The 288,358-nt window shown below is 42.0% G+C and overlaps 2 protein-coding genes across 4 annotated transcripts; one reads left to right on the top strand and one right to left on the bottom strand.

Moving 5' to 3' along the window:
- Positions 1-44,870: 44,870 nt before the first annotated feature.
- On the bottom strand, positions 44,871-63,122 carry znf330 (zinc finger protein 330). The gene is made up of 9 exons (XM_041195362.1): positions 62,909-63,122; positions 59,757-59,776; positions 59,320-59,390; positions 56,057-56,136; positions 55,399-55,525; positions 49,609-49,713; positions 48,690-48,736; positions 48,354-48,471; positions 44,871-45,341 (listed from the first exon to the last, which is right to left on the bottom strand). The coding sequence occupies exons 1-9, from the start codon at positions 63,026-63,028 to the stop codon at positions 45,052-45,054; spliced, it is 978 nt and encodes a 325-aa protein (XP_041051296.1). The 5' UTR covers positions 63,029-63,122; the 3' UTR covers positions 44,871-45,051.
- Positions 63,123-114,753: 51,631 nt separating this feature from the next.
- rnf150a (ring finger protein 150a) lies at positions 114,754-245,084 on the top strand. Of its 3 annotated transcripts, none has more exons than XM_041185126.1 (8): positions 114,754-115,730; positions 168,920-169,170; positions 194,230-194,301; positions 196,857-196,939; positions 205,553-205,649; positions 215,065-215,275; positions 216,014-216,206; positions 235,494-245,084. In XM_041185126.1, exons 1-8 carry the CDS (start codon positions 115,292-115,294, stop codon positions 235,495-235,497), a joined length of 1,350 nt encoding a protein of 449 aa, XP_041041060.1. In that variant the 5' UTR covers positions 114,754-115,291; the 3' UTR covers positions 235,498-245,084. The 3 variants fall into 3 exon arrangements, with proteins under 3 accessions (XP_041041060.1, XP_041041053.1, XP_041041068.1); XM_041185119.1 differs by lacking the exon at positions 235,494-245,084 and adding an exon at positions 225,969-226,048; XM_041185134.1 differs by lacking the exon at positions 216,014-216,206.
- The last annotated feature ends 43,274 nt before the right edge of the window (positions 245,085-288,358 follow it).

The raw sequence follows: 288,358 nt of genomic DNA, 5'->3' as shown, positions 1-288,358 counted from the left end.
GTTTTGCTGGACTGTATTGCAGGGATCCTCCAGAATTGTTTAGGCATCTGAAATGAAACATCACAATGTCAATATACTTGATCTGTGTATTATATTTGCTGCCTGTGGATGCCATACTGGAGTTAATTGCCATGTGAAAGAGAAATCTCTGATTAGCAATAAAATCTCCTAATAGATGACATTACACATCAAGGCTTAGGTCCAAAAATTGAGACTGACACTAATGCAGTACTGGGGAAGTACTGCACTGTCGGAGGTGCTGGCTTTTGGATGAACCCAGGTCCCATTTGCCTGGTGGGTGTAACAGATCCTATTTTGTAAAAGAGCAGGGGAGTTACCCCAGGTGTCCTGCCAATATTCATCCCTCAATCAACATCCCAAAAAACAGATTAGGCCGTTATCACATTGCTGTCTGCAGGAGTTTACTATGCACAAATTAGATGCTACATTTCCTACATTACAACAATGACAGCATATCAGAAAGTACTTCATTTGCTGCAAAGTGCTTTGAGATGGCTGATGGTTGCGTAAAGCACTATGTAAATGCAAGTCTTTTTTTTCTATCAATTAAAAGTAAATTGTCAAATAAAGCATTCAAAACCACAACGTGTTCTAACAATTGCTCCTTGCACCTGTGGGAATCTTGCCCATCTATTAAAGTGGATTGCTTAGTCCCTTTGTATTACATGTATTATTCTTATCCAGTGAGAAGTTAATGATACGTGATGCACACATGAATAGATCTTTTGGTTACTTAATTATACAGTAGTGAGCTGCTGCCTGATTGATGTGAGAATGTTACCTCAGGCTGCCTAGAAATGTCCACCGGCAAAAAAATTAAGGTAGTGGCCATCTTCACTGCTACACATCCTGTTGTTCTCTTCATTATAGTGGGCTGCAGGTCTTCAACCAGCAGCTAGCATAATCTCCTAATAGTTTCAAAGGGGGGAAGAGGATGGGGTGGACTACAGCCTTCTGAGACATTGACAGGAAGAGAAACATAAGGTTCAAATAATCCAATGTAGTGAGTATCAATGTGTTGGAAACAAATGTCTTTTTTAATGTTTAGATCTTAATGCACCTCCAGTCTAGACTATTACATTTCTCTATCCTTTTCAACAATGACAATGTGTATTTATATAGCATCATTAACATAATAAAATGCCCCAAGCTGCTTGACCCTAGCATTATAAAGCAAAATTATGACTCCAAGCCACATAAAGCAGAATTAGGGTAGATGACCAAAACCTGGTCAAAGATATATGTTTTATGGATTATCTTAAAGGCAGGAAGAAAGGTGGAGAGGTTTAGAGAGGGAATTCCAGAATGTGGGGCCTAGGCAGCTAAGGCATGGCCACCAACATGTAGTGTGATTAAAATCAGGGATGCTCAACAGGTCAGAATTAGATGAGTGCAGATATTGCTGGGTGGTGGGACTGGAGGGTACAACAGAGAAAGGGAGAGACAAGACCATGGAGGGATCTGAAACTAGGATGAGAATCTTTAAGTGGAGATGTTGCTTGGCTGGAGGCCAATTAAGGTCAACAAGCTCAGAAGTGATGGGTGAATAGGACTTCATATAAGCAAGGACACGAGCAGCAGAGTTTTAGGTTACAATAGGTTTAAGGAGGATACAATGTGGAATGCCAGCCAAGAGTGCATTGGAATAGTCAAGTCTATTCAGAAGCTCATCTTGGGAGTCAAATTGACAATAAGGGGAAACAGTCTAGTTCCACCTCAGACAGTTGCCAGAGAAAATTCAGGACTTGGTTGCTAGGGAAAGGAGTTTGTAGCAGGGCCTTCCCTAATTAGAGAAGATTTCTGTTCATCCAGTACTGGATGGCAGACAAACAGTCTGATAATTTAACAACAGGGAAGGAATCAAGGAGGTGGTGGTGAGGTAGAGCTGGGTGTCATCAGCATGCATGTTGTCACAATGATGTGACTTCTGCAAGAGTGATATTCATCTGTAATTTCACCGGCTGACCAAACATATACTGAACTATTTAAAAAGGACTTTTTAAAGACAAAACAAGAGATCGGTTTAAAAATGGCTACCACAAGTCACCTGACATCTGGTATTGCAAGTTGACCAGCTTCTGGAAGTTCCACTGTGAATTGCAATTCAGACATGCCACAATATCCTTCTCTGGAATGTTGCACATGAGGTTGTCAAGAACCTCTTCAAAGGAGTTTACTGAAACGTACTGGACATAGCATTTGCATTTCTATAAGACTATGTCTCCAACAGAGACAACAAGCCTGCTAGAACAATGGTTATTTGGAGATATGCCTTCCTATCTCATCAAGATGGATAATGACTCATTTAGGGGGTAAGAGCTGGGACATTACAGAATCTACTCGCGCCTCGGCCTTGCAACCAAAGCAACCATCAGTTCAGACATCAGATAAACAAACCCCATCTGAAATCATTATGGGGAGAGAGAGAAATCATGTGACTGAAGTAACCATTTTGAAATCTCTTTAAAACAGCACTCAAGCTGCTAAAGTGAGAAGCAGTGAGTAGTCTGGAAAAACTGCTCCCTTCTCTCCTCTCCCAAGTTAAGACCCTTATCTCTTACATTTTAAAAATCCACCACAGCAAATTTTCCATCGAAAGGAACCTCAGCTGCAAAACTCATCAGCTTCTGTAAGAGACGGACTACTGATTAAAAATATATTATCTCTGAGAATTGCAATTACATGGGTTTCAACTCAACTTCTGGAATCTAAAAGAACTTGGAAAAGTTCCTGCTGTAGCCTCAATGACCAGTGAAGGATTCATAAACAGTGAACTCTCAAGTTTCTTATCTTTCAGCATTGGACTTTAATTTTGCTAAGAAAGTAACTAGCTACGGTATAATTTGTAAATTTTGTGTGCATGTGTGTGTATGAATGTAGGTCACGAATGTTCGAGAAGCATGGGTTTACCTTTTAAATATTTTGCTATCTTTACCTGGGTGGGTTTTTGACTCAAGAAAGCCTGTCAAATTTCTACCTTTGCAATCAATACATAAATGGTTAACACAGACATTGAGTAAAATTCCTTCATCCTAAATTCACAACAAACCCTGTTACGGTCAGACTTGGAGTGGTAGGACAGGGGAGTCATCTTTACCGCTCCACACGACATTGTAACAATGTCAAAACTAATGTTGTATTTTCAGTTAGTGTCACTGAAGGGCAACACTGTAGGTGAGGAATAAGAGGGAGCCCAGGATAGATCCTTGGGGGACACCAAAGGTGACAATGAGGCAGCAGGAAGAGAAGCATTGCAAGTGATACCTGGCTACAATTAGATAGACGAATGGAACCAGGTGAGAGCAGTTCCATGCAGTAGACGACAGTAGAGAGGGGTTTGAGGAAATGGTGTGGTCAACTGTACGATCAAAGCTGCAGACATATGCAGGATGCTGAGAAGGCATAGTTTATCATTGTCACTGTCACATACAATGTCATTTGTGACTTTGGTAAGAGCTATTTCATTACTATAGTAGGGACAATGATTCAAGACATTGGAGAGATTCAAACATGGAGTTCCAGGAATGATGGAAATGGTTATGGCATATTCAAGAACTTTGGAGAGGAATGATTGGTTGGAGATGGGGTGGTAGTTTGCAAGGACATTAGGGGTCCAGGGTTTTTTTGAGGAGAGGGGTGATGATGGCAGACTGAAAAGAGAAGGGACGTTACCTGAAGAGAAGAAACTATTAACAATTTGAGCAAACAGAGGGACCAGAAAGGGACATTGAGGGTCAACAGTGAGTGGCAACAGTTGGTGGATAAATGAGAAGGTGAAGAAATGCATAGAAAGTGAAGGCTGATTGATGCTGAAAGTTGAGTGGGTGTGAGGAGTTATGTGAAGGAATATGTTTGGCAAGACTGAATGAAGAGCAGGATGGGGTGGTAAGGTGGGCGCTTCTAACACAGGATGGAGTTGAATCCACAAATGCACTCATTTTTCCTGACCTTGTTAGGTCATTGAACCACACCCTACATTGTGTCCAAGCACAACACTCCTGCTACTCATCTCTTCAGCTACTCCTAATCATACCTTCTTGAGAACCACAGGTTTCTCCCTCCCATTGCTGGGAAAAGGTGTGTCCTTCCTGCTCCTGACTACATCTAGCAGTAATTTCAGTGACACATCATTGAACCTGGGTGCTGCCATTGCTCCATGTCCACCATACATCTCGAATGTCTCCAATTTCCACCTGTACACGGTCCCTTTAAATACAACTGAGATTGTTTCTTGTTATGGCATGTTATGCCCACTACACAGCTTGAAACCCAGAAGTCAAAATCAATAGTTTCAGTTGAGTTACAATGGCACATTCCAATTGATTGATTTACACCTACACAAAAGTACTGCCACCATATCTTGGAAACCACTTTTAGGTTAATATCTGGGCTTATATATTTTTGTTTACTTGTATTTTTCCAGTTCATAAACACACTACTGTTTTGCTATTCCGTATCCAAGTGACCGATACTGAAAAAATGTAATCTCAACCACATTAAGCTTTTTTAAACACTATGGGCAATTTCACAACGTTGTTCAAATGACTAAGACATGAATGTAAAGAGTTATCCTGGCCAAATTAGCTTCAATGCCAAATATATCGCAAAACCTGGAGGTTATGAAAACATGAATTAAATATTAACTGCTTCCCGAAGACAAAAATGACAGTGGATTGGAATTGAAGTTAATGAAAATGAAAATTGGACTGGGTGAATGGGCAGCCAACCCACTGCCACCTACCTTCCACCGAGTGGGCACAGTTAAAATTAACCCCATGTGGCAGCTTCTGCAGGATAACTGTGTTGTCAAAGCCTTCATGTTGTAAGTAGGTTATTATGCCACTTCTCGGGAGAAACAGGTTCTGGGGTCGATCTTAGCCATTACTACATGGACACTTGTTTTACAACCCAGTTCTCCTGTCGAACAAAGCATTACCAGTACACATATAATTCACTGCCATCTTGAATTTAAAGTCCAATGTTCCAATACACCAAGCCACTTCTCACTCACTTATTTTGTATTTAATGACTTATTCCACAATCCCAGTGGGGAACTGCACTCAAAGGATATCATTGTGAGAAATCATTGGCAAGCATTTTGAAGGAGAATTGAGATAGCCAAGACAAGCTTTATCAGAATGAAGGACATGTTAACATCAAAGAAACTGAACCTGAATCTTAGGAAAAGAAGGCTTATATGTGCCACAGAGAAATGGACAGAAAACAAAGAGACTATTGATAATCTGAATGCATTCGTGACATGGACATGTAGGAGGATGTTCTGGACAATCTACACAGATAGAAAGACTAATGAGGAAGTCCTGGAAATGGCTGGAGAAAAGGGGAAATTAGTTCATAACATCAAAGAGAGAAAGATACAATACTTTGATCACATCATTAGAGCAGATGGTAGACAGACAGTTATTGGTGGGGGGGGAATGATTGACGGAAAATGTAGGAGAGGGAAGCAGAGGAGAAAATGAATGACAGATATAATAGACTGGGTGCAGCTGGCTTATACGGAATGGGCAGCATAAGACAGACAACAGTGGAGATCCATGGCAGTCAACCTTTTGGGAAGAAGATGACACCAATAAGCAAATTCTTCAGAAGTATGACTCCCAGTGCTTCTGCACTGTCATCAATGGGATGGGACTGCACTTATCTGGTTCCATTCTTAACTCTCCGTCATAGCCAAAGAATCATGTGCAATGGTTTCTGTTCCTGCTCTTACACCATCATCTCTGGTGTCCCTCAAGAATCTATCCATGGTCCCCTCCTGTTTCTCATATGACTTAAAAAAGTATACAAATGGCAGCTCAACATTCCTGGTTACAGCTTTTTCAGACAGAATAGAGAGGGCAGTTTAAAAAATGAAAGAGGGGTTGCAATATTGATTAAAGAAGCAATCACATCTGCGAGAAGGTCTATTATGCTAGAAGGAGCATCAAATGAAGCCAAATGTGTTGAAGTGAAGAACAGAAAAGGGGCAACAACACTGCCGTGAATATACTACAGACCACCAAACAGTCAGAGGGAGATAGAAGAGCACACATGTAGTCAAGCTGTTGAAGAGTGCACGATCAAAAAGGCAATAATAGTAAGAGATTTCAACAACCCTAATATTAACTGCACATTCTGTGCAAAAAGTAAAGAGGACACATAATTCTCAAAATATATTCAGGAGAACTTTTCTTAACTAGTACATAACAAGCCCAAAAAGAGAAGGAGCAGTTCTGGACTTAGTTTTAGGGAATGAATCGGGACAAGTGGGAGGAATATCAGTAGAAGAGAATTTTAGTAGTAGTGATCATAATTCAGTTATATTGAGGATAATTATGGAAAAGGATAAAGATAGACCATGGGCTGTATTTTATGTGCCCCGCCAGGCATGTTTCCAGTGGGGGGGTGGGGGGGGCACGTAAAATAGGGGAGGTGCCCACCCCACTGCCTTCCCACCCACACCCAAAATCATACCCATAATACGAGAAGTGGGCGGGTGCCAAACTCAACAGCCTGCCTGCCATATTTAAATAGGTGTTTAAGGGTCAATTTGGCTTATTGCCAAGCCAATTGAACCTGAAAATACGCTGCCCATGCCATAAAACATTTGGCATGGGCAGATGGGTGGGAGTGCACAGTCCAATTTTTCAATCACCTTCTTCAAAGCGTGGGAAGGAAGAGGTTTGGTCTCCAGGGGCTGCCCTTTCTGGATCAGGGAATACACTTCCCCACCCAAGATCAAACTCCTCCCAGCCTTAAACCCAACTCCCCAACCCCCCATTCCACGACACCCCTCACCACCGGCCCTTTCCCTGGCAAGCCAAAACCTTCCCTGGCTAAAACTCTGGACTTACCAGCTTTGGGGATCCATGGGCCTTCTTACTCCTCTTCTTGCAATCCTTGCAGTGGCCACTAATGTTGCCGAGCCTGATGGAGCTGCCGGCCAATCTGATTCGCCGGAAGCTCCAGAGGATGGGACTTCCTCCCCTGTGACAGGCGGAAGTCCCACACTAGCCTTGTTAAGCCCACCAGCAGCGCGTTATGGCTGCGGGCTGGGCCAGTGTGGAAAGGGTCAGCTCCATGCCAACTTTACGTACAGAGTTTGCACAAGATTAAAAATTTTAAGTTGGGGAAAAGCCAATTTTATGAAGCTGAGATGTGATGTGGCAAGCTTACTGGAAGGTAAATCAGTGTCAGAGCAGTGGGAAGCATTCAAGAACGATTTAGAGAGGATTCAAAACAATTATGTTCCCACAAAGAAAAAGGGTGGGGCTCACAAATCTAGACCACTCTGGATGCCAAGGAGCGTACAGCAGCAAGAAAAAGCTTTTGTCAGGTGTGAAAAGCTCAATATTGCAGTAAACCCAGAGCAGTGCAGAAAGTGTAGGAGTATAATTAAGAGGGAAATTAGGAAAGCAAAGAGAGCGGATGATAAAATATTGGTAAATAAGATCAAAGAAAGCCCAAAAATGTTTTATAAATATATAAAACATAAGAAAATAACTAAGGAAAAAGTTGGGCTAATTAGAGACCAAGAGGTAACTTGAGTGTGGAGGTGCAAAACACGGGTCTGGTTCCTAATGAATGCTTCATGTTTGTTTCACAAAAGAGATGGACAATACAAACATTGTAGTTAAAAAGTAGTGTGAAACATTGTATGGATAAAGATAGTGAGGAAGAAAATATTAAGGTATTTAGCATCCTTGAAAGTGGATAAGTCAGGAGTGTAATGGAATACTCCCCACTTGCCTGGATGAGTGCAGCTTCCACAACACTCAAGAAGCTTGACACAATACAGGACAAAGCAGCCCCTATGATTGGCACCACATCCGCAAACATTCACTCCCTCCACCACTGACGCACAGTAGCAGCAGTGCATACCATCTACAAGATGCACTGCAGGAATTCATCAAGGCTTCTTCGACAGCACCTCCCAAACCCACAAACACCACCATCTAGAAGGACAAGGGCAGCAGATAGATGGGAACACCACCACCTGGAAGTTCCACTCCACGTCACTACCATCCTGACTTGGAAATATATCACCATTTCTTCACTGTCACTGGATCAAAATCCTGGAACTCCCTTCCTAACAGCACTGTGGGTGAAATTGTTCACCCACCCCCCTCCCTCACCCCTTGACAATGTTCACCCCCTCCCTCACCCACCAACAGTGTTCACCCCCTCTCCCTCACCCTGTAAATGGACACCCCCTCCCTCACCTCCAAAATTGTTCAACCTCCTCACTCACCCACCAGCAATGTTCACCTCCTCTCACTCCAGAAAGTTCAAGAAGGCAGCTCATCACCACTTTCTCAAGGGCAATTAGGGATGGACAATAAATGCTGGCCTAGAAAGTGAAGCCCACTTCCCATGAAATGAATTAAAATAAATAAACCACCAGATCCAGAGAAGTGTGAAGTGATTCATTTTGGTAGGAAGAATTAGAAGAGGTAATATATAATAAAGAGTACAGCTCTAAAGTGGGTGCAGGAGCAGAGGAACCTGGGAGTATATGTCGACAAATCACTGAAGGTGGAAAGGCAGGTTGAAAAAGCAGTTAATAAAACATATGGAATCCTGGGCTATATAAATAGAGGCATTGAGTGCAAAAGTAGGAAAGTTATGGGCCTAAATCTTCCGAAATGCGGAGAGGCCTCCGACTCAATTTAAGTTGCTGATGCGCCTCGGGACCCTGAGGAAGTCCTGATGTATGCACATCCGTGGTAGTTATACGGGAAGTTTAAAGTTCTGATTGCCCGTTTGAGCCTGCCTGGATTGTTCCATGATTCCAACGACAGCCAGAACCATGGAGAGTTGGGCTGTTTGTGTTATACTTACCCTGGTTTTGACATGCATTTACTTAGGAGATTCTCAAAGCATGCAGAAAATCAGAAAAGCTCTCAAGTAGATCAGTTGGAGTGTCAAGGCATGTCAGAACACACAGCAATGTTCAGCCCCCATCCTGGTAACGTTCACCCACCCCACCACACCCCGACATGCTCATCACCACCCCACCTCCAAGGAAGTTCCCCTCCAAGCCACTCACTATCCTGACTTGGAAATACATCGCTGTTCCTGCACTGTCGCTGGGTCAAAATCCTGGAACTCCCTCCCTAACTGCACTGTGGGTGTACCTACACCACATGGATGCAGCAGTTCAAGAAGGCAGCTCACCACCAGCTTTTCAAGGGCAATTAGAGCTGGGCAATAAATGCTGGCTTAGCCAGAGGCGCCCACATCCCTTGAATGAATAATAAAAAGTCTCCCATCCTGGCAATGTTCACCTCCCTCCCAGCAATATTCAACCTGACACCCACCCACCCCCCCTCCAGATATTATGTTCACCCCCTCCCGCGCTCCCCCACCCCCCCCAGATATGCACACTGCCACCCCCATGCTCACCCCCTCCCACACCTTCCATTCAGATGCATTCCTCGGAATCCCTGGTTCCTGTCTGGCCAATGTTGGAAGAGTCAGCATAGTTAGGGAGTGTTGGGTGAGGTGTGGGGGGGAATTGAGCATTTTCGTGAGGGTGGGCAAATACTGTTGGGGGTGAGAGAGGGAGTGAACACTGTCATTGGGTGAGGGAGGGAAATAAACATTGTCGGGGGGGGGGGTAAGAGAGGGTGGTGAACACTTTCTGGAGTGAGAGAAGGTGAACATTGTTGGTGGGTTAGTGAGGAGGTTGAACAATTTTGGAGGTGAGGGAGGGGGTGTCCATTTACAGGTTGAGGGAGAGGGGGTGAACACTGTTGGTGGGTGAGGGAGGGGGTGAACATTGTCAAGGGGTGAGGGAGGGGGGTGGGTGAACAATTTCGGGAGTGAGGGAGGGTGGTGAACATCGTTGGGGGTTGAGGGGGGACATTGTTGAGGGTTGGGAGTTGTTAGCACTTCAGTGGTGTGAGTCTGCAGTTTCAGAAGTTGACAGCTCCATTTAAAACAATGGAAGTCAATGAACTGAAGACAGATCTTCAGGGGCATATCTTCAGCTCATGACAATAAAAGAGTGCATGGCTGTGCTGGAATTATGTCTGATAATTTGCCTCCTGACTCTGGTCATCCCTGTATCCCTGCTGGAGCCGGCATCAGAAGGTGCAAAGGTTCCAACGTGAAATGGTAAGTGGGCACATTAAATCAGAATCAGCGTTAGACACAACCTCTGGGCCACGATAAACTTTATAAACCACTGGTTCGGTCTCAGCTAGAATATTGTGTCCAGTCCTGGGCACCAAACTTTAGGAAAGATGTGAAGGCATTAGAGAGGGTGCAGAAAAAAATCATGAGGAACTACAGTTACATGGATAGATTGGAGAAGCCGGTGCTGCTCCCTTTGGAAAAGAGAAGATTGAAGAGATTTAATAGAGGTGTTCAAAATCATGAAGGATCTGCACAGAATAGATAGAGAGAAAATGTTTTCATTGACGTAATTATTGAGAACCAGAGGACATCAACTTAAGGTGATTGGTAAAAGAAGCAATGGTGACATGAGGGACATCTTTTTTACTTAGTGATCTGAAATGCACTATCTTGGAGTGTGATGGAGGCATATTCAATCAAGACCCCCTAAAAGAGAATTAGATAATGATCTGAAGAGAAAAAAATTATAAGGCTACCGGGGAAAAGCAGGGGAACAGGACTAAATTGCTCTTGCTGAGAGCCAGCATGGACATAATAGTCCAAATGGCCTCCTTTTGTGCTGTAGCATTCCTTTGATTCTATGAAATCTATCCCAGGCTGCTAAGGGAAGCAAGGGAAGAAACGGCTGAGTGACTGACTATCATTTTCCAATCCTCTCCAGGTCCACGTGTAGTGCTGGAGGACTGGAGGGTTGCTAACATATCATTGTTTAAAAAGGGAAGAAGGAATGGCCCAAATAATTACAGGCCAGTCAGCCTAAACTCAGCTGGGCAAATTGTTGAAAAAAATCCTAAGCAACAGTATAAATCTTCTTTTAGAAAGGCAGGGATTAGTCAAAGACAGCATGGATTTGTTAAGGAAAGATTGTGTTTGACTAACTTGAAAAAATATTTTGAGGACGTAACAAGGAGGGTCAATAAGGGTAACATGCTAGATGTAGTCTACATGGATTTTAGCAAGGCTTTTGAACATGGCAATGTTCAAAAGCCCTGCTAGTAAATTAAAAGCCCATGGAAAGTGATTGTGGTCAACGGGTGCTTTTTTTGGCTGGAAGGCTATTTCCAATGGGGTTCTGTAGGGCTTCCTACTAGGTCCCTTGCTATCCTTGGTACATATCAATGATTTAGATTTAAATGTAGGGGGCATAATTAAGAAGTTTATAGATGATACGAAAATTGTCCGTGTGGTTGTTAGTGAGGAAGAAAGCTGGAGACTGAAGGAAGATATCAATGGATTGATCAGGTGGGTAGAAAAGTGGCAAATGGAATACAATCTGGAAAATTATGAGCTAATGCAACTGGTGAGGATAAACAAGGAAAGGAAATAAACAATAAATGATAGGATGCAGAGAAGTGCCAAGGAACAGAGGGATCTTAAAGTGTATGTCTACAGATATCTGAAACTAGCAAGGCAGGTAGATAAGGTTGTCAAGAAGACATACAGGATACCTTCCTTTATTGTCTTGCACCTAAAATATAAGAGATGGGAAGTTATGCTAGAACTATATAGAACACTTATTAGATCACAGTTAAGAGTACTGTGTATACAGTAGGTCTGATCACTGCTTTATGGGAAGGATACGATCGCACTAACCACTAACTTGTTCTTCTTGCTGGCGACTGAGTTTGAATCAGTCTTTGTAACTTGATGTTATGTTTAATGCAAGATGGACTTCTCACCACATTTCCTCATCTTACTAAGATTGCCTATTTCCAACTCTGTAGCATCACTTGACTTTGCGTCTGCCTCAGCTCAAATGATTTCAGTCACACCGCATAGAGATGTACAGGTTCAGAATAGGGTAGCTATGACTGATAGTGTACAGAGTAAGAGAAATCCAGGTGAGATAGAGAATGAGGAAACACAGAAACTACTCCTACTCAACAGGTGCAATGTACTAGCTACCTGTGAGGATATGGGTAAAGACTGACCTCTCCTGGCATTTTCCCTCTGTCTCTGATATGTGCTTGCTTTTGAAGGAGGCAGCACTGTTTTTATTCTGTTGCACCCAGATGCAGCGATCCTTGGCGAGCTTCTCCTCGGACTCAAAGTCAATATCAAAACTCCTAAGTGAAACCTTCAGAGTGTCCATTTAGCACTTCCTTTGACTGCCATGAGGATGAATCCCAGACTCAAGCTCTCCATAGAAGATTTGCTTTGGTAAGCAAGTGTCAGGCATTCTTGCTACATGACCAGCCTAACTCAGTTGTGACTGTCTCAATATGGTGTTGATGCTTGGCATGCCAGCTCAGGTGAACACCTGCCATCTGATCTTCAAAAGCAGTTCAAGTGAAAGTGGTTGAGCTTCTTGGCGTGAGACTGGTACATTATCCGGGTCTGGCATGTGCAGAGCAGAGTGGGCAGGACTATTACTGTACAGACTTTGAGTTTGGGAGGCAGACTTACTCCTCTTCATTCCCAGACTGATGTTCGAAGTCTGCCAAAGGTTACACCTGCATTGGCTATTCTTGCGCTTGTCTCATTATCATTATAGACAGCTCGAGAGAGTGCGCTGCCAAGATAAGTGAACTTATCCACAGCTGACAGGCTCTGGTCAAGGACTGAAACCTTGGGCTTGAGATAGGACTTTCAAAGGCCTTGGTCAGGCCAATAAACCTGGTGTGGATGTCCATGTTCTGTTCTTGGCTTTTCTGCCGGAGCTGGCTCACTGCAAATGCCGTATCAGAAGTTCCTTCACCTTTTTTCTGAAACTGCACTGACTCTCTGGCAGTACATCCTGGTCTAGATGTTGCACTAAGCAGTTTAGAAGGATTCTGGCGAAGATTTTGCCAGGGATGGAGAGGAGTGAGATTCCTCAGAAAGTGTCACATGAATGGTGGGTGCCTTTCTGCTTGGACAGGTGAATAATGGAGGCATCTTGGTATTCTTGTGGGATGGTTCCTTGCTCCCACATAGACTGAAAGAGTTAATTGAGCTCTTCACCAGGAATTGACCTCCAAACTTGTAGACTTCAGGTGGAGTAGAATTAGCTCCCAGAGCTTGGCCACTAAACAGGAGTTTGATTGTGTTGATTGCTTCTAATAGTGTGGCAGGGTCATCAAGAGAGCAACTGATGAACCTGTCATAGCCTATTGATTACTTCATGATTGATGAATAAGAGGCTGTTAGCTCTAGTTGAGGCTCATAGAACGGAAGGTAAATTATTAATCCAGTCAGAGTGTGAGGAAACAGAAAGTAAGGATAATGGGCAGATACTCTAATTGCTTGGTTGTGACTCGCAATGCCTCACAAGAACCTGTGTTGTAACTCTTTCGAGTACAAACACGTTTCCATCTGTTCCTATTCAGATGAAGTTACATTGTTTCATAGTTTGCCATTGTGAGATTTGAACTCTTGATCGTGGGGTTACAAGCCCAGTACCATAACCACTTGGCTATTTAGGCCAAGCAAAATGTAACTCTTTTGAGTACAAACCCATTTCCATCTGTTTCTGATGAAGTTACATTGTTTCATAGTTTGCCATTGTGAGATTTGAACTCTTGATAATCTTTTGTTTTTTTTTTAACCACTTGGCTATTTAGGCCAAGCTACAAACACGTTTCCATCTGTTTCAGATGAAGTTACACTGTTTCATAGTTTGCCATTGTGAGATTTGAATTCTTGATCTTTGGGTTACAAACCCAGTACCATAACCACTTGGCTATTTAGGCCAAGCCAAGAACCTGTGTTGTAACTCTTTCGAGTAAGATGTAACTCTTTCGAGCACAAACATGTTTCCATCTGTTCCTATTCAGATGAAGTTACATTGTTTAATAGTTGGCCATTGTGAGATTTGAACTCTTGATCTGGGGGTTACAAACCCAGTACCATAACCACTTGGCTATTTAGGCCAAGCCAAGAAGCTATGTTGTATCCTCAACTGTTCACTCTATTCATTAATGACCTAAATGATGGGATAGAAAGCCACTTTTCCAAATTTACTGATGACACAAAAGCTGTTTTGTAAGCCTTGCAGATGGAAACGTAAAATTGCAAAGAGATATTAGTCGATTAAGTGAATGTATAAATGGATTTGCCAAATGGATTTCAGTGTAGGCAAATATGAGGTCATCTACTTTGGGCCTAAAAGGGATAAAATAATATACTTTCTAAATGGTGAAAAGCTAAAAATTATGGAGATGCACAGAGACTTGGGGATCCAGGTACATAAACCATTAAAATGTTGTAAACAGGTACAGAACATAATCAAAAGGCTAATGGAATATTGGCTTTATATCTAGAGAAATAGGACACAAAGGGTAGAAGTCGTGCTTTGGCTACACTGGTTAGATCATACCTAGAGTCCTGCAAGCAGTTCTGGGCACCACGATAGGAAGGTATTATTGTTCTTAGATGGAATGGAACAGATTTACTAGGATGATACCTGGGCCTGAATTTTCAAGGAGTTGTGCAGATCTTTAAAAATGACAGGTGGGACCCAGATTCGGAAGTCCTGCCTCCATTTCTGACAGATCCCATTTCGCCAGTTGGATAAAGGGGGCAAGGTGTGACTCACAAGAGGGAAACACTAACTCAGCAGGGCCATTTGAACTCAGTGCTGAGTTCAAACAAAACCTATTTTGATGTAGCAGAGACCTTAATCTGCAGTGTTGCTGTCACAAATTTTTACAGTAGACATAAATGCTCATCAAGGGTGGATAAGGTTTGTAAAACTTTCAAGCTGTCAAGTTATTTAAATCTCTGGCACTTTAAAAAAAAATTAAATCAGCCTGCCTATGAGAGGTTACAACATCTCAAGTTGTGAAGTTATTTAAATCGCCAGCCCTTTAAAAATGAAAGGTCAGCCTGGCAATGAGAGTTGAAAAAATATGTTCTAGGAGTTAAAATGGCTGTTGGTTGACATTTCTTGAAGGGCTTTCATTTAATCATTTTAATGCTTGGCTGCTTTCCACAAGCTATAATTATCTCTAAGGATTTTAAGTTCAGTTTGGTTGACAGCTCAAAGAGGATACTAAAGGATTAACTGCCTTTGATGTGTGGTTATAAATACAGGTCTGTTTTTGTTATTACAGGATTAAGTACTTGAGTGTATTTAAAAGTTTTCATGAACGAGATTTTTTTTTTAACTATGGTAAAGGCTGTTATAGATATTGAAACCGTTATTTTGTATGATCTCAACATGATTTCTGAAGTCTGTCCATGATGGATACTGGGTAAGTTGGCATGGAGGGTGTAAGGGCAAAGGTGAGGGGCATGGGTTCAAATGAGTTGGCATTAAGTTGGCATTCGAGCTGTAAGAGCCATGGGGATGGCTGGGCCCATAGGTTGGTATGAATTGGAGGAGGCAGTGGCATAGTGGTATTGTCACTGGACTAGTATTCCAGAAGCCCAGGTATTGCACTGGGGACCTGGGTTCAAATCCCACCATGGCAAGATGGTGAAATTTAAATTCAATAAAAATCTGGAATTAACAGTCTGATGATGACCACAAAACCATTGCTGATTGTTGTAAAACTTCACTAATGCCCTTCAGGGAAGGAAATCTGCTGTCCTTACCTGGTATGGCCTACAAGTGGCTCCAGACCCACAGCAATGTGGTTGACTCTTAAACACCCCCTGAACAAATATGGATGGGCAATAAATGCTGGAGTGGCTGGCAACACCCAAATCCCATGAACAAAAAAGAAAACTTGGCATGGGGAGTGGGTGAGGGGTAAGGGTCCAAAATTTAACTGAACAACTAGGACAAATTCCCAGAGAACTGAGGCGATCCTTTTAAACAGCCACCTCAGCACTCAGCAACGCTGGTGGCCGCCTCCGATCTGCATCCAGGGGCAGCAAGCCTGACCCTATCACATGCCCGCCTCCCTGGAAAGAAGATAGCGTCATTTTGGGAGTTTCTCCCAAGGTTGATACAGCGAGCTGGGGAATTTCTCAACTCATGCTACCCACCTTATGAGTGAAATCCCAAGAGGACTCCAAGAGTTAAGCTGTGTAAAGCAGTTAAACTCAGTAGGGCTGTATTCCCTTGTATTTAGAAGAATAAGGGATGATTTTGTTGAAGTTTTCTTATGTCACACTTGCCCCTTACAGGATCACAGAATCTTAACGGCACAGAAGGAGGCCATTCGGCCCATCATGTCTGCACCGGCTCTTCAAATGAGCATTATGATCTAGTGCCATTGCTCTGCCTTTTCCCCGTATCCTTGTACATTGTTTCTATTCAAATAATTATCTAATGTCCTCTTGAATGCCTCGATTGGATCTGCCTCCACCACACTTCCAGGCAGTGCATTCCAGGCCTGAGCCACTCATTGTGTGAAAAAGTTTCTCTTGATGATATTAAGGGGAACTACCTACATTAGTTGTGAAGTCTAGGACTGGGTCTATATTCATTGGAGTTTAAAAGAATTAAAGGTGATCTCACTGAAACGTTCAAGATTATTTCGTGGCTTGACAGGGTTGACACGGCGATTGTTTGCCCTGGCTGTGGAATCTAGAACACAATGGCATTCTCAGGATCATGGTCAATCATTTAGGACTGAGAAGAGGAGAAATTTCTTCTCTCAAGCAGTTATGAATCTTTGGAATTCTCTACCCTAGAGAACCCTGTGGTCACACTTTCATGGGAATATATTTAAGACTGAGATAGACATGTTTGGTCTCTCAGGGAATCAAGAGATATGGGGGTGGGTGGGAAAGTGGAGATGAAGCCCAAGAACAGCCAGGATCATATTAAATGATGGATCGGCCACATGGTCATCTCCCGCTCATATTTCTTGTGTTTTTAAAAATTAGACCCAAATTAGAAACACTTCTGCATACAAAAGGTGCTAGAAGTTTGGAACTATCTTCTGCAAGTAGAATTTCATGCTAGATCAGTGTGGGGATGGTCAGGTGGTTAGTGGGTGGTCAGTGTAGGGGGGTGGGTGTCAGGAGGGTAGTCGGTGGTTAGGGGGGGATTCAGGGCTGCATGGGGATAGTCAGGGGGTGGGAGTGAATCCAGGGTGTGAAGGGTAGTTGGGTGGGGTGGTGGATAGACAGGAAGTCGGGGTGTCGGGTGTAGTCGGGTCTTGGGGGGGGTGGGGGGGGGGGGGCGGTGGGCGGGGGGATGGGTGGGGGTAGTCAGGGGTGTCCAGTTGGGAGAATCGGATGGGGGGGTGGGGGGCGGTCAGTACTATAGATACCCAGGAGTTAGTAGGGATTTTAATTCTTCTAACTTTTCCTGAGCAAATATTCTGGTAAGGCTGTCAGAACCATCTGAAGTCTGCAATTTAAATTGGAACTTTGGATGGTTCCCAGTTCAGGTTAATTGCTCGTCGGAAGCTTGGGCAACTTCCTGGGCAATTGCCATGCAGCCTTATGTGGGGGCTTCCGTTGGAGGTCGCCCACTGCACCTTCTGGGGTACCTCCCAGGTATGACACCCTGGAAGTCAGAATTTATGGGCCCTTATCCTTGTTTTCAAATCCCTTCATGGCCTGGCCTCTCGCTATCTCTGTAAAAAGAAGAAAGAATCTCCTCCAGCCCTACAACCCTCCAAGCTTTCTGAGGTTCTCTAATTCTAGACTTATTATCCCCGATTTTAATTGCTCTGCCGTTGGTGGCTATGCCTTCAGCTGCCTAGGCCTTAAGCTCTGGAATTCCCTTAAACTTCTGCATCGCTCTAACTCCCTTTCCTCCTTTCAGACACTCCTTAAAACCTACCTCTTTGACCAAGCTTTTTTGGTCATCTGCTCAAATGCCATCTTGTGTGGTTCTGTATCAAAATTTGCTTGATAACATTCCTGTGAAGACCCTTGGGAGGTTTTTACTACTTTAAGTGCACTATATAACTAAAAATTATTATTGTTGCAGTTGTTACTCAGGGCACAAGAATACAGAATTAGTCTTTAATTCCTTAAGTCACATATACAATCAATACATTAATATTGCAGAACCAATTCCATTGTAAAGTGAGACAAGACTGCAGAGTTCTCCAAATTCACTTGTTCACACATTGGGACAAGTAGAAAACAGCAGCAGTGTCAAAGCAACTGCTCATGTGAAAAATCATACATCCATATTTACAGCATTAAACGGTGTCTCCCACTTGTTTTCCCCTTGCGCTAATCCATGTTTTCCTATTCTTGTTTATACGTAAACCTATATGTCATGCTGTCTATACTCAAGTGCAAATCATCAATATGTCAAAGAGTTGAATTTTATCATTGAAGGTGAAGTCCCAGGGCTGAAAACAGAAATCAATCCCACTTCAGCTGGTGGTGGGACCCTGACAGGCATACTGCCAGCAGCAACCAATTAAGAGGCTGCCATCCAATTAAGGGTAGCAACCTACCCCAAGAGCTGCCGGCATATTCAGATGGCTGGCAGCTTGGCATTCTCAGCAGTGGTGGCCATTGATGAGGCTGCAGCTCCAGGGAGAAGCACCTCAATAGTAGGTGCCCTCAAAGACTGGTGAATTGAGTTGGGGGAGGCTGGGCAAGGCAGGCAGATCCCAACGATTGGGCAAAAGTTGGTGTTGTGGTGCATTGGTGGCACAGGTTGCCATGAGGATGGCCATGGAGCACCCATAAAGGATGGTCCCCTGGAACTCTAGAACAAATCATATGAATTGCTTTATCCTAGATGACGTTGTGGTCCTTGTGTATTGTTGTGCATCCAGGCAAATGTCGAATTTTCCAGCACACTTCTGATTTCAGCTGTATAGATGGCAGAGATCTGTGGTGGCAAAAGGTGAATCATGCACAGTGCAATGCACCCAGCTTCTTCCCTGTTCTTGAAACCACAGTATTAATATGGTTTATCCAGTCAAATTTCTAACCATTCCTAAAGCGCAATGGTATTTTCCTGTCTATTGGAGGAATTGAGAAAATATGGTGGGTATCTTGTACATCTTCTCAATATGCAATTCATAAAAGAGCAATAGTTAATTATCGAAACCTAAACCCACTCAACCCACTCACATGTTTTATAAGTTTTGGATCAAAGGAGGAGCAGGAAACACTTTTGCTATTGCCGTTCTGATGAAAGGTCATCGACTTAAAACATTAAATTCTTTCTCTCTCCACAGGTGCTGCAGACAGGCAAATTATTTCAAGAATTTTCAGTTTATATTCCAGAAAACGTGTTGTTTTTGAGAGTCCAAATAGAAAGATTTGGGGGAATCCTGGGTTGAAATCCAAGTGGGAAATATGCGGAAAACCCAGGGAAACGGTGTAAAGGATATTTCTCTGGGGTTTCTGTGCATCTTCATTTGAGGCATTTGAGGAGAATCAGGAGAAAACCCCTTAGGCAGTTCACCACTACAGAGTTTTGTTAAGGAAATAGTATTGATAAAGAAAATGCAGTAGATGTTATGCATATAGACTTTCAAAAGAGGTTCAATAAGATCCTGCACTGGAAGCTTGTTGATAAAATTAAGTTGCATTATATTACAGGAATGTTAGCACCCATTGCTCTTCTCAATATCATTTTGGGCCACCTGCCTTGCCAGTAGCAGCCATCAGGTAGGCTTCTGCAGGTGTTGGTGAGGAGAGCAAAGGGATGGTGATGATCACAGTCTAACTTCAGTCCCAAGGAGTGCCGTGAAGTCAGGAAAATCTCTTCTGTTACCCCAGTTCCACATAATGGTAAATTTAAAAAAACACCTCTTTTTGATGGTAGCAATTGATTGATCCCTTCAGGAGCCACTGGTTAAACTATTGTGATCCCAAAAGTGAGCAGAATAAGCCTAGGGCATGCTAGAAGTGTAAGTGTTTCACTTGAAACTGGTCTCTTAGCTCCATTTTCCATCTACAATGAGAACCAGTTTCACAACTTATGTGCCCTTTGAAAATGGCATAAGCCTGCCAAAAGCACAGCCTGAATATTATTTTTTTTTTCCTGAGGAGCATTCTGAATCAAGTAAAAGACACGTAGAAGCATGTTGACATTTTTGCTGATTCACAGATGAGTTCTCCTGAAACATATTTACCAGAAAGTGCTCCACCTTGACAATGATCTACCGAGCAGGTAGATCTCTTTATCCTTTCAAACCACCAAGAAACATTTGACTGACTGGAACATCGTTCAGACTCCACTGTATAATCTCCGCTGTATACTCCTAGGCACTGTCTGCTCTCTCTTGTGTATGGTAAAAGGTCCTAGAGCTTATTTCAAAGAAGAGCAGGAGAGTTGTGTCCAGTGTTCTGCCGCATATTTATCCTCCAACCAACGTCACTAAAAAGCAGATTATCTGGTCATTATCTCATTGCTGTTTGTAGAACCTTGCTCTGCACAAATTGGCTGATTGTTTCCTACATTATAACAATGATCTCCAAGGAGACCTATAACTTTTAAAAGAAAAATGAATTTTCCAGCAACCGGCAGAAATAAACTGGAGGAGAAGATTTCATATTTTAGGGATTTTACTGTAACAAACAAATATCAACATAAATCAAACACCACTTAACAGACAATGATTACATGAACTGGAGAAAAGGCACTTGCACATTAACTAACTAATACAATTGAGATACATGTCATGATTCCTTTCACTGTGCACCACGGTTTTTGCAGATATGCAGCATTGCAAGTTCCAGTCCCAAGATGCTCCCAGCTTTCTGGCAGGCTCACTTCTCCCTGCTATGCAAAGTTGAATCTTCCAATGTCCTTCAAAAGTTATCCCATTCCACCTGAGTAAGTCAACTTCCACTAGAAAGGCCTACCTCAGTGACTCCTTGTTCCTTAAACCTCCAAAAGTGCTGAATTCTTCTTTTTGAACAGAGAACCAACTCTCACCAACATCCTGCTTGGTTGCTAGCATCAACGCAGTCATTTGTGCTCCATATAGTAGCTGAATTGTTTCTCTCTCTCTCAGTGTCTCTGTACCCAAAAAGCAGCTGTCCCTTTTCTGTGCCAAGGTGTGGAACCTGTCACTTGATTTTCAATAGGTTTCTGTTTGGTTTTGTTTTCCATGATAACAAGATCACATGGTCCTATCTCCAGGCAGAGGTTTAGCATGGCCACCAATCCCCTATCCAGAACATCTGTTTCACCTTAAGTTAAAGGAGACATTTGAAAAGATAACCATCTTGTAAAGTCCCGCTTACATAACAAACCACACCATTTCATAAGTACCTATTGACTATAAAGTAACGTGTGGCATCCTGAGGTTGTAAAGGGCTGTATGTAAATGTGAGTTCTTTCTTTCCTTCTCTATCAGACCTTCAAGATTAACTAATTCAGAGCAGCCCTTTTTCACTTCACAGGATTGGTGGTAGTTGGGGGAGGGGGTTGATGGAGGAAAAAAAAAGTGGAAACCATGGAAAGCCCAGCAACAAAGTTACCCAGGCTGGTCGAATTGGGGAGGGGGGACAGTGCGGGAAGGGGCACAGCATGGGGGAGGCACAACAGCATGGGAGGCATGGATGGCATGAGATTAGGGATGAAGACTACACGCCAATTGACTTAATGAGAGCTACACACTGACTATACAAAGAGAAACCTATTCAACACTGAAATGGATTTATAGAATAAACCTTAACAGAATCATTACTCACTAGGGATTTGCCCACTGACCTCGCAACAAAGCAAGATGATGGCTTTCAGGTTTGTGGACCTTGCTTTACAATGTGCTTTATATTTCGCGAAGTTGTTCTGCAAAACTCTGTCGTTCTGCACATGTGGGATGAGATTTGGTTAATTAGATACTTTAAGACTTTATTATAACATTTGGATACTAAGTGTGCTGAGTAGAACAATATTTTGATCCATCTGACACAGACACCTTTAGTGAGGTGTAAGGTCCTCTCATTGGGGTGCGGGGGAAGGGTCGAGAGGAAACAACATGAGAGGGGAAGAATGCATGAGAGGGATGGAATAGGGGATGGGGGTGGCATAGGAAGAAGGGGTGGGATGGAAATGCAATGGGGATGATATGAGAAAGATGAAAGGGACGGTGTAGGAATGGCATGAAAGGAAAGGCAAGGAAAGGATAGAATTTCATGGGATGGGGATTTAAAGAAGTACTGCTACAATAAAGATACTGATTTCACTGCAAATGTTTTGTGGGTATCTGCTTGTTCTAACATAATTTTAATATCAGAATTACCTGGAAAAACTCAGCAGGTCTGGCAGCATCGGCGGAGAAGAAAAGAGTTGACGTTTCGAGTCCTCATGACCCTTCGACAGAACTTGAGTTCGAGTCCAGGAAAGAGCTGAAATATATATATTTCATATATATATATATATATATATATAAAAAAATATATATTTCAGCTCTTTCCTGGACTCGAACTCAAGTTCTGTCGAAGGGTCATGAGGACTCGAAACGTCAACTCTTTTCTTCTCCGCCGATGCTGCCAGACCTGCTGAGTTTTTCCAGGTAATTCTGTTTTTGTTTTGGATTTCCAGCATCCGCAGTTTTTTTGTTTTTATAATTTTAATATCAACCAGTTACTCTAGTCCACTTTCCCCAAATATGAGCAATCCACAAACTGTATTTAGTGTTGAACCCTGTCTTTGGAAATTTTTGCTTTGTTTCCTGGATCATTAACACCCCTATGTCTGACACACTGGGTGCTGGATGTGTCCAAGGATACTGAGGGAAGTGAGAGTGCAAATTGCGGAGGCGCTCTCCATAATTTTTTAATTGTCCTTAGACTCTGTGGTGGTGCCAGAGGACTGGAGAATTGTAAATGTGTTGTTCAATAAACGGTGTAAAGATAAGTCAAGCATCTGCAGACCAGTCAGTTTAACTTCGGTGGTGGGGAATCTTCTCGAAATAATAATTCAGGACAAAGTCAATAATCACATGGACAAATGAATGTTAATTAAGGAAAACCAGTATGGATTTCTTAAGGGAAAATCATGTTTAACTAACTTGTTGGAGTTCTTTGAAGTATTGATGAAGGAGATGCTTTCGGTGTAATATACATGGACTCCTGAAAGCCATTTGATACAATGCTGCACAACAGACTTGTGAGCAAAGCTATAGCTCATGGAATAAAAGGGAAAATAGCAACATAGATATGAAAATGGCTGAGTGAAAGGAAACAGAGAGTAGTGGTTAATGCATGTTTTTTGGGCTGGAGGAAGGTTTGTAGTGGAATTCGTCATGGGTCGGTGTTGGGACCCTTGCTTTTCCTGATATATATTAATGAACTAGACCTTGGTGTACAGGGCACAATTTCAAAATTTGTGGAAGATATGAAACTCAGAAGTATTGTGAACTGTGAGGAGGATAGCATATAACTTCAAAAGGAAATAGATACATTGATGCTAAGGGCAGATAGGTGGCAGATGAATTTCAATGTGGAGAAGGGTGAATTGATTCATTTTGGTAGGAAGAACTTAGAGATACAATATAAAATAAAGGGTACAACACTAAAGGGGATGCAGAAGCAGAGGGACCTGGGTGTATATGTGCATAAATCATTGCAGGTGGAAGGACAGGTTGAAAGCGTGGTTAATAAAGCATACAGTATCCTAGGCTTTTTTAATAGAGGCATAGAGTACAAGCACAAGGATGTTCAATTAAACTTATATATGACACTTGTTCGACCTCAGCTGGAGCATTGCTTCCAGTTCTGGGCACTGCATTTTAGGAAGGATATAAAGGCATTGAAGTGGGTGGAGAAAAGATTCACGAGAATGGTTCCAGGGATGAGGAGCTTCAGTTATGAAGATAGATTAGAGAAGTTGGGACTATTTTCCTTGGAGAAAAGAAGGTTCAGAGGAGATTTGATTAACGTATTCAAAGTTATGAGGGGTCTGGACAGAAGAGATCGGGAGAAACTGTTCCCACTCGTGAAAGGATTGAGAACGAGAGACCACAGATTTAAAGTAATTGGCAAAAGAAGCATAACTGATATGAGAAAAAACTTTTTCTCACAGTGAGTGGTTAAGGTCTAGAATGCACTGCCTGAGAACGTGGCGCAGGCAGGTTCACTCAAAGCATTCAAAAGGGAATTAGACAGTTATCTGAAAAGGGAAAATATGCGCAGGGTTATGGGGAGCAGGCGGGAGAACAGCACTGAGTGAATTGCTTATTCAGAGAGCCGGTGCAGACATGATGGGCTGAATGGCCTTCTTCGGCGGTGTAACAATTCTGTGATTCTGTGATCAATGGAAAAATCTTATAGGATGCTGGCAAATCAAACAAATGAACAGACATCATGTGAGTAGAGTTTACCAACTGACTGTCAGATTGGCTGTAATTCTACGTGAATACAATACAAAAGTCAGTGGAACCACTTAGATGTATTGACAGTACCATCTTAGAAAACTCCTGGGTCAGACTCTTCAGTTCTTGGGTTGATTGCAGCTGGAGGCAGCAGGTCTTTTGTTTCAGCTGTAATAAATAAAAGCATTTAAGGAGTACCACCCTCTGACTGTAAGACATATATGGAGAATAGGATCTACAATAACTTGGGAGGATGCAAGTGTTCATTTTCCTAGCTTTGTGAGGTCCCACATTGGCAGAGAGGCTGCACTGAAGGAAGGCAGAGGATGGGGAGCCAGCAACGCAGTCTGCAGGCAAAAGGTGCACAGGCCACATTAAACCATGAAAATGTTGTCATGAAAACCCGCTTTATATCAAAAAATGTTTTTTGAATCTATCGACTGGAGACCCCTAATTTTGTTTTTATAGAGACTAAAGCCACATTCCGCTGACTTGAGCTCACAGCCAAAGGTGGCTACACAATTTGCATCACTGTATGTTCCACATTCCAGCACCATTGAGATGGAGTCTACCTGTCTGCAAAAACCCACCAAAGACAATGACCTCAGGAGAATGTAAATGAACCACATCAGCTATTCCATTAGCACAGTGTCCAGATACTCATGGGTGCACAACTGGGTAGGTACAAACCATTAAACATGGTAGATGGTTATGGTTATTGGACATCAATCACCTCAGTCCCAGGACCTCACTGCAGGAGTTCTTCAGGGTAGTGTCCTAGGCCCAACCATCTCCAGCTATTTCATCAGTGAACTTCCCTCCATCACAAGGTCAGAAGTGGGGATATTCGCTGATGATTGTACAATGTTCAGCACCATTTGCGACACCTCAGATAGCTGTACAGATACAGGTAGACTTGGACAATATTCAGGCTTGGGCTGATAAGTGGCAAGTAACATTCGTGCCATACAGGTTCCAGGAAATGACCATCTCCAAAAAGAAAGAATCCAACCATCTCCCCCTTGACATTAAATGGCATTACCATCACTAAATCCCCCACTATCAACATCCTGGGCATTGCTATTGACCAGAAGCTAAATTGGACCAGCCATATAAATACTGTGGCTACAAGAGCAGGTCAGAGGCTAGGAATCCTGTGACAAGTAACTCACCTCCTGACTTCCCAAAGCCTGTCCACCATCTACAAGGCACAAGTCAGGAGTGTGATGAAATACTCGCCACTTGCCTGGATGAGTGCAGCTCCAACAACACTCAAGAAGCTGGACACCATCCAGGACAAAGTAGCCCACTTGATTGGCACCCACCCACCACCTTCAACATTCACTCCCTCCACCACCGACTCACAGTGGCAGCAGTGTGTACCGTCCACAAGATGCACTGCAGTGACTCACCCAAGCTCCTTCCACAAAACCTTCCAAACCTGTGACTTCGACCACCTAGAAGGACAAGGGCAGCAGATGCATGAGAACACCAACACCTGCAAGTTCCCCTCCAAGTCTCACACCATCCTGACTTGGAACTGTATCGTTTCTCCTTCACTGTCACTGGGTCAAAACCCTGAAACTCCATTCCTAACAGCACTGTGGGTGGACACATGGACTTCAGCAGTTCAAGAAGGCAGCACACCACAACCTTCTCAAAGACAAGTAGAGATGGACAATAAATGTTGGCCTAGCCAGCAAGACCCACATCCTATGAATGATTTTAAAAAAAGCACTTAGATAATGGGGCCCTGGTTGAGAGACAGATTTCCCTACATAAACTAGTCAAGTTACAATTGGAATACACTGCCCATGATCTTATTTGGATCCCTGGGAAGTTGGTGTAGTAGATCATGTGACAACCCAACCTTTTAAGGTTTTAAGAACCTGCTTTCTCTGCAGAACAGGACAAGCAGCCAAAATGCTGAAGGAAAAATAATCTGAGTGGGTTCCTCTCTGTCTCTTTCCACCCAACTTACAACCTTTTGAACATTGTCTACTGATTGTGACTACTCCAGGTGCCGCAGGCAGAGATTTCTGAAAAGGACTCAGCCCAGTACAACTGTCTACAGAAGAACAGATGAACCATCCACCTGCATGTTTAAATTGCCTCGACACCAGAAGCATCAGAACCACCAAATTCAGCCTGAAGCCAGCTAAGTCTTCAATCTCCATGAACTGTGCAACTGTGCACCTCTTTAATTTTACTGTATTTTAACTTGCTTAATCTATCCTCCCTCATTCTGGAATCCATTTGTGTGTGTGTGAATTTTGACAGTATGTGCATGCGAAAGTGAGAGTGTACTTTATTATTTTACTTAGATCAGGTTAAGTACAATAAAAGCTAGTCTCTTGACTTTGTTAAAACTCAAGGAAACTTGTCTGATAGTGATGTTTATGATCAGAGCACAAAACCAGTTAAACATTCGCTGAATTGTCAACTATATCTGTTTTAACAAAATAACTGTTGCAGGGAAAGGGAAATGAGGAGAGCCATTTCACCGTCCTCACCTGATCATAACTATATTTAATTCAGTACCTATGTAGAATCTTGTGATATTAGCGAGGCTCTGCACAGTGTGCACCTTCCTCAAGCAAGCTTCTTAAAGGGAGGTAACAGTTTCAAAGTATTAATCTTTGCTTTACGTTACATTTACACTTTTCTGCATTTTGATCCACGCTTTAGTTGGGTTTAATGGTAGCTTGCCATTATTTTGAGGATTTTCCTGACAGTATTTTTGTTTACTTCTCTTGGGATTGTTGCTGCCTTTTAAGTCATACTGGACAGTGCGATTAGGAAGGAAATTCATTAGGGGTATTCTGAATATGTTTCGTGATTTTGATATATAAGAAGAGTTCACGAGGGGCCAAAAAATGTAGATGCTTTTACATACAAACATATAAACATATGAAAATGGGAGCGGAAGTAGGCCATTCAGCCCCTCAAGCCTGTTCTGCCATTCAATAAGATCATGGCTGATCTGTTTGCATTTCAAATTCCACATTCCCATCTACCCCCGATAACCTTTGATTCCCTTGCCTAACAACGATCTATCTACCTCTGCCTTAAAAATATTCAACGATACCAGCTCCACCACCTTTGAAGGTAGAGAGTTCCGAAGTCGCATAACCCTCTGAGAGAAAAAAATTTCTCCTCATCTCTGTCCTAAAGGGGCAACCCCTAATTTTAAAACAGTCCCCCTAGTTCTGGACTCACCCACCAGAGGAAACATCCTTTCCATGTCCACCTTGTCAATACCGTGCAGGGTCTTGCATAATTCAATCAAGTCACCCCTCACTCTTCTAAACTCTAGTGGAAACAAGCCCAGTCTGTCTAACCTTTCCTCATAAGACCTCTCGCTCATTCCAGGTATCAATCTAGTAAAAGCAAAATATTGCGGATGCTGGAAATCTGAAACAGAAACAGAAAATGCTGGGAAAACTCAGCAGGTCTAGCAGCATCTGGGGAGAGAGAAACAGATACGGATTCGAAACATTAACTATGTTTCTCTCTCCACAGATGCTGCTAGACCTGCTGAGTTTTTTCAGCATTTTCTGTTTTTGTATGAATCTAGTAAACCTCCTGAGCCACCGCCAACACATCTCCTTAAATAAGGAGACCAAAACTGCAAAGAATATTTGATATGTGGTCTCACCAATTTCATTACTTTTATGTTCAGCTCCTCTTGTAATAAAGGATAGCTTTTCATTAGCCTTCTTAATTACTTGCTGCACCTGCATACTAACTTTTTGTGACTCATGCACTAGAACACCTAAATCCCTCTGCATTTCTGAATTCTACAGTCATTCTCCATTTAAGTAATACTCTGCTTTTTATTCTTCCTGCCAAAGTGAACAACTTCATGCTTTCGTAAAGTACACTCCATCTGCCTTATTTTTGCCCATTCACTCAACCTATCTATATCTGTCTGCAACCTTCTTATGACCTCTTCACAACATACTTTCACTCCCCTCTTGTCATTGATATAAATTGTAAAAAGTTGAGGCCCCAGCACAGACCACTGCGGGACTCCACTCATCACATCCTGCCCATCAGAAAAAGACTCATTTATGCACACTCTCTGGTTTCTGCCAGCTAGCCAATCTTTTATCCATGCTAATATGTTGCCCCCTACAACATGAGCTTTTATTTTCTGCAATAATCTTTGATGTGGCATCTTATCAAATGCCTTCTGGAAACCCAAGTATAGGCTCCCCTTTATCCACAGCACCTGTTACTCCTTCAATATTCAGCATTTTACCTAACCCGTCTCTACCATGGGATCCACATTTACAGAGCTCTCCATGTGAATCCAGACTTATTAAAAATAGGCTGTTGCAAAACCCACAAACAAGATTTGGAACAGGGACAGTTTTCATGTTTCTAGATCCTTTCAAGTCACCCCAGGGATACCTGCCACATCAGGGAGTCCAGAATGCACACATTTATCAAGTTATTTTTGTTGCTAAAAAACTTACATTGTAATAACACTATAATATTAGTACCAGTAATTCAGTAGTTCAGAACATTGGTACTTCCAATTTGATGTCATTTGGGACAAAACTGACAATACATTTCATATCATGAGTTGTAGTTGCAGATTAAATTTCTTTATAGCCATTTCAAACTCCATCAAAAACTGCTATTAAAATTACTGTTTACAAGTAAAAAGTACATTGCAAGTAGAAAAAGTAGAAAGTGTTAGACATATTGGCAGTAATCTTGATTCCACTTGTGGTTTTAATAGAGGTGATTTGGGGTGGGAGTGACCAATCTACTCTCAGAAGACAACAACCTGGTCACTAAAATCTTTTAAGGCGGTTGCATGTCTCCAAATTAAAAGATTTTGCACTTGTAACTAATGTTGGCCAGCTTTCCCAGGGCTCAGGAAACCTGGTAAGTAATTGGGGGGGCTAGAAGCACCGGATCCATAAGGTAAGTGCTTTTGCAGCACTGCTTGTGGGACAGGAGCAGCAGAAATGTTTCCCCCTCTTCACATACCTTGTGTTCAGCCCACACCCTGACCTCCACAATTTCCCATCCTCCACGACCTCCACCTTGACCTGAATCTGAAGATCCGAAAATTGATCTCCTCAGCCTGATTTCCAAACTCAGTCCCCACCCACCACAGCCCATGAACTCCCTCCAACTGTAGGAAGTAGCCAAATCAAAGTGTGGAAACAAGGTTCCAATTGCCTGAACAAAAACTAAAATGTAATTAGTTATGTTTGGTTTAAGCTTGTTGCATTTTTGGCACAGTGCGTATACAGAGGTTAAATAATCAGCTTATTCAACAAGGATCTAAATACTTATCTTGAAATTCTAAGAATTTACATAACTTTCAACTGGTGAAAATTATTGTTGCAGCTGAGATATATCCAATACATACTTCAGGACTGCAATAAAAATAGAAAATGCTGCAAATACTCAACGGGTCAGGAATCATCTGTGGAGAAAAAAAATGAAGTCAATGCTTCAGGCATTATAATTACATTATAATTTTTGCTTCAGAACACTATATTGTTTTCTCTACGTTCCAAATTTACAAGGACATCAGTGTCCTTTGCATCTAGTAACCAGTCTGGGAGCAATTCCACCGTTGAAGAAGCCACAGTTAAGCGGAAGCTTACATTGAGTTAAACTCAATGTATGCAGTCTAACACCTGCTAAGCATTAGATGGATACAGTTCAATGAAAAATATGTTTAAGTTTAAAAGAATGTTCTATGAACTGCTATAACCCAATATAGCTAAAAAAAAATAAGCTACAGAAGCAGGGGAAGTATTTAGGGAAGCTCTTAAGTGCATAGAGCAAATATGAGGAATACAATCATGTACTTGAATGAAAAAGAACTTGCATTTATAAAGCACCTTATCATACCTCTCAGAATTTCCAAATTATTTCACAGCCATTTTTTGAAGTTGGGTACTGGAGCTATGTGTAGAAATCTATTGGTCAATCTGCCTCCCATCAACACTTCCAACATTGGAGGATTAGCTTTGTAGTTTTGGAGCTACAGATAATTTAAGGATAGACTAAAAGTCAATTTGCTCAGATACTACTTTTTACAGATCACTCTATAATTCAGGCTACAGTTTGTTGACTTAATTCTGAGCAATCCTGAAAGTAGCAGCTGTGGAGAACTCTCATGATACATTTGCAGAGAGAGAGGCTTCCACTGAAGCTGTGAAGTTCCTTTTCTAAACATTGAGTGAGACCGTGTTATATTCCCCATAAAATATTGGTGCAGATAATACCCCCAAAGCTCTATTGCTGCTTTTCAAACCCTACAGATATCCTCACAAATATTATGGCACAATGCTGTTATGGCACAATGGTTGGTAAATGCTGAGTTCAAATCCCAGAGGGAAACTTGAAACAACTGCCAGGACTATTTTACAATTTGTATGTATTTTGCGATGCATGCCTTGAATTCAGTAATAATAAGACTATCAAGTCTTATAGGTTTCTTACAAAATGAAATTAAACCTTTATTAATAAAAGAAAATTATTTTAAGCACATACATAGGTTTACAAATTACTGCAATGATAACTCCTAACTCCCCTGGTTAATCTAACTCCCAGTTACACCTCCATTAAGGCAACAGTAAAATACTTAGATTTTAAAAGTCCCAGGCAAAGTAACATAATATCCTGAACAGATAAATTCATAGCGAGTTTTCTTTACTTCAGTTTGTGTAGACAGCAACTTGAGGCTTAGAGGCTGGAGGCTTTTCACACTTGTTAGATCTTAGAATTCCTTCTTCTTACGTATAACCTCTTCTCCTTTATACAGGTTTCTCCCTTTTTAATGTAAGTCCCATTGTCCCAATATGTCTTTTCAACTCTACTTTTCTAATAATAAAAATCTTTCATAGTACCAATTTTATCAGTAAGCTTGGGAAAAATAAACACACTGTTTGGCTTCTTCTAGCTAAGTATAACATTTCACCCTCTCCTTTGGAATTCAAATTACTCTGGTTTATGTAAAAATGCAAAATTTCCCATCACAGCTCACATTCTAAAACTTCAGCTATGTTTACCTATTTAACATTTCAAACTTAGCTTTTTTTCTTGATGCATCAAAGCCTTCAGGCCAGCTATCTTTAATTCAATTAAGTCCCCCTGCCTTCCCCCCCCCCCCCCCCAACACACACACACCTTACAATAAATTGCAATAACATTATGAAAATTATTATATTTTCCTGACACACTCAGCCAAGATTCCCAACCCACCTTTTGGAGAAACAAAATCAGCTACCAAAGCAGAATAGGTTTCTTATTAATGTACAGCACAGAGGTAATATAGCAGTGAATTTAGCAAAACTAGTTCTGAGTTACATTTAAGTAGCACCTTTTCAGAAATCAGCTTTTTCTTTTGTAAGATTTTAATGAGATTTGTAACAAATAATTTTAAAGGGATGCAGGTTATTGTAGTGTTAATGCTGATTCATTACAAGGTGGCTACTTAAAATAATTTTGATGAAACCCATGTACAGAATATGTTACATATGCCTTTGAACAGCCATTAATAATCCAATAAATTAAATATGCTGAACATGAATGGTATGGCTCAACCTGCTTACTGAATTTTGACTGCATAACTTAAAAAAATGTGCTTTCTGATTTAATACTTAGCAATCAACAGCTGAACTCATGAAAAAAACCAAAAATACCTGGAAAAACTCAGCAGGTCTGACAGCATCTGCAGGGAGGGATACAGTTGACGTTACAGAACTAATGATGAAGGGTCATACGGTCCCGAAACGTCAACTGTATCCCTCTCCGCAGATGCTGTCAGACCTGCTGAGTTCTTCCAGGTATTTTTGTTTTTGTTCTAGATTTCCAGCATCCACAGTATTTTGCTTTTAGCTGAACTCATGGTCTGATGTGATATTTGTTTGGGTCACTGATAAGTTAACTAATCCATTGGGTGCCTTTCCAATTATTTGTGTGTCAAAGAATGTGTGTTTGATTGTTTGAATGAAAGGCCCTTTGGAGCCAGTTCACAAGCCTTTCAAGCCCAGTCTTCTTGCAAGGAACTCTTAACTTCCAAATTGATAGTACGAGTCAAGCAGAGGGTGAACTGAGGCAACATAAGCATTTGAGGCATAGTTCTTCAAAGATAAACAGTATGGAAAACATTAAGTTAAAAAGGTAATAACAAAATTAATAAAAACAAAACATTTTGAATGCAATAGAAAATAAAGCGATATTACAGGAATTTAGGTTCTGATTTGTACAGGCAAAACAAGCCTAACACCTATTTCGGGCAGACATCCTGACAACTACAAGGCACTAAAAACAATACGGCATTGGCCTGGATGTTGGGGGCAGAATGAGCATATACACAACACTAGCTGTGTTGAATTCTTTGGTGCAAGTTATTTATCTGTAAAATTGTACAATTTAATTTCTGGATCTTGTACAGATTCATCGGATATACAAACTAAGCAATTACATATACTGCTATAAGCACTGATCATTGTGAGAGTTTGGTGCATTATCTGAGTTGGCAAAGGCTTGTGAGAGTAAAAGGCCAAGAAATTTGCTGACACTACGTAAGACCATAGGACCATAAGACATAGGAGCAGAAATTAGGCCATTCGGCCCATCGAGTCTGCTCCACCATTCAATCATGGCTGATAAGTTTCTCAACCTCATTCTCCCACCTTCTCCCCGTAACCTTTGATCCCCTTACCAATCAAGGACCTATCTATCTCGGTCTTAAATACACTCAATGACCTGGTCTCCACAGCCTTCTGTGGCAATGAATTCCATAGATTCACCACTCTCTGGCTAAAGAAGTTTCTCCTCATCTCAGTTCTAAAAGGTCTTCCCTTTAATCTGAGGCTGTGCCCTCGGGTCCTAGTCTCTCCTACTAATGGAAACATCTTCCCCGCGTCCACTCTATCCAGGCCTTTCAGTATTCTGTAAGTTTCAATCAGATCCCCCCTCATTCTTCTAAACTCCATCGAGTATAGATCCAAAATCCTCAAACGTTCCTCATATGTTAAGCATTTCATTCCTGGGATCGTTCTCGTGAACGTCCTCTGGACCCTCTCCAGGGCCAGAACATCCTTCCTGAGATACCGGGCCCAAAATTGCTCACAATATTCTAAATATGGTCTGACCAGAGCCTTATAAAGACTCAGCAGCACATCCCTGCTTTTATATTCTAGTCCTCTCGAAATAAATGCCAACATTGCATTTGCCTTCCTAACTACCAACTCAACCTGCAAGTTAACCTTAAGAGAATCATGGACTAGATCTCCCAAGTCCCTTTGCACTCCAGATTTCTGAATTCTCTCCCCATTTAGAAAATAGTCTATGCCTCTATTCTTCCTACCAAAGTGCATGACCTCACACTTGCCCACATTGTATTCCATCTGCCACTTCTTTGCTCATTCTCCTAACCTGTCTAAATCCTTCTGCAGCTTCCCTGCCTCCACAATACTACCTGTCCCTCCACCTATCTTTGTAACATCTGCAAACTTAGCCAGGATGCCCTCAGTTCCTTCATCTAGATCATTAACGTATAAAGTGAAAAGTTGTGGTCCCAACACTGACCCCTGAGGAACTCCACTAGTCACCGGCCGCCATCCTGAGAAGGATCCCCTTATCCCCACTCTCTGCCTCCTGCCAGTCAGCCAATCTTCTATCCATGCTAGTACCTTGCCTCTAACACCATGGGCTCTTATCTTGCTGAACAGCCTCCTGCGCGGCACCCTGTCAAAGGCCTTCTGGAAGTCCAAGTAGATAACATCCATTGGTTCTCCTTTGTCTAACCTACTCGTTACCTCCTCAAAGAATTCTAACAGATTTGTCAAGCATGACCACCCCTTGATGAAACCATGCTGACTTTGCCTGATTTTACCATGCACTTCCAAGTATTCTGAAATCTCATCCTTAATAATGGATTCTAAAACCTTACCAAGGTCAGGCTAATCAGCCTGTAATTTCCCATCTTTTGCCTCACTCCCTTCTTAAACATTAGCGATTTTCCAGTCCTCTGGGACCTTCCCTGACTCCAGTGATTCCTGAAAGATTACCACTAATGCCTCCACTATCTCTTCAGCTATCTCCTTCAGAACTCTGGAGTGTAATCCATCTGTACCAGGTGAATTATCCACCTTCAGACCTTTCAGTTTTCCTAGCACCTTCTCCTTGGTAATGGCCACTATACTCACCTCTGCCCCCTGACTCTCTTGAACTTTGAGGATGTTATTCATGTCTTCCACCATGAAGACTGACGTAAAGTACCTATTCAGTTCCTGCGCCATTTCTTTGTTCCCCACTACTACTTCTCCAGTTTCATTTTCCAGCGGCCCAATGTCCACTTTTGCCTCTCTCTTACCCTTTATATATCCAAAAAAACTCCTTCAATCTTCTTTTATATTACTGGCTAGTTTACCCTCTTATTTAACCTTCTCCTGCCTTATTTCTTTTTTAGTTGTTCTCTGTTGGTCTTTGTAGGCTTCCCAATCCCCTGATTTCCCACTGTTCTTCGCCACATTGTATGCTTTCTCTTTAGCTTTTATGCTGTCCCTGACTTCCCTTGTCAGCTATGGTTGCCTCATCCTCCCTTTAGTATGCTTCTTCTGCCTAGGTTTGAATTTTTGCTGTGTCTCCCAAATTACTCCCAGAAACTCCTGCCATTGCTGTTCCACTGTCATTCCTGCTAGGCTCATCTCCCAGTCAATTCTGGCCAGCTCTTCCCTCATGCTTCTGTAGTTGCCTTTATTCAACTGTAATACTGTAACATCTGATTCTAGCTTTTTCCTCTCAAATTGCAGGGTAAATTCTATCATATTATGGTCACTTCCTCCTAAGGGTTCCTTCACCTTAAGCTCCCTTATCAAATCTGCCTCATTACACATCACTAAATCTAGAATTGCCTGTTCCCTAGTGGGCTCCACCACAAGCTGCTCCAAAAAGCCATTTCATAGACATTCCACAAATTCCTTTTCTTGGGATCCACTACCAACCTGATTTTCCCAGTCTACCTGCATATTGAAATCACCCATGATCACTGTAACCTTGCCTTTCTTACACACCTTTTCTATCTCCAGGTGTATCTTGTGCCCCACATACTGTTCGGAGGCCTGTTCATAACTCCCATTATGGTTTTTTTTACCTTTGCGGTTCCTCAACTCTACCCACACAGATTCTACATCATCTGACCTTACGTCATTTCTTGCTATTGATTTAATTTCATTTCTTATTAACGAAGCAACCCCACCCCCTCTGCCAACCTGCCTATCTTTTCGATAGGATGTATATGCTTGGATATTTAGCTCCCAATCCTGATCCCCTTGCAGCCATGTCTCCGTAATGCCCACCACATCATACCTGCCAATTTCAATCTGCACCACAAGCTCATTTACCTTATTTCGTATACTGCGTGCATTCAGATACAAACCTTCAGTCCTATATTTCCTGTCCCCTTTCTCATTGTCGTCCCTTTATCTGATGTGCTTGAAGTTAGATTCCTAGCCCTTTCCAAACACTCTGTCCTATTTTGTGTTCTGGGGACTTTAATAGCCTCTCCTGGGCTCTCCTTTCTTTTCAGTTTTTCCATAATTTTCCATGAAGTTGAATCCCCGCACCAACAAACCACCCCCCCACCACCACCACCAACCTGCGCCCCCCCAACCCCCCCCCCCCACCACCAACCCGCCCCCCCCCCCCCCCCCACCCCAACCCCACCCCCCCACACACACACCACCCCCCCCACCCCCAACATGCTAACTTGCTGCTTTGTTTCCCTACATGTATTGTACGGAAAGTAAATTGACAGCAAAATCTTTAATATGGGATGAGGGTACTTACACTTGCAGGCAAGCCAAATTTTAGAACATAGTCACTGATCTATGGTTGCCTTTTTTAAAGAATCAGAGAGGTAAAACAATCATTTTAATGCTTGGCAAAGTTATGTATGACTGATTTTTTTTTTAAATTACAATTCACGGCTATCTGAAAGTGAATTTTTCCATTGCACAGTGTTACCGTCCAGTTAGGAACCAGCAACTTTTTGTTTAAAGATGACAAAGTTTAAAATCCCAGTTACCCACTAGGAGAATAAAGCCACAAGACTCCACAGTTTTACAAAGTCGGAAAAGTAAAACAATTTACAATATCTATCTTATATTCCAACATTCAGAATTAACATGAGGTAAAGATGAATTAACAGACAAACTATGGTTGAACACACAATTAAATGGCAGGTACAACCAAAGAAGATCTCATGGATTTCTCAGCAACCCACACAAATGTCAGTGGCCATTCTGTTTCCCTCACGAGGGATTTCAACTCCTCGCTTTCAAAGATTTAGCCTCTGAATTCCCTCAAAAGCTGCTCCAACTCAGACTGCCTCAACGACTGCTCACCCCCTGATGGATCAATCTACTGTCCTGAGACTGCATTCCAAGGGATTCACAAAGTTGCACTCCTGCCTCTAATTGCTGGCACCCTTCCAACTCTTTCACAGGCTGCTAGCTTCACTAATAAAAGCAGAAAATGCTGGGAAAACTCAGCAGGACTGGCAGCATCCGTGGAGAGAGAAACAGAGTTAATGGCCGGGATTTTCCTGCCCCATTTGCAGTGGAAGGTAGCATCATCAGAACGGGTGTGACACAGGCAGAGGAACTGAGAGAACGGGATGAAGTCCTTGCAGGAAGCAGGGTGTGAGGAGCTGCAATCGAGGTTGCTGTGGAAGTCTGAGGGCTTGTAATGACTATTGGTAGACTGACTATCACCAGAAATGAAGACAGAGAGGCCAAGGAAGGGAAGGGAAATCTCAGAGATGGACCATGTGAGGGTGAGGGAAGGGTTAAAATTGGAAGTATAATCAATAATTTTTTCCATGTCCAGACGGGAACATGAAACGGCACTGATATAGTCATCGATGAATCAGATAAAGAGTTGTGGGAGGGGACCTTAGTAGGACTGGGACAAGGAATGTTTCACATACCACACAAAAAGACAGGCATAACTAGGGCCCATGTGGGTACCCATAGCCACAACTTTTATTTGGAGGAAGTGAAACAAGTTAAAGGAGAAATTGTTCAGTGAAAGAACAAGATCAGCCAGGCGGAGGAGAGTGAGATCAGCCAGTTGGAGGAGAGTAATCGAGAATGGGGATTGTTGAGGCCTCTGTTCAAGGAAGAAACAGAGAGCCCTCAGACTGTCTTTGTGGGGGATGAAGGTGTAGAGGGACTGGACGTCCATAGTAAAGAGGAAACGGTTAGGGACAGGAAACTGGAAATTGTTGATATAACATAGGACATCGGGAATCAGGAATTTATTATTCATTCATGGGTTGTGGGTGTCACTGGCTGGGCCAGCATTTATTACCCTCCCTAATTGCCCTTGAGAAGGTGGTGGTGAGCTGCCTTCTTGAACCGCTGCAGTCCACGTGGTGTAGGTACACCCACAGTGCTGTTAGGGAGGGAGTTCCAGGATTTTGACCAAGCAACAGTGAAGGAGCGGCTATATATTTCCAGGTAAGGATGGTGGGTGGCTTGGAGAGGAACTTCCAGGTGGTGGTGTTCCAATGTGTCAGCTGCCCTTGTTCATCTAGGTGGTAGCATTCATGGGTTTGGAAGGTGCTGTCTCAGGAGCTTTGGTGAGCTCCTGCAGTGCATCTTGGAGATGGTATGCACTGCTGCTACTGTGCTTAGGTGGAGGAGGGAGTGAATGTTTGCGGATGGGGTGCCAGTCAAGCAGGCTGCTTTGTCCTGGATGGTGTCAAGCTCCTTGAGTGTTGTTGGAGCTGCATTCATCCAGGCAAGTGGGGAGTATTCCATCACACTCCTGACTTGTGGGCAGGCTTTGGGGAGTCAGGAGTTGAGTTACTCACTGCAGGATTCCTAGCCTCTAACCTGCTTTTGTAGCCATAGTATTTGTATGGCTAGCCCAATTCAGTTTCTGGTAAATAGTAAGCCCCAGGATTTTGATAATGGGGGGAATCAGCAATGGTAATGCCATTGATTGTTAAGGGACTGTAGTTAGAATCTCTCTTGTTGGAGATGGTCATTGCCTGGCACTTGTGTGGTGTGAATGTTACTTGCCACTTGTCAGCCCAAGCTTGTCCAGATCTTGCTGCATTTGAACATGGACTGTTACAGCATCTGTTCAGTCACAAATGGTGCAGAACATTATGTAATCATCAGTGAATAACCCACTTCTGACCTTATAATGGAAGGGTCATTGATCAAGCAGTTGGAGATGGCTGGGCCAAGGACTCTACCCTGAAGAATGAAGGTGGGAAGAGACTGGACAACGGGAGAGAGAATGGAGTCAAGATAAGAAGAAATGAGTTCTGTGGGGCAGGAACAGGCTGACTCGATGGATCTATCAGGACAGTCCTGTTTGTGGATTTTGGGAAAGTGGTAGAAATGGGCTGTGCAGCTTTGGAAGACTATGAGGTTGGAATCTGTGGAGGGAAGATCTCCAGAGGAGATGAGGTCAGTGATAGTCCTGGAAATGTTTGATGGTGGGGTCGTAGTCCAGGGAAAGGTAGGAAGAAGTGTCCGAGAGTGGGCTCTCATTCTCTGCAAGGTAAAGGCCAGTACGACAGACAACAGCAGCACCCTTTGATAACAAAGTCAGGATGTGTCTGACCCTTCTCCCGCACCTCTACCCTCACACCTTCCCCTACCTTCCAGAACAATGATAGGGTCCCCCTTGACCTCACTTTTCATCCCATCAGGATCCACTCCTCCACCACCCAACTTCTCATCCCCTTCCCAAGGCACCTTCCCATGCAATTGCAGAAGGTGCAACACCTGTCCATTTACCTCCTCCTTCCTCATCATCCAAGGCCACAAACACTCCTTTCAGGTGAAGCAGCACTTCACCAGCACCTCCTTCAATTTAGTCTACTGTATTTGCGGCTCCTAACGCGGTCTCCTCGACATTGCAGAGACTAAATGCAGACTAGGTAACCGCTTTGCTGAACACTTTTGTTCAGTCCGCAAGCATGACCCAGACCTTCCTGTTGCTTGTCATTTCAACACACCACCCTGCTTTCATGCCCACATGTCCATCCTTGGCCTGCTGCAACGTTCTAGTGAAGCCCAATGCAAACTGGAGGAACAACACCTTATCTTCCAATTAGGCACTTTACAGCCTTCTGCACATAAAATTGAGTTCAATAAATTCAGATCATGAACTCTCTCCTCCATCTTGACCCCTCTTTTATTGTTTTTTTTCTCACCCCCCCCTCCCCCCCCCCCACCCCCACCACTCCCCCCCCCACCACTCCACCACATGCCATCTGTCACTTTTTCTTAAGTTTTGCCTTCACAAAGTGTTGACCCTTGTTCTGCTATTAACATTCTATTATTTTACCTTTTTATCACTATCAGCATCTTCTTTAATCTTTAATACTACCATTAACACTCCCTTTGTCTTGTTTCCATCTCATCTTTGTCAAATCTCTCCTGAGCTCCCACCTATCCTGACCTTCTATTTTATTCCACCTGTTCCATCCCTTCTTAAACAGTATAAAATCCATCCTATTTCTATCTCTCTTCAACTTTGAAGACTCATACAGACTTGAAACGTTAACTCTGTTTCTCTCTCTACAGATGCTGCCAGACCAGCTGGATTTTTCCAACATTTTCTATTTTTATTTCAGATTTCCAGCATCCACAGCTTTTATGCTAGCTTCACTAAGTTGGCACCACCGCTAGTTTTCTCCATACTACAGTCTCCCAATTGCACCGAGCTATAACTGGCTCCCAGGGCTTCTTGGAAGCCTAACTGTCTGACACAGAACCAGTGACTCTGCTAGCAGCTCACTGGGCTTCTCTGTGAGTTACAAACCACACAAGGTCAAAACTACAGCCAAAGGTTCCTTCCCAGCAAACACAAAGATAAATTGAAACCAGAGAACTTCATAAGCTCCACCCATAGCGACATAGCCTTTCAGGGCACACTGAATACTTTAAAACTAATTTAGCTCTAACTCCCAAAACAAAGCATCTCTCTGGTCTGCGCTTCTTTGCAAACAGTGTAAACATCACATCTTCAGCTTTCCAGCTACGTAAGCCCATCTGCTATTTTCCATCTCTTACTTTTCTAGCTGTTAACCCCTTAAGTCAACATGGCTCCAACCCTTTAAGTGTAATAGATTCCAAGCTGCATTAGTTGCATTTATCCCATTTTCCACGCTTAAACTTTATTCATTCCAGAACTAAAAATTATCTCTAAAATATTAGCATGAACCATGAACTAGATATTTGTCACGACATATAGTCAATTAACCTATTCACTGATCCTTAATACAAACAACACTGGAATATGCAGTGGATGCTCCATTAAGGTTCACTTACATTACAATTGGTAGCATTCAATATGTACAAAATGCATCAAGTATTCATTAGTGTGTTTTATACCACCAGAATCCAAAGACTTTTCTTTTCTTGGTTTCTTTGGGCAAAATGTTCCAAATGTGAGAGAGAGGATCTGCTCCATGGCTTTTCCCAACACTTGGTTTGGTGATTTCCTTCCTCTGATTTCTCTTTTGGCTCCTGAGGAAGTTCTTAGCTTCCAATCTGGGTTCCAACTCACAGTGAGAACTTGGGGCAGCAAAATAATAAAGCAAGGAGATTGAACTTGTGTGCCAGCATAACTGTGGTATTCTCAACATACTGTACTCAATCAAATCCCCCCTGCATGTCATTCCTGTGACTGCACTCTCAATGGAAAAGCCAAATAACTGGTTGGAGAAAGGGAGCAATAGATAATATCACGTCCTGTTTAGAAATATCAATTGCATGATATTCTAAGCAAAAAACTGAGCAAATTAAACAAAATTGGGCAATTGAATTAGTGTAAGTTAATTTCAAATAATCTACAATCAGATTTATTTGTCTTTGTGTTCAGATTGTTTTCTTTATAGAGAAACACAAACTAATATATGCTGTCAAAATCACTAACATATTCTTGATTAACGATTGTATCTGATATTACATAGTCAGTAAACCCACTCAAACTGATTCTCACCATCTCTCGTTAACACTCACCTGGAATTTCCACAGTACCTTCTAATCTCCTATCATAGATTTGGCAGAATGTTCTCCAGGTGCATCAGTAACTTTCCATCAAAATGACTAAAGGAGATGTGGGAACACTCAGAAATTCTAATCTTCATTGGTAAAACTATGATTCCACAGGAAAAGTGAGAGGGAAAAATGTTAAGAACCTACTGGCTTAGATGGGGAAGTGGTTAGGAGGTAGAGAGAATAGGGTTAATGCATTTGTACTCTTTTTATTCACTCATGGGAAATGGGTATTGCCGGCACAGCCAGCTCTTATTGCCGGCACAGCCAGCTCTTAATGCCCATCCCTATTTGCCTTGAGAAGGTGGTAGTGAGCCATCTTCTTGAACCACTGCAATTGGTGGGGTGTATGTAGTGCTGTTAGGAAGGGAGCTGCAGGATTTTGACCCAACTGGTAACTTGGTGATATGTGATTGGTGTTGGCTCCCAGGGATCTGTGCTAGACCTTCAGCTTTTTACTACATTTATAAATGGCTTGGGTAAAGGAACAGGGAGCCATATATCTAAGTTTGCCGATGACACTAAGTTAGGTGGCACAGTAAATATTGTAGATGGGAGCAGAAAGTTGCATCAGGACATTGATAGATTAAATAAGTGGCAAAACTGTGGCAAATGGAATGCAATGTAGGAAAGAGTATGAAGTCAACCACTTTGGACGCAAGATAGTTCAAAGTATTTTCTAAACAGCACCTCAGGAAGGATATACTAATCTTGGAGGGAGTGCAGCAGAATCACTAGAATGATACCAAAATCTAAAGAGGTTAAATTATGACAACAGGATGCATAAACTAAGCTCGTAATCCCTTGAATATAGAAGTGAGGGATGGTCAAATTGAGGTGTTTTGTGATGATCAAAGGAGTTGGTAGAATGAATAGAAACTGTTTCCTCTAACAGGGTGAGTCCAGAACGAGGGACGTAACCTTATAATTAGAGCTCGGCTGCTCTGAGGAAAGAGGTCAGAATGAACTTATTCAAGCAAAAGGTAGCGGAAATCTGGAACTCTCTTCTCAGAAAGTTGTTAAGGCTGGAGATCAAGTGAATATTTAAAAACTGAGATAGATAGATTTTCATTAGGCAAGGGTATTAAGAGTTACAGAACCAAGGCAGGTAGACAGAAATAAGATGCAGATCAGCCATGATCTAACTAAATGGTGGAACTGATTCAAGTGTCTGAATGGTCTACTCCTGTTCCTCTGTTCAAAATATTTAATTGGAGGAAATTTGGTGCACTAAAGATTGGATGTTAGGAATGCAATCTGACAACACAGAGGCAGTGGAGGGATTGAGGTGCTGATGGTGATATAGAAACGGGTATCGTCAACATTCATGTGAAACCTGACCTTGTGTCTTTGGATTATGTCATCGAGTGATAGCTGGTAGATGAGAAATAGGAAGGCAGTCAACAATAAGATTCTCGGAAGACTCCAGAGTTAATGGTGCAGGAGTGGGAGGAGAAGCCATTGCAGGAGATTTTCTGGAGGCTTGACAAGGTAGATGCTGAGACAATGCTTCCCCTTTGTGTGGGGGAATCTAGAATTTGGGGGCACAGTTTCAAAATGAGGAGTCTCCCATTTAAGATGGAGATGAGGAGGAATTTCTTCTTTTAGAGGGTGAGTAGTGTTTGGAATTCTCTCTCCCAACTAGTAGTGAAGACTGGGTCATTGAACATATTCAAGGCTGAGTTAGATAGATTTCGGATTGACAGGTCAGTCAAGGGTAATGGGGGCAGGCAAGAAAGTGTTTTAAGGCTACATCAGATCACCCATATCTTGACTGGCAGAGCAGGCTCGAGGGGTTGAATGGCCTACTCTTCCTCCTATTTCTTATGCTCTTGTGTTCTCAGGCCACAGCTGCTGCCTGTTGATTATAATCACTTAAGCCTGTAGCTGGTGCTACCCACAATACTCGATGGCTCCAAATCACCTGGGGACTGGAGGTCAGGCAACTCTGGTGTCACATAAAGGCAGCCAGCACATCATATAGAGAAGCTGCAATCTTGTTGTAGATAACGGAGGGACTGCACGAATTCCAGAAGATGACAGCAAGAGTTCCAGAGAACCTAGGTTATCTGATGCCAGTTTGGTCTGAGCAGTCAACAGGAGGGCAGATATCCTACGCCCCCCACCAGGGGCAGGAAGCCAGGCATCAGTTCCAGTAACACGGAGAAGAGGTCACAGAGCATGTGAATGCCAGCAGCTTTGCACCAAGGACATGGCTGCAATGATGAAAAATCTGAGACCTCACTGGTGTTGTCTAGGTAAGAATCCTCTCTTACTCTCTGCTCACTTTACCACCGCCTACAGCCTCATTACTTTCCTACCCACCTCAATCTGCTCTCTATGATCTGTGACCGTACCACACTGACACTTCTATCTCATGCTCACACAATTCCTTTCAACTCACATCTGACATTGCAAACCACCTATTCCAGCATAATAGGCACTTTCTTAGAAGTAAGCTGCAAAGCTGTCAGTGACACACTCCATTCTTTCTTATAGAAGTGTTCCTACTGCATAACTATGCCGAAAAGCTGTCAGTGAAGGATGAAAAAGGCTCTTCCACTCAAAGGAAATGTTTTTGTGATCACGAGCAGTGGGAAAGTTGCGGCCATGGTGATTTGGCCTGAAAGAGGTGTTGTGCAGGGTTTCTTCGTGCATATTTTTCTCACGCTAGTCTGCATGACTAGTCAGCTACTTTAAACAGCCCTCCATTCACACCAAAATCTAACCCCTGTCCTTCTCTTTCATTTCATTGCTAAAGATACAGAGGCCCTTGAGCCATTGGCAGCAGAGGCCAACCTAGTGAACATGTAACAGCAATCTCATCCCAAGAATGCACCAGCTCAGATATTGCTGCCACATGTAGTGCCTGAAGACCATTCTGTCCAACGTGGCCAGGGTGATAAGCTCCATCAATGCCACATTGGTAGACTTACCCCATTCCTTGAAATGATGGGACCTCTCCTAATAGCTCTCAACTGTCATAGAACCTCAGATGGCTGCCACCTTGGCTTTGGGGGCAAGTGTTGACAGGAGCTTTCAAACATCATCACCTCGCTATGACCCTCTACAAACAGAGGCATAGGAGTGCCGAGGCAAAGTCCCAGGAAAGTGGCCTTGGCTCCCCAGGACATGCATCTGCTATTCTTTCTCAGGACAGCAGTATTTCTGTTCTCCTGCCACCAACTCTACCTTGGTAATGCACACTGCCAGCTGGGCCAAACAGCCTTGGTTCACTGCCACCTACTCATGGACAACTGGGGCTTGCTAGAGACATTCATATCCCAAGAATGCATTTTAAAAATGATATTATTAAGAGTTATTTAGACACCTCCTATTAAGTCAAGCAAAGAATGACCTCAGTGGCAATGACCATGTATAGATTGCATTCTTGATGGCAGTATGGGTTAAAATAAAGGAAAAAAAAAAGCAAAAACTAAAATAAAGTCATAACTGTCAAATGCCTGGGTAATTAAAAGTGAATAATTTTAGACAAAAGGGATACAAGTGAATTAATAAATGGTGTTTATTTAAAGGGTCTGAAGAAAATTTTCATTGAGATGTGGCTTTCAAACTAAACGATTTTGCACTGCAAGATGTACAGTTATCGTTTATCTTATGTTAATGCTTCGCTTGAAGGTACAGTTTTAAATATAAAGTAACACACCATCCTCAGTGTCCTTTAAAGCTTATGATTCCTCATAGTCTGCGTAGCCACTTGCATAAGTTCGCCCCAGATTTAGATTAGCAAATGCGTCACTATAACCTTTAACGTCATCGTCAGCCTCTTTGTCAGTTTTGTCTTCTGCTTCATCATCCTCCTCTTCATCATATTCCTCATCATCTTCACCATACTCATCATCTTCATCAACAGTATATGTTCCACTTCCTCCAGATGCCAAATTTTTCCAGTAGTCATTATAACCAGATGCGCCATCATCGTCAACACCAGATTGTCTGCCAAACTTCAATGTACGAGCTGAAACACGAACACAATTCATTTGAAATACAACTTAAGATTGTCATTTTAATCAATGGTTTGCAGCTGATGAAACCAAGTCATTTAAGCATTACATCACAAGGAGTGAAATTTTAACCTATGCAAAACCCATTCACTTACACAAAGTTAAAATTGGGCCCATGGAGTCTGCAGGGCAGCCTGTATGAGCCATTTTGCTTTAAAGTTGGACACAGGTATTTAGATTCTAAAGTAAATTCTTTAATGCACACATTACAATAGTGGTTACACTTTCAAAAATACTCCATTGGCTGTTAACTGCTGTGGGATGTCCTAAGGTTATGAAGGGGTGCTATGTAAGTGCATATAAATTCTTCTAATAAAACTGCCTAGTTGTCAGTAGTTTAATCAACAGTATCTAAAAAAGTCTTGCATTTATACAGCACCTTTCTTGATCCCCACACATCCCAAGTGCTTTTCACCCAACAAACTGCTTTTGAAGTGTATTCAGTTGTAATCTAGGATACACAGCAGCAAACTTGTACCAAGCAAGCTCCCACAAACAGTAACGTGATAAGGACCAGATAATCTGTATTTGGTGATGTTGATTGAGGGATAAATATTGGCCAGGACACCGGAGATAACTCCCAAATTCTTTTTCAAAATATTGCAATGGGATTTTTTACACCCACCTGAGAGGGGGTAGAGGGGACCTCATTTAATGCCTCATCTGAAAGGCAGCATTTCCTCAGTCCTGAGTTGGAGTGCCAGTCTTGATTTTTGTGCTCAAGTACTGGAGTGGGACTTGAAACAAGCTTCTGACTCAGAGGCAAGAGTGTGACCAACTGAGCCATAGCTGACACAATTATAATTTTGACATATAATTGAAACATGCAAAGAGAATAATAAAAATGGTCAACATTCGTACTCCCAATTTCTCTTTTCAATTAACAATTTCTAACTAGTATAACCTATTATGATTGTTACAAACAGCTTATCCCTTCACATAAAATACTTGTTCCTCTTCCTTCCGTTTCCTTAATCCCACCACCATCCAGTTTAGAGGTGGGATCTACATTTGAAAAAATAAGCCACAACTAGGCCTTAACCCTAAACTTTCAGTCAACTACGGTGTTGAAATGTGGCAAATCATTTGATTGCATAACAGAAGACCAGGACAACTTTTGGTGCAATTTTTACACCGCATATTAGATAAGTTATCAGTGGCCTCAGATGGTTGACTTTTCACACAATAGATATCAAATTTAAACCTAATGAAAATAAATATGGTTCAACAGACTTTTTCTAATTGAACTTCATATGAGAACAAACATGGCATCACATGGTAATTACACAATCCCTCCAAACAAGAGCTGCTCGAGGATAAAAAGAAAAATACTTGGCTTTTTGAAGGGCATGATTGCAGAGACATGCCTGAATTCATTGAGTGTCACGCACATAATGCTACTCCTGGAGACTGAGCACAAGCTCAAGCATGGAGATTCTGTGTTCTCATCCAGGAACATCAATAAGAGAGAACAGGTCAGCTCCTCACTGTTATCTGGCACTCCCAAATCAAATATGGCAAAGTCAGATACAAAATAAAACCTCCACTTCTGCCACCTGCCAATTTGAGTTATCCTGAAAAGCTCATTCCCCCCACTACTACACCAATTGGTATTTTGCATTACTTAGACAAGCCACCCTCACGGCCTCTTTGTAGAGCTTCAAACATAATGCCAGAGTGAGCAGTTTTATGCTGCTGACTCAAGATCCATTACCAAATTTGATTAACATTACCAAAACAACTTCATGCAGAAACTATAAGATATAGATTAAAAAAGACTTTATCCCATCTGTCTAGGATGAAATTGAACCCAAATGTTTTGAAAGGTTATATTTCAAATCTTTGAAGCTGCAGAACAATACACAAATCTATTGTTCCAAGTAGTTACCACCAGGATGACAGTGCAATATGCACATATTTCTTCCGCATCCTTTAACATACTAAATAGAAAATAAGTACAACTTTTAATTCAAATGACAATCTTTTATTTCAGTTGTTGTATATTTTGTTCTGAACTGTTCAATGAAGATGTCATGTGGGGAGACATCCAAAAGATGCATTGGAGACTAAATGCCAGCAAGGGAAAAAGTTGAGGGAAGGAATATTCAAAGATTTTCAGGAGGCTTTTGAAGGTGGGTAACAATGTAACAAGGAAAAAGGGAATTCCAGAGTGAGGAACACAATGGCTGAAGGCTCAAACACTAATGGAGGAGCAGATAAAAATGACTGAGATGTAGGGTGAGGAGAAGTCCTGCATAAACTTGCAAACAGGGATGGTGATTTTGAACTCTGCAATGGGGAGCAGGTTGATTTAAAATGTCCATGACAGTACATTATTATCCTACAGTCACTTTATAATAAAATGTCCTTACGATTTAAAAGATCATCTCCTAAGCGATGTTAAATAACGTAGACTTCGAATAAAAATAGACCAAGCCAACCAATCCAATATCTGACAAGTGAAGAGGGCACTCAGTAGAGCGCGTACTTCCACCACATCATGTTAATGCAATGTTATTACAATTATGCAGTTCTTCCATGAGGTTTTTCCCTGCCTGGTTGATGCTCTGTAACTACAAAGTTGAAAAAAAATCTTTTTATCAAGAGCTTCCATCTCATTGAGGCGGCTTCGGGCTAATCCACGTCTGACAACTTGCTCTGAAAACTCTGCTCACATTTTTTCAGCTGTGGTAAATTCCACCACAGCAGCTGAGATAATCTACAATATTCTAAATCAAACAACCCACAATATTCTAAAAAAGTCAATTTGCCCTATCTCCTAATGTTAATGGATCCTTTAAAAAATTCCAGGATCTAGATCCACATCTTCGCCAAAAACAAATGTTCTTCTTCATTTCCTATCTGTGTACCAGGTTTCATTGAAACCAATCCATTACTTTTTGAGATATATTGTTTAAGGCAAACAGACTAACAAATGGGTGAAAACATTACATGACTGAACTTACTGGACATGCATAGATCTTTTGTCTCCTGTGTTTCATGACCACATTTAGGGCAAGGTGGCACTTTTCCCTTTTCCTGTCTGAAGACCTTGCTGCGAACATGATCATCACAATAACAGGCCTGCAGGTAAGGGGGGAATTAAAATGTAACTGTCGTTCAACATAAATCACTAATGAAAGTATAGCGTTAAAATTATAAGGGTTTGAAATTGTCATTTAGAAAACAAAATAGGTGTTTCCAGTTAAATTACAAAGGGTGAATTTAATTGGCTAATTTTGTATGTTCAAGTCTCATCAATGGAATAAAGAAAAAAATATTTTAAAGTCAGTTAGTTTCACCTTACAACGTAGACAAGAATGTTGCCCCAGGCGATTACAGGAGATGCCTGCAAAGAAATTAAGTTCTGATCATTCAGGTAGAAACATGGTGATAAACAAAACATCAGTTGAACCAGTAACTGACCAAGTCCTTTCTCACATAAATCATTTTATAATTTCATAGAAATCTGGCCACTCTCAAGCACGTTTATTTTGCTAGTGACCATGGTCATCAAGGCGAGAGATGTCATTGTAGGAAAATAGAAGAGTTCTTGCAGCATAATGTAGCACTTCAATAGAATACATTGTGAGAAACATTTTTTGGGGCCATAAATGTAAAAATTTCAAGTCCTCCTGTCTTGTAATGACTCCAGTTAGATGCCAAGCAGAGATCTCGACAGTGCCTCAATTTTGACCTCATCACCCCCTTCTTAATCCAATCCTATTTAGGAAAACACTCTTGAAGAGATCAGTGTAAAATTCTGGTGTCTCATATGAGCTGCCTCCATGACTTCACAAAGGCAAGGTTTAATAAGGGAGGCCATTCAGCCCATCTTTCCATTGAAACCTAGTTTCCTCTTTATCGCTGTTCTAACTCCATTCTGAACAATTGCAGTGCTTTTGCCTTTGTGAGACTATCCATTTAGGTTGTCATTTGTTCTGCAGAAGTACCTACTAGGTATGGAATAGCCTGAAATCATTTGATTACCGGCAGGCAACAGATGAGATTTTCATCCAAGCGATCAATCCTGGCTGGACTCCAACCCTATTCCCAATGTAAAACTGGTACTACAGCACTTTAGATATATGCTGTTAAAACATGCCACTGGACAGCCACTAATTAAAAGCAACTTTAAGAAAAACAACTAATTCACTGTTACATTAAAAAAAGTCATGGGGTTTTATAAGGTCTGCATCAGATATTTCAAAAATGACTCACACTTATAAGTTTCAGAATCCAAGACTTGGCAGCTGGCTTGGTGCTCAAACTGATCATCTTCACACAGGAAGTTGTGGCAGAAAGAACAGCGGAACAGCCTCCCTCCTGTAAGGTAATAACATTAATTATGGTCCCAGAGATACAGAAAATGTCTCTGTCAATGTGAAAACTTCCTCATAAACACTGCAACATTTAAAGTAAACAGTGAATGATAATTTTGTGGTGCATTGATTATTACAATTGATGTGAGACAACTTCAAGGAATTAAGCTGACTTTCATTTCAGCTTTGTGTTAGGTGTAATCTGAACGTTGAAAAACAATCCCAGGCCAAGATTTGGACCATCTGGAAATATTTTTGTTTTACTTTTTCCAAAAAAACTTTTCTTTCTAAAATTTGTAATGTCGGTTAAAAAGACAATGATCCTATCAGCTCTTCAATAACAATTTAATTAGCATTAGGGATGGAAAATCAGCCAGGGTTGATTTTCCTAGCTGATTGTGTGTATGGACTTTGAGTGAGTAAAGGATTAAGGTCAGGCTGCACTGTGGTGTCCTCCATAGTTGAATTGTAAGTTCATGTAACACTCATTGTGCGTTGAAAGCTGAATTGCTTTCCGGTTAGTGGTAACTTGCCTAAGCAGCTATTATTGAGACAAGAATTATCACACAAGACCTTCTAGTTCATATGGCTAGGTATGATGCCAACTGGCATATTCAAGCATTGGACAATTAGCATAACCCACATAATATTAATTCTGATGTACTTATTAGTTCATGAATGTATCCGTTAAAAAGAAACAAAACCCCTGCTTTGTTGCAGATGATTAACTAGGCGCCAGTTAGCAGCTTGCTGAGACAAATAGCAATCTGTATAGACATGCATAGAATGCACTAACTGGCAAGAGAAAAAAATATGCTCAGTGCTAGTAAACCAAATGTAAGGAGCATGCTACAGGATTATCTATTTCATACAACATAATTCAAGCTTTTGCAACTCAACAAACTTTATTTGTATAGCGTCTTTAATGTAATAAAATATCCCAAAGTGCTTCACAGGAGCATTATAAAACAAAATATGACACCAAGTCACATAAGCTGGCATAAGGGCAAATGAGCAAAAGCTTGGACAAAGAGGTAGGTTTCAACAAGTGTCTTAAAGGAGGAAAGCAAGGTAGAGAGCCTAAAGGGATAGGAAGGGTATTCCAGGCTTTAGGGTCTAGGTAACTGAAGGCCACCAATTGTGGAGCAATTGGGAATGCACAAGAAGCCAGAATTAGAGGAGCGCAGATACCTTGGGAGGGTTCTAGGGGTGGAGGAGATTAGAGACAGGGAGGGGCAAGGCCATGGGGGTAATTTGAAAACATGGATGAGAATTTTAAAATCAGATCTTTGTTTGACTGGGAGCAAATGTAGGTCAGCGAGCACAGGAATGATAGGGGAATGGGACAGATAAGGTATGGGCAGCAAAGTTTTGGACAACCTCAAGTTTACACAAGGTAGAATTGGGAGAATAGCCAGGAGTGCATTGGAATAGTGAAATTTAGAGGTAACAAAGGCAAGGATCAACAGCAGCTAAGCTGAGACAGGGCGAAGTTACGAAGGTTATAAAAGGCAATCATAGTGGCCTGAATATCTTGTCATAAGCTCATCTTGGAGTCAAATATGTCATGAAGGTTTGAAAAGACTGGCTTAATCTCAGGCTTTTACCAGGGAGAGAGATGAAGTCAGTAACCAGGGAATGAAGTTTAGACTGGAGTCCAAAAGCAATAGCTTCAGTCTTCCAAATATTTAATTGGAGGAGACATTTGCTCATCCAGTACTGAATGTCAGATAAGCAATCTGATATGTTGGCAGCAGTGGAGTCATCAAGGGAGGTGGTGGTTAAGTAAAGCTGAGTGTCATCAACATACATGTGAAAACTAATGCTGTGTTTTCCGGTGATGTTGCTTAGAGGCAGCATTTAGACAACAAATAGAAGAGGGCCGGGAATAAATCCTTGATGGTGTGGGGGGCAGAAGAGAAGCCATTACAAGTGATTTTCTGGCTACGATTACAAAGGTAAGAATGGAACCAGATGAGAGCAGTTCCACCCAGCCAAATGACAGTGAAGAGGCTTTAGAAGAAGAGGGTATGGCCAACCGTGTCAAAGGCTGCAAGCAGGTTGAGAAGGAACAGGGGGAAAGTTTATCTTTGGCAGTCACATAGGTTGTCACATAAGGAGCCATTTTGGTACTGTGGGGACAGAAGTAGGGGTGGATGGTTAACTGGTTGCCACCATTTCCTTCCCAGTCTGCATCCCTTGAACTTAGAGAAGCGGAGATGAGGACCATTCCAGAAGGAATGGCCAGGATGAGAGCGTTTAATGGTTGTAGTGGGTTATATTTTGTTAGGTTTATTGGTTATATTTAGAAATAGCTATTTTTTGCTTCAAATTTAGTTTCATAAAAGTGTAGTAAGAATACACCATCTGATAAAGGGCCCATAGGCTTTGTAAATGAAAAATTGACTTTGATTATGTAGCTGTAGTAGTGGTTACCCAACACAGGGTGCTGCTATTTGTATTGAAATATTATCCTGCTGTAGATTGCTAATGCGGCCAATAGGTGGTGCTGTCAGTTAATAGCCTTGAGGTGTAAAATGCCATTTTGCCATAAGTATTATTTAATCAAAAGTAAGAATTATTACATGTAAAATGTTACAGAAAATCTAACCTGAAAATGCCACACATATACAATGAAAAAAATTTTAAAATATTGTTGTAATGCTCATTTGTGAACAATTAGTTTCACAATTAAGGCAGCAAAAGTCTAACATTTTCATACTTACAATTCCAATTTTTTGGGGGTGTCCAGTTAATTTAAGTGTGCAACCCCTTCAAACTTTTTTTTGCAGCAACTTAAAGGGGCTAACTTTTGCAAAACATGCTTGGGGACTTTTGGATTGCTGCACAGCCACATGGCTTAAAGGGAACATGGCTTCCACCGACAAAAAAAGAAACACGTTCCTCTCAGATTTCCCAGGCATTGCACAGCGAGCTAGAAGTTCAGATATGAATGGCACAATATACTGCAATAGTTTTGTACATTTATAAATAGGGATATGGTGTGTTCAGTGGCATGCTATACTATTTCTATATATTTTTATATAATATATAATATAGATGTTATTTGCTATTAAATATTCAATTCAGTTGAACCCAAATCAAATGCCATATTCAGGATAAGAGTTAAAGGGTTGAAGGATAACTGGGCTGGAAAGATGTAGGGTAAAGGGGTGACTAAAGCAAAGCGAAAAATAAAGTGGTGGCCAGAGGTGTGGTGTGTTACATCCAATCTCTCCAAATGTCTTCAAGGAGGCTTGGGGGTAGCAGTGCTAAGTTCAAACCTTTCCTCCCCAGAATCGTAGATTCAATTTTTAAAAGGCAGAGCTAACTACAGTACTCCCTTGCAAAGCTTTAGTGTTTGGGGGGGGGGGGGCCAGGGCAGTGGGGAGTGGAATGCCCTCAGCAACACCCCACCTCAGGTTCTCAGCTATAGGAACACAGCAGAACCTGAAAGCAATTGGAGCCAGGACCAAATCCAAAAACAGGACAGAAGGGAGAAAGACAGACATGGATAGTATAAAGGTGAGGCTGAATGTTGCAGACGAGTCCAAAGCAGGGGCCAGACAGGGAGATTGTGTTGACAGGAGTGCTACAAGTGGAACCAAGAAAACACTTGGGCAGAGACCAATTTATTCTCAAGATTGTTAACTACAGCCAGTGTGTTACAGAGTAATTGGTGCACAGCCTGTTGCTCAGTCCAAAAGGGAGTGGGGAACTTTTTAAAAAATGTAATGGGAATAACAATAAGCAAACAGGGCCAAAAGATTCCAAGGATCTATTTTTAAAATATCATTGGCAGTAAAACTGGGCAAAAAAGTTAATGGAAGCAAGACCAAAGATGGAAGATCTGAAAGAAAGGTTAACTAAGCAGAAAACCATGGTAGCAGCAGGGCTGGGTGCCCAACTTATTTTTGCTTCACTGGAGACATTTGAGAGCAGATAGACTGGAGTGAACTGTAATGGGGCTGTGCTAGGAGGATGGGAGGGGCAGGGTGAAGGTTGTAGGACACATTAAAGTTTCTGAATGACTGCAAAATGAAGACCAAATGACTTGGAGGGAGCCAAACCTGAGGCCAAAAATTTGAGTGGGACTAGAGGCCTTAGTTCCCGTTGATGTTTCAGGAAACACCTGCATGAAACTTTTTTGTAGCTGAAAGATTTTAGTTGCACTAAATGTTGGTTGAAGGCAGTGAGGTTACAACAGGCTGAGTGGAAGAACAGAGGATGGGACAGCTATACAACATCTTCCTGAGGTAGTGGAGTTCCTTACAAAGGCAGGCAGATGTTAACCAGCATTTCCATCACCAGTGTTTACAAAGCAATTTAACAGTACAACTGTTGTCATAAAAGTGCTACTGGAAAATTATGACTTACATAGTAAGGATGGTGTGGGCAGAAAATGGGTCAGTTGCAAGACTTATATCGAACAAATCACTGATAACACCTTGGTGAAATTCTTTTCATGCTTTAAAACCGAGAAAAGTATATCACTTGAAGAAAATTATTTCACCAGCCATCAGTAGGCCCACCCAAAATTCCTGCATCAATTTATTTTCCATTTAAATTTAATATCAACTTTTATCATTTTTATTACTTTACCTGAATTGTAGAAGATGAAATAGATAAAGAAACAAGGGGCTGTAACTTCCTCAGACTGGCAATCAGCATCAAGACTGCCACTCCCTCCTCACTTACCTATGCCAAATTTCTTCTGTGCCTGGTCTCACCCAACCTTCCGACTCAGGCCAGGCGAGATCCAGGCAGTGCAGCTGTCTCCGAAGCACAGCATCACAATCCAGCACCATTGAATTAGAGGAGGACACAGCCCCTTTTTTAATGTAAAGCAGGTAAGTTTAAAGGTTCGATTGAAATTGACAGGTCAGGGAGAAGGTAAGTAGATAGGATTTATGGAGTTGGGGTGTTTGGAGGTCGCATGGAGGCGGGGGGAGGGTTTTGAATATCAGATGGTGGTGGGGATGGTCGGACATTCAGGAGGGGGTGGTAGGGCTCGGACATGCAGGGGGCTGTGGACAGTCGGAATTTCGGGGGTAGGTGGGGGTTGGGTTGGGTCGGGTCGGAGGGATGAAGAGTCCTATGCAGGGGGGAATCCCATGGGGAGGTCAGGGGTTGGGGAATATTGTAAGGGGGATGGTTAGTCAGGGGTGGGGGAGTCCCCTGAGGGGGTCAGAGGTGTTGGGGGGAGTCCCGTGGGAGGAAAAATCGGTCTTGGTCTTTACAATTGCTACCCAAAACTTAGGAGAGGTTTTAATTATTCTAACTTTTTCTGAGCAACTATCGGTATAAACCTCTTGGAACCATCCAAAGTTTGCATTTTAAATCACATTTTCAGATGGTTTCCAGCATAGCTCAATTACCCAGAGGAAGTGTGCACTTCTGGGCAATTGCCAAGCAAATGCTTACCTGTGGATTTCTGAGGGGGATTCTCCAGCGCATCTTTGGGGTACCCCGCCAAAGGGTGGGGAGCTCGGAAGTTACAGTCCATGGAATACAATTTACATTGCATTCATGGTGTTTAGTATTACTTGATCTCAATGTTATCACCATCAAGGCATATTGCAAATCATGATGCAATACTAAGCATGAGTATGTCATCAATTCTGTATATTGATTGCCCAGTATAAACTTTTTACCCTTCCTGAAAGAAGCAATTCAAGATAATCCTTACCATGTTCCCAGACACCTCTCTCACATTCAATACAATCAACATCAGCAAGGGGGCAGCTACAGGCATGTGTGCTCAGGCATTTCCTCCCATGACATACCCAGGCTTCACAAAAGTCACAAACTGCTCCCTAAGAATGGGAAAAAGAAAAAATAATAACTTTCTTCCAACATGTGAAGTAGATTAAACTTTAGTTTCGTGTATTTAGTGTTTATTGCCACTAATACAAAGACATTTTAAAAAAATACATTTTCAACATTGTTTTTGTCAGGCACAATAAGACAATTTTCTACAGATTATCAGTTACACAATGTGACAAACAAAACTTGTGCTCAGCACTTGTGCATGAATAATCTCCACACAAACAATCTTGTCCACTATTTCTTAAACTTAATTGGAATCTTTCTCCTGGCAATTCTTTCATATTGGATTAATTTAAAACATGCAATGTAAATTCAATACATGGATCACAGCAAGCTGGTTAAACTTAAGTTACGAAAAAAATTGTGTAGAAGTGGACTCCAAATTTCTGGTGCTCAAGAAAAATCAAAATACAAGCCAAGTAGGTGCACTGCACGTGAGTGTCAAATCCCAGTCACAAAAATGTCAAACGAAAACTCCACCTATTACACAGATGCAGAAAAGCCATCTGAATACTCACCACCATGGCGAGCCCTGTACTGTAGACACCAGGGTGCTTAACAACACAGTCTGAGCTCTTCAGCATACATTTTGTTTTGCCTAGAGGACAGAAAGATGCAACTTACAAAAATAATCACATTGCTTGTGTGTGAAGAAACTACAATGCAGTCTTAACTAAATCCTTCAAGGTTTGCAGCCAAACCAAACTCATCTGCACTCTCCACAGATGCTAACCAATCTGCATCTCCACTATTTTCAGTTTCACATTTCTAGGATCTCAGTGTTTTGCTAAATATTGAGTTACTAGCAATGTTCTCTAGCATTGCTCGTTAAGTACTCTAGCTCTGGGCTGAAGCACTTTCTCCAGTGTGTCTCTCCTGATCCACCTCATTCCAGATCATACTGCCTCCTCCATGCTGCTGAGCCCCGAGGTGTCTCTCACCAGTTTGAAGACAAGAGCTCAGTCCAAGGGCAGTTCTGACAAATGTGTCATCTTAGGACAGGGATGCACTCTGCATCACCTTACATCCTGGTTGGTCATCAATAAATTACCATACTGCCAGCATTCTGATTAGTAACAGGTTGCATGCCCTAGTTCATTCACCAGAAGGTTGTTAAACCATTATAGGGGTGAAGCCACAAGAGTGCTCCAAGGTTCTATTTTTGTGTACATCTTCCACATCAATTATACCCGCTGGCTATCAGTCATTGATATCCTCCGAGCAGGTCCCCCAAACAATTCCTTTGTTTTAAAGCAAATGTCTTTTCTTTCTCTTTATCCTTTGTTCTTCTTAGTTCAACCTAATCCCCAGAATTCTGCATCAACTGCTGCTCTTCTTTTGTATTTTATTTTTATTTAGTTTGCTATTTCCTGCACAGCTTTCCCCCACTCAATTTTTTTAAAAACCAGCTTCCCAATTATTGGACTTTCCCCTTCTCCAGCCTTGGACTGCTGCTTTCACTCTTCACAGCTTTCTCCTCTGATCTGCTACACCAGCTCTGAGTTTGGCTTTCTCAGGCCTCTTTTCCAACAAGGGCCTGCAGTTTTCCAGGAATTGATCCCCTGTAAAAATTAAAATTAAATGACTTCATGCAGCACTCAAATCCAAATGGAGCCTGAAAAGTCACATGGCCCTGCAGCAGGCAAAGGTGGGAAAATGAGCTGCTCTTGGAGACTTCAAGGATCTCACAACGAGGGAGGGAGCACAGAGATACAGCCTAGTGTGTGATAAAGAGAGTAAGGAGCTGGATAGGTCAATGTGTTCTGGGAACTGAGTGCAAGTCCAGCATGTGATCTGTCCCTGATAACAGGACAAGCCAATCCAATTAACAATCACATATTAACCAGAAAACAGACCAATCAGGACTCATAAAGTGGTAACTTATCAAACTTTTTTAAGTAATGGATTTCTTCTCAGGGAGTTTGATTTACTAGAGCATGCTATATTTAATCTGGTGATTATCTATCTTCTCAGAAACTGGATTTAACTTAAATGAAGTTTTTTTTTTAATGGTTGTTTTTAATGTAATGGTTGTGCTGTAGCTTTTAATCTTAAAAGCAACAGCCCCCATTTGTATTTCATTTTTCCAATAATCTGGCACATCATTCTTACTACATGGGATCTTTTTAAATATCTGTAAGAACATGTGTTGTTTTTTGTATTTTATCAAGTGAAATTTTAATTTCAACCTATTTTCCACCTAATAAATAAGACAGGTGTTCAAAATTGACACTAATAAATTATCAAATTTGACAATGTTAACATGGCCATCTCCTACCTAAGTACCATTCACATACTTGTGTCCCTCAAATACCCGCGACCCTTTTCTAATCTCACTTCATTCTGCATCCACATCTGGAAAATAAAACATGCTCCACACTTAAAACTTTCAATTTCCCAAATGCCTAGTCTTTGGCCTTCCATTCACTACAACACCTGTAGAACTGTCAATGTCCTTAGCCACTGGCATCTGGTTAACGTACAGTCATTGATCCAATTGATCCCTACTGATGGTGCACATCAAACAGATCTCAGTATCGCTAAGCACTTTAAAACAAAGTATGATAAAACGGTTAAATATATGTTGTGATATGTGTGCTCTGCCTGAAGGCAGGTCCCTGATTCGTTACCTGATGCTTCATCCTGAGCCATTTACAGCATTAAAAAATTCTAAAAATATAAACACCTCCAATACAGCATAGCTTTTACCCAAACATTTCCAATACTGCATTCTAGACAGGTTCCCATTCTCTACATAAAATACTCAAACTTCCAAGACTTCTGTATGCTGTATTCCCGATAGCCTTCAATTCAGTCACTAGAATAACCTCAACTTATTTTGCCAAATTACTACTTTTTATCATAATCAGTTATTAATAAAAACTAAGGACTGCCTTATTTCCGATAATCACTATTCACAATGTCTTTGCAGAAAGCAAGGACACAAACCATGCCACAAATGCATGTACTATTTAAATACCTGATGCCCTATTCATTCACACACTACATGTGTTGTGCAGTTCATTAAATCAGAGTGGTACCACGAAATTTATACAAACATATTACAAAATTAAGTTATATATTTTACAATGAATTTACAACGAATTGATAAATTTCACAAGATCCCGGAATACATAGAACTTTACTTACTTGCTCCATTTGCTGACAACTCCCTCTTGGAAAATTATACATTTTACAGTGTCAATATGGTTTGTAAATCAATTTGTATAAAAGGGTCATTTATTTAATAACAGATCCTGCTTAAATTATGACATGTACAGTTCTCCTACGATAACTAGCATAGCAAAGTATTTTCAGATCAGAGTAATATGGCACAGACCTAGAACTGTCAAGAGTTCTCAATGTCAACACAAATATACCACCTCCTTCCCAACAAAGAACTTTTTAACATAAAAGCAAAATAATGCGGATGCTAAAAATCAAATAAAAACAGAAAATGCTGAAAAAACTCAGCAGGACTGGCAGCATTTGCGGAGAGAGAAACAGAGTTAACATTTCGAGTCCATATGACTCTTCTTCAGAGCTAAAGAGAAGTAGAAATGTGATGGATTTTATACTGTTTAAGAGGGGATGAAGCAAGATAGAAAAAGAGTGGAACTACTTTTTAAAGTAGTTTTATTTCCAATCTAAGAAAGGTTAATATTAGTTTTCTGAAGTAGCTTCACTAGATAATTTACGCAGTTATTCCTGGGAATCACAAAACCGAAAACTCAAATTAAAGCAAATGCGCTAATTCAAGAATATACTGAATCCTACTTACCACACTGCGCACAAATAGGTAACTTTTGTACTGAATTGCAGAAGTAACAAAAAGCTCGATTCTTTTGCCGTCTTGCCCAGTGGAGGAAAGCGAACATGGGAAACAAATGTAAAGTTAAGTCCTGAAGGATCAAGTGATAAGCATCTATTGCACTAGAATTCATATGGCAGTGTCTGTATTATAAGTTTGGACAATTAGCAGGGTCCTTCCAGATTTTGGAGGTGACTGGAGTTTTTTTTAAGAAACAGAAAAGCTAACATAAACAAAGATCAAGAAATTCCTTGACATCAGGTCAAATCTCAATGTTATGTGGTTGAGAATCTTCAATATATCATAGCACACATAGTTAATATGATAGTATCACACAGTCATTGTCTAAGACTAAAGATGTTAAATTAAAAATATTGAAGAAGTATTAATTCTTTGGTATATCTTACCTTTGGCATTTATCACATTCCTGTTTTTATTGGAAACAAAAGAAAAAACATTATTGGAGCAGAATTAAGACAGGATCACAAACAAATTTTAATAATGAAATAGAACTTTTTTTGCATTCTCAAGAGAGTGAACAATGGTTAACTCTTAACTGCCCTCAGAACTGGGTAGCAAGCCACTCAGTTGTGTTAAACCTGGGAAACTAGGCACAGGCCACACCAATAACAGCCTCACCTTGAGAATGAATTGAAAAAGGCATCAAACCTAATTGTCACAATTTTCTGCACTGCAAATGTCTTTTTTTAATATTTGGTAAAGTAATTTATTATTTTCAAAACTTTAATATTAATAGGTTCAACAACTGCTCATGAATTTTGCAATCATATTCAAGAGTGAATTAGACATTTCCTACAAGAGATAGGATTTAACTTCCAAAGCCTGGGTTCAATTCAGACAAGCCTGGCTGTGTCAGTCTTCACTGTTTGCTGACCATAAGGGCCCTGTGTGAAGTGGGTTGGGGCTGGCTCAATCCAGTGGCTAGTAGGCACGGGTCTACAGCATAAAACTGTCAATAATGGGCAACCTCACTCACAGATCCAGTGATGTGGGAAATGGAAAAAATGCCATGCTGGTGCTGTAGGTGGATGTTCTGTTCACATCATTTGATCACCAATGAGATTACATAGCTCATTGCTTTCCACTAATTTTGATTTAATAATTAGAATATTTTACAAGTGTGCAAACAGACAAGAGTTCTAATCACATTTAACAGCCATGCACAGTATCCTATACATCTTTACAAAGCTATTAAAGGTGAGTTATATAAATCCTGGTGTAGTTTGCAACATGGTCACAATCTAGTGCTTACAAGTCACGTCTTGTGACAATATAACAATAGCCCAGAGTTTCCTGAAGCGTTCCTGTGACTTGTGCTATAATTTCCAGGAACATTTGCACCACTCCACTAATACTCTCACCAAAACAGTGAGAAATTAATCATCATAGCACTGCCCCCATAAAATCAATGGAGATTGCAAATTTCCCTAATTGCCACTTATTTCTCACTGCTGCCACTTGCACTGTAAAAGAATAACTGCTAACCTGACAAAAGTGTGATTTATTGAAATTATATAGTATTTGTATTGAAACTACATGCTATATTGCAGCAGCACCTTAAACAATTCACAACTAATTGACCAATATTCACTAAGTGAAGCCCTTTATTTCTAAAAAGAGGCAGTCCTTTGATATAATTTGATTTTAATGTCTCTCCAATAGGAGTATAACCAGCTCTTCTTTCTATCCTCCTGTCTCCTGTTCAGGTCCTCATCTGCTGGATGGAGCACTGTACAGAGCTAGTGCTGAAGAGGTAGCAACTTGGTCAAGGGAGAAGCAGAATACATCGGTGCTGCCCGATCACATGGAGATCATATAGTGGAAACTGTGTCTGGCAAGAGAGCAGGGTTTGATTTCCCAAATAGTACATCAGTGTATTCTTCGAGGACAGCAAGAATGTATCTGGCACCGTAAAGCAGATTAAAAATGTATGGACAGTTAGCTCAAGCTGTATCCAGCAATTAAGTGCCACATTTCTCCTTTGGCTGGAATCGGAATGCTAATCAATTTTGTTCTAAGGTGCTCAGAAATCCAGCAATGTTAAAATAAGAGATTTAACTGATGTGAAACTATACAGTCCAAACTGATGAAGGATGGCAACTTAGGGCAAACCTGCAGTGCCCTTTAAAAACTGCCCTTATCAGTTTAACCGATTAGAAGTAATTGAACATTGCCTGCATTGTTTTGGATTCAGCTTTATGTTCACTGTGGCATAGTGTAATTAGAAATCCAGGAAATTGGGAAGTAAGTTTGTAATTGAAAGATCTGTTTATAAAACAAAAAAATTTGTAACATATGCTGTGGATCTCACTATTGCAGGAGATTCTAGGCCAATATAAATGTCAGTACCCCTAACTTGGAACTATATTGCTGTTCCTTCACTGTTGTCGGGTCAAAATCCTGGAACTCCCTTCCTAACAGCACTGTGCGTGATCCTACACCACATGTACTACAGCAGTTCAAAAAGGCAGCTCACCACCACCTCTGAAGGAGTTAGTGAGGGGTAATAAATGTTGGCCAACCAGCAACATCCATATCCCATGAATGAATGAAAAAAAGCATCCCTCTAACAAAATTACAAACATAAAAGTGGTAACAGTAAACCAGCAGGTTTATATCACAGCACCAGTAAACTTTCATATAGTATGGTCCTTTGCTGTCAATCTGTATAAAGTAAGTATCATGCAATTTATTTTCTGATAACTTACATTTATACAGAACCTTTTACATGGTAAAGCATTCCAAGACACAATACAGTAAATTGAAAACCAAATTTGATGGCAAGCTACATAAGGAGATACATGGCCATGTGACCAAAAGAATGGTCAAAGGTGTTTTAATCGGAGAGGCAGAAGTTTAGGGGCAAAACATCCAGAGTTTAGGACTAAGTACCTGAAAAAACAGATGTCAATAATGGGGGGATGAAAATTAGGAACACGCAAGAGGGCTGAAATGGAGGAGCGCACCGATCTCAGGGGACTGGGAGCATGTTACAGAGATAGGGAGGGACAAGGGCATGGAGAGATTTGAAAACAAGAATTAGAATATTTTAGATCGAGCCAGAATGGGGCCAATCTGCAACAAAAAAGCACAGGGGTGATGGGTGAATGGGATTTGGTGTAAATTAGGATCCAAGTAGCAGTGCATCTGAGAGTTCAAGTTCATAGCGAGAGCAAGGTGGGAGGCTGGCCAGGACAGAATTATGAGAGTTGAATATAATGATTGCAATATTCGAGGTAATTATCCACACGTAATGGCAATCACTACTGGTACGTTTAACAAAGGCTAACAGTCAGGGAGGCCGGCTGGAAAGGAAATTAATCTTTTGTCACCCCAACAGTCAAAGGGAAACAACAATAGTCTGGGAATGAGGTTTTTGTCCAAAGCCTTCAGCCAGAATAAATGATGTGAGAGGCTGAAATTAAGAATGGAGTGAAAAGCAGTTCCTGATGTTGGTTAAAGCTTGGGCCGTGCCTGCTCTCCTCCTCCACTGAGATATTGCAGGTTGACAGCCTCCTGACTGCTGCTCTTTACGCACCATGGAGGCATTACAGGGGTGTTTCGCCACATCCACGACATCTCTGGCCGCCCGGGTTAACTTTTCCCGTTCTTTGCGACTTTCAGCCTTCTTTCGGGCCCCGGTCTTCTTCTTCGGCATCTCAGGGAACCAGTGGGGTGAGCTCTTTGTAGACGAAGCGTGGCAAAAGCCTGCCTGACTCACTGAGGGACCGGAAGCTGAGCGTCATCGCCAGGCGCCGCTCTTCCGGCGCGCTTGTTACACGTCACTGAACTCCCTTTGTATCATCACCTATGAGTAGAGACTGTTTGGGGCCATCGATTGCTGACCTGGTATCACCAACTAAAAAACAAACAGGACTCTTCATTCACCTCATCACCACTTTTGAATTAAGGAAGAATTTAACCACAACCAAAGGGATCTTACAAAAAGTTAACTAATATTTCCTCATTCAGCCCTCATTGGTTGCAGAAGGTGTCAAGCATACCCATGGACATTGCATGCTGCTTCTGCAGGGCCAACCGGTTGTGGACAAGACCAGCCAGAGCAACTACTCCCAATACCTGTGTCCTACTTGGGCCTATAGATTAAAATTTTGGCCAGGCCCTGGTGTGGGTATTGCGTTATTTTAGACTTTAGGTTGCCAATCTCCCAGGGTTGTCCTGGTATCACCAGGAATAGAAATTTAATCCCCTTGAGTGACTGTAGGGTTATCAACTGCAATTAAATGGATTCCTGGAGGTTTCATCACATGACTTGCACACTCCAGCCATTAGTCAGCCAACACATCCACAGCTTCCAACCTGATAGTCGCCCAACCTCGGACGGCCCGCTTCTATCTCCTACCCAAAATCCACAAACAGAACTGCCCCGGTAGACCGATCGTCTCAGCTTGCTCCTGCCCCACAGAACTCATTTCTCGTTATCTTGACTCCCTTCTCTCTCCCCTTGTCCAGTCCCTTCCCACCTACATCCGTGATTCCTCTGACACCTTACGTCACATCAACAATTTCCAGTTCCCTGGCCCCTACCGCTTCCTCTTCACCATGGACGTCCAATCCCTCTACACCTCCATCCCCCACCAGGATGGTCTGAGGGCCCTTAGCTTCTTCCTCGAACAGAGGCCCGAACAATCCCCATCCACCACTACTCTCCTCCGTCTGGCTGAACTTGTTCTCACGCTGAACAATTTCTCCTTCAACTCCTCTCACTTCCTCCAAATAAAAGGTGTGGCTATGGGTACCCGCATGGGCCCCAGCTATGCCTGTCTCTTTATGGGGTATGTGGAACATTCCTTGTTGCAGTCCTACTCCGACCCCCTTCCACAACTCTTTCTCCGGTACTTCGATGATTATTTCGGTGCCGCTTCATGCTCTTGTCAGGACTTGGAAAAATTGATTAATTTTGCTTCCAATCTCCACCCCTCCATCATTTTCACGTGGTCCATCTCTGACACTTCCCTTCCCTTCCTTGACCTCTCTGTCTCAATCTCTGGTGATAGACCGTCCACCAATATCCATTACAAACCCACCGACTCCCACAGCTATCTCCACTACAGCTCCTCACACCCCACTTCCTGTAAGGACTCCATCCCATTCTCTCAGTTCCTTCGCCTCCGTCGCATCTGTTCCGATGATGCTACATTCAAAAACAGTTCCTCTGACATGTCCTCCTTCTTCCTTAACCGAGGTTTTCCACCCACGGTCGTTGACAGGGCCCTCAACCGTGTCCGGCCCATCTCCCGCGCATCCGCCCTCACTCCTTCTCCTCCCTCCCAGAAACATGATAGGGTCCCCCTTGTCCTCACTTATCACCCCACCAGCCTCCGCATTCAAAGGATCATCCTCCGCCATTTCCGCCAACTCCAGCATGATGCCACCACCAAACACATCTTCCCTTCACCCCCCTTATCGGCATTCCGTAGGGATCGCTCCCTCCGGGACACCCTGGTCCACTCCTCCATCACCCCCTACTCCTCAACCCCCTCCTATGGCACAACACCATGCCCACGCAAAAGATGCAACACCTGCCCCTTCACTTCCTCTCTCCTCACCGTCCAAGGACCCAAACACTCCTTTCAAGTGAAGCAGCATTTCACTTGCATTTCCCCCAACTTAGTCTACTGCATTCGTTGCTCCCAATGTGGTCTCCTCTACATTGGAGAGACCAAACGTAAACTGGGCGACCGCTTTGCAGAACACCTGCGGTCTGTCCGCAAGAATGACCCAAACCTCCCTGTCGCTTGCCATTTTAACACTCCACCCTGCTCTCTTGCCCACATGTCTGTCCTTGGCTTGCTGCATTGTTCCAGTGAAGCCCAACGCAAACTGGAGGAACAACACCTCATCTTCCGACTAGGGACTTTACAGCCTTCCGGACTGAATATTGAATTCAACAACTTTAGGTCGTGAGCTCCCTCCCCCATCCCCACCCCCTTTCTGTTTCCCCCTTCTTTTTTTTTCCAATAAATTATAAAGATTTTCCTTTTCCCACCAATTCCATTATTAAAAAAAAACCCACTAGAGCTATACCTTGAGTGCCCTACCATCCATTCTTAATTAGCACATTCGTTTAGATAATATCACCAACTTTAACTTTAACACCTATGTGTTCTATTGTACTATTGTCGTTGACATCTTTTGATGATCTGCTTCTATCACTGCTTGTTTGTCCCTACAACCACACCAACCCCCTCCACCTCTCTGTCTCTCTATCTCTCCGCCCCCCACACACACACCTTAAACCAGCTTATATTTCAGCTCTTTCCTGGACTCGAACTCAAGTTCTGTTGAAGGGTCATGAGGACTCGAAACGTCAACTCTTTTCTTCTCCGCCGATGCTGCCAGACCTGCTGAGTTTTTCCATGTAATTCTGTTTTTGTTTTGGATTTCCAGCATCCACAGTTTTTTTGTTTTTACATCCATCCTTGTGATGCACTGCCTTCCTATGCTAATTGGAAAGTAAAAAGACTCATTATCCAATTGAATGATGCTTAACTGTCAGCCAAATAGCCTTTTTTAAAACCCATTTTTAATATCTGTTAAAGCGAAATGTTCAAGGAAAATGGAAAAGAAAAATAATTTTTAATCCGCTGTTGATATTTCTCCGGAGTTGCACACAGCAATTCCTGGAGACTCGAGGCCAATCCTGGAGGGTTGGCAATCTTAAGTGAAAGATCCAGAGGAAAAAAATCAGGAGCATTACAAACAGGTTTTTCATTTCTTTGAACACTTTTTAAAAATTCTTTCACAGGATGTGAGTTTTGGAGGGTTGTGCAGCAGAACTGAGTTCGGCAGGTGCGTGGAGGGGGTTGGGTTAGAGCTGCACAGTTAAGGTTTGGAAGACCTTGGGGGCAGGGGGTGTGGGAGAAGGGGCAGGGGCACCAGGGTTTGGCTGACCTGGTGGGGTAGGGTCTGGGGGAAAGCAGCAGACTTGAGTCTCCATGGAATTCAACAAGCCCGATGGAGTAGGAAAGCAGAGGAGAGCAGCGGAGCCCAGTCCTGATCCAGAAGTCTTTTTTTCTTGGTAAGACATGGAAAAAGTGGCTGCAGAGGATGTAAATGAAGATGTGCCAAAACTGGAAATTCCCAAAGTTTGTGAGGTAGATTCCACACTGTGCATTATTTAATGATTTGTCAAGCGAAAAGAGAGAGATGTTTAAACTTCTGCACTGGAAGGGAAAGTGTGGATTGATGACCTCCAGCAAAAAAAGAAATTACAGAATACTTTGCTGCATTAAAAAAAAGCTCAAGACACAAACATCCTTTCTTTATTTAGTGAGATTTTATACTGTAATTAGCTTTAAAATGCAGAATGTTGCAATATTTGTCCATTGCAAAAAATGAAAAAAACTCACTGTTATGATATGGCAGTTGGTAATTGCCGGGCTGACCAAATCCCAAAGGGAAATTTGGTCAAGCTATCACAATGATTTGCCATTTGTATTTAATACGAGATGGTATGGGTACTGAAATCAGAAGTAAAAATTACATTATCACTTTTGGAGTTTTTAAATATGAAATTAAAACATTTCTTAACAAAAGAAAAAAATTAAAACACACAAAATTACAGTTACACAGTTAAAGTTAGTCTTACAATATTTCCCAAAAGATTTCTACTTATCTAGACGCACAAGTAAACACCCTTTTCCAGGCAACTGTCCATTTGGATTCTTAATCTACAAATAAATCCAGTAATATTACTACAAGGCATCCACTGTTGCCATAGGGGAGGTATTTCACAGGCTTCTCTCTCCCCCTCATTCGACAATGGGAATCTAAGGCTTGTAACAAAACCTTGCTTTCTGGAACAAACAAACACTTCTCTCGGGAGGCTAGAGGCTGCTAACTTCACTGGTCTGTTCTTGCACAGCACACTCTTCAAGATCTCATGGTCACACCCCATACAGATTTCAATCTTTCCTTAAATATGTTTTTTCTCTGTGATCTTTAAACCCATTGTTCTTAACTTTCTTTGGAAGTTAACTTTCCCTGAATATAAAAATCTTTTGTGTTGCCTTTGTGGCCACTACTTTCGGGAAAAATGAACTTAATAACTTTGCTTTATTAATTTATGATCTCTGCCAGTTGTAAAACTTCCTTTTATTTCTCTTTGAAATTTAACAGCTAAAAACTCAACTCCTCATTTATCTCCTAATGCAAATTCCTATTCATGTTGAATTTACTTGTATTCCATATTAGCTTGTTCATCTCCACTTCAAAATGTCTGCTTTTACACCTAACCCTTTGATGATTTAAACCTTGCAGTCTGACTGTCCTCAGTTTAATTAAATTAGTCACACACACACACATACAAACATACACACAGCCCCAAGGGGAGGTGGTGGTATTGTGGTATTGTCACTATTGCCAGAGACCCAGGTTAATGCTCTGGGGACCTGGGTTTGAATCCCACCATGGCAGATGGTGAAATTTGAATTCAATAAAAAATCTGGAATTAAAGGTCTGATGATGACCATAAAATCATTGCAGATTATCTTAAAAGTCCATCTGGTTCACTAATGTCCTTTAGGCAAGAAAATCTGCTGTCCTTACCTGGTCTGGCCTACATGTGACTCCAGACCCACAGCAGTGTGGTTGTCTCTTAAATACCCTCTGTACAAGGGCAATTAGGAATGGGCAGTAAATGCTGTCCTAGCCAGTGACACCCACATCCCATGAATAAAATAAAAAAAGAAGCCTACTTCACAGTACTTCTTCAAAGTACTTTTAGGAAATAGACTGAGAACAACCTTGTTTAGCTTAATTAGTATTATAAATTTAATTGGACAACTTGCCACTGCTACTAATTCAGGCTGGTAGCTTTCGTTTGTGAGTTATTCATTGAGTCAAGTCAGAATGAGAGATCTTGCAAAATATGATAAAATGGACATATTAATTGATATGCTTTGAGATAGTACAACTAGCTACCTCGGAGGATGCAGCAAATCCGGAGCCTCAGCCTCTTATTGTGAATCAGCGCCAGTTTTCAGTTACATTAGCCTGGCCATGAAGGGGCATGTGGATTCCCAGAGCAGCTCAGTGTTACTGTAAGGCTGTTGGAAAGGCCATACAGCTGAGTGAGTGAGTGAGTTGGGGTGGGGGTGCGGGTGTTGAAAAGAGAGGCATGTAATAGTCTGTGTGGTGGGAGAAGAGGGGCTGATTACAATATGTGTGGGGCCTGGAAGGGAGAGGGGCTTCACTGAGTCTTCTGTCACTGGGGAAGATGGTGAGTTTGGCTGAAACCTACCTAAGTATATAAAATAATAAGTTTTACAATGTACTTTAAAAATAGAAGTGTGAAGTCATTAATTTTGGTGGGAAGAACATGGAGAGACAATATAAAATAAAGTGTACAATTCTAAAGGTGGCTGAGGAGCAGAAGGACCTGCGTGTATATGTGCATAAATCATTGAAGGTGGCAGGATAAGCTGAGAGCATGGTTAATAAAGAATACAGTACCCTAGGCTTTACAATAGGTGCATAGAGCACAAAAGCAAGGAGAATTGAATATTGCTGAAAAGAGAGACACAGGGTACTGCAAGGATCAGTGCTTGGGCCCCAGCTATTCACAATCTATATAATGATTTGTACGTGGGGACCAAATGTAATATTTCCAAGTTTACTGATGACACAAAACTAGATGGGAATGTGAGTTGTGAGGAGGATGCAAAGAGGCTTCAAGGGGAGTTAGACAGGCTAGGTGAGTGGGGAAGAACATGACAGATGGAATATAATCTGGAAAAATGTGAAGTTATCCTCTTTGGAAGGAAAAACAGAAATGCAGAATATTTCTTAAGTGGTGAGAGATTGTCCAAACGGACCTGGGTGTCCTTGTTTATAAGTCGCTGAAAGCTAACATGCAGGTGTAGCAAGCAGTTAGGAAGGCAAATGGTCATCCTGCATGCAACTTGCACTGCCACCACCTATTCTCAAGCATAAATTGGCATTTACAAACACTCCCCGAAGAGGACAATGCAGCAGCTACTCACCGTTAATCATGAAGAAGTCTACCTCGCCGGGTGCACACCATTGATGTGCAGTCATAAAAAATAACATTCTGATTTCTCGCTGGCAGGGAACTTAATTTGGAGTGGGGAACTTATTTCTGGTGAACTAGCCTTTTAATGAGCATGCATGACATGGCAATGCATGCAAAAGGGCTTCCTGACATTGTTCTTTGGGAAGTACCTTTAACCCGCCTTTAAAGTCTCAAGAATTTAATTGCTAGAGTTCTTTCTCCTGTTGGGAAATGGATTTTTAGCTTCCCACCAAATTAAGTTCCCCTGCCTGCCAAGCTTCCCACTGATGATGGGACTGGATGATTTGGCCCATTAACTCGGTTTCTCTCTCCACAGATGTGGCCTGACTTGCTGAGTATTTCCAACATTTTTTGTTTTTATTTCACATTCCCAGCATCTGCAGTATGTTACTATTGTGTTATATAAATGCATGTCTTCTTTCCTTCACTTTCCTTCCTTCTCTTTCCTACTGTTCCCTTTCCTTTCCTTCTCTTTCTTTCCTTACTTACTGAAAATATTAAAGGGTTCTGAAGATTAAATAACAGTATAAGTGACAGAATACAGCTTTCTCAGCCGAGTTAAACCTTTCCAATCCAAATTCTCCTCAACATATTAAAACCAGATAACCTCCCATTCCACAGTTATAAATATTATAAATCAAACCTAGGGTGACAACACAGCAGTGCAGAGATGTTGCAGCTATGTGTTTATACTTCTCTGCAGCACAAATCCATTTCCCGGATGTGTGAAATAGCAGAGTAACAGTTTTTACTCAGTGTGACCTGGGAGCAATTCAAGAATTAAATTTAAGGTTTGTAATTCTAAAACAAATAAGTTATAGGCCTGAATTTTCCCTTGCATGGGCGGGCCCAGGAGCAGTCGGGAACCGGACCGTGATCGGCCCCTGACCGTGATTTCACGCTGGCTGGCCAATTAACAGCCGGCCAGCGTGAAACGTGCACTGAAACACTCAGCGCTGCCGGGGTGGGGGTGGGAAGAGGGCAGGCGATGACGTTTCCGCGGGCACAGGTGAGCGCTGCAAGACAGCTGCCCCATGGAGCTGGAGACCTGAAAAAGCTAAAATAAAGGTTTTAAAAGCTGGAAAAAAAAGTGGCCATGCATCATCCTGAAAATATAGCTGGTAAAAATGCTGTCCACGGAAATTTACTTTTATTTGATTTCATGACGGAAATTTCATCCCACCCTTGGATGAGGTTTGATGAAAAATGCAAAGGGCCCCTGGCCGATTTGCCCATCTGCCAACCATAAGGTTGGATGGGCAATGAAAAATTGGCGACATTTGTGCCGTTAATGTGTAATTCAGCAAAAATCAGAAGTGCGCCTGCCGAGTGAAATATTGCGTGAGTGCGTGATGATGTTGGGATGCTTGCCCGATGTCAGCTCACACGATTTTACACCTGATCGGACCAGGCATGTACCTGTCCACAGGACATTAAATTCTGTCCATAGAAACAGACATAATTATAGAGCCTTCAGCTAATATTTGAAGTGTAACAGTAACAGAAGTGCACTTCTACTCACTTTCACAGGCTTGTCCTGTTTATGTAATATTATTTATGTCTCTTGTTGTCAATTAAATCACTCATTTTTACTATTATTCCTCGTTTGTAGTTTATTTTCTTTCTATTCTGTTTTTATTCAGTCTCTAGTGTTACGATCCTCGTTCAGACCCCAGGACTTGCAGGGAGGTCTGGTTAGGAACCGGTGACATTTTGTTTAAAGTAGTTAAAGGTTGAGAATCAAGACGCTTGCTTATGGAATAAAGCCACAAGATTCCACAGGTTTTGAACAAACAAAAACAAAATTTACCCTACAAGTTCAGAAAGATAAAACAATTTACAAAATACATCTTATACTCTAACTTTTAGGGTAATTATGAGATGCATGTGAATTAACAGACAAACTGTGGTCGAGCACACCACACTGCAAAGGAAATGACAGATGCAACCAAGACAGAGTCCATAGATTTCTCAAGAAATCACCCAGCTGTTAGTTCCATTGTGAGTCAACCAATCTCACTGAAACTTTGGGGAGAATTTTCTCCCTGTTGGGAGGATTGGGTGGGACCGGGCAGGGGTGGCGTGAGGCGCAACCGGAAGCGTTGAGTGCTCCCTGTGCGGGCGGGGGAAGTAGGATAAAGGAAAAAACTTTAAAGACATGTCCCCTCATGTGACAGTGTCACATGAGCTGAGACATATCTATGAATTCTGTTAAAAATTTTTATTAATGTTTTAAAACCTTCATGAAACCTCATCCCGCCCGTGGATGAAGTTTCATGGTAAATGCGAAGGCCGCCTGGGCTCTTCGCCAGCCCGGAAACCTTAAGTAAATTAAAAGAAGGGAGAAAAGAAATAGGCTCCAAATTAAAGAAAGAGCTTAAGGTTGGACGGGCAGTTCAGTTAATTATTTCAATTGGAATTTAAATGGCCTTAATAATCCTTTGACAGTTCGGCGGGCGCGCAGCCGACTCTGGTGCGTGCCCGCCAAACTTAAGATCTGAATGACGTGTGGTGATGCCGGGACGCACACTTGACATCACCGGGTGTCATTTTACGCGTCGGCAAGCGGGGGCAGGCCCCGGTTACCAACCCAAAGATTCTGGCCTTTGTCTTTCTCACAAGGATTTCCAATCTCCACCTTTGAAGATCCTGCCTTGGAATTCTCTCCAAGTGTCTCTCCCACTCGGACTGCTTTAACAATGGCCCACCTCGTAGGGTTTCAATCTCGCCTTCTGAGATTCCTTCTCCCTGGATTCCCAAGTGACTCAACACTGGCTCACAAGTACACTTTAAAACCTATGGTCATGCCAAGCAGAACACCACTGCTTCAAAGAGGTACCTTTGCCCCAACGGCCCACTGTATGGAGTCAGTCTGCTAACTGCAGCTTTCTTTAATTTGGAGCCTATTTCTTTTTTCCCTTCTTTTAATTTACTTAACGGGGCCTATTCCTGCCCTTGTGTCTCTGACATTCTTGGCTAGCAGACTGCCTCAAACTGACTCCCTGAAGAAGAGTTGTTCACTGACCCTTGAACTGTTCTGGAAACCTATTAAAACACTCCCAGAGGGTCCCGCCCTTGTTACTTGGCAGGAACCACTAACAGCATTGGAATGTCCTTTAAATGTTACAATGTCCGTCGACAGCGAAATTAACACACAGGCGTAATGAATTGAATTCATAACAGTAGGCTATCCATTTCTTGCCCTTTTTTTGTATCTTGTCTTTTTGTTCTCTGTTAAGGATTTTGTTTTTATATTATTTGGAGGCCAAAATGGGGATATGAAAATTATAACTAATTACCAACCATAGCAAGCAATAAAGCAGCAAGTAGCTAATCATTTACCTCAACAAACAACGAAGCAGCAAATAACTAACTGATAACTGTAAGAAACAACAAACAACAAAACAAAAAGTAACTAGCTACCAGCTATGGTAAACAACAAAGCAGTGAGCAGCTTAGTATAAAAACTACCAGCTAACAAAGCCTCTCACAACTGCCTCCTCTAATTTTGTTTTTTGGGTGTCCCATCAGGAAGGAACTTGTTAGAAGCTACTGTTCGAGCTTATTCCAGCATCCCGACAGGGCTCTCAGGCCTATAGCAGTGCTCTGATTTCCTCTCAACTTATTTTGGTGCATGTCCCATCTATGTGCCTGGAGAACCCCAATCCTTGCAAGCAGCAAGTAGGGAAAGAAAACCAGAGGCAGATGCTTCTTCTCAGGAGTGTGCACCTCAGTGGGTGTCCCTCGGGAAATTCTACAAGTCCTCTTGAACCATTCAAACGTCCACTCCCACATTCCATGATTCATTTGCAGTGCTCTCTAAATTGATAAAGAGACGTTAAGAAAACAGGGTCGTCAATAGTAATTTCTACACCTATTCATGGAGGCATATTGTTAACTTTAAGGTGGGCTGCATTTGAAGTAGATCAAAGAACAAAGCAAGTTGGGGCAAAGGTTTCAGAACATTAATTAATTAATTAATCATTGACGCTTGTTTTATACTACAGACATTTTTCATCTTTGATTTGTTTCATGGTAACTTGAAAGGGAATAAGCCTTTAGGCTACTCTGTTGGAACCTCACACACGTGCTGATCATTTGCCAATTTACTCTGTCATGACAGGTGTCAAAAAGCCAGCTTTCTGTACCATGTATTCTTGAATCCACTTCCTTAAAGTGTGAAAAGGAAATAAAATGGATTTTTCCCCATGGTAAATATGAATATTTGCCAAAACCTCTTTTATTTTTCTTTTATAAACCGGGAATTAAACTTTTTAACACATATCAGATGCAAGTAGTTACATTAGGCCAGCATTTCATGACTGCTCTTAAGCAGCAATTACATGGGCCAGGATTTTATGGCCTCACTGCAGCGTGTCTCCCCCCCGGCGGATGCGGCGATCCATTTAAATCTCCATTCAGTTCGGCCGGACCATAATATCCCGCCAAGTGGTGGTGGTGGGGTTGGGGGGGGGGGCCACAAAATACCTGGGCGAGGAAATTTACACCAGTTTCCGAAACAGACATGCCAATAGAAATTTTGCCCAAATTTCCTGCAGAGCTTATTTGCTTAGGCTGGAATGTAAAAACCCCGAAAAGTAAATCAGGAAAATCCATCAGGAACTTGGACCCCACAACACATACCATCATTTGCATGTGGCGGTTGGAGAAGGGGTGGCCAGTGACAGTCCTCACGAGGGCTGGGAGAGGCTGGCATTCTCAACTTCCTGCCATTTTGCCATGACCATACTGCGCTTTGGAAAGAGGCCGTGGGAGAAAGTCAACCCAAGCCCAAAACTGTGCAAAATGTTAACAAGTAAACCATTAAAAAATACTAATTCTAAATCAGGTGCAACTTAAATGACCGATGAATGGAGCTACAGTGTTTTAATAAACACTGTGGGCAGAATTTTTCGTCCCGTGGGTGGATGCGCGCCCGACCTGAACGGGAATGAAATAGTGCACAATGACGTCGGGCGAGCGTCCCGATGTCATCACGCACTCTTGCGATCTTTTGGTTGGCGGACCCGTGCGAGAGGCGCCAGTGGCCCGCCGACAATTAAGAGGCCCATTAAGGCCTGTCAGTAATTAATTAAGCTGCATTTTTCGCTGCCCACTCCACCGTTTGGTCGGCGGGAGGGGCGAATAGGCCAGGCGGCCTTTGCATTTTTAAAGAAACCTCATCCACGGGCGGAATGAGGCTTCCAGCACTTGCTAAAAAAAAACAAGGAATACTTCTTAACATCCTTTTTCACATTTCCCTCTTCATGTGACTGAGTCACGTGTGGGGATGTGTTTATCTCGTACGTTAAAAGTTTATTTTTGTGTTTAAAACCCGTCAGCTCCCTGAGGCAGCTCTGTGCCTTCAGGGAGCTGTCAGTGTGCGCTCCCCGCCCCCCCCCGCGCATGCACACACCTCAGCGCTCGCGCTCCTCCTGCCTTCACCCTGGCAACGCTGAGGCTCCCAGCATGCATTTCATGCTGGCTAGGCTGTTAATTGGCCAGCCAGCAAGAATTGGCGGTCAGAGCCCGGTCACATTAGGAGGTCAGTTTCGTGTCGCTCTAGGACCTGCCCGCCGCGCCTGCCCGACGAGGGCAAAATTCTGCCCTATGGTCCTGAAATTACTTATTTCTACTGCCATTTTGGGGGCACTGTTTCAGCATCGGTACACTTTTGGTGGTGGGTTCTGGGATCGGATCCATTTCTGTTACGTAATGACAGTGAGGACTGCCCTGAAATGACAGCAATGTTACTTGTGCCTGGGGTCTCTCTGTAATCTATTTGTTGATTCTGCAGGCAGCTGCTTAAAATAAATACATAAATGAGGGAGTTTGGTGTTGGTATGTAAAAATAACACTGGAGAAATTCAGAATGATAAAAAAGAGGTATACCCTGGTGGAATTTTATTCTCCAGTCGGGCAGGTCCGTGAAATGTGACGAGCCGTCCAAAACTTCATTGACTTCGGCAGGACTGGAAAATCCTGTCAGAGGGAGGGGCTGTAAAATTCTTACCCCCAACCGCAGCACCCCCCCACCCCCCATTTCCGCCATCAACTGTGACTGGCAGAAATGACTTACTTTGGAGCCTGCAGCCTGAAGAAACTTCAAGTGGTGTTTGCTAGGCTTCCAAAAGAGTTTGTAAAGTACTTAATATTTTACTTTGCATTTTATTAGAGCTGGGCTTGCTTCTGGCAGCCTGAAGGAGTGTGAGATGACAGTATATTTGCCTTCACTCATTGTGGGAGATTCTGGTATCCCAAGAGGGAATCCCTTATTTGCACTTTTAATGCTGAAAGTAGAGAAGTATTCCAGGATGGAAGAAAATTAAACAACATATAACAACAACTTGTATTTGTATAGCACCTTTAATATAGTAAAATGTCCCAAGGTGTTTTCACAGAAGTTTGATCAAACAAATTTTGACATCGAACCACATAAGGAAATTTCAGGACAGGTAATCAAAAGCTTGGTTAGAGGTAGATTTTAAAAGTGTCTTAAAGGAAAAGAGAGAAAGGCACAGAGGCAGAGGTTTAAGGCTTAGTGCCTAAATGGCTGAAGAAACAGCTGCCCCAGTGTTCTCGCTTGTTTAACAGTATCCCTTTAACCGTAGCCCTGCCAGAACTGTGTATCCTCTTACTTCACATATAATACAATTCCTTCAGTCCAGTACCATCCTAGAACATCACATCACACTTCGTTGACAATAAAAATTTAAAAAGATAAAAAGTACATATGAATATGTACATATAAATATAAACACATATATACATATATCTATATATAAATATATATATATCTTTATATCTATGTATGTCTACATAATATGAATGAATAACCGAGCGCGGTATTAAGGCATACTTTCCTGTATCTCCATCAACAGTTCAGTACGAAATATGTGTGCATTCTTCTTTATGTAAAGTAACTCTAAACATGCCATCTACTGCTTTCCAGAGGTGCTAAACTGTGGTCCAGTACCAGGGGATGTGACTGGTTGCTCCTGTGATATCAAAACAGTAGAGATGTAGAAAGAAGGAAGAGCATGTTGAATGGCTTATCTGTAGTTTAGAAGCAAAGAAGTTCAGCGAGGCATTTGTCATATTCATAGAGAGAGACAACAAAGTTGGAGACAGAATGGTTGGAGGCTAGAGGTGAAAGAGGAATCACTTAAGTTATTTTTCTCTTTTGTCCAGCAGAGAAGAAGAGATGATAGTTTAGGATAGAGTTGCAGTTGCGTTCAATCAAATTTCTAGGTTGTAACAATTTGAGTACATTGACTCATCAATCCTTATTATGGCTGCTGAAAGAGAGCAAGTTGTTCCTTGCGCTGTTTTTTTATAACTATATGTTCCCTGGTTAATGTTCCATTTATTGGCAATGTTGCACAGATTGAACATGCTCTCATGTCCTCTGAAGTCCCTTGGTTATGATGTCCGCTGTCTAGTCTGGCCTGTCCTGTTGTTCATATACATTTGCTCATAGCAATTGAATACCATCTTTGCTTGGTGTCCTAGCCAATACTTATCCCTCAACCAGTATCATTAAAACATATTATAAGGTCACTATCTCATTGTTGTTCCTGGGAGCAAATTGGCTGCATCGTTTCCTACGACATTGGCTATGATTCAAAAATACTTCGCTGAATGAAGTGCTTTGGGACACACTGAGGTTGCTATATAAATGCAGGTTTATTATTTCTTTGAAGGAGGAATAATATTCATTGTTTAATTGAGCGTATTCCACTGGTGATACAAATTAGCTGCTAAGTGTTTCTGACATTGTGCACAGTGAAGGTAGAATTTCGTTACACTGCTAACTGCACTTGCAAGTCCAAAATAGGACTGTCTACTTTTGCTTTGCTTCCAGAATTCAAAATGATATCCCTTTGCCAAGAAATGTATCTGAGTATTTCTTACAAATGATGCAAGTCTCAAGCTCAGCTTATTCAGCACTACTAAATTTATTTATGGAGCATATGATTATTCCTTTTATAATTAAAAGCTGAGCAGACGAATCTCTTGCTCACCTGCAAGATTTTCCTAGCTCACAAATGACATATATATATCAGTCAGATTAATGTTCGGTCCTTTGTGGATTTCTTCAGGTGTTAACATTTTTGTGACTTCTTTCCATGTCTGCTGGGTAGTAATGTTCCACATTGGCCTAATTTGTTCATCAATGGGAAAGGAGGCAGATTTCTTTCTGTCTAACCCAACCATTACTTTGTATCACAGGTTAGTCAAGGGCATTGACAGAGATTAAAAAGATGACACTTATCTACAGTTCTGTAGCTAGAATATAGGTATGATTATTTTTCAGTTTAGGTTTAGGTTAGTCAAGAGCTTTGAGGCTGTCATCACTAAAACAAGCTTTCTGCTGCCTCCTTTGATCCACTTGCCCTCAAATATCTCTAGGATTATTTAGATTTGATGATTATGCATTAAATGTAAGATTAAGCAACTACTTTTCTTGGTAAAGAATGCCTGTGAGCATCATTGCAGTCATTATTTAATTGACTACTAGTCAAAAAGAATTCCATTAGATGAGTTCAAACTCATCTAGCAGGCTGCTAGATCAGAGTACATTAGAAATGCCCTAATTTCTTGTAGGTTGCCCAGCAATTCAAATAGATCTAGTTATGTTAAACTTGTAATACCTATTATTTATATTTGTTCCCACCTTTTGTGAAATTTGAGGGATTGTTATGGCACAGCAGATGGTAAATGCTGAGCTGTTCAAGTCCCAGAGGGTAACTTGAAACAACTGCCACAATTGTTTTGCAATTTGTATTTTTATTTCAAGATGCGTGCCTCGAATTCAATAATAACAAGTCTACTGAGTCTTGGAGGCGTTTTTTTTTTACAAAACTGAATTGAACATTTATTGGTGTGGAAATAATTTTAAGCACATACATGGGTCTACAAATTACTACCATGATAACTCCTAGCTCCTCTAATTAATCTGATTCCCAGTTACACCCCCATTAAGGGAGCAGTAAAAACAAAATAGATTTTAACAGACCCAGGCAAAGCACACAATACCCTGGACAGTGATATTCATAGTGAATTCTCTTAGCTTTGGTTCCTATAGGCAGCAGCTTGGCACATAGAGGCTGGAGGCACTTCATTGTCAGATTTTAAAATACCTTCTTTTTGGACATAACCTCATCTCCTTTATACATGTTTCTCCCTTTTTAATCTAAATCCCATTGTCCCAATATGTCTTTGCAACTTTACTTTTCTAATAATAAAAATCTTTCATAGTACCAATTTTATCAGTAAGCTTTGAGAAAAATAAACACACTGTTTGGCTTCTTCAAGTGTGACATTTCACCCTCTCTTTTAAAATTCAAACTACTCTGGTTTATCTAAAATGCAAATTTTCCTTTATACCTCACATTCTAAAACTTCATCCATGTTTACTTATTTAGCATTTCAAACCTAGCTTCTCATCTGATACATCAAAGCCTTCAGATCAGCTGTCTTTAATTCAATTAAGTCACACACACACACACACACACACACACACACACACACACACACACACACACACACACACACACACACACACAGACAATGCAGACCCCACTTTTCCTGCTTTGCAATAAATCCTAATAGCATTATAAAAATTATTATATTTTCCTGACAGGACTTCCTGCTTCGATAACCTTAATCATCTTTCTACATAAGTGCACATTGTGATTTTAAGATACATAGCCTCTCCATTATTTCAATTACGTTTATCATAAATCTGCTGTAAAGTATAGGTCCCTCTGACATTATGAAATAAATTGAACTACATTTTCTAGCACACTGTGAGGGTGTTTAACTAGATATCTGAGTGCACTGATTTTCAGGCATACAGGTATGGTAGGGAAAAATTCCCACATCCGAATGAAGAGGTCTAGCGTGCACATGATGTTGAGCCTCATGCCCCATTGTCTCAAGCTGGTGAGCTGTGGACAATGGATACACATCAGATGGTTGCTCAATGACTAAGTGGAATCAGGCTTCTATGATGCCAACCTCAGATTAGTGGTTAAAGAGGATTGGGAAAGAAAACAGTAAGGTCAGGAAAGAGGCCTATCAGGTTGAAAAAGGGGGAAGAGGGAGGTTGGATGCCTATTAATTTGGAAAAGGGGAGCAAGAAAAAGGGGAAACTGGGTCAGAATGGTGGCAGTAGCCAGGAGGAACTGGGTAACAGGCAAAGAGCCAGGCTGATTAAAGAGGCAGAGGCAGGGATGGAGAAAACTGACAGTGATTGTCATTGTTCTGTAGAGTTCAAATGGGGGTCGGGGGAAAGGCGCGGTTGGAATGGTTTCCTTTGCCTCGTTGCCGCACATTTGATAGCAATGCTTGAAATGTTTACCTGGTTAGCTCCAGCCTACAGCAATTCCTCTAAGAACCACCAGATCGGACACACATAGACCAGGCCGCTAAAGTTTGGACAACCCAATCTTGCAGAGGTGATTCCAAGCAGGCATTGGGCTCCTTTTTTGAAAATGCAAAGGGTTTAACATAATTTTTGGGTGGTAACATTTTATTTTTGCCCCTACCAATAAGATGAGCTTCTGACTCATGAATGGGCATTTCCTGCCTACTCTATTGGATACTTAGAAAGCCTTTTAACACCCAAAAATTGAGGACTGCATAGTCAAATTTTTAGACTGTAGGCTTTGAGTTCCACAAATGATGAAAATCTGTGCATTTCAGCTAAACTCACAAACATGCAAGTGCATTATATAAACTAGAATATGTTGTTTCTAGCTAATATTGTGTTTTGTTAATCTGTAAAATACTTCAACAAAAAAAACTTATGATTTTACTATTACTGGAGGTACAACTGGAATGTGGGAAAACCTTTGTCTAAATATTAGTATGTGTCTATTTCCACTTGAATTTCAGCTCCACCCAGCTCTTGGAAAGCGCCAATCCACAATGTGGGTAAAGCCTCATAATCTGAATACACATGCCAGAATTTGGGAACATGTGGAAGGTATTCAAAAGTCTGCAACAATCTCTTAAAGCAGAACCGAGCCAGAGGACCTTGCAAGGGAAAGTCAATAGAGTTTTGGGAGAGCAGCACAATAGCTAAATTCTGCAATGGAGCAGTGGCTGCATGAGGTGTTACTTGGAATTCATTAGCACTAACTTTAGTATTGACTTTGCCGCAGCCATGGTGCCACATTTGCCACAATGGCTGCGGCAATGTCAATACCAAAGTTAATGCCTTTGCCAGTACTCATTAGGCTGGATTTTAAGGTTTCTCCCAGGGTGAGGGAGGTGGAACAGCAAGTGCACAGTTCACTCACCCCGCCCACCCACACACCACCACCAACAACCCCCACCACCACCCCCCCCCCCCCCCCCCCCCCCCCCCCGCCTTGTTGTTTGAGCACAGCGAATCAAACATAGGCTGGCCTATTAGCGGCTGCCCAACGGGTAGGCTGGCCAATTAGCACTGGGAAGTGGGGTCTCCTTGCCCAATCGAGCATGTAGAGTGATAATCCAGCTAGAGAGGGGTTAGGCCGTGAACTGGAAGTCAGTAATGACCACCCATTTAAAGGGACACTGACATCAGGTTGGTGGCAGCTTCATAAGAAATCTAGCCAATAAAATAAGAGGAAGAGTGAATAAAGAGTGGGGGAGAGAGGCAGATGACCCCAAACAGCATTTCAAACCAACACTGAAAACACAAAGAGAGACATCACAGGAGATCAGGCGGGTGATTGGCTGGTGAGTACTTCAGCTTTTAGCTTCATTTTAGATTTAAATTAGCAGCCTGAGTAACTATCACTTGTTGATTATTATTAAGTTGGTAATTTAAGGATGGGGGAAAGTAAATAAATAATAAAGGTAAAACAACAAAAAAAAGTGAGAGCAGAATGGCTGTATAAAGAGCGGGAGTTTACCTGTAAGGGAGTGGAATGGAGCAGCTGTATAAAGAGGAACTGAGCTGCTGTATAAAGAGCAGGAGCAGAACAGCTGTACAAAGAGGAGTTTACCTGTGAGGGAGCAGAGCGGCTGTATAAAGAGAGGAGCAGAGTTTACCTGTGAGGGAACTGGTTCTCACGCAGACACTTGGCGGCCCTGGACTTCAAAAGGAGTGATATCAGGACAAGGGAGAGAGTTGATTGGTAGATCGTTGATACGTTTTTTTTTCCACTTTAAAGCGACATTACAGAGGTAAGATTCTCAGCATTTGGTTTTTTTTTTAAGAAAAACCAAACAGTTTTCTATTTGGCTTAAATTTAAGGAAATTGTCTTTTAATCAAAAACAAACAAAATGTATGGCAGGGAACTCTGAAATCCACACTCAGTGCCATGCGCCACCATATGAACACACTGGACCTCTCCCTCCAGCAGCACCGCCGTACCCTTTTTCAAAGCTGCGCGTGCCCCCAGTTCCATCTTATTCTTCGTCTCATCCGACGCCTCAACAAGAAACTTTTTCTCTTTCTCTCAAGTGCTAAGGAACGCAAGCTCCAACAACTCATCGACACCAACACCCATCTAGGACCCTCCACCCCTGTCTGTCCCTCCGTCCCCACCCCATCTTCCAATCCCAGCCCCAGCCGTGTATTCACTATACCCCCTGACCTTCCCCTCTCCGATGCTGAACTTTCAGTGCTCAGCAAAGGACATAGTTTCATACCCCTACGCCCTCATCTCAATGAATTTCGGGCTCAGCATGATGCTGAACTCTTCTTCTGCCGTCTTCGTCTCCGGGCTCAATTCTTTGGGCAGGAGTCCTCTCCCCATTCAACGGATCCTTTTACCCACCTCCAATATTCTCCCTCCACCTGGACCCCTCCCTCTAGATTCTTACCTTCTCTTGATCTTTTCATTGAGAACTGTTGGCGCGACATTAGTTATCTCAATTTCTCTGCCCCTCTCACCTGTTTTAATCTGTCTATCTCTGAACTTACTGCATCCAGTTCTGCTGAAGGGTCATGGGGACTCGAAACGTCAACTCTTTTCTTCTCCGCCGATGCTGCCAGACCTGCTGAGATTTTCCAGGTAATTCTGTTTTTGTTTTGAGCTCAATCCTGTGTGTTGTACGACCTGCAGCATGTGGGAATTCATAGCTGCTCCTTGCAGTCAGGATGACCACATGTATAGGAAGTGCCACTGGCTTGACCAGCTTGAACAATGGGTTTCGGAGATTGAACGTTAGCTGGAGACACAGCGGTGCATCCGTGAGGCTGAGGGTTACGTGGATAGCACGTTTTTAGATGTGGGCACTCTGCAGCTTAAGGAATTGCAGTCAGAGAGGGAATGAGTGACCATCAGTCAGGAGAAGGGAGGCAGGCAGGTAGTCAGGAAAGCCCCAGAGTACATCCCACTTAAGAACTGATTTTCTGTGTAGGAAAATGGTGAGGGTGAAAGTTCCTCTGGAGAGTGTAGCCAGAGCCAAGTTTTCAGCACTGTGGGTGGCTCAGCTGCACAAGGGGTGGGGGGTGTAAGAGTGCAAGAGCAATAGTGGTAGGAAACTCAATAGTTAGGGGTGCTGACAGTCCCTTCTGCAACCATAGACATCACTGCAGGATGATGTGTTGCCTCGCTGGTGCCAGGATCAAGGATGTCACAGAACGGCTGCAGGCATTCTGTAGGGGGAGGGCAAACAGTCAGAGGTCGTGGTCCACACTGATACCAGTGACATAGGTAGAAAGAGGTATGAGGTCCTGCAAAAAGAATTTAGGGAGCTGAGTAGCAGATTAAAAATCATGACCTCGTAATCTCAGGATGACTCCCTGTACCATGTGCTAGTGAGGATAGGAATAGGAGGATAGAAAGGATGAATGCATGGCTGAAGAGATGGTGCAGGAGGGAGGGCTTTAGTTTCCTGGATCACTGGGTGTCTTTCTGGTGAAGGTGGGGCCTGTACAAGTCAGACAGGTTGCACCTGAACTGGAATGGGACCAACATCCTTGAGGAGAGGTTTGCTAGTGCTGTTGGGGGGGGGTGGGGTGGGGGGGGTTTAAATTAATTTGGCAGGGGGATAGGATACAGAGTGGAGGTACAGTAGGAGGTGATGCCCAGCCAAATATAGTAGAGAAGCTAAGTCAGTCAGTCAGTCTAAGGAAGAGCAAATATAGACCTGTTAAGGCACAAGGGAATAATGCAAGGCTGGATTGCATCTATTTTAATGCAAGGACTCTTACCAGTAAGGCAGATGAATTGAGGACATTGATTAACACGTGGGAATATGATATTGTTGTTATCACAGAGACATGGTTGAGGGAAGGGCAGGACTGGCAACTCAATATTCCAGGGTATAGAATTTTCAGGCATGCTGGTGGTGGTGGTGGTGGTGTGTGTGTGTTAAACAAAAAGAGGGCAATCACTTTGCAGGGAGTGTGCTATAGGCCCCTAAACAGTCAGGGGGAGATAGAGGAGCAGACATGTAGGCAAATCTCAGAGAAGTGTAAAAATAACAGGGTAATAATAGTAGGGGATTTCAACTTCCCCAGTATTAACTGGGATAGCAAAATAAAAACAGAATTACCTGGAAAAACTCAGCAGGTCTGGCAGCATCGGCGGAGAAGAAAAGAGTTGACGTTTTGAGTCCTCATGACCCTTCGACAGAACTAGGTGAATCCCAGGAAGGGGTGAAATATAAGCTGGTTTAAGTTGGTGGTGGTGGTGGGTGGTGGTGGTGGTGGTGGTGGTGGTGGGGTGGGGTGGGGGGGGGGGGGGTGGTGGGGGGATGGGGGGAGAAGTGGAGGGGGGTGGTGTGGTTGTAGGCAAAAGCAGTGATAGAAACAGATCATCAAAAGATGTCACAGACAGCAGAACAAAAGAACACCTGTCGAAGTTGGTGATATTATCTGAACGAATGTGCTAATTAAGAATGGATGGTAGGGCACTCAAGGTATAGCTCTAGTGGGGGTGGGGGGAGCATAAAAGATTTAAAAATATTTAAAAATAATGGAAATAGGTGGGAAAAAGAAAAATCTATATAATTTATTGGAAAAAAACAAAAGGAAGGGGGAAGAAACAGAAAGGGGGTGGGGATGGAGGATAGAGGTCAAGACCTAAAGTTGTTGAATTCAATATTCAGTCCAGAAGGCTGTAAAGTGCCTAGTTGGAAGATGAGGTGTTGTTCCTCCATTTTGCGTTGGGCTTCACTGGAACAATGCAGCAAGCCAAGGACAGACATGTGGGCAAGAGAGCAGGGTGGAGTGTTGAAATGACAAGCGACAGGGAGGTTTGGGTCATTCTTGCGGACAGACCGCAGGTGTTCTGCAAAGCGGTCTCCCAGTTTACGTTTGGTCTCTCCAATGTAGAGGAGACCGCATTGGGAGCAACGAATGCAGTAGACTAAGTTGGGGGAAATGCAAGTGAAATGTTGCTTCACTTGAAAGGAGTGTTTGGGCCCTTGGACGGTGAGGAGAGAGGAAGTGAAGGGCTAACTGGGATAGTCTTAGCGTGAAAGACTTAAAGGGACAGAATTCTTAAAGTGCGTCCAGGAGAGCTTTTTGAGCCAGCACGCGGAAAGTCCTACAAGGGAAGGGGTGGTACTGGACCAAATCTTAAGAAATGAAGCCGGGCAAGTAGTAGAAGTGTCAGCGGGCGAGCATTTCAGGGCTAGTAACTATAACCCTAAGGTTTAAGGTAGCTATGGAAAAGGACAAAGATGGACCGGAATTAAAGGTCCTGAATTGGGTGAAGGCCAATTTCAATATGATAAGACAGGATCTGACCAAAGTGGACTTGGAGCAGCTATTTGTAGAAAAGTCTGCATTAGACCAGTGGGAGTCAATCAAAAAGGAAATTGTGAGAGTTCAGGGCCAACACGTTCCAGTAATGATTAAGGGTAGGACCAACAAGTCTTAGGAACCCTGGATGTCAAAGGATATAGAGGATTGGGTAAGGATAAAAAAAGGAGACTTGTGGCAGATACAGAGGGCTGAAAACAGTGGAAGCCCTAGAGGAGTATAGAAAGTGGAAGGGGATCCTTAAAAAAGTTATTAGGAGAGCGAAAAGGGGGCATGAAAAAACACTGGTGGGCAAGATAAAGGAAAATCCCAAGGCATTTTATAAATATATTAAGAGCAAGAGGATAACCAGGGAAAGAGTAAGACCCATTAGGAACCAAAGTGGCAATCTGTGTGTGGAGCCAGAGAATGTAGGTCAGGTTTTTAATGACTAGTTTTCATCTGTGTTCACTATGGAGAAGGACAATGTAGGTGTAGAAATCAGGAAAGGAGATTGTGATATACTTGAAAAAAATAAGCATTGAAAGGGAGAAAGTATTAACGGTTTTAGCGGGCTTAAAAGTGGATAAATTCCCAGGCCCAGATGAGATGTATCCCAAGCCGCTATGTGAGGCATGGAAGAGGTTGCAGGGACTCTGACACTAATTTTCAAATTCGTTCTGGCCACAGGAGAGGTATGAGAGGACTGGAGGACAGTGAAGGATAGTAGGGATAAACCAGGTAATTACAGGCCAGTGAGTCTAACATCAGTGGTAAGGAAACTATTGGAAAAAATTCTGAGGGACAGGGTTAATCTCCACTTTGGAGGTGCAGGTATTAATTAGGAATAGTCAGCGTGGCTTTGTCATGTCTAAGAAATTTGATTGAATTTTTCGAGGAGGCGACTAGTTGTGTAGATGAGAGTAGTGCAGTTATGTCGTCTACGTGGACTTCAGTAAAACTTTTGATAAGGTCCCGCATGGGAGAATGGTCAAGAAGGTAAGAGCCCATGGGATCCAGGGCAATTTGGCAAATTGGATCCAAAATTGGCTAAGTGGCAGGAGGCAGAGGGTGGTGGTCGAAGGTTGTTTTTGTGACTGGAAGCCTGTGACATGTGGTGTATCATGGGGATTGGTGCTGGGAACCTTGTTGTTTGTAGTGTACATTAAGGATTTAGACATAAATATAGGATCAGCAAGTTCATAGTTGATATGAAAATTGGTGGTGTCATAAATAGTGAGTAGGAAAGTTTTAGATTACAGGACGATGTAGATCGACAAGCAGTGGTGAATGGAATTTAATCCTGAGAAGCATGAGATGATGCATTTTGGGAGGACTAACATGGCAAGGAAATACACAATGAATAGTAGGACCCTTGGTAGTACAGAGAATCAGAGGACATTGGTGTACATGTCCATAAATCCCAAAAGGCAGCAGCACAGGTAGATGAGGTGGTTAAGAAGGCATATGGGATGCTTGCCTTTATTAGCCGAGGCATAGAATATAAGAGCAGGGAGGTTATGTTGGAGCTGTATAAAACGCTAATTAGGCCACAGCTGGAGCACTGTGTACAGTTCTGGTTGCCACACTACAGGAAGGATGTGAAACAAAAACAAAAATAGCTGGAAAACCTCAGCAGGCCTGACAGCATTTGTGGAGAGGAAGACAGAGTTAATGTTTCGAGTCTGTATGACTTGAAGCCGTAGGAAGAATGTGATTGCACTGGAGAGGGTGCAGAGGAGATTCACAAAGATGTTGCCTGGGCTGGAGTGTTTCAGCTATGAAGTGAGACTGGATCGGCTAGGGTTATTTTCCTTAGAGCAGAGATGGCTGATGGGGGACACAAGAGAGGTACACAGAATTATGAGGGACATAGATAGGGTAGATAGGAAGAAAGTTTTCCCCTTAGCAGAGGGGACAATAACCAGGGGGCACAAATTTAAGGTAAGGGGTTGGAGGTTTAGAGAGGATTTTGAGAAAAAAAATTTTCACCCATAGGGTGGTTGGAATCTGGAGCACTGCCTGAGGAGGTGGTAGGAGCATGAACCGTCACAACATTTAAGAATTATTTAGTTGAGCACTTGAAACACCAAAGTGTACAGGGCTATGGGCCATGTGCCGGAAAATGGGATTAGAATAGATAGGTGCTTGATGGCCGACACAAACATGATGGGCCAAAGAGTCTGTTTCTGTGCTTTATGACTCTATGACTCTAATCTCTCTGATGCCCAGGGTAATACCAATGCTTCTTTCTCTATAGTTGCATAGCATTGCTCCATTTCTGTCAATGCTCTGGAAGCAAATAGACTGGCTTTCTTGTTACCATCCTTCTGGACCTGAATGAGTACTGCTCCAAGGTCTGTTGAGGATGCATCAGCCACCACCATCGTGGGCATCCTGGGATTATAATGCAACAGCACGTCTGAAGAGATAAGCCTTTCCTTTATTCTCTGAAATGCGTTGGTTTGCTCAATTCCCCAAAACTACTGTTGGTCTTTTCATAAAAGGTCACTCAAAGGTTCGGTAATTGTAGCTAAATCAGGAATGAATTTACCAACATGATTGAACATTTGGAGAAACCCCTGGCATCAGGAAAGTTGCTGATGGCTTTCATATTTTGAGGGTCTGCCATTATGCCCTTTCACTGTATGATGCTTCCCAAGAATTCAATGTAGTTTTGAAAATTCACACTTCTCATTCAAGGTGAGAGCTGCCTCTTGTAACACTTTGAAAACTTCACGAATTCTGTCATCATGCTCCTGTCTTGTGGCTCCATGGATAAACACATCATCTATATGATAAATTACTCCATTTTCCTTCCAGAATGTTTGACATGGTTCACTGGAATACCTCTGGACCTGATGATATCCAAAGGGAAGACGGTTAAAATAGAATCAGCTGAATGGCGCAATGCATGTTGTTAACAGCGTGGACTCCTCGCCATAACCTGCTATTAGCATCAGGTTTAGTGAAGAGGACACTGTTGGCAAGCTCTGCCAAACTGTTATCTACTGAGGACATAGGATGGGTTTCTCTCTGGACTGCTTTGTTTAATTGTGTGAGGTCAACACAAAGCCTGAGCTGACCATTTTGCTTGGGAACTGTTACAAGCCCTGAACACCACTTAATTGGCTCCATGGCAGGTAATATGACACGTCTATTTAATATTCGGTCAAGTTCCTCTTTAACCTTTTTGTCAGAAGTGGGCATGGTATCCTCCTGGGTGTGTAGATATACAGGCTTAGTGTCTTAAAGGAACGAAACATTATATTCATGCTTGAGCTTACCTTGAGCCCCTGAAAGAGCTGTGGGAATTCTTGGTGGGATTCTGTTCCATTGTCTTGTTGTAGGACTTTGTCCACTTTTTTCAGAATGCCCAGTTGTATACATGCATTTCTGCTCAGTAACGATATACTTTGATTGTGCAAAATAGAGAGGGTCTCGGTAATGCGGCCTCTTGTGACAAAAGGTGGTAGTTATCTGACCTTTTACCACCAGGACCTTACAATTTAATGTTTGATGGCTGGATGGGTACTGTGTTGAGCCATTCCAAATGATCAGCCAGTATTATAACACCAGCTCCAGTGTCAAATTTGAAGTCAGTTTTAAAGCCTTTAACTTCCGAAGTAACTGACCAAAAGACTTGTTCGTGACCCCTTACCTCTCCTAGGAAATCAATAATCTCCTTTCTTCCCAACTTATTGAGTTGGCTGCGTGTCATAGATATTCTCTTGTTTTGTTCCTTTAATTAAATTTTTAGATTTGCAGGACTGCTTGAAGTGTCCTGTCTTTCTAAAATGGAAACACTCTCTGCCCCCTGCTTGCAATCTTGCCTTCTTGCTGCTGGTTAGCATTGCAGCGTAAGCATCTCAAATGGCTACTGTAGGGTTTCCTGCCCTTTTGCCCATTTTGGTGGGCTTTTGGTGGGTGGGCATGCTGCCTTTGGGCCTACTTAACCAACAGGCTCATCCAAAGCTTCGGTATCTCGATGGATTATAGCCCGATTTTGCTCCCTAAGTTTGGCTTGCCTAGCATATTGAACTGCTTGATTGAGAGTTAGGTCATCTTTTATCTGTAAAAAATCTGACAGCTTTTTGTCACAGAGTCCAATGACAATGTGGTTTTGAATATGTTAATCTTTCAAGGCACCATACCTGCAACAACTGGCTAACCTATACCGATCTGTAAGAAACAATTCAACGGATCCTCCTGGCCTTTGGGGTTTCGGACGGAATCGTGCTTACTTGATTATGAGATTCCATTTTGGTCTTAGATATGCACCAAATGCTTTTTAGAACAGTTTCAAAGTCTGCAGAGGTCTATTCTACCCCTTATCTCAGGAGGCCATTGTCGGCAATGGGCTCCACTGCAAAGAAGAATGAACTAACCTAGTGCTTCTGCTCTATGGGTTCCAAACCTGATGCTGCTTGTTACTTTAAGAAGTGTTTTTTCAATAATTCCCAATGCTGGCCTCTCTGTGGATCTTCAAGATTTTCAAACGGCTGCGGGAGGGACAGTGACTGCTCGACTGCGGCTGACATCACTACCTATTCTCATACTGCCTCTCGCCAAGTTAAGTCTTTTCATTCTTCCTTTAAAGCATTCTTCTGATTTCTTCCCGTGGGTATTTTGTTGATGGCACCAAATCATTTTTAGATTGCCGTCACCACTACTGCTATGTTTTATAGGTTATCGTGTGGCCTACTTGGCACAGGATGACCATGTGTCACAAGGATGGTTATGTAGGACAACCAGTGATGGGAGTGTGAGGGTGGGTTGTGATGAAACCTCTAGGAATGTATTCAACCAGAGTTGGCAAATGTAATTGCAGCACCTCATCCCATTAGGCTCCTCTAATATTCATTATAGAACCTCATCTAGTCTGACCATCATCTATCAAGCCCCTTGCCACATTCCCTTCCTTCAACATACCACTCAAACATGTAATGTTCTACTTATACAAACTTCTTGCAAGCTCCACATATCTGACTTCACCATACTGATAGTGTTCACCATTACCCATTGGGTGGCAGCATTGCTTTCACATATCTCAATATGAATGAAGGAAGGTTAGTCTTCTGTCAGAAAAACTGCAACAATAAGAGGGCGTAACATCAAAATGGAGATGGCCCAGCAACAATATGTGATTTGATATAATTTAAAAAGAGGACCATGGAGATTCAAGGGTATACTGTCATTTAGCAGGTCAGAGATGGTGTGGCAGGAGGACATGTTCCTATGCAGGGTCTGTAAAAAACTGACTGTATTTGGCCATTGTTTTGATCAGAGACATTGCTGCATTGACAGAGTTCTATCTGCTATTACCTCTTTATGTGTTTGCAATAAAAAGAATCAGTGGGTTCCTCACAACGTCAGTGACTTGATAATCTAGACAAGTCAGTTTGAGCAGGAGCAGTTAAAAGTGGTAGAGGAGGAACCAGAGACTGCAAACCAAGTTCATCTTTGTCCACAGCTTGTGAGGGCAGGGATCTCAATCTCCACTGATCTGCTTTTAAAGAAAGAATGCTTCACTGAGAATAAAGGTTGTTAGAGTCTTTGAGGGGACTGCCTTTCAGCTTCTGACACATGGCGGTTAGAATGAAGGAGCCCAAAATCCTGCATGTGTTGGGTGCTATTGGAAGGATTGCCAAGTTTGCAGTGTAATATGAAGTAAAAGGCAGCTCAACTCCCAGCTGCAGGGCAGTACCCTAGTGTCACAGGGTATTACATTCTTCTCTATTCAACGTAAATGCAGCAAACACATGACAAGGATTGGCAAGACAATAATATGGGTGCTTTATTTGAAAATACAGATAGAGTTAACTAGGAAGCTAAGGATATGCATCCGACTCCAACTCCTGCTGTTTGTAGACTGCCATGGGATTAATAAATCATATCCTGTCAAGATGGCAGTGATTGACAGCAGTTTAAAATACAGGACTCGAAACGTTAACTCTTCTCTCCACCGATGCTGCCAGACCTGCTGAGTTTTTCCAGGTAATTCTGTTTTTGTTTTGGATTTCCAGCATCCGCAGTTTTTTTGTTTTTATTTTTGTTTTTATCTCTGAGTTTAAAATACACCTTCTTTAAAGTACATGTACTTCACATCACAACATTCTCTTTTTTTCTAAACGAAAGGTTTACCCTTAAAGAATCAAACTATTTACATGGCAGCAAAGGAAAATAAATAACGTGTCCAAATGTAAAGCAATAAACTTACAAATTTCTGAATTGTATCGGTGGTTTGCTTATCCATCCAGACTTAGTTATAATGATGTTCACTGGAGGCTGCTGTATGGTTGGGGTGCACTGTTTGTATTAAGTCTTAGACCAGTGTTCTAGTCTTAATAGGATTGCTCATTGTTTCTGGTTGTGGTATTGTTCGGATTTGGCATCTCTGTCTTGTCATATTGTTATGCCATTTGTTACTTGTACTTGAAACAATCTTGATTCTGGGTGTTTGCTGATGATTTCTGCTGGATTCCACATGCCATCAGTCAGTGTTTTACTCAAACTGTGTCTAATATTGAAGTTCATTACCTGCATGCTGGTTGTCACCATCTTTCATCTTCCCCTGTTTTTCGAATAATGCACCTTGTACTCCTGGGAGTATTGACAAGTGATGGCTGAGTGTTATCCGCACTTGTCTACCGTATAGTAGTTCCAGACTGATTGCACAGCATGATGAAGTGTGCATGTTCAGAATGGGTATAAATATTTTGGTTCAAATTGTGCTGCTTAGCCAGTTGGCTGATGACCTGCATTGCAGTTAGATGGTCTTCTCCCAGTGTATGCATGGGGTTTCCATTGCCGCTACCTGCAGCCTGTGGTCCTCATTGTTGTCATGACGTTGCCATGGATAGTGACCAAGGACAGGCCCCTGCATGCCGGTAGGCCTGCAATCACTGGACTTGTGGTGTCCACAACATAAAATATTTGAGGTTACCAGGGTGAATTGTTCTAGCGACACGAGTGTAATAGATCCAGGAACAGAATCTCTCAGCCATTGTACATGGAAAGTTTGGTATTGGTTGTTTAAACCATCAGTTGCCACTTATGTGGCTTCATACATTTCAGCATATGAAGTGGAAGGATGTTTGATATAGGTTATCCTGACCCTTCATCTGTAAGTATATAATCTGAATGGTGGCAAAGCCTTCTGTTGGTACTACTGTGCCAATACACTCTTGATGTTCATTATACTGAATGTCTGCTCACTGTGTTGATGGTCTGGTTACCCTCATCATCTGGCCATATGGCTTGGCTAGACATTTTGCGGTTCTTGTCTTAACCATGTTTGGTATGCGCTCTTGGTTGTTTAAAATGCTGTACTTGTCTAGCCTCTGGTTGTGGCTGCGCATGACATTGGACCACTTGATCGGGCCTTTGCTTTCTGTATTGGTGCTTCCAATGTCCTCCGGTGCAACATGCCTTCCATACAGCATTAAAAGCTGGGCAATTTTTGAGTACATGTATGAGGCTATACCACCCATGCAGTTTACTAGCGTTGCTTGTATTGGCTTTTGTGTCAATGGTGAATGAATTAAGCATTGCCTGTAGACTCAGATTATCAGTAATATGGTTTCATACTTGCATCCACTTTGTAGTTATGCTTGCACAGTGTAATCTTTGTATTAGTCCAAGAAGTCTTTTTGGAGTACTATTAACAGGGTAGCTCGATTATTCTGTTGACTAGTTCTATTGCAGTGAAGTCTCAATCACAACATTTACGAGAAATTATTTTGAGCATTAAATTTTTCCAACAATTTTTCCATCAAAATCAAAACTTCATCATTACAGGAAGAAATGAGCAGGGGCAATGCAAACTCCATTTAATTAAATCATTAAAATCTAGATAAAAACATCCATTGTCCATTCTGTTTTTCATTATGTATAAGGGGAAAGATGCATTGTAAATTAATGACTTCTATCAGTCAGCCTGAAAAAGAGAAACAATTGATGCCCATAAATTCAATACTTAGAAACCTTACCCGAATTTAATATTTCTCTAAGCAAGATGACAAAAACCAGGATAATGTTTTGGGGTCTGTAAGCAGTGTTCCAAAACTTCAAGTAAACATCACCTGCAGGCAGAAGCACTGTTAGCAGTTGTGTTTTGACCATCTAATTCTACCCTTTAAATCAATGGGCTGAATTTCATGTGAGGGAGACGGCCCCACCCCCAGTGAAAAATATAGGGGTGAGCCTGCCCCTGCATTGCTGGCTCACCCTGCAACCACTTGATGTTGTTGGGCCATTAATTGCCTTGAGGTGGGACTTCTGCCTCTATCAGAGAGTGAGTCCCACTTCCACGAGCTGCTGACCAATAAAATGTCAGGTAGCTCACTAATCCCAGCAGTGTTACCAGGAGTGATGACCACTGCTGGGACAGCAGATAGACCCTGAATAAGAGGAGCCAAATTCCCAGGTCCAAAAGTTCTTGGTGTCACAGGGCCAGGCTAGCAGGTCCTGGCAAGGGGGTGGGGTGCTGCAGGGCAGGGGAGAGAGAAATGTGGGGATTGGGAATACCTTGGGGGAGGGCCTCTATTGGACACAATGTGCCGAATTGCAAGCACCCAGCCTCTTATGAAACAACCCTGCTATATTTCACCTGGTGGCCTGAACGCTTGATCCTGGCCTCTCACACCCCAGGAACAATCCCACTGGCAGCGGAAGGATGTCCTTAAGTGGCAACTTAAATGCCTCAATTGGCCCATGGGCGAGTGGACCGCCCAATGTCGCCTTGCTGTATGTGAAATATCCATGGGGGTGGACAGGTGATAGTCATTGTTCTGCTGCCATGATGTCCGATTTTATGTCCCATCCATCTGCTCTGCCCCTCCTGCCGGGGTAAAAAATTCCAGCATACATTACATCACTCTGATACTTTGCAAAATCATTTGGTACATAGGTAATGACAAAGTGATAACATTGAGCTCTATTACCACCCTGGGTATTTACCTCTAATGGGAGATAGTATAAAACACAGGACAGCATCCATGGACTAGAATAGCTTTTACTTTACTCTTGATATTAAAGATAATTAGGCAAATTTTACTTCTGGTGATGGTCTATTTGATTATGGAAACTTTAAGATAAAGATAATTTAACAGGAAAAATATATAACGGTAATGTTTGTACTGACCGAAGGTTAAGTATTGAGACTGCAAAAAGAAGATTATTTTTGAGCCTTGAGGTGAGAAATATCAACACGAGGAGTTTGATGGGAGTTGACCCTAATAACTCTCATGACTTTTTTCAAAATGTCTTTATATTAAACATTAAAGACACTTTCACATATTAAAACTATGAATCAGCAATATAAACAGGTTCTGAAAGCTCATATTCAAGACAAGATTAGAACCTGTGAACGAACATTAATGGACTTGTAATCTGCAAGGACTGATGTGGCATATTCTAAACACTGAGCCAGACAGTCAAGGGTTGAACTTAATATTGTCATTAAGACCATCAGAAAAGATGAGACAGAAAGATACTAACTGTGAGAAAACAATGAGTGTCATGAAAACTCACTAAAGAGGATTACTCACTAAAGAGCATTAATGGGTTAAAATGTTCCATATTCATTAAAAATAACCAGAACATGTTGATGCATTTTCATCATGTTAGCTAGACTATAAAAGGCACAACGTATAAAAGCTCAAGAGAACTTTTAGCCTTGACCAGCATAAGCTGATTAGAACTACATGCTTACAACCCTTCCTGATGAGTCCTCATGTGAGTAATTATCAGTAGCGGTAATCTCAGGGTCACTGTGTGCTGTGGGTTGTGTAAAATGAATATAAAGATTAGACCAACATCTTATTGCTTCCTAATTTTTGAACTTGTTATTAGGGGTCTTGATATAACTTATCCTGTAAAAATACAATGTATACTTAGCCTATATGGAGGGTCAAAGACCTAATGAACGGTACCATAATTTAATGACGAGACTGTTGAAAAGCTGCTGCTGGAAGTTGAGCAGAGAAGGAATGCCCAATTTCCCTGCCATGAAGGTTATGAATGTTGTGGTACGAGGGTATGGCAAGAGATGGCTGAGGCCAGCAGCATCAGCAGCAGCATTGCACCAAGGACGTGAGTGCAAAGCTGAAAGAAATGTAATGAAAAAGAAACTGTCATCAATTGCCCTGGCAAACAGGATGCTCATGATCTGTTGGATGCATCTTAGCATCACCTAACAGTTGATACAGTATCACCTGTGACCCTCTGAAACCTTCCGGCAGCAAAATAGCCACCATTGTTACTTCTGCTAGCATTGAAGGAGCTGTGAAAACTTGGGACTGTCACTTTAGTTGCTTTTTCCAGAAGGTGATAGGGCTCTTATACTAACTCCCTATTAAACGTTGTTGCTCTGCGAGGCCCAGATCAGCATATGGGATTGGCTCATCATTCTAACATTCACCAGTGCTTCTTGCTCATTCTCTCTCTTCTCCATGCAACACATACACAGAGAGATGCTAAAGGATGCCCACATCTTCACTTTATGCAGGTTCCCCCCCCCACAAATAGCAGGAAAACCAATCATAACCAACAACACAAAGGGCTAGATTTTAAGATGAGGGTAGGCTCCTCACGCCCCAGCATAAATTTTGGGAGCGAGTCTGCCTCCACTTAGCCAGTTTGACCACTTTAGTTTTCCAGGCAGTGGCTTTTTAATTAGTATGAGGCGAAACTTCCATCCATCTCCAGGAGGACATCACGCTTCAGAGCTGCCAGCCAATTGGAGGCTGGGCAATACTGCACACCAGCAGTGCCAGGCAGGAGCGGTGACCACTTCTGGTGCTGAAGGTAGGCTGATGGACCAGGACACTCAGGTACATCTGAGATCTCAGTGGGGCCAGGTTGATAGGCTCCAGCTAATAAGGTTGGGGGACATGTTGGGCAGAGCAGTGGGGAGGGTGAATGTAGGGAGGCAAAACCGTAGGAGGCAAGCCTCCAATTGACAGAGACACAGGAAGGAGACATCCCCCTTTTCACTGACCAGCAGCCCGTGGGGTTAAACTTACCGGGATACATGTTGGGTGCAGGATTCTCCTGCTGCCCATTATGTTAGGGAAGCGGCTAGAAGAGGCCTTTAATTGGGTATTAATTGCCCAACTGGGCCATGGGCGGGTGACCCACCCAACAACTGCCTGGCCACCCATAAGTGTAGAAAATAGGAGCAGGTCTTTCAGCCCTTCGAGCCTGCTCCACCATTCAGTACGATAATGGCTGATCCTCTATCTCAACGATATACTCTTGCTCTCTCCCCATACACCTCGAAGCCTTTAGAGTCTAGAAATCTATCTATTTCCTTCTTAAATATATTCAGTTACTTGGCCTCCACAGCCCTCTGTGGTAAAGAATTCCACAGGTTCACCACCCTCTGCATGAAGAAGTTTCTCCTCATCTCAGTCCCAAATGGCCTACCCTGTATCCTGTGATTGTGACCCCTTGTTTTAGACCCCCCCCAGCCAGAGGGAACATCATCCCTGCAGTCTGTCCCACCCTGTAAGAATTTTATACATTTCAGTGAGATCCCTTCTCATTCTTCTAAACTCCAGTGCTGAAGGAGATCTTCGAAGGAAAGGATGACAGCGATGAGGCCTTTGCATGGCCAGACGAGGCAGGCATGCTCATAGCTGCTAGATTTGTGGAGGATGACGACAACATGCAGCGACGGGACACCATAGATCCTCACGTTGCATCTGTAAACATTTGACTCCATTTTGTCTCATGGCAGCACACATACCCTCTATCATAAGACTCCTGCCATGAGACACAGTGGAGGCCCTAATAGTTGCTTGGTTCCAGGAGGATGATGATGATGATGACGACATCAAGTGAGGACACTCCATAGATCTTCACATAGCCTCTGTGAATGTTTGACTCTTGTCTGGCCAAGGGCAGCTTGCTTGATCATGATGTGATCAGGGTCATATCATGGAGATGCTGTTGTGAAACTTTAAATGCATCTGATCCTCTGTCAGTCTTCAGCACCTGACCCCTTCAGGAGCACAGTGTCACCTGTCAAAGATGCTGACGAGACAGAGGGCCCAGCCCCACCTCAAAGGTGCTGAAGCATACAGAGAATGATGGAACTCTGTGACGCTTGCCCATGACATTCTGGCAGCAATGACGAGCACCATCGAGGTGCAGGCATCAGTAACGTGTCCAGTGAGTGTGAAGCCGGACAATCACTTTAGTTTGAAGGTTGCACAAAGCACAGGGAAGAGGACCTGGACTGAGACAACTGCCTTTATCTTGTGCAGAAAAAAAAGGTTTCACATCTGAGTGACACGAATACTTGCTCATCAGAACAAGGAGTCATAGGCAGGGAGACATTCTTGGGAGTTTATTGACAATAGTGAACATTATGTACAAGTGATTAACAGCTGTGCCCAGGCTGTGCAAATAGCCAAGTGGTTATGGTATTGGGTTTGTAACCCCAAGATCAAGAGTTCAAATCTCACAATGGCAAACTATGAAACAATGTAACTTCATCTGAAACAGATGGAAACAGGTTTACTCAAAAGAGTATCAAGAGTTCAAATCTCACCATGGCAAATTATGAAACAATGTAATTTCATCTGAATAGGAACAGATGGAAACGTGTTTGTACTCGAAAGAGTTACATCCTCTTAAACCCACTGCTACGTATTGGTGCTCCCCCGACATCCACAGCAGAGGTGGAGGTAGCCTGCTGACTGCTATGCCCTGTGACCTTGGCAGGCGTCCTCTGGAGGTCTGTGACTTGGACGGCCCTGGCCTGCTTTCAGGGTCCTGCTGTATGGCAGTAGCCTGCAGAGCTGGAGCTGCTGTGATCACAGGAAGAGGGGATTCAGACAGGCCGTCCACTTGTATCACTTGGGTGGATGGCTCTGCCCTGTGCACCTGCTGATCCCCCTCCTAATGGGTGCCTGAGCGATGCTGGCTGGCTCCTTGAGGGGAAGGGGGAACTGGAGTGAGATCGAGCTCCCCCACATCCCTATCGTGTTGACAATGCTGGAGGCCAACTAAGGCATCAGTGATGGAGTTCAGCCCGCGCTGTCAATGTATAAATAATCACACTACATGGCAATCACCTTGTTAAAGAAAATTGCTAGTTAAACAGATGATGGGCATTGATTATCCCAGCTAAACAGAATAAAAAGATACAGCTGGAACACTGTGTGGAAGCTATTTGGAAGTCAGGAGCTATCTTGAAAATAAACTAGCTTGAACCAAAAGACCAGCCTTGACTAATTCTTCAACATAACCTCTTATTGTAAGTAAGATGGCAGCAGAGGATGGTATCAGCTTTGCTGATTGGCGAATTCCCCACCAAAAACAGTAATCAATGAGAAATTGCAAGATATGTGTAAAAATTTAATCATCATAGTTATGCAGACTGCAGCTGAGAGCCTGTTTAGTAATGGTCTTTGTGAAAGAAACCTGGCAGTAGACAACATGTTACACAATATATTGGCTGATCAACCAGATTGTAAATTACAAATGGCTCCAGCATGGGCGGTGCACGCAAAGAACACTTTGCAAGTGGTTGGGGATACAGTCCATGCCAGTTGCTGCACGGAAGAAATCCAAAGTTGCCTTTGGTGTTATTAGCTGCTCCCCCTGCTGTAGAAGGTTTCAGCATTAGCTCCACTTTTTCTGCTCATCTGAATGTTTTGCATGTGGGTAGAAATGCTTTCATTAAAGTTGAGGTTTTGAAGAGAATTAGGCGAGCCCTATGGCACCGTATAAGGCCATCAGGAATACAGTTTAGACAAGGAGACAGGGAATGTTATTAAAGGGAAGGCAAGAAAGAGTGGAAAGGACCTGGCAAGGTAATAGGGAGTGATGGGAAAGTACTAATTGTGCAACACAGCATTCAACCGGTTAGGGTACATTTTTCACGGTTAATTGGTACTGACTATGCCTTGGCAGATTCCGAGCAGGATGTAGAATGTGAGAAGACCACACGCACTAGTTATAAGGAGCAGATGACAGCAGATCAGGGTTGACTGTCTATGAACAAAGTAACACTAAGGTACAAAATAATGCTATTCATCCAAAAGGGCAACTACCCAAAGTAGGAACAGAGGTAACATAACAGAAGGGACCAGTGTGTGGAGGGATGCCACCATCATAAGGTGAGCAGGAAATGTTACTGGTAAATACAAACATTGGCTAAATGTGCAGGATGAAGGACAGGAGACAAGACCTATCAATTGGCAAACCGAGGTAAAAGTGTGGAAACCCAGAAAGTGCAGTATCAGTTCTGACAGTGGACCAGAAAGCGGTCATGAACCTAGAAAAAAAAAATCATGGACTTGCAGACAAGGTTCTGCTCGCATGGGAGAAAGATCATATAGCAGTAGTCCAGGAAGGGAGAGGAATGGGAGTAGAGGCTGTAGCTTAAAAAGAATGAGGACAAGAGATCAATCTACGAATCTCAATAAAAGTAGAAAGTCCTTATGACCAAGAGATTCTAGTAGCTGCTAATAAATTCAAAAAATAAGCTGAAAAAGGAAGTCAAATGGAAAGAGTTAGAAAGTTGGAAGAAACTTGGGCTATATTCTGAAATACCTGACAGAGGACAGCCAGCTTTATCTCAGATGAATTTGTACAGAAAAGATACTCCCAGACTGCCCATAAAAGGCCAAAGCAAGATTCATAGCCTGAGACTTTGAACAGAGACTAAGGGATCAGGATGTCAGAGTGGACTCACTTATTGTGGGGGAAAGTGAGTTTGAAGATTTTTTTAAATCTATTTTGGCATCCTATTCCTGGGAGTGCAAATGGATTGATATAAAGGCTGTATTTTTACAAGGGGAGAAGTTTCAAAGGGAAGTTTTTGATGATGGGCATTGATTATTCCATCTAAACAGAATAAAAAGATACAGCTGGAACACTTTGGGTGGAAGCTACTTGGAAGGCAGTAGCACTGAGAATCTGTCTTGAAAATAAACCAGCTTGAACCTAAAGACCAGCCTGGACCAAGTCTTCTTTTACAAACTCTTATTGTGAGAAACACACGCAGCTGTGCAGGACCAATGTCCTGGACCAAAGTCTCCATGGTGGCTGCGATCCTACCAGTGTTGGTCTCTGTGCATTGTCATGCCGGTGCTATCACCTCAGCCTGAAGCTGGATGGACTCCTCCATCATGCCTTGCGATCTGAGGAGTGCAATGGACATCCCTTCCTGATGTTCCCGAGTTTGCCTTTGCAGCTCCAGCAACTGAGTTATGACCAAGTCCAAAGGCTCGTCATCAGACTCAGACTCAGATTTCTGGCCTCAAGCAGTCCTCCTTGTGCTGGAAACCTTGGAACTCCCTGCCTCCACCTGCTGTGGATCAGAAAGTGTGATGTGCTCACCAGGTTGTGATCCCGAGGCTACTCTAGAACTAGGTCCCACTGAGGCATCTGTGGTGTTGGAGGGTGTCGGTGAGCGCTTTAATTGGGCTTCAACGTGGGTGCCTTCAGATTCCTCTTCTGAAGTGTCTATGGGTTTAATTGGAGCCCTGGGTCGTGGACTCCGTCGGCTGTTTCCCGGATGTGCCTGCAAAAGCAAGGAGAGTAATTAATTCATGTCAGGGCACTGTGAAACAGGACACATCACTTCCAGCATGGTTGTCTGATGGATGTTGTACTGCTGAATCCTCATTTGGTAGATCACCACTGACCTCACCGTCAGCACAGGAATGGTCCAGCTGAATGACTATTTTCAAAGTCCGTGAGGACCTTGATTTCAGTCATTCCTCCACCAGTCTGCAACCTCTCCCTCTTGTTGCATGCAGCTTGTCCTGCATGAATACAGATGGACAGAGAGAGAGAGAGAGAGAGAGAGAGAGAGAGAGAGAGAGAGAGAGAGAGAGAGAGAGAGAGAGAGAGAGAGAGAGAGAGAGAGAGAGAGAGAGAGAGAGTGAATGATGATGTCCCTTGAACTGGCAGTGAGTGAGATCCCTGTGGATATGTGATGGGTTTGAGAGTGTGTGAATTGAGAGTGATGAGAAGAGTGACATTCCCTGTTGGAAAGGGGGAGATTACTCATCCTCTTGCATTACTGGGTGGCTGTCCTTTCTAGCAGGGAATTGGCACTGACCACCAACTCCCAAAGCAGGATTGGTAATGTTGCTGTCCCTCCTGTGGCCAGAGCAGGGGTAGAGGACATCACGGCAGAGGTAGAGGACATCACAGGCCTTCACGGTGTCCAAAAGGCACTTGAGGGATGCATCACTAAATCGGAGGGCTGCAGGCTTCTTGCCTTTCAGGGCCATTTCTTCTTTGCAGCAGTCCTAGGCTGAAAGCACTGAGGTGTGTGTGCGGCTGTACTTTAAATATGGCGCAAGACGTAATATGATAAAGTGGTGAGGTGATGTCATGGCGGGCGAATCTGAGCCCGCCCGCCATTGAAACGGCGTGTTTCCCGGGAATGCAGCATTGGGATGATACAACGTGAAAAGTCATCATTGCGGCCGGTGGGTAAAACGTTCCCCCCCACCCAAACAACCACTATCACACAGTCCAAATCTGGGTCAATTCCACCCTTTTGGTCTTTTAATGTTGTCTATATTACTGTAGCACCCTTGTTACATGCATCTCTAATTTCCTGTTTAATGCCATTCCCTACCTTACACTACTGTAAGAGGCCAATAGACAACTCCCACTAATGTTTTCCACCCCTTGTTACTTCTTAGCTCTACCCAGATTGGCTCAAAATCTAGATATAGAAGCAATCTCCTTTTTCTCTATTGCACTGATTTTATCCTTAACTAAAAACATACCCCACCTCCTTTGCCTTTTTGCCTGTCCTTCCTAAATATTGAATATCCTTGGATATTCAGTTCCCAGCCTTGGTCACCCTGCAGTCATGTCTCCATAATCACAATCATATTGTACCCATTAACATCTATTTGCACTGTTAATTTATCTACCTTCTTGTGAATGTTCCGTGCATTCAGATACAGTGTCTTTTGACTTGTCTTTTTAACATTTTTTACACATTTGTTTTGTACTATGGTCCCATTTGCTGCTAGCTCTTGATTCCTCTGCCTTCCACATTTGCTTTTTAACTTTTATGCTTTTCTTTTCTATCTTTGTTTCTCTCTTTTGTGTCTCCCCAATTGGATTCCCTTCCTCCTGCCACTCTAGTTTAAGCCCTCCCCCTTCAGTATTAGTGAATATCCTTGCAGGAATATTGGTCCTGGTCCTGCTGATGTGCAACCTGCCCAGCTTGCACAGGTCCCATCTTCCCCAGAATTGGTCCCAATGCCTCAGGAATCGAAATCCCTCCCTCCTACAGCATCTCTCCAGCCATACTTTTATCTGGTCTATTCTCCTATTCCTGATCTCTCTAGCACATGACACTGGGGGTAATCCAGAGATCTACCTTTGAGGTCCTGCTTTTTAATTTATTTCTTAGCTTCCTATGTTCTGCTTTTAGGACCTCATCCCTCTTTTCACCTATGCTGTTGGTATGTTGATCACCACCTCTGGCTATACACCCTTCCCTTTAAGAATGTCCTGCAGCCACTCAGCTTGACCCTGGCACCAGGGAAGCAACATACCATCCTGGTATCACATCTGTGGCTGCAGAAACATCTATCTGTTCCCCTTATGATAGAATACCCTATCACTATTGCTTTCCCACTCTTTTTTCCATGCCACTCCCCCACACAATGCAGCTGAGCAACTCGTGGTGCCACATACTTAGCTCTTGCAGCGTTTCCCTGAGAAACCATCTCCCCCAGCAGTATCCAAAACAGAAAATCTGTTAGAGTGGGAGATAAGACCCAGGGGACTCCTACACTACCTGCCGAGTGCTTTTACTCTGTCTGGTGCTCACCCATTCCCTTTCTGCCTGTGCACTCTTAACTTGTGGTGTAACGACCTCACTGTATGTGCTATCCACAAGGATCTCAGCCTTGCAGATGCTCCACAGTGATTGCAGCTCCAGCTCCAAAATGTGGATTTTGAGTAGCTGCAGCTGGAGACACTTACTGCACATGTGGTTGCTCTGGACAATGGAAGTGTCCCTGACTTCCCACATTGCACATGGAGGAGCATTCCACATGGCCAAGCTGCTCTGCCATGACTTACCCTTAAACTATTCCCTTTACTTTTATTTCCTCTAGTTTAAGGGATATTAAATATATATATATGAGGGACGTTGCTACTTATACTTTAAACACCACTTAATCTAACGTAAGGACTAATTTTACTTTAAAAACTGGACAGTAGAAATACTCACCAGGTACTACTTACCAAGACCACCAACATCCAGTCCTAGGTCAAACTGAGTTTGCTGTCTGGCTTTATATGCTCCTAAGAGAAGGGCGAGCTGACCCAGTTACAGAGGAACCAGTTTCAGCTGCTTCTTTAATTAACTAAGCCCAACTGTTCACCCAGTGGAGACCTTGATAAAACCCTGCTTAATGCTGGGAACTTTAGAATTTAAACTGTAGATTTCAGTTAATGCTATCTAAAGGCAAAATTAGATTTTTACTGAAAGATTTTTTTAAAAAATAAGACATCTCACTCACCAGCATCCAGTCCTAGGTCAAACACAATAATGTTTATGCCCATTTCAAAATGGGGAACTTTCACTGTTAGGTGAAAGTGACAACCACTACACTGCAGAATTGGTCGTGGAGGTGATGGGGGGTGGTGGACTGGCAGCAGGTATGCCACTGATAGCATGGCATCGTAATTTACGGGTCCACCCTGCCTGCTTTCCTGCCTGTGGGTGGGCTATAAAATTCGTCCAAAGATTCTCTATTAGATTACTTGACCTACTTAAGAAATCTGCTGAGGCAGCCCTCACAGCTTCTTACCTTTTCTGTTGGGGGCAGCTTGATGTAGGTGTCTAAATAGCATACACGTTCCTGGTTTGCATTGCTTAACTTCCATGAGACTAATTAACTAAGAACGTTTGCATTGAAATTGCTATATTTAGAATGTGCAAATGTCACAAAATCAACTGCAAATGACTCACATGCCTGTGCACACAGAGGGGATATTTATCAAAAATTAGAATGATGTTAATACCTATTTGAGTATTGCTGAAATAAATACTTTTTGTTGAAGCTTTTCGTCTTGCACTCGACAGTACAATCGCAGGGGAAGCAACAACTTTATACTGTATGAGAAGAGAGTGCTGATTGGTTGGCAAGTGGACACTGATGGAGGCATTGCCATGGAGAATGCACCAGTTAATGGTGACTGACTGCCAAGTATTGTTCGAAATTTTAAATTAGGCAGCTTGACTGTGATTGCCCTGAGGAATAAACCAGTGAATGGCTATCATTTATTTTGTTTAGACGAAACAGGTGAAATGTGTGTACATGTTCTTTCTGTCTGCAAAAAACAGGGTCCTATGTATTAATATATGTAGCTTCCAGTACACACAAATGCGCCACACTGTGAGCCTGACTGACAATCTTAAATTGGTTGTCACCGTAATTTTTAGCACACTGAAGATTATTTAGCAAATGTTGTCCAATCGCGGAATCATATCTAGTGTGGGACACTGTATTTTGAGTTTTGCAAGCACAGGCTGATTGGGTATGACCTGTAACTTGCCTGCTGCGAACAGCGGAAGGCACATGTTGTTTGATATGAACCGCAGGCTTTGGGACACATGGCCTACATACCTAGCATCACACTAGTACTGAATTTTGTATACCACATTACTCATTTGTGTGATAGGCAGAATGCCCTTTTAGCTTGACGGCAGCATTCAGCATTAGTGACGAACACCACTTGTGTCGCTGCTGCGTAGTAGCAGTGTCAAACAGCTAGCTTCACCTGTTGCTCAAATGTTTGACATACCTGGCCCTTCCAGGGTAATCTGAGGTAGACTAGGCACTTTTCAGGGCCAATAGTGATGGCCTTAGGCCCATTCATGAGTTTATACAATGTACAGTGCAAAATGATCTGATCAGGGTAGCCATTGTCCTGCAGGATGTCTTTGATGTGCTCTATTTCAGCATCAAGCTTGCATGCTGAGCAAATGGCTCGGGCCCTACTTACGAGGTTGCCGATAAGGCAAATCTTATAGCAGTGGAACTGTAAGAATCTCAACGTGTGTGTTGACCAGTGAAGGTAAGCTTGCAGTAGACCGTGGTAGAGAACCCCTTGGCAGATTTCCCAACGTGTACATCAAGGAAGGGGAGTTTATGTGACTGCTGTATTTCAAAGGTGAATTTGAGTGCAGGATGGAGCCCATTAAGACGTGTAAGGAAATTATTACATGCTGCTACGGATTTAAATATAGCAAATGTATCATCCACATATCAGAAATATACAGGTGGTAGGAGGTTGGTTGTCATTCCATCGAAAACACATTTCTCATGGAACCCGACAAAGATGTTTGCAAAAGCAGGGCCTAGAGGAGATCCCATGACAACACCGTCTATTTGGGCATATGTGGTGTCATTAATACTGACCTCAACTGTGCAGGTTGCTGAGTTCATAAACTGAGTGAATACTGATTCAAGCAATGGTGGCAGATCTAGATTGCCATGATATAGTGCTGCAATGCAGATATCTATGGCTTCCTTAAATGGAGCATTGATGAATAAGCTAACAATATCAAATGAGCACATGGACACAGCATTGCTATTGATATGCAAGGCCTGCACAGTCTTCGCAAATGGTCACCGCATACCTAGAAAACTTGTTCAAAACCACGTGGCCAATTCATGCTGTGCAGAACTGGTCATAGATAAGATAGGTGTAAAGGGACATCATTTTGTGTCTTTTGGGCAACCCATACTTGCACAGACGCAGCCACCTGTGCGGATGAAACCTGTCATATATATCATGTGGCAGCTCATCATTCTTACACAAGTCCAGCAAACATTTTTTTAGTTTACTCTTTAGCAAGGCTGTCCCATCATATTGAGCGATAGGTCCGACGGATATGAATTTGGACCCATCATTAAGAATGGCATGCATTTTTGTTGATATAGTCAAACTTGTTAAGGATGACTATTCCCGTCCCTTTGTCAGGTTTACTGATGTGTATGTCCGGGTGGGTCTAAAGGCCCTGCAACACTCTCGCAAACATCTTTGTTGGGTTCGATGAGAAACATGTCTTTGTTGGAATGACACCAAATTACTATTTAATACCTATTAATTCATTACTTGAGATAAATGGAATTCTACCGCATGCTCAAATAGACTTCAAGTCTTCTAAAGGCTAAGAGTTAACACTTGCTCCATCTGCAGTGAGCACTTAGATTACCTAACCAAAAACAAAAACAGAATTACCTGGAAAAACTCAGCAGGTCTGGCAGCATTGGCGGAGAAGAAAAGAGTTGACGTTTCGAGTCCTCATGACCCTTCGACAGAACTTGAGTTCGAGTCCAAGAAAGAGTTGAAATATAAGCTGGTTTAAGGTGTGTGTGTGGGGGGCGGAGAGAGAGAGAGAGAGAGAGGGGTGGAGTGGGGGTGTGGTTGTAGGGACAAACAAGCAGTGATAGAAGCAGATCATCAAAAGATGTCAACAACAATAATACAAAAGAACACATAGGTGTTAAAGTTAAAGTTGGTGATATTATCTAAACGAATGTGCTAATTAAGAATGGATGGTAGGGCACTCAAGGTACAGCTCTAGTGGGGGTGGGGGAAGCATAAAAGATGTAAATAAATAAATATTGTTTTTTTTTCCTTTTTTTTTCTCTTTTTCTCATTTTATAATGGAAATAGGTGGGAAAAGGAAAATCTATATAATTTATTGGAAAAAAAAAGGAAGGGGGAAACAGAAAGGGGGTGGGGATGGGGGAGGGAGCTCACGACCTAAAGTTGTTGAATTCAATATTCAGTCCGGATGGCTGTAAAGTGCCTAGTCGGAAGATGAGGTGTTGTTCCTCCAGTTTGCATTGGGCTTCACTGGAACAATGCAGCAAGCCAAGGACAGACAGGTGGGCAAGAGAGCAGGGTGGGGTGTTAAAATGGCAAGCGACAGGGAGGTTTGGGTCATTCTTGCGGACAGACCGCAGGTGTTCTGCAAAGCGGTCGCCCAGTTTACGTTTGGTCTCTCCAATGTAGAGGAGACCACATTGGGAGCAACGAATGCAGTAGAATAAGTTGGGGGAAATGCAAGTGAAATGCTGCCTCACTTGAAAGGAGTGTTTGGGTCCTTGAACGGTGAGGAGAGAGTAAGTGAAGGGGCAGGTATTGCATCTTTTGCGTGGGCATGGGGTGGTGCCATAGGAGGGGGTTGAGGAGTAGGGGGTGATGGAGGAGTGGACCAGGGTGTCCCGGAGGGAGCTTTCCCTACGGAATGCCTATAGGGGGGGGTGAAGGGAAGATGTGTTTGGTGGTGGCATCATGCTGGAGTTGGATCCTTTGAATGCGGAGGCTGGCGGGGTGATAAGTGAGGACAAGGGGGACCCTATCATGTTTCTGGGAGAGAGGAGAAGGCGTGAGGGCAGATGCGCGGGAGATGGGCCAGACACGGTTGAGGGCCCTGTCAACGACCGTGGGTGGAAAACCTCGGTTAAGGAAGAAGGGGGACATGTCAGAGGAACTGTTTTTGAAGGTAGCATCATCGGAACAGATGCGACGGAGGCGAAGGAACTGAGAGAATGGGATGGAGTCCTTACAGGAAGCAGGGTGTGAGGAGCTGTAGTCGAGATAGCTGTGGGAGTTGGTGGGTTTGTAATGGATATTGGTGGACAGTCTATCACCAGAGATTGAGACAGAGAGGTCAAGGAAGGGAAGGGAAGTGTCAGAGATGGACCACGTGAAAATGATGGAGGGGTGGAGCTTGGAAGCAAAATTAATAAATTTTTCCAAGTCCCGACGAGAGCATGAAGCAGCACCGAAGTAATCATCGATGTACCGGAGAAAGAGTTGTGGAAGGGGGCCGGAGTAGGACTGCAACAAGGAATGTTCCACATACCCCATAAAGAGACAGGCATGGCTGGGGCCCATGCGGGTACCCATAGTCACACCTTTTATTTGGAGGAAGTGAGAGGAGTTGAAGGAGAAATTGTCCAGCGTGAGAACAAGTTCAGCCAGATGGAGGAGAGTAGTGGTGGATGGGGATTGTTCGGGCCTCTGTTCAAGGAAGGAGCTAAGGGCCCTCAGACCATCCTGGTGGGGGATGGAGGTGTAGAGGGATTGGACGTCCATGGTGAGGAGGAAGCGGTTGGGGCCAGGGAACTGGAAATTGTTGATGTGACGTAAGGTGTCAGAGGAATCACGGATGTAGGTGGGAAGGGACTGGACAAGGGGGGAGAGAAGGGAGTCAAGATAATGAGAAATGAGTTCTGTGGGGCAGGATAAAGCTGAGACGATCGGTCTACCGGGGCAGTTCTGTTTGTGGATTTTGGGTAGGAGATAGAAGCGGGCCGTCCGAGGTTGGGCGACTATCAGGTTGGAAGCTGTGGGAGGGAGATCCCCAGAGGAGGTGAGGTCAGTGACAGTCCTGGAAACAATGGCTTGATGTTCAGTGGTGGGGTCATGGTCCAGGGAGAGGTAGGAGGAAGTGTCTGCGAGTTGACGCTCAGCCTCCGTGAGGTAGAGGTCAGTGCGCCAGACAACAACAGCACCACCCTTGTCAACGGGTTTGATGACAATGTCAGGGTTGGACCTGAGAGAATGGAGTGCAGTAAGTTCAGAGAGAGACAGGTTAGAATGGGTGAGAGGAGCAGAGAAATTGAGATGACTAATGTCGTGCCGACAGTTCTCAATGAAAAGATCAAGAGAAGGTAAGAATCCAGAGGGAGGGGTCCAGGTGGAGGGAGAATATTGGAGATGGGTAAAAGGATCCGTTGAACTGGGAGAGGACTCCTGCCCAAAGAAGTGAGCCCGGAGATGAAGACGGCGGAAGAAGAGTTCAGCATCATGCCGAGCCCGAAATTCATTGAGGTGAGGGCGTAAGAGTATGAAACTAATCCTTTGCTGAGCACTGAACGTTCAGCATCGGAGAGGGGAAGGTCAGGGGATATAGTGAATACACGGCTGGGGTTGGGATTGGAAGATTGGGTGGGGATGGAGGGACAGGCCGGGGTGGAGGGTCCTAGATGGGTGTTGGTGTCGATGAGTTGTTGGAGCTTGCGTTCCTTAGCACTTGAGAGAAAGAGAAAAAGTTTCTTGTTGAGGCGTCGGATGAGCCGAAGGATAAAATGAAACTGGGGGCACATGCAGCTTTGAAAAAGGGTACGGCGGTGCTGCTGGAGGGAGAGGTCGAGTGTGTTCATATGGCGGCGCATGGCACTGAGTGTGGATTTCAGAATGTGACGGGAACAGCAGTCCGAGAAACGTTTTATGTCCCGGAGATACCTGTAATCCTGGGTGGGTTCGAAACATGAGGGGTGGAATTTCAGTTGAAATCCACGTGGGGTAAGTCGGAGACGGAGACAGTCACCGAGAAAGGAGATGTGGCTGTGAAAGCTGGTTTTAGTAAACACCTTGTCAAACACCAGGAGGGAAATGGAAAGCAAGGAAGGTGAGCAGGGCAAAAGAGAGATACGGAAATCTTGTCGCAGAGAGGAACAGAACTTCTTCAAGGAGGTAGGCATTTCTTGAAGAGCAGTGGCAGTCAATTAAACACAGAGATAAAAACAAAAAAACTGCGGATGCTGGAAATCCAAAACAAAAACAAAAACAGAATTACCTGGAAAAACTCAGCAGGTCTGGCAGCATCGGCGGAGAAGAAAAGAGTTGACGTTTCGAGTCCTCATGACCCTTCGACAGAACTTGAGTTCGAGTCCAAGAAAGAGTTGAAATATAAGCTGGTTTAAGGTGTGTGTGTGGGGGGCGGAGAGAGAGAGAGAGAGAGAGGGGTGGAGTGGGGGTGTGGTTGTAGGGACAAACAAGCAGTGATAGAAGCAGATCATCAAAAGATGTCAACAAAAATAATACAAAAGAACACATAGGTGTTAAAGTTAAATTTAGATTACCGATTTGGACATATACCTGGAGACATGACCTTCTGTCTCCAGATGCTCCATCCCACATTCCAGCCATGGATTATCTGGCATATATGTAGTATAAGGGTCTGGCACATATAGGGTTAATGTGGGACTGAGTGCAGTACAGTCCAGACAGTGATATAAGAGAACACATGACCCACACTTTGGGGTCAGTCTAGGGTTGGACAGAGCCATGTGTACAAGCAAGCATGGAGACAGCTCCTAGCTTAAACCCTTTACTGTATATATGTACCTAGTTCTTGTAAATAATAAATACATACAATTAACCTATTTAAGACTACGAAGACTTCATTAAGACCTACCGAATGAGAACCAACACACTACAAAAACATGTAGCCTCATGGTGCATCACCTTGCCATGCTAGCTGGAAGGCAAACAGACACTAGTTCCCTAAGTGGAGGACTATTGACTGACAGTCAAACAGTATTGCCATCTCCAATATTCTTATAACTAATAAGTGAGAGTGTACAAAGAAAATGAAAAAAAAGCACACAATTTTTAAATGTCCAAATAATTTTTCTCCTGAGCTGCTTACAGCAGTGTCTGGAAGTTTAACTTTTAGGTTCTGTACCATCCAGGATAATTCTGGAGGATTGACCATCCAATGTACATTCCACGATATGGGAAGTTGCCTTAGTAATGGTTCCCTGCTCATTCCTGTGAAAACTTCTGTCTCCCAGCAGAAATGATGAAAACAGGATAAATAACATAAGACAAGAGATAGTGATTACCACAAAACAAACACCATGTTCTAACTAACATGACCTCAATACAGGGCTATATCATCCTGCAATTATAGCAGTTTAACATCAAAATAGTAATTGGTACTTGAAGATATTTTACCAAGTTTACACAATGGGCTGGATTTTTATGCGAAGGTGTGGAGAGGCTGGAGGGGAGGAGGGAGTTGGATTGAGATAGGGAAATCCTGAAGAATGGGATTCACTCAGCTGCTGCCAAATTTAATGGTAGGTCATAACCAGGATGTTTTTTTTTTCTCTATTTCCCACCTACAGCCAGCCAGATTGAGCATCAACCAGGAGAAGGGGATGAATCAGAGGCTGGGAAGTGAGTAATGTCAGAGACCAGTGGCTGGGGGTTTGGGGGTCAGGATTATGGGTGGAGGTGGGAAATTGGAGATACAGGGTGTTGGGGGCATTGGGAGGTCAGAAGGGGTTGGGTGGGCAATGGTGGGGGAGTGTGCTGTATGAGACTGGAGGTCTTGGGGTGAGATCAGAGGCCTCAGAGATGAGGTCATTGCCCTTAGGATGAGAGCAGAAACCTAATGTGGGAGATCTGGGTGGGAGTAGGAAGGGTAGGAATGGCTGTCCAGTAGTGTGAGTGAGGCAGGTAAGCTAGATTATGCAGGTAAATAGAAAGGCAATTACCTCCTCGACTAAACAGCCTTCCTTTAGCTGACAAGTTTCCTGAAGCCCAGGAAACTTGGTCAGCCAGAATTAAATTTTTAGTTGTGGATCAATATGACCCCGCTATACAATATTATAAAATTTAAATTGCCAACCCCTTGGGTGGGTTGGAGGTGGTTTGGGATTGGAATTCATATTTTTTACATTTTAACCTCCCAGTGTACCCAAATCCAACTGTTTTCTGGGGTCAAAATCACCCCCCCCCATTCTTTCTGTGTAGTAATTGAAGGCTGATGAATGTAATTTGTCAACAGATATTGTACTAAAATGGGAATTTCTTGAAATAGTCAATTTGCTAATTCTTGTACCACAATCTATTTAGTTGATCATTCAGCAACAAATCTCCATAAATGCATTTCCAGTAAATCATAAAACTTCTAAAATTTGCTGCTTGTATTCAGGAATCATTTTGTTGTGAATTTACATGTCAAGGTTTGTGTTTTCCTCCTGCTGTGTGCAAAGTCAAAAATAAGCAGAGAATCGAGTACAAATGACCTTACACCCTCTTCCCTGTAGAGGGAAAATGCTGTTGCAAAAAATTATGTAAAAAGCCTGAGACTGAATTTGCTTATTCATTAAAGCAGTGCACATAGTAGGAATGAATACATAAGTCCCACATTATGAGATGACCATCAGTCTCTTCATTTATTTTTCCACACAGATAATTTCCTTCACATAGGAATCAGCATCATTCATCTCTTTGCAGGCATTTAGCAAGAAAAGGTCACCCTGCTACATGGCTCCATATTTTTCATGCTGCTATTTTACTTAAAATGATGACGCCTGTGTTGCATAAAGTAGGAAAACTGGGGTCTTGGTAACAAAGGAGGTTGGTAACTAAGTAATAAAACCAGCCTTACAGAATGTTTATGCTTAGGTTACGATTTTGCATTTAAATGTTTAGATGAAGAATTCCTGGAAGATATGTGATTATTGCTGAAAAAAGAGACATGTGAAAGCTTTTTGCCCTGCACTCATCAGAGCACTTCGTAAGAATACCAATATAAGGGGAAACAACAATTTATATACAATAGATAATTGGTGCATTCTCTATGGCAATGCATCTACCAATCAGAGTCCATTTGCCAACCAATCAGCATTCTCTTCTCATATAGTATAAATTGTTGTTTTCCCCTTATACTGGTATTCTTGCAAAGTGTCCTGATGGGTGCAAGATGAAAGGCTTAGACATGTGTTTCCTCTCGGTAATACTTAAGTTCTATACTACAAAGATATTTCATGTGGCATCTCAAGGAGCCACACCTTCATGATCAGAACATCCATGCTTGGCATGTCAGTTTTCTAGTAACTTGAGTGTTAAGGATCTTGCCTTGCCATTTGAGCCTCATTAGTCATCACAGGCAGCCCCACTAAGACTCTGGTGGAAGCGTAGACGATGTTCTATCTCAACTCAGGACTTGTGCTTCAATTGTGCAGTGGTGACATCAGCCGTAGCTGTGGTGGATATGCTTGGTATCTCAACAGTCATTCTTTACTGTCAACTGCCTTAGTATGAAGAAGTCATGGGAACTGTCATAATTATGGGCTTTGCTGTATGTAATTCTGTTCCTACGGTGATAGACCATCACATTCACATGCACATGATTAAATTAGCTTTGGGAGTAGAACCATGTATGTACCACTGGATGGCCTGCCATATGGTATAAATTAGAGCTTTTAACTGCTTCTGGCAGCTTTACAAAGGAAAATTAATGAAATCCTGACCCTGGAAAATAATGTATTGGTAACTGTGGCAGATGGAGTTCGATCTTTGGATCTGAGTAATCAAAAGGGCTAATAGAATGTTGTTTTTTATCTCAAGGGAGCTGGAAGAAGTGACGCTTCAGTTGTATGGAGCCTTGGTCAGACCCCATCTGAAGTACTGCATTCAGTTTTGGAAAACTTAGCAAAGATATATTGGCCTTACAAAGTGTACAGTGTAGATTCTCTAGAATTATACCAGAGCTTAATGGATTAAATCATGAGCCCAGCGTGTAAAAACATTGCTTGTATTCCCTTGCGTTTAGAATTTTGATAAGTGATCTAATTGAGGTATTTGAAATAACTTTGGGATTTGATGGGGTAAAAAAATGAGAAACTGTTTTATCTGGTAGGGAATCCAGAACACAAGGGCATAATCTTAAACATTAGAAGTAGGCCATTTAGAAGTGAAATCAGGAAGCACTTTCTCCACACAAAAAGTAGTGGATGTGTGGAATACAAATAGGAAATAGTCAGCAGATCAGGCAACATGAAGAGGCAAATACTTAATGTTTCAGGTCAATAACCATTCATCAGAATAAGAAACACTTAGAAATACAACAGGTCTTAACCAAGAGGCAGGAAAGACAGGAGGGGAAAAGAAACATTGAGGCACTGATTAATAACAGTAATATAAATATACTTAAACAAATGCAACTGAGTTTATTCCTTGTAAGTGATCAAAATAGGCTACATTTTAAAAATTAAAACAAGTGGCTGTCACTCAGAATGGGTGACACTTGACAGATTTGTACTTTTAAAACAAGCAGAATGGGAGAAAATCTGCACTTTTTAAGCATGACTGCCATCTCAAAATTGAGGTATCTGGCTGAGGTGAAGAGCTGTAGCTTGAGAAAGGGAGTATTGCCTTTATTGTGAGATCCTAGGTCATGGATCAGCAACCTTAATAACAATTTAGACCGATTTTTCAACGGCAAGGGATGCCAAGGTTGTGGGAGGGCAGGCAGGAAAGTGGAATTAAGGCGACAATTAAATCAACCATGATCTTATTGAATGGCGGAGCAGGCTCGAGGGCCCAATTGGCCTCCTCCTGCTCCTTTATTTAGACGTTTTTTTAAAAAAATAGTCGAGAACACAGTACCTTAAGAGCCGCATTGCTTGTGGCTCAAATGTCAATAATAATAATAATGTAAAACAAAGACACAGGCACATTTCAAAAACATTTTGGGCGACAAAAGCTGTTAATTGCACTTGCGAGAAAGTATCGTTCAATGTTGGGAAGACGAAAAAGGGGGGGCCATTTAGTTAGCATCAGGACGGATTGTTTGAGTCAAGTTCCGGGAGCTGCAAATGAATAAGGCAAGCGGCACACGCCTCCTGTGGGAGGAGATGCTGATTATTGTTTTTTTTTCCAACTCTCGCACCTTGGGCTTGTGCGCGAATGCGTCAAACGCTCTGGAGCAACTCAGCGTCCTGCGTGTAATTTTACAGCGGCCGGTCCCGGTCTCCGAGGAGATCGGAGGAGAGGAGAGGAAGGGGGTTGGGGTTGGGGTGTGTGTCTGTGTGGAAGGCGAGAGAGGCCGGGGCCTGGGAATTATCACCAAAGGCGGGCGGGAGCGGCGCTTCTCTTTTTTATTTCAGTTTATGAATTACATGGTTCGACCTCCCTTTCCTCGGCTCCGAGAGGGACTTTCCTCCCCCTCCGCCTCCTCCTCTGTCCCGCAAGGAGCGGGCGGCGGTAACATCGGCACCATGAGCCGCCCCCTGAAGCATCGAGCCGGGCAGCAGCTCTTGTAGTAACCGCCGGAGAGACAGGCCTCGACAACTATAAATATTAACCATTTATATATATTTATATTTATATATATATATATGCGTGTGTGTATATTTGGAAGAACAACAGAAGTTATTTTTTTAAAGAGATTGCTTCATCTCGCACTAGCATCTTTCAGCAGGAGGAGAGACAAAAACAATCTTCGGAAAAGAAAATAAAGCGGCTCTCCTCCTCCTCCCATTAGAAGCCGGGAAGTCCGACAGTGGTCGGCCGAGGGACTCACAAATTGTCGTTCGGCTCATTTTATTTAGTGATGCCGGTGTCTCTGGTGCAGACCTGCCGCAGTCTGGCTCTCTCAACATGGCTGCTCTCTTTCTGCTTCGTGCATCTGTTGTGTTTGGACTTCACGGTGGCGGAGAAGGAGGAATGGTACACGGCCTTCGTCAACATCACCTACGAGAGGAGGTCGGAGAAGAGCGAGTGCGGCCGCTACGGGCAGCACTCGCTCAAGCAGGACGCCCGGGGCTTGCTGGCGCTGCCCGCTCAGCACGACAGGCTGGCCTGTGACCCCCAGGCCAGGTTTCAGCTGCCCCCCGACTCCAGCACCAAGGGCTGGATCGCACTCATACCCAGGGGCAACTGCACTTACAAGGAGAAGATCTTGCACGCCGCCAGGCAGAATGCATCGGCTGTCGTCATTTACAATGTGGGGGCCAGCAATGTCAACGAGACCATCACGATGCCACATCCAGGTGAGTTGGTTCGAGAGATATTTGAGGATGGGGACGGGTTTACGTGTTGGGTACAGCTAGCAATTGTACATTAAGTAACTCTCAACCTCTACGTGCCCCTTCCCAAAATAACTAAAGGTTCATGTTAAGATAGAATTTAGTACATCAGTTTGCTAAATTGGAGCAATTTCGTTTAGCGTTACATAATTATTCTCTGTTTCTCATCCCCCTATGCAATTTTGATGTCACAGAAAAATGAACTGTTAGTGGCTAGACTTCCAGGTTTTCTGTATTCGTAGCCCTACTCCAAGCCCCCTGCTGTGTCATCTTTCTAACCCTAACATAATCCCGTTTTGATTCTAATCCGAAAGTAAATACCATCTATAATCATAAATTCATTTGGTTCCATTATAATACCATTGGAATAATAGGATTGCAGTTAACTTGACTGTAATTGCTGCCAAATTTGTAGTCTTAAAGCAAAAACTTTCAGTGCCGTGAAAATGGAAATATGTTGTACTTGAATTTTAAAATCAGATTATTAGCTCTGGGACTGGAGGGTAGTGTCACTTTTAATTATACAGTAGTTCAGCATTAAATTGGATTGCATTGTCATTAATTTTTTGATCAACTTAAATTTTGTGATTTAAATATTGGTCAGAATCCTATCACTGGTTGTGTGAGGCATTAATTAATTTAAGATTCTTAAAAGGTAAACCAAAATTGATTTGGAGAAATTGTGCTCACAAAGCTTGAAAATCTTGTATGATTAGGAGAAAATTAAGGAAAATCAAAAGCTGTTTATGCAATGGAACTCGCCTCCATTGTCTCCTTCAGAAAGTTTGAGACAGCTTTGCTTGCATGGGATTTTCACTGAGTAGTCCTTCTGCATTGCATGTTTTTCTTGATGGATAAACATACATAATGTTTATTTTGTTCCTGCTTAGCTTTCTTTTTGTCCTTGTGCTGAGGACAATACTGCACTATTTGTGTAAAACCTAAATTTGAGGACTTTTGTCCAGTATTATTTGCCACCAGCAGGTCTTTTCATTATGGTTATACTAGAGGTTCGTCTCTAATGCATATGTATCTTTCCTGATTGGACAGTTATATGCATTTCTGATTTTCATCATGATTGTGTTCTTTGATTTTAATGTAGTGTCTGTCTGATCAGGGGTTTTGAATGAATATTTTGTCTCCGTGTTTACAAAGGAAAGGGAGGATGTAGATATAATAGTCCAGGAGGAACACTGCGAGATATTGGATGGGATAGTCATAAAGAGAGAGGAAATACTTGAAGGGTTGAAATCTTTCAAAGTTGATAAGATGGATTGTTTCCAAGGCTGCTGAACGAAGTCAGGGAGGAGATAGATGCTCTGAGGATGATTTTCCAATCTTCACTAGATACAGGGGAGGTACCGGAGGACTGGAGAAATGCAAACGTAGTTCCATTGTTTAAAAAGGGATCAAAGGAAATGCCAAACAATTATAGGCCAGTTAGTCTTACATTGGTGGTGAGCAAATTAGTAGAATCAATCCTGAGAGATAGGATTAACTGTCATGTGGAAAGGCATGGAGTAGTCAGGGATGGTCAGCTTGGATTTGTTAAAGGAAGGTCTTGCCTCACAAATTTGATTGAATTCTTAGAGGAAGTGACAAGAAGGGTTGATGAAGGTAGTGCAGTGGATGTTATATACATGATTTTAGCAAGACATTTGACAAGGTCCCACATGACAGATTGGTCAGGAAAGTAAAAGCCCATGGGATTCAGGGTAATGTGGCAAACTGGATAACAGGTTGGCTTTGTAACAGGAAACAAAGGGTAATGGTTGATGGATGCCCTTGTGAATGGAAAGTTGTCTCAAGTGGTGTTCCATAGGGCTTGGTGTTGGGACTCTTGCTGTTTGTGTTATATATTAATGATTTGGACGTGAACATGGGGGGCACAATAGGGAAATTTGCAGGTGACACAAAGATTGGCCATGTAGTGGATAGTGTAGAGGATAGCCATAATCTCCAAAATGATATAGATGGGTTGGTGGAGTGGGTGGTAAAGTGGCAGATGGATTTTAACATAGAGAAGTGTGAGGTCATACATTTAGGGAGGTCAGACAGTTACAGGGATTACAAAATAAATGGGAATATACTGAGAGGGGTAGATGAAGTGAGAGATCTTGATGTACAAGTACACAGGTCCCTGAAGGCGGCAGTTCAAGTAGACAAGGTTGTAAAGAAGGCATATCAAATGCCCTCCTTCATTGGCAGAAGTATAGAATACAAAGGTAAGGATATAATGTTGGAATTGTATAAAACACTGGTGAGGCCACAACTGGAGTATTGTGTGCAGTTCTGGTCACCACATTACAGGAAGGACGTAATAGCTCTGGAGAGAGTGCAGAGGAGGTTTACAAGAATATTGCCAGGGTTAGAAAAGTGTAGCTATGAGGAGAGATTGGATAGGTTGGGGTTATTTTCCTTGGAACAAAGAAGGCTGAGAGGTGACTTGATTGAGGTGTACAAAATTATGAGGGGAATGGATGGAGTGGACAGGATAAAATTGTTTCCCTTGGTGGAGAATTCTAGAACCAGGGGACATAGATTCAAGATAAGTGGCAGAAGGTGTAGGGGATACAAGAGGAAGCTTTTTTACGCAAAAGGTAGTGGGTGTCTGGAATTCGCTGCCCAAGTTGGTGGTAGAGGCAGAAACTTTAAACTCTTTTAAAAAGTACCTGGATCTGCACCTAAAGTGCTGTAAGCTGCAGAGCTAGGAGCCAGGTGCAGGAAGGTGGGGTTAGAAAGGGCACCTGGGTGTCTTCGGGCTGGTATGGACAAGATGGGCCAAATGGCCTCCTTCTGTGCTGTAACTTTTCCATGGTTCTATGGGACTTTGTATGGCTTTTTAAAATTTGGCAACAGTTGTTTGCAATCTTCTAGTTGCCAGCTGACCCTTGGGATCATGAACTAATGCAAAGCATTTGAGGAAATAAATCTAATTTGGTTTCTATGTACTTTTTTGCTGCATCATGCATGTTTTTGAAAAATGTAGTTTCTTGATTCTTGCCATGGCATAGCAATCCATTTCAAATCAAACCACTGCTAAAGTTTGCCTTGATTTACCAAGCTGGGGCTTTAAAAATATTTTTGAAGGAAAAATATTAGATGTTTGCAAAGGTGTTATGCAGTGATTGAGGCGTGTGCATTTAATCCTAGGGTGAATTGAATGTTTAGGGGAGGGATGTTTTTGTACATATTTGCAGTTGAATGTACTTGCGAAATAAGATCTAGTTTGTCACTTCAAGTAAATTTTTGAATTTATGATTAAACATAAAAAGGGGGTATTTGTTTTTTAAAAATACATTTGTGTGGAGATATTGATCGAAGGCTTGATGAAATGGCAGGAACAGACTATTTGGCCCCTCGGGCCTGCTTCCCCATTCAATTCTTCTGCCTCAACTCCACTTTTCTGCCTGCTCCATATATCCCTTGATTCCCTGAGAGACTGAAAATCTGTCTCCCTCAGCCTTTAATAGCTCAACAATGGAGCATCCACAACTCCCTTGGGTAGACAATTCCAAAGATTTGCAACCCTCTGAGTGAAGACATTTCGCCTCATCTCAGTCCTAAATAATTGCCCTTTTATCTTGAAACTCTGCTCCAGTGTTTTGGATTCCTGAAGCAGGGAAAACGACCTCTATCTATTTACCATGTCAACTCTCTTTGGAGTCTTAATTCATAAATTAATCCAGAATCTCAATGTCATAGGGAAAGTTGTTCCTAGGGCATTCAATGCCTTCAGTTTTTGTAGCAAAATATGTTTTCTATGTTGACAAGGATGAGCATCTTTTATTGTAAATAAGCCAGTTTTTAAATCACTGTCTATATATGACATTTTGCTGCAAATTCATTGCACATAAAACCATGTACATTTAAAGATATAATTAATGATCAAACATATCATTGTAATGATTTGTCTGCTCCAAATATTTTCAATTGAAACTAGGAATATGAACAAAAAATATAAATTGGCCAAAATTTCTCAAAAGATTGACATCTGTCACTTGAGAGAGATCAAAAACCCCAAATAATTTTTCTGTCTGACTAATAACACTACCTCGCCCATTCTGCAAGTCTTGTTCTGCGATTTCCCACACCAGGTATGATGGGCTACCTGTCACAGATTTGAAATAGGACTGTTGTTTTGCTAAAGGTTTACTTGACTATGTCCAAGATTTTGTTTGTGTTACCAACGAGGCCAAATGTGATGCTTCAATTATGCTTGAGAATTAATTGGTCAAACATATCCATTAATGTAGGTTTAAGATGGCCTGGGATTTAAATCCCATCAGTCTGCAGATTTATTGACAGTCTAGAAGTTTTTAAAGGGAATGCCCTTGTATTTTTCTGATATTACTTAAATGCAGGAGCTTTAGGGCATCTGTACATTGTTTAGCTAAGCAAATTGAGATTTGTTGATTTTTAAAAATTGTTTATTTGGCCAGCTGAGTGTGTGATAGTTACAAAGACACATGACAATATGTGAGTTTCCAAATCGAGCTTAATGATTCAATTAGAATTTTTATTTGCCTGATATAGAGTCTTTGCTTATTCCCCTTACAAGACCATTCTATTTACCTAAACCCGGAGAACTGGTATGTAAATCCACAAGAGACAGGGATTAGGGAGCCCATCAAAGAGTCTTAGTCCAATGTGGATTAGCCTACCTGCCAGGAAATGGCTTGCAAGGTTATCTGAAGTTGAATGAGAAGAATCCTCCTTCTGGTGACATTTGCACCCTTGTGGCTTATCAAATGAACCAGGCTAATTAGTTCATCAGCATTAATGGTCTATAGTACTGTGGATATGTATGAATTAAGTATTGAATTACCAGTTTTGGTGCAGACAACCCAGACAGTTGCAGTTTCCTATCGTATTGTGTTATCTTGGAGCCCACTTGACCTCTTCCCTCTCATTCCCATTAGAAATTATTCATAAAATTCCAATTAAACCAATCACATTTCCTTCCCTTTCTCCCCCACCCCCAGTGCGTGCACACAATAAATTCAGCAGGGAAGATATTTTAAGATTCTTAACTTTTGCCTGAGGATTTCAACTCTGTAGAATTTATATGCCTACCACTTGTGTTCCTTAATGTATGTCACCTCAAGTATACAGGGTACTACTTATACAGTATTCTGTAAAACAGTCCCTATGGATTGGAAAGTAGCAAATGTAGCCCTACTATTCTACTGTTCAAAAAGGAGGGAGAGAAAATGGGTAACTATAGGCCAGTTAACCTGACATCAATAATGGAGAAAATGCTAGAATTTATTATTAGGGACATGGTAACAGCAATTGGAATCATAATTAGAGAGGATGCGGAAAAGGTTCAACAGAATGGTTCCAGGGATGAGGAAATTCAGTTATGTAGGAAGAATGGACAGGCTGGGACTATTCTCCTTAGAGAAGAGAAGGTTGCGAGGAGATTTGAATCATGACATGTCTGGATAGAGTACATAGGGAAAAGCTGTTCTCATTGGTGGAAGGATTGAGAAACAGATTTAAGGAAATTGGCAAAAGAAGCAATGGCGACATGATGAAAAACCTTTTTATACAGCGAGTCGTGAGGATCTGGAATGCAGTGCCTTAGAGTGTGGTGAAGTCAGGTTAAAATTGAAGCATTCAAGAGGGAATTGGATTATTACCTAAAAAGGAGGAATGTGCTAGGCTGAAGGAGGAGGTGGGGGAGTGGCACTTCACAGAACCAGCATAGACATGATGGACTGAATGGCTGCCTTCTGTGCTGCAACCATGCTTGATTCTATAATATCATTTGGCAGAGTCAACGTGGATTTATGAAAGGAAAATTATTTAACAAGCCTTTAGTTTTTTGTAGTTGTAACTAGCAGGGTAGATAATGGGGGACCAATGGTTGTAGCTTATTTTGTGATTTTCAAAGAGCATTCGATAAAGTGCCACACGAGGTGATTACACAAAATTAGGGCCCATGAGGTATGGGGTAATATATTAGCATGGATTCAGGATTGATAACGGACTAAACAAAAAGGATAATTTCTGGATTGATAGGCATGCAGTAACTAGTGGGGTACCACAAGGATCAGTGTGTGGGCTTCAGCTATGTGTACACAAATATGCATAATAATTAGGAGCAGGAGAAGACCATGTTGCCCCTTGAGTCTGCTCTGCCATTCAATAAGATCATGGCTGACCTGATTGTGGCCTCAACTCTACATTCCTGTCTCCTTCCCTTCACTCCCTTGTCAATTAAAAACCTATCTAACTCATTCTGGAATATTTTCAATAATGCAGCTTCCACTGCTCTCTGGGGAAGTGACTTGCACAGACTAACGGCCCTCTGAGAGAAAAAAAAATCTCCTCATTTCAGACTTAAACTGTGTCCCCTAGTTCTAGACTTCCCGGCAAGAGGAAACATCCTCTCAGCATCCACCCTGTCAAGTCTCCTCAGAACCTTACACGTTTCAATAAGATCACCTCCCATTCTTCTGTACTCCAATGGATATAGACCCAACCTGTTCAATCTTTTAAATCTATATAATTGGCTTAGGTTAGGGGACCATAATGTATTCACGTTTACTGATGATACAAAGTTAGGTGGGAAAGTAAGCAGTGAGGAGGGCACAAAGAGGCTGTAAAGAGATATAGGCAAGTTAATTGAGTGGGCAACAGGATGGCAGATGGAATATAATGTGGGAGAATGTAAAGTTATCCACTTTGGAGTATAAGAGTGAAGAAGTCTTACTGCAATTTGAAAGGGGCTTGCTGAGATCACACCTAGAGTTTTGATCTCCTTACCTGAGGAAAGATATATTTGCCTTGAAGGAAGCGCAATGAAGGTTCACCAGATGGTTCCTAGGATGAAGTAATTGACCTACGAGGAGAGATTAAGTACATGGAGTTTAAATTTCCTAGAATTTAGAAGAATGAGAGGGATCTCACTGAAACATCTAAATTCTTAAGGGGCTTGATGGGATAGATTTGAGAGGCTGTTTCCCTTGGATAGTGAGTCTAGAACCAGAGGACACAGTCTCAGAATAAAGAGTCAACCATTTAGGACTGAGATGAGGCAAAATTTCTTTCACGCAGAGTTGTGGATTTTGGAATTCTCTACTTTAAAGGTCAGTTGATGCCCAGTTGTTAAGCATGTCCGTTATGACCAGGTGAGGAGAGGTGAATGGCTCTCCTCTTTCTCACTCCTTGTTTGACTGCAACTGGTTATTTTTTGAAAAGCATGCGGTTGCCAGTTTAGTGAGTGTTTAACTGTTTACATGCGGTGATTGTAAAATACACAGACAGTTTGCTTGAGTTTTTTGAAAAGAAAGAAGGATAATTTTTATTGTACTTAGTCTAAGAAAAATAACAAAATGCTTCAACTTTCATGTACACACTCAGGTTCGTACATAGAAAAAATAGTTTACAAAGTGGGAGGATAGTTTAAGGCATAATTTTAAAGCCTAATATAGATTAAAGTGATATGGTTTTTGTAGGTTGATGACTTTGGTGGATCCAGGCTGGGCGCAGTGGTCCTCCTGGTTTTGACTTCGAGGCAATTTAAAGATGTAGACGATGATTTATCTGCTCTTCTGGAGACAGCAACCGTTGGGTTGAGTTATTTAAAAATGTCTCTCCTTCGGCACATGAATAGTCAAAAACAGCAGACAACATTAGAGCTTGTAAAAATAGGTGGAGAGGGACAGAGACCCACATGGGGATTTTCTGTGCTGTTTGTTTCCAGGCTGGCTTGTTTTACTCTGGTGCTTGGTGTAAGTAAGATTGGTTATCTGAAGTCAGTTTCGAATAGCTGAGCACCTGATACTTCCATTGCCCACATGAATTATTTGAAGTTAGAAGCACAGTGGGGAATGGATGGTGGCTATTCATACCCACTTATGTTGAACTGGTTTCTCTACAGCTCTCTTTTTAAGTTTTGAGTTTGGAGGCAGAGAGTCTGGCAGTCCATGGATTTTGAGTTTTGTTAAGCCCATAACAATGGAAAGTGTGAATTCCACAGATGATTTAGTCTCAGCATGTCCATTAAGGGAGGGTACCCCACCCAGGGTTATTTAATCAAGAACTTTCTGGAGACTTGAGGTAATTCTGAGTTCTAAAAGTCACCTGACTCTCATCTATCTTAGCAGCTATCTTAACTTATTCAGTGATTTTCCGCCTGTAAATACATAGTCATTTTTTAGAAAGCATGGCTTTGTGACAATATTCAAGACTGAGATCGATAGATTTTTGGAGACTTGGGAAATTAAACTATAGAGGGATAGTGTAGGAAGATGAAATTAAGGTAGGAGATCGGCTATGATTGTATTGAATGGCGGAGCAGGGTCGAGGGGTCAAAGGAGCAGGAATAGACCATATTACTTATGTCCTTAATGACTGGTGGACAGCTAATGTGATTCCTTTATTTAAAAAGGTGGATAGAACAAGTCCAGGAATCTATAGACCGATTAGCTTGCTGGTAGGAAAGAAAATGGAATCGGAACTTTGTGTAAAAAAAAAAAAATCTAGAACCTGAAAGTAAAGTAATCGGCATGGATTTCAAAAGGGAAACTTTATCGAATTCTTTGAAGAAGTAAGAGAAGGGAAAGCTAATATAATGCAGTGAATGTAACACATTTGGATTTTCTAAAGGCATTTGATAAAGTGGAATGGGAACAAGTGGAGCATGTTGAGTTAGAAGGCAAGTAGCAGAATGGAGAGCATGTGACTGCTAAACAGAAAAGTGAGTAGGGGTTAAAGGTAATTATTCAGACCTGAAAAATGTGGAAAGTTGTGTTCCACTAAGACTGTGCTGGGACTACTGTTATTCACCATTTACATTCCTAATAGCACTGTGGGTACCTACACCACATGGACTGCAGCGGTTCAAGAAGGCAGCTCACCACCACCTTCTCAAGTGCAACTAGGGATGGGCAATAAATGCTGGTCCAGCCAGCGAAGCCCACATCCCATTAGTAAATAATAATAAGTTGAATGTGGGAATCAGAAGTACGATTTCAAAATTTGTTGTTGGCACCAAAATAAGTGTGTAGTTAACTTCTACATAGATAAGTATGGTCGATACATTTGATAGGAAATGAGGTGATTTACCGTAAATAACAGTGTATAAGTCAACCCAGCGTATAAGACAACTCAATTTTTCTGGCCCCAAAAATCATATTTTTGTATATACTCGATGTACACGTCAATCCCGCTTTTCAACCACGACATGCTATTCTTGCATTAGTGGTCAACCTTAATTTTCCAGCCAACAAAATGCATGTTTTACTTACTGGTACCTTTATAACTGGGCACAAGGGATCAACTAAGCAATATGGGCTGTGTCGCGAAGATGCCCAGGAATTTAAGATACCAACTCTTTGCATTGAATGTTGATGACATTTCAAAATGGTGACCACCCATGCTGGTGGTTCACTTTTATACTCTATGGATATGTTGACCCCCTATGGTACTTGTTGGAAAAAGTGTCTAAATGGGGTAGAGGAGCAGAGTGACCGGTAGCTACAAATCACTAAAACTAGCAACACATGTTATTAAGGCCATAAAAAAGCAAACTAATCATTGGGGTTCTTTTCTCGAGGAATGGAATTGAAAAGCAATTCTAAAAGTGAGAAGTTATGCTAAATTGGTCTAACCAAGTTTCAATACAAAATTTGGAGTACTGTGAACAGTTATAGTGCCCATATTATTTAAAAAAAAGTATTTAGAGACACTGAAGACAGAAAAATGATTTACTGAATCATAGAAAAAGTCAGAGGTTATACCAATCGAGAAAGATTGAGAAGACTGGAGTGTTTTTCTGGGAAAAAAAGAGAATTTTAAAAAAGTTTATTCTTTCATTGGATGTGTATTGCTGGCAAGGCCAGCATTTGTTCCCCATCCCTAATTGTCCTTGAACTGAGTTAGCCCATTTCAGAGGGCAGTTAAGTGTCAACCACATTGCTGTGGGTTTGGTGTCACATGGATGGCAGATTTCCTTCCCTAAAGTACATTGATGAACCAGATGGGCTTTTACAAGAATCGATGATAGTTTCATGGTCACCATTTCTGAGAGCAGCTTTCAATTCCAGACTTTATTAATTAAATTTAAATCCTGCCAGCTACTGTGGTGGAATTTGACCTTGTACCCCAGATTAGTCTGGGTATCTGGATTATTAGTCCAGTGATGTTAGCACTACACCATTGTCCCCTGCCCACCCCCAGAAGTGTACCGGGAGCTCATAGAGATTTTTAAGATTTTGAAAGGGTTTGATAGTGTAGATGTAAAGAAGATGTTTCCATTTGTCGGGAATCCATAAATATAATATAGTCACTATTAATTCCACTAGGGAATTTAGAAGAAACTTCTTTATCCTGAGAGTAGTAGGAATGTGGAACTTGATACCGCAAGGAGTTTTCTTTTTTTATTTGTTCTGGCAAGGTCATCCCTAATTGCCCTTGGGCATTTAAGAGTCAACCACGTGCTGTGGGTCTGGAGTCACATGTAGCCCAGACCAGGTTGGGTTTTTCCGACAATCGGCAATGGTTTCATGGTTTTCTAAATTCCAGAATTTTATTGAATTCAAATGTCATCATCTGCTGTAGTGGGATTCAAACCTGGGTCCCCAGAGCATTATCCTGGGTCACTGGAATGTCCAGTGACAATACTATGCCACCGCCTCCCCAGTAATTGCCCTGACTAGCATTTGATCCGTTTAGGGGGAAGTTAGAAAAACACATGAAGGAGAGTGGAATAGGATATGTTGATGGGATTAAATGAAGAAGGGTAGGAGGAGGCTCATCTGGAACGTAAGGGCAGGCTGAACTGTTGAGTCAATTGAACTGTTATTGTGCTGTTAGTACTATATATTATAATTCTGTTCTATTATATAGTATTCTGTAATCTTTAAATCTTTAAAAGTTCATCACAAACTCTCTAACAGTTGAGAGAACTTGAACTTGAACTTGAAACCATACCTAAACTGAGAGACATAAGTAAGTATACACATAATCATTTAAAATATGTGATGCTCTCTATCTTTGTTTTACCCCTGCCACTGCTTGTTAGCCTGTTTGTCTGTAGCAAATATATCTTAACAAATGGACAGATTTGAATGAAACTTGTTACAAAGATAGGGTATAGTTCAAGATGGTGAAGATGCTGATCCAGAACCTGGATTTTTTTTAAAGAATCCGTTAACATTGGGAAATATTGTGAATTGGCATTCTTTTAGAATGTTGAGTTGTTTGATTTAGAAGATTGTGGACTGTCTCAGCTGCTGTGGTGGAATTTGTGACAGCTGTCAAAATGTGAGCAGAGTTTTCAGAACAGGTTGTTGGATGTGCATTGGCCTGAAGCCCCCTCAATGAGATGGAAGATCTTAATAAAAAGATTCCTTTTCTCAGCTTTGTAGTTACGGAGCATCAACCAGACAGGGAAATGCTTCAAGAGAGAGTTGTATAATTGTAATAACTTTGAGTTAACACAGCGTGGTGGAGGTATGCACTCTACTGAGTGCCTTCTACACTTGTTAAATCATGTTGGTCTCCATTTTCTAATTTCTCTAGCTCATGCAGCCTAGAGCTGACCTGCTTTCATCCTCTTCTTAAATCAGATGCCAGAAAGTGTGTGAGAGCGTCTAATGATGATATTCACTACCCTTTGCGTTGATCAAAATATATAAAAATAATTCCCAGATAACATTTCTAAATTTGTTTTTCAAATAGGGTTATGTTTATTCTCTTAACTCTTGATTATTGTCAATTTGTTTAAAGCATCTGTGAACCAATTTGACTGATAGGCACGTTAAACAGTTTACTGCACATGTTATTGCCCTATGACTATCAGTGAAACCCGTAGCTGAAGTCTACTCAGCATATCCTTATTGAAGGTGGTAGCCGTGATAATATAGAAGGACTACTTTACTGTTGGAAAACCTGTTCTTAATTTTCAGTCTGAATAATAATGATTTTTATTCTAATAATGCTTATGAAGAATTTTGGGCTGTTATGTCCTTGTAAGGCACTAGTTTTTTTTTGATTCGTTCATGGATGTGAGTGTCTCTGGCAAGACCGGCATTTGTTGCCTGCCCCTAATTGCATTTGAGAAAGTTGTGGTCAGCTGCCTGCTCGACCCACTGCAATCCATATGGTGTAGATACAACCACAGTGCTGTTAGGAACAGGGTTCCAGGTTTTTGACTCAGTGACAGTGGAAGGAACAATGATATAGTTCCAAGTCAGGGAGTTGTGTGCCTTGGGGGAGGAACTTGCACGTAGTATTGTTCCCATGTGTCTGGTGCCCTTGTTCTTCAAGATGGTAGAGATCGTGGAGTTACAAGATGGCAACAAAGGAGGCTTGGTGAGTTACTGCAGTGCAGATGGTACACACTGCTGCCAATCTACACTGGTGGTGGAGGATGAGGTGCCAAACCATCAGGCTGCTTTGCCTTGAATGGTGTTGAGCTTCTTGAGTGTTGTTAGAGCTGCACTCGTCAAGGCAAGTTGAGAGTATTCTATCGCTCTCCAGACTTGTGCTTTGTACATGGATGACAGGCTTTGGCGGGGTCAAGAGATGAGCTACTCCCCTCAAAGTTCCTAGCCTCTGACCTGCTTTTGTAGCCACAATATTTATATGCTGGTCCTGTTCACCTTCTGGTCAATGGTAAACCCCAGGATGTTGACGACAGGGGCTCCAGTAATGATAATGCTGTTGAACGTCAAGAGATGGTGAGATTTTCGCTTCTTGGAGATGATCAAAGCCTGGCACTTGTGTGGCGAATATGTTACTTGCCACTTTTCATCCCATACTTGAATCTTGTCCAGGTCTTGCTGCATACAAGGGCTGCTTCAATATATGAAAAGCTGTGAATGGTAATCATCAGTGAATATCGCCAATTCTGATCTTATAATCATGGAACGGTCGTTGATAAAGCAGCTGAAGATATTTGGGCCTTGGGCACTATCATGAGGAACTCCTGCAGTGATGTTCTGAGCCGAGATGATTGGCCTCCAACAAGCACAACCATTTTCCTCTTGTGCTAGGTATAGCTCCAACCAATGGAGATTTTTTTTTTCCCTGATGCCTATTGATTTAAATTTTAATAGGGCTCCTTCATCAAATGCTGCTTTAGTGTCAAGGGTAGTCACTCTTGCGTCACCTTTGGGATGCAGCTCTTTTGCCCATGTTTGATCCAAGGCTGTAAAGAGATCTGGAACCAAGTGGCCCTAGCAGAATACAAACTGCGCATTGGTGAGCAAGTTAGGTTGCTGTATAAGTGCTGCTTGATAACACTGTTAACATCTTCATGACTTTGATAATTGAGAATAGACTGATTTTGAAAATGTTATGCTTAGAATTAACATACTTCTTACACAAATTATAATTAATGTATAATGTCAAAAACTGAACTAAAGAAAGCAAGGTTACTGAAGCATTGTACGTTTTGATTAATAAAAAAGTGCTTCTTATTGCATACTCTTGAAGTGATCAGCATAAGTCAGAGGTTTTCAGCAAAATAGTCAGCCATTTTGCTAATTGTACCCTTGTGGGCTTTCTGAAAGAGTTGCCCAGTTAATCCCACTCTCTTGCTCTTTCCTTATACCCTTTTAAATTTTACTTCTGTAGATATTCATCCACTTTAGCCTTTTCTTTTCTAATGAAAATAACTCAACTTTCTCTCACCTGCTAAAGCATCATCCATGGTATCTCTTCTGCACCCCTTCTATGATAGTGACTTAAAGGAGGCTGTTAACAGTGGCTACAGTATTTTAATGAAGCCTAACCAGCAAGGTACATAGGTTTAACCCTTTCCTTTTGTACTACTTTATTTCCATACTTAGAAAACCTAGGATTTTAAATACTTTTTACAACTTTGTCTATTTCTCTCACTTTTGATAATGTATGCCTGTGCCCCTAAGTCTTTTTGCTTCTCTTATTTTTCTTAAAGTTTTAATTTTAGCGTAAATTTCCTCTCCCCTTTTCCTCCCAAAATATATCATTTTACATTTCTCTTTTAAAAAGTATCATCTGAAATCTATCTGCTCCATATACAAGCATGTCAATAAACTCCTGAAACTGCTTATAGTATTCTTCAGTTGCTCCCTTTTTTCATTTGCAAATGTTGAATTTGTGCTAACATATCCAAATCATATGTATTGAGAAGAGTTTGATACTGACTCATCCAACGCGTAATAAAAAAGCAGACACATTGTTAGGTGTTTATTATAGACCCCCTGATAGTCAACGGGAAATTGAGGAGCAAATATGTGCACAATTTGCGAAGGTGTGTAGAAGCAATAACCATAGGGTAATTATATTAGGTGATTTCAACTTTCCCAACATTGATTGGGATAGACATAGTGTTAAGGGCTTGGATGGAGTGGATTTCTTGAAATGTGTACAGGAGAACTCCTTAGGTCAATACGTAGAGGGTCCAACAAGGGATGGCACAGTGCAGGACCTAATTCTGGGGAATGAAACCGGACAGGTGGCTGAGGTGGTGGTGGGGGAGCATTTTAGTAATAGCAACCACAACATGGTACAGTTTAAGCTTGTTATGGATAAAGAAATAAACAAGTTGCAAAAAAATGTTTTGGGTTGGGGGAGAGTGGATTTTAGTAAAATAAGGCAGGATCTGGCCAAGGTAGATTGGGAACAACTACTTGTGGGGAATTCTACAGAGGAGCAGTGGGGGGTGTTCAAAAAGGAAATGGGGAGGGTACAGGCTCAACATGTTCCCGCTAGGGTGATAGGAAGGAGTAACAAGCCCAGAGAACCATAGATGACCAGAGATATTCGGGTTATGATGAGAAGGAAAAGAGAGGCTTTTAGCAGGTACAAGGGAAGCAAATCAGCGGAGGCATTTGTAGAGTACAGAAAGTGAAGGGTGAAGCTTAAGAAAGCAATTAGGAGAGCAAAGAGGGGATATAAGAAAGCTCTGGCTGGTAAAAGTAGGGAAAATCCCAAGATATTCTGTAAGTATATCAATGGGAAGAGGATATCCAGGAAAGAGTAGAGCCCATAAAAGACCAAGGGGGAAATCTATGGGTGGAGCCAGAGGACATTGGTAGAGTGTTGAATGAATACTTCAAGTCCGTCTTCACCCAAGAGAATGAGGATGAAGGTGTCAATCTTGGGGAGAGAGACTGTGAGTTTCTTAAGCAAATTGATATAGGGAGTGACAAGGTATTGGAGGTGTTGGAAGGCTTAAAAGTGGACAAGTCCCCAGGTCCACATTATTTGTGTCCCAGACTGCTGAGGGAGGCAAGGGAGGAGATCGCAGGGGCTCTGACCCAAATCTTTAATTCTTCTCTGGCCGCGGGGGAAGTGCCAGAGGACTGGAGAACAGCTAATGTGGTTCCGCTATTTAAGAAAGGTTGTAGAGAGAAGCCAGGGAACTATATGCCAGTGAGTCTCACGTCAGTGGTAGGGAAACTATTGGAGAAAATTCTGAAGGAGAGAATCTATCTCCATTTGGAAAGGCAAAGTTTGATCAGGGATAGTCAGCATGGCTTTGTCAGAGGGAGGTCATGCTTTACAAATTTGATTGAATTTTTTGAGGAGGTGACCAGGTGTGTAGATGAGGGTAGTGTAGTTGATATGAATTTCAGCAAAGCCTTTGACAAGGTCCCACATGGGAGACTTAAAGAGAAGGCAAATGCACATGGGATACAGGGTAATTTGATAAGGTGGATTCAAAATTGGCTTAGTTGTAGGAGACAACGGGTGATGACAGAAGGATGCTTTAGTGACTGGAAGCCAGTGTCCAGTGGCGTACCACAGGGATCTGTGCTGGGTCCCCTATTATTTGTCATTTATATAAATTACATAGATGACTATGTGGGGGTTAGGATTAGTAAGTTTGTGGATAACACAAAGATTGGCCGGGTGGTTAACAGTGAGATTGAGTGTCTTGGGCTACAGGAAGATATAGACGGGATGGTGAAATGGGCAGATAAGTGGCAGATGGGATTTAACCCTGAAAAGTGTGAAGTGATACACTTTGGAAGGAGTGGAGTAATTTGACAGGGAAGTATGCAATGAACGGCATGCCACTAGGAAGTTCTGAAACTGGGCTGTGTGTCCATAGATCTCTGAAGGTGGAGGGGCATGTTGGTGGGGTGGTGAAAAAGGCATTTGGGACACTTGCCTTTATCAATCGAGGCATAGATTACAAAAGTAGGGAGGTGATGTTGGAGTTGTATAGAACCTTGGTGAGGCCACAGCTGGAGTACTGTGTGCAGTTCTGGTCACCACATTAGAGGAAAGATGTGATTGCACTGGAGGGGGTGCAGAGGAGATTCACCAGGATGTTGCCTGGGATGGAACATTTAAGTTATGAAGAGAGGTTGGAGCAGAGAAGACTGAGGGGTGACCTGATCGCGGTGTACAAGTTGATGAGGGGCATGGACAGTGTGGATAGGGAGCAGCTGTTCCCTTTAGTTGGAGGGTCAGTCACAAGGGAACATAAGTTCAAGGTGAGGGGCAGGATGTTTAGGGGGATGTGAGGAAATACTTTTTTACCCAGAGGATGGTTACGGTCTGGAATGCACTGCCTAGGAGGGTGGTGGAGGTGGGTTGCCTAACATCCTTTAAAAAGTACCTGGATGAGCACTTGGCACGTCATAATGTTCAAGGCTATGGGCCAAGTGCTGGTAAATGCGGTTAGGTAGGTCAGGTATTTCTCACATGTTGATGCAGACTCGATGGGCTGAAGAGCCTCTTCTGCACTGTGATTCTTTGATAAACTTCTATTAACCGTTATATTTATCTTGTTATTTATCCAGTTTTCTTTATATATTGCCATATTCCCTTTAATGCCAAGACCCGTAATCTTATAAGCAATTCATCCTATCTTAATGGGTGCTTTTTGAAAATCTGAATGCAGCAAGACTTGGACAAATCCAGACTTGAGCTGATAAATGGTAATTAAAATTTGTGCCACACAACTGCCAGGCAATGACTGTCTCCAAGAAAGAGGCTACGCAGCTCTCTTTGACATCCAATGACATTACCATCCTGAGATCCCCCATCATTAACATATTAAGACCAGCAGCCCAACTTGGGTAGCCACATAAATGCTGTGGTGACAAGAACGGATCAGAGGCTGTGTAGACAAGTGGCCCACAAGCCCACCTCCTCAAAGCTTGTCCGTGACCTACACAAGACAAAGCGATGGAATACTCTCCACTTGCCTAGATGAGTGCTGCTGCAGCAACATTTAAGAAACTCAACACCATCCAGGGCATAGCAGTCGGCCTGATTGGTACCCCATCCAGCTAATGAACTATTCTATCTACCACCGGCATACAGTGGCTGCAGTATGTATTATCCCCAGAGCTCACTGCAGCAACTCGTCAAGATTTCTTAAAGCAGCTGTTATATGGGAGAGTCATCAAATCCAAGTTCCTGTCAAAATTACAGACTAATTCGTCTTCAACATGTATAATGCTTTTGGAAATTATTTTTAAATTGGACTTGTAGTGGTGTCTTTGTCTGTGTGTGGCTTAATTAGATTGAAGCCAGCTAGTCTGGGTGCTTTGATGAATAGTAGTTTAAGATATTAATTAGATAAACATAAGGCTATAAGGTAAAGAGTATAATTGCATTTGTTGAATAAACCATTCAAAAGGGAGTAAAATCTTGCACCTAGCTAGGAGACACCAAGCAATGCGTTTATATTACTAATAAAATTGGTGCTATGAAAGGGGCTTTATTGTTAAAAGAGATGGAGTTCAAAGATCTAGTGATACAATGAGAATTTACATTCAAAGGGAAGGCTAGGTATAAACAGTCATTTTGTATGTGCAGTTTAGAGGCATTTTAAGATCCAAGCAGCCTGTAAGCCCTACAACTGTGTCTGCAAAGGAATCAAATTGCAAGAGACCTCATTTTGAATTCGTAAGGTCAACTGTGCTTTGACTGGTGTCTGTTTAAAGTCTATGGGTTGTTGTTGCCTCGGTGAAGATTTACTGTTTTGGGGATTTGTTTAAAAATTATTAATTTGTAGACATGTGTGTATGCTTAATTTCTTGTTAAATTAATGTTTAATTTAGTTTATATAAAAAAAAACCTCGAGGCTTAGTGGTTTCATTTCTGAATTCAGAGCTGCATCTCAAACATACCAGTTGAAAATATAGGTCATGACAGTTGTTTCAAGTTTCCCTCTGGGATTTAAATAACTCAGCTTTTACCAACTGCTGTGTCATAACAGTTACAACAGTGACCATACTTCAAAAGTATTTCATTGGCTGAAAAGCGCTTTGAGACATCCAGTGGTTGTGAAAAGTGCCAGATAAATGTAAGTTTTTTTTTCTCTTTTAGTTCCCGTTAATTCCCACTAATGCATTCTTACATGAGGGCCAAAGCATGTACATATTTAGTACCTCTCTCATTTCTTTAGCGTCTATATGAAGATTTTCTTTTTTCCAAGGGAAACGACCAGGGTGGGAGAAAGTAAGTTTCGCTGGAGCCAAGGGCATCATAAGTAGAGGTGGGGGTGTGATTAAGCAGATCAGTAACCACAAAAGTGTTGTGCTGAGCCAAAGGCTAGAAAGTTGGAATATCTGTTAAGATCTCTGTTAACTCTGTGATTATATGATGCTGCTACTCCTTGAAAATTTATAGCTGTAGATCACAAATTTTATTCACAGTGCTTTGTGCAGTTATGTACATACACTCTCTAAACCTGGCAGTGGTAATTTTATTAATTTTAATTCCTTTCTCCTGATGAGTTCTTTTAAAATCATTTTTTCTTTATCTTTCCCACACTCTTTGTCCCTTTGCCTTGCTTTCTAATTACTCAACTTATTTTCCTGCTCCTATGCTGTGTTAGTTTAAACCCTCCCCCACAGCACTAGTTATTCTTGCAGCAAGGACTGATTCTAGCGTAATTTAGTTGAAGCCCTTTTGTCCTTTGCTGGCCACACTTAAACCAGAACTGACCTCTGTCTCAGAAATATAAACTGTCTTCCCAGCTGCACATTTATCTCGCTTATCTTACCATTTCTCTCCTAATTAGAGAGTGTGGCTCTGAGAATAACTGCGAGATTACTGAGTAGTTCTTTAATCTATCTCCAAATTGCTGAAACTTCTTTTGCAGGATATCAATTATATTTCCCCTTTTGAACCACAACTCCTGGGTGTTCCTCTTCCCTTTCCAAAGCCTTTTGCACCTGTTACATAATATTCTTTACTCTGACACTTGGGAGGCCTCGAATCATTCAGTGCTTGTTGCTACCTGTCTGTTTGCTGACTGAAATCCCCAAATGGTATTGCCTTTCTACGTTTCACTTCCTCCTCTTTGGCAACCACCTGTTCCAACTTGCTGTAGTTTTCTCAGGTTGTCATTCTCACAAGTATTCAAGTATAATTTACCTGACTGTCATTTCAATTGAAGGTGAATTTTCTTTCATCTTGTCTAGATTAAAACTTGAAAATTAATGCATCACCTTGTTCTTTCCTGTCCATTTCATTTTCTGGGCAAGCTGGAAGCTACATCGGAATGACTTTGTTAAAATAAAACCTTTCAATAGATTTTGCACAGTTTGAGAGGTGTACTAGATTCTGGCCACAGTACTAATTCAATCATCATTTAAATAAATAAACAACACTAGTTTAAAACTAAAGATGCATTGAATTTTGAAGTAGTGCCAGATTGCCATGGGGGCTCCTTTACTGCATTACTTTAGTTTCCAACTGAGTGTAACTGCAACCAGTGCATAATGAGCCCCTAGGCTCATTGGACAAGCTGCAAATTTTTAAATGCCATTTTTAAACTTATTGGTTTAAGCAAAGAATCGATTGTTCCAATGGCTCTTCATTAAAATTTGAAAATGGATACTAGTAATTGGAACTTTGCACACGTGCATGAATGCACAGAGCTCAGTTTGCTTTATCAGCGCATCATTATTCACAAGGCCGTGTAACTATCATTTGTCCTTGTTGTACAATAGTGCCATCAGAGGGCGTATTTTTCTCAATTAGACCTTGAATTCAATAAAGAACATGCCCCTAACTTCACACTGTGTCAAGTAGCAAGATCAAGTTGAACTAACATGTCAGCACTAAAATGGTGCAAGTATATCTTGTTTTCCTTAAAATAGAATTTAAATTTGTCTAGTTGTACATAATTGTTGTGTTTCAACCACTTCAGAATGATCTTTACAATTCCCTTCAGCAATTTGTAAGGATATACTGGGACCGACCCCGTTATAGTGCAGCCCACTAAGTCCATATCTCAAGACCATGTTATTTCATAGATGGTGCTTAGTGCTCAGGTTTGATACCACCATGTGCCAGGGTCAGAATTGCGTACATAATCCTACATTTCCAATCCTTGTGCTCCAAAAATAAATGAATTAAACAGGTGCTGTGTAAAATCAAGCAAATAACTAAATAGCTGCTTTTATATTTTGTTTAAAGTGGGTATGTTTGAAGAGAGGGGGGAGGCTTATGGCTGCATTTGCAGAATGAAAATTTTGGGGTCCAAAATGGGCCTATGTATACAGAGTTCCGCACTATAATGGACCATGTTATAGTGGTCTCCCAGTGTAGTTGTTTATTTCATTGTGATCATTGCTTTCATTTGGCAGCTAACCACAGTTCAGCCACTATCTTACAACCTTAGAAACATAGAAAAGCTATGAGTTAAGGTGCCCTAATGCATAAATTTAGTATTGTAGCGGGGCCTCTGCTAGCAGGTAGTGATGGTGGGGGAGAATACTTGGCAGGGGAACTGGTTGGCTCCTGTGGGTCCCTCCGTGCAGTGAGCACTATCTTTGGCAGGCTGGGGGCAGAGCCAGATGCTGTGAGGGAGAGAGAAAGCAGCAGCAAGGAGAAGAAGCAGAAGCCTGGGACTTGAGTTGCAGCATGGAGGAGCCAAGGCCACAAATAGGGCAGCCCGAAGCCTCTGACAGTGACTAGAAAACCAGGAAGGGGAAATGGACCAGGTATGCAGCTGCTGGAGACCTACCCCAACCCCCTGGGCAGCATCCCTGAACCTGAGAAGCCACAAGGAGAGGAAGATTTCCTTTGAGTCTGGGAGACAAGGTAATCTGGTTCAGGTAGTCACAGGAAGTTAGCAATAGGAGATCCACTAACTGAACTCAGCTACCCTGGCAGATTAGAGATCAGGAGTTGAGCTCTCTAAGGTATGCTGGTGGATCTTGTTTTTTATTGTTTGTTCATGGGATGTGGATGTCACTGGCTGGGTCTGCATTTATTGCCCATCCCTAATTGCCCTTGAGAACTGAATGTCTTGCTAGGCCATTTCAGAGGGCATTTAAGAGGCAAGAATGTTGGCCGCGAATGTCCATTGTAAATAGTTTGTTTCTTGGAATTAAGGTTTTCCATTAATATTTATAAAGATTTGATGCCTGTGCAATAAAGGTTCCCTGTTTTATAACCTCTGTGTAGTCTGTATCCTTGAATCTCATGTTACAGTATGGCTGTTCTGTTTTCTGTGGGAGGCAAATTTCAAGCAGAAGCAGTTAGTTCTTTCTTCACTGCCTCTCTCTCACGTAGGTGTCCTGTTGGGCAGTGGTGGAAAGTTATGAATGCGCTAAGAACTTGTGATAGCAACTGAACCGTCAGGAGAACCTACCTATTTAAAAAAAAAACTAACCATGAATCAATCAAATTGCTCAAAAGTCTTTTTGAAATATCATTTGTTTAGAGTAACTGGAATGTCTGATGTCCAAAATGAGGTTTGAAACAAAGTAAAATAATTTTGTGATTCTCAGTAACATTATTAAGTGTATCCATTGGAATCTCTTTTGTGGCTTTAATGCGTTAAACATTTCAAAAGCCAGAATTCTGGCTGGAATTTTTTTCTCAACAATCGGAGGGTTTCCAATCACACTTGTGTATTCCCAACTTGCACATTTTGCAGAATTGCCCAGCATGCAATCTGTATAAATGGAAATTTCAATATTCTAGAGTCTACAGATAGATTTCTGAGTGGAAGTAACAAATTTGAAAGGGTATGCCTCCTCGCAGACAAAGCAGCATCTCTGATATACAGCACCAGTAGTTCATTTGTTGACAGAAAACTAAACATTCTTTATTGAGAATATGCGAAGGTTTTATACAAGCTTCCTAATTCTTTCCTGCAGGATGACAGACAAGCAACACTTCAATTATTTGAAATTCAGAGGTATTTCTAGAAGGTATTTCTAAACTTCTTGCAATGAGCTTAGACATGTAATTTCCAGTCACACATGCAAATGTGATTGCACCCAAACAGTAATGTGCCTGAACATTTGTATGATTTGAGATCACCTGGAAGTTCTCAAATACCACGTTTTCTAAATGACGAGAATCTAGAGACAGTGGAGGAGCAAGACATTTAGGGAACCAAGTACAGAAAACACTAAAAGCTAGTGGACAGGTACAAAAAAAATTTAGAAAAGCTAATGGAATTTTGGGCTCTATCTTGAGAGGACTGGAATACAGAGATATGGAAGTTATGTTACAGTTGTGCAGAGTTCTGTTTACCTTCGATCTGGAGTTACCGGCTTCAGTTCCGGGCACCAAAACTCAGGAAGAATATGAGTCTTGGAGGGAATGCAGTGTAGATTTGCTGGAATGAGAAATGATGAGGACAGGTTTAATAGATGAGATTTGTCTTCACTTGAATACGAAAGCAAAGCAGGTAGATGAAGTTAAAATAAAGAACATTCATGATCTAATTGAATGGTGGAAGGGGACTGAGAGGCTGCACAGCTCACTCTTGCTTCTATGTTCCTAAATACATATTAAAAAAATATATTGGCTTTATAAAGTAAAAACATAATGTTCCCTTTTTGTTATATTCACTATAATGTTTCCAGTTATTAAGAATTAAATAAATATTACTAAAAGTTGATGGTAAAGAATGTTAATGTCGAGTAGTTATTTTGAAAAAATTGATATTCGAAAGAGCCTGAGAAGAAATTAAGTTTGGCCTAAATAGATTAGTCTAGGACAGATGTCAACGATTGAGTAATATTTTTCATAAATTGTTGGGACAGCTTGCAACATATTTGCATTTCTGATACCGTGGAAGCAAAATGGGAAAGCTATTTGCTAAAGGTAATTGTTCATAGTCATCAATACATATGATTTTAGTTACTAAAAAAATGTTAAGCAGCATGAATTCTATCAATATAATGCTGAGAATTTGGATTAAAGACAATCAGTAAACTAAGATTGGGGCTGGCATATCGCTTCAATTAACTTGTTTAGTTTGAATAAATATTTTATTATTTATAATTTGATTTAACATTTTGATAAATTTGGCCACTTAAAATGCGAAAGGAAATTAGTTTTGTTTATAGTTTTAATTTTTCTCCTCACTCCCTGAATATATTTTAAAAACTGTTGATTCATCATTAAATAGACCACTTACAGGAAGATAGGCTCTATTACCAATGAAGAAATTCCATTTTTCAGTAGAGTTTAAAAAGACAGTAATTGTCTGTTATAGCCAGCAAATGTCAGTGCAGTAACTTGAAAGGGTGTAATGCTTGCCATTGGTATCAGAATCTTCTTGAACAAATAATGCTTTCTGTTCTGTTGAATAGAGAAACAAATTTATCAATGCTATAAAGATGTACCTGCTTTTCTAATGGCTTTTCCCATCTTTATTGTCTTTATGATCTCAAAAATAAGAGAAGCAGAAGAGACAAATACAGTATTTATGAAAACAGTGGGTAGTAAGGAATAAAAACAAAAAACTGCGGATGCTGGAAATCCAAAACAACAGAATTACCTGGAAAAACTCAGCAGGTCTGGCAGCATCGGCGGAGAAGAAAAGAGTTGACGTTTCGAATGTTAGTGCAGTGTGTTGTCTGAACTGGGGAGCGTTAGCACAGCACTGTCTGACTGGGAGAGTGTTAGTGCTTCATGCTGTCTGAACTGGGGGAGAGTGTTAGTGCTTCATGCTATCTGAACTGGGGGAGAGTGTCAGTGCTTCGTGCTGTCTGAACTGGGGGAGAGTGTTAGTGCTTCATGTTGTCTGAACTGGGGGAGAGTGTTAGTGCTTCATGCTGTCTGAACTGGGGGAGAGTGTTAGTGCTTCATGCTGTCTGAACTGGGGGAGAGTGTTAGTGCTTCACACTGTCTGAACTGGGGGAGAGTGTTAGTGCTTCACGCTGTCTGAACTGGGGGAGAGTGTTAGTGCTTCACGCTGTCTGAACTGGGGGAAGAGTGTTAGTGCTTCACGCTGTCTGAACTGGGGGAGAGTGTTAGTGCTTCACGCTGTCTGAACTGGGGGAGAGTGTTAGTGCTTCACGCTGTCTGAACTGGGGGAGAGTGTTAGTGCTTCATGCTGTCTGAACTGGGGGAGAGTTAGTGCTTCATGCTGTCTGAACTGGGGGAGAGTGTTAGTGCTTCATGCTGTCTGAACTGGGGGAGAGTGTTAGTGCTTCATGCTGTCTGAACTGGGGGAGAGTGTTAGTGCTTCATGCTGTCTGAACTGGGGGAGAGTGTTAGTGCTTCATGCTGTCTGAACTGGGGGAGAGTGTTAGTGCTTCATGCTGTCTGAACTGGGGGAGAGTGTTAGTGCTTCATGCTGTCTGAACTGGGGGAGAGTGTTAGTGCTTCATGCTGTCTGAACTGGGGGAGAGTGTTAGTGCTTCATGCTGTCTGAACTGGGGGAGAGTGTTAGTGCTTCATGCTGTCTGAACTGGGGGAGAGTGTTAGTGCTTCATGCTGTCTGAACTGGGGGAGAGTGTTAGTGCTTCATGCTGTCTGAACTGGAGGGCATAAGTGTTGTACATTGTCTGAACTCAGAAGTGTAAAGAGCTTCAATACCTAATTAAATCAACCAAAACCTGGTTGATTTTCACTGAATCAAATTATACATTCTAGGCAGAGTGCTGGGTGAATGGTGCCCAATTACACTTACCACTTCCCTGCATTGTCAGTGCAGTTCTTCATGAGATGAGATGTCATGGTCAACAAATATAGCTACAAAAAGGAAGATGTAGTAGATTCAAGATGGTTGGCTGTGGTGAAGGGTGGATTTTAACCTGAAGGGCCATGTGGAACTTCTGCATTTAACTTGAGCATTAAAGTTGGTTGCATATAACCCCCCTTGGATAAGGCACATTGCTGATTAACATATGGCAATTGTGCAATCAGTGTGGTATGCAATACAGCTTTAAATTTAATGTTGCATTCACAGGTTTGCCATGTTGCTTGAAACTGGCCATGGAATGCATGGCAAGAACAATGAAATGAGGGGACTGAGTAAAACTCATGAAAATGCTGCAATACATACTCCTTACTCAACTGTTTTCTTACCTACAATTGTGAAAGGGGTTATTCACAGTTACTATTACTGAGTGTCCACTTTCTACACTTGAGGTTTTCTCAATCACACCTATATTAATGACTTAGATGAGGGAAATGAATGTACTATTGCCAGATTTGTGAATGATACAAAAATAGGTGGGAAGGCAAGTGGTGAGGATGACACAAAGATTGTACAGAGGGATATTGACAGGTTAAGTGAATAGGCAAAAAGTGGTAGATGAAATATAATGTGAGAAAATGTGAGGTCATGCACTTTGGCAGGAAGAATAGAGGAACTGAATATTATTTAAATGGAGAAAGGCTGCAGCACAGAGGGATTTAGGAGCCCATATGCATGAATCCCAAAAAGCTAATATACAAGTTCAGCAGGTAATAGGGAAGGCAAATTGAATGCTGGCCTTTATTTCAAAGGAAATGGAGTATAAAAATAAAGAAGTTTTGCTAAAACTATACAAGGCACTAGTTGGATCACACCGAGAATACTGCGAACATTTTGGTCTCCTTATCTAAGAAAAGATATACTGGCATTGGAGGCAGTCCAGAGAAGGTTCACTAGGCTGATTCTTGATATGGAGGGATTTTCCTATGAGGAGAGGTTGAGTAGGTTGGGCCTGTACTCATTGGAGTTTAGTAGATTGAGAGGTGACCTTATTGAAACATATAAGATTCTTAGGGGGCTTGACAGGATAGATGCTGAGAGGTTATTTCCCCTTGTGGGAAAGTCTAGGACCAGTGGGCATAATCTCAGAGTAAGGGGTTGCCCATTTAAAACAGAGATGAGGATTTTCTTTCAGGGGTAGTTAATATTTGGAATTCCTAATTGCAGAGGGCTGTAGAGGCTGGGTTTTTAAGTATTTTCAAGGCTAAGATAGACAGATTTTTTAATCAGTAAGGGAATCAAGGGTTATGGGGAAAAGACAGGAAAGTGGAGTGAGGATTATCAGATCAACCATGATCTCATTGAATGGCAGAGCAGACTTGATGGGTCGAATGGTCTACTTCTGCTCCTACATCTTATGGTCCTATGGATGGGTGCCGCTTAGCTGCCTTAGATTGGATCTTGGAGGGAAGCAATATGACCAGCAGTAGCAATTACCTGCTGCTTGGTGATCTGCAACTGGACATCAGAAAGTGGAGTAGCAGCAGAGGGTTGCAGCTCACAGGAGGCACTACCTGTGACATAGGATGTGAAGGTCCAGGTGGAGTTTTCTTGGCATGTCAGAGCAGCAAGCCTTCATGGGGCTTGGATTGTTGCATCAGGTGGTGGCAGACATCTACAACCTCCTAGAAGACTGGCTCGCTTCTGAACCTGGTGACCATACTGAACCAGTGGCTGTCAAAGTAACCTTCACCCTCAGTCTTTTGCCTCCAGATCTTTCCAGGATCCTGCTGGAGAAATATACAGGATCTCCTGGTTAGCACATGCATAAGACAGGTGACTGGGTTGTTGTCAAGGTTGACAGTTAAGTGAACATCACCTTGAGTGGTGCCATCACCTTCAGGAAGACTTTTTAAAATCATTCATGGGATATGGGCTTCGTTGGCTAGGCCAGCATTTCTTGCCCATCCCTAAGTTGCCCTTGAGAAGTTGGTGGTGAGGCTGCCTTCTTGAACTGCTGCAGTCCATGTGGTGTAGGTACTGCCACAGTGCTATTAGGGAGGGAGTTCCAGGATTTTGATCCAGCGACAGTGAAGGAATGGCGATATATTTCCAGGTCAGGATGGTGAGTGACTTGGAGGGAACTTCCAGGTGGTGGTGTTCCCATCTACCTGCTGCCCTTGTCCTTCTAGATGGTAGTGGTCGTGGATTTGGAAGGAGTCGAAGGAGTTTTGGTGAATTCTTGCATGGCATCTTGTAGATGGTACACACTGCTGCTACTGTGCTTTGGTGGTGGAGGGAGTGAATGTTTGTGGATGTGGTGCCAATCAAGTGGGCTGCTTTGTCCTGGGCGGTGTCAAGCTTCTTTAGTGTTGTTGGAGCTGCACTCATCCAGGCAAATTGGGGAGTATTCCATCCCACTCCTGATTTGTGCCTTGTAGATGGTGGACAGGCTTTGGGGGGTCAGGAGGTGAGTTACTTGTCACAGGATTCCTAGCCTCTGACCTGCTCTGGTAGTCACAGTATTTATATGGCTTATCCAGTTCAGTTTCTGGTCAATGGTAACCCCCAGGATGTTGATAGTGGGCGATTCAGTGATGGTAATGCCATCGAACATCATGGGGCGATGGTTAGATTCTCTCTTGTTGGAGATGGTCATTGCCTGACACTTGTGTGGCGTGAATGTTACTTGCTACTTCTCACCCCAAGCCTGGATATTGTCCAGGTCTTGCTACATTTGGACATGGACTGCATCAATATCTGAAGAGTTGCGAATGGTGCTGAACATTGTGAAATCATCAGCAAACATCCACGCCTCTGACCTTATGATGGAAGGAGAGTCATTAATGAAGCAGCTGAAGATGACTGGGCCTAGGACACTACCCTGAGGAGCTCCTGCAGTGATGTCCTGGAGCTGAGATGACTGACCTCCAACAACCACAACCATCTTCCCTTGTGCTAGGTATGACTACAACCAGTGGAGAGTTTTCCCCCTGAATCCCATTGACTCCAGTTTTGCTCAGGCTCCTTGATGCCATACTCGGTCAAATGCTGTCAAGGGCAGTCATTCTCACCGCACCCCAGAAGTTCAGCTCTTTTGTTCATGTTTGAACCAAGGCTGTAATGAAGCCAGGGGCTGAGTGGCCCTGGCGGAACCCAAACTGTGGGCAGGTTATTGCTAAGCAAGTGCCGCTTGATAGCACTGTTGATGACCCCTTCCACAACTTTACTGATGATCGATCGTAGACTGATTGGGCAGTAATTGGCTGTGTTGGACTTGTCCTTTTTATGTACCGGACATACCCAGGGAATTTTCCACTTTGCCGGGTAGATGCCAGTGTTGTAACTGTACTGGAATAGCTTGGCTGGGGCGTGGCAAGTTCTGGAGTACAAGTCTTCAGTACTATTGCCGGGATATCGCCAGGGGCCCATAGCCTTTGCAGGATTCAGTCATTTCAGCCGTTTCTTGATATCCCGTGGAGTGAATTAAATTGGTTGAAGACTGGCATCTGTGATGCTGGGGACCTCTGGAAGAGGCTGAGATGGATCATCCACTTGACACTTCAGGCTGAAGATTGTATCAAATGCTTCAGCCTTCTCTTTTGCACTGATGTGCTGGGCTCCCTCATCATTGAGGATGGGGAAACTTGTGGAGCCTCCTCCTCCACTGAGTTTAATTGCCCACCACCATTCACGACTGGATGTGGCAGGACTGCAGAGCTTAGATCTGATCCTTTGGTTGCGGATCACTTAGCTCTGTCTGTCACTTGCTGCTTATGCTGTTTGGCACGCAGGTAGTCCTGCGTTACATCTTCACCAGGTTGACATCTCATTTTTTGGTATGCCTGGTGCTGCTCCTGGCCTGCCCTCCTGCACTCTTCATTGAATCGGGGTTGATGCCCTGGCTTGATGGTAATGGTGGAGTAGGGGATATGCTGGACCATGAGGTTACAGATTTGTTTGAGTATAATTCTGCTGCTGCTGATGGCCCATGGCACCTCATGGATGCTCTGTCTTAAGTTGCTAGACCTGTTTGAGATCGATCCCATTTAGCATGGTGGTAGTGCCACACAACACGATGGAGAATGTCCTCAGTGTGAAGACAGGACTTCGTCTCCATAATGATTGCACGGTGGTCACTCCTACCGATACTGTCATGGACTGCATCTGCGGTAGGCAGGTTAATGAGGATGAAGTCAAGTATGTTTTCCCCTCTTGCTGGTTCCCTCACCACTTGCCTCACACCCAGTCTAGCAGCTATGTCCTTTAGGACTCAGCCAGCTCGGTCTGTAGTGGTGCTACCGAGCCATTCTTGGTGATGGACATTGAAGTGCCCCACCCAGTGTACATTCTGCGCCCTTGCCACTTTTAGTACCTCCTCCAAGTGGTGTTCAACATACAGGAGCATTGATTCATCAGCCGAGGGAGGGCGGTACGTGGTAATCAGCAGGAGGTTTCCTTGCCCATGGTGTTTGACCTGATGCCATGAAACATCATGGGGTTTGGAATCGATGTTGAGAACTCCCAGGGCAACTCCCTCCTGACTGTATACTACTGTGCCAACGCCTTTGCTGGGTCTGTCCTGCCGATGGGACAGGGATGGATAATGGTGGTGTCTGGGACAATATCTGTATGATATGATTCCATGAGGAATGACTTTGTCAGGCTGTTGCTTGACTGGTCTGTGAGACAGCTCTCCCAATTTTGGCACTGGACCCCAGGGAGGAGGGCTTTGCAGGGTTGACAAGGCTGAGTTTGCTGTTGTCGTTTCATTTTTTTGAGACTTTGTAGCAGTTTGATACAACTGAAATGGTGGGTATTTAAGAGTCAACCACATTACTGTGGGTGTCTGGAGAGTCATGTAGGCCAGACTTGGTAAGCACGGCAGATTTTGTTCTCTCAGCAAATTGACAATTTTTACAGCCATCAACAATGTCTTCCCAGAGTTGCAGTGTGACATTAACTGCATATTTGGGTACCTGCGCATACCAGTTCAACTAGAAGCATTTGTGAACCGCAAGGACAATTGGTATGCAAGCGCAAAAAGATATTTTTGCAGATATGCAGAGGATTTCTGGGGAGCTGCCCAGGTGCTTTTATTCTGTGGCATTTTGAACATCCTGGCATCTTTGGACCTAAAAGGAGACTTAAAGGGTGGTTGCTAGGACACAAGGGATAGCCACTTCAAATTTGGCTGATGACATCAGTCAGAAACTGAACTGAAGAAGCCCAACAGCGCTGCAATGAATGTTATGTGACCACTAGATGTTTGATCAAACAAGCCACAGGCATGTTGAAGGTGCACTTTCAGGTTCCAAGATGGAACCTGGAGGCAGTCTTCAGTATGCACTAGCTAGAATGGTCATGGTGTGCTGCATTCTGCATACATTGCACAGCAGTGAGGGTTTGGACCTGCACGAGGAAAAAGGCGTAGCATACATCTTCTGTAGATCATTTTGAGGATGAGGAAAGTGAAGATGGTCTGCTGCAAACATTGCCGTTCGAAATGCCAGGGATGCTGCTTTTAATGCAGGTTATGCCAGTTGATTGCTGTCAGAAGCTGATAGTGGCATGTGTTGGGATGGGAAGAGCACCTTGAGATGATGCAGTACTGCCAACAACCAACCACTCATTCTATAACTCCTCTATTAGTCCCCAGCAATTCGGTATCTTCCATTCATCATCAAGCAAGTAAAAAGAAAATGTCACCCAGGAATCAAGAATGTGCAAAACCAGGAAGTGGTGGAAAATAATAAAAGTTATATGATTCTACTAAGGAACAGAAATTTCAAAACATAATATTTTTTCTCATATACCTACGTGCATAACCTTGTGTAACTACAGAGCTTTACTCTTTCTTTTCCTGCCACTCTTAAATGGTGCAACCCCTCTAACTTGAGTAGAGATAAAGGCAGACAGCTCAGATCTTTGCTCTGATTGCTCAGATGCTCTTAGCCAATAAGCTTTGGAATCTATGAGACTCCACAGAACAACATCAATCTACTTGTGCCTGCAGGGGCAGCCTTGGCCACTGGAAGATGAGGCAGTATGTTAGGTACAGTCTTTTGGGATTGGAGTGAGAGGGGAATAACAATGATGGCAGCGCTTTCTCTTTCATCTTCGCTTTTTTTCCATTCATCCCTCTTATAGACAAGGTGCACATTACTACCACTGGAAAGCACTTGGGTACAGGTTAGTGAGGTGCAGGTTATTGTGATGCTGAAGGCCAAGGCTAAGTATCTGTCATCCTATATAAAGTGGTAGATATTGGCATCCAGAGTGTGCCTGGCAGTAGACAAAAAAGTGTGAATGGACTCTTTTGATTGCCTTGTTTGATGTTTCATAGAGTTGACCACTCTATCCATGTAAGAAGTTGTCATCACAATGCCCTGTGACACCAACCATTTGTGTCTGAGGGGATTCCGCTGTTTCTTTTCTGCGGTCATGGTCATTGTGTCTGGAACACCTGTTAGTATATCACTCATTTTTTGCTGCTGCTCAGTGATTATCCTTTCCATCAAACACCCCCTGTGTTCGGCACCTGAGTCCAACTGAGCAGAATTTGGGGAGGGATATACATCCTTTGATGTGGAGTCTCCATTGCTGTCCCTTTCTCCTCCAACATCTGCTGTTGCACATTTGAGTCACCAGGTCAAAACCCAACTATCTATCTTACTGGTCCCACTGAACTGAGAGTATCTTGATCTGGTGCATGGTGTCCATGGGTCCTGAAATGCTGCACCTTCAGAACATACCAGCTCTGCTGAGACTTCCATTATTTGTGAGGCCCACTGACTGCTTCTGTTGCGTTAAGGCCCTGGCAGAGAGAAAATATATGAATTAGTACTGGCAAAGTAAGAAGGCTGCAATTTATTGTTATGAAGATAATTTTTTATTCATTGTTGAAATCAAGTCAACATGACTGACTATTGTGTGACATGTGATTTAATGATATTTAGTTGTGTCACCAGGTTGCTGGAAGATCATCATCTCCAATGGCCAAGGTCACTGGGATCCCGCTGATCTCCAGCTCTTTCGACTGAGATCTGTGGAGGGCCACCTCCTCGGTTCTTTCCACTCCTTTATTCACTGTGCTTTTTTCTGCAATAGGGGAACTGGCCTATGAGTGAAAGTAATGACATCCTCACATGATAGACGGAGTGCACTTGGTGAGGTTGACTATTTGGGAGAGGCATAATGATGAGAATGAGTGGCAGTGTTAGGTAGATAGATGAAGATGTAAATGCATGGAAAGAAAAGGATGAGTGCATTTGCAAGTTAGATGAGGAGTGATGTGGTGGAGTAGGCTTGACAAGTCAGATGAGGATAGGACGATTCATACAGTAGGATGAAGGTGAATATGCAACTGTACTCACCTTTCCTCACCTGCTCAGGTCATTGAAGTGCTTCTTGTATTGAATCTAAAGGATGTGGCAAAATGCTCCATGTGCTGATTTCATGAGCCACCTCCAGCCATACCTTCTTTGTGGGAGCAGCAGAGTTCTTGTGCCCATTGTTGGGGCAGAGTATCCCTCCATGGCTCCACACATCCCCTAGCACCACATCAAGGAAGGTGTCATTGAAACGGGTGTAACCTTTGAGTCTCTTGAATCCATTATCAAAGACCTTCCTCTCTTGTTTGCCACTCCAACTCTTCCAAATTTCATAATTGGATTGGGCCTTTAATTACTGGAGTTGAGATCATGCCATGTGGGTCTAAAAGTAAAATTATAATCAGGTGACTGCACTGAAATGTTATACACACATGATCTTATTTCAGGGTTTTCCACATGATAGGTACCCCCACTCCCATGCGCCTCAAAGTTAATATTAGGGATATTGTGTAATTAGTTTTAGAATTCCAATGATAATTACATTGGATTTACTGTGCTTTTCACCATTTTGTTTTGTCTGGAGTGATCAGTACATGATGCCTTTCTAAAGTTGACATGGACAAATTAAGCATAAGTTACCTAGAGCAACAAATGAAAAATGCAGCTTTATTTCACAGTTCATTGTTGAGTCTTGGAAACAGACAAAACTCTTGTTTGGGGATTTGGCTACTATTGCTGGAGCATGCACAAATTTAACTACCAACAGATTTATTTTTTCTGATTTCTAACCTGGTTACATGCAACAAATATGCTTAGCTTTACCTTTCTGGGATGAGGAGAAAGTGATTATGGTGGTCCTCAAGAGCAATGGCAACAAATTCTATTTTATTCATGATTTCAAAAGTTGTAAAAACTATAGGTACAGTCAGTAGTCCATCTGGAAAAGCAAATTCTTTTACATCCCAAGGGCAGACAGAAATTTTTAATAGTACTTTAATAGTACTTTTAGATGGTATATGAAAAGCCATTTACAATTCTGTATTGCACTCATTATGCATTGTTTATAGTGTTGAAAGATAGGCCCACAGTCTATAACAAAAACAGAATTACCTGGAAAAACTCAGCAGGTCTGGCAGCATCGGCGGAGAAGAAAAGAGTTGACGTTTCGAGTCCTCATGACCCTTCGACAGAACTTGAGTTCGAGTCCAAGAAAGAGTTGAAATATAAGCTGGTTTAAGGTGCGTGGGTGGGGCAGAGAGAGAGAGAGAGAGAGAGAGAGAGAGAAGTGGAGGGGGTTGGTGTGGTTGTAGGGACAAACAAGCAGTGATAGAAGCAGATCATCAAAAGATGTCACCAACAATAGAACAAAAGAACACATAGGTGTTAAAGTTGGTGATATTATCTAAACGAATGTGCTAATTAAGAATGGATGGTAGGGCACTCAAGGTATAGCTCTAGTGGGGGTGGGGAGAGCATAAAAGATTTAAAAATATTTAAAAATAATGGAAATAGGTGGGAAAAAGAAAAATCTATATAATTTATTGGAAAAAAAAACAAAAGGAAGGGGGAAGAAACAGAAAGGGGGTGGGGATGGAGGAGGGAGCTCAAGACCTAAAGTTGTTGAATTCAATATTCAGTTCAGAAGGCTGTAAAGTGCCTAGTCGGAAGATGAGGTGTTGTTCCTCCAGTTTGCGTTGGGCTTCACTGGAACAATGCAGCAAGCCAAGGACAGACATGTGGGCAAGAGAGCAGGGTGGAGTGTTAAAATGGCAAACGACAGGGAGGTTTGGGTCATTCTTGCGGACAGACCGCAGGTGTTCTGCAAAGCGGTCGCCCAGTTTACGTTTGGTCTCTCCAATGTAGAGGAGACCACATTGGGAGCAACGAATGCAGTAGACTAAGTTGGGGGAAATGCAAGTGAAATGCTGCTTCACTTGAAAGGAGTGTTTGGGTCCTTGGATGGTGAGGAGGGAGGAAGTGAAGGGGCAGGTGTTGCATCTTTTGCGTGGGCATGGGGTGGTGCCATAGGAGGGGGTTGAGGAGTAGGGGGTGATGGAGGAGTGGACCAGGGTGTCCCGGAGGGAGCGATCCCTATGGAATGCCGATGGGGGGGGTGAAGGGAAGATGTGTTTGGTGGTTGCATCATGCTGGAGTTGGCGGAAATGGCGGAGGATGATCCTTTGAATGCGGAGGCTGGTGGGGTGATAAGTGAGGACAAGGGGGACCCTATCATGTTTCTGGGAGGGAGGAGAAGGCGTGAGGGCGGATGCGCGGGAGATGGGCCGGACACGGTTGAGGGCCCTGTCAACGACCGTGGGTGGAAAACCTTGGTTAAGGAAGAAGGAGGACATGTCAGAGGAACTGTTTTTGAAGGTAGCATCATCAGAACAGATGCGACGGAGGCGAAGGAGCTGAGAGAATGGGATGGAGTCCTTACAGGAAGTGGGGTGTGAGGAGCCGTAGTCGAGATAGCTGTGGGAGTCGGTGGGTTTGTAATGGATATTGGTGGACAGTCTATCACCAGAGATTGAGACAGAGAGGTCAAGGAAGGGAAGGGAAGTGTCAGAGATGGACCAAGTGAAAATGATGGAGGGGTGGAGATTGGAAGCAAAATTAATAAATTTTTCCAAGTCCCGACGAGAGCATGAAGCAGCACTGAAGTAATCATCGATGTACCGGAGAAAGAGTTGTGGAAGGGGGCCGGAGTAGGAGTGGAACAAGGAATGTTCCACATACCCCATAAAGAGACAGGCATAGCTGGGGCCCATGCGGGTACCCATAGCCACACCTTTTATTTGGAGGAAGTGAGAGGAGTTGAAGGAGAAATTGTTCAGCGTGAGAACAAGTTCAGCCAGACGGAGGAGAGTAGTGGTGGATGGGGATTGTTCGGGCCTCTGTTCGAGGAAGAAGCTAAGGGCCCTCAGACCATCCTGGTGGGGGATGGTGGTGTAGAGGGATTGGACGTCCATGGTGAAAAGGAAGCGGTTGGGGCCAGGGAACTGGAAATTGTTGATGTGACGTAAGGTGTCAGAGGAATCACGGATGTAGGTGGGAAGGGACTGGACATGGGGAGAGAGAAGATAACGAGAAATGAGTTCTGTGGGGCAGGAGCAAGCTGAGACGATCGGTCTACCGGGGCAGTTCTGTTTGTGGATTTTGGGTAGGAGATAGAAGCGGGCCGTCCGAGGTTGGGCGACCATCAGGTTGGAAGCTGTGGGAGGAAGATCCCCAGAGGAGATGAGGTCAGTGACTGTCCTGGAAACAATGGCTTGATGTTCAGTGGTGGGGTCATGGTCCAGGGAGAGGTAGGAGGAAGTGTCTGCGAGTTGACGCTCAGCCTCCGCGAGGTAGAGGTCAGTGCACCAGACAACAACAGCACCACCCTTGTCAGCGGGTTTGATGACAATGTCAGGGTTGGACCTGAGAGAATGGAGTGCAGTAAGTTCAGAGAGAGACAGGTTAGAATGGATGAGGGGAGCAGAGAAATTGAGACGACCAATGTCGCGCATTTTTGTAAGAAAAGGCTTGAATTCATATAGCGACTTTCACGATCTTCTTTGCGCTGGATTTCTATGTCCATCCCCTGTATCCTGTGGAATGACATGTGGCTGAGGAGAAGGCAGCTGCAGCTGGTGGTACTACTGGTGTTCTGTTGTTCCTCATTAGAGGTGCAGGTTGAAGCTGTATGAGGTGCGGGGTTGAGCCGCCTAAGCCGCTTCCATGCTACAATGAAGGCTGAAAGCAGGGAAGTTCAAATCAAGGTGTGTAAAGTCTAAGGTAGGCGAAGTGACTTCCAGAAAATTGGAAATTGCCTGTGAAGCGATGAAAACGTGCTCTCAGAAGTACTTTGAGCACCAACTTTTCCCATAGGCAGACCAGCAACTATGCAGCTTCATTGTTCAAAGACTTTCAAACCTGTTAGTTTCAATGTTCAATGGCTCCTCACTGTATATTCACCTTGTTAAGCCTGGCGAGTACCACATACCTTGGGAAACCTGTTTGTTGGAGGTTAAAGGCTGAATTAATAGATTATTTAAACACATGACAAGAGCTTCGCAGGTGTTTCCTGCATGAGCCTAAATGCATCCCAGTGAAACCTGGCAGTTGGCGAGCTTATGTCTGTTTCCCCACCCAGTAGAATTTTTTGGGATTGAACTCTCGTCCCTCACCCAAACCGCCTTCACTTGGCAGTTAAAATTCTGCCCAATGTTTCTGTAAATAATTGTTTATCCATTGATTCATTTTGTTTTTTACATTTAATAAAATGAGGAAAGCAAAGCAGTAGTGTGATCCTTTTATGGAGTTGTACTTACGTGGTGGAGACACTAAGAATTAATTTCCGATGACAGGCTGCCTAACAATATTTCTCAACCTTTTTTTCCCCCTCTGACCTTGATCAAATTTTTCACATTGCCCCATGTGATTTGTGCTTGACTTTCGGAAGTCTAAAAGAAACACCATAGATTCCGGGGAGCTTTTTTGCCTCAAAAGTGAAAATCCATTATACCGAGTCTCAAGTATTTTCTCCTTTTTCTCCCGAAGGTGGGCTTTATTTTGAACATAGCCTGTGATGGGCTGTAACAACTGTTTTTTTAAAAAAACTTCACCAGTGTGTTTTAAGATTTTACTCTCAGTACTATTTTAAAAAACATCCCGTTTTCCCCAAACTGCGCCCTCCAAACTATTTCAACAACTTACACATTTATAGCATTCCCTGGATGTGGAATAATGGCAATGAGTTGCTCTACAGATTAATGAAAAAAATTGGATATTAAACCGTGGCAAAAATGGCGAACAGCAGAAAAAACTTAGTGGGGGCCCTAGTTGAAGGGAGATTTTGAAAACAGGATAGAAGGCAAGGGGAAATACCCAAAAGCAAAGAAAGAGTGGCTGAAGAAGCATAGGAACAGGAGTAGGCCATTTGGTCCATCAGCCTGTTCTGCCATTCTGTTAGGTCATCGTTGATCTGTAGCTCTGCTCCGTTCACCTGCATAATCCCTTGATACCTTTACCACTAGTGGTTGAGAAGACAGTGTGGAACAAAGAATAAGCAGGTTTTGGAGGATGCATGTAGAGACACATGGCTAGAAAAGATTGCAGAGGCTGGGCAGGGGCATGGAAAGAGACTGAAAACTAGCCGAAGGATCATGAAGTAAGTTTGTTAGGGAGTGGTGAGCCAGTGGGACATGGAAAGGTTAAAAATTATGGCAACCTAGGACTTATTGTGGGTGAGTACTTGGCTGCAGCAGTATTCTGTATTCTGATTTAAATTTTAGTACTTTGTTAACTTCTGAGAGGATTACTATGCTGAACAGACTTGGGAGCTGATGTCACTGCCATTAAGCACAACATTAGCATAGGATCATTAAGTTTATGAATTTGTGCAGAATTTGATTGTGTCACATGGCTTGCTGAAGATGCCAAACTGTATAAACAGATGACAACTAAAAGACCGATAACAGCATTCAAAGAGATGTGTAGCCCAAGGAACTGGATGCACTTTGTCATATTTATGTTTAGAAATATAATAACTGTTGGAACAGGAAATGTTAAATCCATTTGCGATGAAGGGTGTCTGCTAGTATAGGTGAAGATGATTTTTGGGTGTGATATTGATCAACCATAGGTTATTATGAAGCTGCTAACAACAAAGCTGATCAAATGCTATAGTACATCTTGAGCGAATTTAGCAAGTTGAACACAGTTATTCTAATCTTCTATAGATCAGTGGCAAGGCAACATTTTAAGAATTGTGTGCAGTTTGGGTTATGCTACTTTAAAAGGACTCGAGGGTGGTTCAGAGGTGAATGATTCTCACAGGTAGAGATCTAAGTTTGAAGAGAAAGTTGTAACACTTCTGCGCTTGCTTTTTTATTATGTATGACTGAGAAGAGGCATGATGACATCCTTAAATCCTGAGAATCATACGTTATGTAGATATAAGCAGCCTGCTGCACTAGGACAGTGGGATCAGAACTAGAGGATATTGATTCAAAATTAACACACAACATGCAAGACTGGGGAGTAGCAAATATGTAGTTTAGATCCTCAACAAAATCATTTGAAACTGAGATTAACTCCTTTTAAAAGATGGTGAGTAAATATATGGTTTGAATTGGGGTTGGTGGTTATGGGATAGGTATAGACTGAGGTGCTCAAATACTCCATGAATAGTACAAAAGCAAAATAGTGTGGAAGCTGGAAATCTGAAATGAAAACAGAAAATGCTGGAAATACTGAGTGGGTCAGGCAGCATCTGTGGAGAAAGAAACTGAACATCTCAGGTTGATGACATTTCATCAGAACTGGGAAAGGTTAGAGATGTAATAGGTTTTAAGCAGCTGAAAGGGGAGGATGTGAAAAAGAAAAAAATCAAAGGTCTGTAGTTGAGTGGAAGGCAGGAAAGATTAAAGTGACATAAAAGTTCACGGTGCAAGGCCAAAGGGAGTTGTTATGGAACAAGCAAAGAAAGAAAAGATATGTCTAGAGGAAGTGTAAATGGCAGAATGATGACTGGCTACCGTTTTGAAAGCACAAGGAAGGGAAAAGAAGAATTGAGAATAGCTAAAAACTGCAAAGAAAAATTAAAAAATGGGGTAGAAATTATGATCTAAAATTGTTGAACTCAATGTTCAGTCTAAATGGCTGTAAAGTACCCAGTGGAATGATGAGATGCTGTTCTTTGAGCTTGCGTTGAACTTCATTGGGACACTGCAGGAGGCCAAAGACAGGTCAAATGAGAGCATGGTGAAGAACTGAAATGATAGGAGAAAGGAGGCTTGGGGTCACGCTTGCGAACTGAATGGAGGTGTTCCACAAAGCAGCTACCTAATCAGCATTTGGTCTCCTCAGTATAGAGGAGACCATATCATGAGCAGTGACTACAGTATGCTAAATTGAAAGAAATACAGGTACGTTGCTGTTTCACCTGGAAGAAATGTTTGGGGCCTCCTGTGCTGTATCATTCTATAATTATTTGAATTCTTCAAATCTTCAAAAATCAAAAAGCCCTTTCATTATAAGGTGCTTTCCTTGAGATTGTGAATAGCACTTTAGTTTTAGTTACCTGCACGTGAGACCAACTTGTGCAGGGACTTGCAGCTTGCTATGTGGTTGTGCAGTTTATAGGAACATTGGTCACCAATGATCTATAGTTACTGATACTTAGATGCTGGTATTTAGCACCATTATTTTTGCTACTAGTCAATACATTCTGGCAACGTGATACTCTGTGATATCATCGTGGCCCCAAGCAACTGCTTTAGAACATAGCATAGGTAATCACCTGAAAAATATGTTCTTTAAACCTGATCAAGTTACTCTACGGATCCTCTGTAGCTTTGTTCTCTGAAGATGACATTTCTTGATACATTTGAAGGAGAGCACATATGGGAGGAGATGAAAGAGCCTCTTGGGCTCTACATAGCATATGATAAAATGTTTTGGTTTTGAGAATTTAGACTATCATAAAATGTTGTTTGAGGAAAGCTAGATAAATCTATGAATGTTGCATATTACTGCTGTTGCATTGGTGTCCAGAGATTTTTGCTATTTCCAAAAGATCAAATCCCTGCTGTGTGTAAATATAGAATCTGACTGATCATCTCATCTCATCTATTCATGTGTCAGTGGTATAATGAGCAGAGCTTGTGTTTATCGTTATAAAATCAGCAAATAGCCACCAAACGGAGTGATGACTTGGAGTTTGGTGGGAGGGGAGTTTTAAGTGTTAAATTTCTTCTTAAATTTTGCTCTTAAAATCTAATCTAGTCCGTAATTAGCAGTAACTAGAAAGTACTGTGTAAGTAGGCTAAGTTCTTTCTTTCTTGAGGTTTAGACAGGGTAAACTCACTCTCTCAGCTGTAGGAGCTGAGTGGTTAATTAGCTAACTAGCTGAATCTGGTTACTGTAGCCCCAGTTCAGTTTACTATAAATTCAGGGTTCTTTAGTGCAACCTTGCCAAGTAGAGTGCACCTGAGCTAACCAAATGAAGACTTGGAGTTTGGTGAGAGGGGAGTTGGAAGAAGAGAATGTGGGAGGGAGGGAGGGAGGGGGATGGGGAGCAATAACAAACTGAAAGAAAAAGCATATAATTGCACAAAGGGGTGGGGGGGGGGTGCAATAACAAACTTAAAGAAAAAGCATGTAATTGCACAAAGATGGGTGGCAGGTCGGAAGATTAGAAAGGATATAAAGAACAGCAAAGAATGATCAGATTAATAAGGAACGAAAACTGAATGCATGAGAGAAAGCTAGCTAGTAATATAAAGATGGATAGTAAGAGTTTCCATAGATATTTAAATTAAAAAAGCATGAACAAAATGAGCGTTGGTCCTATAGAAAATGCATCTGGGGAATTGGTAGTGCAAAGTAGGGAGATGGCAGATGAATTAAGCAGATGTTTTGCTTCAGCCTTCACTATAGAGGACACAAGTAACATCCCAGATGTAGCTGTAAATCAGGAAATGGAAGGGAAAGAGGAACTGGAGGAAAATTACAATCACCAGAGAAGTGGTATTAAGCAAATTGTTGGGGCTGCAGGCTGATAAATCCCCAGGTCCGGATAGACTACACCCTAAGGTTTTGAAAGAAGTGGCTAGTGAGGTAGATGATGCATTGGTTTAAATTTTCCAAGAATATCTAGATTTGGGGAAGGTTCCATTAGTTTGGAAAATAGCAAATGTATCTCCTTTATTCAAAAAGGGAGGGAGACAGAAGGAAGGAAACTAAAGGCCAGTTAGCCTTAACATCTGTCATAAGGAAAATGTTAGAAGCTATTAATAAAGATGTTATAGCAGGGTACTTAGACAAATTTAAGGCAATCAGGCAGAGTCGATATGGTTTTGTAAAAGGGAAATCATGTTTAACCAATTTAGTGGAGCTCTTTGAAGGAGGTGCATGTGCTGGGAATAAAGGGGAACTGGTGGATGTACTGTACATAGATTTCCAGAAGGCATTTGATAAAGTGTCACATCAAAGGTTATTGCAGAAAATAAAAGCTTATGGTGTGTAGGGGTAATATATTGGCATGGATAGAAGATCGGCTAGCTAACAGGAAGCAGAATTGGCATAAATAGGTCTTTTTCTGGTTGGCAGGATGTGATGAGTGGTGTGCCACAGGGATCAGTGCTGGGCTTCAATATTTTACAATTTATATAAATTACTTGGAAGAAGGGACCAAAGGAATGGTTGCAAAATTTGCTGACAACACAAAGATAGCTAGGAAAGTAAATTGCGAAGAGGATGTAAGGAGGCTGCAACGTGACATAGGTTAAGTTTGTGAGCAAAAATCTCGCAAATGGAGTATAATGTGGGCAAATGTGAAATAGTTCATTTTGGCAGGAGGAATAAAAAGGAAGCTTATTATCTAAATGGTGAGAGATTGCAAAGCTCTGAGATTTGGAGAGATCTGGGTATCCTTGTGCATGAATCACAAAAGGTAATATGCAGGTACAGCAGGTAATTAGGAAAGCTAATAGAATGTTGTAATCAAGTCCCCTCACAATAGATGATAAAAGTAGGGAGGTTATGCTTCAGTTGTACAGTGCATTGGTGAGACCACATCTGGAGTATTGTGTATAATATTGGTCTCTATATTTAAGGAAATATGTAAATGCATTAGGAACAGTTCAGAGAAGGTTTACTAGACTAATATCAGGAATGGGTGGGTTTTCTAATGAGGAAAGGCTAGACATGTTAAGCTTGTATCCATTGGAATTTAGAAGAGTAAGAGGTGACTTAATTGAAACCTTTAAGATCCTGAGGGGTCTTGACAAGGTGGATGTGGAGAGTGTGTTTCCTCTTGTGGGAGACTCGAGAACAATGGGTCACTGTTTAAAATAAGGGATTGCTCATTTAAGATAGACATGAGGAGAAATTTTTTTCTTTGTGGGTTGGAGTCCTTGGAGCGCTCTTCCTCAAAAGGTGGTGGAAGCAGAGTTTTTGCGTATTTTTAAGGCAGAGCTAGATAGATTCTTGATTAACAAGGGGGTGAAAGGTTGTAGGGGATAGGCAGGAATGTAAGGTTGAGGTTACATTCAGATCAGCCATGATCTTACTGAATGGCGGAGCAGGCTCGAGGGGCTCATTCATGTGTAAATTGATGTTTTGTACACTGTGATGAAAGTATAATAATGTTTACTTTTTCTGGTTTATTGTGAAGTAGGTTTATGGGGGTAAGTATAGTTAGGTCTTTGTGTGGTTTATTAACATTTTGTGGTCAAGTAGACTGCAAGCTTTAAATCATCAAAAGAAGCTAGGTGCTTGATATGCTAATAAGTAAACATAGATGCTGGTTTAGCATGTAAGGTATGAAGGCATCTTAGTCTGTTTACAACTAGCCAGGTAAGCAAGGCTAAGGAATGTTTATTTTTCCCAAGGTTACTGACAATATATAGTGACAACATGAAAGCTTTTACATTATGAGGAAGATACTGTTTCAAAGACATATGGAACAATAGAATTTACATATTAAAAAGAGAGCAATATATACAGGAGAATGAAAGGCTGTGTCAGAAGGCCATGTAAGATCTAACAGGAGTGAGTGAAATAGCCTTAATGAAGCCTCCAGCATTTGTGCATAAGTCTGCTATATAACGAAACTGAAGTTGGAATAGTCATTTGGAATTCTGCTGTCTAGTGGATTCTTTTTTATATCTAAAATCTAAATCAGGCATGTTTTTGACAGCACCATGCCTTCTTCCCCCCAGTAGTATACTGTAAACTTAACACTATTATAGAATGAAAAAGCACTCTTGAAAATATCTAGTGTTTCTGCATGGTCTACATCCTGAATCAAAATGTAGTCACTCCACAATGCACAGTGTTGGAGCTGTTTTGAGATGAGAAGGATATGGGCTCAAGTTTTGGAACACCCCATATAGTAGATTCAAATGCCTTTATTTTACTGAACATTTGGTAAGCCCCAGACACACCATGTGTACATTTGCTGAGTGATTTTTATTTAAAAAGCGCGCAATAAATTTAAGCCATTAGGTAAATACTTTGTTGCAAAAAAATCTAAATGAAACTTAAAATATGGGTTCACCAGCAAATTAATTCCACCACTTTTTTGAGTCATGAATGTTTGCCCACTTTGAACATAAAAAGGAAAAAACCTTATTGTAAGTTCCTTATTTTGATTTTCAGATCACCAAAATTAGTTATGTAAGATTGGAAAAATTTATCCTGATTTGCAGGTTAAAAGTGAGTGGTTGTCTTATATCTAAGTAGTATAATCCCTCTGATTTGCTTCCTGATTTCCCTCCTAGTGGAACAACTTTTCCAGCAACTCAAAAATGATCCAAAAAGGCAGAATGATAGGAGATTTAGGCCCAGCAGCAACACCATACCGGTATGTTCCTGTCAGCTGTTGCTGTCAGTTCTGGGCCTTTCAATATTGAGATATTCAAGAGACATTGTTTCCTCTTTGCACCCAACAAGGCTTCTGCTGAGATTCAAAATCAGATGCAGGTTAACAATAAACATAGATATAGGGGTTTCAAAATCAGCAGCAGTTTGAAATCTAGAGGGAAGTTGTTGTAGCATCCTGAGGAGCAAATCAAAAACTGAGCTCTGAAGGTCACAGAGCTGAAGTGTTCTCTCTCCACAGTTGTTGCCAGACCTGCTGAGTTTTTTTTTTCCAGCGTTTTCTGTTTTAAGTTCAGATTTCTACCACCCACAGTGTTTTGCTTTTGTGTTTTATAGCTGACAGGAATGTACTGATTGAAATGAGGAGGAGACGACGTAAGGTATTTGTTAGTACGTATTGACGTGAAGATGAGATTTGCGGTGGATTGAAACATGAAGATAAAAGTTGTGATGGGTTAAATTTTCACAATGCTGACCCTTGTTTTGAGGGACATGGATTTTGTTATGGCATGGCCGATGGTAAATGCTGAGCTGCTCAAATCCCAAAGGGAAACTTGAAACAACTGCCATAACTGTTGTGCAATTTCTATAAATTTCGAGATGCGTGCCTTGAATTCAGTAGTAATGAGGCTACCAATTCTTATAGGTTTCTTACAAAACTAGAGTAAACCTTTATTAATAGAAGAAATGACTTGAAGCACATACATCTACAAATTGCTACTATGATAACTTCTAACTCCCCTAATTAATCTAACTCCCAATTACATTTGCATTAAGTCAGCAATAAGACACACAGATTTTAAAAGTCCCAGGCGAAGAAACACGATATCCTGAACAATCCAATTCAGTGAATTTTCTTAACTTCAGTTCTTTGTAGACAGCAGCTTGAGGCTTAGATGCTGGAGGTTTTCACACTTGTTAGATCTTAGAACGCCTTCCCTTGTACACAGCCTTCTCTCCTTTATCCATATTCTCCCCTCTGAATGCAAATTTCTATTGTTTCACTATGTTTGTAACATGGGCCACGATTTTGAGGCCCTGTCATGGCAGGATCTGCCGTTGGGGATTCGGCAGCCCAGCCAAAAGTCCTTTGACTTTCAGCGGGACTGGACAATCCCAGTGGCGGGCAGGGACAGAAAATTCTGCCCATGGTGTATACATTTTTTTCACCTCTGAATGGTTTTACCTTGAATGGCGTTTTTTTTTGCCTCCAATGTTTGGTGTCCTATGGTGAAAGTTTCCCAACTTACCCGGCACCTCTGGTTTAAGATGGGGAAAATTCTAAAACAGTTGGGCTTTTTTCTCTTACTTCTCTTTTCCCTATTTTCCCTTGACCATTCCAGAGAAATCATTGAGTGGTCAGACTTGCTAAGTAAACATAATGGGACCATTAGTCAAAGAACTGTAACAAAATACATTTTATAATTGAGTCACTGTACAAGAAGGATCGTGATTAGATACACGGCAACTCTTCGAGTAATGCAGGATAGCATATGTTCTCAAACAGGACCTTCCCTTCAGTCAATATATGGCACATCTTTGAGATCTTTAACAAGGTCTAAGTTAGTTGGGTATAGTTAGTCTATATTACATAATTTCTAAGAGTGCACAGAACCCTATTTTCAACGGCATTTAGCACCAGGATAGTTGGAATAATATGAAGTGTACTGCTTGTCATGCTCTCGAAATATGTTTAAGTTCCTAATCTCTCAATCTATAATCGATAAAAATATTTTTTCCTTGTTTGTACTGTTGCTGCCTGTGGCTTTTCTGGGTAGGATTTCTGTCTCAAATTTAAGAGTGACTGTATTGCCAGTCTTTGTCTGGTTGGAACTAGACTAACAGCACATGTTTCATTTAGGGCTTTTAAAAAGGTGACATTGACAAAATAATATTGTTTATAAAGTCTGTAAAGCAAAAGTAAACTTTGGCATTGTCACCAAGACATCTGCTGCAAGTATTTCAGTAGTTTGAACATGGTTTTGAGAATGCATTTTTATTGCTAATGAAGTATGATAACCTCTTGAATAGGTATAGGTGAAAAACATTCCAATAAAGTCTTACAGTTACCCAAGCTTAGGATAAAATGGCAAAAGGTTTATTATATAGCTGTGAGGAAGGATGATATACTAAATGAAACATCAAATGAGGCCATTTGGGTTGAGCTCAGGAACAAAAGGGGGCAGCTACACTACTAGGAATGTACTATAGACCCCTAAATAGTGACAGCGAGATAAAAGGGCAAATATGTAGGCAAATTTGAGTGCAAAAACAATAGGGCAACAATATTTGGGGACTTCAACTACCCTAATATCAACTGGGATACAAACAGTGTAATAAGCACAGAGGGCACAAAATTCTTGAACTGCATTCAAGAGAACTTTTTTAGCCAGCATGTAACAAGCCCAATGAGAGGGAGAGGGAGGTTTACTATTGGGAAATGAAGCTGGGCAAGAAGATGAAGTAGAAATGGGTGACCATTTTGGAGACAGTGACCATAATACAATTAGATTCAATATAATTATGGAAAAGGATAAAGATAGTACAGGAATAAGGACAAATTTTATGAAGCTGAGAGGTGATCTGGCGAAATGGGCTGGTTATAGCTACCTGAAGGAAAATCAGTGGGAGGCATTCAAAAATGAGATTCTTTGGGCACAGTGTATACATGCCCCCACAAAGAAAAAGGGCAGTACTGCCAAATGTAGAGCCCCTGGTTGTCTAGAAGTATACAGGGTAAGATAAAGCAGAAGAAGAAAGCTCATGACAGTCACAAAAAGCTTAATACTGTAGAAAGCCTAGAGGATAGAAAATACAAGGGTGAAGTAACAGAGGTAATTAAGAAAGCAAAGAGAGGATATGAAAAAATATTGGCAAGTAAAATCAAAGAAAACCCAAGATGCTTTAGCAGTACATTAGCAGCAAGAGAATAACTAAGGAAAGGGTAGGACCGATCAGAGATGTATATGGCAACTTGTGCCCTGATGCTGAAGATGTGGGCAGGGTTCTTAATGTGTACTTTGTCTCTGTCTTCACTAAGGAGAGGGATAAAGCAAGCATTCTAGTTAAAGAGGAAGAGCGTGAAATGTTAGATACAGTAAGCATAGTGAGAGAGGATTTACTGAAGGGACTGACATCCTTGAAGGTGGGTAAGTCACCAGGGCTGGATGGATTGTATCCCAGGCTGTTAAAGGAAACCACGGAGGAAATATCGCATACTCTGAGGATCATTTTCCAGCCCTCGATAGATACGTGCGAGGTACTGAAGGATTGGTTGTACCATTATTAAAAAGTTTGTGAGGGATAGACCAAATAATTATAGGCCAGTCAGTCTGACTTCTGTTGTGGGCAAACTACTAGAATCAATCCTGAGGGACAGGAGAAACTGCCACTTAGAAAGGAATGGATTAATCGGGGATAGTCAGCATGGTTTTGATGTGGGAAGGTCGTGTCTTACTAATTTAATCAAATTTTTTTGAGGAAGTCAGAAGGAGGATTGATGAGGATAGTACAGTGGATGTTATTCACATGGATTTTAGTAAGGCATTTGACAAGGTCCATATGGCAGACTGGTCAAAAAAGTAAAAGCCCATGGGATACAGGGGAATCAAGTTGGATTCAAAATTGGTCCAGTGACAGGAAACAAAGGGTAATGGTTGATGGATGTTTTTTCGAATGGAAAACAGTTTCCAGTGACATTCCACATGGCTCAGTGTTGGATCCCTTGCTGCTTGTTGTATATATTAATGATTTGGACTTAAATGTAGGTGGCACGATTGGGAAATTTGCAGATGACACAAAAATTGGCCCTGTAGTTGATAGTGAAAAGGATAGCTGTTGTCTCCAGGATGATAGCAATGGTTTGGTTGGTTGGGCAGAAAAGTGGCAGATGGAATTCAATCCAGAGAAGTGTGAGGTAATGCATTTGGGGAGGGCAAATAAAGCTAGGGAATATACAATAAATGGGAGGATATTGGGAGGGGTAGAGGAAGTGAGAGAACTTGATGTGCATGTCCACAGATCCCTGAAGGTGGCAGGACAGGTGAATAAGGTGGTGAAGAAAGCATATGGAATGCTTCATTGGACGAGGTATAGAATACTAAAGCAGGATGTAATGATGGAACTGTATAAAACGCTGGTTAGGCCACAGCTGGAATTTTGTGTACAGTTCTGGTCGCCACATTATAGGAAGGACATAATTGCTCTGGAGAGAGTGCAGAGGAGATTTATAAGTGTTGCCAGGACTTGAAAATTGCAGCTATGAGGAAAGATTGGATAGGCAGGGTTGTTTTCCTTGAAACTGAGGAGGCTGAGAGGTGACCTGCTTGAGGTGTACAAGATTATGAGGGGCCTAGACAGAATAGACAGGAATGCCATGCCCTGTTTCCCCTAGCAGTGAGGTTAATTACCTGGGGGCACAGATTTAAGGTGATTGCTAGAAGGATTAAAGGGAACATGAGGAAAAACTTCTTCACCCAGAGGGTGGTGGGTGTTTGGAATTTGCTGCCTGGTTTGGTGGTCAGGCAGAAACCCTCAACTCATTTAAAAGGCACCTGGACCTGCACCTAAAGTGCTGTAATCTGCAAGGCTACGGGCCAGGTGCTGGAAAGTGGGACTAAAATGGGCAGCTAGTTTTTTTTTCTTTTTCAGCCGGCACAGACATGATGGGCTGAATGGCCTCTTCTTGTGCTGTAACTATTCCGTGGTTTTATACAGTCAAATAGTTGTTACAATATTTGTAGTGATGGATAACAAACCATATTCCCGAGGGCTGAAAGGTAAATAAAGATGTATATATGAAATAATAATTGAACAGCTGCCATATTTCATAAAATATGTTTTGAAAGCACAATCAAGTACCTTATACTGCATTTGAAGTGCAGAATTTTTTTCCTCATGGAGGGATGGCAGGTTTGATGAATAGTTTGCTGATCTCTGGCATAGGTTCCTGATTTCTTAAAAAAGTGGCACGTTAAACAATGTTTTAACTGAAGACGAAACTCAGTACTAAGTATGCAGTGATACAGTGATAATTTTTGTTATGTTAAATTCAATGAAAGAATTTCAACTTCTCTTAAACAGCACATTGAATGTGTGCAGCGATGCTACTTAATATGATTTTTCCACAACACAGAAATCATGGCTGTTATGATTCATTTGTTTTTGCAATTTGTGCGATAAGTTCTTTGCTACTGTTGTGCAAATCTCACCTGGGACAGTACAGTTTTGTTGATTTGCACATATTGTTAAATTTAAGATGACATGCCGTTGATATTCATTGCATCACCAATTCAGGTAATAAGCAAGCAAATTGGTCTTTGATGCAAATTTATTTATCTTTGCCTTCCTTCCATGCTGAATTTTTACTAGGCCAGGTAAGCTCTCCACCACTTATCCCGCATGATGACAAAACACACTTAACTGCACATGGTGTGGGCAGTCTGAGAAGGTGTAAAATTAATGACTGAAAATGAATATATTTAATTAGTTTCGCTAAATGCTAGTAACAGTCACAGATTTTATATTAGTACCTGCATTTTGAAGTACTTTTTAATCACGTATGTTTTATCCAAATATGTCTATCTTGTCCTCCATGTTGAAATATTTGTGCAAACAGTTTTATGGCAATGGTTTTGATTAGCTGATGAACTGTAATGATTTTGAACTACATCTAGCTGGTTAAATTTTATATTTAATATCGCTATTTGTATTTTTGAACTTGAGACCTGTGCTCTCTGCCTATTTAACTGTGCAAAGGATACTGAAAGTCGCTTTTCATTCACACGAAGGAAACTGAATTTCATTTAGAAGCCTGAATACCATTGCAGGCCCTGTCAATCAATGGAACAAACTACTTTAATCAAAAGACACCATCTGTTGTTTAATTAAAATTGTAGTATGCCATTCAAAAATCGATGAATGTGAGTTGAAGTCATTCCAAGAAGATGACTTTGTGTTTTTACTGAATAGTTAATATTAATAGGCATATGATCTGAAACAGATCCAGTGAAGCTAGCGTGAGTTAACCATCTAACAGATGACTATTTTTCATGATTAAATTATTTTTTTTAACCTGCATTGCCTATACCTTGTCAGACTGAGAAAACGAGGAGACGTATGGCATTTAAGTTGCACACTAACTAAACAGTCTATGTTGTTTATGTCTTACGCAACTTGGGTGAATGGCCCAGAATTTTATGCAAAAACAACAGCAAGTTCATGGTGAATGCTGTTCTTAATGCGCAGTATGCCCCACAGTTTCTGGCGAGAAAGCGTTATGTTGTGAGCTATGAATCTCTACAAATTGCTAAACTATTTGTACCACTCTGCTGTTAGAGCCTCTAAAACTGGAGCTTATCATTAATCTCCCCTTGAGGACCAAACGATTGCTGCATATCTGATGCAAAAACAAATTAAACTTGTAGCAGAAAGTTAGGGCTGCTATTTTATGGTATATGGACCTTGTCAGTGGGATAATGTATGCTTCCACTGACCTTTTCGGTTCAAAATTGATTAGCAATTAATAATTGTCCTGCACATGCTACAAAAATCGCACAGATGCATGGGGAAATTATAAAAGGAGATAAATCCTTCGTGAAGAAAAGTGCATTAAGGAATGCGACTGAATGATAGGACTGAAAGAATATAACTAGAACAATAATTGCCTTTAGTTCCTGAATTTCATGAATTAATTCAAAATGAATTAAAAATAATCTGATCCCTGGGCAAGAGGCTCTCCTATTTATGTCATTTTCTACAGTCATGAAATTGAGATTTTTTATAAACTTTATTGAAATGATCAAATATCAATGCTAATCAATTCAGAGCTTTGTTCACCATTCAAATCCTTAAATTTCATTGGCTAAAGAGAGAGATTATTGGCCCCGTCGCTCACCAAGATTGTGGATCCCCCATTGGTAGTGTTATCAATTCACACTTCCAGCAATTCGTGGCACAAAGTTGACTGCGGCTGAAGGGTGAAAAAAGCATTCATGTCATGATGCTTAACCCTGATATGCCACCAACCAGCAAATTCTGGGCCACTACGTGAAAGAGTCTGACGAGTTTTACCTACAACATTCAGAACCAGCATACATTCAACACTGTTGTGAAATGTGGATTACATGCAGGTACAGCAAGTAATTGGGAAAGCTAATTAAATGTTATCATTTATTGCAAGGGGGATCGAATATAAAAGTAAGGAGGTTATACTTCAGTTGTACAGGGCTCCGGTAAAACCATATCTGGAGTACTGTCTCCTTATTTGGTCTCCTTATTTGAGGAAAGATGTAGATGCGTTAGAAGCAGTTCAGAGAAGGCTTACTAGGCTAATACCAGAAATGGGTGGGTTGTCTTATGAGGAAAGGTTGGACAGGTTAGACTTATATCCACTGGAGCTTAGTAAAGTAAGAGGTGACTTGGTTGAAACCTTTAAGATCCTGAGAGGTCTTGATGGGTGGATGTGGAGAGGGTGTTTGCTCTTGTGGGAGAATCTAGAACTAGGGGTCGCAGTTTAAAAATAAGGGGTCGCTCATTTAAGACAGAGATGAAGAGAAACTTTTTCTCTTGACGGTTGTGAGTCTTTGGGATTTTCTTCCTCAAAAAGCACTGCAAGCAGGGGCCTTTGAATATTTTTAAGGCAGAGCTAGATGCATTCTTGATTAACAAGTGGGTGAAAGGTTATCGGGGGTAGGCAGGAGGTTACAATCAGATCAGCCATGATCTTATTGAATGGTGAAGTAAGCTTGAAGGGCTGAGTTGCCTACTCCTGTTCCTAGTTCATGTGTTCGTATCTTTGAGGCAACATTATTGAAAGCACAGTTCTGCTTAGTGACAGCTCTTTTTAACAAGCATGAGTCATGGCTCAATTGTTAGTACTTTCACCTCAAGGTTCTGAGTACAAGTTTTCTTCCAGTACTTGAGCACAAAAATTAAAGCAGGCACTCCAGTGTGATACTGACGGAGTGCTACACTGTTGGAGGTGTTGTTTTTCTGATGAAGCCTTAAACTGAGGCCCCATCTGCCTCACATGGCACTATTTCAAAGAAGAGCAGGGGAATTATCCCAGTGTCCTGGCCAATATTTATCCCTTGTCAACATCACGAAAATAGATGTTCTGGTCATCATCACATTGCTTTTTGTGGGAGTTTGCTATGCACAAATTAGCTGGCATGTTTCCTACGTTAGAACAATGACTACACTTCAAAAGTATTTCATTGGTTGTCGAGTGCTAAATGCTTTGGGAAATCTACTGGTTATGAAAAGTACTATATTAATGCAAGCCTTTCTTTATCTTCCAAATATTGTAAAAATGTACTTGCCAAATAGATTTTGTGCAGTGAGCTCAAATTTGGCATATTTTGGGAGTGAGTTATCATATATCTGAGTATAGCCGGAATAATTTGGTGCACATAACTGGGAGATGCTTGTAGCAGGTTGACCAAGTTGATGTTCAACATTATAGCAGTGGACCATTTTTAATGCTATACCATCAACAGCAACAAGAAAAGTGGTTACCATGAAAACTGCATAAGAAGCAGAAATTAAATGAACAAAATAGGATTGTGCTGATGTAGACACACTGCAAGGATTTATTTGTTTCATGCATTGGACTGCACGAATATAACAGGGTCTGTAGAAAATCAATAGTTCTCAACTAGTTGTTCTGATTTGAAGGGCAACATACCATGTCACAGCTCTAGGAGTTTATTTTCTATTATATGATTTATTCTAGTCTCACATTTTACACTGATAAAGGCTATGTGCATAACATCACTCTGCCTTCTATTTGCAATTACTTCAATTTTATAATACAAAAAAATGCAGCTGTTGATTGCACTGGTCTATACAATTAATTCAGCAGTATTTCTATATTTGACAAAATATTACAAAATTGTGTATTTGAGTTGGATATTAATGAGTTCAAAACTTGTTTGGGATTTTGATGCTGTAATGAGAACTACTGTAGTGCAGACCTGTATAACCTTCAATTAAAAGTGGGTGTTTAAAAATCAATTTCAATAAAAGTAAATTCCTGGAGAAATGTTTTCCGGTTTGTCCATTATCATGTTTTCATGGAGTAAATACATCTCTGTTATTTATGAGCACAACTCCGCCAACTGTTTTGGATGTTTTATTTTCGTTGATCAACTTGGTGAAAAATTTGTATTTTGTGGCAGTGTCTCAGCTACTTTCATACATAACTATGGATCTTCATTAGTTAGTTTAAATGAGGCATACTTAAACTTTTTAAAGCGCAATGGCCACTGACATTGTCAACACAATAGCTTTTAAACATGATAATTTAGGAACTGTGATTATCACTTTTAGAACCAAATTGCAAGCTTCATAAACCCTGCTTCAAAACTTGAGGATACTGACCAGTTTAACAAGTAGATTTTTAGGTGTTCCCACATGTTAATATTATACAGACTTTGCAGTGAATCTTGAAAATCAAAATAATAATAGTCATAATCTAGACTTCAAAATGACTGTTCATTGTGTGACCCAGAAAGAAAAATCAATTCTGTAAATCGCATCCACAATTCAGTTTTAGTAATTCATTCTCATTTTCTGTTTTGCAGGTACAGGAGACATTGTAGCCATTATGATTCCTGAACCGAAAGGTCATGAGATTATGAACCTACTTGAAAGGAATATCACCATAATGATGTACATAACAATTGGAACACGGAACTTACAAAAATATGTCAGCCGTACCTCAGTTGTATTTGTTTCGATCTCCTTCATTGTGTTAATGATCATTTCGCTAGCCTGGTTAGTTTTCTACTATATCCAGAGGTTCAGATATGCAAATGCTCGTGATCGAAATCAAGTAAGACCATTTTTAATCCTTAGATTCTCACAGAATTGTTGACTATTTGTTTTATTTTTATAACGTTACGTATTCAAAATTGATGTTTAAACGTTTTCTGTCATTTACCCTTGGGGTGACAATAGTAGTAACAGCTTGTATTTGTATTTGCCTTTAACAGAGATTTTGTGATCTTGAATGCACTGCCTGAAAGGGTGGTGGAAGCAGATTCAATCGTAACCATCAAAAGGGAATTGGATATCCATTTGAAAAGCCAAAAAATGCAGTTCTGAAGGGAAAAAACAAGGGCATGGGACTAATTGGATAGCTTATCAAAGGAATCAGAGTATATGGTCTTCTATATGCTATAAGCTAAACTGGAGATATTAAGCGAGCTGGCCAAAGAGGTGGGTTTTAAGGAAGGAACTAAGAGGGGAAGGAGGTAGTTTGATGTTTAGGGAAAAAGTTATAGAGCATAGGGCTTAGAAGGTTGAAGTCAGTGCTGTCAGTGTTGAGGTAAAGCCAGGGGTCGGGGATATAATTTACAGATTTGAATGCAGAAACATTGAAGAGACTTTAAGATGGACTATGGAATTTTTTTAATGTAGAATACATAACAGGGGATCCCCAGAAGCACCCTGTAGATTAGGATTTCAAAGTAATTGACCTTTTTTAAAAAAAAAAACTTTGGGACAGCACCCACGGGTAAGTTACCTACTATGCAGGCTTTAATGACTAATTGTAACCAGATATTTGCATATTTACCATGATTGGTGTGTAGCATTATTGGGGAACTTCATCACCACGGGAAATGTTAGTTATAAATATACACTTTGTCCATTATAGAAATAGATGTGCAGATCAGTCACTCTATGAATGAAAAAAATCACCAAACTTGCAGACCATAAACAATAAAGTAATATTACTGCCCTGGAGATTTTTTAGTAAGTCTCCCTTCTCTGTTTTGTTGTTTGATAAGTTTCTTGCTGTCTTCTTTCTTCTGGATGTCATAGTAGCTTCATTATTACACATGGTTAGTTTATTCTAATTTAAAATGCATTGAAAACTCAACCTATCTCAGAACATTTGTTGTAAAAGGAGCCATGTTTATTTGCATTACCAATAATGCTGGTCGGTGGTGTGATGATGTTACAATGTTTAATATTATGGAAATGTTGGATTACAGAACATGTGTTGCAACTGTATGTTGGCTTTGTCAGCTGCATTACCACACCATAGCCATTGGACTGTTTGGCAATGTATTGCTGTATGGATGATGATTTAAATTTGAGAATGTTATAGTAATATAGGGAATAATAAAATGGAAAATATGGTCAAAACAAACCTCCCTCCCAACTCCCCCCTGCAGGTGTTGGTCTGTCTTATATGGGCTCCATGGTGCACTTATGAAGACCATGCCCTCCTGACTAGGTTCATTCAAAATTAGGTGTGCCTGAAATAGCCCTACTCTGAGTTTCTTCATGTGTGGGAAATCCTAGAACTAGCACTGCTTGCTCAATAACTGCTGCGGCTATTTGCACTGGACCAATAAGTTTGGCCTTGTGCTGTCCCAATCACTTCCTACCTGATTTGCTAGCCTGTAACCCCCTTGTTATGTCTGTTATTCTCTATTAAAAGATCAAACAGCATGAATGAATAAGGTTCCATTTCTGTGAACCCTGTGCGGCTGAAATATTCCAGGCATACTCTGGCTGCGGATACTTCTGTGTTCATCCACAGCTCCTAGATGAAGGCAACTTTGTCTTATGTAATGGTAGTCTTTTGTTAGGTGGTTATGTAATGTTATCGATGAGTAGCTAGTGTGTCACATTTATGTGTGTCCCATTCATCCTGACCTAGTGAAGGTTACAAGTCAACCTGTCTCTATTAGCGTTCACCATCGAACTGGTTATTGAAGTGACCACCTGATTTGCATAATTTGAAAGAGACCAGCAGTGATTCTTCTTGTGGTCTACTTCATTGCATTTAAATTCCATGATCTGATGGTTTTCAGATCTTTTACATTGGAGGAATGACCCCCTTTTGGTCTCGCCCAAGTGGGCTGAGAAACTGGCTCTCTTGAGCAATTTGTTTATTGGACAGTATGTGGCACCAGGTGTCTTAACTGTTTGATGGCTCACCTGAGCTCAAGAGGCTATGAACTGATCAAAATGAATACCAATTTTGAGCCTATTTCCCGGAATCGGTCCATTAACTTTAAATGGCAGTGTGTTTGAAACCTATTATGCTTTTGCTTCCCAAGTACATTTGTCATGTGTCTTTGAGGTGGGTACCTATTTTCCAAATTCTTTCTTAGTCTCTGTTTCAGATTTTGGATTGTAAACTGTGAGGATCGTACATTTTGCCATATCATAGTATTTACTACTTACGGTGTATTGACATGAGAAAACAGTATACTTTTCAATGTAAAACTAGCCATATCATCTCCTGTTTTAAAACTCAGAGCAAAAATTGATTTAATTAAATGACGGTACCCAAATTCAGGAGATTCAAATGACATCATTAGACCTGGATATTTTTAAGATGCCTGCACTGGCCACTTACCCCATGACCAGAATTGGCACAGTTAAAATGGTGCCGCTTAGAGGACAACAGGTAACGTCTTAATCTCCATTTGAACTCCCACACTCCATCTATATTATTTACGTTGGATAGGAAGGGTTAAATTTGGGGCTTCTGTCTTTTATCCGAGTTGACTTGTACTACCCTGTATCTAATTGTATGTTAACAAAACTTGAGGATGTGACAGTAAGCATTACCTGCAGATTTGATCATTGAGGTTTTACCATTTTGCATTAATTTTTGTTAATGCATTCAGAAATTCTGAAATGCAGTAGTAATTTTTTTAATCAATTTTTAATGTCAGTAATTTAGCAAGAACTGGATTCAAGCATAAAATATCTTGGGATTGCAGTTTATCAATGTAATCAAGGCTCTACTATAACCTCCAGAAAGTTGGTTCATTTTCCAAGATTAATTTTTTAAAGGGTTAAAATGGTAAATTTTTGTATCCATGAATATTGTTGAACCCTATGTCTAAACCAATCTAATAACTATAATTAAACCTCGACAGCTGGATGAAGTAGAGTCAATTCTCTTTTCCTTTGACTGATACTGTGCTTTGAAGGTTGATGTATTTTTTAAAATGTCCCAAAACATTAAAAATAGTTCTGAGTCTTAACAATTGTAAATATGAAATGTGCAGGCTCTGCCAATTTGCCAAGCCAGTAGCTTTTATTGGACTAATCATGAAGGAGAGCCACAAATAATGTGCTCAGTTAACAGGTACTGTTACCTCCAATGTAATTTAATCAAGAACTTTACATAATTTTCAAATATCCCCTGGCAGGGTTACTGTTCAACAAAGAATTTGAAAAGTCTTTTAAACTGCAAGTTGCCAAACTGTTTGAAAGAGTTGATCAAAAAAAAAAACCCAAGAGCTGTACTTTAGCATTTTGTCCTCATGTAGCATACTTAGACTAATGACAAACTACTGACAGATTACATCAGGCTATTGAGTTCAGCTGGAATAGGTTATATGCTTTCATCTGGTAGCTCAAGGCGTCAGATGGTACAGAGGTGCAGTGTGTAAGTTGGGCAAACGATGTGAGTTTTCAGAATCACTGCCAATTTGTGTACTATAATGATAATTATATGTGGAGGGGGGAGGTTGAACAAATAATACCATTGTTAGTTTACTTAATGCTCAAGCTCCACATGTTGAGGTTACCCATTGACAAGGCATTGACTTGTGTTTTCCCAGAAAAATGGCCAGACTTGTAAAATAAGATCTCAAACACAATGGTTAAAAACTTTTTTTTATACTTTCATGAAAAGTGGGCATCGCTGGCATGGCCAGTGTTTTTTGGCCTTCCCTAAATGCCCTTGAGAAGCTGCTGGTGAGCTGCTGCCTTGAACCGCTGCAGCCCATATGGTGTAGACACACCCACAATGCTATTAAGAGGGGAGTTCCTAACCTAATTTCGACCCAGCGACATTGAAGGAACAGCGATATAGCTCCAAGTCAGGATGATGTGTGGTTGGAGGGGAACTCAAAATTGGTGTTCCCATACATCTGCTGCCCTTGTCCTTCTAGGTGGTAAAGGTCGTAGATTTGGAAGGTGCTGTGGAAGGAGCATTGGAGATTTGCTGCAGTGCATCATGTATATAGTATACACTGCTGCCACTGTGTTGATGTTGGAGGATGAGAATGTTTAACTTGGTGGATGGGATGCCAATGAAGTGGACTGCCTTGTCTTGGATGGTGTTGAGTTTCTTGAGTGTTGTTGGAGCTTCACTCAGCTAGGCAAGTGGAGAGTATTCCATCACGTTCCTGACTTGTGCCTTGTAGGTGGTGGACAGACTTTGGGGAATCAGGAGGTGAGTTTCTCACCTCAGAATTCCAGGTCTCTGACCCCCTCTCATAACTACAGTGTTTAAATGGCTGGTTCAGTTCAGTTTCTAATTAATGATAATCCCCAGGATGTTAGTGCAAGATTCAACGATAGCAATGGCATTGAATGTCGACGGGAGATGGTTAGATTCTCTCTGGTTGGAGATGGTAATTGTCTGGCATTGTGTGACGCAGATGTTACTTGCCACTTAGCCCAAGCCTGAATATTGTCTAGGTCTTGCTGCATATGGTGCAGACTGCTTCAATATCATAGAGTTGCAAATGATACTGAATACTGTGCGGACATTAGTGAGCATCCCCACTTCTAACCTTATGATGGAGGGAAGATTATTGATAAAACAGCTGAAGATTGTTGTACCTAGGACACTACCCTGAGGAACTCTTGCAACGATGTCCTGGGAGCTGATTGACCTCCAACATCCACAACCATCTTTCTTTGTGCTCGGCATGACTCTAACCAGTGGAGAGATGTCCTCATGATTCTCATTGACTTCAGCTTTACCAAGGCTGTTTGATGCCATACTCAGTCAAATGCTGCTTTGATGTCAAGGGCAGTCATTCACCTGTCCTTTTGATTTCAGCTCTTTTGTCCATTTTGGGTCATCTGACCTAATTTGTTTTATGTAGCTCGGTGCCGTGCTTTGTTTTACAATGCTCCTGTGAAGTGCTTGGAATGTTTCATTACACAAAAAGTGCCGTATAAACATAAGTTGCTCAATTATCACAAGTCATTAAAAGGATACTTGAAATAGCGACAACTTTCTGTGGCATGTGTACCTTGTGCCTACCATGCAAGTACAAGAACTTCATGCTGCTCAATGCATTTGAACGGGAAACCAGAGATGAGATGCCATTTTCACAAAGCTAATTGCAGAGTGGGATTCCGCCAGCAACTTTTCTCTTTTTTTATTTAATCTGCCTTCACTAAAGTTGCTGTGGCATTTGGGTATATATGGCAGAGAGTGCTATTAGCCTCACTGTTACTTTGACAGCAAATTTAGTCCAAACTATTTTGATATTTGTTGTTACATTAGTTATATTTTCACTTGTTTTTACTGCTTCCAATGATCACAAAGTTCATGGTGTTGACCTCTCACCTAAATTATAGAGAGGCTTTAAATATAGTGGGGTGAGATACACCACGTCAGTTTCTGCTGTCTTTTTTTTAACCAGGTTGTTCACTGAATCTCCCATGTCATGGCACAGAACTATCATCAATTAGACACACATTGGCTGCAGAGAGGGCGCAGTGTTCTAAGTTGGCAAGAACACATAATCTTCAGAATCTCTTTGCCAGTTTGTGCACTACAATGATAATTATATGTGGAGGATGGAGGTTGTGCAAATAATGTCAATGTTAGTTCACTTAATGTAGGTGTAGTTTTTCCCGTTACTTAGAAAATATTCAGCCCAAGGCCAAGAGGGCGGCTAATGTGTGGAATGGAAAAAAAATTCTTCTGATGTTGGCGTTGCTCCAAAGAACATTATAAAGAACTCCAGTCCCCAGCACTAATATTCTTCACTGCCCATAATAACCCTGCTGAATATGAGAGTATAAAAGAGGCCCCAAACCTGAAAATGGGACATCACCTTCAGACTCAAATTAAAAAGGTGATGTCTCAGTTACGGTGCAACATGTAGCAAAGACTCTAGATCAAAACCCACAACATATTTTTGAGAAATGTCCAATTGAACCGATAAAAGGAAATACAGTAAATACTGGTGTAGAAGGCTGTCTATAAGCTATCTCAACTGGGTTCCTAGTAAAATTTAGGTATATTGCATAAAAGGAAATGTTGTAGCATGGATCAATAGATTGATGCATCAATAACTTGTATTTATATTGCACCTTTAATGAAATAAAATGCCCCAAGTCATTTCATAGGAGCATTGCAAAACAAAATTAGACAGAGCCACATAAGGTGATATTAGTGTAGATGGCCAAAAGCAAGGTTGAAGAGGTTGGTTTTGAGCAGTGTCTTAAAGAAAGAGAGGGATAAAAAGGTGATGTTTAGGGAGGGAATTCCAGAGCTTAGGGCCTAGGCAGCTGAAAGCACAACTGCCAGTGGTGAAGCGATTAAAACTGGGGATGCTTAAAAAGGCCAGAATTATATGGGAAGGACCAAAGCATGGAGGGATTTGAAAACCAGGATAAGAATTTTAAAATCAAGGTGTAGCTTGACCGTAAGCCAGTATAGGTCAGCAAGCAGAGACATGATAGACAAGCGGGACTTGATGCAAGTAAGCACATGGACTGCAGAATGTTGGATGACCTCAAGTTTACAGAGGTCCGAACATGGGAAGTCAGCCAGGCCTGTGATGGCATAGTCAAGTGTAAAAGTAACAAAGGCATGAATGATGGGTTTCTGCAGCAGATGAGCTGAGACAGAGGAGAAGTTGGGTGATGTTACAGAGATGGAAATCAGCAGTCTGAATGATGATGCGGTATGTGATTGGATACTCATCTAGGCTCAGAAATGGCACTGAGGTTGGGAACAGTCTGTTTTAGTCTCGGACAGTTACGTTAGCAGAAGGGTGTTCAGATTGGAAAAAGACTGGAAGTATGTATCCTGTAGGTCAGAGTTAGGTGAACTTATGCTCTTGTAGGTTGGATTACACTTGGCTAAAGGCAACATAATTTTGAAACTTGTTGACGGTATAAAGCAGATTTGACAAACAGTGAAGGGTCTGTAAAAGACTTCAAGAGGCATGGATAGATTGGAGGAATAAGTAAATAATTAACATTCAATTTAATGTGGGTAATTATGGTGTAGTGCATTTTCAGTGATGAAACAAATGATGAGAGTATACACTTGAACGGTGTGATGAACAGCAACAGCTAGGGGTTCAGATACTTATTTCCTGCAAGTATACCTGTAGGGTAGGTAAAGCTATTTAAAAGCCAACAGCATTTTGGCTTTTATAAATAGGAACAGAAGGTATAGAATAAAAAGATAATATATTTTTACAAAACAGTTAGAACATTGTGTGCTCTACTGTGTGCCATTCAAGAAAGGCTATTAAAGCCATAGAGCCTATAACAGTGTACATTCAATAGGATTATACCATAGATGGCAAATGTTAATTATAAGGAGACTTGGAAAATTGGGACCACCTTCACTGGAGCAGGGAAGTTTGAGAGAAATTAAGTTAAAATGATGGTTTATAATTAGGGTTGCTGGTGAATCAGGGAAGTCAGTAATGAGGGTCTGATTTAAAATTCTCGCTAAAAGGTTGACGAGAAAGGTCAGCAGAAATGTCTTTATACATGTCGTTGGTGATTCATACATTGCTTTGCTATAGGAACTGGTTGAGTAGAGATCTTTTCTATCTTTTAAGGGAAAATCGGGTAAATATTTGAAGCTGGTAGGCTTTGGAGATCAATGTTAGATATTTCCAGCAAGGACCTTTATATTGACACAATGTTTCCTGTGTTGTATGCATACTTTAGTGCTATTAATGAAACACCCCAATCAAACAAGGGGCTCAGCATGCAGAATGGAGCAGAACGGCAGGGACAGGACAAAAAAATTGGAACCTCTTGCAACAGCCAATGATAATCCACCTCCTACATTCTTGGGATGTTCCCTCTGTAACACCCAGAACCACAGCCAACACTGAGCACTGAGATTTTTGTTGCCAAAAATAATGGTGAGGCTAATGGCTCTTGTAAAATTTGCAGACAAATAATGACAACAACTCCATGTGAGGGACTGATGCACAGTTAAGTTCAAATATCCAAATGTTGCTGTCTGCCTGAAATGCATTCATTGGCATGAAGTTGCTATATTTGAACAGTAGATACAAACTAAACTTGCCAGTGAGGTTAGGACGTTCATTTCAGTCCAAGTATCCTTTTAACAACATGATGATAAATATTAATTACTGCAAATCAGTCTCTAGCACTGAAAAAAAACCTTGACCTACCTTAAAAGAGAATAGTTTCTGTAAGAAACCTACTGTAACCTCGCAAATGTGCAAAAATGTCAAGACAAATTGGCACAATCTTTAGCTGCCTCATTCTCTTTTGAAAGCAGAAACATTGCTAATCTAATCATCAGTCTTTAATCAAAGAAGAAATTCCATTCTGACCTCAAATACATTAATAGTGTAACCAACTGTGCTATTAAGTAGCTGCCTTCCCATCACAACTTTTCCAAAGTTTCTACAGCGGTATTCTGAATTTTTGTCCATAGCTCCACACAATTCACCCTTCCATACAGAGGGCATCATGGTGACTATAGTAGGAGATCTGAACACTGTCCCATTATCATGCCTTTACAGGCCCCCAACTGACTTGACACACCCCAAGCAGGCAGCCAGCTGTGCCCAAGAGTTGCAGCAAACGATGCTTTATAGATGCAAGGTATGCGCTCCACACGATAGTAAGCGCTTCACCATTTGCTTTAATCCAGAGACTTTTCAAATTCTGGAGGCAGTTGAAAGCCACTTCATATGAAGACATGGGAGTTGTTACCATGTCCTTCACATTTAAATGAAAATTACTGAAGTATTTAAGCTATAATATAAAGAGTAAAATACATTTCACCCACTGACACATGTTCACCTGGGATAATTGCACGTTCCACAATGTAATATGTATTAAATTTGAAATCTGTATAACTTGAAAGCATAAAGGTGTGTTAATGAGATACATCACAATATTAACTCTACAGTTCAGTGACTTATTACAATAATTTTGGTTGAGTTAAAATTTGACATTGTGCGTGTTGAAAATATCAGTAATTTGCCCTTGGGATTACGGAGTACTAATTTTTGACACGTCCTTTTTATGATATCCACCCCCATCCCCAGCCTGGTTTGTAGAAGCTTCAATTTTGGTGTGGTAATCTCCAGCATTTGATGGTCTCTTCCCTGAATCGAACTTTCCAAGTTAGCTGCTTGGATTTAAAACTTATGAATTAGAGTTATGAATAATAAAGGAATGACTGGGAACAAAACAATACTATATTAGATGAGGTTGATTTCCAAGAAGTGCCATTTTATCAGCTTTTGTAACTTTGGCCATCTGATCAGAACTGGCATTTTTCTTTGTTTCCTCCATCCTATGGCCTCTTCAATTGTTGGCATGATCAACTGTATTAAATCTCCTCAAGTTAATTTCACACAGGATCCTTATCATCAGATTGACCAGACCCACCAGACCCTGGAGCAACAGTAGCGATATTGGATAGGATAAAAAGTGATAAAGGGGAGGTACTTAAAAACTGGCAGCACTTAAAAAGTAGAATATTATCTGATATATTCAGCAATATTTTAACATATAACTATTTTAAGAAGTTATTCGAACAGCACCCTAAATAGCTTACGACTTGCTGGGTACAGAACAATTAGTACAAAACAGTTTTCAATTAGTCTAGAAACAGGTCGTCAAATTATACCATCAGCATCCAAATTGTCCCAAAGGTTAGCTGTGTAAGTTATTCACAGTTTGATGAGCAGCCAATCGAGGGAAATGTGCATTAGCGCTGGGTAACAGTTATTTGTTCTAGTGAACATTGGATTGCCTGTAGAGGAAATGGTCACTTCTTTCAGAACTTGAATGAAAAGGAGACCACAAATGCTGGATGAGCAGAAAGTGTGAAGCAAATGTCTTCTCTTATGGTTGGAGAATGCATTATGTTGCATATAGGTGTCATCTCAAGTTTTAAGGAGCAGAAGTGGCAGTTCTGGAGATAAATTCCACAAATGGTGATTTGCAAAAAAAATGCATTTTTTTTTAAGACTCAAGCTAAACCTATTATCAGCACGTTGTGATAAAACCTGACTTCTGTAATCAGTAGTGCATTCTTCCCTCTGCCTGATAAGTGCTGGTGCTTGGCAATGTTTCCTTTCCCTTGTTTTTCATCAGTGAACACAGACTCCATTTGATATTAGCATGCTTCCTCTTGTATTTTTTTCATCTCTCTTTTGAAGCTTCTTTCTTATGGTTCACTTGGTTGATTCCTGGGATGAAGAGGTTGGCTTATGAGGAGAGGTTGAGCAGGTTGGGTCTATAGTCATTGAAGTTTAGAAGTATGAGAGGTGATCTTGTTGAGACATATCAGATTCTTAGGCGGCTTGACATGGTATATGCTGAGAGGATGTTTCTCCTTGGCGAATCTGGAATAGGGGACACGGTTTAAAAATGAGGGATCTCCATTTAAGATGGAGATAAGGAGGAATTTCTTCTCTCTCAGGTCATTAGTCTTTGGAATTCTTGTACCCAGCGAGTAATGGAAGCTGGGAAATTGAATATATTCAAGGCTGAGTTAGACAAATGCTTGATCTACAAGGGAGTCAAAGGCAGATAGGAAAGTTGAATTAATGCCACAATCAAATCAACCATAATCTTATTGAATTGCGGAGCAGGCTCAAGGGATCAAATGACCTACTCCACCTATTTGTTGTGTTTTTATGTTCACCCTGGCAACTGCCTGAGGGTGAACCAGAGTTTTCACAAACTCGGGTGCCATATTTAAGCTTTCATGACAGATGATGGAATTTAAATTCAATAAAAATCTGGAGTTGAAAGTATAATGATTGTAAAATCCTACCTGGTTCACCAATGTCGTTTAGGGATGGAAACCTGCCTTCCTTACCTGATCTGGTGGATCTAGATGTGGTTGACTCTTCAATGCTCTCTGAAATAGCATAGTAAGCCTCTCAGTTGTATCAAAGCACTAAAATGTTAATAAAAAGGAATGAAACCAGACGGACCACCCAGCATCAAACTAGACACATGGAATAGACAGTGTCAAAACCAGCCCTGTCGACATCTGAGCGCTTGTGCCAAAATTGGGGGGAGCTGTTCTGCAGAGTAGTTGAGCAAAGCCTGACAGAGTCATATTCAGAGAATCATACTTACGGATAATGTCCCAGACACCACTGGTAGGACAGGCCCAGCAGAGGTAGTGGCACAGTGGTATACAATTGGGAGGGAGTTGCCCTGGGAGTCCTCAACATCAGCTCTGCACCGCCTGAAGTCTCATGGCATCAGGTCAAACATAGACAAGGAGACCTCCTGCTGATTACCACATACCGTCCCCCCTCAGCTGATGCATCAGTCCTCCATGTTGAACACCATTTGGAGGAAGCACTGAGGGTGGCAAGGGTGCAGAATGTACTCTGGGTGGGGGACTTCAAGAGTGGCTCGGTAGCACCACTACATACTGAGCTGGCTGAATTCTAAAAGACATAGCTGCTAGACTGGTTGTGCAGCAGGTGGTGAGGGAACCAACAAGAGGGAAAAACACACCTGACTTCATCTTTGGCAACCTGCATGCCACAGATGCATCTGTCCATGACAGTATTGGTAGGAGTGACCACTGCACAGTCGTTGTGGAGCCAAAGTCCTGAGTTTACATTGAAGATACCCTCTATCGTGTTGTGTGGCACTACCACTGTACTAAATGGTCTAATAAACAGATCTAACAGCTCAAGACTGGGCATCCATGAGGCACTGTGGACCATCAGCAGAATTGTGCTCTAACACGAACATAATCTGTAACCTCATAGCCCGGCATATCCCCCACTCTACCATTACCACCAAGCCAGGGGATCAACCCTGGTTCAATGAAGGGCATGGCCAAGAGCAGCACCAGGCATACCTAAAAATGAGTTGTCAACCTGATGAAGCTACAACACAAGACTACGTGCGTGCTAAACAGCATAAGCAATAAGCGATAGACAGATCTAAGTGATTCCACAACCAACGGATCAGACCTAAGCTCTGTAGCTTTGCAGAACACCTGCGGTCTGTCCGCAAGAATGACCCAAACCTCCCTGTCGCTTGCCATTTTAACACTCCACCCTGCTCTCTTGCCCACATGTCTGTCCTTGGCTTGCTGCATTGTTCCAGTGAAGCCCAACGCAAACTGGAGGAACAGCACCTCATCTTCCGACTAGACTCTTTACAGCCTTCCGGACTGAATATTGAATTCAACAACTTTAGATCTTGAACTCCCTCCTCCATCCCCACCGCCTTTCTGTTTCTTCCCCCTTCCTTTTGTTTTTTCCAATAATTTATATAGATTTTTCTTTTCCCACCTATTTCCATTATTTTTAAATCTTTTATGCCCCCCCACCCCCACTAGAGCTATACCTTGAGTGCCATACCATCCTTTCTTAATTAGCGCATTTGTTTAGATAATATCACCAACTTCAACACCTCTGTGTTCTTTTGTCTGTGACATCTTTTGATTATCTGCTCCTATCACTGCTTGCTTGTCCCTACAACCACACCACCACCCTCCACTTCTCTCCCCCAACCCAACACCCCCACCCCCCCCCCCCCCCCCCCCCCCCCCCCCCCCCCCCCACCCCCCTCCCCCACCTTAAACTAGCTTATATTTCACCCCTCTCCTTGGATTCACCCAGTTCTTTTGAAGGGTCATGAGGACTCGAAACGTCAACTCTTTTCTCCGCCGATGCTGCCAGACCTGCTGAGTTTTTCCAGGTAATTCTGTTTTTGCTAAGCTCTGTAGTCCTGCCACATCCAGTCGTGAATGGTGGTGGACAATGAAACAATTCATTGGAGGTGGAGGCTCCACAAATATCCCCATCCTCAATGATGGAGGAGCCCAGCAGATCAGTGCAAAAGATAAGGCTGAAGCATGTGCAACCACCTTCAGCAGAGGGGCTGAGTGGATGATCCATTTCAGCCTCCTCCGGAGGTCCCCAGTATTGCAGATGGCAGCCTTCAGCCAATCTGATTCACTCCACATGATATCAAGAAACCGCTGAAGGCACTGGATACTGCAAAGGGTATGGGCCCTGTCAATATTCCGGCAATAGTACTGAAGCCTTGTGCTCCAGAACTTGCCACGTTCTTAACCAAGTTGTATCAGTACAGCTACAACACTGGCATCTATCCAGCAATGTGGAAAATTATCCAGGTATGCCCTATACACAAAAGCAGGACAAATCTAACCCAGCCAATTACTGCTCAATCAGTCTACTCTTGATGATCAATGAAGTGATGGAAGGGGTCATCAACAGTGCTATCAAAATGGCACTGGCTTAGTAATAACCTCACTGACGCTCAGTTTGGGTTCCACCAGGGCCACTCAGCTCCTAACCTTATTACAGCCTTGGTTCAGACATGGTCAAAAGTGTTCAATTCCAGAGATGAGGAGAGAGTGACAGCCTTTGACATCAGGGCAGCATTTGACCTAGTGTGGCATCAAGGAGCCCTAGTGAAATTGGAGTCGATGGGAATCGGGGGAAACTCTCCGATGGTTGGAGTCATACCTAGCACAAAGGAAGGTGGTTGTGGTTGTCGGAGGTCAATCACCTCAGCTGCAGGACATCACTGCAGGAGTTCATCAGGGTAGCATCCTAGGCCTAACCATCTTCCACCACTTCATCAATGACGTTCTTTCCATCATAAGGTCAGAAGTGGGGATGTTCGCTGATGATTACAGTGTTCATCACCATTTGTGACCCCTCAGATACTGGAGCAGAGCATGTCAAATTTCAGCAAGACCTGGACAATATCCGGGCTTGGGCTGACAAGTGGCAAATAAGATTTGCACCATACAAATACCAGGCAATGACCATCTCCAACAAGAGAGAATCTAACCATCGCCTTTGACATTCAAAGACATTACTATCGCTGAATCCCCCACTATCAACATTCTGCAGGTTGCCATTTACTGGAAATGGAACTGGACTTGCCACATAAATACTGTGACCACAAGAACAAGAGGCTAGGAACCCTGCAGCGAGTAACTCGCCTCTTGACTCCCCAAAGCCTGGCAACCATCTACAAGGCACAAGTCAGGAGTGCCATGGAATATTCTCCACTTGCCTGGATGTCTGTGGCTCCAACTCCAGAAGCTCGACACCATCCAGGACAAAGCAGCCCGCTTGATTGGCACCCCATCCACAAACATTCATTCCCTCCACCTCCGCACGGTGGCAGCAGTGTGTACCATCTACACGATGCACTGCAAGAACTCACCAAGCTTCCTTAGCACCTTCCGAACCCATGACCAATACCACCTAGAAGGACAAGGGCAGCAGACACGTGGGAATAGCACCACCTGGAAATTCCTCTCCAAGCCACACACCATCCTGACTTGGAAATCTATCGCTGTCCCTTCACTGTCGCTGGGTCAAAATCCTGGAACTCCCTTCCTAACAACACTGTGGGTCAACCTAAACCATATGAACTGCAGTAGTTCAAGAAGGCAGCTCACCACTACCACCACCCTCTTGAGGGCAATTAGGGATGAGCAATAAATGCTGGCCTAGCCAGCAATGCCCACATCTCATGAATGAATGAATAAAAGATCTAAGACCACCTTTTTCCATCTCCATAACATATACCTGTCCATATCTCCTGTCTGCACTCTTCTGCTGAAATCTTTACCATTCTTTTGTTACCTCTAGATTTGAACATTCTGATGCAGTCCTGGCTGGCCTCCTATATTCTACCCTCTGTGAGCTTGTGGTCAGCCAAATCCTTGCTGCCTGTGTCCTAACTTGCACCAGATGCAGTTCATATATCACCCCTATGCTTGCTCACATATACTGTTTCCCATTTAAACAATTGTTGGCTCTTTAAAATTCTCATCCTTATTTTCAAATCCCTCTATTCCTGTAATCTCCTCAAGACCCAAAACCCTTCAAGGTACACCTCTCTAATTCCAACTTATTGAGCATTCCAGATTTTTTATCACTCCTCCATTGGTGGCCTTGCTTTCAGCTGTTCTGGACTTAAGCTCTGAAATTCCCTCCCTATACCTCTCTACCTTACTTCCCTCCTTTTAAGACAGTCATTAAAATCTACTTTATTTTTACAAAGATTTTGGTCACCAGTCCGGGAGGCAGAAGAATTCATACTTTTGCAAGTTAGTTTGAAAATATTTCACGATGATTTGATAGTGCGAGCTTCGTTCTGGGCTTCTACTGGTGCTAAATGTTGCACTTGATGCCCAAAGTGAAGAATAGATCTGCTACCGAGAATAAATACAAAAATTAAAAATATTTATTGAAGAATAACTCATCATGTTATTTATTTGGTCATTAAATACATTGATATTAGTATTAATATTAGCCAAATATATTTGTACAGCTACATTTTTTTGAGGAATATAAGCATTTTCAAAACTCTGCCAGCTGTTTACACACTGGCAGGGTGTGCAAGTAAAACTGCTGATACAAGTTTGAAGTATATGCCATTCTGAAATCTAGCACAAATCAAAAACATTTGACATCAGAGGGCTTGTACGACACTCTTGTTTCAGTGTGTGTGCAAACATTTGATATTGTTTCCTCTAATCTAGTCATAGTAGCTCAAAGTTGATAGCATAACATTACACCACTCAATTTAATTGTAATAAGCCATTTGAGACTTGTGTCTTAACTTCCTGATGTCATATCAAAACATACAGTAACTCAGGACAATCCAAATGTTACACTAGGTGTCATATTTTGTTTTATAATTCCTCTGTGACACTTTGGTGTGTTTTATTGCAAAAATGATGCTATGTACATACAGGTTGTTAATGTGTTTGGTTCTTTCCCCAACCAGCATGTGTAACATTTGGATTGTCCTGAGTTACTGTATGTTTTGATATGACATCAGGAAGTTAAGACACAAGCCTCAAATGGCTTAATATTACAATTAAATTGAGCGGTGTAATGTTATGCTATCAACTTTGAGCTACAATGACTATATTAGAGGAAACAATATCAAATGTTTGCACTCATTTCCTTCTCCTTCATTTGCTAACCTTTAAATGCACCTATACTATTTACCTCAACCACTTCATGTGATAGTGAGCTCCACATTCTCAACACACTCTGGGTAAAGAGGTTTCTTCTGAATTCCCTATTTGACTTCTTCATGATTTATATAGATGACCTCGTATTTTGCTCTACTCCACAACTTTTTTATTCTTTCATAGAATATGGGTATCGCTTGCATGCCAGCATTTCTTGAGAAGGTCATGTTGAGCCACTGCCTTGAACTGTGGCAGTCCATGTGGTATAACAAGTGGAAATATCTTCTGTATGTCAGTTTAGTCTGCCAGCACTAGCAAACGAAGTAAACCAATGAGAGTTTAAAGTTGGGAGCCTTGCTTTTTACTTCATGGTGTGATTTTTGCGGAAAGGAAAATAAGTCTCATGTTGCCCTGCTGAGGGTGATGTCTGGCTGAAACCATTGTCATTTTGATAGTTACAATGAAAAGTTAGATATAGAACTGAATAAGATTAGTTCTTTTTTTTTCCAAATGAGTAAAATTTGCTAATAATATCTGCTACATCCTTTTTTTTCATTTACGGGATGTGGATCTCACTGGCATCGCCAGCATTTGTTGCCCTTGAGAAAGTAGTGGTGACTCACTTTCTTGAACTGCTGCAGTCCTGTGATGCAGGTGCTCCCACAGTGCTGTTAAGTAGAGGATTCCATGATTTGACTAAGCAACAGTGAAGGAACAGCAATATACTTCCAAGTTAGAATGGTGTGTGACTTAGAGGAGAGCTTGGAGCTGGTGGTGCTCCCATGTGCCAGTTGCCTTTGTTCTTATAGGTGGAACTTGCTGTTACGGAGAGTGGTTAAGACAAATAGTATATTTTTCTTTCTGACCTAGTCAGACTAGAATTTCATAATTATCTTTTGGAAGGCAAATTGGTGTCCCTGTCCTTATTCTCACTCATAGCTGTGTACAGGAAGATTTAGGGAATCATATTGATGCAACAGGATCTGAAGAGACATAGGATGAAACCCCATGAACATAAAAGGCACACCTCCTTCATCTTCTAGTGCTTGGCAAGCTAATTTTGATTCAAGAACAGTGCAGCATAGGCTCAAAAAACCCTTGCAGTAAGCCCCTCCCCTAGTCACTGGCATCAGAACCATCATTTGGCTTACTGATTATAAAGCTTACTACTGCCCAAGGCTATACTAGTCTCAAAACATCTAATCTCGCCTGATCTTGGAAGCTAAGTAGACTCAGACCAGGTTAGTACTTGCAAAGTAGACCATTTATGTATACAAACTCAATAACATGTGCAAATGATGCAGGCTTTAAATCTACCCATGTGCACCCTTGCGTACCTGATGTGGGGTTTTCTTGAATCTTTTCTGGGTGCTGTGGTGTGATGTTACCCCCTCACTGGCTGCTGCAGTGGAATCAGGTTGCTAACCCTTAATGTCCCTTTGTCTGTGATGTCTTTGGTTTTTGTCCCCTGGTCGCCTGAGGCTATGAGGGCCCCAGTATTGTGGCAATCTCTTGCACAGGGGTAGGTGCTAAGTCAGTCGATGCAGCACTGGAGGACATCTTTGCCAATTGTTATGGGGTGGAAGAGAGGCTGTCCCCATCAGAAGCACCCTGAGAGGCACCCTTTGACGTTGTCAGCTGCTGCTCACCCTCCACCATGAGATCCGTTTTCCCCTCTCTGCTTTCTGGTGAGGGACCAGGAGCTGGATGTGATGCCATGTTCCTTGTTTCCCCCATATCGCCCTAGCTTTGGGCCCTAAGCTTAGACAAGACGATGCAGTGCAAGTCAGAATCAACACCCACGATTGCTTCAGTAATCTGCTGTGTTTGACCCTCCGAGTTAGCCGCCAGTCTGTCAGTGGATGAAACTGTATGTTCTGCTGAGTGGGTGATCACAGTGCTCATGACTTCCTTGGACTCCACCAAAGTCCATGTCAGAACGCATAACCATTCTGATCTCTGCCATATCTCCATGAACTTGGTGCTAGACATTGAGCATCTGCCACTTTATGGACAACTTCAAGGACTCATCATCTGACTGTGCCTTAGAACCTGGCTCTTTAGCACTTCTCCTCAGCAGGAGGCCAGTCCAGTTTTAGTCCCTGGCAGCTGCCCATGCGACTGATGTGCCCTCACCAGATTGTGGTTCCTTTACATCTGAGGCATATGTATACCCACCATCATATTAGTATCTGCACTGTTGCTGGATGCAGAGCAAGGATGTAATGTTACACTTGCTGAGGCATTCTCTTCCTCTTCAGAGGTTATTCTGGGATTCTCGGGAAAGAGGACATAAATAGGTATGTGCAAAGAGACATAAATAGGGATGGTTAGGACCGCGAGGTGAGAACTAGTCTCTACATTGACAGCACTGCATTCATTGTGAAATGTTACTTGTTGTTTGCATTTTAAAATTTTTAATATGTAGTCACTCATTATTCGCCGATGCACAAGAACCATCAAAATCTCAAACCAACAAGGCATCATTTGTAACAGCATACCAGACATCATGCACCCTCCCCTTCTTAGCTCCCTTAACCCATCTATCTTTCAATTGTAAAGAATGTCCCTTGCAATCTCACCAGCCCTGGGACCTTCCTCCTAACTCTCTCTATATAATACCAAGGCCTATGGAGGTATGTTTGGGAGACAGTGGGTTAGTGAGCTCAAATCATTGACGAAGGATGAAAGAAGCTAGTTGCAGAAACCTGAGCACCTTTAACCAAAGAAGATTGTACAGTTACAACAACAATAGGCATGATGGGCCAAATGGTCTTTTTTGTGCTGTATCTTTCTATGCTTCTATGAAATAAAAGGACTTAGTCATGATTCACACAACAGACACAACATATTTTACAATAACTTTATTGTTTTTTTGAATGTTTTGTTCTATTTTCTGAAATGCTAAATGCTTCACAAGAGTTAACTATGATATGTTTTTTACAGTACTGCATATTCTTTGCACTTATTGAAAACTTGCTGTTATAGAAATGAAGGGCAAATAGGGATAAAGTACTCAGTGTCTATATGAGTAAATCAGTATCATTATAGCTTATTGCAGAAGACTTTTAATAGCCAATCAGTTTGAAAGCTAGGTACCCAATCGCTCCTCCTTCACAGGCAGTCTCTTGGGTTTGAGGATGACTTGTTTCTGCTTCAGTTCAGTGGGTTCTGAGATGGCTGATAAGCCCATGTACCCAATCCATACACAATTCAAAACGCACATTGATTGTCCTTTACAGGATAATTTAATATTTGGCCCTAAAGAACTCTGTTATAATTATGATGGATTGCATTTCAAATTTATTGAGTTTTCGTTATTCATCTGCAATATTTGTTTTGTCTTAATTTATACCCACATTGGAATGAGGATTTGTTTTTGACACTATTAGATTACAATATAACAACATAGCTACAGTGATATAAGGTTGTTGTGTTATCAAAGAGTTTAATATCAATTTTTTGCTGCTGTTATTTAATAATTCTTAACATCAACCATTATGGTGTTCTTATTTGCACCATACATTTTTAAAAAGCCTTTGAACAGGCCAATACAGTTGTGCTCAAAAATTGACCTTGGGTCAATTTGTAGTCTGTCCATTACTTATGTCCTGCAGCAGACTTGCTCTGCAAGGTTTATGCAACCCTGGCAGTTAGATATTTTCCAAGCTGAGGTTCAGTACTATCCTTCTTGTCCAGGAAGAAGTCAAAGGAATGTAAATAGGAGGCATGGCTGTCTCAGCTTCTATATATCAAGACAAATAGCACTATTAAAATTTGATGAGGCTTATTTTTGTCTCTTTTTCTGTGGGTCTGGCTAGCCCTGCATGATTGAAATCAGGAGCTTGCTGTGTGAATTGCAGCCATAGCCATGGTGATGCAGGGTGTTGCAGCATTCTACAAGACTAGTCTTGAGTAAAACCTCAGTTTGCATTTAATGCTGACCTAGTACAGTAGGTGACATATTAAGGGTAAAAGTGCTGACCCATTTTTTGGTACAATTTTACACAAAACTCAAGTCATGCTGATTTTCGTACCGAGAGTCTTGAGTCCTCTGTGTCAGATCTTGCCATTGGCTTTCTTTCAAATAGATCTTTTATTGTGGAGATAGAGTTGTGATGGTTTGAGGCAGCTTTGGGTAATGTTCAACAATTTTTTTGAAAACATTCTTGAGCTACAGTTCACAAAACAAACTCAATTTTTAAAAATTTCAGTTTTCTAGGTTAGTTATACAACATAACAGACAAAGCACAGCTAATCATTAAAAACAAGGCGCAAGAGACTATGCGATACATAAATTAAGTTCACTAACATGGATAGTACTGGAAAATAATTCTGTTTGAGTTGTTAGTAAAGCAGTTAGTTACCTGTTAAGACACTGTTTGAAGGTGGTGTTCTTGCAAAATAAAACCAATAAGACTTCAAATTAAACTCTTTTTAAAGCTTAGACAAAACAGAGTTACAGAAGGGGGAAAAAATAGTTATGTAAGAGTCCATGCAGCAGGCATACAGGATTTGGATATGACTCTCGGTTGGTCACACATTGCATGAATATAATATTTAGCCTTTGCATGTTGTAGCAGTGAATTTTCCCCACAATTCCCCTCACGCCTGAGTTTCTTGCCTCAGCTGGATCATCTGAAGAGGCACAGTTGGGGAGTTAATGTGGATAGCATGTTTACTCCACTTATGAAAGAAAAAAAGAATATCTCAGAAATCACAAATGTGTGAGTGAATTATAGTGGTCTTCTGTGAAATAAATAGCATTTAACCAATTTCATGTGTGGCTGCCATGACTTTATGCTTGGTTTGTGCCTGATCTCGGTTGAATAGAGGAAGGGCAGTGGTGGCTATGAAACTGTGCCACTGCCATTAATTTTGAGATTTCCCACTGGAAGTCAAGACAGCCATTGAATATGTGGTTCCCAATATGAGTGGCTGTATTCAAGTAGCAGAGCAATGTTGGATTGATATTTTCGATTGTTATTGGCACAGCACCACTGGACACAAGGTTGCAAGTATGTTCTTGACGTCAGAGTTCCTACAGCGTGTAGAGCAGATTTTAAATTTTAGAAGGCCTTATTAAAGAGTGCAATCTATTTGGGGATAGGTTTAGTCAACTCAATGGGGCCTCACCCACCGGTAGGAGAACCGGCGATCCCATCATAGAACCCATCACTTTCTTGGGGGAGACCTAATGGTCATAAGTGGAACTTTCCCTGGGATTCAGGACCCTTGCAGAGGAAGTCCTGCCCACTGAGAGCTACTGGCCAATCAGAGGCTGGGAGCAGCCCATTGCTTGTCAGCATTAGGAGTGGCAGCAGTGCCAGCAATGCACCCATCAGAGGCCTAGTATCACTGAGCGACCGTGGTAAAGATGAGTGAGGGTGGGAAGGGGATTGCGGAATACAGGTCGTGGGAGGGGGGTGCAATTGGGTTGGAAGCAAGCGTCAGGTGGCTTTTAGCAGATCCCACTTCCCGATGCTGGATTCCTCAGTCAGGCAAACCTGACAGGAGTTGCAGGGTGACGTTTGGGAGCCACAAGAAATCCATGCAACTCCTGTTTAATCCCTGAGCTGAACCGTGGTGGGCTCAGGGATAATGTGTGTCAATTGGCTCATTAGTGTGCCTTTGACGTTCTACCAATGTCGGTTGGGAACCTGTGTCAGTCCTTTCTGTCCTCTGACTTAATTGCGGGAGGTTTTGCATCCAAGACTGATGCAGGGTCTCTCCCACAGTTAAGTGGGCCTGGCAGCTATGGTTTCCACTGCAAAAGGCTGCATTAAATCCAACCCCTAGTCTGCTTTGCAGATGCCTCAGAGGTATCCTTGTTTCACTAAGATGCCAAAGGACAGTCAGCGACTGTTTTCTATCCCACATCCTACTGGACTCTCTGACACACACAGGAATTTTGCTCGAAGTCTGCCAGAGTTATTCAAATTATGCTGATCTGGGAAGTTCCATTGCAAACATGCCACTTTGGCTCTCCTCCAAAACAGAAAATCCTGGTTTATAGGTATAAAACCTTGAGTTGTACATTCTGTGTGCTCCTTGTTAAGAGTTGACATTTATTAGAGTTTTACTTAGTTTTCTTTTATTCACCTTATATTTATAACTGTTCCATTATGTTATGATCCCCATAAAGACTGCTAACTTTTTAAAAAGAAAGGAATCCCCATGACATCACAAAAAGAAAACCGCTGGACAGGAGTTCACTTTCTAAAAAGCTTTTACTGTAACATAACTAAAATCAACACAATTCAAATGTTAGTTAACAGGTGAAGGATACTTCAAATAAAAAGGTAAATTTCACTTTAAATGGTTGATATAACAAAGATATGCCTCACATAGTTACAAGTACATTGCTTTCCATGTAAATCTGGGACCACTTGCAATCTCTGTCTTTCCAACGTAGCCTCTCGTTATGTAGGATTTCTCGCTTCCCACTCAATCACTTCAATTCTCGACTCGCGTTCAACAGCAGCCATATTCCATTCAAAGCCCCTGGATATGTTTACCAACGACCAGGCACATGTCTACAAACTCTCTCTCATTTGGGTAACAACAGTTCTGATGACACAGAATCCCCAGAGACTCCCTTCTCTGGCAACACTGAGACAGCAGCAATCCACATCCCTTGTCCTTAACTGTCTTCCACTTTCTATTCTTTACAATTGTATAACACGCTCATTAGCACTCTGCTCTATTCTCAGAGACCTGCTTCAACACCAGGATCTGCTTGAAGGCTGCCAAACAGAAAACTGTTCCATTTGGAGAAGACCTTGCTCGTTTCCTCTTTACACAAATTCTCAGTGTGTTCTTAACTCCGAAACAAAAAACATTGGCTGACCCAACTCTACTGATTAACTTTCTGTTTATCCTTTGCTTCTTGGCTTTACAGCCCCATGGCTACCCCAGGTCACATGGGCATTTCTTGGCACTTGTGTCATAATCAGGAAAGCATTTGACCCTCTTTCAGAATAATGCCCAGCCCACTTTGGATTTAAAGGGACATCGCACAATAAGAGAATACATGCTTCCCAAAACACATGGGTCATCACAGTTATATAAGATTATATAATTGTATAAGAAATGATTTCAAGCTTGCACAATTAACGATGGATAGGCATGTAAAACATCCCTACCAGACTAGCAAGTCAAATGACACAATATACTCTACTGTACGTTGCATATCAAAACAGTATCCAACTATAGCAGTATCCAATTTGAGATAAACCTCCAGCTTGAGACAAAATGCTCAAGATGCTTCACAGGAATATTGTAAACAAAGCATTTCACCAGTTATAGTTGTTTGTGTTGTCAGCGATCCTTGCTCTTCTGGAACACACATTTGAAGTGCAGTACATTTTGAGGTACAAGTAATAGTTAGTGTTAAATGTACATCTTTAAACAGGAATGTTCAAAATTTTTGTCTTTGTGGGCACTAGGGTGCATAGCCTGGAACATCATGGGCCATGTGCAGACCTAATCAGCCTGGTCCTGTCCTGAAGAATCTAGTGAGGAAGGCGCTTGAAATATGATCAAGGATGTATTTTACCATGCCCCTGCCCCCTCTTCCTACTCTGTTTCTCAGGAAAAAAACACCATCTCCTTCATATCCATTTCCAATATCTGGGTGCATGTATGAAAGTCTCAGGCTAATGTAGAAACACTGCCTCTGCTATGCTTTCTGCTATTTGACTTTTCTGATGTAGGATGCTGGAGCTGTTTACTTGATCCTAATTTCCAAAGTTCAAATGTTCTATTGTCATCAAAAGGTCACACCAGGCCAAATACAGAAGGGGAGGACTGTGCATGGCAGTACTGTAAACATTCTTGCTATAGAACAGCTAAGAAGTTTGAACCAAGGAAAAGTAACATTTTGAAATTTAAAAAAAAAATTTCCATGCGTTTACCTCCCTCTAGCTCCACTCATGCAGCACATTTTCTGTTATTTCCATTCTGGTGGAAGCCAGGAAGTCTGTTTCCAATATGATAGTATCCCCAGGGCCCAAATAACAGCTGGAGTTGAGGAGGCCATCTCCAGGCTGGACGGAAGCACACGCCTGCCTGATTTCCACCAGCTGAGCCAGACCATGATGTTTAAGCTTGTGTTCTCGCTAAACTTGCCTTTATCTCAAGCTACTGATATAAATCTATTTTGGTGTTCTGATTTAAAATTTATCCACCAATATAGTGGCAACGCTGGAAATCTTCAGCCACAAATATGGCAAACTAGCAAGCATGAAATAAAGGAAGAAGCAAAACTAAATTGTCTGAACATTATGGCTACGTTTCCAGGAATCAGAGGCTGCATCTGGCCTAATGTGGAATCTTGGGACTCCTTAAAGTGAAAAACAGATAACATTACAGCCCTGTGGTCCTTGTCCTCAGTTAAATTGAATAACCAGGTTATTTGATTCCAAATGTAGTCAAACCACAGATTAATACAACAATATTTTGCATTTTATAGTGTTTTTAATGCAGTAAAGATCCCAAGATACTTCATGTAGATGTAAGGAATAAGCAATGTTGAGCCCAAGAATTAAGTATTATGAGTTATCAAAAGCTTGGCCAAAACCCTTTTTTTTAGGAGGGTGTTAAAGGAGGAGAAGGAGATAGGTTCTTGGAGGGAATTCCAGAGCATAGGTCAAGGCAACCAAAACCATGGCCTCCTAACTGTGAGGCAAAAGAAGGAGAAAAATACCAGGGAGCAGAGTTAGGGCAGTGGAGAGCAAGATGAAGGAGGAAGCAAAGGCTGCAGGGTTCATTGTGCTTCAATATACTGTACTGATTTTACAAATTTACCCATCCAGTTTTATGAATGTTGAATCACAGTACATAGTAGTGGTTATTTGATATGTAAGTTCTCTTGCTGTTCTTGTAATGAATTAAACATTTTTGTTTTGCTAGCGTCGTCTTGGAGATGCCGCTAAAAAAGCGATTAGTAAACTTCAAATTAGAACAATCAAGAAAGGTGATAAGGTAATCTTTTTTTTAAATTAGACCTCTCAATTTCATTTGCTTTTCTGCTTGAAAACACGAGCTTCCCATATTAGAACTGACGTTGCTTACAGAATTAACCAGCACCATCTTTTCAAGGGCATTTAGGGATGGGAAATAAATACTTGCCTTGTCAGTGATGCTCACATCCCACAAACAAATATATACAAAAATACCTTAAGTAATGACAGCCCACTGCATCTCTCCACGTTATTCTTTCCATAGCTTATATCAGCATTGCCAGCCCAATGACCTGTATGATTTTGGACTGCACAGAATCCAGGAACAAAAGACAGATTTTCTTTTTGACTCTTCAAACAGTAACCTACCATCTCTAATCTATTTAGCTTACTTAAGAAAAATGGGAAAGTTGCAGCCTGTTCAATGCATTCTCCTTAACTATATTTTTCCGTAGCATACTGTTTCTTCTGGTCTAGTAGATCCTCACTAGTGCTGATACCACTTCAATTTCTCCTTTACCTTAGAAACAAGGCGTAATGGGAATACAAGCCATTAGAGTTTCCTCTGCCAGTTTTTCTTCCGCACTGTGAAAAACCAGCCAAAGATTTACTTCTGTGTTGCGTGCCCTGTCTCAGTTACAATTTTTTTTCAATGACTTAGATTTATATAGTGCTTTTACTGTAATAAAATGCCCCAGGATATTTCATTGGAGCATTACAAAGCATAGTCAGACGCTGAGTCACAAAAGGGCAAATGGCCAAATGCCTGGTCAACAAGGTATGCTTTAAGGAGCACTTTAAAAGTAGAAAGTGAGGCAGAGAGTCGGAGAGGTTTAAGGAGGTTATGGCTCAGGTAGCTGAAGGCACTGCAATCATTGGTGGAGCAATTAAAATTGGTGAAAATCAAGAAGACAGAATTAGATGAGCGCATATCTCGGAAGGGCTGTGTGGCTAGAGGCAAGAAAGGGAGGGGTGGGAACATAGACGGATTTCAAAACAAGTATGAGAATTTTATAATCAAGGCTTTGCTTAACTGGAAGCCATTGTAGGTCAGCAAGCACAGGACTTGGTACAAGTAAGGATGCCAGCAACGAGTTTTGGATGACCTCAAGTTTACAGAGGTAGATTGTGGGAGACCAGTCAACAGTGCGTTGGATTAGTCGAGTCTAGAGGTGACAAAGGCATGAATGAAGGTCTCAGCTGAAACGGGGAGGATTCAGGCACTGTTACGGAAGTGGAAATAGACAGTCTTGTTGATGATGGGAATATGTATTTGGAAGTTCTTTCCAAGGTCAAAAATGACACTAAGGTTGTGAACAGTCTGGTCTAATCTCAGACAGTTGCCAAAGAGAAGAATGAAGTCTGTAGCTAGGGAACGGAGTTTAGAGCAGTGTCCAAAGACAATGGCTTCAGCCTTCCTAATCTTTAATTGGAGGAAACTTCTCATCCAGTACTGCATTTCAGATAAGCAGTCTGATGATTTAGCAACAATGGAAGAGTCGTGAAAGGTGGTGGTGAGGTAGAGCTTGATGCTGTCAGCATACACATGAAAACTAACATGATGGCTTTCAGATGATGGTGCCTTGCAGTACATGATTGAGAAATAGGAAGGGACCAAGGATAGATCCTTGGGGGACATCAGGGGTAATGGTGTGGAAGTGGGAAGAAAAGCCATTGCAAGCAATTCTCTTGTTACGATTAAATAGATAAAAATTGAACCAGGTGAGGGCAATCCTACCCAGCTGGTTGGCAGTGGAGATGTGTTGGAGGAGGATGGTGTGGCTAACCGTGTCAAAGGCTACAGATAGGTTGAGGAGGAATCATTCACCTTTGCACAGTCACATAGGATGTTATTTGAAACTTTTTTAAGAACCGTTTTGGTGCAGTGGCAGGGGATGAAACCTAATTGGAGGGATTCAAACATGGAGCGCTGGGAAAGATGAGCATGGATTTGGAGACAACAGCATGTTCAAGGACTTTGGAGAGGAAAGGGAGGTTGATGGTGGGGCAGTAGTTTGTCAGGATGTGAGGTCAAGGTTAGCTTTTTGAGGAGAGGAGTGATGGCAGATTTAAGGGAGAAATGGACAGCACCTGAAGGGAGAGAGGCGTTGACTAAATCAGGTAACATGGAGGCCTTGAAGGAGGCCTTGGGGGTGTTTATGAAAACAGTTTGCAGTAATGAAAAAAATATGGGGATTATCTTTGTATTTCAGGATGATTCTGGAATAATGAGCAGTTTTAGCAGGCAAGAAGAGGACCCGATAGTGCTTTGTTTTTCTCTTTCTCTTTGTATTATGGGGCAGTGATCTGCTGACCCAAATTTCTTCATTCATTCATGTGGCTAAGGCACAGTAAGAATTACAGTTAGGCCCAAAGGATTTGGTTCAAATGAACCACCTCTGTTTGAGATTTTAACTTTGCTGCTAATTATATTTCAGGTTCCCTTATAATGCATTGTGTTTTATATTTGTATTTTTAACAATCGAAGCCCTAGTAAATCACTGCATGGATTATTTAGAACAATGTGGCTGTGCATAGTTTTAATTTTATCCCTTTAATAATATTTTTCCCCCCCAGGAAACTGAGTCAGACTTTGATAATTGTGCTGTTTGTATTGAAGGCTACAAGCCAAATGATGTTGTGCGAATTTTACCATGCCGGTAAGTTGTTTTATTAAGTAAGGCTTTGTTTGCACTGTTTCCCCCATAAGAGATAGTATGAAATATTGTGATTTATATCAACTTGCAAAAACTGTAGTTATGTTACCGTTCAACTGCCTACAGATCAGCATCATCAAAAATGATTGCATAAAAAATCCCTATTCCATATCATTTGTGAACATTGGGAGACCAAAAACGGCTCCCTCAGAATTTCACTGGTATAATATCTGACTTTTTCTGATTCTGATCCTCGTCCCAAGCCAATTCTGATAACTGCCACCCCACCCAAGTTATCCCATTGAATGATGGCGTTCACTAACTTTGTTTTCGTTTCAGAGAATTCCAGAAGGCTTATGATGCATGAACTTTTTATTGTTTGAAGATGCATGGGATCTAAATTTTACAACATCTCTACACTAGATGAACATTGATATCACTTCATAAAATACTCTTGGGCATTTCCTTCACTACATATGTTAAGCTAATTCATTGATAATTTCCAGTTTTACATTTGTCTTTTCTGACTATTTGAGTTGTCAAGTTACTATCTTTCAGTACTTGGCAATACATCCTGTATTGTGGAACTCTTATTATGTTAACCTGGACATCATCCATTTTTTCCACTTAGTTCCATAAAAGTTATAGTACATATCCCAGCTGTTCCAGGTGCCTTGCAGATGTTTTATTCCTAGGGTTTCTTTATAACACATATTTTGGTGATGTCTATATATGTTATGGTTTGCTGAGCCTGGACTTGGAATCTGTCCACCAATTGATTTGAAGGAGTAGCTAGATTTAAAAAAAAAGCTGAATTTGTGCCTCCTTTTGGAGTGGGCATATAACTTTACATTGTATACAGGCTGAGAAAGAAAAGGATGGCAAATTATAATTCTTGTAAGGGCAATTTTAGTCTACAATAAAAAGATGAAAAATTGAATAGTTTACTCTGGCACACTTATTTTGAACACTGCAGTTGTTAGGAACTAGTAACATAACACCTGGAAATAGCATTTTGTGTATATTTGTCACATTTTGGAAATACTTCACATTAGTGTGATGGTTCCATGTAATGTGCAGTTTTGATGCCAAACTTTTCACAGAGCCAAGATCCCTTTTTTAAAGAGTACATTTTTCAAACAAAATATAAATGGATTGGACTTAATGTTATCAATTTTTTGTAAATGTGTAACTCTAGTTTTACATGTAAAATTAACTAATTATTCCAGACTTTTGTCTGGGTATTATAATTGCTTTATTTGTCCCTTCCTATGCTGCCCAATTCTAGATTATTTGACATATCCTCTGAATTTTCTTCTTTCCTCTAATAGTATGTCTGCTCTGGATGAGATATGGGGCAAAGATGGGTATAATAAGTTAGATCACAAATCAGCCAGAACCCCATTGTATAGAGCAATAGGGAAGGATTTTATTCCCCAGGAATAACTGGATTGGGAGAGGGTGGCTAGTCAACATTATTGACCTTTGGATTGTTAGCACACAACCCAGCTCCTGGGCTTAAAGGAGATGTGATAAATGATGCCCTCCCACCTCCCTGAAGTTTTGTACTTCAGGCATTTTGGATGATGGTTAATGTGACTCTTCCTTGTTTAAGAAGTACAATTGCATGCAGACAGTACTTTAACATTTGAAAATAAATTCACAAGATATATTACAAATTAACACAATTGAAATTGCTTCTGAACTTGAAAGGAAGAGCTTATTGAAGTTACTGAAGGCTAGAGCAAATGAGATGAATTTTCAGGAGTTTTTATAAGTGACGATAGAAGTGCAGAGGCGGATTTAGGGAACAACTTCCAAAGACAGGATCGATATTCAAAAGAGTCGGGGGGGGCAGAATGGGTGCAGGGATAAACCCAGTAACTACAGGCAGGCTAGTCAACCCAACATCCATTGAGGGAAAATTCTAGAGACCACAAACCTCCGATGACTAACTTATCTTTCCACTTCAGATATTCAATTCATGTCCACCCTGCCCCAGCTATAGCCAATTTACTTATGCTCCACTTCTTGGCTGCCTACCTGCCCAACAGACAGTCAACTCCTGAATCTGACAAGGAAACCAAGTTTCAGATTTTAAACTGGGTTGCGCTTTTAAATTTGGCAGGACCTCCGAGAACCCATACTTGTGGGTGTCCCATCTACTAAATCATCAACCCACCACCTGTCCAATGCTTTGCTTAATGCAGCTTTACTTTTAAGCAGAACTGTAACCTATTTAAGCCATTTAGATTTTCTTTTGGTGGTGTAACAGATGGAAGAAGATGGTTTTGCTTGTTTGGAGTTCTCTAGGAAAAGTGCAACAAAGTGTTTTTTGTTAAAAAGTCAAAGTTTCACTAAACTGAATATAGAGTTTTCAGCCTGTGTTATCTGATGCTAGCAAATTTTATCATGTAGGTATGGAATTTATTTCAGCTGATAACTGACTCAGAAATAGATTACACACAGTACAAAAGCTGTGGCCCTGAAAACTAACAATTTTCATATAAAAGAGTGTCCAGCAGATAAATGCAAGAACACACATCTAGAAATTAAGCTGTGTTACGGCTGCAGCCGATGTTAATTGCTGAGCAAGCCAAATCCCAGAGGGAAACTTGTTTTACTGATCATAATCTTTGTTTTTGTACGTTGAAAACGAGGGGATAACTATTAATCCCAGAAGCATAGAATCCCAATAACACTTTTAGGATTTTAAAATTAAAGATTTATTAACAAGAAGAAAAAAAACTTAAGCGCACAAGATTAAAATTACACAATTAAATAATCTTATAAAACATTCCCCCAAAAAACCCACTTGGTCAGAACACACAAGTAAACTGCTTGGCAACAGCTCCCTTATAGATTTTAACCAAAAAAATCCAGTAATATTATGCAAGGCAAAAACTGCTGTCACTTTAGTAAAGAATACCACACAAACTTCTCACTCTCTTTCACTCTGGTGTGGAACCGAGGGAAGTTCAAAAACAGATTGCTTTCTGAAAACAAAGACCTTCCTGGCTTCAAACTGGATGTCTGCTTCAAATTCACCACTTTTCACAGCACAGAGCTGGTCTTAGGACATCTCCCCCACATAGCCAACACAACTCAACTAAACATCTTTCCTTAAATATCCTTTTCCCCTTTGATCTTAGACTCCGTTGTTCTAAGCACCTCTTTGAACTCAATTTTTCCAAGATATAAAAGTCTTTGATATCTTCCTATTGCCTCCACTTTCGGGTACATAAAATTGAATAATCTTCCCTTGTTTACCTATGAAACCTTTGTAAGCTGCAAAAGTTCTTTGTCACTTCTAAACTCCCTTTGAAACTTAACAGCTGAGAAGTCAAGTTCCTACTTATCTTAATGCAAATTTCAAAACAATCTGTTTACTCGTACATTCAACTTCACCGTAGCCTCTTCCTAACTCCCTTTGAAATTTAACAGCTGAAAAGTCAAGTTCCTACTTAATGCAAATTTCAAACACAGCCTGTTTACTCGTACATTCAAGTTCACCGTAGCCTCTCGTTACAAGTGCATGCATTTAGCATCCTTACCTTTCAACTCTCTGCTACCACAGACAAGCTGCCTTTACTGACCCTCCCTCAGTTTAATTACACACATACTCTCACAGCCTTCTTTACAGAATACCACCATATTCCCCAAAATACAAAAAAAAATGAACATCCATCTTCACAACTGTTGGAAAGGTACATCAAATTTAGGCCCAAATCTTCAAGTCTGCAGATTGTCAGAGATGGGACACAAATTGGAAGATGCACATCAGGACCCTGTGGAAGTCCTGATGCGCACACGTGTGGAATTTTCCCGGGAAGTTTAAGCTTTCAGTGGGCATGTTTGCACTGCCCAGGCCCCTCCGTGAAAGTCTCTGACACTGAGCTCGGGGCGGATACTTTGGCAAGATACGTGGGAATTACCCACATATTTACCCTGGAAATGTTACACCATTTAATAACTGATCTAACTTGGTGAGTAGCTCAACTGAGCATCACAGCTGACAGTCCTAATCGTCTGACTACCCTCCTGACCTTATCTGACTACCTCACTGACCAGATCTGACTAGCCCTGACCTGACCTTACTATCCCCTATCCTCTGACCTGACCTGACCTGACTACTATCCCACTGATCAGAGAACCCCACCCCCACCTTCAACAACAACCAAAGCTGGTTATCTCCAGCCTTCTGCCTCAAACAGAGCTAACTATCCTTCCCCAGACCAGAGCCAACTGCCCCCTCTCCAGACCAGACCTGATTATCGCAACCCCCTCCACTCCCCAATCAGACCTATGTCTGTCCCCCACCCTCCACAGAGCAGAACCCCCGCACCCCTCCTAACCAATTGGAGTGGACCCAAGTGCACCCCCACCCCCGGACCAGGCATCAGGACCTCAGGAGTGAACATGACTGCCACCTTGCCTACCCACTGGCCCCTTAGCCCAGCGTCCAGCCCCATACCAATGACCTACCTGATTACAGCAGCTACAGTTGTAAAATGGGATGTGGCCTCTCCCTTCCTTGCCTCTCCTATGGTCAGTGGCAGGATGGATTTGCTGATCCATTTGTGCTTCAGTTGGGAGTGAAAGATATAGTTGAAAGTCGTCTGGTCGGAGAAAACTTTGCAGGCGTGCTGACTGGAGGATCTGGGCCATGATCTACATTTGTATTTTTCCTCGATTTGATTTGACCAGTGACGGTATAGTAGAAACCAGGATCAAATACAAAACTTATATTTTCCCTTTTAAGTGGAGTTACTAAGTGTCAAAATGCAAACTTCCTTTTTGCAACATGATTTAGTGGGAAAAATTGCCTCAATGTTATTTTAAGGACTGCCCTAATTTTGTTTTGTGACAAACCTAAGAACTGTTGTCTGCACGTTAACACCAGTTTATTTGGGGTCAGATGATTTTTCTTTATTAAATGAATAAGAGCAAAGTTAAGGCTGCCTTCCAATTGGTTGTCTCTATTAATATTTGGCAGCTGAGGCAACAAAAGGAAAGCTTATACTGAGTTTCAGCCTCGTGCAGCCTATTAGTGTAATTCCTCTTCCCCATGCTTAAGGGGGGATGTGGTAAAGGCTGAAAAGAAATTTCAAGTATATGCCACTAGCAAGTCTTTTTGACCACCACCACCATAAAGCAAATGTATTGTCACTGATGGAAATACCATTCAGCTAGTAACATAGAAACTAGGAGCAGGCCATTTGGCCCTTCAAGCCTGCTCCGCCATTCATTATGATCATGGCTGATCATCCAACTCAATAGCCTGCTCCCGCTTTCTCCACATATCTTTTGATCCCTTTCGCCCCAAGAGCCATATCTAACTCCTTCTTGAAAACATACAATGTTTTGGCTTCAACTACTTTGGTAACGAATTCCACAGGCTTACCATTCTCTGGGTGAAGAAATTTCTCCTCGTCTCAGTCCTAGATGGGTCTATCCCATATACTCAGACTGTGACCCCTGGTTCTGGACTCCACACCATCGGGAACATTCGTCCTGCATCTACCCTGTCTAGTCCTGTTAGAACTTTACAGGTTTCTATGAGATCCCCCTTCATTCTTCTGAATTCCAACGAATATAATCCTAACCGACTCAATCTCTCCTCATATGTCAGTCCCGCCATCCCAGGAATCAGCTGGGTAAACCTTTGCTGCACTCCCCAAAGCAAGAACATCCTTCCTCAGATAAGGAGACCAAAACTGCACACAATATTCCAGGTGTGGTCTCACCAAGGCCCTGTAGAATTGCAGCAAGACATCCCTGTTCCTGTACTTGAATCCTCTGACTATGAAGGCCAACATACCATTTGCCTTCTTTACCACCTGCTGCACCTGCATGCTTACCTTCAGCGACTAGTGTACGAGGACACCCAGGCCTCGCTGCACATTCCCCTCTCTCAATTTATAGCCATTCAGATGATAATCTGCCTTCCTGTTTTTGCTACCAAAGTGGATAGCCTCACACTTATCCACATTATACTGCATCTGCCATGCATTTGCCCACTCACTCAGCTTGTCCAAATCACAGTGAAGCACCTCTGCATCTTCCTCACAGCTCAGCCCCACAGTTTTGTATCATCTGCAAATTTGGAGATATTATATTTAGCTTCCTCATCTAAATCATTAATATATATTATGAATAACTGGGATCCCAGCACCGATCCCTGCGGTACCCCACCAGTCACTGCCTGCCATTCGGAAAAAGACCCGTTTATTCCTACTCTTTGTTTCCTGTCTGCCAACCAGTTTTCTATCCATCTCAATATACTACCCCCAATCCCATGCGCTTTAATTTTACATGCCAATCTCTTTTGTGGGACTTTGTCGAAAGCCTTCTGAAAGCCCAAATACACCATATCCACTGGCTCCCCCTCATCAACTCTACTAGTTACATCCTCGAAAAATTCCAGTAGATTTGTCAAGCATGATTTCCCCTTCTTAAATCCATGCTGACTCTGTCCGATTCTGCCACTGTTTTCCACGTGCTCAGCTATTAAATCTTTTATAATGGACTCTAGAATTTTCCCCACTGCCGAAGTCAGGCTGACTGGTCTATAACTCCCTGTTTTCTCTCTAGCTCCCTTTTTAAATAATGGTTAAATAAATTTAATAATTTAATAATTAGCCACCCTCCAATTTGTAGGAACTGTTCCAGAGTCTGTAGAATCTTGGAAGATGACCACCAATGCATCCACTATTTCTAGGGCCACTTCCTTAAGTACTCTAGGATGTAGATTATCAGGCCCTGGGGATTTATCGGCCTTCAATCCCATCAAATTCCCCAACACTCTTTCCCTACTAATACTGATTTTCTCCAGTTCCTCCCTCTCACTGAATCCTGCGTTCCCCAACATTTCTGGTATGTTATTAGTGTCCTCCTTTGTGAAGATACAACCAAAGTATGTATTTAGTTGGCCAGCCATTTCTTTGTTCCCCATTATAAATTCCCCTGTTTCTGTCTGTAAGGGACCTACATTTGTCTTCACCAATCTTTTTCTCTTCACATACCAATAGAAACTTTTACAGTCAGTTTTTATGTTCCCTGCAAGCTTATTCTCGTATTCTATTTTTCCCTTCTTAATCAATCCCTTGGTCCTCCTTTGCTGAATTCTAACTGCTCCCAATCCTCCGTTCTGTTGTTTTTTCTGGCCAGTTTGTATGCCTCTTCCTTGCATCTAATACTATCTCTTAATTTCCCTTGTAAGCCATGATTTGGCCACCTTTCCTGTTTTACTTCTGCACCAGACAGGAATAAACAATTGTTGCAGTTCACCCATGCGCTCTTTGAACGTTTACCATTGCCTATCCACCATCATCCCTTTAAGTAATGTTTCCCAATCCATCATAGCCAACTCATGCCTCATTTCTTCGTAGTTTTCTTTATTAAGATTCAGGATCCTAGTCTCAGAATCAACTACTTCACTCTCCATCTTGATGAAGAATTCTATAATCATATGGTCGCTCATCCCCAAGGGGCCTTGCACAACTAGATTGCCAATTATTCCTTTCTTGTTACACAATACCCAGTCTAGGATAGCCTGTTCTCTTGTTGGTTCCTCAACGTGTTGGTCCAGAAAAACGTCCCATAAACAGTCCAGGAATTCCTCCTCTACGGTATTGTTACTAATTTGATTTGCCCAATCTATATGCAGATTAAAGTCACCCATAATTACAGATGTTGCTTTATAGCATGCATCTCTAATTTCCTGTTTAATGCCATTCCCAACAACATCACTACAGTTTGGGGGACTATATACAACCTCCACTAACAGTTTTTGCCCTTTAGTGTTTCTCAGCGCTACCCATACAGATTCCAGATCGTCAGTGCTAATATCTTTCCTCACTATTGCATTAATTTCCTCTTTAAGCAGCAAGGCAACTCCACCACCTTTCCCTTTTTGTCTGTCCTTCCTAAATACTGAATACCCCTGGATGTTCAGTTCCCATCCCTGGTCACCCTGCAGCCATGTCTCCGTAATCCTGACTATATCATATCTGTTTACATCTATTTGCGCGTTTAATTCATCCATTTTATTACGAATGCTCCTCATGTTAAGGCACAAAGCCTTAAGGCTTGTCTTTTTAACATTTACTTGTCCTGTTCCCACTATTTTTCACTGAGGCCCTGTTTGACTCTTGCCCTTGATTTCTCTGCCTATCACTTTTCTTTATTCCCCTTTCTGTCTTTTGTTCTTGTTCCCCTTCCTCTGACTCCATGCATAGGTTCCCATCCCCCTGCCATTTTAGTTTAAGCCCTCCCCAACCACTCTAGCAAATGTTCCCCCTAGGACATCAGTCCCAGTCCTGCCCAGGTGTCCTTCCTAAATAACCCATGATGAAAATGAAGGTTATCTTGTTCTATTTCACCAAAGACAAATAAACTACTAGTAGAGCAAATTAAGGTAGAAAATTAGCAACAATGTTGATGCGATCACCCTGAATTTATTAGTTGTGAATTAGCTATTCTGAATATGTGTATAAGTCATTAGCTTTCAGTCCGCAGTCTTTAACCTGAGCGTGATAGTTGCTATTTTTTTACTTATTCCGACACTTAAAATTATGTGATGGTTGATTTAAATTTGTGTATTGTGTGCTACAGACACCTTTTCCATAAGACGTGTGTGGATCCATGGCTACTAGATCACCGCACGTGTCCAATGTGCAAAATGAATATTCTGAAAGCATTAGGAATTCCGGTAGGGATGCACAGACGTTATCAGTTAAATCACTGATATTGTACAGTTCTGGATTTATATAAAACAATTGTGTATTTGTCTTAATATAATTAGTAACTCCATTTTAATGGTGCTGCAAAATGGGCATGCTGTTGGAACCAATTAACTTTTGGTTTCCCTGTTTAGATTTTGTTCAAAAATTAAAACATTTTCTATTTTAATGAATTGCAACTGGTTTCTTAAAAATGCGCAAGGCTCCAATTGAAAATTGCAAATATTTCTTATGCATAAAATATTTTGTATTTTGTTACTGGGTTTCAACATTCTTTTTAACATATCAACTAAATAGAGTGTTGTGAATAAACCAAGAAACCATGTAGTGTGGATCTCTGAAATTCTAAAAAATAAGTACTCATATTCTGCACTGTTCCAAATACATCTTTGATCATTTGGGTTTATAAATGCTATTTTTACAGAGCAAGGATTTCTAGTTTTTAATAGATTTGTAATTGCACTGTCCAATCCATCACATTACTTTTCTGTGTTTTCAATATTGGAGGGAAACACAGGCTTTATACCTATCTAAGCACTAGCAATTTCCAATCTCAATTTCTTTTGATAGCTCTGATTGTCTAAACACCATAATGATTTATTTAGTTCCTTGTACTCTGTCTTGACAGTACTCATGCAGGGACTAAGTATTGAATGCTGTCACTCCAGAGCAGATTGGTCTCCTGTGCCTTCAGTAATAAGGAAACTGGAAAGAAAGGCAATAGCAAAATACAACGGGTGTTGGAAATCTGAAATGAAAAACAGAAAATACTTGAAATGCTCAGCAGATCAGGGAGCATCAGTGGGGAGAGTTAACATTTCAGGTCAGGTTCTGATGATGGGTCATTGACTATACTTTGCCTGCTTTTAACAAAACTCTCCCTTTGTGCTCTGGGTCTGCAGGCAATAGACATCATTTTTACTTTGCTTATACGTCATTAGTTGCTGGAATGCAAGAACTTAAGATCTTTCATTCTGATATTTTACAGATTTACACCAATCTGAGGCATTTAGTACTTCAGGCATTTTGAATGCTGATTAATGTGACTCTTCCTCATTCAAGAAGTAAAATTTGCATGCTGATAGTACTTTAACGTTTAAAAATAAATTCACAAGATATCTCACAAATTAATGCAATGGAAATAGCTTCCGCACTTGAAAGGAAGAGATCATTGAAGTTACTGATGGCTAGATCAAATGAGGTGGGTTTTCAGGAGCTTTTATGAGTAGCGATAGAAGTGCAGAGGTGGATTTAGGGAGCAACTGCCAAAGACAGGACTGGTATTCAAAAAGGGGAGAGGGATAAACCCAGTAACTATAGGCCTGTCAACCCAACATCTGTTGAGGGAAAATTCTAGAGACCACAAACCAGGGCAAAATAAATTGCTTTTTGGAAGAATACGAGTTAATAAATGACAGATTTTCAGATTTAGAGTCATAGAGGTCTACAGCATAGAAAAAGGCCCTTTGGCCCATCGTGTCTGTGCTGGTCAAACAACTATCTAACTATTCGAATCCCATTTTCCAGTGCTAGGCCCATAGCCTTGTATGTACTACTTAAATGTTATGAGGGTTTCTGCCTCTATCACCCTTCAGGCAGAGAGTTCCACCATCCTCTGGGTGAAAAAATTCTTCCCCTCATCCCACCTAAACCTCCTGCCCCTTAACTTAAATCTATGCACTCTGGTTATTGATCCCACCACCAAGGGGAAAAGTTCCTTCCTGTCTACCCTATCTATGCCCCTCATAATTTTATACACCTCAATCATGTCCCTCCTCAATCTCTTCTGCTCCAAGGAAAATAAGCCCAGTCTATTACCCCAGTCTATCCTATCTCTCCTCATAACTAAAACTCTTCAGCCCAGGCAACATCCTGGCAAATCTCCTTTGCACTCTTCGAGTGCAATCACATCCTTCCTATAATGTGGATTCCAGAACTGCCCTCAATACGCTAGCTGTGGCCTAACCAACATTTTATACAATTCCAGCATAACCTCCCTGTTCTTATGTTCTATGCCTCGGCTAGTAAAGGCAAGTATCCCATATGCCTTCTTAACCACCTTATCTACCTGTCCCGCTACCTTAAAGGACCGGTGGACATGCACACCAAGGTCCCTCTGATTCTCGGTACTTCCCAGGGTCCTAACATTCATCGTGTATTCCCGTGCCTTGTTTGTCCTGCCCAAGTGCATCCCCTCACACTTATTCAGATTAAATTTCATTTGCCACTGATCAACCCATCTGACCAGCTCATCTATATCCTCCTGTAATCTGTAATCTCCTCACTATTTATCACCCCACCAACTTTCGTGTCATCTGCGAACTTACTGATTGACCCTCCTATATGCAAGTCTAAATCGTTTATATATACCACAAACAGCAAGGGTCACAACACTGATCCCTGTGGAGCCCCAATGGATACATGCATCCAGTCACAAAAACACCCCTCAGCCATCACCACCTGCTTCCTGCCACTCAGCCAATTCTGGATCCAATTTGCCAAATTGGATCCCATGGGCTCTTACCTTCATTATCAGTCTCCCATACGGGACCTTATCAAAAGCCCTCCTGAAGTCCAAGTAGACTATGTCAAATGCATTGCCCTCATCTACACATCTGATCATCTCTCCAAAAAATTCAATCAAATTGGTCAGACTTGACCTCCCCTTAACAAAACCATGCTGACTGTCCTTGATTAATTCCTGCCTCTCCAAGTGTAGATTAATTCTGTCCTTCAGAATTGTTTCCAATAGTTTCCCCACCACTGAGGTTAGACTGACTGGCCTGTAATTCCCTGGTTTATCCCTTCCTCCCTTCTTGAATAACAGTACCACATTAGCTGTCCTCCAGTCCTTTGGCACCTCTCCAGTGGCCAGAGAGGTATTGAAAATTATTGTCAGTGCCCCTGCTATCTCCTCCCTTGCCTCATTCAACAGCCTGGGATACATTTCATCCGGGCCTAGAGATTTATCTACTTTTGAGCCTGCCAGACCACTTAGAGCCTCCTCCCTTTCTATGCTAATTACTTTAATTATATCATAGTCCTTCTGCCTCATTTCCATACCCTTGTCGTCCCTCTCACTTGTGACCTCTCATTTGTTAAGAGGCAAATCATGCCTGACAAACTTAATTGAGTTCTTCAATCAACTAATGTTGATGTTCTATATATGGACTTCTCTAAAGGCATTTGACAAAGTGCCATATAATAGACTTTTTATCAAAATTGAAGTCCATGGATATAAAAGGGCACTGTCTGTGTGAACATAACATTGGCTAAGAGAAATAAAAACAGAGGTACTGGTGATCAGACTACAGACACACATACAGTGCTATCCCCCGGGGTTGGTTATTAAGACCAAAAGTCTTTGATGTATATTACTGACCTGGATTTGACTATGGAGGCATAATTTGAAAGTTTGCAGATGACACAAAACTTGAAAATGTTGTAAACAAGAGGACTGTAAGGGACTTCAGGAGTATATAGACTGGTGAAATGGCAGACATTTGGCTGGAAAAATTTAATGCAGAAAAATTTAAAGTAATGCATTTTGGAAGGAAGTATGACGAGAGGCAAAATAAACTAAATGGTGCAATTTTAAAGGGAGGGTCCACATACGCAAATCTTTGAAGGTGGCAGGTCAAGTTGATAAGACTCCTAAAAAGATGCATGGGATGCTACGATTTATAAATAAAAGCACTGGGCTGAAATTTAACTTTTTGATCAGCTAGGAGAGGGGGAAGGCCAGGAGTATGTTGGAAACTTGATGTCGCAGCAGTGGTTTATTGGTGACATTTAAAAACATTTTTCATGCAATTTGAGCATCACTGCCAAAAGTAGAATTTGTTGCCGTTGAGAAGGTGGTGGTGTGCTGCCGCCTTGAACCACTGCAGTCCAATTGGTTTAACTGCACCAACAGTGCTGTCAGGAAGGACATTCCAGGATTTTTACCCATCAACAGTGAAGGAATGGCGGAAGGTGCTGCCTATGGAGCCTTGGTGAGTCTCTGCAGTGCATCAGACATTCTGTAGTAGATGATACACACTGCTGCCACTGTTTGTCAGTGTTGGAGGGAGTGAATGTTTGTGAAAGGGGTGCCAATCAAGTGGGCTGCTTTGTTCTGGGTGGTGTCAAGCTTCTTGAGTGTTGTTGGAGCTGCAGGCAAATGGAGAGTATTCTATCACACTCCTGACTTGTGTCTTGTAAATGGTGGATAGGGTTTGGAGGGTCAGGCGGTAATTTACTCCCCGCTGGATTCCTATCCTCCAACCTGCTCTAGTATTTATATGGCTGTTCTAATTCAATTTGGGTCAATGGTAAGCCCCCGGAATGTTGATAGTGGGGCATTCAGCGATGGCAATGCCATTGAATGTCAAGGGGCAGTGGTTAGATTCTCTCTTGTTGAAGATGATCATTGTTTAGCACTTGTGTGGTGCGAATGTCACTTGCCACTCAGACTAAAGCATGACCCCAACCCAGTATACTTAGGAGTCACTCTAGATAGGATTCTGTCCTTTTGATAGCATCTGAAGAAAACACCAGCAAAGATCAAAACCTGAAACAACTTATTAACCAAGCTTGCTGGATCTACGTGGGGCACAGCTGCTACAATACTCTGTACCTCAGCACTTGCCCTATCATACTCTGCAGCAGAGTACTATGCACCTGTCTGGCACAGGCCATCACACAGACATCTTGTTGACACTCAATTGAACGCAACAATGCACATCATAACTGGGACTCTCTGCTCAACATTCCTCCCCTGACTTCGCAGTCCTCGCAAACTTCACTCTCCCACACATCCACCAACTGACGAAAACCCACAAGCTGGTTGAAAATATCCGTGGTCCACATCACTTACCACTCCATAATGATATATTCAATCCACCTGCTTCCATTCTCAGCACCCAATATGGAGTAATCTCCCTGAGTAAGGCCTAACAGCAGACATTCTTTGGACCAAGGAATGGGAAACAGGGAAAACCCCATTTGTCGAATGGCAGGCTTTGATCTACCATGGCAGGTATAATCCTGGCTAAACAGGTTCAGAACAAGTCAGAGTCCTTGTGCAGCCAACCTCCACCACTGGGGCAACCTCTTATGCACTTGTGGAGAGAGACACAAAATGCTGCACATTGCCAAGGAGTATCCCTTCTGCAGACTAAGTGGCGGAGTAATTACCTTAAATTCAGCTAATGAGGCAATTGCTGGGCTCCAGGGATTTGCATTCGCTAAATAAATAACTTATTCAGGCAAGTGGAGAGTATTCCATCACATTCCTGACTGGTGCCTCGCAGGTGGTGGACAGGCATTGGGGAGTCAGGAGATGAGTTACTTGCTGCAGAATTCTCAGCTTCTGACGTGCTTTTGCAGCCACAGTACTTATTTATTTTTTTATTCATTCATGGGATGTGGGTGTGTCTGGCTAAGCCAGCAATTATGGCCCATCCCTAATTGCCCCTGAGAAGTCTTATGTGGCTAGTCCAGTTAAATTTTTGATCAATGGTAACCCTGAGGATATTGATGATGGAGGAGTCTGCAATGGTAATGTTGTTGAATGTCAAGAGGAGATAAATAGATTTTCTCTTGTTGGAGGTGGCCATTGCCTGGCACTTTGGTGACGCGAATGTTACTGGTCACTTATCAGCCCAAGCCCGAATGTTGTCCAAGTCTTGCAGTGTATGGATACGGACTGCTTCAATAGCTGAGGAGTCGCAACGGGTACTGAACACTCTGCAATCATCAACGAACCTACCCACTTTTGACCTTATGATGGAGGAAAGGTCATTGATGAAGTAGCTAAAGATGGTTGGGTCTACCCTGAGGAATTGTTGCAGTGATGTCCTGGGGCTGAGGTGATTGACCTCCAACAATTACACCCATCTTCCTTTGTGCTAGGTATAACTTCAGACTTCTGATTCCCATTGACTTTAATTTTGCTGGGCCCCTTATATGCCACGATTGATTCAATGCTGCCTTGATGTCAATGGCATGCACTCTCACCTCATCTTTTGAGTACAGCTCATTTATCCGTGTTTGGACCAGAGCTGTAATGAGGTCAAGAGCCGGGTGCCCTTGGTGGAACCCAAACTGAACGTCAGTGAGCAGGTTATTGCTGTATAAGTGCTGCTAGGTAACATTGTCAGCAGCATCTTCCATTAATTTTCTGATGATCTAGAGTAGACTGATGGAATGGTAACTGGCTGGATTGAATTTCTCCTTTTTGTGGACAAGACATACCTGGGCAATTTTCCTCCATTGTCGGGTAGATGTCAGTGTCATAGCTGTACTGGAGCAGTTTAGCTAGGGGTGCAGTTAGTTCTGGAGCACCGGCCTTCAATACTACTGCCAGGATAGTGCCAGGGCCCATAGTCTTCTCTGTATCCCATATCTTTAGCTGTTTCTTGTATCAGGTGGAGAGAACCAAATTGGCCGAAGACTGGCATCTGTGATGCTGGGCATCTCGAGGCCAAGATGGATCTTCTACCCGGCACTTCTGGCTGAAGATGGTTGCAAATGCTTCAGCCTTCCTTTTTGCACTGATGTGCTGGGCTCCCCCATCATTGAGAATTTGTGGAGCCTGCTCCTCAAGTTAGGTTATTTGATTGCCCACCACCATTCACGAATGGATGTGGCAGGACTGCAGAGTTTTGACCTAATTCATTGATCATGCGGTCACTTTCCACTGCTTGACATACATGTAGCCCTGTGTTATAACTTTATCAGCTTGGCACCTCATTTTTAGATACATCTGATGCTGCTCCTGGAATGCCCACCTGCACGCTTCATTGAACCAGACTTGATCCCCTAGCTTAAAGGAAATAGTAGAGTAAGGAATATGCCAGGCCATAAGGTTACAAATTGTGATTGAATGCAATTCTGTTGCTGATGGCCCACAGTGTCGCATGAATGCCCAGTTTTACGCTGCTTTTAACCCATCCACAGTACTTGTATCCGACTTCAGGGTTTTCTTGATCAGTTAGAGTGGTTGGACATGATGAACAACCTACATTGTTCTACTTCTGTTCCGTTATTTCAAAGGAACTTCCAGGGTCAGACATAAAGGAGGTAGAGGTGTGTTAGCAAAGCACATAACCTTAATTGATCAATGAACTCAGAAGTTCAGATGAAAATGCATTGGCTGGGACAAGTGCACTGCTGAAGCTACCATATTCCCTTCTCAGTCAGTCTTCTCCATTGTGAACATGTCTGAAAGTTAAAGTTCAGCTCATTATATCTAAGAACTCTTCTGGTCCTTCTCAAGAAAAGGGAAATAATGAGGTTGAGCTTGATGTTAGATAATTACTTGACTATGTTCCACTAGAACTGCAAATTGTGCAGGTCAGAGAGAGTTAATAATTGTTCTTTTGATGAGCTGGTGCTAAAATTTTTAACATTTGAAGATAGAGGTTCGGAAATGCTTGGATACCTTCTGCTTCTTCGATATCCTGCAGTGTCTTGTCCCAAAACAGTCAATATATCATTTGTTATGCCAGGCAGAGTAGGGATGGCCAATTGACTGGATATGACTGGCAGGCGCCAAGATGCACTGCTGATAATAGCACCTGGTTTGCACATTAAAAAAGTTGAAGCCCCTTGCAATTCATAAAGTCAGTAGGGGTGTTTGAAGGAGCCCATGTAGTGCAGCCAGTGACACTCTGGACTTGGGGAAGCCTATAATCATATGAACCCCAGAGTCTTGTCTTGCTGCTTTCACATATCCAGGGGAGAATTATGAGCTTGTTTCCTTCATAAAGTAGGGCATCAGCAACACACTTAATGCAGGCAAGAACTGCAGAGTAAATGATCTGCTGATATCCCCTGTGACAGTCTAGAAGGAGCCAGAGGCAAAGAGATTAAGGGCTGCAGCGACCTTGAATGCAACAAGCTTTGCTGTGTTAACTGTGGCAGTTAGTTGTAGGTCATCTTGCAGGCTACAACATTACTTTGTCACAGCTTCCCTACAGAATTGAAACCTCCATATACACTGTTCCTTGGATAGATCTAGGTATGTTGCCCTGAGCCTGTAAGTTCTTCGGCGGGCAATGATTCCTTGGCGCTTTCCTCCTTGTATTCCTCCAGCTGCAGCTGTTTGCTCCTTCCTCAAGAAGCTCCTTAGCAGTTCAGAACGAACTACAAGCACACTCAAATTGTTTAAGATGTGGAATCCCATAAACTAATCCAAGAAAATGTCTCATAAAACTCTTTACGGCTTTACTTGAGTGCAACCGAAGATCACTTTAAATGTTGCTGGAAATATCTGTCTCCTGACTTGTACTGCTGCTCTTGCTGATTCACTTAAAACTAAAGTTGAAACCTTTAACCTTCTGCTCTGTATGTTTTGGCTACACACCAAGTGCAGTAATTACTCACTGAACAAACAGATGACTGATGCCGCTTCTGACATAACTACATGGATCTGACCATGTCCAACTCTCAACCTGCAAAAGAAATGGAAAATCATAGCCAAGTCCAGAAAAATGTAATGGCTGTATCTCTGTATATTTTACAGAACCGCGTGTAGTATACATTCCGGTACAGTAACATATGATTACGAGTATATTGATGAACAGCTTAAATCTTGTTGTTCATTGTTACCTCAACTCCTGTACTGTAGTTTTGTAACACAGGTGTATAAAAGACATTAATTTATGGTAGTTTTAAAAAAATAGTATTATGGAAAGGTTGAGCCAAATAATTAGGTACATCTTATCTCCAGGGAAACTCTTGCATCTTCTGTTTGACCATGAATAGAAATAAATACAAACATCATTGTTTACAACATGTTAAGGTGTTGATGAAAGTAAGATATATTTAACACAGTTTACGTAATGAGTTTGTGACAAGTGATATTTTTTGTAAATAGTGTGGGTGGGGGAAGGGCTAAAATTGGTTATGCAATAATCATGGCTGTGAGCACATGATGTTTTTAAATTGGCTAGCTTGTAACTTCTGTTGATTGATAGCATCGTAGTTGCTAAGGGAAGATTTGAGGCAGGACTTTCTGTAATATTTCTAAAAGAGCAACATCTGTTGGAGTTTAAACATGTGGTCTGCTCTGTTGCATCCATATAAGGAATGGAAATGTTTGCAAAGATTGTTCTTGATTGGTGTTATCTCCTGGGTTGAAAAATGCAGCCACATGCTGTAAATTCTGTTTCATTTATTTTGTTGAGTACTTCACTCTATATTTGTCACATCCATTAACACTTTTGTATCTTTTGCCCTCTAATAGCCATCAAACTTTCCAATTGCCCACTTCAATCAATTGTTAATCCATGAAATGTGAACATTATTATGTGAAATCACAGTAAGAAACATCTATAGTTTTATGTTTTTATTTATCAGGAAATGCTTAACATGTGACTTGTGTTCTTTTTCTTATAGCCAAATGCAGACTGTGCAGACGATGTAACAACTGATTTTGAAGGATCCATAGGAGGGCCACCCACTAATCAGATTACAGGTGCCAGTGATGTGACAGTAAATGAAAGTTCTGTTGGCCTTGATCCTCCTGTTCGAACTATTGGCTTTTCACAGATCATTCAGGACAATGACTCTCTTCAAGTTGAAGAGGTTAATATTACGACTAGCAACAGTAAGTCGATTTAGAATTATATTGCCTTCCTTATCCCATATTGCAATATGTTTAGGGATAGGCAAATAAATGAATTGTGCCACTGGGTTGGTTTTGCCTCCAAAATTTAAGAATTTGATATTGATTTGTTTTGCTTAGTTAATGTATTTTCCGTTTCCCTCAATTTAGAATCAGTTAATAATTTTGTAAAGCACAATTTTAATGCACATCTTAATCCCCCATACAGTGTTGCAAAGGGTTAGCATACATTCACAATTTACTGGGAAACTATTACATAAGGAATAACAAATGAATATAAGAATTGTTGGACAGAAAAAGACCAAGGTCCAGCAAGTTTGCCATCGACCATCCGAGTAATTGCATGAGAAAATGATAACTGAGTTGTTAACTAATCATAGTAATCAGTCTCAATCAACAAATTCTACAGCATGAGAAAAAATACTGTGTTGGAGAGTTTTGGGAATCATAGGTCCAAACTCACCTTTTTCTCTCAAGTATCTACACTTACCACACAACATGACTGAAGTTGTTCATACACTGCATCCCAAAGTATTATTTTGAGGAAATGTATTTACAATCCTTCCCTTATAATGTCTTGAGACATCAAGATGCATCCCATATTACCAACCCAGTTCCTGTACGGTATAAAAGGATGTGGTCAATGCTAGAGTGTTAGTTAATTTTCCAAAGTGTATCTCTGGGGGAAAGAAAGAATTTCCCTATTTGTACTCTGCACAGGTTTGGAGGGGTTGGATGGATATGAGCACTGTGAGTGGAGGGTGCTCAGAAGAATGGAAGAGACTCCACAAAATCTTTCTTCTCCAAGTTACATCTCTCACACACCGTTGGAGACTGATCAGGAGGAGGAGGGCTGGTCCTTGTGGGGAAATGAAGAGGTTGTTACTCTCAACCATTTGGGAGAAACGATTAGGTATGCAGCAATACATTATATCGTGTGGCATCTCCTGTCTGTGTATTGAAATTGGCACATTAACACCATTAAACAGTCCACTTGGGAAAGGAAAGATATTTTCAAGCACATGGAGTACTTGTAATTATTTAATACTTTTTTTCTAATGTTCTTGCCTTGCTCCTGAAGGAGAATCATTCTGGACCATAGTTGATTTGAAACCTCAATGCACTGAACTATTTCGATTTTATCAGTAGCTTAGCAATACTGGTGTTTAGATCTGTAAATGGCTATCCATCTCCAATTGAGTAATGATTTATAATAACTTTATTTCTTGGACTAATTTAGTGCACTATATTAAGTGCAAACTCATGCATGTTGTAAAATTGCTTGCCTCGCATCTAAGCTCAAGTACCTGAAAGTCTCAAGGTGCCATCATCGGGAATTTCCTTGGGGCTTCTCCCGACCAGCTGTCGTAACTTTGGCACAACATCAGAAGAAACTCCAGGTACATGCATAAACAAATAGTTGGTGTTTTTGCTGTGGTTATGCAGGTTGATCAGGAGAATCCCTCAGGAAAACTGTTGTATATATGTATAGGGTGAATATATCTTACTAATGTTGTAAAACTGGCCTAGAATTATTTTTGTTTAAGGCAGAATTTTCCACTTGTGATTAAGTTTTGCTTCATCCACATTTAAATATATTAACGCTTGGTCATGCTGTACCTATGTTTTTTAAAAATGTCAGGTAGAGAAACCAAATTTTCAATATAACCTCAGGCAATAAAGAAAACTGTTTTTGACTTGAGTTATATTAATTTGTGATGTAAGGACTACAGATTACAGTCACTACGTATGCTTTAATTGAAAGACATGCATCTGTCCATGACAGTATTGGTAGGAATGACCACCGCACAGTCATTGTGGAGACGACGTCCCGCCTTCACATTGAGGATACCATCCATCGTGTTGTGTGGCACTATCACCGTGCTAAAGGGGATAGATTTTGAACAGATCTAGCAACTCAAGATTGAGTATCCATGAGGTGCTGTGGACCATGAGCAGCAGCAGAATTGTACTCTAACACAATCCGTAACCTCATGGCTCGGCATATCCCCCACTCTGGCATTACCATCAAGCCAGGGATCAACCCTGGTTCAATGAAAAGTGCAGGACAGCATGCCAGGAGCAACACCTGGCATACCTAACAATGAGGTGTCAACCTGGTGAAGCTATAACACAGGACTACCTGCATGCCAAACACATAAGCAGCAAGTGATAGACAGAGCTAAGCGATCCCATACCAATTGATCAGATCTAAGCTCTGCAATCCTGCCACATCCAGATGTGAATGTTGGTGGATAACTAAGCAACTCACTGGAGGAGAAGGCTCCACAAATATCCCCACCTTCAATAATAGGGGAGCCCAGAGCATCAGTGAAAAAGAGAAGGCTGAAGCATTTTCTACAATTTTCAGCCAGAAGTGCAGAATGGATGATCCATCTTGGCCTCCTCCAGAGGCCCCCAGCATCATGGATGCCATTCTTTAGCCAATTCAATTCATTTCACGTGATATCAAGAAACGGCTGAAGGCACTGGATAGTCCAAAGGCCGTGTGGCCTGGCAATAGTACTGAAGACTTGTGCTCCAGAACTTGCTGCACCCTAAGCCAAACTGTTCCAGTACAGCTATAACACTAGCATCTACCTGGCTATGTGGAAACTTGCCCAGGTATGTCCTGTACACAAAAAGCAGGACAAATCCAACCCAGCCAATTACTGTCCCATCAGTCTACTCTCCATCATCAGTAAAGTAATGGAAGGTGTCATCAACAGTGCTATCAATTGGCACTTGCTTAGTAATAACCTGCTCACTGACAGCTAGTTTGGGTTCCACCATGGCCACTCAGCTCCTGACCTCACAGCCTTAGTTCAAACATGTACAACAGAGCTGAACTTCTGAGGTGAGGTGACAGTGACTGCCCTTGACATCAAGGCCACATGTGACTGTGTGTGGCATCAAGGAGCCCTAGCAAAACTGAAGTCAATAGGAATAGGGGGGAAAACTCTCCGCTGGTTGGAGTCATACCTAGCACAAAGGAAGATGGTTGTGGTTGTTGGAGGTCAGCCACCTCAGCTCCAGGACATCACTGCAGGAATTCCTCAGGAGTAGTGTCCTCAGCCCAACCATCTTCAGCCGCTTCATCAATGAACTTCCTTCCATCATAAGGTCAGAAGTAGGGATGTTCGTTGATGATGATTGCACAATGTTTAGCCATTCACAACTCCTCAGATACTGAAGTAGTCCATGTCCAAATGCAGTAAAACCTGGACAATATGCAGGCTTGGGCTGACAAGTGGCAAGTAACACTCGTGCCACACAAGTGCCCGGCAATGACCATCTCCAACAAGAGAGAATTTATCATCACTAAATCCTCTACTATCAACATCCTGGAGGGGTTACCATTCACCAGAAACTGAACTGGACTTGCCATATAAATACCATGGCTACAAGAGCAGGCCAGAGGCTAGGAATCCTGTGACGACTAACTCTCCAAACCCTATCCACCATCTACAAGGCGCAAGCCAGGAATGTGATGAAATACTTCCCACTTGCCTGAATGAGTGCAGCTCCCATAATACACAAGACGCTTGGCACTGTCCAGGACAAAACAGCCTGCTTGATTGGCACCACAACCACAAACATTCGCTCCCTCCGTCACCAACGCATAGTGGCAGCAGTATGTACTGTCCACAAGATGCACCGTAGGAATTCACTAAGGCACCTTAGACAGCACCTTCCAAATCCACAACCGCTACCACTTAGAAGGACAAGGGCAGCAGATAGATGGGACCATCACCATCTGGAAGTTCCCCTCCAAGTCACTCACCATCCTGACTTTGAAATATATCGCCTTTCCTTTACTGTCGCTGGGTCAAAATCCTGGAATTCTCTTCCCAACAGCACTGAGGGTGTACCTACACCACATGGACTGCTGCTCTGCAAGAAGGCAGCTCACCACCACCTTCTCGTGGGCGGCTAAGGATGGGTATTAAATGCTGGCCCAGCCAGCAAAGCCTACATCCTGTGAATGAATTTAAAAAAAAAACATGAAGCCTAACCAGCACCCATGAACATATATAGTCTGGGAGCAACTGAAAGAAGAAAAGATGGATAATGTTCAGAGTGCAACCTTCATACCAGTCTGAAACCTTTACCTACCTTTAATCTGTTGCCAGACTCATTGGGCATCAGTGCACAAGTTATGGGCAGCGGGATAGAATGGCCCAGGAAGTAGCCAGTCAACAGAATTAACCACTTAGCCCTGATCCCAAGATGATAGCCTGCATTCAAAGTCTGATCCTTATACACCAGGATCTTTTAAGTGCTTTGTTGACTGCTCTGGCAGCTGGATGGGTAGCTTCTCCTTAGTTTTAAAATCATGGAGGAGAACAGGGAAAGGGGACTTCAGAGTATCACTATAGCCCTTCTCCCTATTCTCACACAGAACAAAGGAAATGTAGAGGTGCAGCCCCATGACTGTGGCATTGGTTGCATGGAAAAGGCTTGGCCATTCCAACATAACTTAAGAAATAGGAGCAGGAGTAGGCTGTTCGGCCCCTCATGCTTGCCCTGCCATTCAATAAGATCATGGATGATCTGCCCCAGGCTTCAACTCCTCTTTCGTGCCAGCCCCTCATAGCCCTCAACTCCCCTATATTTCAAAAATCTATCTACCTCCTCCTTAAGTACTTTGTGATCTAGCCTCCACCACTCTCTGGGGTAGAGACTTCTAGATGTTTACTACCCTCAAGAAGTAGCCAGTTTTAAATGAATGTCCCCTTATTCTGTAACTATGTCCCCTAGTTTGAGTTTCCCCCGCTAGTGGAAACATTTTCTCAACGTCTACCCTGTCAAGCACCCTCAGAATCTTGTACAATTCAGTAAGATCTTCTCTCATTCTTCTAAACTAAAGGCCTAACCTGTTTAGCCATTCTTGATAAGTCAACTTCTTCATCCCAAAAACCAGTCAAGTGAATCTCTTTTGAGCAGCCTGTATATCCTTTCTTAAATATGGGCACCAAAACTGTATACAGCACTTCAGGTGTGGCCTCACCAACGCCCTGTACAGTTACAAGACTTCCCTATTTTTAAACTCCAACCCCCAAAGCAATACTGGCGTAAATTCCATTTGCCCCCTTAATTACTCGCTGCACCTGCATGCAAACTTTTTGTGTTACATGCACAAGAACGCCCAGATCTCTCTCTCTCTCTCTCTCGTACTTTTTTGGAGTCTCTCTCCATTTAAATAATTGTCTGCCTTTTGATTGTTCCTACCAAAGTGCATGACCTCATACTTTCCTACATTAAACTCCATTTGCCAAGTTTTTGCCCACTCACTCAACCTATCTATAATCACCTTTGCAGATTCCTTATGTTCTCATGACAACATGCCCTCCCATCTATTTTTGTATCATCAGCAAAATTGGATACATTGCACTCTGCGCCCCCCCCCCCCCACCCCTCCAAGTCATTAATATAGATAGTAAATAATTGAGGCCCCAGGACTGATCCTTGTGGCACTCCACTAGTTACATCTTTCCAACATGAAAAAGACCCATTAACCCCAACTCTCTTCTGTGTTTTAACCAGTCCTCAATCCATGCTAATACATTACCTCCAATACTGTGGGCTCCAATCTTGTACAATAACCTTTTATGTGGCACCTTATCGAATGCCTTCTGGAAATCCAAATACACTGCATCAACTGGTTCCTCTTTATTAACTCTGCTTGTCATATTCTCAAAGAACTCCAGCAAATTTGTCAAACATGATTTCCCTTTCACAAAACCATGTTGACTCTGATTGTGTTAAGCTTTTCTAAATGTCCTGCTATTTCTTCCTCAATAATGGACTCTAGCATTTTCCCAACGACAGATGTTAGGCTGACTGGCCTATAGTTTCCTGCTTTTTGTCTCCCTCCCTCCTTGAACAGGGGCGTCACATTAGCGATTTCCCAATCTGCTGGGACCCTCCTGGGACCCAGTGAGTTCTGAAATATTTTCTACCAATGCTGGAATATTTCAGCCAATGCTTCCACTATCTCTGTAGCCACATCCTTTAAAACCCTTGGATGCAGGCCATCAGGTCCTGGTGACTTGTCTGCCTTTAGTCCCATTAGCTTATCAAATACTGTGCCCCTTGTGATAGAGACTGTTTCATGATCTTTCCTCCCATTAGTCCCTTGCTTATCTGATATCTTTGGGGTGTTTAAAGTATCTTCCACCATGAAGACTGATGCAAAATACGGATTTATATTATCTGCCGTTTTCTCTGTTCCCCATTATCAATTCTCCAGTCACATCCTCCAAGGGTCCCATGCTCACTTTAGCCACTCTCTTTTTATATACCCATAGAAGCTCTTGCTGTTTGTTTTTATATCTCTTGCCAATTTACTTTCATAATCAATTTTCTCCTTCTTTATTAGCTTTTTAGTCATCCGCTGTTGGTTCCTAAAAAAAATTCCCAATCCTCTGGCCTACCGCTAGTTTTCACTACTTTATATGCCTTAGTTTTTGATTGGACACTCTCCTTAACCACCTTTTGTTAACCACGGGTGGTTCATCCTTCTTATCAAGCCCTTCCTTTTGACTGGGATAAAGTTTTGCTGAGTGTTATGAAATATCTGCTTAAATATCTGCCGCTGCTCATCCACTGACCTTCCCCTTATTCTATTTTCCCAGCCTGCTTTAGACAACTCTTTCTTCATATCTCTGTAACTGCCCTTTTTAAAGTTGAGGACACTAGTTTAAGACCCGAGTTGCTCACCCTCAAACTGAATTTGAAATTCTACCATGTTGTGATCGCTACCCCACTAGAGGATCCTTACCTATGATATCTCTTATTAATCCCACCTCATTACATGTTACGAGATCTAAAATAGCCTGTTTTGGGTAGGTTCTGCAACTTATTGCTCTAAGGAACAATCCCTAAATGCACTCTACAAATTTGTCTTCCATGTTACCCCCACCAATCTGATTTGTCCAGTCTATGCAGATTAAAATCACCCATGACAATTGTAGCAGCCTTCTTGCACGTCACCATTATTTCCCGATTTATATTTTGTCCTACAGTGAGCCAACTCTTCTGGGGCCTATAGATGACTCCCACCCATGACGTCTTCCCCTTGCTATTCCTTATTTCCACCCAAACTGATTCCACATCATGATCTATTACACCTATATCACTATTCACCATTGCACTGATACCTTCCTTTATTAACAAAGCTACCCCCACCCCCTTTTCCTTTTTGCTTGTTTTTCGGGAACGTTAAGCACCCTTGAAAATTGAGTTCCCAGTTTTGGTCACCCTGCAAGTGTGTCTCTGTAATAGCTATCAAGTCATTTTCATTTATTTCTAGTTATGCCGCCAACTCATCTATCTTGTTACAAATGCTGCATGCGTTCAAAAAAAGAGCCTTAAGTTTTGACTTTTTATCATTATTGCTCATTCTGGTTCTGATTTCTGCTGCACTTTTCTGCTTATATTTTCTGCCTGATTATTGTTCACCTCTTCACTACCCTGCACTTCTCCCTCGTTTCTTTGTGATTTTTTAAACTTTCCTTCAACTGAACCCTCCCGCCCACTAATTATTTGAAGTCCTATCTACAGCCCTAGTTATACAATTTGCCAGGACATTGGTCCCAACATGGTTCAAATGAAGCCTGTCCGAGTGGAACAGCTCTCTCCTTCCCCTGTACCGGTGCCAGTGCCCCATGAATTGGAACCCATTTTTTCCCACACCAACCTCTGAGCCACGCATTTACCTCTTTAACCTTATTTATCTTACACCAATTGCTCAGGTAGTAATCCAGAGATTATTACCCTTGTGATTCTGCTTTGTGATGTAGCCTCAAGCTGCTCATAGTACCTCAGCAGAGCCTCTTTCCTAGTCCTACCTATGTTGTTGGTATGTACGTGGTCCATGACAACTGGATCTTTCCCCTCCCTCTCCAACCCAGAAGAGATGTTCTTAACCTTGATACCAGCTAGGCAAAATAGCCTTCGGGACACTCTGTCTTTGCTACAGAGAACAGTATCTATTCCCCGAACTATGCTATCCCCTATTACTACTACATTTCTCTTTTCTCCCCCCGCTTGAATAGTGCTCGGTACCACAGTGCTGTGGCCAATTCACTCACCTCCCTGCGATCTGTGCCCTCGTCTACACCGGGAATAAGAACTATTGGACAATGGCACTGGCTGAGGCTCCTCCAAAGCTAAATTCTGGATCCCCATACCTGCCTCACTCACAGTCACATCCTCCTGTCCCTGACCATGGTCCAAATTTGATTTAATTTAAGGGGCGTGACTGTCTCTTGAAACAGTGTCCAGGTAACTCTCCCCCTCCCTGATGTGTCGCAGTGTCCGCAGCTCGAACTCCAGCTCATCTACTTGGAGCCGAAGTTCCTCAAGCAGCCAACACTTGCTGTAGGTGTGGTCACTGTGGATCACACAGGTGTCCACCACCTCCCACATACTACAGTTGCAATCACCTGCCCAGCCACCTTTATTCTGTTTAATTAATTAATTTAGATGTTAAATACTTTAAAAATGAATTTCTTAACTGTACTTTTCAGTCTCCTGATTTAAACCACTTGCCAATCAAAAGAGAAACGGAAGAGATACCCACCAATCACCTACCTGTTCTCCTTGGTGTCACACTTTGGCTCTGACCAACAGGTCCTCTTTTCTCACAGTTCTCTAGGTGCTGCTGGCTTCCTGTCCCAGGGTCTTCCTCTCAAGGATGATGACAAACCTGCTTCCTTGTCAGTTTCTGACCCAGTGCCTTTGTTGGTTTCACACAGCTAGCTAGTTGCTTGATAACAGACCTTGCACATTGCTGAAAAAAGAGACAAGCTGCCAAAGCTTTTCATCTTGCACTCATCAGGACAAATCCACAAGGGCATCAAATCTAAAGGCAACAACAATTTGTAGTGCATGAGAAGACTGTGCTGCTTAGTTGACAAGAGGACCCTGGTTAGTAGAGGCATTGCCATGGAGAATGAACTAGGGAACAGTTTAAACAAGGTTTTGTTTAACTTCAAACCAGGCAGGTTGATTAATTTAAGATTATAAGTCAAGCTCGCATTGTGACTCACTTACATATGCTAGAAGCTACATATGTTCATGCACAGGGCCCTGTTCTTTCCAAGCAGAAAGAGCATGTCCACGCAATTGCACCTTTTTCAACTGAACAAAGGCTTGGGAGATGTTCATTCCCCACGGCAATCCTTGTCCATTTAGAGTAAAGCTGCCTGGTTTGAATTTAAACAAAAGCTTGACAGTTAACTGTTCCCTGTGTATTCTTCACAGCAATGCCTCTATCAATCAGAGTCCTCTTGCCAACCAATTAGCACCCTTTTCTCATGCAGTATAGATTCTTTTCCTTTTAGATTTGGTACTCCTGCGAATCTGTCCTGATGAGTGCAAGATAAAAAGCTTCGATACCATGTCTCTGTTTTCAGCAATCCAGCTAGCTAGCTTTAACTGCCCCAACTTTACAGGGCTCAAGCCAGGAATGTGATAGAATAGTCATCCCTCATCTTTTAGGGTACAGCTGTACGAACATAAGTTCTAAACCATCAAGTACAAAAGCAATTCACCGAATTGGTGCCCATGCCACTGGACTAACTGCCCTCCCCCTCCAACACTGGTACATCTGTAATCTGCAGAATGCACTACAGCAACTCACCAAAGTTACTTTAATAGCTCCTTCTCTCTTGCAACCTCTACCACTGAATGGAAGAGCAGCATTTTTTTTAATACATTCATGGGATGTGAGCTTCAATGGCTGAGCCAGCATTTATTGCCAATCCTTAATTACCCTTGAGAAGGTGGTGGTGAGCTGCCTTCTTGAATCACTGCAGTCCATGTGGTATAGGTACACTTGCTGTTAGGATTTTAACCCATCGACAGCAGAGGAACGGCAATATATTTCCAAGTCAGGACGGTGACTGGCTTGGAGGGGAAGATCCAGGTGGTGGTGTTCCCATCTATCTGCTGCCCTTGTCCTTCTAGATGGTATTGGTTGTGGGTTTGGAAGGTGCTATCGAAGGAGCCTTGGTGAACTTATTGTCTTGGTGAAAGCGTAACAGTTCATAGTCATGCATTTGAGCATTTACTGATAGAAAAGTTAAAAGAAAGTGCTAAGAAATAGTCGTGTTTTTATCCCGGAGCCAAAAAAGAGAAGTCTGGATAAAAAAAAAGTAGGATTGTTTTCATTGAGAAGTGGCTGTGATCAAGCCAAAGCATTCCATGTACTTGCCTAGGACGATATTGCTCCAGACTATACGCTTGGTCCTGTTCAGCAGAGCTGTGGCATCAAGTAGTACTGATTTGGAGTGCTGTTAGTATGTTCAGTAGAATAATTGGGTAGTTTATTTGCTGTAGATATGGCCTTCATTGTTCTGTCAATGAAATTTGCTGTTTTCAGGGAGAGGGCCAGCCAGGCAACCCCTCTATGCTTCTATCAGTACCATTAAGGTTGCATGTGCATTGGAATAGCTCAGAGTTAAGTACTTCAATTCCTCTCCTCGCCAAATGCCCGCCCTGATGACGCTGGCTCGATTAGGAACCTGCAGTCTTGGAAGTAGCTGACTTTGATGTAATACCTAAGGATAAGGAGGGATATTTTTTTGGCCTCATTTCTGCCGAAAATCTTCACCAGCTAACATTTTTAATAATTACAAAATTCACTACAATATGTTTTATATTTCAGAAATCCAATTGTAAAATAATGCTTGAAGGGAATGGGGGAAGTGGAGGAGAGCGAGAGAAATAGAGAGGCATAAAGATGAGGTAAAAGTCCTTTGATCTAAAGTAGCAATTGAATTATGCACTTAACTTTAATAGGCCTGTGTCAGGGTTTAAATTGCAGCAGATGCACTCTATGGCTTGTTGTCTAGAAAATCATCTCTAAACTGCTTTTTATTTAACAGAGATACTAGTTCATTTTTTGTAGTGCTCTCTTGATGTTTAGATCTCATTTGAATGCAAAAATTGGATTCTAATGAAAGATCTATTTTTCCAAAGTATTATTTGATGATGAGAAAATGGCTTACTTGACATAACGCAATGTCCAATGTTGAAATATAAACTTGAAAATGAATTAATGGTCTTAATAAAATCCAGTTGTAGCATTTGTAAAGTACAATTAATTCAAATGTCTTTATTTTGACATTTGTGCTCTTGCTTTGCTATTACTGAGGAGCTTGGATGCATTGGGATTGATATAGGAGCGGGTAAGCACAAAGATGCAGATCCTGTGGACCACTTTGGAATTACAGGATCATTGATTGCTGTTATTTGTGGAGCCAGACTTACATAAGACCATTTTGCAGTTTGAGTGAATTTTCTATCTAGTTGAAGGGAGATGGTAATGAGTAAGGCAATAAATATGTAATTGTGTAATAAAAGTAACCTTATGGCATATGTTCAGGCAATCTGTAAAGAAAGATTTAAATTTGCAATGCAGAGATGAAATAAAACAAAATTATTATACAAGTGCAGATCAAATGAAGACTTCCATGCAAGCTGTCTGTTCCCTGAAACTATACTGAGTTTTCGAAAGTCTGAGGTGTGGTCTTTCCAATACTCAGTCTTAAATACAAATCTGTCACAGGAGGTACACTGTCCTAGACATGAACTACTAGCTGATCTGAGATGATGTTGCACGTGGGAGTGGGGGTCAAGCCCAGTCTTAAGGTAAAATGGGGAAAGCAAGTGGACCAAGCGGAGTGGAGAAGAGGAGGGGCATGGAGGAGAGGAGCGGAGTGGGATGAGTTTAAGAATGGTGAGGAGGCCGTTTTTTTTTCAGCAGGACAAGTGCTGGAACAGCCTCTTATAGGGTGAGAGGAGAGAGTAAACCAAGAGTTCCAAGTGAAGAAAATCTTTTGAGTATGGAGTCCGGTTCATTCATTGTTATAACCACAATTGCCACACTGGCAGGACAGGGTCAGCAAATCCATCGACATTCTGGGATTTCAGCACCCTCAGCCAGGGAAAATATTCCAAATGTCAATGAGGTCAGCTGCTAAGCCTATAAATTCAAGAATTGATAGATAAAATAAATTCTTTACATTTGATCCTTTAAGCATTTTAGAAGGCTTTGTGAAACATCAGAACCATTGCTACAGCTAGCTGGTAGTGGATATGTGGAATACAATTTAGCCTCTATTAAGTCATATTTTACTTGCCTTTCTCTCTCTTGCTGTGCCTCCATAAAGCATCCTTGTTGTCCTAGGATTGCTGTTCTTTGCTTAAGCCACGCCATCACTATGGGGATAGGAGAAGAGGCAGGCCCCAAGAATCACCTCAACCAGTATAGGAATTAAACCCATGTCATTGGCATTATTAAGCACCATGCTCTCGCCATCTAACCAACAGAGCTAACCCGACCCAGATAACACACTATTACGATCCAGCTGCTGTTACTACTGGACAAATCAGATTCCAGAGTGAAACCTGCTTGGATAGATAGAACTTTTCTTTTAGAGACTGTCGAGGAAAGTTACTGAACAAATTCACAGGAGTCTGCTGATGAATTTTTAATACAAAGAATAAAATATTGATTAAAACAAGAAAACTGAACTATATTACACCAGACAAAAAAGTTGGAAAGATCTCAATACAAACACAAGACAATGATTCAAATTCCCACTATTCCTATGCCCCAGAAATATCTTTACAGACACACATTAGTGAAGAGTTACCACCAGCATGACACAAAAGCTTCTCACTTGGGACTGGCTCAGTTGCAAACGGTTTATTTGTTGTGAATTCTTGAGCATTCACGTGATGCCTTTCACCCAACTCGTATCTCTCCCTGAGACACCCAAAAACTGCACTCTAAACTCACTGTTTCTTCAATTGCAAAGCAAACAAATTAGTTTCCTGAACTCAGTCTTCCACCTCTGCTAAACTGATCACTTTTTATTGAGTCCTATAACTGATAATTCAGTTAACTACTATCTCACCAGCCTTGCAGTTTTTTTTTCCAGAGAGCTTAAGATCCCTGTCTTCCTTCTCTGACCCACACTAAACATCCCCTCTCTCAACTCCTGCCTCTTCTGTGTCTGTGTCACTTGATCACTGTCATTAGGCAACAGTAAAGCTTTTCTTTTTTTCAGAATCACTGAATTTTTAACCTATTGCTTTAACTTCAGGGGTTGTAAGACCTCATTAAAAATATATGTATACAAACAAACCCAAAAGACCTGAAACCTTTTAGTCCCAAATCTATCCAGACTCCCAGGCCCCAAGGTTAATAAAACCTAAATGAAACTGCAACCATTTTTACCTTTCTTAATACACAAATATTTATATAAATTCAACTTAAAATTGTAGATTGTTTATAAGAACACCTACAGATTTAAACAATTAAAACCATGATAACCCATCTATTACTTGTGAGAAATTCTCTCAACCACAGAAATGTTTCATAAAACTGTTTTGTGCATCATATATTGTCTAAGAACTTATAAATACTAACATTATAAGACAAAAGAAAAGTCTGAAATTTATACTTCACGTTCATTGTCAGTACAAAGTAATTTATATTTTGCATTGATGCTAAAATGGCAGTTTAAATCCAGTATCGGACAGGCCCAAGTCCCACCCACTTACACTTTGTGACTCAAAACCCACGCATATACACAGTGTTAAAATCAAGCCCCTAAAAAGAGGGACTTTCCCCTCTTTATTTTTGTAACATTTACATATTTAATTATTGAAGCAGAGCTCTGAATATATCTGGCCCTATATCCAGGTGTGACCTCGGCTCTCTCCTGCCAAGACCATTACTGTTCTAACCAAGAAATGTAAACGCAACTCTGCCTGGCTGAAACTTGAACCAAAATAATTTAAATGCAGAGATAAAAACAAAAACAAAAAACTGCAGATGCTGGAAATCAAAAACAAAAACAGAATTACCTAGAAAAACTCAGGAGGTCTGGCAGCATTGGTAGAGAAGAAAAGAGTTGACATTTCGAGTCCTCATGACCCTTTGACAGAACTAGGTAAATCCCAGGAAGGGGTGAAATATAAGCTGGTTTAAGGTGGTGGTAGTGGTGGGGGGGTTGGGGAGAAGTGGAGGGGGGTGGTGTGGTTGTAGGCAAAAGCAATGATAGAAGCAGATCATCAAAAGATGTCACAGACAGCAGAACAAAAGAACACATAGGTGTTGAAGTTGGTGATATTATCTAAACGAATGTGCTAATTAAGAATGGATGGTAGGGCACTCAAGGTATAGCTCTAGTGGGGGTGGGGGGAGCATAAAAGATTTAAAAATATTTAAAAATAATGGAAATAGGTGGGAAAAAGAAAAATCTATATAATTTATTGGAAAAAAAAAACAAAAGGAAGGGGGAAGAAACAGAAAGGGGGTGGGGATGGAGGAGGGAGCTCAAGACCTAAAGTTGTTGAATTCAATATTCAGTTCAGAAGGCTGTAAAGTGCCTAGTCGGAAGATGAAGTGTTGTTCCTCCAGTTTGCGTTGGGCTTCACTGGAACAATGCAGCAAGCCAAGGACAGACATGTGGGCAAGAGAGCAGGGTGGAGTGTTGAAATGGCAAGCGACAGGGAGGTTTGGGTCATTCTTACGGACAGACCGCAGGTGTTCTGCAAAGCGGTTGCCCAGTTTACGTTTGGTCTCTCCAATGTAGAGGAGACAGCATTGGGAGCAACGAATGCAGTAGACTAAGTTGGGGGAAATGCAAGTGAAATGTTGCTTCACTTGAAAGGAGTGTTTGGGCCCTTGGACGGTGAGGAGAGAGGAAGTGAAGGGACAGGTGTTACATCTTTTGCGTGGGCATGGGGTGGTGCCATAGGAGGGGGTTGAGGAGTAGGGGGTGATGGAGGAGTGGACCAGGGTGTCCCGTAAGGAACGAACCCTATGGAATGCCGACAGTGGGGGTGAAGGGAAAATGTGTTTGGTAGTGGCATCATGCTGGAGTTGGCCGAAATGGCAGAGGATGATCCTTTGAATGCGGAGGCTGGTGGGGTGATAAGTGAGGACAAGGGGGACCCTAGCATGTTTCTGGGAGGGAGGAGAAGCCGTGAGGGCGGATGCGCAGGAGATGGGCCGGACACGGTTGAGGGCCCTGTCAACAACCGTGGGTGGAAAACCTTGGTTAAGGAAGAAGGAGGACATGTCAGAGGAACTGTTTTTGAAGGTAGCATCATCGGAACAGATGCGACGGAGGCGAAGGAACTGAGAGAATGGGATGGAGTCCTTACAGGAAGCGGGGTGTGAGGAGCTGTAGTCAAGGTAGTTGTGGGAGTCGGTAGGCTTGTAATGGATATTGGTGGACAGTGTATCACCAGAGATTGAGACAGAGAGGTCAAGGAAGGGAAGGGAAGTGTCAGAGATGGACCACGTGAAAATGATGGAGGAGTGGAGATTGGAAGCAAAATTAATCAATTTTTCCAAGTCCCGACGAGAGCACGAAGCAGCACCGAAGTAATCATCGATGTACTGGAGAAAGAGTTGTGGGAGGGGGCCGGAGTAGAACTGGAACAAAGGAATGTTCCACATACCCCATAAAGAGACAGGCGTAGCTGGGGCCCATGCGGGTACCCATAGCCACACCTTTTATTTGGAGGAAGTGAGAGGAGTTGAAGGAGAAATTGTTCAGTGTGAGAACAAGTTCAGCCAGACGGAGGAGAGTAGTGGTGGATGGGGATTGTTCGGGCCTCTGTTCGAGGAAGAAGCTAAGGGCCCTCAGACCATCCTGGTGGGGGATGGAGGTATGGAGTGATTGGACGTCCATGGTGAAGAGGAGGCGGTTGGGGCCAGGGAACTGGAAATTGTTGATGTGACGTAAGGTGTCAGAGGAATCACGGATGTAGGTGGGGAGGGACTGGACAAGGGGGGAGAGAAGGGAGTCAAGATAACGAGAAATGAGTTCTGTGGGGCAGGAGCAAGTTAAATGCATCCTTAGTGTTTTGCTGAGTTAATTAAACCTATAATTTGTGTTTGATTTATCAGTTAACAGATATTGGCAAAGTTATAAAGTAAATGCAAAGATAAATGTTGGCATAAAGAGCGTGATTATTTTGTCTGAACACGCAGTGCACTTTTTTTTACATTTCTGAATTTTTTTTTAACTGTTACAGTAAACCATGTTTTCTTTCCCTCTGTTAATCTGTACCCCTCCCCTGCCCCATTGCATTACTTCCTTTAGAATTTGAGTGCCCATTGTTCATATGCGAATTTTGACTATCAGTGGATTATTTCAACCCTAGGTACATCACAGTCAAGTGTGGTCCCTTCCTTGCCTAGTGTGCACACGTTAAGTAAGATCAAGAGCAGAAACTCCAGCAGTTTTTTTTCTTCAGTCCTAACCTAGTGGTACTAAAGCCATTTGCAGCACCCTTAATGCCTCTCTTGCTGAGATCAAGTAATACAGCACATGCAGTGAACAAATCTGAGGCCTTCCCTGTCTCTTTTTATTTCTTACAACAGTCACAGCCAAGCCACACAATTTGGAAGCAGGATTGGTGGTTCTGGGTTAGCAAAATTCTCTGGACTTAGTGATTCCTGTGCTGGCTGCTGCAATCTGACATTGGGAGGGGATGTTTGTGGAGGGCAGCAGACCAGGATTGAAAAACTGAAATGTAAGGAAGGTTGAATATTCTGGGATTCACATGATAATCTTGCGATTCAGGGAGTATTTATGCAGATCTTTCCCACAAGAGTTGTGGTAAAACCTGTCAGAAGAGTAGATGGCATGTGAATATGGAAGCAGTGGGCTTGATGGGTCTGATTACCTTTTTTCACTGCTATGCATAAATTCCACCAAAATTATCAGCCAGAAAACAGGAAAGCTATAAACTGTTACAACAACTGACAGTGATTTGATGAACATTTTTACTTACCTTGTTTATCTTAATAATACACTTTCTCACATGTCATGCACCCCTATCTACGTCATGACTCATGTTTGAAATTTGAAATGTTTTCCTCCCTTGTGTTTTCACCTTTCTCTTGATTATTTTATTATTCACCAATGCTTTATTGCACAAAAGATTTCCTTCTAAGTTCCGTTTTCTTCCAAATCGCATCCCAGAAACAAATATCTGATGCAGTTACTCATCTCACAATTGACATCTAAGTTTTCACTTAACAAATTCACAAAACAAATTTCAAACTTGGCCATAAACCTTACTATTATGACTTTTACCTCCTCCCTCCACCCCCCCTCCCACCAATCTTCAAACAGCCAACACCATACACTCTACTGAGACCCTAAACACCCAGTTACATGTTCCCCTCCACCTCTATCAATTCACAATCCACATCCAGATATATATAATTAATCAAGGGATGTAGGTGTTGTTGGCAAGACCAGCATTTGTTTCCCATCCCTAATTGCCCTTCTTAAGCTGGTCCAAGGCTGTTGATGTCTGTAGACTGCTATCCTCCCCAATAGAATACTGTGAATATTGCTGAGAGTTAGTTGCAGTCAAAGTAAATGTTAGTGTTATTTGAAGTGGTGTAAATTGATTCTTGTGGCTAGCTGCAATCAAATTTCAAAGACTGATGAAGACAAAGAGTGCTTGTGCAATTTACCCTAAGGTATAATCATGTGATATTTTGGAGGGCAAAAATATGCTAATACCTCTCATCTGTAACTTCTGTATGACCTTTAACTGTTCAGTTGTTGTGCTTCCTTGTGTTTGGGTCCAGATATTGACATTTTATGGGCAACTCACCAGTTACCAGCAAAACCCTATTCAGTAGGACAAAAGCAATCTGATATTGTAGAATAATTCATTCACTGCTGTAAGATTCAATGCAGTCCCAGGTCCAGTGTGATGCCAGTTGGTGCATTGGCTGTCAAGGACAATGTCGGCTGTAACTTCCCAGATTCCAGACTCCTAATTAAGAGCAACTGTCACCACTTCAGTGAGTTTTGGGTAGAATGAGAAAAGATTTCTCAGAATTTTCTGTTTCTTTCTGAGATCTGATATATATATATATATATATATATATATATAATTATGATCTGAGTTTTTTGTGGATACTTTAAGATACTTTTAAATCCTTTTTTTTTAACTCCTACTTCACAAAAATTGGGCTCAATAGGGCGAAGAATTTTACTGCTGGCGAATAAATCACTTTGGGTACCTCAAGCCTAGAACAAACTGGTCAGCTTTAGTGCAAATACAATTGGGTGGGGGGGTAGTTTTCCAGCTTTGGGTGCATGCAGGGAGTTAAATCTTTTAGAAGTATGGAGTTGAGAGTTCACATTTTGATGTCTTCTCATTGGACCTGATTCCAGATCAGAATGCTGGAATAGTTCCATCTCTGGTGGCTATAATGAAAGATCTATTGTTTAATTTAGTAGTCCCAAGTGTGCCGAGTTCAAAGCTCCCAGAATCAGGATGGTCCATGGCTAACTTGGTAATTTGATATCAGGTCAGGAGCCTGACATCGTCCCACCCTCTTCTGGGTTTGAAGGCATGTGGGGAATCCACACGCAGATGGGAAGTCTTTGATCAGTGAAACTGAAGAATTGCAGCCTTGGGCAGGTGAGAGGCTGCTGTTCACAGCACTCCTTCTCTGAGAGTCCTTTCAGTGCTAAATAAGTAATTGTCAGCTTCTTGGTAGTCACCTTCACCTGTCTTGCACTTACTCACCCTCAGCTGCAATTTGCAAACCTTCAGTGTGGTATGGGAATTGCTTATACAACTCTACCTTACACCTCTGACAAAAGAGCAAGAGTAGCCGCAACACCAGCCGCACTTACATGAGTGGAAGAGTGCAGGGTGGAGATCCTGCCTCACTCTAATCCAGGGTGGGAAGGCTTGCAGCCAGCCTTCCTGCCTGGAGACCAGTTGAGGCCCTTAAGTGGCCTCTCAACTGTGTTACTCAACCAGCAGCAGACGGGGTCTTACCATCCGGGAATGCTGCCCATTAAACCCTGCCTGGTTTGCCAGTGGCCTGCCCAGGGATGGCGGAGGGTTCCCTTGCTTGTGGGTAGTCTGTGTCCAATCAAGGAACCCAGCATCAAGAGCGGGGAGCATTAAGAACCACCCCCTGCTCTTGATTCTGATTTTCTACTCCCTCTCCCCACCCCTCCTCACCAGTGACCCTCTCCACACAACCTCCAATTCGCCAACACACACCTCTACCTGGGGATCCATTGACAATCCTCAAGGTAGGCTCCAATGTAATACTGACAGTGGCCCTCACTCCTGGCAGCGCTGTTGGTACTAGAGAGCTGCTGGCCCCTGATTGGCTGGCAGCTTTTGGGACAGGAGGACTGACACTGCCTCCCAGACCAGAGAAAAGTGAAGTGGGGCTTCCATCAGTTCTTCAACCAGTGGGTGAGACCCCGATCACCCACATTAAATCCCAGCCAGTGCAGATCGTGGCACCTGAAAGGCTTGTGCCGTCTCCCCTGTTGTTTTCTCTCCCCAACCCCAAAAAGCCTTGAATCCTCATGTTGCACTGTTTGCAAGTTGGAGAGACCACACTTCTGCTGACTGACTTGGCCACTCTTTGGGATGATGGAATTTCATCTAGAAGGCATTCTATTCCTCCCTTAAAAAGTGGCCAGGCATGATGTGTTGATGACTTTGTTGTTATAATTCTGTGGCTAGCTGCTGGTATGTGTGTGACCTTAAACTGATATGCTCTGTGTGAGCACTCGTGCAGAAGAAGCTGTCTTGTTCCACCAGCTGCTAGGTGCAGCTTTTGGAATCCCAGGCCCATAATGTAACTCTTTTCTCTTGAGTATCTCTTTTATTTCCTTGATGGAATTACTTGTCAATAATTAGGCTCCTAGGAGAATGTGACCATCTGTGTAACCATGATTTTGCCAATGCTACTTAGGATTGCTCACCACCCCTCACACCCTTTTTGGAGAAGGTATGGGCAATGAGATGGAGGGTGCCAATGGTGCATGATTATAACATGTGTCTTCAACAACCATCGATGATGAGAGTTCATTATTAATGGAGAAGTATTTTGAGTTACGACAGTCCTGACACTTTAATCCAACAATAGTATCCCAGTCTACAGGGATTGTGGAATTGCTAGTTTTAATCAAAGCTTTTTCTGTTCCAATTTGGAACATTGCACCTCTATTTGTAACTGTTTACACAGTACAATTTCCATAATGCGTGTGGTAAATTTTGAATAAATAGTAGCTCGGGGCTTCTGTTGAATTTTATCACAAATATTAGGTATAGAATAAAGGCACACTTGCTAATTTTGTTTTTTTTCCCCTTCTTGAAGATGATGAAGGACCATTTGTGAGCAGCGATTCTGACACTTCATTGATTCTGGCTGTTGAAGTTGGACTTTCTGACATAGAGCTCTCCACAGACCAGGACTGTGAGGAAGTGAAATCCTGAGAAGGATTAATTCTGTTTCTGAATGTGGATCAGGCAAGCCCACAGAGTGACTGAAACAATGTCCAGTGCACTCAGAACTGGGATGATTGTGAGAGCAATAGCGACAATCATTTACTCTTCCTTAGACACACATTCTTTAGCATTGGATGTCTGTTTTCTTCACGAGGATTCTGCAAGCTTATCTCTTGCCCTCATTCCTATATTTTGAAAAAGCTCTTAACACAACTCAGTGACTGAAATGAAGAAAATAACAATTTTGTGCTGTTTACTTTTTGTTTTATACTTTCAATGATGGTCAACTATTTGTGTTTTTAAGTTTGTTTTTGCGACTGACTCCAGCTTTTCCAGAGTTTGATCCTAAAATATTTTTATTAAAAGGATTGATCCTGGAATCACTGCCTCAACACTAAAACATTCAGTCGGTGCTTTTAAGTTATAAACTGAATTTTAAAGTTGGCTCCAAGTCCTGCACTCCTGTGAATCACTAGCTTTTTTTTGTGGTCAGCTTTAAGTAAAGTTTATTTTGCTCAATAAATATTCAGAGCAGTGGCTTGCAGGTGCTGAAAAGACTTCTAGAAATTCATCTGCCATCTCTCAACATATCTTTGCTAATAGAAGAGCTAGTGATGATATTGTGCAGGTATGTTGTGTATATATAGTGTGCTCTGATGGTAATTTAGACAGAGTGAATGTTCCAGCAACAGCCTGCTTGCACTCATAAGAATTCTTGGTAGACTGGGTTGCGTGAATGTTTGTGTGTACGGTTCACATTTGACATTCCCTCACGTTTTTGGCCTTTTGGCTATTAACACACAGCTGAGAAAGTGGCCAAATAGGTTAAACCACAAGTTTTAATTGCTTTTAAGTGCTTGACAACAAAAATAATTTTAGTCTTTATAGAAAAGCTTTACACCAACCAACCTCAGCCAAAATATAATTTACATTATAATATACTTCAAAAGAATTTTCTGATATTTCATGGAATTTGAATTTCAGTTGTTTATATCATCTTTCTTAGCAATAGCTTATTGTACAGTGAAAACATATGAAAATGTATTAGAATTACAGAATCATTATACTGGGTCTGAATAAATGACTTCTCAAGTCATGAGATTCTACTGTAGCCTTTTTATAGTCAGACCTTTCATTCCCACAAAAGGACCCAATAATGTTAAACATGGTGTTGAAAAAAATTTATAAATTCTCTAGATGGAAAGAAAAATACCACAAAGCAGCAGAGGGTGTATATTTTTGAAATTACTGTACTGTTTTTGTCCTATATATAGATTGTTGACTGTTTAGACATAAGCATTTGAAAATAAGCAATCTTTTACAATTTTAATGATAAAGAACACATTTAAACCCCAAGATGTCCCAAGGACCAGAATGAATATTTATCGTTATGATGTATAAACCTTGTGATCACTCCAGTGCATTTTTTGTCCTAGAGCAGCACATCTTAGGCAATGCAGATGGTGCATTGATATGAAGATTTTAAAACTTATTGAGGTTGCAATTTGGTGGGTTGATGTTGAAAGCAAATATGTTCACATGTATAGGACTAGGATTAGACTGGATAGGAGGTAGAGTACAGCAGACTCTTTAACACCATATTATTTGCTGCTTGAATTTAATGATTGTTAAAAATGCAAACATGCTAATGAATTATGGAAATGCAGTTGACTGAAAGCCATCTGATAATGAAATGTGTCTGATATTGGCTTTTTAAAAGGTTAAAATGTTTTTTTAACGTGAGCAAAGGATTAGGGTTGCTTACATTACTGATGGAAATATCATGCATGAGTGCGATTGATAAATCTTAGTCTAAATAGGGTAACAAATCAGTGTCATTAGCAATGCTAAGTAAGCCATTTTCTTCCTCACTCACTCACTCATCTTGTACATTGGAAAATCATTTGAACCATTTTCTGTTTAAGAAAAAAAATACTTCGGTCACATGCTTTGCTTTGTAAAAGGCCTTGCTGAAGAGCTGCACGCATGATAACTTTTCTCTTGTCAGCAGAAAATCTCTAAACTGTTTCCTGCGTCAGAAAAAGTTTGAATTGCTACTTATTAATTGTTTCTTGTTGCTATAAACCGTTTCAGCTGCTTTCCTCCAGTTGCTAGGTTTTCAGAGAGAAAGCTTTATCAAAGTTTGAGTGGTTATACTTAGTTTTAGTCTACAAAATTCTTCCATCATTTTTCAGCAGTGCCATTTTATGTTGCATCTCGCGAAGCCATGCCATAATCGGACAAACCCTGAGGACTAGAGGCTAACTGAAGTTGTGCAGGGATTAGAGTTTGGACTGCAGTTGTTTCTAATTTTCATAAATTAGCTGGAGTGTGAAATTTGTGGATGATACAAAAGCAGAAAAATGGGTAAAAACTAAAGTTGTAACTAAGAGTTTGAAGAATCATAGAATAGTTTGCAGATGATACAAAATGTTCCCATGTCTTTGTGAGGAAAAAAGCTGTAGACTGCAGGAAGATATCAATGAACTAGTTCAGTGGGCAGAAATGTGGCGAATGAAATTTAATCTAGTGAATTTGTGGGTTAATGCGTTTTGGGAGGATAAACAAGGTAAGGGAGTAAGCAATGAAAGGTAGGATTCTGAGAAGTACAGAGGGACCTTAGAGTGTAAGTCTGTCAATCCCTAAAGGTAGCAGGACAAGCAGATAAGGTGATCAAGAAGGTATATGGGACGATTTTCTTTGTACAGAGGAGGCTAAGAAGAAATTTAATTGAGGTGTATAGATACAATGGATAAGAAGTACCTGTTTCCATTAGCAGAGAAGTTAATTATCAGGAGACAAAGATTTAAATTAATTAACAGAGGATTAGAGAGGAGTTGAGGACTAATTTTTTCACTCAAGAGTGGTTGAGACAGAAATCTTGCACAACATTTAAAAACACACTTGGATATGCACTTGAGGTACAGACCAAGAGCTGGGAGGTGGGATTAGACTGTACAGGTCTTTTTTAGCTGGCATGGGCATGATGGGGCAAATTGACTCCTATGCCGTAAATCCTTCCACGTTTCTATAATTTTTCCTGTCTACAAGCCTATTCCTATCTTAGCAGATGGACTTTGCTTGACCATTAGAAGTTGATGCTGGCCACCACAGTGGTAAAGCTGAGATTTTCTTGGTGTTGAGTTACTTAGGGCATCAGTGTGGCACAAAAACACAGAAAAATTAAAGCTAACAGGAAGCAGCAACACCTGAGAGAAGCACTGTTTGAACAATGTCTTACCCGAGCTGTAAAGTAGGTATTGTGGGAAGGGAGATTCTCTAGCATTAGTCATAGGTTGAATTTGCCTTCGGCTTTAGCTTCCAGGCTACGGTCAGTCAAAACTGGCATCGACAGATTGACCAGAGTATGCTGCTTGTAGCACTATTACTTGCCCAAATGCTGTTACCTCAACTTCAAACAGGTGTCAATTCACATTGACTCTTAACACCAATCCCCAATCAAATGTGCTTCCACTCCTAGCACTGCATTGATCCTCCTACATTATCTGAGGATGACGAAGGACAAATCATTTGAACAGGAATGCACACAAAACCGTTCTTTGTTTTAGAAAGTTCTGCAAGGATTCCTTTTACATCCATCTCAACAGTCAATAAGGGTCTTTCCTACTGTGTGGCTATCTTGGCTAAATTAGTTATGAATAATTTTTCACTGCCTATCCACTTAGACTTAGCACTTATATGTTCCTATATGGCACCCCTACCTGTAGATGCCAGGACAGCACTGATTTTGTCTCACATTCAGACCATGCCTTTTGCTAAGTGATTTAAAGATGGCATTATTTGTTGCTGACACTCTGTTACACTTTGTTCTTCTTTCAAGAAAATGGCAGGCAGTTAAGAAGGAAAAAGAGGGTAATGGTCTTGGAATTAAACTCCGCTTACAAGCCATGACAGGAATACTGATTCACTCGAGGATTTTATTTTCTGGATTTCCTTATAACTGGCAGTTCAAGCCCAGGTGCACTTCAGCATCAGCAAGGACACCATACTGAACCTACCAAATATGGCCACATATTTGCAGGAATTAAGTCTCCCTTTTCAGCATGGACTATAGTGAATACAATCTATTCCAAACAACTAAATTGGTGCCTAGGCCAAACAGATGATGTGTGACCAACTATCCTTGCTTTTTTGACAGCTTTTTTGACTGATTTACCAGTAGTCCTCCAGGTTTAGACATAAAGTTTGGCAACTTATTTATTCAGATTTCAGTTTCTCCAAAGGAGAGATTGAAACAAATAGATTACTTTACTTGCAAAGCAAGGCCTTCTACCAGGAACACTACGTAAAGTTTGGGCTCCTAAGAAGCTTGTGCTCCAAGTGATATTTTTCATTTTTAGTTAGAGCCCAGGTCCTTTAGTATCAATTAATTTTGGTAGGAAGAACAAGGAGAGACAATATAAAGAGTACAATTCTAAGGGAGCGCTGGAGTAGAGCAACCTGGGGTATATGTGCACAAATCATTGAAGGTGACAGAGCAGGCTGAGAAAGCGGTTAATAAAGCATACATGGCCCTGGGCCTTATATGTAAGGACACAGAGTATGAAAGCAAGGAACACTGGCTTGGCCTCAACTAAAGTACTTAGTCCTGTCTGCGTACCACACTTTAGGAAGGATGTGAAGGCATTATAGAGGGTGCAGAAAAGATTCACAAAAATAGTTCCAAGGATAAGGAACTTTAGTTACATGGCTAAATTGGAGAAGCTGAGGCTGTTCTTCTTGGAGGAAAGAAGATCTAGAGGAGATTTGACAGAGATGCTCAAATTCATGAGGGATGTGGACAGAGTAAATAGGGAAAAACTATTCCAGTTGGCGGAAGGATCAAGAACCAAGGGACATCAAATTAAGGTGATTTGCAACAAAAAATACTTTTTTTACACAGTGAGTGATTAGGGCCTGGAATGCACAGCCTGAGTGTGTGGTGGGGGCAGATTTAATCATGGCTTTCAAAAGGGAATTGGATAATTATCTGAAGAGAGAAGATTTGCAGTGCTGAAGGGAAAAGGCAGGGGAGGGGACTAGGTCTGACCCTCCTATGCTGTAACTATTCTGATTCTAACCTATGATCAATGTTGATTTTTTTTTGTCCAAGAATGAGGAAAACTCTTCAGAGAATGTGTTCAATCATTCAACAGGGTGTATACTTCATAACAGTTTTTATTCTCTAATGAAAATCTGTCTTTGCACAATTCTCAATCTTAAACTCAGTTTACATTTACTTTATCCCACAAAGACTTTTGTTTAAATAGGGGTTAAAAAAAAAGAGAAGTTGTTCCTGTTTTTAAATATTTGAGCACTTTTAGGCTTGACTTCTTTAACTCTGTATTGTTCAATCTTGACTAATAACTTATATGAATTAAAACCCCTGAAAATCATGTTCTCTTTCAAAAATTGACACTGATCTGTTTAAATGCAAATTGAAGTCACTGTTGTTGGAAATAACACTAAATATGCTCTGACTGAAATAGTTATGTTTAACCATATATATTGCATGTGACTTCTCAACAACACAAGCTGCTTCCTTTCCAAATTGATCATATCAAATTCAAGCTGTTGAACATAATGTTGAAGCTCTTCATCATTCACTAAATCTTATTCAGTAGCTCGTGTCCCAATCATAACCAAACTTTCTCTTGAATTGTTCAGTCAAATTAAATTCAAGACTTCCATTGGAAAAGTTATTTTAGGTAAGCATGTAAGATTTTCTTTGAACTTGAAATTGTTAGCTAGGTTTTGAATATCGTTTTACCAGAAAAATCCTGTTTCCTATTGAGGGCCAGATAAAACCTAATTAAGTTTAAAATGTTCAACAACAGTACTCCTAAACTTATTATTTTCTGAACTATCCAGGTAATCATTGTCAAATTTTATATATTTTTTTATCATCAAAACCTATTTATCTAGTTGTATGGTGGGTCAGTATTCCAGTGTTCACTGCTATTCAGAAGTTAGATGTAGGTTCACAACTTTAATTCATTGTTGGCAAGTAACCTTGGTAGAAACCTAGGGATGCATGGCTGGACCGTCTGGACTTGGGTCTGTAGGAGACATAAAAGGTGAAGGGTGAGTAAGAATTATGTTAGGGTTTAGAAGGAAAGAAGTTGAGCATGATTGAGATAAACATAATATTACATTTTCTTGTGATTGTACTTCAAACTCTTGATTATTCAAGCATGCTCCAAGTAATCCACTTGATTTTACAAATCAACCTGAGGATTATGGTTCACTTCAAACTAGTTTGCATTTTTAATCATATTTTCCTATTCTATACTGCGCACATTGCAAAATGTTCTAATGGCTTAATTTAGAAGAAAATGAACACAAAATATACATTTGTATCTAGATCAGTTCTGGAATGTATTACTTAAATTGCAGATATCCTTGTGTGTTAATTTTGAATTGCTATTTTATATGTAAACGTTTCTACAACAATTCAATGGAGAAGGCAGTTCTTAGTTCCCAAGATGAGAAGAATATTTCTGTGATCATATATGATATGAATTCAGTGCATTGTAAATGGTTAATAATGCTGTCACTTTGTAGCTGTATATTGCAATGCCATTTACATAGAAAACCCATTTCAATCCACACTTGACAAATCTTTTTAAAATAAATATACATGGTAAATGCATTCTATGTCAGGATAGTATTTTTTCCATAGGTCATTTAAACAATTTTTAATTACATTGTATGTTGCAAATTGTATTTCCCAAAATTATTTTTTTTTACATGTTTTGAATGCAGTTTGGGTTTCCTTAATGGGTGTAAGAATGTGAGATCTCCATTCACCAAAGAAATCACAGTTTTGTCTTCGTAACAGTACAGAAGATAACTTGTAAATAGATTTTCTTATTGGTTTCTTTTAAATAAAATTTAGTTTGTCCTCCTATAACGTTGTTTCAAAAACATTTCAATATCTTCATAGCGCTCCAAAAAGGTACCAAGAAATATTTTTTTAAAATTAAAAGCAGAAGGCACTTTACTGCTATGCTTCTTGTATTGACAGAATACACTTCCCTTTAGTGTTCACTTAGATGCATTATTTGTGCGTGGGGTCACTAAAACAGCATATTGACCAGTATTTCAGTAAGTTTTAATCTTCACATAGAATTTTACAGCCCAGAAGGAGAGAATTTGTCTCTACAAGTCTACGGTTTAAGTCTTGATTATTGCCACTTAAATTATGTCACCAACTTAACAACCAAAGTCAAAAGAACATCTTTGAAGTGAAGCAGTAGTTGTAATTTCCTTTAAACCTGATTGCCGTAACAGGAGAACTATATACAATTTAACCACTTCTTTGTTTCCCTATTCAAAACAAGGTTTCAAATATGTCAGTAAAACCATGACCAATAGCTATAAAATGTCACTGGCCTGCTGGGAGTGCCATTTGGCTAATGTTACATAACTTGAAAAATTGCATTTGCCTTGTAATACATAGATTACTTCCAACAGCAATCAATTTTTTAAAAGAAAGTTAAATAATCTTATTTTGTTTCTGACTTCAATGCATTAAGCTTGAATCATGCCACATTATATGGGTAAATCAGATCAATCCACTTTTCCCATTACATTGATTTGTTACTAAACTTGGTCTAATGGATAACGCCATCTTCAGCCATGCTTATTTAATTTCATCCAACAAACAAATAATTCAGTCGTATTTCTGACTCATGGGATGGACAAATTTATAATTTGATCTGTATATTGCCATGTATTAGCTGCTTAGATGCAGAGTGCCTTCTGCTGTCTGAAAGCATATGATTGAAGTACCTTTATACAGATAGCGGTGACAAGTCGACTGCTGCAGTTGTTCCTTGAATACTACTGATTAATGATGTAGAGCCATTCTTAAGGTTAGCATTTCACCCTCTTGCTGCTAAAAACACTCTTAATAGTGCAAGCCTGTTTTATCAGCAGGACAGTAAATACCAGAAACTGTGGATACAACCAGACTGACTGGCTGAGTCTGATCCAGTGCTCTTTGCCCATAGTAGTAATTCAACAGTTTTGTTCAGACTTGGCCATCTTCCAGTACAATGCTTCTCCAGTGATGTTTACAGGTGTGCATTTTGTTTAAGAAAAATACATTTTTCTTTCCCTCCACCAACCCAGTTGCGCATTGCCTGGGAAACACTGTCTTGTACTACTTGTATAGAAGCAAGGAGGAAATGGGACTGTTTCAGCCAGTAAAACTGGCTGTAGCACAAGTTTCCAATTTCCAAAGCCCTCACTTTCACCAACATCAGTCTTTACCGTGGTGCAAAGGTGAAATCTAGAAGTTGTCTGGTGCTCCTATCTTCTGGAGACCCACTAAAAGAAAGTTGCATTGTACAAATCTAACCATTTCTAGGAGCAAACGAGTGGATTTCGGCCACCATTCAATGCCAGATTGCAGCTATAAATGAGGTGTTAATGACCCATAAATGAGAGGGGATTGGTCGAGTTTTGTTTTATTTGAGAGTGCCATGTATTGAACATCGCCTGTCCTGTCTTTTCAGTGTGGTTGGTACTATGTATATGGTTCATTTTTTTTATCAATTCAACAGTTATTTGTTCCCATGCACCAATTTTTTCTCAACCTCGTGTTTTCAAAGGATCTTAAAGATGACTCCACGTAATTCAAGTTTAGCAGAATATGGGTTTCTGTTTAGTAGGTCATTGGTTATGTAATGCAGGAGGATTCATTAATTGCCTTAAATTTAATAGATTAGAAGATGTGGGTTTATTTGTTCTTGATGCAGCTCACTGTATTTTTGGGTATGCTGCTTTTGTCCTCCAAAACATCACTCCAGTTAGAAATATCTGTTTTGCTTTCTCAGTGCTATTTCGTCAAGATGCTTTCATTTCAAATAAATACTTAGTTTGGTATGAGTTAAACCAAAGTGGCAAATGGATTGCATGGTGATAACAATAGAATTTATTTTTATTTGGCATTTTGTCATATGCTGAAGCCTGCAAGATAATAGTCTAAAATGTTGTGTAGTTATTTTATTGGTTTTAATACATTTTCCTCCAGAATTTTCTTTATGTATGGTGTTGGAATTATTTTCTATTTGAAGTGAGTCATTGCTGAAGTATAATGTGTTTCTTCCCCCATATTGCACTTTATATCTCTCAAAAAAAAAAGCTGGCATCCAAGGATGTTACTGGGGAAAAAGGGATTTGCCTGATACAATCAATGATAAAGCATATTTCTTTTTCACTTTGCAGTACTTAAAATTGCTTGAACATAGACTTGATGTTTGTATAAAGGGGGAAGGATTAAACTCAAATGTGGAAACACTATTCAGTAGCCTATTACTATTTTGTTACATAGCAGACAATAAAATGTAAATATGTGCAGCTGTGTTGATATGTACTAGGTAAGATGTTGCAACTATACAAAATTTAAAAAAAAATGGAGTCCCAATAAATTTTAATGGAACAGTTTTCTTAACAAGTGAGTTCCATGTGTTTTGTTTTAACCATATTAGTGGCACCTTTCATAAGGTTGCCTCAACATGCTACCTAAATCTTCAAATTATTGGTTATTTATTCATTGGAGGATGTTGATCATCAAGAGGAGAAATGATGGTGCTGGGAAACTGAACATTTATTCTCATATTTGGTTTCCACGTGCAAATAAGAATTGCAGGGTGAAAGGGATGCTTTCCTTTTTAAAGGATAGATGATTTTCCCAACCCTCTTTTGTCTGAGATGAACCTATATTTCTGTTTGTTTGATTATTTCCTATTGTCTTCTAGAACAAAAAAAATACTAAATCAGTGTTTATTCATCTTCTGGTTTCTGCAAAACAATTAAAATATCTACTGTGGGCTTTTTGCCTTGTAAAACATTTTCAGATTGTTTGGAATCTGAAAAGTTTTGGCATAGTATTCTTCTGCCTGTTTTTTGATGTACAGCCACTTCAATTTGTGCAACTGGTCCCTCCAACATCTGGCTTTAGTATTTCCATTCAGTTCTTCATAGCACTGTGCTCTACAAACAGTTGCCTTCGCTGTCTTCCATTTTTCATAATTAATTGATGTTTGTTGTATATACTCAACATGCAGGCTCCATGTGCCTGAATTTCTATTTGTTAAACAGATCCTAGCTACTAGAATGTGAAAACTAGATGGTTCTTGGTGCATAGAGATATTGGGCTGAATAATACAGGGGAGTGGCAGATGGCATGCCCATCTGGGAAACCACATCAGCATGAAGCAGCATGGAGTCACTGACTCCACCCCCGAGCAGCCCCGCACCCACAAAGCGCTGCAGGGTTCATTAATGAGGGCCGAGTGGGTCCTCTGCCTTTGGTTGGTCCAGCATCCTTCCCTCTGGAGCTGCCAGGAGTGCATCAGTGGCAATGAGAGGAGACCAAGACCTAGGATCCCTGGAGCAGGTAAGTCTGGGGTCCTGGTCAGGGAAGGTTTGGGAACGTTAGGGACAGTGGAGGGGAAAGGGTGGGTTTAGGAAAGGGACCGGGTAGGAAGGAAGAGGGGGGGGTCCAGTCTAAGGGGTGCCACCCCATTAATGGCAAAGGGCAGCCCCCAAAGAATGACCCCCCTGCTTCCCGATCCTTAACCATTTGAGGTTAAAAATCGGGCTTCTTGTTCCTGCCCTGCTGCCCACACCAAACATATTATGGTGTGGGCAGCGTATTATTAGGGTCAATAGGCTTGATAGCATGCCTAATTGACCCTTAAAAGGTTTTTTTAATATGGTGGGTGAGCTGCCAATTTCGGCAACCTCCTGCCGCAACTCTCCCACTCCAGTACAATGGGGTGAGCTCAGGGGTGGGCAGGAAGGTGGTGGGATGGACGCCCACCCTATTTTAAGTGCCCCCCCCCCAAAACAGGAAACACACCTGCCGGGGTGGGGGAGGTGGGGGGGGCACAAAATTCAGCCCATTCTCTGAACAGCTGCTCTTCTCCATTCTGTTTGATAGGGAATGGAAAGTAATCTACTTAAGCGTTATCTTGGCTCAGCGTCAGCATTTTTGCCTCTTGAGATAGAAGGTCATGGTTTAAAACCACACTCCAGAACTTAAGCACATAATATAGGCTGACACATCAGCATTGAAAAATGTTCTGCATTGTCAGTGATGCTACTTTTACAATAAGAAGTTAAACTGAAATGTCTTATTTAGGTGACGTAAAAGATCCAAATGGTACTCTTTTGAAGAAGAGTAGCGAGTTCTATGATTGTCCTCGTCAACATACACCCTCAGCCAACCCCATCAAGACATTCATCTCATTACTGTCTGTAGGATCGTATTTGCTTACATAGCAACAATGGTTCAAAAATACATTTTTAAAAATTGGCAAATGGAGTATAATGTGGTAAAGTATGAGTTGTCCATTTTGGTGGGAAGAATAGAAAAGCAGAATATTATTTAAATGGAGAGAAGGCTGAGGGATAGGACGATCTTGGTGTTGTCATACATGAATCATAAGTTAGCATGCAGGTACAGCAAGTAATTAGGAAGGCAAATGGAATGTTGGTCTTTTGCAAGGGATATAGAATATAAAAGTAGGGAAGTCATATTACAACTGTGCAAGACATTGGTGAGACCACACTTGGAGTACTGCGTACGGTTTTGGCCATCTTATTTAAGGAGGGATATACTCACATTGGAGGCAATTCAGAGATGGTTCACTAGGTTGATTCCTGGGATGAAGAGGTTGTCTTATGAGGAAAGGTTGGTCCTACACCCTGGAGTTTAGAAGAATGAGAAATGATCTTATTGAAACTTAGCATTCTGAGGAGGCTTGACAGGGTAAATGCTAAGGGGATATTTCCTGTCATGGGGGAATTTAAAACTGGATCACAGTTTCAAAGTAAGGAATTTCCATCTAAGTTGATGAGATGAGGAACTTCTCTTAGAAGATCGTTAATACTTGGAATTCTGTACCCCAAAGAGAATGGAGGCTGAGTCATTGAATATATTCAAGGCTGAGTTGGATAGATTCTTGATCTATAAGGGAGTCAAAGGTTGTTGGGGGGCAGGCAGGAGAGTGGAATTAAGGCTACAATCATTTCAGACATGGTCTTATTGAATGGCGGTATAGGCTCGAAGGACTAGATGGGCTACTCCTATTTCTTATGTTAATTCATTAACTATGAAGTATTTTGAGATGTTGCAGAATTGCGAAATGTGCTATATAAGTGAAAGTTCTTTCTATTGCTTATTTTTGCATTATGACGTAGCCATGTCTTATCATTAGTTTACCTGGCTGCAGGTGAAGGTAGCAAGGTATGGCCCCCTTCTCCAGCAGTGGTCATAAATTGGCTTAACCCTCACATTCAGATTCTGGTATTGGCTATTATTGATTTGAGTGAAGCGATCCTTGGTTAGCACTCGTGCAGCTTTCACGATTGTCAGTCACTTCTGTTCCAGAACAGATGCTAATACAGGTTGACTTTGATACCACACCAGCTAATCACAGAACTGGTTATCAACTGTCCGTAAAGGAAAAACAAAGCATTGATTGAGAAGACCTACTCCAACATTTCCCAAGAACTAATTTCTTTTGACACCCAATGTCATTTGGAAGTGTCAGTCAAATTAAAAGACATTCCCCAGTTTGAGCCTATCCATGACACTCAAAGCAATACCAATGTAGGCACCAATCAATATTGGGGCAACTTCTGCATCACTGATTTATTGCCTGTAAGGAAGTCAATTCCTCTGCATCCTCTAAAGGAGGAGGGAGGAAATTTGCAGGAAGGCTGCTGTTCCAAGAGCTCCTGTAGGCCTGAGCAGGAGCCTGACTCAGCACACAACTTATTTGCGTAGCATGCCTTTCAATTGTTTTATAAAATAATTAGTGATGGAGGGTGGAAGATTTGCTCTATATTGGTGCTTCGATAAGCTCCCTAAAATCTTTTTCAACATCCAGTTGTTTAAATGCATCCAGGTTTTACCCTCCACCACTCTGCCAGGAAGCCCTTTTAAGTGTAGACCACTCTCTACGTGAAGAACTTAATGATATCAGCCCCAAAATTACATTTTTATTAGTTTGAACTTGTGCCTCCATTTCCTACACCCAGTTACCTCTTTTCTCGTTTCTCCAATCTTCATAACTCAGACCCGAGTCCAGGAATCAGACACATGACTCTTGCTGCTCCAATGCTTGAATTCCTCCCAGACCAGAACTGGGTATGGTATTTAAAGTGTAGTCTGGTCACAACAGCACACTGTTTAATCACAGCTTTCTTTGAATTATATTCAATTATTTTAATTGTCTAGTTTTAGCATTTAGTGACTTTGTTGATTGCTTGGTTAGATATCTAGAAGTGTCAAGTCCACTAAGACTCTTGGCCAATTTCCACTTCACCCTTGAATTATTTCAGTGCCATTCATGGAGCATGCATGTAAACAATGAAAACTTGCAGCACCTTTCAACCTGTAGCTTATTTTTCCATCATAAGTGCAGTATTTTTCACTTGACTGTATTAAATTTCATGTCATTAATCTGCCCACTTCTTTTGCCCCATTCATTCTGCAATTGCTGAGCTGCTTCCTTCAATTTCCAGTGTCGTCTCCTAGTTAGTTAGCAGCAGCAAACTTGACCACTTGATATCATGTTGCTACATCTAAGTCATTCATGTAAATGAGAAACAGCTGCGGTCACTATATCAAATCTATGGGTGCTTTACGCAATGTTTACTCCAAGCCTGACATTACTTCTCTAATGACTGCTCATTGTTTCCTATCCTTAAATAAGTTTATTAATCCTGAATATGCAGAGCCTTGAGTTTGATTAATTATCTTTCATAAAGTACTTTGTCAACAGCTTTCTGGAAGCCCGGGTACTCTCTCAATTGGTGTTGTGGTATCCTTCCTAAGTACCTGGTATCCAGTTTTCCTTCACCAAACGTAGCACCCGTTTTGCACCAAAGAAGGTCAGCCTCAGGCACGCTGAGATAATGGCAGGGTTGAGGCAAAACTTTGTGTGGTCCTGTACCACATTATACACCAGCTCCAAGATCACAGCCAGCAAGAACATGAGAACTCTGCTCCCTATTGTCTCTCACAAGATTTATTTTTGGAAAGAGGCAAGTACACTTTGCACACTCTGCAAATTTGTACCCAAAAAAGCACAATGGGGGTACTATGTATGTGGTAGGGCCACAATTTACCCTGGGAGTCCTCAACATCGACTCTGGCCCCCATGAAGTGTCTCATGGTATCAAGTCAAACATGGGCAAGGAAACCTGCTGATTACCACGGACCAACCCCTCCTTCCTCTTCCCACCACCCCCACCCCCACCAACTCAGTTGATGAATCAGTACTCCTCCATCGTTGAACACCACTTGGAGGAAGCAGTGAGGGTGGTAAGGGCACACAGTGTACTCTGGGTGGGGGACTTCAATGTCCATCACCAAGAGTGGCTTGGTAGCACCACCACAGACCAAACAGGCCAAGTCCTAAAGGACATAGCTGCTAGACTGCGGCAGGCAGCAAGGAAACCAACAAGAGGGAAAAACACACGACCTCATCCTCACCAACCTGCCTGCCGAATTTGCATCTATTCATGACAGTAGTGGTAGGAGAGAGCACCGTACAGACCTTGTGGAAATGAAGTGTCGTCTTCACACTGGAGGATACCGTCCATTGTGTTGTGTAGCACTACTGCTGTGCTAAATGGGATAGATTTTAAATTGATCCAGCAACTCAAGACTGGGCATCATAAGGCACTCTGGGCTGTCAGCAGCAGCAGAATTGCACTGAACCACAATCTGTAGCCTCATAGCCTGACATATCTCCCACTCTACGACTACCACCAAGCCAGGCTAGCAACCCTGGTTCAGTGAAGTGTGCAGGAGGGCATGCCAGGAGCAGCACCAGGCATACCGAAAAATGAGGTGTCAACCTGGTGAAGCTACAACACAGAACTACTTGCATTCCAAACAGTATAAGCAGCAAATGATAGATAAAGCTAAGCGAATCCAGAACCAACGGATCAGATCTAAGCTCTGTAGTCCTGCCACATCCAGTGGTGGACAATTAAACAATTCACTGGAGGAGGAGGCTCCACAAATATCCCCATCCTCATGATGGAGGAGTCCAGCACATCAGTGCAAAGGTTAAGGCTGAAACATTCGCAACAATCTTCAGCCAGAAGTGCCAAGTGGATGATCCATCTCAGCCTCCTCCGGAGGTCCCCAGCATCACAGATGTCAGTCTTCAGCCAATTCGATTCACTCCATGTGATATCAAGAAATGGCTGAAGGCACTGGATAGTGTAAAGGCTATGAGCCCTGACAATATTCCAGCAATAGTACTGAAGACATGTGCTCCAGAACTTGCCGCACCCCTATTCTGTTCAACTACAGCTACAACACTGACATCTATCCAGCAATGGGGAAAATTGCCCAGGTATGTCCTCTACACAAAAGGGACGAATTCAACCTGGCCAATTAACTCTCCATCAGTCTACTCTCGATCATCAGTAAAGTGATGGAAGGGGTCATCAACAGTGCTATCAAGCAGCCTTTGCTTAGCAATAACCTGCTCACTGATGCTCAGTTTGGATTCTGCCAGGGTCATTCAGCTCCTGACCTCATTACAGCCTTGGTTCAAGCATGGACCAAAGAGCTGGACTCCAGAGGTGAGGTAAGAGTGACTGCCCTTGATATCAAGGCAGCATTTGACCAAGTGTGGCATCAATGAGCTCTAGCAAAACAAGTCAATGGGAATCCACTGTAGGAGTTCCTCAGGGTAGCGTCTTAGACCATCTTCAGCTGCTTCATCAATATCCTTCCTTCCATCATAAGGTTAGAAGTGGGGATGTTTGCTGATGATTGTACAATGTTCAGCATCATTCGTGACTCCTCAGATACTGAAGCAGTCCATGTCCAAATGCAGCAAGACTGGAAAACATCCAGGCTTGGGCTGACAAATGGCAAGCAAAACTGGCACCGCACAAGTACCAAACAATGACTGCCTCCAACAAGAGAGAATCTAACCATCTCCCCTTGATGTGCAATGACATTACCATCACTGAATCCCCTACTATCAGCATCCTGAGGGTTACCATTGACTAGAATCTGGAATAGCCATATAAATACTGTGGCTGCAAGAGCATGTCAGAGGCTAGGAATCCTGCAGGGAGTAACTCACCTCTTGACTCCCCAAAGCCTGTCCAACATCTACAAGGCACCAGTCAGGAATGTGATGGAATACTCTCCACTTGCTTGTATGAGTGTAGTTCCAACAACGCTCAAGAAGCTTGACACCATCCAGGACAAAGCAGCCCATTTGATTGGCACCCCATCCACAATCATTCATTTCCTCCACAGCTGACAAACAGTGGCAGCAATGTGTCAGTGTGTACCATCTACAAGATGCACTGCATAAACTCATCAAGGCTCCTTAGGCTTCACTTTCCAAACCCATGACCGCTACCATCTAGAAGGTCAAGGGAAGCAGATATACGGGAACCCCTCAACCTGAAAGTTCCCCTCCAAGCCACTCACCATCCTGACTTGGAAATATATCGCCGTTCCTTCACTGTCTCTGGGTCAAAATCCTGGCGCTCCCTTCCTAACAGCACTCTGGTGTACCTATACCACATGGATTGCAGCGGTTCAAGAAGGCAGCTCACCATCATCTTATCATGGACAATTAGGGATGAGCAATAAATGCTGGCCTGGCCAGCGACGCCCACATCCCGTAAAATTAATAGAAAAAATAGAGATTGATTCCCATAATTATTTAACAACTCCATTATTTTTGTATTGTGTTATTACTAGAATGGTAGAAGGTGAACTAGATGAGTGATTTTTTTTTTAATCATTTAGCAGTTTCAAAGTTCCAACCTTCCAAAGGCCTAATCACTCCTTGTACCGGGCATTTTGGTTTAGAGCTCTGTGAAGAATGACAAATGAAGATGCAAATAAGTGCCTACTTTGTACAATCATCTTCCTTCAGGAAAGACAATTTCCATGCATCGCAATAATGCCCAGCCAAGGAATTAACTTTGTGGGGAATTCATATACTATTTTTATAATCCCTTTTACTTCATATTGATCAAAATGTGCTGACACTCTTGACACGGCAGTTAGTTTTGATGCCACGGAGTGAGGCGAGAAAGTGTTCAGCCACTGTCACATAACATAATGTGCACATCAATATCTAAACCATCTTTAAAAGATGTTATCTCCTGAGATAGATTCCACGGGTTACGATCCTGGCCTGATTCATTTCAACCGTTTGTAAAAACGGCTCTCACCTAAACAAGGAAAAAGGTGTGGAGTTTTTTTGTATATTCACAGCATACTAGTTATTTAAAGGTTAGATTCCCAAATTAACAATTTGTTTGCTAGTATTCAATCAGCTACATGAAGGTTACATTTTATTTTAAGCAATTTAAATTGCCTGTTTTTGATTCCCTCCAACCTACAAAAGGATACATTCAGTGAGAAATTGAACTCATTAGTGCCTGGTTGTTGGGTGCTACAAGTACCCGTAAAGCTCCAAATGTATTCACAGACCATGTGTGCAGACAGGCTTTGGACAAGTTAAACCGGATGCGGCAGTGGTGACAGTTTGCACTTGTTCGAAAACGTCCACCAGAAGTATGCCGAGCAAGCAGGTCATGGTGTGTGCCATGACCGTTCAGCAGGAAGGACCTCCTGCCAGCACTATTTAAAGTGATCAAATATTTAGAAGTTAGTTGCTGCCTGATTTCCTCTGGGTGTTGTGACAATTCTGCAAAGGTTTCCTGTTTTTTGCTTTAAGTTGCAAAAGTCTACAGGGAGTGGTATGGTAGGTGCTGAAGGATCTTTGCTGATTTCTGCACAAACCAGTTGCTCTCAGACATGGGTGCACTAGGAGGCATTCACTTTGAAATACAACATGGTCTGGAGAATGAAGAGGGCAGAGCAGGACAGGCTGTTGGGAGAGAGAGGAGGAGACGGGTAGGGTAGGGTGTGTGGAGGAGGCTCTCAACAGGAGGCCATATCCACCTAGGATGTGAGCAATTCTTGTACCTGAACCTCAGCAAGCAACAATGTGCGAGGCATCTGCACTTCAATAAGGGCATCCACACTGAAATCTGCCACCTGCTGCAACAATCTTAGAGCGGCCAGTGGCTGTGAATGTGACCGTGGTGATGAGCCTGTATGTGGCTGGCTTCTTCGAACAGACATTTGCAATATCTGGCAGTTTGCCATCCACAGTTGCATGAGGGAGGTCACTGACGTCCTCCAGTCAAAGACTGCCATCTACATTTCAGTCTCTTGCCGAAGACAAGTAAGTAGAACAACTGCGTGACTTTGCTGGGATTACAGGCTTCCCCTTGGTGCAGGATGCAGTTGGCTGGATGCACATGGCTTTGTGGACACTGCATGTCAACTGCGCCCTGTTTTCGAACTGAAGCGGAATCCACTCCTTCAATGTCCAACTGGTGTCTGCCCATAGGAGAGAGTCCTGCATGTCAATGCCCAGTATCTGTTCAGTAGCCATGATGCCTTCATGCTGCAGCAGGCAGATGTCCAGCTGTGTTTATGGCATCACAGCACTAGACAACCAGGGCTAACTGCAAATGACATGGTTGACGACTCCAGTGTGCAGCCCACACACACGAGCAGCATGCATATAATGAAAACCATGCTGCCATACAAAATATTATAGAGCAGACCACTGGCAGACTGGAATACTCTGGAGGAGCCCTACAATACTTGTTAAAGCTTATTTAAAGATTTGTGAATGTCTGCAGCAAGCTGAACAACCTCGCCATCATGAGGAGACAGTGTAAACAGTTAACGGGTTCAGGAGCAGAAGCAAGAAGAGGAAGGGTGGAGACAACCTGGCCAGCTCCTTTCTGCCTGAGCTGTTGGGGAAGGACTCATTTGAGGTTGATACTAGTAACCACAACCCCAATTTTCAGTTGACAAACAATCCCACACCTTATCTTCCCTCTATCACTGAGCATCAGCTTGGCCACAATGCAAAAATAAAAACCAAACTTGTAAATCAAATCATGCCATATTGCATACAGGCATCAACTAATTCCCCCTTGTGCATTCCCTTAGTGCCTGTCTTCACCATGCCTTTGCCTGTACTAGTGCTTCTCGGTACTAAGTGAAGTGGGAGGGTGAATGCTGTCCTCCTGAGAGAGGACAGCAGGTTCATGCTCCATGGAGCCACTAGAATTCCTCCAGGGTTGATGTCTCTGAAATCCTAGTAATCTGTTGCTGTGTCACCTTGCAAATCCTTTTGACCACTCATCTCCATCTGTGATGGCAGCAGTCAGTTTGCATGACAGCAGTCTGAGCTCCCACTGCAATGCTCAGACACTGGATGGCTTCTACTTGTGCTGCAATGGGAGCTGCAACATTAGGCATTGAATGCTGCTTCATGGTTAGGTCTGCAAGAATGCAAATGGAAAGGATGGGCTCCAAGCTCTGTGCAAGCCCGTTCCAAGTTGGTGCTGGACTCCTCCTCCATGCTCCTTGACATTGGCTGCAAGCTTTCAGACAGGACTGTCAATTCACAGAACATTTTGTTGTGGATACCCATCACCATTCTTCTGTAGGTTGCTGATTGAAGTCATCATCCGAGTTCTCTGCAGCAGAACCTGTGTGCAACATTATTCTCTGGTGAGCTGGCACCTGTGCTATCCTTCCCTTGTCTTGGCTGCAGTACATTCATGACATGTCTTGCCACTTGCAAATCTTGCCCCTAATCTATTCTTTAATGTGTGGCCAGTGTCAGTATCTGAGCTGGCTGCTGTGTGTGCACAAATCACATGATGGTGCTGTGTCGTCTTCATCACTCTTCTTTGCATTCCTCCATGGCCTGGTCAGGTTGCACCACTCGGATATCTGAAAGGAAAAAGGCACAAGGGTAACATGTTATATGGAAGGTAGAAAGTAAGAGATGGATGCTTACATCATCTACAGCTTGGTTATCAGAAAGATTGTGGGATGAGGAGGAAGTGGGACATGAGAAGAAGAACTAAATCCCTTTGACTTTCAGCCCTGCCTCTGGCTGTGGCCTCACCAGTGGCCATCTCAGTAATGGGCCAGCATCATCTCTTCAATTGAGTTTAGACATGCAGGCTTGCCTGTCCCCCTGCCCATTAAGTGCCGCTGCCCCAGGCTATGTGCTGCCTTGTCCTCTCAAGAGGGAGGGAAATGTGTCAGTGTTGTGCAACCTGTTTTGCTGAAGTGGCTGTCCTGGTTGAACCGCTGGCAGTGTTTAAGGCTTGCAGCAGTGCAAAGTGTTTGAAGTTTAGGTAAAACATATAAATGTTAGTCATGAATCCTGATTGATAGAGATTGTTGGTAGGTGAGTAAGGGAGTGAGGAGCATTGTCTAAGGCTAGTGATGCAGTCATAGGAAATGCCATTTGAAGATGCACTCGGTGATCTTGACCACTGATCATTGAACTTCTTGTGGCACCGCAACCATGTCCTCAACGTTTGACTCCTGGCATTGACCTCCATGGTTATCTGCTCCCGCTGCCTTTTAAACGAATCTCTGGAGAGCCTCTTAGCCTCCTGTGGATAGAGGGCATCTCACCTACATTCTACCTCCTCCACCAAGGCCTCCAGTACTCTATCCAAGAAACCTTCAAGCTAGCTCACTCACGTTTTTTTTCTTTATTCTTTCATAGGTTGAGTGTTGATGGAGAGGTCAGCATTTGTTGCCCACCCTAATTACCCTTGAACTGAGTGACTTTTGAGACCATTGCCCAGTTTCTCCAGCCTGTTTAGTTCAGTGTCGACCTTCTCTTGTAGGGCATATGGCACCGATCTCATCTTCATGAAATGAGGGGTTGCCTCCAGATCCACATAAATCTTGGCTGCAGGCCCTAGATTTTCTTCCTTGCAGATGGTGGCGTACTTTCTAAGTAGCTCTGATAGCCCACTTGCTCTCCACTGGAAAATTTAATACCATTTTAACTTAATCTCCTTTAACCAATTTCACCCCAGGAGGCTTGGCCCTTCACCTGCTACCATCACAGGTAGCTGTGCCAATTGGCTTCCATAACGGACAGTTACCCTGCTTATGTCTTTTACTTGAATGTCTTTTCCCATATATGTTTTTAGCTTGGCAGCTGTTCTAAACTTAATTGATGTTCACCATTATTCAGATATCTGAAGGCATGTTCCCCAATTACTGTAGTAGAAGCTCCCTTGTCTACTTCCATTTTAACAGGTTTGCCATTTACTTTCACTGTGACAAATATTGGTTCTGTCTTTCCAACTTTCAGATTAAACAACAAGTAAATGTAAGAATTTGTTGTCTCAGGCTCTTCTACATTGCAGATTTAATTGAGCCTCTTCTTTTGTTTATAAGTCTGCTTGAATCTTTTCTTGCACTGCCTCATCATATGTCCATTTCTGTGACAATAGTAGCATTTGATTTTTTTAAACTGCCAATCGCTAAAATAATTCCTCGATTTTGCTGCTAAATTATTTTTCTTTATTCTTCGGCTAGCAGGGGCTGTTTCCTGCTTCTTAGCAAAGTCTCAGTTTTTCCCGTCACTTTCGCTTGAGGTTTCCCGCCCGATTGTGGAGGACGGAGCCACCTTGTGCACCCTGCATTACTTTTGAATCTCTTACTGCGCTTTCCATGGTCAGCGCTATCTGTAGTACCATCTTGAAATCTAGATTCACTTCGGACGATATTCTTTTCTCAGTAGTGTCCTCTTATACACCACACACTAAGCGATCTCTGAGCATGTTGTTCAGAGTTGTACTGAACTCTCAAAGTTCTGTTTACTGCTTCGAATTTACCACATAGAGCCGCAGGTGAGACAATTGCATGCTATTTCATGAATTAAGCCTGAACCTTTGCATCGGGCTTGGATTGAAAGTGACCCTTCACAAGGTCCACAAATTCATCGAAATTCTTCAAATCTGGGGCACGGGGCACTGTCAAACTTTGAGTCAAAATGTAGGTTTTGCTCCCATAAGTGCTCAAGAGGATCACTCACCTCTTAAAAGAACGTGAGGTGTTATATGTATTGAGACCAATTGTGGCTGGTTCAAAAGCCTCAATTCTCCTAAATTGTGGCATTTTGAGAGTGGATAACTTCTTCAATTCTATTGGAGCTTGCTCCTTACAATCACTGGACGAGGTACAGTGCCTTTTTCTTTTTAACTTGATTTCTTCTGTTTTATTCTCGCCACCAGTTTGTTGTAGTTGTACCATTAGTAATAGACTTGATCTGCAGACAACTTGCTAAGTGGAAACATTAAGTTTGCTTACAACATACTCAGCAACAACTATACATGTGCTTTCAACTCCAACTCTATCTCTATACTGTCTGCTGAGGTAGCCCGCGCTACTCTCCTATTGGTTACTACAGATCATGTGATCTTTCCTAACACGTATTATTCTTAAAGGTACATTACACTAAATAAAACCATAATTACCACAGTGTGTTTTTTCCTTGCTCCCTGATCAAAGATGCTGCAGTAATATTAATTATTACATCTGACAAACATATCTGTTGCTGATCAGAAGAAGGGTGAAAACCAGAAGACAATAATTGTAACACTTTATTTGCTACTTACCCTCTAGAGTTCCATGTCACTATATTCACAAATTTGCATCTATGGTGTGATTTTTACACATCTTTCAACTCTAAGATCAACATCATGACAGGCAGCATTGAGCGCATTAGGGGAAAATTAATTGTCAGTGTACAGAAAATATTATTTAATTACTCGGCTATGAAGAACGCTCTGGAATACAGAATCTCTGTATTCCGTGAACAATTTTTAGCAGCATATGTTCAGATATAAATAGTTTTACCACCAGAGGGAAACCCATAGCCACCAAAAAAATCATATCAACACGGAATTAGACTCCCTCTAAAGTTAATGAACCTTCTTCAGTGAAATTCAAAAATCTATGACTGCTTCCTTAACTTCGTAAACTGACTGTAGAGCAGGTGAATTTCAGGTTTCATAAATATAAAACACCAGTATCAGCTGCTTCAAAAAACCATAATCTTCAAGTGCTACAAATCTTTAATAGAAAATATCGGAATTATAAGACTGGAACAATCCATATTAATGGGTAGGATGAAGGAATCAGGTATATTGTAGCCAAATTTGCTGACAATACGAAGATCAGTAAACAAGTTGTAAGAAAGTCACAAAGGCCGGTATTTTGTCGACAGCATGTCATTCCCAACATCATAACCGGAACTGAGCTCCACTTCCGTGTTTTTTTTTCCCGCACATATTTTTAATTCTGCAAGTGCCCGCAGAGTGCAAGGAAAACACGTGCGATTTAGCATTTCATTGGTGAAACTTGCAGTGAGCTGGCAATGTTACAACTATGGGTGGCTAACTAAAGAGCCTCCTGTTCAAATGGGAAGGCTGTGCATCCACTGCTTGAGAGTGCCTTATTCTTTGAAGAGATGAGTGACTACCGAAGCAGATCAACCCCAGAGGAGCGCTGCCTTCCTGCATGTCTCTCTTCCAGGCTGTCAGGGAAAGATGTGAGTGGCTCTTTCCTGAATATGGTAGAAGGAAGCCCTCGCCAAACCAAGGCAGCCTGGGGAGGAAGAGGAGGTAAGCAATCATGGGGTCACTTGTTGAATCTGCGTCCAGCACAGGAAACAGGTCAACAACCTGCTCCGCTCTGCAAGGCCAAGTGCTAGTGTTGCATCTTCAACAAGAGTATCTTGTGTGGTCATCAATAACGTAAATGTACGAGTGGACAGCTCTGCCAGGAGAATGAATGTGTGAATGAGGAAGAACTTATTTACGCAGAGGGTAATGGGTGTCTGCAATTCACTGCCCAAGTTGGTGGTAGAGACAGAAACTCTAAACTCTTTTTAAAAAGTAACTGCATCCGCACCTTAATTGCGGTAGACTGCAGGGCTATGGGCCGGATGCATGAAGGTGGGATTACAAAGGGTGTCCTTGGGCTGGCATGGACAACATGGGCTGAATGGCCTCCTTCTGTGCTGTAACTTTTCTATGGGTCTATGGCTATGGCCATCTGGCAATTGAGGCCAGTTACAACCAGGTGAGAAGGAGTGAACTGGCTCCCTTCTATTCAACCTCCTTAGCTGTTTTAAGTTTCTTTTCACAAGCATATGCCTTTTCCAAATCCAAAGGTATTTAACTATTTAAGCTGTGAGCAACAAGGAGCCAATTAAACAAGGGTTTCTTGAGTCAAAGCGCAAACTTATTACCACTAAACCTGAGAAAAATTATAATAATGCGACCTCAAGCATTTAGCAGTCATGCAGTCATTCACACACGCAGAAATATACACACATACACACATATCAGAAAGGGAGATCTGTTTCCTCTGCTGAAGACTTTCTTGACACCCACCTACCTCACTTGCAATCTCTCCCTAGTGGCTTGGTAACCTTGCCTTGAAATACTTCACCCTCCAAGAGGTTTCAGGTGTGTCTGTCTGTGGCTGCCATTGTTTCAATATCAAATACTTTGTATTTTTAATATCTCTTCCTCAGACAGTTATGAATTTCAATGGATGTCTGGATTATAGGAAATCTCTCTCATCACACACCCCTGAGGGTGATTGGTTTGTTTTTCTAACCTGGGAATGTGGCCTTGCATTTCTTAAGCAGTTTGCTCTGCCTCAGTTCAAACTGCAATGTTTTAGCTGAAAGTTGAAAAATCATGTTTCAAAAATAAAGGGGCATTGCCTCGTGACAGGCCGAAGTGTCTGGAAGTTTTTCTTTTGTGTGCGTTTGGGTGCAACATGCGAATGACAGGCCGCTATGTGTGATGGGGATCCATGCAGACAACGGGATTAGGTGTCACTTGACATGTCACCGGCTCTGCACTTTGTCATGCAGGAAAAGCAGACCCACAATTCCTGTGAGACGAGACACAGACCTGAGGTTCCTCACAGTCGCCAAGGAGGATATCGCTGATGAAGAGGTGGACAGCGAGGCTGGACAAGCCAGGAATAAGGAGGAAGAGGCAACCATTCCGCTGGTGGAAGATGGGTACAGAGGGTGAATGCAATGAAGTGCTCAAACTGTGATGATTCTAAATCCGAATCTTTTTGTTCTCCATTACAGGTGATCACCAGCCAAGGACCAGGCTGTAGCCAAGACAGGAATCAGACTCCACCTCTGGGGATGAAGCAGCCAGTGTCTCAGAGGATGCATCGTCATGTGCCTCATCATCCACCTCAGCCAGCCCAGTTACACAGGGTTTGCGTATGGATTCTGGAGCATAATCACAGCACAGACATGTCCTGGAGCTGAGGGGGGACGTAACAACAGGGTCCACAAATGATTGAAGTACTACCAGGGACCAGGCCCTTGCTGAGCCCCACATGATGACAGGCAACTGGTCGCAGCCACAAGAAGCCTGCTGGAGATGCTGCAGAGGTTGGGGGAAAATGCATCGGAGATGCCATGGATTATGCACAGCTTTGTGTGGGATATGGAGGAATCCATGCAGGCCATGAGTTCTGCCAAGTACCAGGCATCTTAGCACGTGACTTCAACCATGGAGAGGATAATGACCACCAGGGACAGCCAGGTCAAGCATTCAATCCACATGCACTTTGACCTGCATTCCGTCACTCTAGCCAAGGGCTGAGTGCAGTAGTGGCTAGGTGAGAGGGGAAAAGAGGCACTTGAACCTCCCTCCAGGATCCCCTCCCTCTTAGGGAGATGGGGAGGTGCCGTCACACGCCCAATGGAGGAGGAGCATGTGCCAGCTGAACCCCGGGACCTTTGTCTCAGGACAGCCACAGGGTTAGCGGCATCTCCTCATTCACTCCCTATTGATGCCCAACAGCTCCAGCCAAGCTGGAGCCCTCAAGGCCCCATGCCTCCAGATGATGCCAGCCACAGTCATTCAAGTTAACAGAGCATGACACTGAGCAGACTGCCTCCACCTCAGCTGCTAATGTTGGGCTGGCACCTAGACATAGCAGTAGAAAAAGAAAGAACACTAAGGTGGCACGGGTGATTTTTCCATATCTGTCTCACTTGTTCACAATATAATTTGTTTCCTATAACTATTCATAATTATTGAGATTTTTTGGGGCCTGTCCCATGTTTCTCTCAATGTGATGGCTAGATAGGAGATAGGGGCATTATTCCTGATTGAGTTGTGTTGCATTTTTGTGCATTCTTTATTGAACGTTCATATGAATTGTTCCTTTTGTGATGATCATTCTGTGAAACATGGCTTTAAATGCAGTCACATCTGGGCCCCCATCTTTGCACTCTAGAGAATATTGGCCAACTTAACACTCAGCAGCTGTGAATGAGACAGATGCTGTTGCATTCAAAGCACTTGAACAGTGATGCTGGTTAGGATAATTGGGCAAGGCAGGCTATTACCTGGATACCCATGTACCTCTAAGATTTCCTTGGTCCAGCACTCCCTGGCCATTGTGTGAGACAAAACTCTGCTCCCCATTCTATATGGTACAGGACACAGGTTAACTCAGCAAGGGAGGATGGCAGGGCTTGACCTACACCCCAAGATGATGGAGGTCAGGCGATGGTTATGTCACAGGTGGGGGAGGGAACAGTCACAGTCAAAGGGGGGAGTTGTACTTGGTATGGGGGCAGGTCCAAAGTCAGAGTCCGGTATAGGAAGGTCTCATGGGGCTGGTGGGGGTTTGGGTCACAGGAGTGAACAAAAGCCTGGAGGAGGATAACGGAAGCATTCAAGGTCAAAATGGGCATTTGGATGGCCATGGGAATAGGCACAGGGGGTGGAGAGATGGCATATGTAGGGAAATGGTAATAGGGACCAGGGTAACCAGGGGAGGTTCAAGGGTAACAGAGGAGAGAGAAAAGGTTATGCTGGGTGGGTCAAGGGTGATGGGGGCAAACATGAGGGTGGCAGGGGGAGGATAGAAGGTACAGGATCGGGTTTGGAATGTAACACGCGCCATTGTCTGTGGCTGGCTGAAAACACATGTTCGGTTACAAGGATCGCAGATTGAAGTGGGAGGAGGATTGTTTTGGGAGGGTGGAAATAATGTTGTGCACAACTGCCCTAATAATCAGTTAAATAGATGAGCATGCTTTCACATGTATGTCTGCCCTCTTCACACAGCGCAATTACTGCCATAACCATGGGTCTCAGTCACCCAACGTTCCTGCAACCTAGGAGCAGGGGGAGAGAGTGTGAAGGAGGAGAGCTCTGCTGTCCAACAACAAAGACTAACAACAGGCGGCAGCAGAGGGGGAGGCTGGTCCAGATGCAGACATCCGGGGAAGGAATCGGTGAGGATGGATACTGGCGTGTCAACTCATTGGAGTTTAGAAGAAAGAGAGGTAATCTTATTGAAAAATGAAAGATTCTGAGGGGTTTGACAGAGTAGTTGCCGAGAGGATTTCTCCTAATGAGGGAATCTAGAACTAGGGGCAGTCTCAAAACAAGGCGTCTCCCATTTAAAACAGATGAGGAAGAATTTCTTCTCCTAGAAGATCATTAATATTTGGAATTTTCTATCCCAGACAGCAGTGGACGTTGGGGTCATTGAATATTATCAAGGCGGAGTTGGACAAAATTTTGATCTATAAAGGGAGTTAAGGATTTTGGAAAGCAGGCAAGAAAGTGGAGTTGAGACCAAATTCAGATCAGCCATGATCTTACTGAATGGTGTAGCAGGTCTGAGGGGCCAAATGGCCTGCTCCTCTTTATGTTATTACGTTTAACTACGTGAGGGGTACATCAGCAACCGTTTAATGTTTATGTGATAAACCCTTTCAACTGCTTTGGTTGTTACGTGTTGAGATAATTGAGACCAAATAAAATGCAAGGAAACTTCTTGTATTTCACTGGCCAGTGTCAATTTGCTACAGTAATTGTTCTAAATATAGAAACACTAAACACAGACCTTGCAAAGAAAAAAACTGGGATAATAATCCTCGTGCTTCTGTCAGGGTCATGCCCAATGGTGCCCTCCTGTACCAACCCCAGGTGCCCTATGTAGCCAGAAAATCCAGCACCGGAATGCCTGTGTGTGTAGGTTCTAGCCATTCAGCTGTAATCTAGGCTTACTTCCTGGTCTGAACACCCAACTCCAGCCCCAGTTGGGCCCACTACCCCCACTTCTGAAATCAGTTTGCCTCATCTCATTCATTGTACCGGCCTCCAGTCCAATTCTGATTTCCAACTGAACCAGGTGGGAACTCCTGGCATCATTGACCATGCAAGGGGTGGCCAAAGTTTCATCCTCTACACGTCTAGCTGAGAAATCCCAGAAATGGTGCAAACTCGACACAACCAGATTTTTGCAGTTTCCTGGTAGTCTTGCTGAAGTTATTGCCAAACATCCTGCAGATTTTCAGAGCCACAGTAACTACACCCACAAAATGAAAAAAATAAAAGCAATATATAAAATAGGTATCACATAGATCCTTATTGTTCCTCTAATGCAAAACTTGTTCCTTAGGCTTTTAAAAAAAAAATAAAAATTTAATATAATTTTGCAGAACAGCAGTAGCAAAACTTTTGTGTTGAGTTGAAATTCAGCTTTATCAGTTGAATAGCAAGTTCTGCATTCCATTGAATGCAGCCTTTAATCATAGGGTTGCCAACTGTGATTAATTGTATTTCTGGAGGTTTCACCACAGGACTTGCCCCAACGTTCCACTGTTAGTCGGTCAACACATCCACCTTTGTGACCCAGTGGCTTCCTACATCAACTGGAAAGCAAAAAGACACATTAACCAACTGGATGATACTTGACTATCAGCCAAACAGCCTTTTCCCTTCCACTTTCAATATTTTTATATCTGGTAAAGAAAAATGTTCAAAGAAAATGAGAGAAAAACAAAAGATTTTTTTTAATGTCCCGGTTGTTATGATAATAGTTGATTGCGGTAATGGACTCCAATATTAGATACTATACGGTACTCTGTACTATATAGGGGTCACCTGACCTGGGAGTTGAAGGTCAGATAGCACATGCTGGAACCTGTGTTGATAAAATTCAGTTACTGCAGATATGTGTTTGTTAGGAAAATGTGTTACCAATAAAGCTAGCTCAGCTACAATATCGACTGCCTGTGTGCATCATTGAAACAAAAAAGCCATGGTGTCAGAAATAAACTAAACGCAAGAATGAAGGTTCTGAAACCACCAACAGTGCTCAGTTTGGATGGAAACCTCACTGAAAACTGGAGGTGGCTCAGGCAGCGATTTGAGCTGTACCTCACAGCTATGGGCAATGATAAAAAAGATCCCCAGGTGCAGTCTTCCATCTTTCTTCACATAGCAGGGGAAGCAGCCCTAGAAGTCTATAATACATTCAGATTTGAAAATGATGAGAAACAAAATGACTTGAAAGAAATAATGGAAAAATTCGAAGCCTACTGCAGCCCTAAGAAAAATCATCATATATGTAAGATAACGATTTTTAACATGCACACAAGGCAGTGACAAATTAGTCAGGACGTAACTGAACTGAGAAACTAGCTTAATTGTGTGAATTTGTAGAGCTTGAAGAATCATTCATCCAAGGTAGAATAGTTTGGGGAATCGCAAATAACACAGAACAGCTTTTGAGAGAAGTTGCAGTGCAGTAGAAACAATGACATGCCAGATTAAACAGATGAAAGAAGATCATAAGCCTCACACGGTCAAGTAGTTAGATGCAGTTAAACAGAAACAGCCCTGGGAAAGAACAAAGACATCTGAATGTAAAAAGATCAAAACTGCTGTTAAAACATTTAAATGCAGCCAGTGTGGAACAGAACATTTACCATTACTGTCCAGCCTACGGAAAGCTGTGTAAGAACTGTGATAAACTAAATCGCTCTGCTCAGATGTGTAAATCAAAGAAAGTGCACACGATTGACAAACACTGAAACTCAACTTTTCATTGGTACAGTAGCAACAAGTTCCAAAGAAGATGGATCTTCCAATTGCCAAGCTGATGGTGAATTTCAAGCTTGACACAGGTGCACAAGCAAATATCATTCCCATGCGCCTGTATCATAAGAAAAGAAAAACAGCTAACTAAAACTGAAGTGAAGCTGTCTACTTATGCAGGTGAAAAAAATTGCAGTAGAAGGCAAGTACACACTTAAAGTGAACGACAAAAAAAACCCCCAAAATCTCAAGCACTTCCATTCATAGTGGTGGAAACTAATGTAAAACCCATTCTTGGAATCAAAGCTTGTGAAAATCTGAAGCTAATCGAGAGAATAATGACTGTCACCACTGATGACATCCTGAGCGAGTATAACGACGTGTTCCAGGGGATTGGCTGCTTAAAAGGAGAACACACCATCAAGATTGACGAAACTGTGAAACCCAAAATTCACCCTCCCAGGAAAATACCAGTAATGCTGAGAGACCGACTGAAAGCAGAGTTGGACAGACTGGAAAAACTTCACATCAAGAAAACTGAAGAACCGACAAAGTGGGTTAATCCAACTGTAATTGTAGAAAAATCAGATGGGAATCTGCAAGTCTTTCTGGATCCCACAGACCTGAACCACGTAGTACAAAGAGAGCATTACCAGCTGCCCACAGTAGAAGAGATCACGTGTAAGCTAGCTGATGCTAAATACTATTCAGTCTTAGATGTGAATTCAGGCCTCTGGCAGGTCAAGCTGGATGAACATAGCTCCTATCTCTGTACCTTCAACACACCGTTTGGATGATACCAGTTTTTATACTTATCTTTTGGTATTAATTCAGCTCCAGAGGTGTTCCACAGAACAGTGAAGCAGCTGGTTGAAGGGTTAGAGGGTGTGGAAACCTATATTGATGATGTGCTGGTCTGGGGAGACTCACGAGAAGAACACGACCACAGACTGTGGCAGGCCCTGGCCAGAGCTAGAGAACGGAATCTCAAGTTGAAGAAAGAAAAGTGTATAATAGGTCTTCATGAAATCACATACTTGGGACATGTTCTAACAAGTGAGGGATTGAAGCCAGACCAGAGTAAAATTGAAGCAGTCATGAACATGCCACCCCCAGAATGTAAGAAAGACTTGGAGAGGTTTTTGGGAATGGTGATCTGTCTTGGGAAATTCATTCCGAACATGTCAGACCTGACAGTACCTCTCAGAGAACTTCTACAAATTGATGTGGAATGGCACTGGAAACAAAGTCACCAGGAAGCTTTGACCAGTCTGAAGAGAACACTGACCCAGGACCAGTGTTAAAGTATTACAATGTCAGTCAGCTGGTCAAGATCTCAGTGGACGCTTCAAAGACTGGCCTGGGAGCTTTCCTCTTGCAAAAATGAGGCACATGCTTCAAAGGCAATGACTGAAACACAGCAACAATATGCCCAAATAGAGAAAGAAATGCTAGCAATTGTATTTGGCCTAGAACGTTTCCATCAGTTTGACTATGGCAAATTCATAGAGGTAGTGTCTGACCATAAGCCTTTGGAAGCTACACTTAAAAAGCCCCTGAACTGTGCACCACCAAGAATCCAACGATTACTAACGTATCTGCAGAAGTACCAGGTCAGAGTTAAATACAAACCAGGCAACGAAATGTACATCGCAGATATTCTGTCCTGTGCATACCTACCCATCATGGACGAAGAGGATAAAGAAATGGAAGCACAGGTTGACATGCAAACAAAGAACTTACCTGTGGCTGTAACCAAATTGGATGAGATCAGGGAAGTGGCCAAGAATGACGCCACCCTGAGAAAACTGCAGCAAACTGGCTGACCCACACATCAGAGCGGAGCCCCTTGTGCTGTACAAGAGCACTGAAACTTTTGTGAAGAACTACTTTAAGGAAGAAAAGATCATAATTCCTGCAACACTGAGGAAAGAAAGGCTGCAGTGCGTAAATGAAAGTCACCTTGGCTTAGAAACATGCAGTAGAAGAGCTCGAGATGTAACATATTGGCCTGGTTCGGGAGTACAAATGGTGAGTGTGTGTGCAGTGTGCGAAAATTACAGTAAGTCGCAACAAAAAGAACCACTTCAACTTCGCAGTGTTCCAGAGATGCCCTGGCAGAAAATTGGAGTGGACTTGTTCACATTTGACAACAGTGTGTACCCACTAGCAGTAGATTATTACTCAAAAATTTCGAGTCTGTGCTGCTGAGAAATGATAGTAAGAGCATCACTGTAATAAATCATCTAAAACTTTTGTTCACCATGGCAAACCTGAAGTGCTCATCTCAGATAATAGTCCACAATTCTCAGGAACTGAGTTTCGCAAATTTTCACAGGACTGAGAGTTTTGCCACACTACATCAAGTCCCAAATATCCACAATCCAGTGGAATGTTGGAACTTAACATGCAGGCCTTAAAACACATGTTGAAGAAGGCAAAGGTGGATGGGAGAGACCCCTACCTAGCTCTGCTGAGTTTCAGGAATACTCCATTAGAGGCATTGGATCATCTCCAGCACAGCTCCTGATGGGGAGAAGACTAAGAACTGAGCTTTCAACTGAGGCCCAACTGTTATTTCCACAGCTAGTGAGCTACAGCATGCAGGACCTGCTCAAACTGAGACAGCAGAAGCATAAACAGCACTTTGATCGAGGTGCCCGACCTCTGATTGACCTGAACATGAGAGGATTCAGCGTGAAAGGATCTTGAATCCTGCTGTTGTCACAGGAGAATCAAGGTCTTACATGGTGCAGACTCCTAATGGACAACAGTACAGGAAAAACTGGAAATTCTTACGGAAAACAAATGAAACACAACCCTGCTCTGAACCAGAAAGTGTAGCTGAAGATCAAAAACCAGAATGCACCAGTGAAGCAACAGATAACCAGACAAAGCCGGAGAGTCCTGAAAACTATCCAAGGGGTGGCAGCGACAGAGCTGGAGAAAGTCCCTTGTCCTTCAAAATCACCTCCGTCACCATTCAGAACTTCTAGTGGAAGAATTGTGAAGAAACCACAGAGTTGAGTATAAGACAAAATAGACTGATCAAAACAGAGTGAGAAAGGATAGATGAGAGATTTTGTGTACTTGAGTTGTATAAAAGTTTTTTTAAAAAGGGAAATGTCATAATAATAGTTGGTTGTGATAGTGGACTCCAGTATTAGACACTATATGGTACTGTATACTAGATATAGGGCCACATGAACTGGGAGTTGAAGGTCAGATAGCACATGTTGGAACATGTCTTGATAGAATTAAGTTACTGCAGATATGTATTTATGTTAGAAAAATGTGTTATCAATAAAGTTAGCTCAGCTACAATGTCGACGGCTTGTGTGCACCATTGAAAAACAAGACACCAGTGATTTTTCTCCAGGGCTGCACAGTGCTGTGTCCTGGAGACTGATCTTCAATTCCTGGAGACTCCAGGACAATCCTGGAAGGTTGGCAACCCTAGTCAGTCACTTTCTTGGAATGATCAACTGTTAAACTACAGACTGTGCAGCAGGGCTGGATGTGAAATGAAATATTAGAATGTTGCTGAAATATTTAACTTTGAACAGTTCATTGAGATTAATTCACTATGACAGTAGTGCTGACAATGACCCTAATGTTATCTGACCAGATTAATCAGGTTATGTGCTACACCAATGCCAATGGCTGTGGATTGGCAGCCAGGACCTCATAACCCACATCTTCATTTCCCCAGGAATTAGGCCAATCTCCCACATGGCAGGAGATGGTGTAACCTTTACTGAAGTTCAGAGTGGGTTTTTTTTAAAGTTAACTCAAGCAAAGTGAAATATTGTGTATTTTAAAATGTTTCCAACTGTATTTTTATAAGTTCCTTTGAAAGACAAGAACATCTTCTAGGGGCAAAGTTTCTTTGGAGCTGCCCCATAATGTGGGCCCATTCAAGAGTCAGGAGAATTTATAATGGGAATGACAGAGAAACTAAAATACTTTGTCTGTTTTCATGGAGACAAATACTATAAACCTCCCAGAAATAATGGAGAATCAAAGGACTAGTGTTAATGAGGAACTGCAAGATATTAATATTAGTTTAAAAAAAGAGAAATTAGTGGGACTTAGAAGTAAATAAATCTCCTGGACCTAATGATCTACATCCCAGAGTGTTAGAAGAGGTGGTTGTAGAGATAATAGATGCATTGAAGGTTATCTTTCAAAATTCTATAGACTCTGGGTTGGTTCCTGCAGTTTGAGAAGTGGCAAATGTAACCCCACTCTTTAAGAAAGAAGGGAGAGAGAGAACCGGGAACTACAGACCTGTTAGCCTGACATCAGTGGTAGGGAAATGCTAGAATCTATAAGAAAGGATGTGATAACAAGTCACTTAGAAAATAGGATTGGACAGAGCCAACATGGATTTATGAAAGGGAAATCATGTTTAACAAGCCTGTTGGAGTTTTTTTTGAGGATGTAACTAGCAGAATAGATAAGGGGGAACGAGTGGATGTGGTATATTTAGATCTTCAGAAAGTTTTTAAATAAGGTCCCACACAAGAGGTTAGTAAACAAAATTATATTGTATGGGATTGGGGGTAATATACTGGCATGGATTGAGAACTGGTTAATGGACAGGAAACAATAAGAATAAAAGGGTCATTTCCAGGTTTTAGGTTGTGACTAGCGGGCTACCGCAAGGATCAGTGCTTGGGCCCCAGCTATTCACAATCTATATCGATGGTTTGGATGTGGGGATTAAATGTAATATTTCCAAGTTTGTAGATGAACCAAAACTAGGTGGAAGTAAGAGTTATGAGGAGGATGCAAGGGGATTTGGAGAAGCTAAGCGATTGGACAAAAATTTGGAGATGGAATACAATGTGGAGACATGTGTGGCTATCCACTTTAGTGGAAAAAACATAAATAGAGAATTTCTTAATTAATTAATAAGCAGAGGGTATCAAGACCAGAATCAGGGGATTACTGATCTTAGAATTTAGCATGTATAGTAGAAATCTAGCCCTAGGGAACGTATAGTTAATGAGTCAATAAGCAGTTATTAGATTTAAATTAATTTATTAAATAATTTTAGAAATGGCAGTTGCTGGACTGAAGTGCTTCACCTGTGGGATGTGGGAAATCTGTGACGTTTCAAGTGTCCCGGACAACTATATCTGCAGGAAGTGTACCCAATTGCAGCTCCTCACAGACCGCATGGATCGGTTGGAGCAGCTGTTGGATGCACTTAGGAGCATTCAGGTGGCGGAAAGCGTCATAGACAGGAGTTTTGGAGACGTGGTCACACCCAAGGTACAGACAGATAGATGGGTGACCGCTAGAAGGGGCAGGCAGTCAATGCAGAAATCCCCTGTGGCTGTCCCGCTCTCTAACAGGTATACCGTTTTGGATACTGTTGGGGGAGATGGCCTATCAGGGGAAAACAAAAGCAGTAGCCAGAGCAGTGGCACCATGCAGTTATTGTTCAGCAGGGGACAGGGGGTCAAAGCACAGAAGAGCAATTGTCATAGGGGACTATATCAGGGGCTCAGATAGGCGCTTCTGTGGTTGTGAAAGAGACACTAGGATGGTATGTTGCCTCCCTGGTGCCAGAGTCCATGATGTCTCTGAAGGGGGAGGGAGAACAGCCAGTACCAATGTGTACCACACCTCTAACAACATAGGTAGGAAGAGTGACGAGGTCCTGCGGCGGGAGTTCAGGGAGTTAGGCAGAAAGTTAAAAAACAGGACCTATAGGGTTGTAATCTCAGGATTACTCCCTGTGCCACATGCCAGTGAGGCTAGAAATAGAAAGGTAGTGCAGCTGAAAACATGGCTGAACAGATGGTGTAGGAGGGAGGGTTTCCGATATCTGGATCATTGGGATCTCTTCTGGGGTAGTTGGGATCTGTACAAGAAGGACGGGTTGTATCTAAACTGGAGGGGCACCAATATCCTGGCTGCGAGGTTTGCTAGTGTCACTCAGGAGGGTTTAAACTAGTATGGCAGGGGGGTGGGAACCAGAGCAATAGGTCAGCAGGTGAAATAAAGGACTGGGAACCAGTGAATATGGCCAGTAGGACTAAGAGGAAGGGCAGGCAGGGAGAAATTACTGAACACAGTGGGACTCGGGGTCCGAAATGCATTTGTTTCAATGTGAGAAGTATAACAGGCAAGGCAGATGAGCTTAGAGCTTGGATTAATACTTGGGACTTTGATATTGCTATTAGAGACTTGGTTGAAGGATGGACAGGATTGGCAGATAAAAGTTCCAGGATTTAGATGTTTCAGGCAGGATAGAGAGGGATCTAGAAGAGGTGGGGGAGTTGCACTGCTGGTTAAGGGGAATATCACAGCTGTACTACAGGAGAACACCTTGGAGGGCTCATGCAGTGAGGCAATATGGGTAGAGCTCCGGAATAGGAAGGGTGCAGTCACAATGTTAGGGGTTTACTATAGGCCGCCCAATTGCCAGCAGGAGATTGAGGAACAGTTATGTAGGCAGATTTTGGAAAGATGTAAAAGCAATAGGGTTGTTGTGGTGGGTGATTTTAACTTTCCCTATATTGACTGGGAATCACTTAGTGCTAGGGGTTTGGATGGTGCAGAATTTGTAAGGTACATCCAGGAGGGCTTCCTGAGACAATATGTTGATAGTCCAACTAGGGAAGGGGCAATACTGGATCTGGTATTAGGGAATAAACCCGGCCAGGTGGTCGAAGTTTCAGTAGGAGAGCGTTTCGGGAAAAGTGACCATAATTCAGTAAGTTTCAAGGTACTGGTGGATAAGGATAACAGGAGTCCTCAGGTTAAGGTGCTTAATTGGGGGATAGCTAATTATAACAGTATTAGGCAGGAACTGAGGAATCTAGACTGGAGGTGGCTGTTTGAGGGCAAATCAACAACTGACATGTGGGGGGCTTTCAAACGTCAGTTGATAGGAATTCAGGACCGGCATGTTCCTGCTAGGATGAAGGATAAGTATGGCAAGTTTCAGGAATCTTGGATAACGAAGGATATTGCAAGATTAGTCAAAGAGAAAAGGGAAGCATTCGTAAGGGCTAGAAGGCTGGGAACAGATGAAGCCTGTGGAGAACATAAAGAAAGTAGGAAGAAACTTAAGCAAGGTGTCAGGAGGGCTAAAAGGGATCATGAAAAGTCACTGGCAACCAGGATTAAGGAAAACCCAAGGCCTTTTATACATATGTAAAAAGCAAGAGAGTAGCCAGGGAAAGGGTAGGCCCACTCAGGGACAGATGTGGGAATCTTTGTGTGGAACCGGAAGAAATGGGAGAGATACTAAATGAATACTTCTCATCAGTATTCACCAAAGAGAAGGACTTAGCGGTCGATTTGTCTAGGGATGAGTGTGTAGATAGCCTGGATCATGTTGAGATCAAAAAAAGTGGAGGTGTTAGGCGTCTTGAAGAATATTAAGGTGGATAAATCCCCTGGGCCAGATGGGATCTACCCCAGAGTACTGAGGGAGGCAAGGGAGGAGATTGCTGAGGCCTTGACAGAAATCTTTGCAACCTCACTGGCTACGGGTGAGGTCCCAGAGGACTGGAGAATGGCCACTGTTGTTCCATTGTTTAAGAAGGGTAGCAGGCATAATCCAGGAAATTACAGGCCAGTGAGCCTTACGTCAGTGGTAGGGAAATTATTGGAGAAGATTCTTCGTGACAGGATTTACTATCATTTGGAAGCAAATGGGTGTATTAGTGAGAGGCAGCATGGTTTTGTGAAGGGGAGGTCGTGTCTCACTAACTTGATCGAGTTTTGAGGAAGTGACAAAGATGATCAACGATGGAAGGACAGTGGACGTTATATACATGGATTTCAGTAAGGCCTTTGACAAGGTCCCTCACGGCAGACTGTTACAGAAGGTAAAGTCGGACGGGATCAGAGGTGAGCTGGTAAGTTGGATACAGAATTGGCTTGGTCATAGAGCACAGAGGGTAGCAGCAGAAGGGTGCTTTTCCGAATGGAGAGCTATGACTAGTGGAGTTCCTCAGGGATCAGCGCTGGGACCTTTGCTGTTTGTAGTATACATAAATGATTTGGAGGAAAATGTAACTGGGCTAATTGGTAAGGCTGCAGACGACACTAAGGTTGGAGGAGTTGCAGATAGTGAAGAGGATTGTCAAAGGATACAACGGGATATAGATCGGTTAGAGACTTGGGCAGAGAAATGGCAGATGGAGTTTAATCCAGACAAATGTGAGGCAATGCATTTTGGAAGGTCTAATACAGGCAGGAATTATACAGTAAATGGTAGAACACTTAAGTGCATTGACGGGCAGAGGGGTCTGGGTGTACAGGTCCACAAGTCACTGAAGGTCGCAACGCAGGTGGATAAGGTAGTCAGGAAGGCATATGGCATGCTTGCCTTCATTGGCAGAGGTATTGAGTGTAAAAGCTGGGAAGTCATGCTGCAGTTGTATAGAACCTTGGTTAGGCCACACTTGGAATATTGCATGCAATTCTGGTCGCCACATTACCAGAAGGATATGGAGGCATTGGAGAGGATGCAGAGGAGGGTTACCAGGATGCTGCTTGGTCTGGAGGTTATTAGCTATGAGGAGAGGTTGGAGAAACTCGGATTGTTTTCACTAGAGCGATGGAGATTGAGGGGCGACTTGATAGAAGTTTACAAAATTATGAATGGCATGGACAGAGTAGATAGTCAGAAGCTTTTTCCCAGGGTGGAAGAGTCAATTACTAGGGGACATAGATTTAAGGTGAGAGGAGAAAACTATAGCGGAGATGTGCGGGGCAAGTTTTTTTACACAGAGGGTAGTGAGTGTCTGGAATCCGCTGCCAGAGGTGATGGAGGAAGCAGGTACGATAGTGGTATTTAAGAGGCAGCTTGACAAATACATGAATAGGATGGGAATAGAGGGATACAGACCCCGGAAGTGCAAAATGTTTTAGTTGACGGGCAATATGATCAGCACAGGCTTGGAGGGCTGAAGGGCCTGTTCCTGTGCTGTACTTTTCTTTGTTCTTTGTTCTAAATGGGGAAAATCTGGGAAGTGTTGAACTTCAAACGGACTTGGGTGTCCTTGTTCATGAGTCACTAAAAGCTAACATGCAGGTACAGCAAGCAATTAAGAAGGCAAATGGTCTTTATTACAAGAGGATTTGAGTATAGGAGTAAAGATGCCTTATTGCAATTATATAGAGCCTTGGTGAGACCGCACTTGGAGTAGTGTACACAGTTTGGTCTCCTTACCTAAGGAAAGATATACTTGTCATAGAGGAAATGCAGTGAAGGTTCACTAAATTAATTCCTGGGATGGAGGGATTGTCCTATGAGGACAGATAAAGTAGATTGGGTCTTTATTCTCTGGAGTTTAGAAGAATAAGAGGTGATTTAATTCAGACATACAAAATTTTTTTACAGGTCTCGACAGGGAAGATGAAGGAAGGATGTTTCCCTTGGCTGGGATGTCTAGAACCAGGGAGAAAATTTTCTGAATGCCAAGCAAGCCGGTTGGGAGTGGGTGCAGAGCCGATCGCTACCTGTGATTGGCTGCGCACTGCCATTTTACATGATGCATGGCCAGTAACACTCAGCGCTACATGTGCGGGCGGGGTGAGGAGGGAAAGTCGGGGCCTGCACTCTTTTACACATACGTGCGAAAGAGCGCATAAATCTCCCTGAGGCACAGAGCTGCCTCAGGGGGATTAAGTACATAATAAAAGTTCCTAAATAATAAAGTTAAAAATTATTTAGACATGTCACCTCATGTGACAGTGTCACATGAGCTGGGACATGTTTATGAATTGTGCAAAAATTGTTTATTTATTTAATAAAACCTTCAGGGAAAACTCATCCCACCCGTGGATGAGGTTTCCTGAAAAATGCAAAGGCCTCTTGACCTTAAGGTTGGACAGGCAGCATTGATAACTACTTTAATTGGTTTTTTAATGGCCTTAACAGGCCATTGACAGTTCAGCAGGAGCGCAACTGCCTCTGGCACGTGCCTGCCAAATGTAATATCTAAATGACACACACTGATGTCAGGATGCACGCCCGATGTCACCGCGCGTCATTTTACATGTCGGCATGCTGGGCCCGCCCCCAATGTCAAAATTCTGGCCCAGGGGTCATAGAATCAGAATAAGGGGAAGGCCATTTAGAACTGAGATGAGGAGGAATTTCTTCGCTCGGAGGGTGGTGAATCTTTGGAATCCTCTGCCCTAGTGGAGGCTCAGTTGTTGAGTATGATCAAGCCTGAGATCAATCGATTTCTACATATTAAAAACATCAAGGGATATGAAGATAGTGCAGGCAAATGGTGTACAAGTAGAAAATCAACCATGATTTCATTGAATGGTGGAGCAGGCTCAAAGGGCTGAATGGCCTACCTCTGTTCCTATTTCTTATGCTCTTATAATGCATCTAGTTCCCAGCAGTGTTATTACAAATGTTCACAGATTAACTGCATCAAAATTCCAAAGTTTTTGAAATTTTAATGCATACAAGCTTGCAGATTTGTATCAAATTAATTGTTCACTAGTCAAGTTATCGAAATGAGAGCTGGCAAACTGTTCAACATGGAAGTCAGGTGTATAAGCAAACTAAGACCAACAGAATGGCCAAAGACTGCTGTTCACATCCTAATTAAACAACAAAATTTTTTCCCCCAGTGGAAACTATCTCTGATCTCTCTCATTTTTAGAGTTCCAAGAAATGTAGATTAAATCTGAACTTCTCTTGCATCTCCAGTTGTTGCTCTGAACTGTCAAATGGACTCTGTGCGATGTGTTTGCTATGTAACACATCAGCTAAAAAATTTTGAAACTGACACTAAACTTTTAGATGAACTCCCTCCACCACCGATGCACAGTAGCAGCAGTGTGTACCATCTACAAGATGCACTGCAGGAATTCACCAAGGCACCTTAGACACCACCTTCCAAACCCACTACCACTTAAAAAGACAAGGGCAGCAGATAGATGGGAACACCACCACCTGGAAGTTCCCCTCCAAGCCACTCACCATTCTGACTTGAAAATATATCACCATTCCTTCACTGTCATTGGGTCAAATCCTGGAACTCCCCAACAGCGCTGCGGGTGTATCTACACAATATGGACTGCAGGGGTTCAAGAAGGCAGTTCACTATCACCTTCTCAAGGGCAACTAGGGATGGGCAATAAATGCTGGCCCAGCCAGTGACACCCACATCCTGTGAATGAATGAATGAAAAAAAATAATTCTGGTATTAAGTAAGTCAAACACTGTATGGCTGACAGTTTGTTGTATTTCCTTGTGTGTAGTTACATAACATGTAAATAAATATTATTAATCCTAGTCTGAATGTGACTGACTATAGTAAAGGGTTAACATCAGAAGCCTACATGAGGTTGATCTAATAATGATGTTAGATCACATGACTGAGAAGAAAAAGAAATCTGGAAGGTGGAGAAGCCCCAACCTCATGCAGAGGTCCAGACGTATAAATAAAGAGTGATGGGTTTTAGGAAACTATAGACTCAAGTAGCATTATTTGGGAAGATGAACAATCCCCAAAACAGTCTGTACCGCAACCACAATGAAATAACCGTGTGACGCTTTCCACCTTTCAGAGTGGACAATAGAGTGTGGCGGATGAGCCTGAGCTCTCTATCAAAATACTACCATAAAAGAGCAATTGTTAGTCCAGTAGCATGCTATCCCGTTCACATTCTGTACAAAGTTACAAGTTTCAGTTCAGAGGATTTAGGAGCCTGCTTATGGAAATTGTTTTGTATTGTGATCAAAAGGAAAGATTGTTGGAAGAGAGTCTGAATTTTAACATTCAGAACTGCCAACAATGGGAAAATTCCAGATGTAAAATGTTTAGTTCCATATCCCTGGTGCGGGTTTTCCAACACTCCAGGATTGCCCTGAGGTCTCTAGAAATTAAAGATTAATCTCCAGGACAGTGCTGCGTGCAACCCTGGAGAGAAATCAGATGGGCTGTAAAAGGTTGTGGGGGTTACCTTGATGAAAAGTGAAAACAGAGTGCTGTGATTAAAAAAAAGTGCCTGTTTGAAAGTATAGTTTTGGCATACACTTTTAAGCCTAATTTGCCAAGTACCATGATTTGAATTTTCTTGGAAGTGCTAAGAAAAACACCTGCAGGTTCAGCACTCAAGCACTGATTAGAAGCAGCTTTTGACGAGCAGAATACGTGGGCTCCATGACCCGATTCTGCTGTGTGGAGTGTGCTCACTAGCACACAATGGCCGGTTCCAGGATAGCTCAAGGATGAAGGAAAAGAGCATGCTGTTTCTCGGATGCAACACCGAAGGTCCTAGTGGACCAAGGTTCAGAGGAGGAGGAATATCCTGTACCTGTAGGGGGATGGAGTGCACCTCGTTCCTCCCCCTCATCCCTCTCTCCTGCAGCGGCTTATGCTGCTCTATCTGGCCCCATGTCCTTCTCTCATTCCACCTGCAGACAGCAGCTTAAATTTATAAAGGGCCTTAACATAATGAAACATCCCAGAACAAGAGGAACCCCTAGCAGACATCCATGACTAAGCGCTTACTTTCATATAAAACATTGAATAAGGTAAAGCAGCACAGCACTAACTTTTTTTTTAAGGAGAATTCCTCAAGAAGTTCCAGAATAAATGTTGATGAGGTAATGACTAACTGTCCTGGAAAGTCCTCTTCAATCCCTCAGCAGCAAGTGAACAGTAAAAGGCTATATGCCTTTAAATAGCACCCAAAATCTTCAGCAATTACTTGTTTCAGCTGTTAGGGGACAGTATTAGGTTAAGTGCCATTCACCATCATTCCATGCAGCCTTGCTAATGAGCCATTCCCATTCAAGTGGGAATCATCCCATTAAGGACCCTCCGAAAGGCCATTCCTAATGTAAGCTTCAACTCTTTCATCAAAATGGTGCCTTGCATTCAACATGGGATGAACTAGTATTTCAGCTCAAAGCCCCATCTTGGCTGTCTCAGAGACTCTTTAGTGCCTAAAGGAGTCTGTGAAAATGGCTCCCATGATTTTAAACTTTCTTTGAACGTTTTTGTTTATTTAGGTATAAAAATATTAGACAAAGGAGATTAACTGCCAAAAATCATACAATTGGGAAATGAAGAGTCTGCTGCCTTTTCAGTTAGCAAGAGAAGTCAGTGCACCACAAGCATTGACATGTTGAGTGATCAGTGGTGGGAATGTGGAGTCAGGGAGGTTGGAGGATGCCACATCCTGGAATATGCCCAGCCAGAGATGGGAGCCCGGGGTAATTTCACAACACAACATGAGTGGTCAAAAGTGGCAGGCTGTGCCTGGCGCAAGAAAATCACCTTGAAGGGCTGGTGTCAGATTGGGCAGAATAAACATTGATGCTAAAAACAGCAATGGTGTGAAGCTCCATCAAAAAAGGAGTACTTTTGAAGTTGATCTCTAGCTGATCTGCTTCACCATCATTTTAATTTTGATTGAAAAGAATAAAGTAAACGTCAGCTCCTTTTCATCATGGCAAGCTACTGGTGCTAAGTGAATAGTATGAGCACTGCGTGGAATTCCCCCTCCTTCCTTCACAGTGATGCAAACAGACTGTGAAAATGGAATGAATGCTGCATCCTTACAAGTATTTGGAATTAATTAGCCTCTGCTCTCACTTTCTCTCATTTCCATTTTAAAATTTCCTCTCATTATTTTTCCTTTCTGTTTCCTCTTCCTCTTCTGTCCCTTTTTCTATTTAGGAATTGCATTTTAAAGCAATATGTGTAGTAAAAGTTTATTTTAAAAAAACGCCACCAAAACAAAAGGTAATTAAAATGCTATTGGACTAAACTTTGTTGTGTCCCTAAAGACAGTAAATGATAAGTCCATTGTGTTAGGAAATCTCTTGTTCTGGGGGCTTGGCAGAGGCCCAGTTTTCAGATTGTGAACACAGGTCGCTTAAAAGACACAGGAAATCGCCCAGATCTTTTAAAGCAGCTGTGAAGGTAGTCAGAAACAGCAAAGTCCACAAGAGTGTTAGAATGCAAGAAACTAATTAGAAGTTGCTTTGTTTTAGTCAAACAAGCCAAACCATTGATGTGGGAAACATAGTGTTCATTATTTTGTATTACTACATAAGGTGAGTTGCACTGGTTCAAATAAATGCATAATTTTATGTTTATCAATGTTAAGTTGTATCTGCCATATATCTGTCAAATTGCATAGCTGATTTAAATCTCACTGCTGTTTACTGTCCTCCCCTTTTTTAGTATTGTCAGCAAATTTGACAAGCGTACATTGGTTTCAATGTCCTGCTTATCAATGATATATTAAGATCATTGCAGATTCAAAAAGTTCCCCTCAAAACCTCTCACGATCTGCCATACACTCCCGAGCACTCCTATTTTGTCCTTTGAGTGTGTATTCTCTCAGCAACCCTTCTGTCAGAACTATCTACTGATATCTTACTGTTTACTACACAGCAGGAACGTTAGGAATAAGAACTGGGTCCAGATCTCGACATCATCCCATGTTCTTCTGGATCTCACCCAAGATGGGATTGAAGGCAAGTGGGGAACCCCCTTTCAGCTATTGGGTAGGGCATTGAAATATATTAGGTGATTAGGTACAATGGCCAGTGGACCCATTTCCTGACCTTTCAGTAGCTTGCTGGGGTGAATGAGGTGAGTGTATAATGGCAAGTACTTTTTCAGTGAAACAGACAGGCTTGGGAGGCTTTGAAACTGAAGAGTTGCAGCTATGGCCAGGTGAGATGTTGTAGGTGTATCAGTGGGAGAATATTTCGCTTGCAGTGATCATAATTCAGTAGATTTGGCATAGTTTTGATAAAAGACAAAGAAGCCGGAAGTAAATATTCTCAATTGGGGAAAGGCTAATTTTAGTCAGCCAAGATGTGATTTGGTAAGAGTGAAACAGCTACTTGAAGAAAATTCAGTGTCAGAGCAGTGAAAGGTATTCAGGGAGAAGACAGGGAGGGTGCAGAACAAATATCTTTCCTCTAAGAAAAAGGATGCAACTCCCAAATCTAGGCCACTCTGAAATTTAAGGACCATATAGAGTAGGAAAGAACAAAGAAAGCTCATGTCAGATGCTGAGAGCTCAATACTACAGAAATCCTATAGGACAGTACAGAAAATGTGGTGGTGAGTTTAATGAGGATATTAGGGAAGAAAAGAAAAGTCAAGGCATGAAAAAATATTAGTAGGTGCAATCAAGGAAATCCCAAAGGTGTTTTATAAATACGTAATGAGCAAGCAGATAGCTAAGGAAAAAGTAAGGGCCAATTAGAGACCAAAAAGGCAACCTGTTTGTGAAGCTGGAAGACATGGATGTGGGTGTTAATGAACACTTCATATTCCTCCTCACAGAAGAGGGAACAATGTAAACATTGTTGTTGAGGAGGAGGAATGTGATATATTGGATGGGATAAACTTAGTAATAGAGGAAATATTAAGGGATTAGTATCTTAAGACAGTTGGCATGGCTTTATTAAGGGAAGATTGTGTCTGTCTAACTTGATAATTTTGACGAGGTAACTCATAGGATCAATGAGGGTAGCATATTTGATATAGTCTACATAGACTTTAGGTCCCACAATGCAGACTGGTCAGAAATATAAAAGCCCATAGAATGTAAAGGAAAGCAACAAGTTGGATGCAAAATTAGCTTAGTGGTATGAAGCAAAAGGTAATGGTAAATGGGTGTTTTTGTAACTGAAAGACTGTTTCCAGTGGGGTTCTGCAGGGCTCAGTTTTGGGTCCCTTGCTTTGCATGGTACACATCAATGATTTCGACTTCAATAGGGGGAAGAATTTTGCAGATAATACAAAAATTGTCAGTATGGTTGATAGTGAGGAAGAAAGCTGTAGACTGCAGAAAGATATTAATGGACTGGATCAGGTGGACAGAAAAGGAGCAAATGGAGTTCAGTCTGGAGAAGTGTGAGGTAATACATTTGAGGATGGCAAACAAGGCAAGCTATACAGTATATGGTAAGACACTGAGAAGTGTAATGGAAGAGAGGGATTTTGGAATACATATCCACAGATCCTTGAAGGTAACAGGACAGGTGTATAAGGTGGCTAAGATGGCATACGAGATGCTTGACTTTATTAGCCGAGGCATAGCACACAAGAGCAGCAAAGTTATGTCAGAACTGTATAAAACACTTGTTAGGTCACAAGCTAAAGTTTTGCATATGGTTCTGGTTACCACTTTACAGGAAGCATGTGACCACAATAGAAGAGATTTACAAGAATGTTGCCAGGGTTGAGAAATTTTAGCTACGAGGAAAGATTGCATAGACTGGGTTTGTTTCCTTTGGAACAAAGGAGGCTGCAGGAAGATTTAATTGAGGTGTATCATGTTATGAGGGACCTGTTTAGAGTTGATAGGAAAGACATATTTCCCTTAGCAGAGAGATCAATGACCGGGGCTGTAGATTTAAAATAATTGGTAGAAGGATTAGTGGAAAAGTGAGGAAGATCTTTTTCATTCAGAGGGTGGTGGGGGGTGTGGAACTCATTGTCTGAAAGGATGGTTGAGGCCGACATCCACATCGCATTTAAAAAGTATTTGGATATCCACTTGAAGTGCCATACCTGCATGGCTACGGACCAAGAGCTGGAAATTGGGATTAAGTTGGAGAGCTATTTTTTGGCCGACACAGGCCCAATGGGCTGAATGGTCACCTACTGTGCCATAAATTTCTATGATTCAAAGATTTCTCTCTACAATTCTACAATTACTGTCACCATGATTTGTGGAAGGTTCTGCTGTATCTGCAGCTGCTGTTGACTTTTTTTTTGCAAAAATCCTCAAACCAAATTAGCTTTTTGGTCATTTAGCATTACCTCATCTGAACCATTGATGCTCTCTGCTACTCAACTTAACAGAGGAGCAGAGGCACAGGTGAAAACATACTTTCGGGGAAAAAAAAGCAGATTGGCTATTTTTTTCTACTAGGCAAATGTTTAGCAGTGAAAATTTTTGAATGCACATGACTGTTACAATTATTGTGCTGGTGGCGGGTTATGTTTCCCAGTGAATGCTTGTTGACTGAAATTCAAACTGGAACTAACTTAATCTGTATAATTTACTGATGAGGTCCACAGCTGTCATCAGCTCAGTTTGTTCTCCACAGATACCAACTAACTTGACATTTCCAGCATATCCTGTTTTGGTTGAAGTTGTCTTCCTTTTTTACATGTAGAGTGAAGCAACGATTAGGATTAATGTATTAGTACACACTCTAATATTTAGTCGGCATCTATCTTAATTCAGCAACTGTCAGATGGAACACAGGTAGGTGAAAATTGTATCTAAGCATTCTTAATTTCCACTCCCACGCAAAAGGCTAAAATAAGCAATGAGGTCTCATTTAAATACAGTAATGAAAAGTGCAAATGATGATGAACAAGCATGTTCCATGTTGTAAAAGTTTGCAATTTCCGTTAGGTTAAATTGGAGGTGGATTCCACTGCTAGTGGTGACAATGTAGCAAAGTACAAAACCGCACAAATATTTTCTTGATCACACTAAATGCCACAGCAGTTCACTGCACAAGTTGTTACAGTTGATGCTAAATTTACTGATTTATGTGACTGATAAAAGTATGACCTATGACTCCACTGTCTGACTTTGCCAGACAGCAGAGAACAATTACACCTCTTTTCCTCAGGATTTTGATTTTTAGTCTGAAGCCTGTCTAAGTGATGCTTCTAAGAACTAATAATAAAAACAGAATATTCTGTAAGTCTCATCAGGCCAAGCATCAGCTGTGGAGAGAGAAACATAATTAATGGGCGGAATTTTCTGAACTTAGTCCTTGCTGAAATATCAGGATGGTTAGTGGATCAGGAACCCATTGACAGCTAGAATGGGCTTTGTCGAGAGATACTACCACAGCATTAGCCTTCCTCCTCCGAGTTCCCTGACCAACAAGGGAGGATAGGTGGGATTTCTAATTCAAAGGACTCTGATGTGGGCTACAATGGCTCAGCTGGACATAGATTTTTGAGGCTACAGCAATTACAGGAATGAAGTGGAGACCTAAGAACGCTTTCTCACTCTTACCTAGAGGTCCTACTGCGGGTTCTAGGCACTGCAGTAAGGTGATCTTTTCTGAGGATAGGATGAAGAGGACGACCTTCCCAACCAAGAAGGTTTAGGTGCAAGTGGCCAAGGAAGTCAACAGCAGGAATGTGCTCCCTCCAACCTGCAAGCAGTACATCAAGTGGATCGGGGGCAGGGGGGTGGAAAGGTGAGTGGCATACCACTGTCAAGTGCCAAGCCCCATGCTCTGACTTTTCCAGGAATCTCCTGCACAGCACACCTCAGGTCAAAACACCTTGCAGCTCCATTCACCCCCCCCCCCCCCCCCCCCCCCCCCCACCCTCCCCCACCACCACCCCCCCCCCCCCACCCACCCTCTCCGGTTACCTCACATCTCCATCTGAGCAGCCAACACTCACACTCACCCTCATCCTATTGCCCTCTCAGACTCATGCCTCACAGTGACCCTCCACAAATTTGCTGCTACTCATGCAAGCCATTGTTAACTATCATAACTCTCCGACTTTTCTCCTTGCAGGAGAAAAGAGCACACAACTTTGGGGAGAAGCAGAGCCCCGGGTGGGGCTGGTGAGGGTTGATGGGGGCAGGTGGCCCTCTCACCTGGCCATAGCAGCAGCTCTTCAGTTTCACTGATCAAAGCCTTCCCATTTAGTCTGTTTCACTGAAGAAGCGTTTGCCATTGTGCGCTCACCTCGTTCACCCCAACCAGCTACCGACAGGCCGTTGAAACCAGAATTGAGGTTAAAACAGTACCTAATTACCTAATATAATTAAATGCCCTATCCAACAGCTGAATAGGGGTTTCCTACTTGCCTTCAATCTGGCCCGGGCGATATCCAGAAGAACGTAGGATGATGTTGTGATCTGGACCCAACGTTACTTTTGGGGATCTAACTCCTGGCACACACCCAAGCCTTGCCTTGAAAATCACCCCCAATGTTTCTGCTCAATGACCTCCCCATCAGAACAGTTTTGAATATCATGGAGGTATCTGTGATTGTGGGTGGCCCAGAAACATAAAGAGTGGAATTTATGATGAAATCCTTGTGAAATGGGTCAAAACTTGTTGCTGAAAAAAGAGCTGTGGTTATGAAAACAAACATGTGATCAAACTCGAGATACGAGAAAGATTGCAACGAAGGCAACAAGGTACAAAAGTCATAGAAACAAATGAAAATCATGTAGACATTAAAATCAGAACTTCTTCAAGGGGGAATATCTAGAAGAGAATTGCAGAAACAAAATGTTTTCTGATTTCCACCATCAGCAACATTGCACTTTTGACCCTTAGATCTAGATTGGTTTTTCCTGCTGAACTATTTTAATTTTCTCACTGTACTCTTAACAGAAACTTATTGGAGTAGAAATTGGACCTTGTAGCCATTTTTTGGGTGTAGTCATGTACAACAAGAGCTCATTTCAGGGGCCGACATCGTGCTCCCCAAGGACGCCTGAAAGACCTCAGCCCCTATACAGAGTCTGACCATTTTTCAGACATTCGGGGTGGCCTTCTAAAACAGACAGCTGCTACTTGCACATGCTAATGAAGGATTTCACCTGTTTTACGATTCCTTTGATAAATCGGCTCAGCTTAGATGCTGTCCAATGTTGGGCTTACTCCACTCAGGTTTTGCTGATGTGAATGCAACCTGGCAACGAACAGCCAGCAGAAAGGGGAGTTTAAAAGAAAAATTGATATGTAGCCAGAAGGAGCAGGGCTCCTCTTTCCAGCTCCATTGCACTCCTGAGAACAGCTACTGGTCCACAATCACTGCCCCTCCCTTCCCATTGGCTGCAGTAAAGCTAGTGGAAGGCTGATGACCTTATGTGGAAAAGACTGCAGGTGACCGTCCAGGGCCTTGAATGCCTGGTTTTGGACTGCACCATCTCAGCCTGGGCGATAACAGTCTTGGCTGGCTGACTGAGATCCAACAGCAAGGGCAGTGGCAACTGGAAGTATTTGGAGCATGAATGCTAACAACAGGTTCGGTTCCGGGGCATAATCTCTGTAATCCTAGTATTCTGTTGCAGGACAGATTGATGGATTGTTGGGTCAGCCTGCAAGACTATTCGAGCATCAAGATCTGCAGCAAGATGGCAACAGTCTGAATGTTCATGGCAGCAAGCTAGGCTTGCATGACACAAACCATGAATCTCATGACCTCAGTCTAAGCTTCCACCTCGGCACTGAGATGCCTGTGCTACAGTGGTAGCTCAGACTTAACTACCATATGTTACATTATGACTGAGTCTGGTGATACAGTCATGAAATTGGCCACCACTTCCATGCTGGAAAGGGTGGGTTCTAAGCTCTGGTAATGCTTCCTGCTACATTGCAGACGGAATCTTTCATGCTCCTTGACAGTAAGAAGAGGCTCTTTAACAGTGCCAAGCATCTCCGTATGTTCCATTATCAGTGTTCTTCTATACGCCACACCACCAAAGTTCTCATCTGAGCCCCATGTAGCAGAACCCGTGCGTGACCTCGGCCTCTGGTCTTGTTCCCATCGTCTGAAATGTTTCCATGTTTCCAGGATATATTGATTTAGAGCAAAAACAGAATTACCTGGAAAAACTCAGCAGGTCTGGCAGCATCGGCGGAGAAGAAAAGAGTTGACTTTTCGAGTCCTCATGACCCTTCGACAGAACTTGAGTTCGAGTCCAAGAAAGAGTTGAAATATAAGCTGGTTTAAGGTGTGTGTGTGGGGGGCGGAGAGATAGAGAGACAGAGAGGTGGAGGGGGGGGGGGTGTGTGGTTGTAGGGACAAACAAGCAGTGATAGAAGCAGATCATCAAAAGATGTCAACGACAATAGTACAATAGAACACATAGGTGTTAAAGTTAAAGTTGGTGATATTATCTAAACGAATGTGCTAATTAAGAATGGATGGTAGGGCACTCAAGGTATAGCTCTAGTGGGGGTTTTTTTTTAATTTTTCTTTATAATGGAAATAGGTGGGAAAAGGAAAATCTTTATAATTTATTGGAAAAAAAAGAAAAGGAAGGGGGAAACAGAAAGGGGGTGGGGATGGGGGAGGGAGCTCACGACCTAAAGTTGTTGAATTCAATATTCAGTCCGGATGGCTGTAAAGTCCCTAGTCGAAAGATGAGGTGTTGTTCCTCCAGTTTGCGTTGGGCTTCACTGGAACAATGCAGCAAGCCAAGGACAGACATGTGGGCAGGAGAGCAGGGTGGAGTGTTGAAATGGCAAGCGACAGGGAGGTTTGGGTCATTCTTGCGGACAGACCGCAGGTGTTCTGCAAAGCGGTCGCCCAGTTTACGTTTGGTCTCTCCAATGTAGAGGAGACCACATTGGGAGCAACGAATGCAGTAGACTAAGTTGGGGGAAATGCAAGTGAAATGCTGCTTCACTTGAAAGGAGTGTTTGGGTCCTTGGACGGTGAGGAGAGAGGAAGTGAAGGGGCAGGTGTTGCATCTTTTGCGTGGGCATGGGGTGGTGCCATAGGAGGGGGTTGAGGAGTAGGGGGTGATGGAGGAGTGGACCAGGGTGTCCCGGAGGGAGCGATCCCTACGGAATGCCGATAAGGGGGGTGAAGGGAAGATGTGTTTGGTGGTGGCATCATGCTGGAGTTGGCGGAAATGGCGGAGGATGATCCTTTGAATGCGGAGGCTGGTGGGGTGATAAGTGAGGACAAGGGGGACCCTATCATATTTCTGGGAGGGAGGAGAAGGCGTGAGGGCAGATGCGCGGGAGATGGGCCGGACACGGTTGAGGGCCCTGTCAACGACCGTGGGTGGAAAACCTCGGTTAAGGAAGAAGGAGGACATGTCAGAGGAACTGTTTTTGAATGTAGCATCATCAGAACAGATGCGACGGAGGCAAAGGAACTGAGAGAATGGGATGGAGTCCTTACAGGAAGCGGGGTGTGAGGAACTGTAGTCTAGATAGCAGTGGGAGTCGGTGGGTTTGTAATGGATATTGGTGGACAGTCTATCACCAGAGATTGAGACAGAGAGGTCAAGGAAGGGAAGGGAAGTGTCAGAGATGGACCACGTGAAAATGATGGAGGGGTGGAGATTGGAAGCAAAATTAATAAATTTTTCCAAGTCCCGACGAGAGCATGAAGCGGCACCGAAGTAATCATCGATGTACCGGAGAAAGAGTTGTGGAAGGGGGCTGGAGTAGGACTGGAACAAAGAATGTTCCACATACCCCATAAAGAGACAGGCATAGCTGGGGCCCATGCAGGTACCCATAGTCACACCTTTTATTTGGAGGAAGTGAGAGCAGTTGAAGGAGAAATTGTTCAGTGTGAGAACAAGTTCAGCCAGACGGAGGAGAGTAGTGGTGGATGGGGATTGTTCGGGCCTCTGTTCGAGGAAGAAGCTAAGGGCCCTCAGACCATCCTGGTGGGGGATGGAGGTGTAGAGGGATTGGACGTCCATGTTGAAGAGGAAGCGGTTGGGGCCAGGGAACTGGAAATTGTTGGTGTGACGTAAGGTGTCAGAGGAATCACGGATGTAGGTGGGAAGGGACTGGACAAGGGGAGAGAGAAGGGAGTCAAGATAACGAGAAATGAGTTCTGTGGGGCAGGAGCAAGCTGAGACGATCAGTCTACCGGGGCAGTTCTGTTTGTGGATTTTGGGTAGGAGATAGAAGCGGGCCGTCCGAGGTTGGGTGACTATCAGGTTGGAAGCTGTGGGAGGGAGATCCCCAGAGGAGGTGAGGTCAGTGACTGTCCTGGAAACAATGGCTTGATGTTCAGTGGTGGGGTCATGGTCCAGGGAGAGGTAGGAGGAAGTGTCTGCGAGTTGACGCTCAGCCTCCGCGAGATAGAGGTCAGTGCACCAGACAACAACAGCACCACCCTTGTCAGCGGGTTTGATGACAATGTCAGGGTTGGACCTGAGAGAATGGAGTGCAGTAAGTTC

This window comes from Carcharodon carcharias, chromosome 1, assembly GCF_017639515.1.
Source record: "Carcharodon carcharias isolate sCarCar2 chromosome 1, sCarCar2.pri, whole genome shotgun sequence".
NCBI classification, from domain to species: domain Eukaryota; kingdom Metazoa; phylum Chordata; class Chondrichthyes; order Lamniformes; family Lamnidae; genus Carcharodon; species Carcharodon carcharias.
The sequence above is the reverse complement of the archived record's forward strand: the minus strand, read 5'-3'. Positions and strand labels throughout refer to the sequence as shown.

Excerpts from the sequence above, each read along its gene's own strand:
- znf330 (XM_041195362.1), bottom strand. The coding sequence starts at position 63,028 with ATGCCGAAGAAGAAGACCGGGGCCCGAAAGAAGGCTGAAAGTCGCAAA. Across the intron at positions 56,137-59,319 it reads ACCTATTTGTGCGCAGTGTG|GCAAAACAAAATGTATGCTG; the intron begins GTAAGTAGGATT and ends TCTGTCCTCTAG. Across the intron at positions 45,342-48,353 it reads AAAAGATCTATGCATGTCCA|CTCGTACATTGAAGTTTGGC; the intron begins GTAAGTTCAGTC and ends TTCGTGTTTCAG.
- rnf150a (XM_041185119.1), top strand. The coding sequence starts at position 115,292 with ATGCCGGTGTCTCTGGTGCAGACCTGCCGCAGTCTGGCTCTCTCAACA. Across the intron at positions 115,731-168,919 it reads CATCACGATGCCACATCCAG|GTACAGGAGACATTGTAGCC; the intron begins GTGAGTTGGTTC and ends TCTGTTTTGCAG. Across the intron at positions 196,940-205,552 it reads GTGCGAATTTTACCATGCCG|ACACCTTTTCCATAAGACGT; the intron begins GTAAGTTGTTTT and ends TGTGTGCTACAG.